Source organism: Aptenodytes patagonicus, chromosome 7 (genome assembly GCF_965638725.1).
Source record: "Aptenodytes patagonicus chromosome 7, bAptPat1.pri.cur, whole genome shotgun sequence".
Classification (NCBI taxonomy): domain Eukaryota; kingdom Metazoa; phylum Chordata; class Aves; order Sphenisciformes; family Spheniscidae; genus Aptenodytes; species Aptenodytes patagonicus.
The window spans coordinates 49785161-50073518 of NC_134955.1; the positions used below are offsets into that span (position 1 = coordinate 49785161).

The following is a 288358-nucleotide window of genomic DNA, read 5'->3' on the forward strand; positions in this document are numbered from 1 at the left end:
GTTTGGAATGAGTATGCATGAGAAATCAATGATTTAATTATGCATAATAAACTACTATACTAGACATACTTCTAAAGAAGTTGTTTAACTTTACAAGCACGGAACACTTTCATGTTATTATATGAAATCAAAAACATGTATCCCAGCATTCTGTTATCTGAAGTGCTGTGTTGAGACAATCACTTGACAGTGCTCACATTTAGAGAGGCCAGCATGGCCTTACTACTTAAGGCTAGTGCTGCTTGATTAATGCTATTGTGCCCCTTGACTCATACACTTAAGAAAGATCATTGTTTTTTTTAAAAAAGGAAAGATTATTATGAGCCATTACATTACTGTATATATAAATAAATGTATAGGGAGGCTGAGGACACAGACCTTAAGGGTGGAAAATCCAGGACTACAACATTTTAAAAAATAATTTCTTTTTTTTAGGCTTAAATTGAAATTTTTAAATTCTTGGATTTGTCACTAGTGGTATCTTTTCATGCTACACTACTTGTCATCCATGAGAAGTCATTATTCTTGTGGCTTTCAGGAGATTGTTTAGATATTTCTTTCAGAAGGCTATCAAAAAGAAAAGATAAGACAACCCTAAATAAATAAGTAACTGGCTTAAAGATTCATCACTTACTGGGCTCAGAAAATGAGTTCTTTTATGAACAGGTATCACAGACACACAAGAAGGAGCAGCACTGTGGACTAGATGAATTGTCACCTAAGTCAGTGAGCTTAAAAGCCAGTTTTGATTTATGATTGTCGTAATAAACAGTCAAGCTCCTCTATTAAACATGCTGGTCTCCATATCAAAGCAGGTATGTGCCATGACCCAAGTCAAAGAAAAGTACAAGATCTGTCTGAAGTTTGAATTATGAGGGCAGATAAGTTTTTGCTGGATGTTATTTCTGAGCGTAGATGCCTATGCAAGAGATGCAGGCAGAGCAGAATGAAATTGGACAAAGATGACTAGAAAGCTGACTTTAAGAGGCACAGGCAATATAAGCCTGAGAAAAAAACCTGAGAGCTTTTTTAGGATAAATGCAGACAGGAAGAAAAAGTCTTGTAAGTAAAGAAGCTATCTTCTACTCTGTGCCCCAGTCTGGCAAGGGATGTCAATGGCAATAAGAAGGACTTCTACAAGTACATAAGTAGCAAAAGGAAGACCGGGGAAAATGTGGACCCACTGCTAAATGGGAGCAGGGGCTCCGGTGACAGAGGACATGCAAAAGGCTGAGATACTGAATGCCTTCTTTGCCTCAGTCATTGCTTACAAGAGTGGCCTTTAGGAATCCAAGGCCTCAGAGACCAGGGGAGAGTCTGGAGCAAGAAAGCCCCAGGGAAAAGTCTGAAGAAAGGAAGACTTACCCTTGGGGGAAGAGGATCGGTTTAGAGAATATTTAAATAAACTGAACGTACTTAAGTCCATAGGCCCTGGTGGGATGCACCCACGCATGCTGAGGGAGCTACTAACATGCTGAGGGCCACTAAGATGGTTAAGGGACTGACACATCTCTCCCATGAGGAAAAGTTGAGACAGCTGAGGCTGTCTAGCCTGGAGACAAGAAGGCTTGGGGGATCTCATCAATGTGTATAAATACCTGAAGGGAGGGTGTAAAGAAGATGTTGTCCAGTGACAGGACAAGAGGCAATGGGCACAAACTGAACAGGAACATGTGTCTGAACATAAGGAAACACTTTTTAATTGTGAGGGTGACCAAGTACTGGCACAGGTTCCACAAAGATGTTGTGGAGCCTCCATCCTTGGAAATAGTCAAAAGCCATCTGGACACAGTCCTGGGCAACCAGCTCTATGTGACCCTGCTTGATCAGGGGCTTGGGCCAGATGACTTCCAGGGGTCCCTTCCAATCTCAACAATTCTGTGACTCTGTCATTCTCTAATCCTTTCTAGATACAAACATACCTGCCTGAAAACAGCTTTAGTACTTAACTTAATTAATTGCTTAAGTCCAAGGGATAGTTTCACCTTACTGTTCTCTCTGAGCACTCTTAGAATTGACAACCTCAGTCTTTACAAGGCTTTACACAGCAGTACCTCCTATTTAGTCTTCAGCCAACTGAGTATTCAATTTTTGCAGTTTTTTCATGGCTTCTTCATGAAATAAAGCAAAAGGAGAAGCACAAGAGTTCTTTAAGATCCCATAACCATAAAACTCCATAACTGCGTGTTCTTGAAGATAAATTGGTTATATAGACATGAATCTTCAAGAACCTAGAATAACATTCTTTCATGTAGCTATTCAAACACTTAGTCTGATGAGTGGTGCTGTGTCAAAGCAGCGTGTCTAATGTAATTTTTTCTGACAGACCAGAAATTAATTCAGATACTGAAATAGAAACAGGTAGGAACTGGCATATCTTACAAGTGTCTAGAATGGCTAAACATGTTGATTAATCAGAAAAAAACCCCAAGTTTTTATTCTACTCTTTACTGAATTATTTTCCTAGTTTGAACACTTCCTCATACAGATTTTACAAGATTTAACTGTTGATATCTAGTAATCCCTTGAGGAGTTCATGTGGAACACCAATTAGAGCTAATTGCTTCTTTGTTAGAACCTGTTGTGGTTTATCTGATTTGTGTATAAACCATATAAGCAGTGCAAAGATACCCGAGATACCGTATCAAATCTGGCAGATAAGAATAATGTTACTTTTTTAAAAATCGCCCCAAAACCAGTGGAATTCCGACCCTTGCAAGTGCTTGAGATGATAGGTACTAAAGGAGTGACCGTGGCTGTCACTAGAGGGAGCATCTGTAACAGTGGGAAAATATGCTTGTCAATTTTTGCCGTGTTTAAATTAATAGGAACCTGCAGAGGTCTTTGAAAAAACACCAGGAAAAAATAAAATCCGCAATGTACTGAAGATTTACAAGTGATTTTTCTTTCCTACTTGCTTATTAGGATCAAAGCATAAGCCATATTAATTGATTAAAACTGCTTCATTTCTCTATCTTCAGGGCATACAGGATTTTGAATGTCCATTCTTAGGATTATTTTTATAATTGTGGAAATACACATGTTGGTGATACCTTTAATATAAAAAAGGAACATTTATTAATATTCTACACAGGGTGGAAAGTTGCCAGTCACTCTAAGCTGCTGGATGCCATCACTTTTCAGAACTGGTATGGTCAGAACTACTGATTATTGTTCTTTTTTACAGCCTAAAATACTTGCGGCCTTGACTAAGCTAAGCAACTGTGTTCGATCGTTCCTTGAATACGGGTCATGTTTCTAAACCTCCTGTTTTCCTTTCTATCCTGTGAATAATCCTCAGTTTGTCTACTACTTTCTTGACAGATAAAGTTTTCCAGACCACTCTATAAATGCAAAGTGGAATAATTGCACAATATTCCCATTTTTCTGCCCTGTAGGGTGTGTCTTAATGCATGTAGCTACTTGTGTTTTTCTCTTCTGAATTTAAATTCTGATCTAGGGTTCACAGACCTCCCTAGCCCGGGGTTATCTGTAGCTTTACAAACGTACTTTTCGTTCCACCATCTGCCTGCCTGTTCAGGAAGGTGTCTAGGAGAAGCCAGAGCATGGCATCTTGTGGTGCTAGTGGCTAGCGGCTCCCTCACGGCCAGGCACTAGGAGCCACAGGGGATGCCCCCAGGGCAGCAGGCATGGCCTGGCAACCCATTCTGTCCTGCCAGCCCAGCCAGGAGCTGGGCAGCCAGGGGGCTCTGGGGCAGCCCCAACCCCAGGCACTGGGCACCTCCCTGGGGACTGGGACAGGCCGAGGCTGGGCCAGGATGTCAGCCTGGGTGTCAGGCTTGGCTTAGCAGGGCCCATGGCTGAGCAGGGCAGGGCTGTGGGGAGCTGGGGCAGCGTCTGATGGCTCTGTGGGCTTACATGGGGTCCTGGGCTGTGGGCAGGGTTGGGGGAGGTCCTAGAGGAGGCCAGGCAGGGGCAGTCAGGCCCATCAGTGCCCTCAGCCCTGAGAGGCTGCTCTAGGAGGAACAGCAAGCTGGGAGCCAAGCATGGCCCCAGCACAGACAGTGACCTTGCCAACAGAACACAGTCCTGCAGCATCTGAGCAGGATTGGGTTAGTGATATTGACAGTCCCAGCAAGGCAAGGAATCAGATCAGGTCCAGGGTCCAGACAGGAAGAGCAAGAGACACCTGGAGACAAGACTACAATGTAGGTCCAAGGTCTAGGTCTATCAAGGAGACGGGACTGGAGAGAAGACCAGAGACAATGCTACCTTCCACATACGTCCAGAGCCTACCCAGGAAAACCAGTCAGCAAGACAGAGCTGCAGGAATCAGGCTGGGAACAGGGTCAACTTTTAAATAGCTCAGGATGGGTTTGGGTGCCCAGGCCTGAGCTGACCGGGAGCCCCGGAGCTGTCGCAGAGGGTGCGTGGTGCTGGGATGGGCAGGTTGGCCAGGGCAGAGCCCTGACAGAGTGAAACAACTAAACTGTGATTGCAGACTTCTTAGCCAGCAAATTCCTTAAACATGCTAGAAACTACAACGTAAACAATGTCATCTTGCTTAGAACATAACTTTTCAGAGCGAAGCCAGTGCCTGTGGAAACACCATGTGGTTAGCAACAGTCCTTTGTCTCCCCAGACTCCTACTGTTGATGTTCCTGGCTCAGAATCATAGAATCATAGAATCATTGAGGTTGGAAAAGACCTCTAAGATCATCGAGTCCAACCGTCGACCCAACACCACCACCCACTAAGCCATGTCCCTAAGTGCCTCATCTACTCGTCTTTTAAATACCTCCAGGGATGGGGACTCCACCACTTCCCTGGGCAGCCTCTTCCAATGTTTAACCACTCTTTCAGTAAAGACATTTTTCCTCACGTCCAATCTAAACCTCCCCTGTCGCAACTTGAGGCCATTTCCTCTCATCCTATCACTTGTTACTTGGGAGAAGAGACCAACACCCACCTCACTACAACCTCCTTTCAGGTAGTTGTAGAGAGCGATGATGTCTCCCCTCAGCCTCCTTTTCTCCAGGCTAAACAACCCCAGTTCCCTCAGCCGCTCCTCAGAAGACTTGTTCTCCAGACCCCTCACGAGCCTCGTTGCCCTTCTCTGAACATGCTCCAGCACCTCAACGTCCTTCTTGTAGTGAGGGGCCCAAAACTGAACACAGTATTCGAGGTGCGGCCTCACCAGTGCCGAGTACAGGGGCACAATCACTTCCCTACTCCTGCTGGCCACACTATTTCTGATACAGGCCAGGATGCCATTGGCCTTCTTGGCTGCCTGGGCACACTGCTGGCTCATGTTCAGCCAGCTGTCGACCAGCACCCCCAGGTCCTTTTCTGCCAGGCAGCTTTCCAGCCACTCTTCCCCAAGCCTGTAGCGCTGCATGGGGTTGTTGTGGCTGAAGTGCAGGACCCGGCACTTGTCCTTGTTGAACCTCATACAGTTGGCCTGGGCCCATCGATCCAGCCTGTCCAGGTCCCTCTGCAGAGCCTTCCTACCCTCGAGCAGATCAACACTCCCGCCCAACTTGGTGTCATCTGCAAACTTACTGAGGGTGCACTCAATCCCCTCGTCCAGATCATCGATAAAGATATTGAACAAGACTGGCCCCAAAACTGAGCCCTGGGGAACACCGCTCGTGACTGGCTGCCAACTGGATGTAACTCCATTCACCACAACTCTCTGGGCCCGGCCGTCCAGCCAGTTTTTGACCCAGCGCAGAGTACACCTGCCTAAGCCGTGAGCCGACAGCTTCTCTAGGAGAATGCTGTGGGAGACAGTGTCAAAGGCCTTGCTGAAGTCCAGGTAGACCACATCCACAGCCTTTCCCTCATCCACTAGGCGGGTCACCTGGTCATAGAAGGAGATCAGGTTGGTCAAGCAGGACCTGCCTCTCATGTGCAAGCCAAGTCTCAAAGCCCAGGAGGCAGTACATCCAGACCTGGAGCTCTTCCCAGGCTGAAGTCGCATGTTCTGTCCTGTTTCCTTCAAGGCTATCAGGCCTTGAACAAGAGGAGTCCCTTGCTTCTCTCATTCTGGGTTCAAGCCCAGAAACCATATATTAAGTTCTTATTTATTTTGAAATCTGCTCAGAACTTCTACAACTTCAGTAACAGCCTTGCCATTTCTTCGGTCTGCAATCTTTTATAGTTGCCATTTTTGATCCCTTAGAAATAGCTGGGAGGATATTTATTCCTTCCATTAACACTTTCTGGACTACCACTGCTGCCACAGAGCGGTTGACATGCCAAAGCTTCTAATGCCAATATCTACATGCATGCTCTTTTTCCTACTAAATAAAAGGTAATTCAAAATACTGTGCCCTCAGTGAAAGAGCAATGAAACAAATTACCCTTCCTCTTGTTTAAGAGCCTGAAACAATTACTAATGGAGTAGCTAATGCAAGGTAGCCTATTAGTAAAGGTAAGTAGCATAAAGATACCTTTAGTACACCAAATGAATGAGTATCATTTGGTTTATGAAAACCCACTGAAATGACTCAAATCTTGGGACTACTTATCTGCCCACCAATAAAACTATTATTCCTTTGCTTAGTCCACACACAGTGATACATAAAAAGTAACGCTGAAGTCGGAATAAAAGTGAGAGAGAGTGGGGTTGCAAGAGAGTATACGCAAGAGATTGCAACAAATCACCCCAGCAGTACTGTCATCAAAGAGGGGATACACATCCCTAGTCTCTTCCTGCTGACCAGGCCATGTCGTGAAAAGTAAGGACTCCTCTGTTGTGCTCCGAGTCATATTCAGTCATCAAGATTGGTTGTGAGAAAACAGAGATTAAGCTGGAAGAGGCTTTTAACGCTGCTGCTCAAAGTTGACAAGCTGCCTCTGGACAGTGTCAGGCAGTGTTGTTTGCTGAATGAAACAACTATGGCTTGTACCCACTGCCTGGAAACCAGGTGTAGAATAGACTCATGGCAGCTAAGAGACTTGGTCCAAAAGACAACAAAGATTCCTTTGGTGATACATTTGTTTTGCTAGATGGCTTTGTGCGCCTCTGTGTCAGCCTATGTCAACCAAAATATTTCTTTGCCAAAGCCAAAAGGAACTGAGATTTTAATGTCCTATTGCTAATACAGCTTACAGCGTCCCCAGGACAAGCTGGATACTTTGGCAGTAAGAACAAAAAAACCAGTGGAGAATTTTGATATCCTGGGAAAACCCTGTAGGCAGCTGTAGCACTGTCTGAATTTTGTGACGTGTAGCACATTAGGTGAGGTTCATTAAGTGGCTGATTACTCCCTTTGGATAGAGGACCCAAGGCAAGCCTAACTCCACTAAACTTTTAGTTTTGTTTGGTCTCTTATGTATCTGCATTTCATTTTTAAAAATTATGGCCACGTGGCTACAGCAGTATAAATCATGGAAACCACAACAGCATGAGAGGAAATAAGGAGGCAAGTCCTGAAGATCCTGGCAAATGCCTCCGTGTGGGATGGGTGGGCACTGAGGTGGTGTTTCCAGATCTGGGAAGAATCAGTGAGATTGTATGGAGCACACAGTAAGGAACCCTGAGCTTGCACCACAACCTTGGTCCCCATTCTTATGAGTTGCCCTCAGAGATTAGTAAGACTTTGAAGTATTATGAAGTGATACAGTTGTGTCCCACAACTGATATGCTGGATGGATGAGAATGTGTGTCTTGTCTGTGGTCCCCAAAACAGGAAGAGAGGCCATGCCTCATGAATGCCAGGCACTATTACCCTGGATGTCTTGGACAACAATGAGGGGGTAGACTAACCGGTAGGTTGTTTTACAGATTGTAGCAACTGTGGTAACGCTGCACTTGCTGACCCTGAATTACTATGACACACAGAATATGGTGTGGCTAGCTTCCACAGGGGACAGGGTGGGATTGGACAGGACAGGATGGGATAGCAGCCCAGAAATAGGTGTGCTATAGGTGTACCCTCAGAACCTTTACTAGCTTGTGGCTTTCTTCTTCATGAAATTTGTCATTAGCCCTTGGCTGGGAAAGAACATGATCCCACCGCTGAGAGATGGCAAGCCTGGACTCGTTGGTAGCAGCCTCCAGCAACTTGGTCTGGCTTACACTGTACTGGAGTCTCCACTAGCACTGACTGAAGTGGTGAACAGTTACAGAGCTCCATGTCTGACTTGACAACACTGAGTCACACCTTTTCCCTTGCCTGTGCCTCAGTGGAGTGTGCAGCTCCCTTGTTCATCAGCCTTGAAATTCAGTGATCTGCCTGTGGCTTCATTTTTATTTAGTCAGATTGGCATGGACACCAAAAAGTGGTGGCGGGCAGTGGCTCTTAGGCCTGCAGGGTGAGTTACAGGTATGGGCAGTGTGCCGGAAGGACATGACTGAGTAGGGCACAGGACAGCCAGCATTCCCAAGGGAATTCTGTGCAATGCAGTGTGAAGTTGTCTAGTGCACTCCGTGGTGGGTGCTTCAGCTCGTCCCCTCACTGGGACACCCCTAAGGATACCCCTATCCTAAACAGGATAAATGTATCTGATGGGATTCCTCACTTACACAAGATCTAAGCACTACATATGTCTGCAAGATCAGGATTTATATTGTATTTCTTTATGGGCATAGTATTATTTGCTCACCTTAAAAAGATATGTTGAGGGCATTAATTATATTTAGGAAACACATACTAATGAACCAACTTAAATTACTTTTAAAGAGTTATATCAAAATAATATCTGATGTGTTGTACTCATAACTTTTGGATAGCTCTAATCTAGCTGGAGGGGAACTATTTATCCAAGAAGATTGTGGTCTAATTTTTTACTGTGAGTAGGTTACTTTTTCAAGTTTCCTCCTCCCACGGTTACAAACATCTTTGTTGACATTTTGTTGACATTTTTCTTGTTGTGTACCTACACGTGCACAAAACCTACATGAAGGAGAAAACACTGGCATTTAGTTGAAAAAAAAAAAGTTAAAGGAATTAAGGCAAAGTATTAAAGATCTTTCTTTACTGCCTCATTGAACTAAACAATAATATCTCTTTTTTTCTCTCACTACTTTTAAATATTTGCTTTTAGCAAGAGTGTCTCTTGTTTATGACGAAACCCAGAATTAAATGAGTATTAACCAGATTTTTTCAGCTTTTAGTATGTCTGTCAGACACAGATATGACTGCTTCAGTGTGGGAACCTCTGTGCCATGTCCATTGTAAACCTGTGTCCCTAACAGTGACCGGAGTAGGCTGCTACTTCAAGTGACAATAATTCCACCTTATTTCTCTCAAGGTTAGATTTTTTTCCTCCATTTTTTCTTTGGTGAAAGGATTTTATCTTTTCTGATAATGTGGAAAATGTTACTCTCTCCTCTTCATTTTGCTCTCTTTTTTCATGTGATTTTCAAAATCACTCTTTTGAATTTTCAGTGCTTTTTTAAACTGCTTTACATTTCGCGCGTATCTACTTTGCAGTTAGTGAATTTTTACTCGGTGTAAAGATCTGGTTTAACTTCACTGCTTTTACAGGTGAGTTAGTATTGCGCTTACACAGCCCCCTCCTCCTCCCTTCTGCAAAGGTGCTAGAAGAAATGTTCGGGGTAAGACGTCGCCCCGCCGCATTTGCAAACGGCTCGGCGGGCTCGTCCCGCTGCCGGCAGGGAGCCGGAGCCCTGCTCCGTACCTGGCAGCTCTCGCCCGGCCCCCCGCCCCGGCTCGGCTGGGCAGGGAGCCCCCTCGCCCCGCGCAGTCCCGGCCGCCCTCGGCAGGTGGCCCCGGCGCTCCGTCGCTGCGCTGGGACCCGCCGGCTGCGGACGGGAGCGCGGGGAGCGGCGCTGCCCGGGTGGCGGGGTCCTGGACGGCCCGGACGGGCTCGGCGCTGCGGCGCTGCCCCGGTGAGCGCCGGGGCACGGGCGCTGCCGGAGGACGGGCCCGGGGGACCCCGCGGGAGGGGTGCCGAGGAGCAGGGGTTCAGGTCCGTGTGGGGCGGGGAGCGGCAGGGAGGGCTGGCCGGCGGGGTGGGCGCGGAGGCCGGGGCGAGGAGACGGAGCCTGCCCGAAGGAGAGGGCGCGCAGGGTTTGCTGAGACCTTTCCTGTCCCCGCTTAGGGAGGAGGCGGCGTTGTCCAGCGAAGGTGCCGCCTTTCCCGAGCAGCTTCTCCCGGCGGGGCAGCGTCGTCTGCCCCTGCAGCGCCGGTGTCTCCTCCCTTCCCCTCGGAGAAGCGAGGGGCAGAGCGGGAGCGGGCGGCGGAAGATGCTGTGCCTCCCGGTAGCCTTCCAGTTGCTGCTGGTGCTGGTGCTGTGCAGCCAGGGCACAGAGAGGTGTCCTTCAGCCTTCTGCGAGTGTTCCGACTGGGATGACTACAAAATCACTTGCAGGGACGTCCACTTCATTCCCAGCCTTCCAGAGGACACTCAGACCCTGTGAGTACATTGGGATGGTTTAGGGGAGGCACTAGCTGGTTGTGAGTATTCATATTTTGCAAGCAGGAGATGCTCTGAGCTAATGCCCTGTGAGATGAGGGAGGGAAGCGGTGAGGGGGGGAGTGCTGTAATTTACCTGGGCAGTACAGCATAGCAGGAACAGCAACGTGCAGACTCTCTGTGTCATGGAGACGTGACTCACAAACCTTACGGAGATGTGAAGAGGTGATTGTCTGTTGGGTCTTAAAAGTTCTGGGTAGGATATGGGAAAATTAGTCACTGGGCTGTTTGTGGGCAAACTGAGTGGAAGGCTGGATCCTGTGTGGCATGTGCCTAGGGGGTCAGGGGAAGGAAGGATAGATCAAACACAGTTTTGTAATTAAAAAAAGAATAGGAACTGGATGTGCCACCTTGCAAACAGTTCCACGAAAGCTTCTGCGCACTTTCAGCTTCTTTGCCAAAGCCCGACAAAAAGAATCCATGGGAACTGAGAATCCCAGTATATCGTCTGGGAGACAAAGTACTTCAGATAAACAAAAGTGTGGAGTATGGGATAGAACAGGAAATTTGGAGCTTGCTAAAGTGATAGAGCAATACAAGTACCTAAACCTAAGTGTTTAGTACCATTACAGGCAGCGTAGAATATCTTGTCTGGGTTCCTGCTGCCAGTCCAAAAGAGTGTCCTGTGTCATATCTGTTAGCCCTATAGAGATATATCAGATAAATACTCCAGGGAAACCGAAATGGCACCAGTCAACTATTACTAAGCAGCTGAATCACTCCTGGCTTTTACTTTGTCTCATAAGGCACAAAATGTTTCTAGTCTCCAAGGGAAGGTTCATTTGTAAGTAGATTACTTTCTGGTAAAATAAACAAACTCAAACTCAGTTGATTTAATTGCAAGATAAAACGATAACAGGTTGATTAGTTTATGTCTTGATAATGATTCTCGGGACTTTATTTGAAAATATGAGCCATGAAGTTATTTAACTTATTTGAATGGACTTCTCAAGGTTTTTTAACACCTGAAAGTAAAGGCTTAGCAAATCGATCACTTACTTGAAAAGACAGAGAAAAAATTATTTATGTTATTTCCATTATTTATGCATGCTTTTAATTTTTTTTATTATTAGATTGCAGTATTTCAGTTGATAAGACTTTTAATTATACAGGTTTTGGTTTGGTTATTACACTTTTGTGTATGTGGTTTATTTAGTTTGAAATTGCAGTAATGTTACTGTGTGTAACATGTAGAATGTTTTTTGAAATCTACTATGACAAGCTAGAAACTAAAGCAGTTTCAGTTTATAGGAGAAATATGCCTTTGTACAGGCATTTAAAATAGTTAATAGAAACAATAAGATCATGTCATAGAATTGGATACTTTCCTTGAAAAATGCTGGTGTGATGGCTGAGAAGTACCTCTCTATGTACAGCTTCACTTCGGCTGCTGGAATTCTAGTGTTTTAAACACCTGTTGTAATGGGGACTCTAAGATCACAAGCCACTGTTTTTAAAAGACAAAAACACCCAGTGAAAATCTCATTTCCATGGAAAAAGTAATTAACAAAAACAATTGAGACATATTTTTATGTTTATTTTGGGTGTATTTTAATCATCTGTACCGACTGGGGTGACCCTTGCAAACTTCTTAAGAAGTGTACTCCCTACCATAGTCATTATAAGACAAGGTAATGACAATTGTGATTTTATAGTGTATGGTAGAAAAGGTAGAACATGCCCTGTATAGTCTGTTTGAGTTGAAAATAATGGGGAAATTCTCTAAGGCAATAAGGAAAACAGAGCTCTTTTCACACACACACAAAAAAAAGCGCATCTTTTACTTCAGTTTGCAGTTCTCTCTCTGCATAAGGTGTGTATATTTTCCTTCTGTGTTGTAATTTGAATTGCTAAAGTCTGGTGGACTGTATCCAGTATATATCCTGTATATATTCTGTAGTCCCTTGCTCTCGGCAAATGACTTAATCTTTCTTTCCCTCCATATGTTAAATGGGAGTCATAACAGTTACTTGTATCTGTTTTTCATTCAGAGTGCTTTCAGATGCTTCAGACTGATTTACTTGCATGTGGAGGATAAAATAACACAAAGAGTTTTCCTGAGAGACTGTAAGATGTGTGCCCCTGCTTCTGTCATGTTTTGCATCCTTCTGCCTTACACCTGGCAACAGTTCTGAATTAAAGACAAAAGATTCCAAAATAATTGAAGTTTCTGTTAACCTTAAGAATAAATGAACACTTCTTTTGAAGTGAAGTATGTAGATGTGTGTATCTGCACATTGTATGTTGAAACCCTCTACAATTTTCCCCAAATCCAGCAACTTTGTTACTTTAGGTAAAGTAACTTTGCTTCTTGGTGGTTATGTGTGAACCTCAAGATTGCCAATTTTAAAACTTTCTTATGTGGCTTCAGTTTTGTAGGGTTTGTAAAGCTAAGAGACTGGTGAGTCTAGGAACACTTTGCCAGCTTTTGGAGACGATGAGCTCTTTTCAGTGCACAGGATCCTGAAACTCCAATTAAAGTTTCATTCTGATTATTCAGTCGGGACTGTTCTCATTTCTCTGCCCTACTTTAAGAGAGTGGTGTAAGCCTTTTTTTAACAAGCCATGCTTACAAGAAACTGCAAAAAATGTTTATTTCCAAACTCTTTTAGTGGAAAAGCGTCATGAACTTTAGCCAGGAAAGTGTGTTTGTTTTAAACCATTTTTAATGTATTTGTCCAAATATAGTTAATGCAGGTGCTTATCCAGAATGGTTGAGTGCATAGGTATTGTTCTTGGAGATGCTTTTTTCCAGTACAAGATTTTTCTTTTTTTTCTTTTTCTGTGGAGTAAACAAAATAAGTAGAAAGAAAAAGGTTTTGTGTATTACAGGCAAAGCTCGTCTTGTTGCCTAAGTTAAGGATTATATACTCATACCACACTATGGTAGGAAAGCAGTTCTAAGTGGTATTGAAATACAGTACTAAAAATATGAAATTAGGTATCAATAATTTTGTTGCATCTATCATATTTTCCTGCCCCTCTCTGCACAGCTGACACCTGGCCTGGTCTGATGCCATTTTACCCTTGCCTGGCTCTCCTTTGCTTCTGCCTCTGTCTATCCTTGACTCCACTCCTCCTTCACGCTGTGGCAGTGGCATGATGTGCATGGTACTGAGGGGATCCCTGTTCCAACCCCTCGGCTGGCAGTGCTTTTCTCTTTTACCAGCACAGTGCTGGAACAGAGCAACGGTTGGTGCTACAATCTCCTCCGTGTTTGGTGGAATATGCCAGGGGAGATCCTGGCCTTTCAGTGCAAGCAGTTCCACTAGGAGGTGGGGGTTAATGACTGTGAAGAATTATTTACACTTACAGATCACCAAAACCCCACTGAAACTTTGTCCAAAGATATAATTGCATCATGACGCTTGAATTATTGTAATACCTTTCTTGGCATCATTATGATGAAATATTCAGATGGTATCACTATCCCAGCATCATCTCAACACAGTTCCAAATGCTTTTCATTTTATGAATCTATTATTAGTTGCTTTTAATTATTTTTTTCTTTGGCAATAAAACTAATAAAGTTTTGCTTCTTATTTATTTGTGTTCTGCATCATCTGCATTTGCTTACTAAAATAACTTCAGCTCTCCTTCTTATCCCCAATATCCTCAATACCCTCGCTTAAGTTTTCTACCACTTAAGAACAGCCATAGCAAATCAGACCAATGGCTGTCATCTAATGCAGCAGCCTGTCCCCAGGATTTCCCTTCTCTTAATTTTCCTTAGGTATCTGCATATAGAAGTCATATGTGGTACTTTCCATGAATAGTGTCTCATCTTTCAATTATTTTTACCTGCAGGAAATGTCTAAACTCAGTGTGGTTTTTGTCTCGTTGTAGTAACCCTCAAAGGATTGCTCTTCTGTGTCTCTTGAGTTTCGTGTGCGTGCCTCATTCAGTTGTCTTTTGAGCCCATTTCAACATTCATAATATCCTTTGGCAATGAGTTCCATGAGTTTAATAGAAGTTGCAAGAACTCCTTTTTGTTGTCGTCGTTGTTGAAAATGCCACATTGTCCTCCCATCAGCAGCTGCATACAAAACATTTTCAGGTCCATGTTATGTCCCTTAAGGCTGCTGACAATATTCTCATCTCCCCCCTATACCTTCTATAGCAAGCCAACAGTAGTGTCCTGTGTTCCCTCCTATAAATGTTACTCAAAGCAGTCCCATCTGCTGCCTAAAACCCGTGTGTGTGTGTATATATATATATATATAACTGGACAGAAGGCAGCATCTCCTGAGTTTAGAGCTGTGTGAATGCTGAATGATTATTCCCCACAGAACAGATAAGGGCTGAGCCCTCCCTGCTTTTTTTCTTCTGTCTTTTTTTTTCCAGAAGGGATGCTAATAAGGTTTCTATCCTGTACCCAGGTGCTATTTTCACATCACCATAATCAAATTTGGTTGAAATTGGGCAAGAAGGAGTTGGGGGGGGACAGTGGAACTGGCAGATAAATAGACACAAAACCAGTACAGTCTTTAAGAATATGCTCTTTACATGAGGTATTAAGCTATGATTCTGCATCTGCTCCAGGATATTGGCTGTATGTAGGATACTGCTTTTTGATAAATGCAAGGTAGCTCACCCTTCAGGGGCAAGGAGCCCTGACGTTTGTATGTTTACTATGTTGGTAAGGGTGAGCACATGGATACCAGGATAACAAGATGCAGTGAATCAACTGGTCTGTTTAGTTCCCCATGCTGTTGTCAGCTTTTGATAAAAGAGATACGGAAACTGTGTAACATAGTTTACACATGTACAATGTGATATTCAGAACCAGCAATGATATGTCGCATATTCATAAATACTTATTGGTAAAAATGTTTTTTTGAACTGGAGAACAAAATATGTAGGGACTTAACAGTTCTACCTGTAATAACTGCATCACTGGCATCCGCATTTTTTATAAAGCTTAATGAGCAGTTTAGAGCATTTTGAGTTCACAGAAGCTACAAGTAAAACTGAAGGACATGATGTCTCTACTTTATATTGAAAATAAATTAAACTGATTTAAAATATTTTCTCCCAAATCTTAGTCTTATTCAGAGATATTCTGACTTCAGGTAATTTTATCATGATCTTTTTATAGACTTCATTACTTCAGAATGCAGTATGGAGCCTCATAAATACCTCTTCATAAATAACCTTGCAACATAAGCACATAATTATTATCCCTATTTTAATGGTGAAGTACCGAGAGTCTAAAAGAACAGGAAAAACACTGACATGGTTAAACAGACAACTGAAGGAAGCTATTAGGGCATCCCTCAGAAAATGGAAGTCATGCCCAAATGAGGAAATCTCTGGAAACTTGAAGTAATGGAGTACAAAAATATTTTGAAGAGAAACTTCTAGTATCATAAAAACTCGGTATAGTCTTTAAAACACCAAAGAGGGTAAGTCTGAAAAACTTCTATCAAGCTGAAGTGTCAGTATGAAGCTTGTTTGAAACAAATTGAAAAATTGAATAGAATTAAATTCCCTGAGCCAGATAATACTTGTGTAAGAGTTCCAAAGACATTAAAATATGAAATTGCTACATTACTTAGTGTAGTATGTAACTTACTGTTTAAATCAGCCATGGTGACAGAGGAATGGAAGGTCACAAGTGTAGCATAATTCTTTAAACAAAGTGCTTTAGGGAATACCTTGGGAACTAAATGTTGGTAGGTCTGTCTTTTTTGTAAGACTATGAAAAGTAGGAAGGAATCAATCTGGTTTTCATAAAGGGAAAGCTTACCTCACTTCGCCTTCACTTCTTCGAAGGAATCAGAAACGTGAATACATCGATTTTGAACTTGCATTTTCAAAAATAATCAGCAAGGACCTTAGGAAAGACTTGAGACAAATTAGCTGTTAGACATAGGAAAGAAAGCTGTTTTATGGATTGACAGCAGGTTTAAGCAAGAAGGAAAAAAGGTGGTAACAAACTCTTAATTTTCAGAATACAGGGAATTCATCAAAGGACCTTTACTTGTAACTATGACATTGAGCAGTCTGGGTGTAGGCTGCTCCTTGTTTAGGCTGTTCCTAGTTCCTTTAATCTGGGTGTTGTAGTAAGCTGCACGTAGGTATGCTGGGATCTTGATGAGTGAGCCGCCATCAATACATGCCATTTTTATATCCTGCTATTTCTCCTCAATAGCCTCCCACCGGCTATTATCGGTAGCTGAAAAGGCAAAAATCTTACTCTTCCCTTTGAGTGACCCTAATTGCCCTTAGTGTGAGTGAGCAGGAATTACACAGATCCATTGCAGGGAGACTAAAACCTATAGTTTACTGTTTTAGCTTCATAAAGGTTGATAACGCAGCTTCTTGCCCGCATCTTTTAGAAACTGGCCTCATAAGATTTCAGTAAGATGTAATCTTAATTACATTGTAAAAAAATATTTGGGTTGTGAATGGCTTATGATCTACTGCCGTTTAACTGTAGCAAAAAGAGCGTGTTTGCTTTCTAACAACTTTTTAAGTAAAACTCACTGTCTGTGAACAGTCACATGGTAAAATATGTTATAAGAAAATACTAGGTTCTTGCTTGTGAACTTCATTTGTTTTTCCTTCTTATTAAGTTGTAGAGGCATAGATTTGAAGGCCAAGAGGGCTCATGGGAACATCTAGTCTGACATTCTGGATAATAAAAAGCATAAAATTTCCCAATAGGTACAGTTAATTAGAGCTCCTTCTCCTTTTTTTTTTTTTTTGGGTGTAGAAAAATCATATATTTTTGGTCTAAAAATAATATTAAAAAGAATCCTGTTAAAAAAAATCCCATACAACTGTTAACAATTTGTTCAATCGTCCTTGCTTTTTGTCTGTGTTTGTGGCTACTGCTGTGCGGTACAAAGTAGGAAAGTGTATTTAGACATTGAATTTCCACACTGTGACTTGCCACTCTGGAGTGAATTGCTACTCTCTGCATTGACTCCAAGAAATTCAGGCTTCTAATTTTGATTCTCTGAACTGCACATAAAAGTGCCAGAACTATCCTGGAGTAAATGGTTGGGAGAAATGCTTTCTCTCCCAGGATGAAATCTGGGCAACTGTAGCTTTATGCCACTAGATTTTGTGGGGTCTTTACCTGTCAGACGAAAGAGCCCCGCATTCTCACAGTTGACATGATCAAATTGCTCCTTTTTGTTTTGATAAATTGAACCACTTATGATCCTGGTGTCTCCCACTGTAAGGCATATTTTTCAATACTTTATTTAAACCTGTGATTCCTTTCTGAACTGTCTCCAACATTTCTACCTCCTTCTTTAACTATGAGCATTAGAATTGAACTACCCATATGCTTTATTAAACATTTTCGTGCATAGAGCTCCAGTCAGTTATCCAGTGAGCATAAACCTTAAGTCATTTTTCAAAGTCTTTGTTTTTGAGAATAGTGTCTGCCCAACCTGTAAGAAAAAATTGTAGTTTGCTGTTCTTACAAAGATTTTTTTTCTGCTCATCTATTTCAATGCACATTGTCTGCTTTACTCTATTTACCAAATGTTCCAGCTCTCTGTTTATCAGTCACTTGTCTTCTTCATTATTTACAGTTCTCACAAAATTTGTTCTCTGTTTGGGTTACATAATTCAGCACCTTTATCAGTTTCCTCCTCAGAAAGTCTGCATTCCTTTTTTGTTGAATCTGGCAATATTTGTTGTTCATACAGGGATTGTAAACAATTTATTCTCCTTGCCTTCTTTCTCTCTCAGACTATTGTAGCACAAACAACTCCTCAGCTGAAAGATTTCTCTTATGAACTTAATAAAATCAAGATGGTGCCATTGTTTTGAACCATTTCTGGACTTAAACATCAGAGTCTAAATCTGAATGTTCCTTTTAAGACAGAACCTTTCCCTTAAAGATCTAATAATCAATAGAGGACCAAGTTTGCTGAAACTTTCACATCTTCCTATCTTTGGAGTACTTTTTTCATCTTGCAAAGGTAACTATTCCCTTCATTGTAAAAACAGAAGATCCGTATAGTGTCATTGTCACTGAAAGGCATTTTCATGTAAGAGTTGATCACAGTATAGCAATTTTCCTTTTCTCTCTCCCCAGATTTTCTCGTTTCCTGGTCCACCTTCCTCCCATAACTGAATTATTTTAAAAGTAGCCTATGACATCATTAACACATGGAAAAATATTATCAAAAAGTACCTCAAAAGGAAATCTTGTTAAAAGCAGAGGAATGGTTGTACTTGGTCAGACCAAAGGTCCACCTAGTCCACTATCCTGTTTCTGGTAGAGTCTATAAGCAGGTGCTGAGAGAAAAGTATAAGAAAAAGAGAAGTGAGTATTATACTTTCCCCTAATATTCTCCTAACCTTTGACAATAAGGGGATTCATGAGCTAGATGTTCTTCTTGTCCCTATGCAGAATCAACTATTTTCATGTTGTTTCTGAAAGATGTTTTGTTTTTAAAAGCTTTCAGAGATGAAGTCTTCACAAGCTCTCCTCAGCAACCTTTTCCACTGCTTCACTCTCTTCCTGATGCTTTTCTTCGGATTCTTTCCAACTAATCCACAATTTTCCTGAGATGTGCTGTTCCAAAATACATCAGTATCAGTGCTGACTAGGTACTACAGGTAGAATTGGTGTTCCTAGATGTAAAATGACACATGTGGGGAGGTCAGGAAGATTTTTATTTTTTTTTTCCTGAAAAAACATTAAACTATTTCTAGCTGCTGAAGAATGGAATTAGCAAAAATTCCGCCACTTAATTCAATAGATTTAATTGAGGTCTAGAAGTGAAGTGAGTTTTCATCTAAATAAGAAACAATGATTTTATTAGGCTACAGCAGTGACATTAAGAACATAAGAATAGCCGTGCTGACTGAAATGAAGGACCCGTTTTGCCAAGTACTCTATATCTGAAAGGGACCACAGACAGACTGGAAGGATAAGAACAGGCCAAGCACATGTGATACTCCCGTAATATCTTCCCAGCTTCTCATCTTTTTCAGCTGAAGGAATTTCCTGACCCTGTTCGTTAATATATTTTTTTGCCTATTTTTTAATTCTCCGTGAATCTCTCTTTCACTTGCACATCCAATTTTGCCTTGAGCTTATATCAGCTTCTTGTATCCACAGTGTCTTTTGACAAGGAATTTCACAGCTCTGCTTCCTGTTGCATGAAGAAACACTTCCCTTTTGGTTTTGGTGGCTTTGGTTTGTTTGGTTTTTTTAACTTCCTGAACTTGTCTTCCTCTAGCTTCATATATATGGCATTTTGTTCTTGTTTTTGAAGAAGGAGTGAACAGTCAATCCCATCCTCTCCCTACCCTTCCTGATGTGTAGACCTCTATTATGTCTCCATTCAGCCATTCCTCTGCCAGAGTGAAGGGTCCCAGGCTACCCAGTATCTTCTGTGGAAACTATTCCATACCTTTGATCATCCTTCCTGCTTTCTTTGTATCTCTTCCATTTCTAAGTAAATATTCTACTCCAAGTGACAATACCAGTGCTCTACAAGGTGTTCAAGGTACAGACAAACCCTAAATTTGTACAGTGGCAAAAGTATGTTGTCTATTCCTTTCCCAGTATTTTATAATAATTTGACTTGGGTTTTTTTTTTAACTGTTCCTAAGCACTGAAGTAATGTTTTCATGGAACTAATGCCAAGATCTAACATAATGTCAAGATCTGCTCCTGAGTGAAAATGATGAGCTCAGAACCCGTCATTTTTAATATATGTATCTATGTATGGTTTTCCGCCTGTGTATCATTTATATCTATTGACACCAAATTTCATTTACCATTTTATTTTGCAGCCACTCAGTCCTATAAGAGCCTTCTGAAATTCTTCACAGTCAGCTCTTAGCATTACTACCTTAATAACTTCCTAGCATGAGTGTCCTGGTTTCGGCTGGGATAGAGTTAATTTTCTTCCTAGTAGCTGGTACAGTGCTGTGTTTTGGGTCTAGGATAAGAACAAAGTTGATAACACACCGATGTTTTAGCTGTTGCTCAGTAGCGCTCACACTAGTCAAGGACTTTTCAGCTTCCCATGCTCTACCGACTGAGAAGGCTGGAGGTGCACAAGAAGCCGGGAGGGGGCACAGCCAGGACAGCTGACCCCAACTGGCCAAAGGGACATTCCATACCATGTGATGTCATGCTCAGTACATAAACTGGGGAAAGCTGGCCGGGGGGGGGGGGCGCTGCTCGGGGACTGGCTGGGCATTGGTCGGCAGGTGGTGAGCAATTGCATCGTGCATCACTTGCTTTGTATTTTTTTAATTATTGTTGTTATTATTATTGTCATTATTATTATTATTTTATTTCAATTATTAAACTGTTTTTATCTCAACCCACGAGTTTTCTCACTTCTACTGTTCCAATTCTCTCCTCCATCCCACCGGGCGGGGGGGGAAGTGGGTGAGCGGCTGTGTGGTGCTCAGTTGCCGGCTGAGGTTAAACCATGACAATGAGTAAACTTTGTTACCTTACTGTTCACCCCCTTTTCCAGGTCATTTATGAATGTATATTGAACAGCCTAAGTTCTTACCCAGATCCCCGTGGAACTTAATTTACTCTTCTACTTTGTTTCCTATTTTTAACCAATAATTTATCCGGAGTGTATTTATTCAAACTGTCACAATCTTGGAAATGAACTAGACTTTTTTTTTTCCCTAAGGAAGAACTAAATTTTCCTTGTATATTGAAGTGTCTCCCTCGGAAGGAGATAATTGCATAAACTTATTTTTAATATGTAAAATCCTTGCATAAACATTTATACATGCTGGAAAATAACAGTGAAAACTATTTCTTAAGGAAGGTCTAATTAAAGAGACAAATAAATGTATTACCTTAGAAACTGCTGAATGTGCTCTCTTTGATCAGCCTCAAAACTTAGATCTATTTACTTGTATATTATCAGCCTTATCACAGTATTGCAGTACCATGTTCGCTGTCTTTGGCAGTTTATCTAAGATTCTAAACCTGAAGTGTTGTACCGTCTGAAGTACCAGATGGTACAGCATTGCTTTTGCTACTGTTAATAAAAATGTCATGGATGCTGACCAGTTTCCATACCAGCATTTGTTAGTTTCCCTTGTCCTTCACTGAGGATTTTAGACAATCTGTCAGGCAGGGAAAAAAGTCTTTGAAAGGCTGCCACTGGATTTTTAGTACTGTTCTGGATCCCCTTTTAAAAGAGGTTACATTTGGAACGTCCGTTTGCATTCCAGATGCAATGGAAACGTCCATTTCTCATACTTAACTGTATTTGACTTGTGTTGTCATCACCACAAGTCAACTCCAGCTCATTCCTTACATTCCTCAAATAGGAAAAATCAAGCAAATTACATTCATTATTTCATTCATTGTCTATATTACTGTCATTTGTGGACCAAAACCCTATAACTGTGGGCATTGTACAAGGAGAGAACATGGATGGTTCTTGCCTCCAAAAGTAATGTAGGACTGAAGATAGATATAGACAAACATGGGCATCTGTAAGGCAGTTGAAAGCTGTATATTTACATATATAATATATGCACGTTTCTGGAAGAGGGTTGTGTTTTTTTCCCTAAGGTAGAGCTCTGCCACTATTGTAATTTATAAATGAAAGACATTTAAGCTAAGCGAATATGAAACCAAAATTACCGTTTGTGTGTGTTTTCAGCAGAAACTCAAGCAGTTTTGAAGTAACTTCCCGTGTAGTTTTATTTCTAAAAGTCCTTTCGTGAATCTTAACAGTATTATGATGAATGTTTCTTTACATTTCCCTATGTGCTTTTGATGTTGGTCATATGTAAAAAAAAAATCAGGTTTCAGAGATCTTTCTGAATTTTATATTAGCTCTGTTTATAAAGGCCTCTGAGGTTTTTAAAGTCTGTTTCCTTTCTGTCACATATGATCTCAGACTTTCTTTGTCTCACAAAACCAGATGTCGCTTTTTTGTTCAAATGGAATAGTAGGAAATTTCTTAATTTACATTCGAAATGTAAAGAAAATTAACTAAAGCATGCTGTTCTGTAATCCCTGCTCAGCTAGTCAGATTCCAATCAAATTCCCTCCTTATTCCCAAATAAACATACAAAGATTTCTTTAAAGAGACATGGTTCAAGTGGTCTGTAGTGCAAATATGACCTATTGAAACATTTTCACAGTCTGGGACAATGGCCTCTACTGCAACAACTTTTTAATCCATATGTCTGACTCATACAGAAATCAAGAAAATAAACAAAAAAAAGTTGAAAAAATGCTGTAATCATATGCAAATGGCAAGAAAGAAAGTCTAGGTATAAAAAGAAGACATCATTTTGGTGGAAAGGGTGAAGGTTCTCCTCTTGTGGATCTATGGTACCAATTTTTCTTCCTGACCACCAGAAAAAAGGTAATGCTGTTGCTCAGAGTTGTGATTTTGCAATCAGTATAGATACACATATTCAGAATTATATCAGGAGCAAACCTTTTCTTCTGGGTTACATGAATTTCAAAATCGCCATCAGGACTGTCTCAGCCTCAGTTGAATGCACGCGGTCATGTTCAGGTATGACAAAACATTGTAAAGGAGGTAGCGTCTGAAGAAGTCCTTGAATAATTTTTTTCTTCGTAACTGAATTTACCCACCAAGAAGGAATAGAATTATCTTTCTAATAGCTATGTTAAGCCCTAGACTTTCATTTTTTTAACCTTGGTTCACTCTCTTGTCGTGACAGAGACTTCCCCTTTTCCCAACTTGCATCAGTCCTTGTGGAGGAAGGGAGAGGAATTTCACCACTCAGAGAGGTTCTGCAGGAAAATTATATTTCATATAGTCCTAGTTTATATTACCATTTGTGGAAACTCCCTAATTAAATGGGTAAGGAGAAAACTGCATTTTTTAACATGGAGTCTTTTAAACCATTTCGGTCAATGTTATTGTGAGGCCGCTCTATCATCTTTGAAAGGTTATGGTGATCAAGGGAGTCTGATGATGTCTGAAAAAGGCAAACATCACGCACATCTTCCATTAAGGCAAAAAGGAGGATCTGGGGAAACACAGGCTGGTGGCTGCTATGTAGTTATTTTTTGTATGCAAGTCATTCTGTACCTTTGAACGTCCTTTTGCAGGTGCTATATACACAACCAGTGGCAAAACAATTTTCTTTGGTTTGTTCTATATTTCTGTCTTAATAATTCCTAACATTCAGTTTGCCTTTTTGACCTTTGCTGAGCAGCTGGCAGCAATTATAGGCACTTAGTGGTCCTCTGATTAGAAACAACAGTAGCCAGCAATTACAGCCCATGCTTACTCTCCCTGTAGGAAATGAACCTCTTCTGGCTGCTGTTTTCTGAAATTTCACGGTCCCATTTGAACTTTCTTTGCAGCCATTTATAGACTCTTAGCCTGGTATTTCAGAAACACAGCTCTACTCTATCGTATTCGGAGTACATGCTCCTCTGGTGCAGATGGAGCAAGGCAGTGGGCCGTTTGAAAAGGGTGGCCAGCAGAGGGACCGCATACTGCCAGGTAGATCTGCCCAGAATTAGTCAACCAGAATAAATCATTGTGATCTTTAAAGAACATTTAGGTGTGAGCTGAGGCTGGTAAGACCTTTAGAATCGATCATACTGAAAGTATGCCAGTGTTTTTGGGAAAGTATTATTTTTATTAGTAGTTGTCAGTAAAAATCTAGGCATGAAATATCCTTTCACCTGTGGGACTCTTAGATACCAGGGCTGAGAGGCAAAACCAGAAGAGAAATCTGCAGAAAAATAGAAGATTGCAATGCTAAAGACATTAAGCAGAGAAATCTAGGAATCCAGTGAAAGGTACAGAAGAAAGAAAAAAGAGGAGTGAGAGGCATGAGAGGTCAGAGCAGAGACAATCTCTTAATGGTCTATCTTACTACCTGTGGCTGAAAGACAGCCTTAAGGGTTTTCATATTGTGCCATCGAGGTAATTTAACCCTTTCCTGAATTATACATAATTATACAGTTAACATGATAGATTATAGTGTTAGGTTTCATTTCAATTACCTTTACTGGCTCTTCAATCTCTGTATTTAACGATCTCCTTATCCATAAGAGAAAATAGCTCAAACTTTGTGTTGTGTGACTCAACCTTTCTTCTTAAAGATTGCCATTTAAAACGTTGGTTTTCATTAAATGGGGATATACTAGAGGTAATTGCTGTATACTCTGGTACCTTTGTTTTTATTTCAAAACAAGTTGAAAAGATTTCTGTAAAATTACTCTGTGATGCTTTCTTTAGATCCAGACAGATTGCACTCACTTTCTTGAGATCAAGAGAGAACTAGTCTTATTTTAGCATGTGTCAGCAGCTCATTATCTATGTTGAGGTTTAAATTGTAATGAATTTACTGTAGGTGCTATCATTGCTTCTACTTGAGTCAGTAACATTGGATTTTGCAAAATCCTGGATATCATTGTTTCCCATTGACTTGGGTAAGGTATTAGGGTACTGTCTGTATTGCAGAATCTTGAATAGAACAGAAGCTGTTGATATAAAATGGGCTTTTAGCAGATGGGACCATTTTTAATTCTTGAGTAAAACAAGATACTTTTTCTACTCTCTCAAATTCTGGCTACCGTTTTAAGAGACGCCTAAGTGTGGCTAACAAGCTGCTATACTATTAGCAGCTTCACAACTAAATTTGTTAGTTTTTTCAAGTCTGTTTAATGTGTTTCCTGTGAACATGAGGATGTGTAAGGGCTAAACCCAGCAAAATAAAAAAGCACGTTTGAAGTTTTTGAGGAACTGAGATTGTACTGCATACTACCCATCCCTGTTTTGGCAGATCAGCATTTGACAGTAGTCTAACTGTACTACATGTGAAATTATTCCATCACAGTTGGTGATGAAGGCAGATCATTTAGATTTTTTAAACCACTTCTTGAAATGGTCCAGTTTTCCAAATATAATCACCTTTTTTAGACTGTTTTGAGGTTCTGTAAACCCATGTTATGGAAAATATCAAGCATTTATTGATTTTGCAAATATATAAAAAGCCTGCATGAGTCAGATTTGTGAGAAGTTGCCTTCTTAACTGATACCAGCAGAAAACACACTATTACTAGCTTTTTGCAAAACACTCTGTAAACAATTGCTTAGTAGTTAAAGTATTTTGTAATATTTAAGCTTTTTCTTTCCTTTTAGAGTTATGTCAGTAAGCTCTGTTTCTCAATTCAGAAGAAGGCTGTTGTGTGCTTCTGAAGTGTAATGGGCTGGAAATTTAATGTCAAAAGACAACAATGTAATGAAAACTGACTGCAATAGCAATTCAAGATTCAGTGGACTGTAACACTTACAGAATCAGTCTGTTAAACGACTGTTGAAATCCTCTCCTAAAATAGAGTTTTTTAACTCTAGTGTAAAACACTTTTGCTATTAAGTTGATCAAAACTAGTCATCTCTACAAAGAAAAAGATAAAAATGAGTTTCTACTGCCATATCGCCATTGTCCTTTGTGACAATGTGCGGTGTTCTCATTTAAGTGAACCTCTTCTTAGCATCTGCAAAAGAACTATTTGCAGTCCTGCTTTTCTATTGAGCAAGCTATGTGTGTAGTTAAAGCGTACTGAAGTAATGCCTGCTTCTACTGGGAATGGGAATGGCTTTTTTTTTTGCACTTGTACAGTTCCCAGCGCTGGCTGGGTTTCTGTGCCATGACACAGGAATTTTAGACGTTATAGACATACCAGAAATGCTACTGATATAATGACTGATAGCAATGGAAAAAAAAATTGTATTCAATGTTCAAAAAATACTATTTTGATCTTCAGTAGTCTCTCTGGTCCCCTACTGTCACTCATTCCTGTTCTTCATATGGTCATTTCATTGGGTTGTTGTGTGTGTGTACAGTAAAGCAGTGCATAGTTTGTAAATAACTTCAAGAACCCTTAAAACAGTTTTTTCTATGGCTCACCATTGTGGTTATGAACAAATAATTTCACTTTAACATTTCACTTTAACTGAGAGGATAATACATACTAATTTTTTGGACCTCATGTATGTCGACATGCAGGATTTTTGTATGTCGACGGCAGGATTACAGAAGTAATATCATGCCTTTTCAAGCAAAATATATAGGTAAATATAATATCATGCATCAGATTTGAAAGGAAATTTTAAAAGTACAGATTTTTGTAAAATGCAGTATTTTAGAAGCATTTCATGTTGCAGCATGTGCATAAAATTATTTAAATGATTACCTGAAAGACAATTGATAAGATATTTTAATGGATTTGGTAAATATAATGGTGTTTGGTAGAAAAGTAATTAATTATTTTAAGAAAGCGCAAATCTGGTTTTGGCTTCGGAAATAGTTAAAATACTTTTACAAATGAAAACCACTCAGTGTTGTTTGGAAAATGAACTAATTGCAACTAAAACTTTTTTTTTTAAAGTGTAGCCATTTCTTATGATAAACTACAAAATATCCAGATATTGCCAAAGGTCAAGGAAAAATCTTCCAGTTGTGACAAATGTGGCCAATGAATAGGCTGCATGTCTGTGTTTGATATTTACATGTGATGTCTCATCATGTACTTAACCTGACTTCTACTTTCTTTATTTGATGCAGAAACGGCAGTTATACACTGGGTTTATAGGTACCCTGTGTACCATGAAGTGTATTAACAATTTCCTTTGAGGAATGTGAGCAGTATCTTACACTGATATGAATTGAAAATTTCAAAGGTAGCTCCCAGTTGTGTTCAGAACTTATTTTATGGGTATGTTTGTAGGGCTTGGAAACTTATTTCTTAAGACAAAGCAGTTACTTAACTTATTTTTAGAGGGGTGGGGTTTTTTAGTTCAATATTTGACTTAGTAATTTATTGTCTTTTCAACATTATTGTCTATTCAACTTTGCCTTGAATAAGGAGAAAATATTTAAAGAGTTGACCAATAGTCTTAGTGTTTATACGTAAAGGCAAACATCAATGGAGAAAATAATTTGTATCCTTCAAATGTTAAACACAAAGGCCTTATGAAGACCTTACCACTATGCAGGGCAGTTGTGTATGATTTTTATAAAAAACAGTTTTAATTTGGCATAAGTTGAAGTGTGACGTCGTCACTTTAAATACCAATATTTTCCTTCAGATTCTTTAAATTGTATTGGCCTTTGCTGCTTTTTCTGAGAGAATATTTTGTATTTGAAAAACAAATTTGGAAAACAGAGGGCAAGTGATTTAATGATGTATCCAGTTCAGGATTTTACTGAGTCACATATTTAAAATGCAGCTTCAAAATTAGCAGTTATCTCTTGCCATTTCTTAGGATATACAACTGTGTCATTGCAAGGGTATTATTTTAGTTAAATCTTCTGCAGAAATTTACAAATGCATATTGAAGTGTTATCTTCACTGTGATCATTTTACTATGACACCTTAGAAACGCTTCTGTTGTTTCCATTTCGTATGGCCACCTTCCTTTAGCATTGAAATGTATACTAAGCAAAACATAAAGCCGCTATCTAGTTTCCTATTTGGTTTTTCTTCAGATTTTAGTGGTAGCGATTATGTTTTTACCTGCTCAGCCAGCGTCTTTCAGCAGTTCTCTGTATTAGTGCAGTTCCTCACAGGATTCTTCCTTAACCACGTTTTTTGCAGTTCTCAGTATCTCAGCTGTTTAGGATTGAATACCTCTGCCTTGTAGGTATTTAAATAGCATGCTTTCTTCAGCACTGACAGTTCTGAAATCTCTTAAACAACATTAGCAACCTACTGTTGTGCTGGTAAATGGAAGGTAACATTCAGTAGAGCCAGTGTCTCCTGCAAAGTCTTCATTTTTTACTCAAATCCAGCAAGAAGCAGTGGGTGATCACAAACTGAGCAAGAATAAGCTCTGACATTATGGATTGGTGTTTTCTGTTTGCTATATATTACCAAGTAACCAACCTGAATTCTTGCCTGTCAGTCTGACAGTGTCCATATGCACCTCAGTATGTAGGAAGAGGTTATGTTAGCGCCAAGAACTTACTTTCAATACAGAATTGTCCCAAATGCTGACCTGCACGCTTTCATTTTGAAAGGCTCTAGTATTTCTTTAATTTCTTACGGCTGAGCCAGTTTTGACATATACTTTATGGTATTCTTTTGGACTGCTAGTTAATTGTGGGAAAGTAGCTATGTAGTCTCTTAGGAAATTCAGAAGTGATTTCCTACTTTTAGAATTACTTTGCTGTGCAAGTCTTTACCTCGCTCCTACCACGTTGGTAATACTAGCATTAGACGCTAGGTGGTAATCGTCTTCTGGTAAGCTCGGCATGCCTATCACTGTGAAATGCCTTTTTATAGCTATTTTTGCACCACTGAAAGACTACGATGCATTTATTTCAGAATAATAAAAAAACCCCGTAATATTTTTAAGTTTGTTAGTTTGTGTTGGGTTTAGTTGAATATAAAAAACTAGAAGTTAATGTGTCAATAATTGTTTACCTAGCCATTATCTTAGCTGTCATAGTTATTTCTCCTATATGAAAGCTGGAAGGTCATTGCTTGTTATAATTTTTTCCAAAAGATGAAATCAGTATGTAAAATTTCTTACTTTGTTTCACATATGGTCATTTTTTTTTTCCTGTCTTTGTGGAGAATAGTTCATTAAAATACTTGTAGCTATTGTTGCCATGATTCAAATTATAAATCATATCATTTTAATCTGAAATTCCTTGGATGCTCCCTATTTATTATTTTTTGTAGACAGACATTTTAAAAATGTTTTAAAATGAAGAGGCTAAGTATGTAAAATATATATTTACTTCCCTAATATTTCTTACTGAAGTAATATCACAGATACGGCTGAGGATGTTGTTAAAATCATATATATATGATTAGACATATATTTATATATTTCTTAATGTAGAAAACGTGAAACCGTTTATATTTGAGGAGAATGTTGGTTTCACTTGGATTTTTCACTGACTATTTGCCTTCAGCTCCTGCTAAAAGGTAATGTCCTGTCAGCGCTGTCATGGCCAACTAGGTGCTTTTTTGCTTCCTTATTTAGGGCTTCGAAGTAGCTGCAGGGATTGCTGCAGACAGGCTGCAACTGAGCGAGAAGGGTTTCCTCCTCTGCCGTTTACTGGAGCATGAGGTCAGGTCCCTTGTTACAGACGATTTCTGCGAGTCTGGGTACAGCAGTGGTCTGTGAGAAGGCATGGTGCAACCATTGAGATCCAGGGAGTAGATTCAAAGTCCAAGAGATAGTAAAGGGGAAGAAAGAACCATCAAGCCTTGAACTCATCCAAGAGAAGAGACTTTTTTTCCAAATTTGTATGTAAGGTGGAGTTCTTTGGTAGGCTGTTGTGAAATAATCAAGTGTAAAGAAAAAGTGTGAGACTCGGGGGTAAAACCTAGTGTATGTAATAAATAGTACTTTAAACTAAGTGCTACATATACTTTGTACAGCTTTCTTCCCAGAGCAGATTTGGGAAATCTAATGCAGCATGAATGTTGAATTAATCTAATAGACATGGGAATAAATAGTTTAAGTGAACAGTTTAATATTTGTAGTTACGCAAATGTTTCCATTTGCATTACAATATGTATTTTTTCATGAGGGGGGAGGTCATTGTTTGATTAAATGAAGGAGGCTGAAAACCAGGGGTTGTTTTTGGTTTGCAGGATTCGACATGCAAAGTTTAAAAGTATTAAAAAAATCATTCTGTGTTGTTATATTATGGAGAGCACTCACGCAAGTTACCTGTAAGGGTATGTGGAAAGAGAGTGTCTGCTGCCCTAAGACTATCTGATCAAGAACCTTGTCAAATGAGATGCTAAGGAACAGGGAGGCAATAAACAAAACATACGGAGACACAGACCTCACAGAGAAACAATGATGACAAGAATGACAAAAATGACAAAATAACGACAAGAAACCAGACTGGTCAGTCACACTGATTGATGGTCTATCAAGAAACTGCAGGCATCACTTCAAAGAGGGGCCAACCTGGACTTCACAACTGATAAGGATGCAGACTTGGGGGTGCTGGGTATTGGGACAGGGGATTGGTGGAATTATGCAAATTGATGAGGTAATGTGCAGGGGAAGGGAATCACGGGGAATAAAGGAAGAATAAACAGAAAGGGGTATAAAAGGAGTCAGTTACGTGTGAAATGGAGCTGGTCAGTATGTTTGACCGAGCCCTGTGCCTGATCACTGCAGTCTGTCCTGTCTTCTTACTAAATCTTCATAACATTATCTATTATGTGTAATCACAGTTGAAGTTATATTAGATTTTGCTGAAACATAACATTTACATATAATATGAAGGTCATACTTATATATGATATGAATGAAAAGAAAGTATAGAAGAAATCAAAGGAGGGGAAGGAAGACAGCAAATAAAAGGCTCACTTTACTGGAATCTGTGTCAAAACTGTGTAAAACTGCTGCTGTTAAGATGGTGAAAAGCCAAAAAGGGAAAAAAAGGAAAACTCTCACAAGTAATCGTTACAGTGTGTCTGTTTTGAAATATTTAACACCTACCACCTGTCCATTTCATAGGATTAATTAAGAATGTGCTGGGATAAGGGTTCTTTAACACTGAACCTTGCAAGGCTTATAGAGCTCCCTGTGGCCAGTTGCTTGCATATGTAAGTACAGAGGAGTGGCTGTGCAGGATCATGCCGAAGCTCCATCTCTCCCAGTCTCCGGCCTGCGGCTGTGATCAGTAAAGTATGCCCTGTGAAGATATATGAATAAGACAAACATGCAGTGACATTGTCCTGGAGTACTCTCCCAGTAATAGTTTGTTTGAGAATTTGTATTTTATATGCCTGGATGTGTTTTTATTCCATGAATCTGTCCAGTCACTTTAGCATCCAGTATTTTTACTATTTCCTCTGGTACTATCCTGTCTCAGAAAAGGCTGAAAGGAATGTGTTTTGTTTTTCCATCACCCAAGTCCCTGGCCAGTTTACCAATATAAGTCACTGTTGATTTAATTTCATATTAATATGCTAGGCTGTACATGGGCAGAGCTAAGAAGTGAACACCCAAACTGTCCAGCCACTTCTGCCAACATCTAACAAAGGAACAAGGCTTGACTATCCCAGTTAAATCTACCATCAGAGTCCTCACGCAATTGCTCCCATCTCTTACTCTGCAGCTAAGTGTTTAGCTTCTTCATTTACCACTCTGTTCTGTATTTTTTTTTTCTGCTCTGTGAACTCAGGTGGTAGACATGGCTGTTTAGCCTGATCTGGGCTTGGTATAAGGTACTAGAGAATGAGAGGGAGAAGTAGTCATGGTCAATGTTGTTCAAAGGAGGAATGCTCCCTCCCACCAATCTCTCACAGGTGACATAGGAAGGACACCCTTCTTCTGCTGCCCTGGCTTGATGAATGGACTCTCATGCTTGGGAAACAAGCAAACCCCCAAAAACCCCACAACAGACCCCAAACTCTTGAGAGGCTTGTAGCTAAATGCAGTTGTAAAAATCTTTTAAAAAGACCAGTGCTTTTTATAAATGTGTTTAGTGTAAGGTATTAGATAATATATTACATATGCCTTCAAGCTATTGTAAGAACTTCAGCACTGAGTCAGGATTCATCAGCAATGAGAAATAAAGCTTTCAAGTGATTTACCAAGTAAGCCAGAGAGCAATAGAAATGTTTTCTCTTTAGATTTTCATGTATTCTATCGCATCTACGTCTGTAAGTTCTCACTCTAATAGTATTCTGGCTACATAGTGCATGCTGTTAGTGCTAGTTATCAGATGAATAGGTGTGATTGAACTAGATGTATACCTCTCCTACATTTTCCCCTGGATTTTTTTTGCTCTAACGCAAGACAGTAATAGAAATGAAATAATCGAATGTAAGTAGGCAGAGGCTGTGGCAGTTACATGTACACACAGATTGCCTGTACCTCTCAAACGGAAAATCCCTTGATGTTTCTCTGGTCCTGGTTTCTAGGTACTTCTGATATTCACCAATTTCAAATGTTTGAAAATGGTCACCTGTAAGAAATGAAATGCCTATCAAAGTTTTCAGTTTAACCTCCTTATATGCTGAACACTGACTTCTGTAAGTCATAGGCCAGATTCTATTCTTGTGCATATGTGCAGTCGAAAGAGAACTGGGATGATAAACAGTTTCATTTGAATTTTGCTGTAACTCCTTGGTACTAGTCTTTCCCTAACTGTATTTAGCATTCAATGAAAAAAATCAGCTATGCTGCAATTCTGAATTAAATGCACAAGTGAAAGTGAGGAACTCCTGGCTTCTGAGATGTAATTACGGCTTTGCTTAACATTAAAATAAAGGGTTGTTAAATGGATAGTCAAGAACTATACTCTGTATGAAGAGTTAGTAGTGTTTCATATATAAGAGCAAAGCTTTTCTCCTATTTTTATAATCTTGATTTATTAGTGGAATATTTTTGTGAACTTGTTTTTTATTTCTATTATTATTACTTTTACCTTGTGTCGTGGTTTTACTCCAGCTGGCGACTAAGCCCCACACAGCTGCTCGCTCACTCCCCCCGGGTGGGATGGGGGAGAGAATCGGAAGGGTAAAATCTCGTGGGTTGAGATAAAGACAGTTTAATAGGTAAAGCAAAAGCCGCGCATGCAAGCAAAGCAAAACAAGGAATTCATTCACTACTTCCCATCGGCAGGCAGGTGCTCAGCCATCTCATCTCCGTAATGCGTAACAGTTACTTGGGAAGACAAACACCATCACTCCGAATGTCCGCCCTTCCTTCTTCTTCCCCCAGCTTTGTATGCTGAGCATGACGTCATCTGGTGTGGAGTATCCCTTTGGTCAGTTGGGGTCAGCTGTCCCGGCTGTGTCCCCTCCCAGCTTCTTGTGCACCCCCAGCCTGCTCGCTGGTGGGGTGGTGAGGGAGGCAGAAAAGGCCTTGACTCTGTCAGCACTGCTCTGACAATAACTGCTGTGTGACAACAGTGTGACAGCACTGCTCTTTAGCAGTAACTAAAACATCTCTGTGTTATCAACACTGTTTCCAGCACAAATCCAAAACATAGCCCCATACTAGCTACTATGAAGAAAATTAACTCCATCCCAGCCAAAACCAGCACACCTTGTTTTAAGCCAGCTGTAAATTGCATATTTTAATGTTACTATTTATAGATTTTTTTAAGTGCAGTCTAAAATAACAAAAAATGACTGTGATACAACAAAATATACTGACAGCAATTAACATCACTAATCACATTGCAATTAATGCCACTTGCTTAGTTTATAGGCCTGGTTCTAGTTTCATTGTCTTATGCCTGGCTTAAGCTGCCTACTTTTATGGCTCTTAAGTGGTAGGAGTAATTAATACTGAAACCAACGAAATGTTCTTTCATAGTTAGGTAGCTCCTAACTGATAGGAGTCTAGGCACCAGCCGCCCCAAGAACAGAGTTCCTTGGTGCATTATCAAATAGGCCACTAGATTAACTCTCACAGAACAGCAAAGCACAAATAATGAATCAGTGCTTAGCAGTACTAGAAATACAGTGCTTAAGGGAGAGACAACATTATTACCTGCTAGATGCTTGGGTAATGCTCTGTGCATTGATACTGTACAGTCATTAAAATGAAGCAAATGTGTTTAAGTTTGAATACATCACAATCTCCACTTACGTATACCTGTATTTCTAAGTTAGTCAAAACCAGCGTTGTTTCTATGCAGATATAAAATATTTTGAAGTCTATGTGGTCTTTTTTAAAAAGCTTCTTTTTCTCATTAATGAAAATAACTAGGCTAATTTTGAGAAACAGAGTCTTTACTAAAGATTGTTTGGGAAGATCAGAAGGGAGTCAAAGTGGGAGTTTTTTCACTTGTTAGCTGAATATCTGTAGTACTTGATTTTTGACCAAGAAACTCCTTACATTCCAGGTTGACAGATGTTTGGGGCAGAGGAAAGCAAAAATGCAAAGTTCTGCACAAGCAGTCTAATATGTTTCTTATCAGTTGTTCAGGTTTCATTTTCTTGATATATGCAATGTAGAATCTTTCAGGAACATACAGGCTAAACTCTTGGTGTAAATATCAAAGCAGAAAGAAAATTTTAAAAACTTCAAACTGACTTTCTGACCTATGAAACTAAGAAATGCAAACTAAATGTTGTCCTATAAAACTTAAAATGTTTTTCTGAAATGTTTTCTTGCCATTTTTAAAACAACTCATTTAGCAAAAATGTGATTTGTATGCTTTTGTATTTGCAAATATTGATAGCATGTTTGTAATGAAAGTGACATCAGACCTTGGGTTCTTTTTGAAAGATTTTATGGAATAAAGACTGAAGATTTTTTCTGGATTTATTGAGGCATTTAATCTGAATGAGAAAATAAAGGTAGAAATAAATGGTAGTACTCAGGTTAGCACAGGAGCAATTTTTTCATTAAATGGTATTGAACATTCTTGTGTGTTGTCTTTGCCTTAATATAGAAAGAAAATTAAGTGAGCCTATTAAATATATAAGTGCTTATAGTTACAGTTTTTCTCACTTGGAAAACTAATACATATTTTCCCAGTAAAGTTTTTTCCTTATTCTGAAAAAGCTTACTTTCTTTGTGAACATACTGTGGCTCGCTGGATACTGGGCTTACTTGCTAAATTTCAAATTGAAACATGCAGGTTTAAAGAAAATTTCTAATGCATGCAAGACAGGAAGAATCACAGTCCATTAATATACTGAATTCTCAATTATTCATCATATGTTCACACTGTATGTTATGGTTGGCAGGCTGGAAGTCCTGACCTGTCTTGCCTTTCTTGTTTCTGGCTTTGGGCTTTAAATTCCAAAACTTGCTGCTTTCCCAGCCTGAAGAGCACACCACTGGTGCCTGGTCATCCCCGACCAATAATTATCCACAGACTCACACTTGGCAAACAGGGACGGAAACACTGATTTTTTTCTGCAAAGTTTTAAGCCACCTCCTAAAGCAATTTAAAATTAGCAGTAATGTGTCATCAGCCCACAGGTTTTTAAAACTCAGAGAGAACTGGAGCTTTGCAGGTGCTTGTACACAAAAGCTGGCTTAAAAGTTTGGGCCTGTCCCCAGGCCTGTTGCATTGACTCCATTTTATGGTCTGCATAATCATTGGTCCTTTTAACTCAGTCAGCAATCTGTTAAGACAGCAAGTAGTTGAAGCATGGCAGCTAACAAACGCCAATTGCTTTGTCAGTATATGCTACATGCTATGATTTAGCGTGTTGCTTATGTAGTAGGTGTATTACATGAACTTGGAGTCTTTTAGCTTTACTGACAATCTCTCATACTGTCTCACCTCACAACTAAGTTTTTGTCATGAAATGGGCTATTTCTTCTCTTCTTCTGCCTAAGATTTCTTTCTATTTATACTTTACTGTCTCTCTTTTCTTTATGAGTCCGTTCATAAACACATCCTGTACCCCATATGGGTTTTTTTCATATTTGCAGAATGTTGGTATATCTTTAAACTCTAGCAGATAGACAGGAAGAAATATGATGCTCCCACTTCCAGCCCATGTAATAAGTTTACTAGCCATTCAGTCAAAGTATAGCCTTTAAGGCTACGTTTCTTCATTGTGTCTATTCTTGAGGTATCAGGAGCCTTGTCTAGAAATTTATAAATGCAGAGTAATTTCATAATACAGCAACTTTGATATAATTGATTCATAAATATTATCCAGAATTTCCAGGCTTTTCTGATGGAATGTGTAAATTTCAGGTATGTCAATGAAAGGTTAATGTGAGCTCACTTAGCCCATGTGTAGCTAATGAATGATGGGTCTGACTCCGTTCATTATCTGACAAAACCGGAGAGGGATGAATGTCTGACGTAAGAGCAGGAGGTCAAGGAGAGACTTAGGATGGTGTTTAAATTCTTGCTTTTCTGGAACATGGAATTATGCGTAAGTGATAGGTTAAGTACTAGTTCTGTAGTGACTGGTGATGGGAAGTAACTATCATGTGAGTCAGCATTATGTAGGTGAACAGAGGACCAGAGGGATATAAGAGAGGTTAAAAGTGAGCTTGGATAGTCGGAAGTGGCTTAAACTATGTTTTTCTTGGCTTCTGAGTTCTACCAGTCTCAGGGAGAAGCCTTAGGACTGCTTTGTCCTCCTAATGCAGCCCAAGATACCATTAGCCTTCTTTACAACAAGGGCACATTGCTAGCTCATGTTCAACTTGGTGTCCACCAGGACCCCCACGTCCTTTTCTGCAAAGCTGCTTTCCAGCCAGTTGGCCCCCAGCATGTACTGGTGGATGGGGTTGTTCCTCCCCAGGTGCAGGACTTTGCACTTTCTCCTTGTTGAACTGTGTAAGGTTCCTGTTGGCCCATTTCTCCAGCCTGTCAAGGTCCCTCATTAACTCTGTTCTACTTTAAGACTTGTTAAAACCTGTCTGAAACCAGAACTTCCTCAGTCATCACTGCCAGCTTCCTAAAAAGCCTGGAAATACAGACAGATGTTGAAACACGACAGCAAGATCAGCGGGCTGTGCTGGACTAAGCAGCTGTTTTTTACAAATATTTTGTCTAGGACTGTGATAATAGAAGGAAGCAGTAGTATGATGTGGAGGAGGGAGAAGGATGGGAGAGCACTGGTATGGGTGACAAGGGGCTATGGGTGCAGGGGAATAGGCAAGTATACCTCTGGACCAACTGACATTCCCCTGGTTGGGGGCTCGGTGGGAGCTGGGTGGATTGAGGTCAAGAGAAATATCAACCCAGTGTTGGAAAAATAGAAGTCTCTAGATTCTCTTTACTCATTCTTTTAACAAGTATATGGAGTAGGGGAGGTATACTTGGGAAGTAGACAGAGCCTTCCTCTGGGATGATAGGAGTGTACATTCTCTTAATGTATATTTTTACTCAAGATGGAAGTTTTAAGAATTTCTATAGATATTTTTAGTTCTTGTATGCAAGTTCCAGAAGCTTGATAAATCTTAAGATGATAATATTTTTGTCTGTGTAAATCAAATATAATTATTATAATCAGATACGTCACATTATGAAATAGAATACATAATTAGGAAATCACCCTCATTTGTTTAATTCTTTTCTACTGAACTATTCTTAAGCAGCAGCTATGGGAGAAGTTTGTCATTTGTTCTTGATTATTCTTCAGACTATTCATTGACTGTAAATTATGTAAGCGTATTCCCAGATGTACTGGAAAACCAAAAATTACCTCATCCAGCAATGACAGGTTGTAACTGTAAGTTTAACAGACATTATAGGCTAATTTTACAAAGCATTTCCTCCTTTTTTGGAGGAATCAGTCTGCTAGAGATTCATTCTGTTAAGAACTTGGCTGTTGATAAGTATCTCCCTTAAATATTGCCTGTTTTTCTGAAACCTCCTGCAGATGGGTAAGATAGATAATTCTATTCTCTCCTGAAGTGCATCTTTAACTGGGCTTAAGCTAAAGAATAACAATGTACATGCCATCCCCACATCAGAGGTTTAGGGAGGAAGAATGTTGTATTTATTACAAAGTATATGGAGAATTCTGTGGAGGTAGCATGTAATTGCTCTAATTCGATTTTGGCTGGTATACTTGAATTTCTTGCTCAGAATGAGGGATGGGATATCTTTGTGGAGCCTGAAATGATTAAAAGAATGTTTATACTCTAATACTTCATTTACTTCAATGGGCAAATATGTTTGCTGGTCATGCGCTGGAGTTTTGGAAGGTCCATCATTACCACTGAATGCTGAGTTCCTATCAGAGACGATGCAGAAGGTTGTAGTTTAGATTGAGGGAGCACACCAAGCAAACCAAGCCACATAGTGAAACAGGAATAGAAATGAGGCAAAGATGGAAACATTGGGAAAAGGGAAGATGAGAATAGAAATATTGGAGCAGAGCTGGAGTTGCGTAGGACTTTTTAATGTTAAATTGTACTTACCAAAGGATATTAACTGCCAAACTTTTATTTCTCTAGGAGGTTTATGGAGACTCATCTAAGAACAATTCCAAGTGACGCTTTTTCCAATCTCCCCAACATCTCTAGGATGTAAGTTTTGTTTCTGATACTATTCTTTTAGCTCTTTTATGAAAAATCACTTTCCTTCTCCAAAATTCTGTCTTTGTGTATAAAATCTTCTGAAATGAAAATATTCTTGCACATTTGCTACCTCACCACTCACATTTTAGAACTGCAGGTAATCATCCCATTGTTTATAACCTGAACCAGCTATAGGAAGGCATACTAGGCATTTTTGGATAAGAGCACACCTTTGTTGAAGTAGGTGTGATAAATAAGGCTATAAAACTTTTCTTTTTTTTTTGCAGTTCACAAAATATGAGAAATGGTTTCATTCAAATGAACATATTCTATTGCTGGTCTTGGCTAAAAGTTTGTTTCCAGCTCCCCGCATGATTTGTAACTCATTTCACTGGAGACTCTGAGGCATTTCTAGACTAGGGATGGACTTTCACCAAAATATTAGTATTTGTGTGATGTGAGAGGGACTTCCATTGTGTCACTTCCTTTGTATGTAAGCACATGCATGGATACAATCTGTAAATGCACAACCAGCAGCCTCTACTTATTTGCCTCACATCAACATTTGTCCCATTGAAAGTGGCTACCCTTGCACTGCACTGCTCGTTGATGTCAGCAGTCTTGAGACAAAGTTGTCACACCTTTGTTTCTTCTTCTTGGTGGCTGACCCATAATCTCTCATCCTGTGCATGGCTATTTGATGCAGGGAACATCTCTGCCATTTCCTGATTCACTCCCTAGAATCAGAGTGTCATGTAATTTAGAAGGGACCTCAGGAGGCCTCTAGTCCACCACCAGCTCAAAGTTGGGCTGACTATAAGGTCCAACCAGATTGCTCAGGGCTTTATCCAGCCTGGTGCTCAGCTTTATCTGTGTCCACTGTTAACTAAATAAACCACCTCATTCAGCAAGAGGCCCACATTTTTCTTGTTCAGCCTTTTGTTACTAATGTAGCAATAGGAGCTCTTCTTGTTGTCCTTGACATTCCTTGCAAGTCTTAACTTCAGCTGAGTTTTGGCTGAATGGCTGAGATGGACTACTATTTAAGAATTCATGAAACAGCACTTTGGGGGGACATGGAGTTCTGCCTAATTATATTTTATAGTTTCATCCAGGTGTATTGAAGTAATGACTTTCTAAAATCCTTATAAGTAATTGTTCTGGAATATCTGCAGCCTCATTTACCATCTCAGTTTAATCAGGTAGATGGTGTATTGTTTTGGGTTTTTTTGTGGGGGGGAATGTCCCTTATATGATGTATAGTATCATATATAAACGTGATAAACTGTTCAGAGTTTTACTAAATATAGAAGGATGTCAACTCTTCGGCTTTCAGTGACACGTAATCCATTGCTTAGATGCTTTTCAGATTTTAAAATTCTCAAACTGTAATATTTATGAATTTGTAAAAGCACAGGTATTCATCTGAAGAATTCAGTGAACCCTTCTCTAAAGATGCCTAGCCTCCAAAAACTTCCAGTGGCCAAAAGGCTGTAACACCAAATCTTCCTAAGCTTCATGGCACCAGAGGTGATGAAGGGGTATTCACACTGCCTGTCTCTAGATCACTTAGCGACCTCGTAGGCTAAGGACACTTAGCCACCTAGTCTCTCTCCATGGGCATTATGAGTCAATGACAATCTTTTGCCTATACTGTTTGGTAGTAACATGGTGACAGATAACCGCTCTGTTGCACGCTTTGATCACATTTCAGTCGAAGAGGAAAGTCAAAATTACAAAGACCTTATGGCCTTGAATGAGATGAATAGTGCTTTTTACACATCTTAAGATAATATGTTGGCATCCATGTCAGTTTATTTGGTTTGTGATTTCAAGGCTACCTGGGAAAACAAAAGTCAATATCTTCCCCAAATTATTCTTTAAAGAGAGTATCTGAATATGGAGTTTTACCTTTTCCCTACTCCACATTTATGTGTAGGAAAATAGCATAGATGCAGTTGAATATAGCAGTAACCAACCTGAAATCATGACCTGATGTGGTAGTGTTACACTTTCTCTCCTGCTGTACAATGCCTTCTGGATTACCACATTTCTCTTTCTCCTGTTAATTTTAAAAGGCCTATAAAGAATAGACAGTGGTTTAAATTTGAATAGTGTCAATGCCTTTCTGGATTTTTCTTATAGCATTACTGCTACTACAAATCATGAACTCCCACCTTCTTGATATAAACTTTGGGTTAAGGAACTAGTACCTGTATTTTAACTACAGCTCTTGTGTGTATGTCTTGGCCTCTAATGTACCACATATCTCATTTGCCTCTCCCAGCCCATAATTTCCATCAGCAATGAAAATTACCAGATCTTTCCTTGCTTTGTAAACTCATCTAGAAAATGTTCTGAAGTTTCAATAGGGTGATAGAGAATGTGTTTACTGTTCCAAATATAGCACTTCATTTTGCTATATGGTTTCTACTATATAATTTCCACAAATAAACCTTTTTTTTCCTCTGTACTGAATAGAAAATTTAGTTGTCCTCTTTATGAACCTTGTTTAAACAAAAATTTTAGAGCTGCTATTTCTCTTAAATGAATGCATATCTACGTACTCTTGATAGCCAGAAGTAGAGATTGTTTCCTTGTGCTGCTTTGCCACAGGAATGAAACAAAAAGCATTTCAATGAAATGCTAAAGTGCAAAGCTAATTCCTGTCAGAAATGCATCAGTGCACTGAAAAAAAAAAGGTTTTGTAAGGTATTCAGATGCAAGAGAAATTTCTGGTTTACATCCTTAAAGTTGCAAAGACATTAAATCTTGGTAGAAGGGCTTCACCTGGTATTTCCTACTGACTCAGGACAGGTTGAACTTTCAGTATTTTTAAGGTCAAGGATAAGGAACCTTTTTCCTGGGCTCAGGATGATGCTTTGGGGTCACATTCATGAGTACCTCACAGACACCTGACCTGTATCTCCCTGAGCAGTTTTCTCCACAGCTTCTCCATGCAAAGTAGCATCCCCACATTGCACAGTGCTCTCTGCCAGCAGCCCTATGCGGAGCACACTTCCCCTGTGCACTGTTTTCCTTTGTGCAACACAGTGCCTTTTCACACCCTGTGCACACCGCTGTCCCACAGCCAGTGCCACCACATGGCTCCCCACGCTTAGCAAGCATCTGCACCACAGTGCTCCCACACCTCCCCTGCTCCCCAGTGCCAGCCCATACAGTACAGCCCAACTCAGGGCTTCGATTGCCTTAGCTGCTGCTGGTTGTCCTCTCGTGAAGTACCCCACACGTCACCGAGCTGCCCTCCATCAGCAGCAGAGGAGAACAGGGGCAGCCAGTGGGCAGCAACACAGCAACACAGGGGATGCTGAGGCTGGAAAAAAGCGAAGAAAGGTGGAGAGAGGGAGAAGGAAGAAAATAAGGGGAGGGAGAGGGCCTTGTGGTTACTGCCATGTGCCAATCATCTGCTTTAAATCCTGCGTTCTCAGGCTCTTTCTGAATGGGCAATGATGATTAAAGTGTTATCTGCAAACAGACTTTCTCTGAAGCTGTGCATTTGGTGTTTAAGCTACGACTGTATTCGCGATGAGTGGTGAAGGCATTTTCAAATCCTGCAAATTAAACACAGCTGATAGGGAGAGGAGGTGCTGAATTGTAACACGCCTTCAAAATGGGAATTTAAACACGCTTTCCCTCTTCTTCTGATGCAACTCCTTCCAGTTCTGATTGCTATGATTTTTATTTCTTACATTTAACGTGTTGTATTATGTGTTCATTAACCAGAGCCCAAAGGGGTTTTTGGAGGCACTCTGAACACTTGGAAGTAAATGTTTACGCACCATTAATACATGTTTCTGTTTGACATTCCAGTCTCAGAGGAGATTTTTAATGTGTTTGTGTGGTTTTTGGGTGTTTATCTATATGACACTAAAGCAAATAAAACTACTCATTTCCCTGTCAACAGTGATGATGTGGCTTAATTAATGTACACAAATACATCTGCTTATGAAGCAGAGGAGTGGAGGTCAACATGCAAAGATAAGCTGTTTCCTTCCCACTTTTGTCCCACAGCTGAAAGATACAAAACTGTTCCAAGCCAGGCAGTATAGTAAAAATGTGACATGCAGCACGGTGGGAAGGGACGTGGTGGCTGTAGGGGTGAGTGCGGGGAGGAGGAATCCCCGTTGCCACTCTTCTGCCTCTTCTCATGTGTGAGAGAAAAGCACTTGCCTGCCTGGTGTAAGGTGACCCATTTTGATCATGGAGCACACAAAAAGTACTCTCTAATTCCTAGCCCCAGCATGACAATGCAATGTTTGTTCATTTTCCGGTTTTAATTTCATTTTCTGTCAAGCTGATTTATATATAGCTGTTTGCTATATAGAACAACTTTTTTTTTTTAATGTGTCATTGATATAACCTATCTCTTGGTATGTTAAAATGTAGGCTCTGTTAAAATGGAATAATTAATTTTCTTTTAAGACTGAAACTCCAATTTCCTGGGCAATAGACGTTTATTGCTTACAGGAAAACAAAACATCTCACATAAACATCTAACTCTGCAATACTCAATCACAGAGGTACAGACTGGAAATACTTCCTTTATTGCATTCCTCTCTTATTATCTTCCTTCCTTTTGGAAGAGGAAAATAGCTTTGTAAAAGCAATATTACTGTAGAAAGAGAATCTGTTGGTCATACAATCTCTACTAGTTACTTTTCTGGTATCTTTTCAAACACTGTTGAATACCTCTCCTAAGTGACCAATAAAAAATAAACCTCATGTTAGAAGAGTTAAAATTAGTTCAGGTAATATGCTTTTAGCTCCAGTCTGGAGAGGACATAAATTCCCCTGGAACAGTTAGTGGTATTAGTCATCTGCTGGTTGTTAGAGCATGTGCTGGTCACAAAGTATTCTTTCCAATTTTTTAAAACATTTTAAATACTTTTTAATATCCATTGAAAGAAATAAAGATTTATCTTCTTTAAAAGGTCCACAAAAAATAAAAATCTGATCCATAATTGATTGTATTAAAAAGCTCTTCTGGGTTAAATGATCATATTTTAATTTATTATTTACTATTATTACTCTTAATACTGTCATTGGAAAAAATGTTAAAAAATCTTCTCTGTTTTGTTTAAGGAACACAACCCAATTAGAACTGATGTAAAATACCAGTTGGATATTTTTTAAGTATGATTCTAGGCCTTTGCAGGTTTACTGATTAAAAAGGAGGACAGGCATATGATACAGTCTCTTTATGATTGATTACATTTTATTTGATTTTGACATCTAATATTGACATCAAAGACTCTTCTAGTCAATTTAATTTTGTGCATTTAAAATAATGATCAAGTTGCTCAGGGTGTGTGTGACCATGCAAAATATTAAAAACTGAGTCATTAATTTCGATCAAGAGTATCAAAAGATAGTACTTAAATATTTTAATAATAATAATAAAAAATAAAGAATATGCAAGGCATTCCAATTATTTTAAAAGATCTATAGATTAGAAATATGATATATAAAATATTATTAGAAAAGTAAATAAAATACAGGACTACATCTTTTAAATGCTATTCCAGCATTAATAAATTTTAAAACTAAGAGAAATTTTGAAAGACAGAATCAGATAATTTAACCCAAATAGTAATGCCAGTTACTCTGAAAATCTGCACTAGTTAGTTGTATTGCAACTTTATTCACACTTCAAAGCCTTTAACAGTAGTTCCAGTATTATCATCCTCCTAATGATGGTGGAGAGACTCTGTAGAGCCATTTTCTCATCACGTTCAGTAGATCACTAGCAGTACAAATGCGACTCAGTCTAAACTGTGTGCGAATAAATATTTCTTAAGCTTGCTGTCTGGTTTTGCTTCTGAGCCACACTACTCCTTACATCCTTTATGACATTCACTGTATGGCTAGAGTTTCTCTCTCAATTCATGTTAGAGCACATTTTTCCCTCAGCAATATCAAAGCATCAGTTGCCCTGATGATCTGTTTCTCTCTAGAGAAATTGCAGCAGTTGTTGCAGTGATGGCCCAAGGACCATCTTTGTTTCTTTCCTTCCTTTTTAATTCTTCAATATAGAGAAATATGCCAATTTACCTGATGGCTAGATCCCCTTAGAGAACTCCAAGGTGATCTTAAGTGGGGAAAAGGGAAGAAATGTGATTCTGAAATGTGAAATATGGATGTTTGCTTTTGCTGCTTAATAGCACTGTTGTGTTTTTTTGATTTAACTGTATCCTGCGGTATAGCGTGCATCTAAGGCATCAGTCAAAATCAAAATCCTGTTAAAAGTTCCTCCCTCAGACACTGTCCGTGTGTCTGGCAGTGTCGTGGCAGTTGGATGAGGAAAAGAATGAGAGGAAAAATAAAGTGGCATGATGAACACGAGCCATGGCTTGCCAACGTCTGAGACTTGTTTCTTTTCCTGTTTGCTGGTGTTTAGCTACATCTCCATAGATGAAACACTGCAGAGTCTGGAGGCCCATTCCTTCAACAGTTTAAGTAAAGTCACTCATATGTAAGTACTGTAATTAAATAAATGAATACAGTGATAAAATAAATTTGGGCATGTGTGGAAATAACATACATGTTGATGTTTGAGTTGTCATTCTTGTCTCCTTTGTAGCTAAACATTCCTTTTCTCATTTCCTTTCTCCGTAACGTGGAGTCAGTCTCTTTTTTGACTTGTGCTTTCTTTCCCTACATCTTTTCGGTTCCCCTGCTCTTCTGTATCCTCCCACAGAAGTTTAAGAAACTGTAGTGAAAAATATGTGGGACTACATTATGAGCTTGATGGCAAGTTGAAATAAACTGGCAACTAAGAATTACTTCTGTCAAATTACTGAAGGTAAGTGTAAAACAGTAACATAAGCACCAGAAATAAAATCAGAAGGGCCAAAGCACAGAGCAAAATGGCACTAGCTGGAGACATGAAGAATAATAACTAATCATTCTAGAAGTGCACTAGTAAAATGAAAAGTGTTTGTCTGGTAATTAAATGGAACGGGAATGTTATGGACAAAGGCTTCGGCAGATTTAAACGGTGTAACGTTTAAATTGGTGTAACCGCCACCAACCGTCACTTGCAGAGGCGATCAGCTCCGGTGCAGGCGCGTCCCGCAGCGGAGCGGCGGATCACAGCGTACAGGGGGGTGTCCTCAGCCGGGGAACCCACAGGGGAGCGCAGAGACCTGCCGGGAGCCGGCAGCTCTCACGAGGGCATCTGACGAGGTGTGGACGGGGCCAGGAGCAACGGCTGCCACCCCCCCCTCCCACTCAAGGCAGCCCCAGGGAGCGCTGTGACCAGGACGGGCAAACAGGGCGTGGCGCGTCAGCTAGGGCGTGGCACGGCAGTTTGTGCGGCAGTTTGCATGGCAGTTCGCGCTGGCGGATGAGGTTGCTAAGCCACTATCCATCGTATTTGAGAAGTCGTGGCAGTCGGGTGAAGTTGCCGCTGACTGGAAAAGGGGAAACATTGCACCCATTTTTAGAAAGGGAAAAAAGGAAGAGCCGGGGAACTACAGACCAGTCAGTCTCACCTCTGTGCCTGGGAAGATCATGGAACAGATCCTCCTGGAAGCTATGCTACGGCACATGGAGGACAGGGAGGTGATTCGAGACAGCCAGCATGGCTTCACCAAGGGCAAGTCCTGCCTGACTAACCTAGTGGCCTTCTATGAGGGAGTGACTACATCAGTGGACACGGGAAGGGCTACAGATGTCGTCTATCTGGACCTCTGTAAGGCCTTTGACACGGTCCCCCACAACATCCTTCTCTCTAAACTGGAGAGGTATGGATTGGATGGGTGGACTGTCCACTAGGTGAGGAACTGGTTAGATGGTCACATCCAGAGGGTAGTGGTCAACGGCTCAATGTCCAGATGGAGATTGGTGACGAGTGGCGTCCCGCAGGGGTCTGTACTGGGACCGGTACTGTTTAATATCTTCATCAACGACATGGACAGTGGGATCGAGGGCACCCTCAGCAAGTTTGCAGACGACACCAAGCTGAGTGGTGCGGTTGACATGCCAGAGGGACGGGATGCCATCCAGAGGGACCTGGACAAGCTGGAGAAGTGGGCCCGTGTGAACCTCATAGGTTTAACAAGGCCAAGTGCAGGGTCCTGCACCTGGGTCGGGGCAACCCCCAGTATCAACACAGGCTGGGGAATGAAGGGATTGAGAGCAGCCCTGCCGAGAAGGACTTGGGGGTACTGGTGGATGAAAAGCTGGGCATGAGCCAGCAATGTGTGCTCGCAGCCCAGAAGGCCAATTGCATCCTGGGCTGCATCCAAAGAAGTGTGGCCAGCAGGTTGAGGGAGGGGATTCTGCCCCTCTACTCTGCTCTGGTGAGACCCCACCTGGAGTTCTGCATCCAGCTCTGCAGCCCTCAGCATAAGAGAGACACAGACCTGTTGGAGCGGGTCCAGAGGAGGGCCACGAAAATGATCAGGGGGATGGAACACCTCTTCTAAGAGGAAAGGCTGAGAGAGTTGGGGTTGTTCAGCCTGGAGAAGAGAAGGTTTCAGGGAGACCTTCTTGCAGCCTATCAGTACTTAAAGAGGGCTTATAAAATAGATGGCGGCAAAGTTTTTAGCAGGGCCTGTTGTGACAGGACAAGGGGGAATGGCTTTAAACTAAAGGGGGGTAGATTGGGACTAGATATAAGGAACCAATTTTTTACGCTGAGAGTGGTGAAACACTGGCACAGGTTGCCCAGAGAGGTGGTGGATGCCCCATCCCTGGAAAAATTCCAGGTCAGGTTGGACGGGGCTCTGAGCCACCTGATCTAGTTGAAGCTGTCCCTGCAGGGGGGTTGGACTAGATGACCTTTAGAGGTCCCTTCCAACCCAAACTATTCTATGATTCTATGATTCTGGGAAGTGTTTTTATACCTTTTTGTTCTGACCAGTCCTCACCAAATGATGCACTATGGCAGTTACAAAAGTGTTAGGATACCGGCATCCAGGGAGTTCCTGTCATTCAGCAGTACCCTGTGAAAATGAGAAGGTAATGTACTGAATAGAGCTTCATAGGATCCATCCTGCATCTGGTACTCTTCCATGTTTCCATTACTGATCCAAATGAGGGAATGGAAAGTGTGCCAGTGTCGTAAAGTTCAGATGAGTTGCAGTTTGGCATATTTCAGAGAAGATTTGTGTTTGCAGAGGTTCCATGGGAGAGCACTGTCGGTCATCATGGATCCAGAAAACATTGTCAGAGAGGAAGGACTTTTGTGTCCAGAAAGAAAACACACCAGAGGCAGATACAGCTTTTAAGGTTGTTGCAAGGGGTGAAAGCTACAACCCATTTTCCACACTGATGTTTGACAAAGCAAAAGTAATAATAACCTTAAATTAGATTAGGCAAGATTCATGTTAGACTCTAGGAAATGTTTTCATATGGCTGGCATAAGTAAACAATAGAATTCTTTTCCTGGGGAAGTTGTCCCTATCACTGGAGGCCTTTAAAGCTGTGTAATCAGAAATTCCATGGGTCTATTTAATCTTCACTCAGAGAAAGAGATTGAATTAGATGATCTCTTAACACTGCTCTATTTTCTATATTTTTTTTCCTTGTACTTTACACAGTGTGAAACAGAAAGTTTAATAAAAATAAAGGAGATAATATTATTACTGTTACTGTAGATAGAGAGCAACTAATGCTGGAAAGTGGAAGCGCCTCCCCTAAGAGTACCTGACAGGCAGAGCTAGAAGTAGAGTCCAGAATCCTGAGACCTAGTTCAGTCCATTAACATGCTTCTGTAATATTCCTGAAAGAGTTTCAAAGGAAGACTTTGGTATGATAACAATACTTATCTTTGGTTATAATGCCATTCCCTCTTCTCTAGATGGTTTTTCCAGGCCTGTCGTCTTCATGTTCTCTCTTCCTCTTTCACAGTTGTTGTGTCTTTAGGATTTCTTGTTTAACACAAATGAACATTTAATGAAACATTTACTGGCAGCACATTTTATAAGCAATGAATAAAGCATTTGGCACTATGCACTATAAATTCCTCATGTGGTATTTGTTTTGCGGTTCACCTTATTAGAAGTTAAAGATAAAATGCTCTTGGGCCATCACATTTCCTTGCAGGATTCTTCCATGCAATATGCAGTGTAGTATCTTGTCTGTTTTAAATTATATGGATATAAAGGCTTCTTGAGGACAGCTTGAGGACAAAAAAGCTAGCTGGCTAGATAGCTGTTTTCTATGTTTCTGTATTAGATTCAAAGTGGAGAACAGACTAGAAAGATCTCCCTCAGGATCTTAATTTATAACACAAAACTGATCTCCTTCAAAGGGTAATGTAATGTAAGCCTTTGAATATAAAGAACTCTTCCACAAAATGCGCACTTTTAAACGTGTGACTAGTTTGAAGGAGTGGTGGATGGAGCTCTGGTGTTGCAGTGCCTCCCAAGGCACTCATTCTTGTGATGCGCTCCCTAGCACTGCCTAATTTGCATTTCTTTCTACTACCTAAAGGGTTGGCGAGGAATACGAGTAGAAGCCTTTTCTCTTGTCCTCTTCCAGTCTCTAACCACCTCCAAAGCACATTTATATTCCTGCCTGGGAGGACAGCCAGTGCCCCTTGCCATAAGCATGCCTCTGTCACGGCACCCCTGAAGTCAGGCCAGAGCACACCAGCAAGGTCCAAAATCGCCGCGTTATCACACCCGTGCCAGATCCCAGGCCTGGTTGTGCCGTCCATGACTGGGAAGCTGCAGGCCTGGGCAGGAGTCAGCAGAACTCACGGGCACCTACACTCACGTCACCTACGGCACAGGCTGCGGGGAGGGCACGGTGGGGAGGAGGTTTCCTGATCTGCTATACAAGGGTTATGGTAACGTGGGACCCCTTATATTTCTCACAAGGCACTACCAAAAAAGAAACTGTACACAGACATACAAGATACACTTTTTTTTTTTTCTGCGCAAGAGCCAAAAATACTACCCAGGACAAGACACCAGAACTCTACTCACAAAAGCTATAGGCAAACCCCAAACCTTTGCAGATAGCCCACGAAGAAGGGCTACCTCTACCACTCAAAAGCACTTACCAGGTTTTTAAAATCTGTTTGGAAGTAAGGCACATGTATTATTTAATCAGGGAACATCCAGGCATCTGGCAAATTAGGCAGTTGCATATAAGCTGTAAAAGAAAGCAATTCACAAATTTGACCGTTTTTCTGAATTGCTTTTGCAACTCCTCTGATTTGTTAACACTTACCGTTGTTGGGTTTGATTTACTTTCCAAAGAACAAGATTATTCAGGGATAAATGTATATGTTGTGCGATGCATTTGTTTAATGTTCTCCACTTGCATAGTATTTTCAAAGTATTATTGCTAAAAGATTATCATAGGGTATTTTAAAGGAGGTTGAAGTTACTCTAACAGTTTTGAAAAGAAGTCATTTCACAGAGTAGCATTTTCACAGGTTGTTTTTCATGGACTTTTCATAAAGTGCAGTTTTATATAAATAATCTTTTTACCCTAATTTAAACTTATACACACAGTTTCATTTTAAAAACATTTGTTTTTAAACATAAGAACTTCTTAGGAGAAAATTTAGTGTTTGTGGAAGGGAGGAACTAAATTGCTTTGGCTTGAGTCAAGTGTCCTGTGAATAGGCATCCTGTGTTCATCATCATCCCTGTCTGCCAAGCCTGTTAGTGTGCTTCAGCTTTGATCGTCAGCGCTCCATTTTCTTGGTCCTTATTCAGTTCATGTGCCTCTGTCCTGACTTTCTGTTCGTTCCAGACCTCAGCTCTCTTTAAGCATAGCTCATATTTTTACGAACCTAGGCCTGTCAAGTGCTGAGCAACTTCTGCAAACTAAGGATAATGATCACCTGCTTTATTTTAAGGGGCCAGATCTCATTTTGGTTGTAATTAATGGCAAAATTCCCATTGTATGAAGATGAAAATCAGGGCCAAGCCTTTGCGGGATTTTTTCCCCAATTGTGTTAAATTGGTCTCACAATGGTTTCTTGTTCCTTCTTTTTGTCTTCACCTTTTTTAAGTATGTCTGTGAGACAAACTTAACATGTTTACAAATTCAGAACTGTCTCTCCCGTACAATGGCATAAGTATTTATTTTTTCTAGATATAATTGTGAAAGTGTGATTAGCAGTCAATGTCTTTGTGTAGTTGTCTTACTAGTAGAGCTGCAGCTTGGTAGCATTACACTAAATAAAAAGCTTTTGTAATTAGGTCATTGTTTCTCAGGAAAACATTCCTGTGGAAGGAACCCCAGAAAAATTCACTCTTTCTTTTCCCCTTCTCTGTGTCTCTGCTCACTCTCTGATCTCTCCCTACTCCCTTCTCCTCCTTACTCCAAAAGCTCTTTCCTCTTATACAACCACATGAAAAGCCCTCTCAGCATTTGGGAACAGGGCCAAAGGTTACGGTTCAAGTGGCTTGCCCTCGTATATGTGACGTCATTTGGAGAGCTGGTGGGGGACCGCTCTCCATCTCTGCAGTGAGCTGCAGTGAGCCGGAGCCAAGGGCTGGGGCAGCTCCACCAGGCCAGGGTTGCACTTCTGTTCTTGGACAACTCGTGGAGCCAGGTTGTGGGATACAGCGCTGCAGAAAGGAGAGGTGATTTGATGGACATATCTGAGAAGCAACTGGAGAGCTAGACTGAAGAGATTTGGGGAGACTGCTGTATACCTGCAGTGAATTTCAGTGCACTGGGACGAGTGCTGTGCAGAAAAATCTTGTTAAAAGCTGCAGTCTGGAGGTAGGGAATAGACTGTTGGGAGCCCAAGCCAGTTTTCTGGTGCTAGCGGTGCAAAGGCTTGAGAGGTGCATGCAGATGAAATAACATGGATAGTTTGGCTGTAGAGGGAGAATAAAACATGGAAGTATATATACAAGTGAGATAAGCCAAGGAAGCTATAGGCAAAGTAAGTCAAAGAAGGTGGAGAGGGGTCCCAAGTTATTACAAGAAATAAAAGGGCTGTTTTAAAACATTTCAGAACTGCTGACCTGGATATCCTTAGTCTTTGTAGGTATCTCGGCATAATGTGATTATATTGAGACTCTATGGCCAGATTTGCAATTTCTGGATTCTGGTTCTTGAACAAACTCAAGGATGTGTCAATATTGCAAGGCAGGTATGAAAGACATGTCTGGTAAATGAAATTTAGAAGCCACTTAAATATGTAAATGTTTGTGCTTTTTTTTAATGTTACTAAATTCAGATAGGGTGTTAAGTAGCTTATTAACCTTTCTAGAAGTTATCTGGTGAACTTATGTCTCATTAATTAATTCATTAGACTATTATTTGAGTAGATATTATTAGTTTCATTTTTAGATTAATTTGGATTTGGAACTTAATATTTATATCTTTGTAACTGAACATAAGTTCATATTTGTAAGTCTTGACACAGGAATTTGTATCATCGAGTGACTTTCTCTGCACATCTGTTCTTGATGTGTTAAAGTTTTAAAGTATTTTCTTTAAAAAGCAAAACTAAGTTGCTGTTCATGGACAGTCAGGTGGTGGTTTGATTGTGAACCTAGTACATTTTTAATTAGTAGTCTGAGTGCCAGAAATAAAATTTAAAACATTGATTGTCTTTAAAGCACAAATAAGCCAATTCTTAATTGTTTTATGTACTTTTAAAAATAAAGCAGAAACTGAATAGTTCGTAAAGTAACTTTGAATAATTTTGTAAATATTCCACAAATAATTCTGTTATCTTGTGGGTAGGTAGCAGCATCCTTCATTTTTATAAGCATCTCTAAGTAATTTTAGTTAGACTGCAAAGTGAAATGTTTGTTCAGGGCACCTTTTGCCTCTCTGGATCAGTGGTCAACAAAGATGCCTATTAACCGTCTTAGGTATTTTATATCTTTAAAGCACTTCATTCCCAGAAGGACTCAGAATTGTTACATTGCTGGTGGATGCAGAATTTAAGCACTGTATGCTAAGATTAAGTTGTATTTATAGAGTGTGTCAAAGTTTCATTTCAAAAGTCACTTAAAATCAGCTCTCATAGACACTTAGATACCTGAGAACTAGCCCACTAGACATTTTTAAGTATACTCTTTGGCTTTACCTGCATTTTAGTCAGCTAAAACTACTAATAATTTTCCTAGAGCTGCTTTTCAAAGGAACCTTAACTTTCTAAATCAGTGGGTTTCAATCTTTTCAATTCACCGATTCAGAAAAGCTTACTGATAAAAGTGCAAACTCGGTCTAATGAATCTACCGATAATCAACTTGCTTTTCTTAGTTTTTTGGATCCTTTGGAAGTAATCCTTACACCACAACAGTCTTTTGATTACATTTTGAAAATTACTATCATATAACATTTAGGCACCTTTGAGTATATTACTCATGACTGATTAATGTAAAAGAAATTGTGAAATCCAGTTTGTGTATCACTATCCTGTTAACTGATGAGATCAGAACTATTCAGATATCTTTTCTTCTTACGGGCTTAACTTCATAGGCTCCAATATTGATGGAGCTATAGATATCCTTTAAATCTGTGATTTTTTGGGGGGGATTCCTTCCAGTACTCTGAGATTAATGATGTTTGAGTGTGCAAAACAAGGACAGCAGCACAGTTCATGAACGGAACTGAATTTGAAGATCTTTCTCTTTTTCATGCATATGAAATGAGAGGCCAGTCAAGTGCAAAAGGAACATTTGACTGGACTAGAAGTTGGGAAACTTGGATTTTTCTCCTGATTTTTTTCATAAGCATAGCATTCACTTCGGTCAAATCACCTTGGCCCTGGTTTCAGCTGGGATAGAGTTAATTTCCTTCCTAGTAGCTGGTACAGTGCTGTGTTTTGGTTTTAGTGTGAGAATAATGATGTTGATAACACACCAATGTTTTAGCTGTTGCTCAGTAGTGCTCACACTAGTCGAGGACTTTCCAGCTTCCCATGCTCTACCAACTGAGAAGGCTGGAGGTGCACAAGAAGCCGGGAGGGGGCACAGCCAGGACAGCTGACCCCAACTGGCCAAAGGGACATTCCATACCATGTGACGTCATGCTCAGTACATAAACTGGGGAAAGCTGCCAGGGGGGCCGCTGCTTGGGGACTGGCTGGGCATTGGTCAGCGGGTAGTGAGCAATTGCATCGTGCATTGCTTGCTTTGTATATTGTCACTATTATTATTACTAGTAGTAGTAGTAGTATTTTATTTTATTTCAATTATTAAACTGTTCTTATGTCAACCCACGAGTTTTCTCACTTCTACCCTTCCGATTCTCTCCCCCAACCCACCAGGGGCAGGGGGGGAGTAAGCGAGCGGCTGCGTGGTGCTCAGTTGCTGGCTGAGGTTAAACCACGACAGTCCTTTTTGGCACCCAACGTGGGGCTCGAAGGGATTGAGGTAACAACAGATTAACCAGAGCGCATTAAGGAATTTATATCTGTTAACAGTTGCGGGTCACAATATTGATTCATCTGTTCTCAATATTAGTTTATCTGATCTGCATCATGCTCTTTTTTTTGCTCTACGTGTTAAAGATTAGTGTTGGTTTTTGCAGTTTGCTGTGGTCTGCAGTGATTACTGATGTTTTGCCTGGGAGGTTTGTTATTAAAACACTGGCCTTGAGCTTAATCTGGTATTTGAGCTTTGTACTGAAGCCATTACTGTACTTCGGGTACCACTTCGTGGAGACAATTAGCAATTACAGTTCTTCCTCTGAGAGGTTTTTTACGGAGGAAATACAGAATGGCAGCGTTGCTGCCTTCTTCTGTGATGTTTCCTCCTTCATTACAGTAACTTTTCAGTATCTTGAACATCCTTGGGTAGTTAAGATACTTCTAATAGTATCTCTTGGGAATATTGTTTCGGTTTTGTCTAAGGTTAATAAGCAATTTAAGAATATCATCCAGAGATCTGCCTCAAGGCTGAATAATTATGAGTGGCAGGGTGTGTGGGACAAGATGGGCAAATACCTAGGCCAATGGGCACCCCCAGTGTTTTGGAACTTGACCCCTGAACAAGTGCAGAATCCTGAAAAATTAGTAGAATATTTGGAAAAAGTATGCTGTCACCCTGGAAACTCCAGAGAGACACAGATCACTGCAACGTGCTGGGGCCTGGCCCATGCCTACTGAGCCCTGTTCAACACCATTCAGTACCCTCAAAGGGAAGAGAAGGTCTCTGGATCTGATGGTAAAACGACACGCACTGCGGCCACTCCAACCCCAGCGACAGGCACTGCAGCCACTCAGACCCTGGCAACAGGCCCTGCAGCTGAACCAAAGAACCAGCCTGTGCCGGTATCAGTCGCCCCTGTACACAAGAAGAAATTTTGGAAGCGGAGGAAGAAGTGTATGAGGCAGACTACCCTGGAGAAGGGCCATCACGAGAACAGGAGGAGGAGGGCTGGCAACTGCTCGGGGAGGAAGAAGAGGAAGAGTTCCTAAACAAGGCAGTAACCACCCGATCTCTATCCCTGAGTGAGCTGCAAGATATACGAAAAGGTTTCAGCCATCATCCAGGTGAGCATATTGTCATCTGGCTGCTCCGATGCTGGATAATGGGGCTAGTAGCCTGGAATTAGAGGGTAAAGAAGCCAAGCAGCTGGGATTCCTTTCCAGGGAAGGAGGCATTGACAAAGTGATTGGAAACGGGACACGAGTCCTCAGCCTTTGGAGGCGACTCCTGTCAAGCGTGAAGGAAAGGTATCCCTTCAAGGAAGATGTTATATGTCACCCAGGCAAGTGGACAACCATGGAGAGAGGTATCCAGTACCTGAGGGAATTAGCCGTGCTGGAGGTGATTTATGATGACCTGAACAATGAACAGCTATCCAAAAATCCAGATGAACTCAAGTGCACACAACCCATGTGGCAGAAGTTTGTATGGAGCGCACCATCATCATATGCCAACTCATTGGTAGTGATGACCTGGAAAGACGGAGAGGAAAAAACAGTAGATGAATGGGCTGGCCAACTCTGGCAGTATGAAGAAAGTCTCTCTTCCTCCCTCGTTTCAGTTGTGGAGAAACTGTCCCGGCAGGTCCAGCAACTTGAAGAGGATAGATCCTACTGTCCATCTGTACGGATCAGTATCTCGGCTATTAGGAGTCAGCTTTCTTTTGCTCAAGAGAGAGGATATAAAGGGTACACACCACGGGGCACCCTATGGTTTTACCTGCGTGACCACGGAGAGGACATGAGGAAATGAGATGGAAAACCTACCTCAGCCCTAGAAGCACAGATACGTGAGTTGCAAGGAAAAACAATCACAAAAGGGTGTTCATCCAGGAAAATTGCTGCTCCAGTTTCCAGCGGGCAGTTCCCCAGACAGAGTAGAAGGGCTGATCTTACTTCTGATCTTAATGAAGAGACTTCTGACTCATACTTGCAGGAAATAAGAAACTAATACTATGACCAGGAGTAGAGGGGCCCTGCCTCCAGCCAGGTGGAGGAAAGGGACAACCGGGTTTACTGGACTGTGTGGATTCGGTGGCCTGGCACGTCGGACCCACAGGAATGTAAGGCTCTAGTAGACACTGGTACACAGTGTACCCTAATGCCATCAAGCTATAAAGGGGCAGAACCCATCTGTATTTCTGGAGTGACAGGGTGTCGTGGTTTAACCTCAGTCGGCAACTGGGCACCACACAGCCGCTTGCTCACTCCCCCTCCCCACCCCCGGTGGGATGGGGGAGAGAATTGGAAAAGTAAAAGTGAGAAAACTCGTGGGTTGACATAAGAACAGTTTAATAATTGAAATATAATAATAACAACAACAATAATAATAGTGTAATAATAATAATAATGATAATAATAATATACAAAGCAAGTGATGCACGATGCAATTGCCCACCACCCGCCGACCAATGCCCAGCCAGTCCCCAAGCAGCGGCCCCCCTGGCAGCTTTCCCCAGTTTATGTACTGAGCATGACGTCACATGGTATGGAATGTCCCTTTGGCCAGTTGGGGTCAGCTGTCCTGGCTGTGCCCCCTCCCGGCTTCTTGTGCACCTCCAGCCTTCTCAGTCGGTAGAGCATGGAAAACTAAAAAGTCCTTGGCTAGTGTAAGCATTACCTAGCAACAACTAAAACATCGGTGTGTTATCAACTTTGTTCTCATCCTAAATCCAAAACACAGCACTGTACCAGCTACTAGGAAGGCAATTAACTCTATCTCTGCCGAAACCAGGACAACACATCATGCAACTGATGCTCCGTGGAGTAAGTGGGTCGCACTGATCACACAACGGGCTTGAATAGGAAACCCCAGTCACCCAGGAATCTTGGAAGTTATCATGGATTGGCCAGAAGGCAAAGATTTTGGAATATCGCCAGAGGAGGAAGTGACGCGTGCTGAAGAGGCTCCAATGTATAATAAACTTCCAGAAAATCAGAAACAACATGCCCTGCTCACTGATGGGTCCTGTTGTCTTGTGGGAAAGCATCGGAGGTGGAAAGGTGCTGTATGGAGTCCCATGCGACAAGTTGCAGAAACTGCTGAAGGAGAAGGTGAATCGAGTCAGTTTGCAGAGGTGAAAGCCATCCAGCTGGCTTTAGATATTGCTGAATGAGAAAAATGGCCAGTGCTCGCTCTCTACACTGACTCATGGATGGTAGCAAATGCCCTGTGGGGGTGGTTGCAGCAATGGAAGCAGAGCAACTGGCAGCGCAGAGGCAAACCCATCTGGGCTGCCGCATTGTGGCAAGATACTGCTGCTCGGGTAGAGAACCTGGTGGTAAAAGTCCATCACGTAGATGCTCATGTACCCAAGAGTCGGGCCACTGAAGAACATCAAAACAACCAGCAGGTGGATCAGGCTGCTAAGATTGAAGTGGCTCAGGTGGATCTGGACTGGCAACATAAGGGTGAATTATTTATAGCCCGGTGGGCCCATGACACCTCAGGCCATCAAGGAAGAGATGCAACATACAGATGGGCTCATGGTGAAGGGGTGGACTTGACCATGGGCACTATTGCACAGGTTATCCATGAATGTGAAACATGCGCTGCAATCAAGCAAGCCAAGCGGTTAAAGCCTCTCTGGTATGGAGGATGACGGCTGAAATATAAATATGGGGAGGCCTGGCAGATTGATTATATCACACTCCCACAAACCCGCCAAGGCAAGTGCCATGTGCTTACAATGGTGGAGGCAACCACCACATGGCTGGAAACATATCCCATGCCCCATGCCACCGCCTGGAACACTGTCCTGGGCCTTGAAAAGCAAGTCTTATGGTGACATGGCACCCCAGAAAGAATTGAGTCAGGCAACGGGACTCATTTCTGAAACAACCTCATAGACACCTGGGCCAAAGAGCATGACACTGAGTGGGTGTATCACATCCCCTATCATGCACCAGCCTCCGGAAAATTGAATGATACAATGGACTGTTAAAGACTACGCTGAGAGCAATGGGTGGCGGGACATTCAAACATTGGGATACCCATTTAGCAGAGGCCACCTGGTTAGTCAACACAAGGGGATCTGCCAATCGAGCTGGCCCTGCCCAGTCAAAATTTTTACGTACTGTAGAAGGGGATAAAGTCCCTGTAGTGCACTTAAAAATTATGCTGGGGAAGACAGTCTGGGTTATTCCTGCCTCGGGCAAAGGCAAACCCATCCGTGGGATTGCTTTTGCTCAAGGACCTGGGTGCATTTGGTGGGTAATGTGGAAGGATGGGGAAGTCTGATGTGTACCTCAAGGGGATTTAATTTTGGGTGAGAACAGCCAATGATTCAAATTGTATGATGTTAATTGCTACATAATATTATATGCCATACCAATGATATTACAATAAGAATCACCCAGATTAATGAAGAATGAACGTCGATGAAACCGAGCAAAGCACAGTGATGATGGAACCAGAACTGACTTCAACATGAAGCAATCCAACACCACATACCATCTCCATCTTTCCTGCTCTGAAAGATTATTATGACAGATGAAGCCCAAAGTCATGGACTAAATGAACTCAATGAACATTTTATAGGGGTGGCCCATAGACTAAGGGAATGATATCTGTGTGTATATATATAAAAAAACAGGAAAAGGGGTGGTGATTAACGGGAATGTATTGGAAAGTGGGGGACCTGGGCATGACGTAGATGGTATAGAATAAGGGGTGGATACTGTCCTGGTTTCGGCTGGGATAGAGTTAATTTTCTTCCTAGTAGCTGGTACAGTGCTGTGTTTTGGGTCTAGGATGAGAATAATGTTGATAACACACCGATGTTTTAGTTGTTGCTAGGTAATGCTTATGCTAGTCAAGGACTTTTCAGCTTCCCATGCTCTACCGACTGAGAAGGCTGGAGGTGCACAAGAAGCCGGGAGGGGGCACAGCCAGGACAGCTGACCCAAACTGGCCAAAGGGATATTCCATACCATGTGACGTCATACTCAGTACATAAACTGGGGGAAAGCTGGCTGGGGGGGCTACTGCTCGGGGACTGGCTGGGCATTGGTCGGCGGGTGGTGAGCAATTGCATCATGCATCACTTGCTTTGTATATTCTTCTTATTATTATTACTATTAGTAGTAGTAGTAGTATTTTAATATTTAATAAGTAGTATTTTATAAACTGTTTTTATCTCAACCCATGAGTTTTCTCACTTTTACCCTTCCGATTCTCTCCCCCATCCCACCAGGGGCGGGGGGGGTAGTGAGCGAGCGGCTGTGTGGTGCTCAGTTGCTGGCTGAGGTTAAACCATGACAACCTTGTACCTTTTTATACCTCTCATCCTTTTTCTCATCTATTTTGACTAGACACTTCTAAGCAACTGGCTGTCTGCTTTTGATTTCTGTAGTGCCTACCACAATGGGCCCTTTTCTTCCTTTTGGGCTTTAAGAAACCCCTGTAATACAAAGTGTAGGATGAAATGCAAATATAAATACAGTATATATTAAGGCATACTTCTTCCCTAATTCCAGCATTACCAATTCAAGGAAATCAAACAGCAGGGACGTAAACCTTTCACCAGCGTTCAGTTGAATCATATTGATTTCCTCACTCACATTATTTAAGCTTTTCTCTGATTACTGTGCCAACTGTCTCATCTGGCAGTTTTAAATCTTTTATTCCCAGATTAATTAGTTTTTCATTGGCCTTTGTTAAACAGCACATGCCCTCTCATGGCCCAGTTACTTAATAAATCAAAATCTGATTGAATCTCATTGCATTATTCTGTGCTTCCAATTTTACTACCATCTGCAGATTTCGAATTCTTACTTTCAGTACCCTCATCCAAATCATTTACGCAGACTACTATGAATAGCAGCAAGCCAAAACCTGATGACTCTATGGTATTCCAATGCATTATCCATTTCCAGGCTGAAGGTTGATCTGAAGACTGTCTTTCCCTGGAATATGTTTGGTCCACAACAAAGGAATATCTGGCCAGGAAGCTCATGAGTCCAGCATTTTAAATGTAGTCAGTGACAGAAAAAAACATGTCAGTTAAAGTTTATGGAGCAAATTCCACTGTTGGGAGTGTGATAGCTACTAAAATAATTACTAAAATAATTTGAGAGAAGCAAGAGACTGACACTGAGAAGATTTCTTTTAAATACAGAAACGGTACTGTTCAAAGTAGCTAACAGACATGAAGAATATTTGAATATAGCACTGTAATAGCAGTAGTACAGCTATTAATTACATCAGTTTAACATGCAAGTAAAAGGTAAATCCTTGTCTCCCTGCAATGTTGGAGTAAACAGAGTAAAAACTGAAGACTTGAAAGGTGGAGCAGAACTGTTTTGTCAGTACAACAGTGTATAGAGAGGCTGAAGTCTTGGTACCTGTATCTACATACTGATTTATCTACTGTCTTATGTCTCTTTTCCTACTTTTATTTCTCAGACAACTTGGCTGGGTTGATTTTATCCCGTAAGAATGATTCCAGTGGCAGAGGTATCCTTAAAACCCAACTTCCTGATACCTATATTGTGTAGGTTACTTGGCACTGTTAGGGCATGGTAAAATAAATACTACTGGTTTCTGCCCAGTAGCACCACTTCTTGGACTGACTTAAAACCAGAACATCACCCACACAACCTGCACCACCATGCCATCTATACCTGTCGTCTTCACCAAATTTCTCTATATAAGTAGCAAGAAGTGCTTCCCTCAGCCCACTGCTCCAAAGTTAGTCTCAGGAGGAAGACTGGCACTGTTCTTTCTATATGGTTTCTATATTAAGAAGGGCTGAAAGTTGTTTCATCAGAGGTATAAGACCAGTGTCCAGAGCTGGTTTAAGGTAAAGAAATAGAAGCAAACATGCAAAAAGGACTGTCCCCTTCTGGAGACAGTAAAGAGGCCAGGAAAGGAAAAGTGTGCATGTGATGGGGGTGGGGGGTGGGTTTTTTCAGAAAAGATGAAAATTTGGTAGGTCTACTGAGTCTAGAGAGGGAATTTCAGCACAGTCTGATTGGTGCAGCCAGACTGCTGACTGTCATTATGGACAGAAAAGAAAGAAATCTGCTGAAAAAAAGAAGAATGAGAACGGTTGAGAAAAATTGCATTAAGGGCAGAGACAAACATTTCGGAAAAATGAGGAAGAGTCATGATGTCAGGCAATGATCATGATGGCTGGAGGGGCAGCAGCCCCACAAAAACACACCTACAGAAAGCACCCAGCATGGCCCTAGCCATGATCAGTGTCAGGCTGGTTCTTCAATGTGCAGTCTAAAATGCATCTGCAGACCAAGCTGTCACCTGGGTAGAAGTATTTAAAAATGTAACTGTGGACAGAAGATGTAAGGAATGAAGTCTATGTTACATTTTGCATCAATATAAAGCAAAGAGATACACTATCCTATATACTGCTGGGCATGGCTATATAGTGAATGGTGTGTCCATTTCAAGTCTCGGAATGGAGTTAATTTAAGTGACCTGAGCCATCTTTTGGATCCACTGATGAGTTCTGTAACAGAGACAGGAAAAGTAATACAAAATACTGTTAGAGACATGAAGGAAGTAACCAGAAAAATAGGACATAAAATTATAAGTTAAATAGATGGTTGTAAGTTGATAGAATTATTATACATCAATATTGAAAGTTTTGCTTAACTTTTCTTCTGTTTACTCAACTTTGCAGACACAAAACTCACCATGTTCAAAGTAATAGCCATTACCACAGGCTATTGCTTTGATTTTAGGACCATGCAGCCAAAGGATCCATAATCAAATCTCTGGTGCTTCTTCCCCCCTTGCTTAAACTAGCCAGTCTCCAGGACAGGATCTATCCAGATGATAATTCACCATTGTAAGATTGCTCAGAATGCATAGTGGTCTTGAGCTAGTGCTGGCCAGTACAAAAACTCATTGGAGGAATTAGGTCCCTGAAATTTCATTTTAACATTGCTGTGTTCTGTTATGATAATTAAATATTAATGATCAATGTGGTAATGTTCCTCCCTTTTTTACAGTGAAATTCGAAATCTTAGAAACTTGGATTACATAGATCCAGATGCCTTTAAGAACCTCCCACTTTTGAAATACCTGTAAGTATTTAGCACCTGCAACAAGTTGGCACTTAAGCCTCACAGATGACTCTTTACACTATAGCAGTTTTGTTTCTTTGCATTTCATTTTGGAGCTGATTGCAATGTTTTTCCCTGTTGCTTTATTTTAATGACAGAAAGCCAGCTAGGGTAGGGGTTGGAACTTTGAATACTTTTGCAGGAAAGGAAAACTTGTTCACAAATTCATCAGTAATTTTGCCATTCTTCTTATCCATTAAATGTCTGGAATACACTAATGTTTCCTTGGCAAAATTCCACAGTTATCTTTCTTTTTATGGTAAGTGTTGTCTTACTATATTTTTATAGGGAATAGTGGGAAGAAGGGACACAACAGAAATATACACATCTTTTATGTTTCTAGATATTTACACAGGGTTTTAAAGCATACCTATCAGCTAAATGTGACAAGCCCATCTATAGACACCTGATTTGATATGACCTGTTTGGCAGAAAGAAATCCTGAAGAATTCTCTGTATTCCCCTGAAGTATCTAAAGAGCAGCACAGAGTAACCAAACCATGAAATTCTAAAATTATAGCATAGGGAAGACAGATGAGAAAGAGAATAACTTCTGCGATTTTGAGTAATGTTTTGAAGACTCTAGAAAGGGCCCTGTGTGTGTGTGGTGGGGGTAGCGGCAAGGAGGAAAGATTTTTCCAGATTTTTCCTATAGATCTGGAAGCAATAAAAAGAAAGTAGTCAAAATAATTTCATTTCAGGAGAATAGTTTTAAAAATTGAGAACTATATTTTTTTAAGTTATTTCCACTCTACAGGAGTTCAGAAATAAGGGGCATTACCTGTATTCACATTTGAAGACAGTTTCCCTTTTTAGCCTCAATGAAAGGTAGAGGATTTGGGGGCCCAGACTATTGTCTGAAGCAGCCCTAATCTCTCAAGTGAATCCAGAGTTATAATTTTTTTTCTCCCTATCCACCTCACAGGCTACTTCCCTGTGCAGATCTGCTTAGCTGTCTTATTATTCTGTATTCCTATTTTTTAGATTCTATAATTTATCATAAATCTGGTATTTTGATTTTTTTTAATTGTTCTTACACCCTTATATTTTGGACAGTTGATTATAAATGAATTGATTGGCAATAGAGAGGTTGCAATAACTGTCCTGCACTGTTGAATGCTTTCAGTACATTGTTTGTTGTTGTTCAGGGATCCAGTACATGTAATTCTTTCTGTTTCTTCTCTCTTTCAGCGGTATTTTTAATACGGGACTCAAAGCATTTCCAGACCTCACCAAAATCTACTCATCTGATGTGAACTTTTTACTGTAAGTATCTGTCCCCACAGCTGGTTAGAATACTGCCATCCTCAGATCCCAAGAAAACCTATAGTGAAGGTTTCTGTTTTGGAGAAAAATATCAAATAAGTCTCATAAAGCACTTCTCCTCAAGCTATATTTCAATGATCATTAGTACCAAATGTGGAAAATGCCAGGTCATCTAGCACTATACATTTGACCTGGATGAGAGACATGGACACACTGTGCATTTCTCTTGAATCAGCCAAAGCACATGACACACAACTTCTACAGGCCTTTTGCTTTTATTTTGTTTTTGTTTTTGTAATGGCTGTGCAATACCTGAATTAGTCTGAAGTCAGAATAGTGTGACACACAGAACCTGATCTGACATACAGCCTACTAACATGAAGTCACCCTGTCAACATTCTTCTAACAAATTTGTGCTGGCATGGCGAGCTCATATTGCACATTTTCTGATACTACTCTTCATTGAGCTCCTATACTGTTGAATCATAACCTCCATTGGCTATCTATCTGCCTTCTTTCTTCTGACCGCACCCTGAGCACAGAAGACTCAAGAGCAGGAGAACTGGACAGTCTTGAGAGTAATTGTTTATCATTACACTTTTAAAACGCAGAACACAAATGGGGCAGGGGGGGTCTCCCACTATTATCCTTAAAGGTATTTCAGAAACAAAGAGTTCTGCTGTAAAAAAAAGCAGATGTTTCTTGGTATTCAGAAGGCAAAGATGACATCCATCTTTGTGCCCTAACCTGCAATTTAAGTTCAAATTCTGGGTTGTAATCAAGCCAAGGAGGAAGAGCAGCTCAGATGAAGACTTGCAGGCTGACACAAAGTGAAAGTATCTTGGTCACTACTTAGTCCTAGAGAGGAGTTAACAATCTTATATTGCAGCAGTGTTCAGCTGGAAGAGGCTTAACTGCTGGATGGGATAGGTAGAAGGCTATTAAAATGAGAAGTATTATGCTAGAGGGTGACTTGCAAAGACATGATTGATGGTCTACCCCAGGCATTGTTTCAGTGCTGCTAAGGGGCATTCTTAGTCAAGAATGGTCAGTCCCCACTGCATTCACGGTCTGCCATTGGCAAGATGAACCTCAGAGCAATGTAGAAATGCTGGTTGTTTTGCTAAAGAGTCTAGACCTGTAGTAAGCAATGAGATCTTCCTTCCCAAGGATCTCCTGAGACTAGAGTTAAGCCTTGTGCTAACTCATGCTCCATAACCTGGAGCTGCTATGTTTACCTTGGCTGTAGGCCTCTGAGTTTGAAACCTGAGTCAGCCAGAGCACTGAGTGGGATACACCTGCATCTTAAGAGCTATTAGGGAGTTCCTCAAAGACCAAAAGGACTTTAGCTTAGATTAAGCTCTACTAGATTGTAAATTAAGCACTAGACTTATTAAGTAGAGAGAAACAAGAATTAAATAGGCTGGATGAAACAGAAGCAGTTTATACAACCATCTGTGTCCTTGCTTCCAACCAACTCAGTGACTTTTGAAGCGGCAGATAGCAAAACATTATTTTACTTCTACCCTGAAAATTTTTGATTAAGATCACTAACAAAAAATAAACATGGGTCCTACATGCTAAAGACTTTTTAAAGAGTAGACCTGCACTTTCAAGGGAGGTATTTCTAAACATTGCTATTCAATGAAAGATAGCCTTTTTGTTTCTTTCATCAGGAAAAAAAAACTGCTCTTGAAGAATAATAGGTTTCTAAATGATTAATGAGGTATAGCTGGGGAAAAAGCTATTTGTTATAACATTCATTACAACACTATGGGCCTTTGAGGTCAAGCAACTTACAAGTAAATATTTGTTTAGAAAAGTGAACAATCTGAAAAATGTCAAACCAAAATAACTTGTGGTGGAAACTACCTATTGGTGAAAACTACTTTGAATGAAAATGGTTGTAGTACAGTTCAGTGTTAGCACATATATATGCACATATATAGCACAGAAAACGAATGAAATTGTTCCTGTCACGTGGGCAATTGTTAGGATTTCTTGGCCCATGGACATTCCGGCCTGGCTTTACTAGACCACATCTAATCCACAAGCTGAAGAAAAGAAAAATTTGCAGAATATTTTGGTTTCCAGACTCTAATATGATTCAGGAAAAAGCAGAAAAAGGACAGACACTTTGCTCTGCCCTTTGTTTCTACCAGCTTTTTCCTCCCTCCTTTCTCCAGTTTAGTCGCAGTAAAGCTCTTTAGTCTTTCTTTGTCCCTTTTGTCACAACAGAGTTTTGGTCTGAAGACACATAGTATTTATTAAGACTGCAGAGTGGGAGTAAAAAAGTATTTAAGAAATGACAGATAGTGAAACACTCATTTGGACAAGAGTTGAGAAGAATAATTAGGTTAGATCACATAATAAGTTATTTCACTTGTGCTAGATGCAGTTCTGCAAAGTGAAATGCCTCTGTCCTCAATAATGTATTATCTGATGTCTTATCTGAGCTTAGCTAGAGAGCAGGATCTCAGCTCTAAAGTCACTTGGGCTGGCTCAGTTGACACGGCCGTGGCAGTGGCTGAAGAGACCTTGGTGGTGCCAGGAGCAACGGTGGGAGATTTAAGCGTGGTGTAACCAAAACTAGCATTCAGTCTCCAAGGCGAGCCAGCTGCGGTGCCAGCAGGTTCCGCAGCGGATTGCTCTAGTACAGTGCACAGGGGGGTTTCTCGAACCAGAGGAACCTCAGGGGGAGCCGAGAGAGCTGCCAGGAGCCCGCAGCTCATGCGACAGCAGCTGGTGAGACCTGGGTGGGGGGGGAGCCAGGAGCAACGGCAGCCAAGCCCCCCGCCACATATAAAAGAAGCCATTAGGGAGCACTGTGACCAGGGCGGGCAAACAGGGGGTGGTGTGTCAGCAAGGGCATGGCGCGGCAGTTTGCGCAGCCGTTTGCATGGCATGGTGTGCAGGAAGGGTGCTGAAGCTCTGCCAGCTCGACCAGGGAGCAATGGTATCCACCTGGCAGAAATCCATGGCCTGTCTAAGCTCTGCACCCACTACGACTGACACAGCTTCCCAGACAGAGCTCCGGTGGGAACACGCTGCCAGCCAGGTGTCAGGCTGCAGGGTGTGCCCTGCTCTTACGCCAGTGTGCCAGTGTCGGGCAGCAGCAGTGAGCACACCTGTGGGAGGTGCGCCCGGGTAGAGGAACTCCTCCGCCTAGTGACAGAGCTCCGGGAGGAGGGGAGTAGGTTGAGGAGTATCAGGGAGTGAGAGAGAGAGAGAGAGACTACTGGAATCACACCCTACCTTCCCTGCGACAGGCCCGACAGGCAGACCGGACACATGATAGGGAGGATTCCCTACCCTCTCTGCGCCTGGCTGAACGCAGTGACGTAAGGGATAGGGGACAATGGCGACAAGTTCCTGCCCGGCGCAGCATGCGCGTCTCCTCTGTGACTACCCCACCTTCCCAGGTGCCCTTGCATAATAGGTATGAGGCTCTGCAAGTGGAACCAAACAATAATGAGGACGATGGTTCATCTAGCTTGGAGGTGTCGCCGAGGTTAAGTCGGCCTATGTACACCCTGCATCAAAACTGCTTCCATAAAGAAAAAAAGACGGGTCATTGTCATAGGAGAGTCCCTTCTGAAGGGAGCAGAAGGCCCAATATGCAGAGCGGACCCACTTCTTAGAGAAGTCTGCTGCCTCCCTGGGGCCTGGGCTAAAGATGTGAAGATGCCACCCTGGTACGGCCCTCAGGTTACTATCCTTTATTGATTTTTCAGGTAGGCAGCAATGAAGTTGCAGCTAGAAGTCCAAGGGCAATCAAGAGAGACTTCAGGGCCTTGGGACGACTGGGTAAGGGATCAGGAGCACAAGCAGTGTTCTCCTCTATCCTTCCAGTTGCAGGGAATGATGAGGGAAGAAACAGGAAGAGCCAGCAGATCAATACCTGGCTCCGAGCCTGGTGTCACCCGCACAATTTTGGGGTTTTTGATCATGCATCAGTCTACACAACACCAGGCCTGCTGGCGACAGATGGGGTACACCTGTCTCAAAGGGGGAAAAGGATCTTTGCACAGGGGTTAGCAGGGCTCATTGAAAGGGCTTTAAACTAGATTTGAAGGGGGAAAGGGTTAAAACCAGGCTCACTAGAGATAAGCCTGGGGGCGGCACACCAATATTTGAGGGACGGTGTGCTAGCAAGGTCCTTCAGTCTGCCATCTCAGTGGAGGTAGGGGATGGAGATCCATGCGGCGACAAAGATGCATGGGTTGTTGATGCGTTAGAAATCCTGGAAGTGCCTGAGAATGGTCACATAGGAATTAGGGCTTCTCCCCCCAAAAAGGTGGCAGGAAAAAAAGCCCAACTGAAGTGCATCTACACCAATGTACGCAGCATGGGCAACAAACAGGAGGAGCTGGAAGCCATTGTGCAGCAGGAAAACTATGATATAGTTTTGAGATATATATATATATATATATATATGGAGTGCTGCAATAGATGGCTATAAACTCTTCAGAAGGGATAGGCGAGGAAGGAGAGGTGGTGGGGTAGCCCTGTACGTTAGGGAGTGTTTTGACTATCTAGAGCTTAATGATGGTGATGGTAGGGTTCAGTGTTAATGGGTAAGAATCAGGGGGAAGGCCACCAAGGCAGATATCATGGTGGGAGTCTGTTATAGACCACCAATCAGGATGAAGAGGCAAATGAAATATTCTATAAGCAGCTGGGAGAAGTCTCACAATCGCTAGCCCTTGTTCTTGTAGGGGACTTCAACTTACGAGATGTCTGCTGGAAATACAATACAGCAGAGAGGAAACAGTCTAGGAGGTCCCTGGAGTGTGTGGAAGATAAGAAAACTTACTGACACAGCTGGTGAGGGAGCCAACTAGGGAAGGCACCCTGCTGGACCTGTTGTTTGTGAACAGAGAAAGACTTGTGGGCGATGTGATGGTTGGAGGCCGTCTTGGGCATAGCAATCACAAAATGACAGAGTTTTTGATTCTTGGAGAAGTAAGGAGGGGGGTCAGCAGAACTGCTACCTTGGACTTCTGGAGGGCAGACTTTGGCCTGTTTAGGAGACTGGTTGAGAGAGTCCCTTGGGAGGCAGTCCTGAAGGGCAAAGGAGTCCAGGAAGGCTGGACATTCTTCAAGAAGGAAATCTTAAAGACGCAGGAGCAGGCTGTCCCCATGTGCCAGAAGACGAGCTGGCAGGGAAGAAGACCAGCCTGGCTGAACAGAGAGCTTTGGCTGGAACTCAGGAAAAAAAGGAAAGTTTATGACCTTTGGATGAAGGAGCAGGCCACTCAGGAGGACTTACAAGGATGTTGTGATGTTACGCAGGGAGAAAATCAGAAGGGCCAAAGCCTGACTAGAACTTAATCTGGCTACTGCCGTAAAAGACAATAAAAAAGGTTTCTATAAATACATTAGCAACAAAAGGAAAGCTAAGGAGAATCTCCGTCCTTTATTGGACGCGGGGGGAAACACAGTGACAAAGGATGAGGAAAAGGCTGAGGTACTTAATGCCTTCTTTGCCTCAGTCTTTAACAGTAAGACCCGTTGTTCTCCAGGTACCCAGCCCCCTGCGTTGGAAGACAGGGACGGGGAGCAGAATGGAGCCCCCATAATCCAAGGGGAAATGGTTAGCAACCTGCTACGCCACTTAGACACACACAAGTCTATGGGGCTGGATGGGATCCACCCAAGGGTACTGAGGGAGCTGGCGGAGGTGCTCACCAAGCCACTTTCCATCATTTATCAGCAGTCCTGGCTAACCGGGGAGGTCCCAGTTGACTGGAGGTTAGCAAATGTGACACCCGTCTACAAGAAGGGCCGGAAGGAGGATCCGGGCAACTACAGGCCTGTCAGCCTGACCTCGGTGCCAGGGAAGGTAATGGAGCAGGTCATCTTGAGCGCCATTCACATGGCACATACAGGACAACCAGGTGATCAGGCCCAGTCAGCATGGGTTTATGAAGGGCAGGTCCTGCTTGACCAACCTGATCTCCTTCTGTGACAAGGTGACCTGCTTAGTGGATGAGGGAAAGGCTGTGGATGTGGTCTACCTGGACTTCAGTAAAGCCTTTGACACCGTTTCCCACAGCATTCCCCTGGAGAAACTGGCTGCTCATGGCTTGGACAGGCGTACTCTTCGCTGGGTAAAAAACTGGCTGGATGGCCAGGCCCAAAGAGTTGTGATGAATGGAGTTACATCCAGTTGGCAGCCGGTCACGAGCGGTGTTCCCCAGGGCTCAGTTTTGGGGCCAGTTCTGTTTAATATCTTTATCAATGATCTGGATGAGGGGATCGAGTGCATCCTCAGTAAGTTTGCAGACGACACCAAGTTGGGCGGGAGTGTTGAGTGGCTGGAAAGCTGCCTGTCGGAAAAGGACCCGGGGGTGTTGGTCGACAGCTGGCTGAACATGAGCCGGCAGTGTGCCCAGGCAGCCAAGAAGGCCAATGGCATCCTGGCCTGTATCAGAAATAGTGTGGCCAGCAGGAGTAGGGAAGGGATCGTGCCCCTGTACTTGGTACTGGTGAGGCCGCACCTCGAACACCGTGTTTAGTTTTGGGCCCCTCACTACAAGAAGGACGTTGAGGTGCAGGAGCATGTCCAGAGAAGGGCAACGAAGCTGGTGAAGGGTCCAGAGCACAAGTCCTATGAGGAGCAGCTGAGGGAACTGGGGTTGTTTAGCCTGGAGAAAAGGAGGCTGAGGGGAGACCTCATCGCTCTCTACAACTACCTGAAAGGAGGTTGTAGTGAGGTGGGTGTTGGTCTCTTCTCCCAAGTAACAAGCGATAGGACAAGAGGAAATGGCCTCAAGTTGCGCCAGGGGAGGTTTAGATTGGACGTGAGGAAAAATTTCTTCACCAAAAGGGTTGTCGAGCATTGGAACAGGCTGCCCAGGGAAGTGGTGGAGTCACCATCCCTGGAGATATTTAAAAGGCATGTAGATGTGGTGCTTCGGGACATGGTTTATTGGTGGACTTGGCAGTGCTGGGTTAACGGTTCGACTTGATGATCTTAAATATCTTTTCCAACCTAAACGATTCCGTGATTCTATGATTTACTTTGCTGTTTCTCTGGCTTTTGAGACAAGGGACCTGTCTGTACTGTTAACCACTATAATCACACAGGTTGGCACACCTCACCAGGACTATAAAACCCATCCACTTCACATGCTCTCTTCCTGGATGCTGGAACATGCTCTATTCTTAATCATCCCACATGTATCTTCTGGCCTTAGATAGAACTAAATGAGTTATTCTACACTTTTATTTATTATCAAGGCAGAGAACAATTAATAATAAAACTGTTCTGGAGAAGCTCTGTTGGACAGATGTTTGATTGTGATGTTTTGTCTCCTTTTTCAGTGAAATTGCAGATAATCCTTTCATGACTTCAGTGCCTGCAAATGCTTTCCATGGGCTTTGTAATGAATCTCTAACTCTGTAAGTTCTCCCAGTTTAAGTCACAAGGCAATTACCTCTCTCAAGCATATGGTAAAATGTTTAAAAAAAAAAAATCGCTGTCCTACTGTCTAGTAGTTTGTAACAGAGAAACACCATAGACAGGTAGTATCCATAATCTAATTTGCATAAATCCTTTACTTTGACAGTGATTTGAATCAGGTCTGCTGCTTTTCTTTAAACTGGCTTGACCAAAGTGGTTTTGCTTTTGTGTGACCCTAATGCCAGTGAATGGTTATACTGGAGAAAATCAAAGGGAAGAGTTTGCAGAGTTCTCCTTCTGTAAATCTACAGCATGGTTAGAACTGTGTCTTAACTTTTTTGCAACCTAAGTGGCACATACCGTGAAAACTAACAGATGGCAAATGTCAGAAGAGTCATATTTGAAGGAAAACTGTTAAATAAAGTTCAGTAATGCAAGCCATACTCAATGTGAGCCACAAGAAAGGGCTGAGGGGAGTGAAAATGACTGTAATGAGTTATGATCTGAACTAGGGGGAAGAGAACTATAATGCAAAAGAATGAATTCTAAAGAAATTCTAAAAAAAATCCTTTTGCTCTAAGGAAGCAAAAGAATGAATTCTAAAAATTCAGGCAGGCTTGATAGTAAAATCATACATACTTTGCTAGGTATTAGTTACTTTAGCCTTCCATAATCAGTCCTAGCAGAATTTTGTTTCCTTGTTTTTAGTTTGCGGGTGGGAAAGTTATAGCAAAGTGTTTTAATCTTGTTCTATCTTTGCTGTAAAAAGAAGTAAAAGATGGCACACCTGCCACATGGTATTCTTGATTCAGCTACTCTCAAGAATGCTGCTGGGCATTTGTTTGACCTTGCACTATAATTGCTGCTTCTCCAAGAGATTAAAATTAACCGATCCATAAATGTGCTGTTGCCAAGAAAAATGATACATAAGATGTTAGGTATTCAGGTATTGAAGCAACCCAAAATACACTTTTTTTTTTTTTTTTTGCTTGCAGCAAACTCTACAATAATGGTTTTACCAGCATCCAAGGCCATGCTTTTAATGGGACAAATCTGGATGCTATGTAAGTAGCAGATCATTCTCTTCTTTCAGAAAAAAAATTATATAATAAATACTCTATGCTTGTTGGAGGCTTTCAAATACATATCTTATTCTAATTATTTTTAAGGAGCAAAGAGAGGATACTAATTTCAGCCAGCAATAAAAATATGGGCACTTAATGTCTTTTGCAGTGTGCTTTCATTTGGTATATATATTTATAGCTCAGAAATAAAATCATGGCAGGTAATTCCAGTGTGAATTTTGTTCTGGTTTGAAGCTACAATAAAATTTCTTTTCACCAGTAACATTTCTAAGACAATTTGGAAGATAATTATGCTGTTTTACTTACAAGACAGTTTATTTTAGTAAGTGTAGCACTGATAATGGTAGCAGCCCTTTCACAGAAATGTCTTATCTGCAAAAAAGAGTGTGCTGTAAGGTGGTGGAAGTAATTCGGAGGAACCAGTCACTTGCACTAGAAATGACAGATGGGAATCTCAAAAGCATGAAGCAACAATGTCAGCTTTCCCTTCACCTTCTTATTGTAGTTTTTGGAATACTAATACTTAGTGAGTGAATAACCTTTTTACACCATACCCAAAAATCATCTGCCTCAATCATTAACACAGAACAAATCTCAGTTTCAGAGGCTCCATTCACTTTGGCAGAGCTTACTCTGGTCCTACAGAGGCTTGACTGAAGAGTCTGGCTGGTAATCTCATGAATAAAGAGATTTCTTCATCATGAGCGTGTCCAGAGAAGGGCAACGAGGCTGGTGAAGGGTCTGGAGAACAAGTCTTATGAGGAGCAGCTGAGGGAACTGGGGTTGTTTAGCCTGGAGAAAACGAGGCTGAGGGGAGACCTCATCGCTCTCTACAACTACCTGAAAGGAGGTTGTAGCGAGGTGGGTGTCGGTCTCTTCTCCCAAGTAACTAGCGATAGGACGAGAGGAAATGGCCTCAAGTTGCGCCAGGGGAGGTTTAGATTGGATGTGAGGAAAAATTTCTTCACTGAAAGGGTTGTCGAGCATTGGAACAGGCTGCCCAGGGAAGTGGTTGAGTCCCCATCCCTGGAGGTATTTAAAAGACGTGTAGATGAGGCGGTTAGGGACATGGTTTAGTGGACATGGTGGTGTTGGGTTGACGGTTGGACTCGCTGATCTTAGAGGTCTCTTCCAACCTTAATGATTCTATGATTCTATGATTCTATGAGCTCTTAAATTAACCAGAGAGGCATGAAAATAGATATGATTATTTTCAGTACTTTATTTTAAATTGGGCTTGAATTCTATAAGAATAATATAAGAGCATCCTTCACATGGTCTTAAACTTTCCAAACTGCCTTTTTTTCCTTAACAGCTAGCTAGACTTCTTAAATTTGAGAAGGTTTGAGTTAAACTAAAGATCTGGGACAGGTCTTATTTTACTTACATTAGTTCAGTTACTTTGAACTTTCATATGAGAAAGGAAGTTTTTCATGATGACATAGTGTTTGTACTAGTGCCCACAGAAATCGCAAGATGTAAAATACGGCAAAATGAATCCAGTTTCTTGACTGAATCCCTCTAAGCTGTATATGCAATACTTAAAACCTTTCTAAGCCTTAGCCAATATATGAACTGTGTTAGCTCTTCCATTTCTTACATTTTGATGAAACAGAGGTTGGAGATGATTTTGTAGGAATTTTTCTTTTTGCTTCTCTGATAGTGTGCAAGTGCTATTGCTTCTGGCCTCTTTGGAATTTTCCTTATTATTAAAGAATGAAGTTAAAATGCAGTTTTAGAAGATCTGGAGTCCTAAACATCTGCTTTATTGGACTGGGTGGAAGTAGAGAAGCAGAAAACACATACTAGGTTCTGCAGATGCTGCTTGCTTACTTTCAGAAAAAGTTTGTAATTAGTATTCTTTAAGGGTATTTCAGTATTCTTTAAGGCCTTGAGGGTAGAGGGCCTTACAGAGAGATCTGGATAGACTTGACAGCTGGGCCATCACCAAGAGCAAGTGCCAGATTCTGAACCTGGGATGGGGTAATCCTGGTTATACATAGAAATCGGGGGACGAGAGGCTGGAGAGCAGCCCTGCAGAAAGAGATCTGGGGGGTTGGGTTATGGCAAGTTGAATATGAGTCAACAGTGTGCCCTGGCAGCCAAAACAGCCAACCATGTCCTGGGGTGCATCAAGAACAGCATAGCTAGCCGGTTGAGGGAGGTGATTGTCCTACTCTACACTGCACTGGTGTGGCCCCACCTCAAGTACTGTGTGCAGTTTTGGGTGCCTCAATATAAGAAGGACATTAAACTATTAGAGTGTGTCCAGAGGGGGACGACACACCTTTCACCAGATGGTGAAAGGTCTCAAGGGCAAGACTTACGAGGAGCAGCTGAGGTCACTTTGTTTGTTCATCTTGGAGAATAGAAGGCTGAGGGGTGACCTCATCGCAGTCTCAACTTCCTCAAGGGGGGCAGCGGAGGGAGAGGTGCTGATCTCCTCTCTCTGGTGACCAGTGATAGGACACGAGGAAATGGAATGAAGCTGCATCAGGGGAAGTTCAGTTTGGATATTAGGAAAAGGTGTTCGATCTGAGAGGGTGGTCGGTCACTGGAACAGGGTCCCCAGGGAAGTGGTCAGGGCCCCAAGCCTGTCAGAGTTCAAGGAGCATCTGGATGACGCTCTTAGTCATATGGTTTAGTTTTAAGTATTCCTGCGAGGAGCAGGGAGTTGGACTCGATGATCCTTATGGGTCCCTTCCAACCTCAGATATTCTATGGTTCTAAGTGAATCTTCCCAGAGAGTGGCTATGATGCACTAGTTAAGCAAATTAAAAAAAAAACCAACACAAAAACAAACAAACCAAAAGAACTAAAACCAGGCTTACTTTCATGGCTTTATCTACCAGCAGTAAAAATGGTTTATTACAACAAACAGTTTTCTCCTAATTAAATCACATGACATTTACTTGGAGCAAAACACTACTCCAGATTTACAAGGCAAACTAGGGAGCTGAACTTCAGCGGTAAAGTGGTAAAGACTTTATCTGTTTGATAAACTACATATTGAAATTTCTAAACTAATTTTCTTAAGTAGTTTGGTTACCACATGCCAAGATAAGGTATAATTTTGCTAAGTGCAAGCTTGGAGATTTGTTGTTTCTAACAGCAGGATTAAGTTAATGCAAAAGCCAAATATTTCATTTTCTGTATTCTGACCTTTCTAATTTGAACTCCTGTTTTATCTATGACTGTACAGCGAAGAAAACACCTGTTTTCCTCTGGGTCTGATCTAAAGTCCTTTGGACTTGATGAAACTAGGAGCAAAAAGAAACTAAGAGAAAAAGAGCGAGGGAAAGAAATTTTCATGGGTTTTGAATGATGACCTCAAGGAGGAAAACAAGTAAAAAAGGAAAATTATCAAAAACAATAATTCATTTCTGACAAATCATTCAAAGTTTCCATGTTCTCCATAAATCAGAAGACATTTTGGGAATCTCAGAGGCTACCTTCTACCATGCAGTGTGCACTTCTACCACTCTTGCAGTATTAAAAGACCTATGTAATTCAAGGAGGTGAAAACAATCAATACAGATATAGGTGTGGAACCGTGCATAAATGGTTTCCGTTATCGTACTGAATGATGGCACTACCTAACAAATCTTCTCATCCAACAAGGATCTGTGTTTTATAGCAAACCACAGTATCGCTGTATATGTTTTATAAAGGCAGGGAAGTAAAGAACCAGGAATGAAGGGCCAAATGATACTTTTACTGAACAGCGTTCATCTGAAAGTTGAATCCCTCGTTACAACACATCATTAAGGTCCATGAACTGCATCACTCCTGCAGACTTCTGCAAAGTGGTGCTCCTGCACCAATGTTTATTTCTGTAAGGAAATTGGTGAGGAAAGAAGATTTTTTTAAAACATACTTCCAGTGAATGGCAAAATATATTTGTGATGAGCTTTTACAGAGCTGTTTAAATTACTGAAATGGAAAGTGTGCAATTTCAAAATCTAATTACAAAGATAAACTCCAAAAGAATATATTTACTTTGGTATACACTCTCAGGGATCACTTACAATGTTTGGCTTAGCTCAGAGTCAAGATAAACAATGGTGTAGAAAAAACATACAATGAATCCTTAATACTGCTCATTTACCAATGCATCTCTTTTGCCTGTTCTCCCTTTCATTAACCTTCATTTCATAATCCAACAGGATGCATAGATACATTAACGTTACATGTCCAGAGCCCATTTAATACTATAGTGAGTGGTGATACTTAAATGTCTGGCCAACATGTTATTTTTCTCCTCATTTGTTAAGCTCTGCCGCCTTATTTTAAAATCAGAAGCTGAAAGCAAGCAAGCAGATACTATCAAATAATACATAATTCCATAAGCCAGTGAGGTATTCCAACTAGGAACTTGGGTAACTTTACTTCCTTTGGAAGAAAATTTTGCAAAACCTCCCTTTTTGCATAATCTGGCTGTTCATTCTTATTCCATCACGCCCTGTGCTGACAAATTGGTTGTGGGACTGCAGTAAAACCTTACCAGTGAAATAATCCAGCTTAAAAAAACCACTGGGAAAGGTGTGTCCAGCCACAATATGGGGGATGGCATGAATGACCTTGGACTATGGAAGAAGAGAAATAGAAATCTTTTACACTGAAAAAAGAAAGTTATGTGGAACTATATGTAGTTAGTTGAAGTAGCTGGTCAGCATTTTTCATTCATATCCTTTACCCCCAGAAGAAAATACACTTTCGGTAAAAATAAAATATTTTGTAAAAATCTCTTCAGACTTTTCAGCATTTTTCAGTTTTTCATCTCAGTTGAAGATTTTAAATATTTTGAATATTCAGGATTTTGTTTTCCTTTTGCCATCTCATGCTTTTCACGTTTGCTCTGTATCACCAAAATGGTGTCCCTAAAGAGCTCCCAAAATGCCCTCAATAATTTAACTTTCATACTTTTGTTTATTTTTAAGGAAGTTTTCTCATATGTATGTATTTCTCCTTTTTGGAGACTATAGCTGTGGTGTACTCTTTGGCTTTTTTGGTCCTACAGAGTTGCTGAATATCGGTACCTGGTGGTTGCTCTTACAAAACAGACTTTAGACTGTAACATTTTGAAACAGAGCGTGCGTGCCACTCAAGCTGAAATCAAAAGTTGCTTTTCCTCACGCGGACTCTCTAACCTGTTATTTCATGAAGCATGCATTGATAATATCTGAATACTCAGTATCTCTGTCATGCCCTGACATGACATTGTCCTGTTTTACATAGCAGCTGAAATGTCCTATTTCTGTTTCATGTCCTTAGAAGATCCTGCTCAGCATACTGCAGTCATGTTGTTTTCTGGTGGGGCTGAGACTTAATGCAGTATTTTTCCCACTTACCCCTGGATCTTGAGTCCATAGAGACTCTGTATTAGTCACTGGCATACTTAGCTTACTGATCTGATTTGATTAAAAAAAGAAGGGGAAAAAAAAGCCTTCTTTTACTTATAGCACTATGAAACCATCAGCATATCCTACTCCAGATTCAGCATTCACTACTCCAGATTTCCTGCATACTTTGCACTGTGGTATTCATGTCTATCTGATTGCCTTCCACCAACTTTCCAAAATGACTATTATTCTAGTGTCCCCACTGAGGATAAATATTCCATTTCACCCATGTGATTTCGAAGACTTCCAACATTTGTTTAGACACGTGGGTACCACTGTTGTGGTTTTCTTTTCTGCAGTGTATGTAAATGACATTATGTACCATTTAGCTATCAGTAACAACAGGATTAAAGGCACTCTCAGAAGGAGCTATACTAGCTACACATAAACTTTCTTTGTCAAATTAATATTTACCAAAGTCTTATTCTTTCCATTTAAAAGAGGTACCTATCAAAATAAAAGGGCTTAAACAACTGTAATCAATTAGCATCAGGAAATTGTACATTCTGATGGGCCTGACTCATCTACGTAAAAACTGGCAGCTAACACTGCAGCCCCTCCTTGGCCCCAACACATGGTTATGAACTTCCCAAAAGTCTCTAGCTGGCTGTTTCTATTTGTAAGTTTGAAGATTTTTATCACGTATGTAAACTATTATATTTCAGGTTTATCACTCACTATGGTGTTCAAATATCAGGGGAAAATATTTCAAAATTGGACAAGCAATTATCTGGTTTTATAATAATGTCTAGTTACTAAAGCAGACAGGTTTTATTAAGTCAGGCAGGTTTTTGTGTCCTTCAAAACAACAACCTAGATGTTGAAATCTTGGATTAATTCTTAGCTCTTGCTCTGGTTTTAATTTTTGATATTATATTTGCAGACAAAATCATGAGGAAATTTGCAAACTGAAGCAAAAGCTCACAACAAAAGTGACTAGGTTGTCATTTACAGAATACGAAAGTCAGTTCTCAGAAAACACAAATGTCAGGTGATACCATATATTTCTAAAGAATGAAAGCTTATTTCAAACAACAATAGCTGAGAAGATGAAGTAAGCTATATTCCTCTGTAAGAAACAAGGCTTTAGGCATGGGTAACGTCCAATCAATAACATGCCAGAAGTGTTACTCTGGCTTGGCTCCGTAAGACTTTGTGTTGTGTAACCCAGCCGAAGCGCATTTACTTCTCATTTCTCACTATGGTGATCAATATAAGCTAAGTGAATGTTATGGAAAATTTGCCAATGACTTCAACCAGGACAGGATTAGAATCTTTACTTGATTTTGTCCACATCAAGAAACAATTGTTCTGACTTTATTATTTTTACAGCTAAACCCCAGTTCAGCTATCTGAATTTGAAAGACTCTTCCAGCACAAAGATAAAATAGTGGCCTTCTGCACTTTTCTGAGTCAATTCAATTAACTCCACAGCCACCATCTCAAATGGTGTTTTTGTTACAGAATTTACGATTAGGAAAGGTTTGACCTTTGTATCTTTGCCACTAACTGGCACAATGGGCACAGCTCACAGCAACTTCGTGGACACCCTCTGAAATATGTTGTGACAACATTTCTATTGTATTTTTTGCCTTCCTAGCTGCAACACAAGCTAGCTTTAAAATGTTTGTAATAGTTCTAGTACCAAACATCCCTCTCTGCTTGAGGTATTACTGCCTGCATCAGTAATATCAAATTCTTTCTCCTTTCATTTCATTTAATTTCTTTAATAGGTCTGGTCTGGGCATCTTACAATGTGGCAACTGTGCTAACTGCAGTCCGAAATTTTATGAAATTCATCTTTTTAAGATAATTATGTTTAAATTCTGAGCAATGTCACCTGGCTTCACTTGGGCAATATTGTTGGTTTTCTCCTATTTCTCTCTTTTGCTGCTGATCTCATCATTGGGCATTTTCTCTGCTTTTATCTACCCTGTGAAACATGACCTCCATAAGGCAGTCTGTCTGCAATCCTTGCAAAGTTTCTGTGCTTTAGTTGGACTGAGGACCACATCGTCTTCTCTTGAGCAACGCTTTACAGTCATGATCTGCAGTCATCTTATTTTTCTTCATTCTTGCATTACAAGGCCTCCCACCAGCCCTGTACCCTCGTTGGTGAAATGTCAAGCAATCCTGACGCTTGTAGTTGTTGGGCCGGGGTCACCCACTGTTGTCATACTTAGGTCGCTATGAGTTCCTGTCATGGTTTAACCCCAGCCGGCAACTAAGCCCCACACAGCTGCTCGCTCACTCCCCCCGGGTGGGATGGGGGAGAGAATCAGAAGGGTAAAAGTGAGAAAACTCATGGGTTGAGATAAAGACAGTTTAATAGTCAAAGCAAAAGCCGCGCACGCAAACAAAGCAAAACAAGGAATTCATTCACTACTTCCCATCGGCAGGCAGGTGTTCGGCCATCCCCAGGAAAGCAGGGCTCCATCACATGTAACGGTTACTTGGGAAGACAAATGCCATCACTCCGAACGTCCCCCCTTTCCTTCTTCCTCCCCCAGCTTTATATGCTGAGCATGACGTCATATGGTATGGAACATCCCTTTGGTCAGTTGGGGCCAGCTGTCCCAGCTGTGTCCCCTCCCAACTCCTTGTGCGCCCCCAGCCTACTCACTGGTGGGGTGGTGTAAGCACTGCTCAGCAATAACTAAAACACCTCTGTGTTATCAACACTGTTTGCAGCATGAATCCAAAACACAGCCCCATACTAGCTACTATGAAGAAAATTAATTCTATCCCAGCCAAAAGCACACAGTTCCTCTTCCTCCTTCTGCAGGACCTGAGCTACTTATACTATTGCAGTCTGTGGACCCTGTCGTTGCTCCTAGACTGCAGCCTCATGCTTTAATCTGTGGTTTGCTACTGGGGCCATTAGACTTTACCTTTTCCACTATGCAGAAAATTGATAAAATTTATAAATGGGATAGTCACAGGTGCTACGAGTCTCTTCTGCCTAGGCACCATGTCCTTCAGGGCCTTTATAGCATTGATCATTTTGCCATCATTTCATCAAGGGGAACATACATTCCCCTTGACAACATTCCTTGGCAATTTTCTGTGTTCTCCTCCTTAATGGGTTGCATTGCATTTCTGCCCTGAAGCGCGGTCCTGCAGTTGTATCATCCCCTTTGCTGCCGTGGTTCAAACTTCTCTCAGAGGTCTTTTCTCATCATAGTACAGAAACAAAATGCTTGGACTGTTTTGTCTCCTTACTTATGTAGTGCCCCTCAGCCAAGAGAGCTAGATGGTCCTCCATCCTCTTCCAGGGACTACAATGTTTGGTAAATGATTCTTAATCCCATCACAAGATTTCAATTTCCACCTAAGTTAAGTTAAAAAGCATGACTAGGTTTGATGCCTGCAAGCTGTCTCTCTTGTAAACATTGTGACAGAAGTTGACTGAACTAAGTAAAAACACCACCTAGGGTTCAATTGCTGGCTTAGGGAAAGAATTATACAGTAATTATTATACAGTAGTATCCATGTTTACATACACACACACACACATATATATGTACATATGTATATATCACAACATAATCTTCGGTCTCTTTTAATTGCTCAGCTAATTCAGCATATTCCTGTCTGTGTGTTTAGGAGATCTAGCTGCTTGTAACTGCAGTCCTCCTCCCTCCTGGCTAATCAGTAGGAACTACCTCGTCAAGGAAATTAACATGCCTGTTGCATTTTGTGAAGTACTTTTTAGCTGGACAATTGTTCCAAATCCACATTTTTAATCTAACTCTATGTCAAATATACCCAACTAATACACACAAGCTGGCACCATATGCATAAAAATAATGCTTATTTTTCCATTTTATCACGTTCTGTGTACCTCTGCTCTTCACAGAATGTCATAAAATGTGCTCAGTGCCATACGTCCACTGTGACTCTGGCAGAAAAGCAGGATGCCTGTGCTTCTGCTGCTCCTGCAGGTTTTTTTAATTTATGCTTTCTCTTTGTACAGCTGCAATTGTGGAACTACTGAAGCCAATTATTTCTCCCAAGTCTTTCCACAAAAAACATAAATTCTATTAGGCCATTGAGAACAAAAGTCTCGGACAGGAATGCATAGCCTCTCTAAAGCAATTTGGAACTTGACTGAATTACCTGCAATAATAATCCATGTATTTATAAGTTTCTCAAATGACAGTTTCAGACCATGGTAAACAGGAATCCAGCTAAAAAAAAAAAAAAATCAAGATTCATTCTAGATCAGTCACTTTTAAATCTAAAACCACAGAACTGAATTTAACATTGATTGTTCCACTTGGGTTATGTTAATTTTTTGAGTGTTCAGTAGCCTTATATTGCCTGTCTTTAATCATGTACCTTTAACTCAACTCTCTAAATTCCCTACTTCCTGAATCCACACTTTCGTATATGTCAGTTTCCAGAGTGATGGGAATTAATGTTGGTCCTTGTTTACATCAATCGTGTAATGATAGGAGAAATTTGCAGCATTCCATATTTCAGGAAAGTGTTGGATACTCAGGAAATTGATCACGGTTTTCCCAAGACTTTAGAATTTTTTTTTTTACATAAGTTTTATATTTTTTCCTTCAGATTTATCCTCCCTCTCACTCCTTCTCTTGCTCTTCTTATAACAAAACTTCATTCTTAACTGTTGACCTGTATATGGGAGCCTCCACTTGGCTATGGAGATTTTAAAACATTTAAAAATTTTATTACTGAACTCAAAACAAGGAGGGAATTATTTCACGTTTTTTCATGATGTGTTCCTGTAAGTATCATGTAATTCCCCATACCTCATTCTGATGAAAGCAAAACAATCTATTTCACCTCATCCTCACACATATTTACCTGAAGATACAGCGTGTATGCATGTGTCTTTATGTGTATGACAGAGAGAGAAAAGGAATTTGGAGCAAAGCTAATTTATTTTGCTAATTTATTTATTTATTATTTGTTGAGGAATTTAATTTATTTTCAAAATGGCAAACCTGTATTTTGTTCCTTGGGTACACAGAAAATGAAGTAACTGATTATGCTTCAGTATGTTGTCGGGATAGGATGGCCCTTATAGATACTGCTTTTGTAAATCTGTTTAGACAAGTAAACTGAAGATCTTCTTCCTTAACCTATGGATAACTATTTCCAGATCACTGTGGTTTTTTTGTTTCTGCAGCTATCTGCACAAGAACAAATACCTGGAAGTTATCAGTGACGATGCATTTCTGGGAGTGCACAGTGGACCAACTCTACTGTGAGTAGGAGAAAATGAAGTAGAGAAAGCTTTAAAAATAATACTGTTTTAGGTTGCGCTTTCTTTCCAACCATTACTAGCAGCAGAGCAGCAGGGATGGGAATGGCATGTTTACAAAAAGAATATCAGCAACAAAAGCTGTGCTTCAGGGAACTGATTTAAGAAATGCTTGCATCTTGCATTAGAAGTACTGGTCCTACCAATTTTTCTTCTGAAAGATTCTGTACTACAATCTGTCTTATGACTGTACAATTGTAGTACAATTGTAATACAAACTAAGGACTCTAGTAGCACACATGCAAAGGAAATTGAAACAGAGATTAAAAAATAATTTTAGACAGAATAAAGTTACTTCTGGTGCTGTCTTTTCTTCTTTCTCATGTAATTTGATTTCCAGTCTGATTTTATAGTCCTCCAGAGAAGTCTTCACTAAAATTAGGAATCACAATACAGAATGAAACAAAAAACTTTAAGAAGTTTAAGAAGCTTAAGAAGAATCATATTCCTTGACTCAAATCATCTAGCATGTAGCGTAGTGCATAGGACTGATCACAGGGAGAACTGAAGTGCTGAAAGTGGGATTCCCTCCTCCACTGCAAAACCAGATGGTGCCGGCAATGCTCACTCCATGTAAGAATCAGTTTTACTTTCTGCTCTTCAGGAAACAGCATATTTATATCAGAATAAAGTTGTATTGTTCACAGAAGGAATCCTAGTAGCTAGCTATAATAACGAAAAGGTGCAGAAGACATTATTTTTCTCCCAGAATCTTCCCAACTCCAGAAAATCAGGCTGGCTACCAGTGACATAGCAATCTACAGTAGAAGTTGTATTGGTCATAACCACTTTATGCTACGAAGAGTTGCGTCCCTGCTGTGCAAAGCTGCAACAGACTTTTGATGGCAAGGTCATCATCAAATCTCTGGTTCTCTCTGTTCCCTGCATCTCAAGCCAGATGCATTGCAAGGCCTGCGTGTGAATGGTAGCCTGTCTTCTGCTTCAGTCATCTAAATTACTTTGTCTTGTGGGGTGAAGAGAAAGATCTGGCTGAGGGCCCACCTTTCAGAGCCACATTATGGCTCCACTTCACTCTCTACCACAAGGTCCACTGGAGTTATTAGCAGAGTCCTTGGGAACAGGGTTCGAGACCAGTTCTGGGGAGTATCAGGTTTTCCTTTCACTGGCTTGAGGGGAGAGAGAAGCACAGACCGTTCATGGAGTCATACTTCTGAAGCAGACACCTTAAATAATTGGACATTGAAGGGGCAGTCCATAATAATCAGTCATTCCAACAGCAATTCATGCCAAACCACTCCTGTCACATGGGGGTGATATTTTGTCTGTTTCCTAAAGTCATCCTCACTTTCCCAGTGGCACCTGATGCATCACCAGCTACCCCCTTTTGGAGCAGCTCAGAAAGACAGAGCTGGGAAGCACCAATGCAGTCATCCTCACAAGGACATGCAGGCCAGCTCTTCCTCCCCTTCCCTCATTGTTTTCATTCCCCTTCCCTCTGCAAAAAGCTGCTGCAGGACTACATAGGTCAGTAGGGATGTTATGTCACAACCTTCTCACCTCAAGTCTGCAGCTCTGGCTGCCAGCTGGTGGGCCATCCCACCCAGCGCTTCTCTCCGGGGGTTCTGCAAAGGGAGGAAACTAGTCCAGGCCTCTTCATTTGAAGTTGCAAAGTCACTGAGATGCAGGTGTGTATGAGAAGAATATGTAAAGGCAGTTACACACTGCACCATGTCCCTCAAGACACTGCCAAGGACTAACATGCCTACTCTTTTTTTTTCTTATCACTGAATCACCTGCGGGATAAACTTCAGTTGTGCCATGAGTGGCCAGATCCTGAGACAGCAGTGAGAAGGTAGTGTTTTCTGACCATGTCTTAAAAATTATACATTCTGGATAAGAAAAGCACAATCAAGGCCCCGGTCCATCAGGAGGAGAACTGGCCATCTAGGCAGAGCAAAAGAGGGTGTTCTGGAAGCAGAAGGCTTTGAGATAAAGACAGTTTAATAATTAAAAAAAGGATGGGGAAAAAAACAACGGGGGGGGGGGGGGGGGGATGGACCAAACCAAACCCAAGAAAAACAAGTGATGCAACAAAAACAATTGCTTACCACCAACGAACTGATGCCCAGCCAGTCCCCAAGTGACGACAGCCCTGGCAAACTTCCACCCAGTTTTTATTGCTGAGCATGACGTCATATGGTCTGGGATATCCCTTTGGTCAGTTGGGGTCAGCTGTCCCAGCTGTGTCCCCTCCCAACTCCTTGTGCACCCCCCAGCCTGCTCGTGGGCGGGGCAGGATGAGAAGCAGAACAGGCCTTGACTCTGTGTCAGCACTGCTCAGCAGTAACTAAAACATCCCTGTGTTATCAACACCGTTTTCAGCACAAATCCAAAACATAGCCCCATACTAGCTACTATGAAGAAATTTAACTCTATGCCAGACAAAACCAGTACAGAAGGGTGCAACATATTATTAATTTTTAATCTAATGTAATTTTAATAGCAGCTTCAGGGACTTCTGTTACCCATAGATAACCAGGAATTATGGTGCATGTGTGATGTAGGAAGGGTTTGTTATAAAGCGAGATATCTTGGAGCAACAATTTAGAGCAGAATCCTTCCACCTGAACAGATCTCTTAGTTGACCTTCAGGAACTAGAACTATTTTAACAGAAACAAAATAGTTTCTGAAACTCCCACATATGCACTGCCTTAAGAAGGCTGAAGTCAAAATGAATGAAAATTGAGTGGAACCCTACTGTTTATTGTTGTGTCATGTCAATGGCCAGTAACATCTCCCACAGGAGACAGAAATGTGCCTGCAATTGGTGCTTTATTACATCCCCTCCCACTGTACCATCAAGACTAATTAATGAGTTAATTATAGAGAGACCAGAGATTTGTTAACTTGCATAATAGCCTGAGAAGTCTGACCAGTACGGCCCTTCAATATCCCCCTTGGGCAGTGTAAATGACTTGGCTTATTTTAATAAATAATTTGTTAAGCCATTTTTGGTTCAGGCATCTAGCTGTTGTTAGCTGGCATGGGAATTTGTGGACATTGCATCTTCCTCAAAAAGAAAATTCCACTTACAGTACTGAAAATTAACTCTATGGAAAATTATTGCCAGAAGATAAATATTCCTTTTTCTGGGGCAATGAATGGCATTGCTTACAGTGGGAGCAGTATGAAAAAAAAAAAAGGAACATTTATGGAGCTCAAAAAAGAGACTCTCTGTCTTGCCTCCCCACCAAGCTGGCAGAACTCATGGTCTCTGGAGTTCCCTTTATGCACTCTTGAAGTGGGGTAAGAATTTACAGTTGATGGAACGTCTGCCCCACAGATCTATCATTTACTGTTTTTTTTTCTGATCAGGGTTTCATCAGCAACAGCAACTTAGAGGTTGAAATACTGACCTTGGATCCACCCTAATGGGGTAATTTCTTCCATTTTGGCTTTAAAGAAAACCAATGGGAAAGATTTAACTCCAAAGAATTGTGCCTGGCTATATGTATGTTGTGTGAATTTGGCCATGCTCTCAGACCACCTAGTTAGATGGTATATTTAAGTAGGTATTAAAAGGTTAGGTAATTTTTTTAAAAAAATTGCAGTTTATAATAGCAGAGGAAGTGGGGAGTGTGATCACTGAATAGAGGAGAACAGATGCCAATAATTCTGATTCCTTTGTCACTGCTGTCTATTCACATGTATGTGGATGTATACAGATTGCTCCCTTCAGAAAACTATTTTAACAGTATAATGACAGTACACTGCTCTTCACCTGAAAATGAAATCTTGGCTAGGATTCAGTGACTCAGTGGACCTGATTTACTAAATGCATCAACAAGAGCTGCTGCCTAGAGCACAAGTTCATCAGAGTACAACAAAAATATAATCAGGCTTATTGTTCAATTAGCTTTTGCAAAACATACAATCCAAATTCAAAACATTACTAACTGTTGCACAAGACACATGTGAGTAATTAATTATCTTTAGAAAGCAGAAGTGCTCTTTAAAGCATCATTTGCCAATCTAGGAAAGGGTCCTACCTTAGGAGGTTCTGTTCTGTTCCTGCCACTGGGCACAAGCAAGTTTTTGAGCAACCTCTTTTATAGTCACTTCAATTTGAGACACATTCTCTTGACAAGTCTACCTCTTGCCCATTCTCTTGTGTTTCTTTAAGTGAGCCAGCTATAACTTAGCGGTAGTAGCAAGACACTCTTCTATGCAATGTAAACATTGCTGTGTTTAAATAACATCTTAGTTACCGATATTATTAGATATTAATGAGGCTGACGTAAGTGCAGCCAGTTCCCATTTTTCTGAGCAGCCCAAAATCAAGACTGATCGTACAATGATACAGAACAAAGAAATAATTTAGGAAAATGTGTCTTCTGTATGAATGCAGACACAGATACTATAGTCTGGCAAACTCCAACTGCTTGGATTCACGTTGCTTTGAAGATTAGTAATTATTATTTAAAACCTTTTCAATCCTATGCTTTCTAGTTTGAAGACAGCTGCTATGCTGCTTGAAGCAGATCGTGAATCTGAATAGAGAATTGTCAAGACTGGATTTGTAAGGTAAAAAATTCCTATCAGTCCCACACTTTCCTCTGGCCAGTTGACACACACTTTGTTGCTAACAAATTGTGGGCCTAGGTAGGGTAACTAAGAAGTTATCTTCCATTGGGAGACAAATTATCACCAGACTCCCAGGAAGCTTTTCCATTTGCAATAGCAGCGGTACAGAGAGGTCACAAGACCACTTGGTGGCAGACACCATACCGTCAGTTTAGGGGCTTACCACGCTGGGGATTTTGGAAACTTCCAAACTTCTGAGCTATTGTGCTTAATATGGCCCATGGACGGGACCAACCATCTGCTGTTAGCTCTGCAATGAGATTAATCCTGAGTCAACTAGAACTTCAAGGCAGCTGTGCCTGTATCTTCTCTAGTTTTGGGCCCCTCACTACAAGAAGGATGTTGAGGTGCTGGAGCATGTCCAGAGAAGGGCAACGAGTCTGGTGAGGGGTCTGGAGAACAAGTCTTCTGAGGAGCGGCTGAGGGAACTGGGGTTCTTTAGCCTGGAGAAAAGGAGGCTGAGGGGAGACCTCATCGCTCTCTACAACTACCTGAAAGGAGGTTGTAGCGAGGTGGGTGTCGGTCTCTTCTCCCAAGTAACTAGCGATAGGACGAGAGGAAATGGCCTCAAGTTGCGCCAGGGGAGGTTTAGATTGGATGTGAGGAAAAATTTCTTCACTGAAAGGGTTGTCGAGCATTGGAAGAGGCTGCCCAGGGAAGTGGTTGAGTCCCCATCCCTGGAGGTATTTAAAAGACGAGTAGATGAGGCGCTTAGGGACATGGTTTAGTGGGTGGTGGTGTTGGGTTGATGGTTGGACTCGATGATCTTAGAGGTCTTTTCCAACCTCAGTGATTCTATGATTCTATGATTCTCCCCAAGTCCCTCAGTTTAAAACAAGCAGAGTTTTTGAAAATAAAAACTGCAATACCTAACTGCTTAAATACACACCCATATACACATACATAAAAAAATTCAAAGGACTCGGTAAGATAGAACAGAAATGACGTAGTCTTACAACTAATTCTTCCAAGCCCTTTCTTCTCACTGAACAGATCTTTCAGACTTTCTAACATCACTTGATAACACTCTTTGAGTTGCCGCAGACTTTGCACGTTCCCCTCTGCTCCCTGGGAGATTGTTTCCACCACCTGAGTCCTGGGCTGGCTGCTCCCTTCTGCTTGCAGCTCTCCAGGAGCTGCAGCTCCCCCCGCCGAGCACCCAGTGCCCCGGAGAGGCTCCACTCTGTGGCTGCTTCCAAGGCACAAGCCCTTGTCTCCCAGGATGTTCCTCCTGACCCAGTCATTTCTGATGGGAACGTGTCGCAACTGTGAATAAAACCAAAACAAAAAGGGTTATTGTCCTTCTAGTTACCTTGTTATTTGGCCTGCACAATGAACCATGGCACTGTCTTTCACAATTTAATGATGCAATTTTGTGAAAAGATTATACCTTTTCTCATTTTTAAGTCTCTTGCCTCACATTCTTAGGTGCCCCAAAACTCATCTCAGAAGAGTGAATAATCATTCCCTATCACCTTCTTCACACTATGCATGGCATCCTACTGCTTCCAGTCCTAGCTTTTCCCAAGAGAAAAGTCCTTATCTACTCCTTATTTCTTCATATAGGAACAATTTGATACTTTTAATCATCCTTGTTGTAGCTTTCTGTGCTCTTATTGTAAACTGCATATAGTATTTATAGCACTGCATGTAGTATTTAAGATGCAGTCAGATTTATAAAGTGAAGTTTTTCTGTTCTATTTTCTGTTTCTTTCCTAAAAATTGTTGGCATTCTATTTCCCTTCAACATTACTGAATAGCACTGACCTGACATTTGCAGAGGACTCCAAGATCTTTCCAGAGTGCTAGGTAAATTAAACCCCATTGTCATCCGTATACAGTTAAGATTGCTTTTTCCTAAATGCACTTTACATTCATCAATATTGAATCATGTCAATTATTTTACTGCTCAGTCACTTAGTATTGCAGGATCCTTCTGCTTCTTTCGACAATCAGCTTTAGCTTTCACTACCTTGTATTACTTTGTGTCAGAAACAAGCATTGTCTCCAGATCGTTTATGAATATTTCAGTAGTACCAGCACTAGCCTAGCCTCTGTGGGCCTCTGCTGCAATGATGTGTATATTCAGATACCAGTTCATTTTCCATTCTTCCTCTAGCATAAAAACTTATCATCTGTTCCCAAGCTTTTCCCTCACTCTTTTATTTTTTTAATTAATCTAGGAGAGCCATTCCCCTTGTCACATAACAGCTCAGTTACCTCAACAGCCCTTGATACCTGATTTTGTCAAGGCTTTTCAGAAATCACAGTTCATGGTACAAACAGGATCATCTTTCTCCATATGCTTGTGCCAGAACATCTTCAAAGAACTCCCAAGAGTTTGTGAGGTGTCACTTCCCTTCCAAAAAGCCTTAGCACCTCCCATCACACAGCATTTAACCATGTTCCCTTCCTGCAGGTAGCTGCCACCACCATGAGGACTTGATGGAGACCCATGGGGGTTGCTGAAAGGCCAGCCTTGTCTTGGTAAGATCTAGTCCAAGATCTAGTTTACCAAGATGTTTTGCTTCAGAAGGAGAGCTCTATAACATGAGGAAATTAGTGGGAAAAAAAAAAGGAGCAGGCCACTAAGTTGATTAAGGGACTGGAGCACCTGTCATAGCAGGATAGGCTGCGGGAGTTGGAAATGTTTAGTCTGGAGAAGACAAGAGCCAAGGGAATCATCAATGTGTATAAATACTTGAAAGGGGAAGGGGGGGGTGTCATGGAGGCTCATGTAGTCAAATTAGGCAGGTGATAGATTAAAAAATAAACTTTATTTAAACCAACATTGTTTAGCAGAAAACTAACTAGAAATGAGGCTTCAACACTCCGACAACATCAGTAAACCACAGGTTCAGGATGGTGTACGAGGGATTAATACTGCACAGCCAGCTTTAGAAATGAGGATCCAAAATGTGCACAATCACTCACCTATAAGATGAGGGCTCTCAACCTCGAGGAGATTCCTTGGGCAGCGTCCTGACCCAAGGGGTGAGTCTCCAACTGCAGACCCGCTGCTCCGAGGAGGACCGGCTCAACTTGCCCTCCAGCAGGGCTCCATTTATACCCTAGTTGAGTCTGATCTGTGGTCAATTCTAATTGGATGAGGGCCTTGACTTTCTTACCCCTCGCCCAAGATGTATATGTGACCATAATTACTGGCCCGAAGTGTGTGTGTGAGGGTCAGCACTCGCCACCGTAAGGGTGCGAAAGTAAGGGCGTGAAAAGGATGGATGCAGTGGTCTTAATGCCCCCAGTGTTTTATCAGGGCAGGTGCACCTGCCACAGCGGGGAACTGGGAAGACGGAGCCAGGGTCTCCTCAGTGGTGTCCAGTGACAGGACAAGAGGCAACAGGCACAAACTGAAATACAGGAAAGTCCATTTCAACATAAGAAAAAACTTCTTTATTGCAAGGGCGGTCGAATTCTGGAACATGTTGCCTAGAGAGGCTGTGGAGTCTCCAATCCTGGAGATACCGAGAAGTCAACAGGACACATCCTTGCCCCATCCCTGGAAACATTCCAGGTCAGGTTGGACGGGGCTCTGAGCCACCTGATCTAGTTGAAGATGTCCCTGCCCACGGCAGGGGGGTTGGCCCAGATGACCTTTAGAGGTCCCTTCCAACCCAAACTATTCTATGATTCTATGACACAGCTCTGAGCAACCTGCTCGAGGTGACCCTGCTTTGAGCAGGGAGGTCAAACCGGATGACCTGGAAGCTCAACTATTCTGTGATTCTTTAAAAGATAAAATGATAGCAGGCAGCATTCAGACTCTTCTAAGTGTAGAAACATATACTACTTATCAAAAAGGACTCCAGAAGAACAAAAAAGAAGTTTAAGTGGTTGAAATCAGCTAGTTGTGACATATTTAAATATGTATGATAGCAAAGAAGCTATCAGAAGTAAAAAAACCCTCCTACAGAAAGGGGAAGCAATTTCTAACTCAATTTAAAAAGAAATACAAGCAAATCAAAAGAAAAAAAAAAGGCAGAGCAAAACCAAGTGTTTTAGAAGCAATTTGTTTAAAGCATAAAATTAGTAATAATTTTCTTTTAGGTGCAAGAAACCAGTGAGTGGGTGAGACTTCTAGAGGGATAAGAACAGCACTCTTGGGAAACAATGCGTAGAAAAAAGCTGAATTGTTTATTATTTATTATTAGGGTGTTCATGATGGAAGTGCTCAAACAATGTTCCTACACTAGAACTTTTTTTACAGGTTTACTTCTTTACAGAGTATAACTCTGAGAAAACATCTTGACTTCAAGTGTCAGTAGAAGAGGTTTTGGGACAAAAGAAAAAATGAGTGGAAAACACTAGCAGGACCAGATGACATTCACCTGGCAGTTCTAAAGGAAATCTACCTCCCCCACAAACTGTGCAACGTATCTGCTGAGGTGGACTCAGTACCAGAGAAATACAAACATAATACTAAATTTTCTGAGAGTTTCAGGATGGACTGAGATAGAAGATTTTAATTTCAGTTTATGAAGAACATTGTTTTAGTAATTACAATGCTTTCTATTGATGTATCCCAATAGGTTAAAATTAGTCTAAAGAATTCTAAAGGAAAATAGCTCTTCCAATGGAAGAAGTGATTTCTTTAAAGAATTTTTAATTTTGCATATGCATTTGTATCTGGTTGGCTTTAAAGTCCATATTCTTTATGGACTTAAATAGTCTTTATTGTCCATATTCTGCACTATGACACATTAAAGATAAGAGCTTTAAAACAGAGAGAAAATCACAGGAGGAACCCATATCCTACTTGAATTTGAATGGTATTAGAACCTAGCAAAGTGATATGAAAACCCCACCCCCTCTGGATTTGATTTTTGCTGTAGAATTCTATGAAACTCTTAAATTACTGTGAGAATCTGAAAAAATTCTGATCCTGTCACTGGGTATTCTGACATTTGTCTTTTTCTTCCGTTTTCTTCGTTTACCTAGGGATGTCTCCAGAACAGCCATTGCTAACCTTCCAGCCAAAGGACTGGAAAGCCTTAAAGAACTAATTGCCAAAAATACGTGGACTTTAAAGAAATTACCAGCTGTAAAGGTATTTCTTCAGCTAATGCGAGCTGACCTATCATATCCAAGTCACTGCTGTGCTTTCAAGAGCTGGAAAAAAACCAGTGGGTGAGTTTCACCGACTTGCATTCAATTTTAGAGTATATAAGTGAAGACAATGTTTTAGTATTAATATAAAATTATATCTATTGGCACTTTTGTGACCATTTTTTCTAGGTATAGAGGACATTCTTTGAAACAGAGATTACAATTTCAAACTGACAGAAGAAAGAATTTTTGATACAACAATTTGTAGGACCTTTTGCAACAGCTCCTCCTTTTGTTGAGCCCAGAATTAAAGGGAAAAAAAAGAAAAGGGTAATATGCTATAACACAGAATGTGCTGTAGCAAGGACTGGAAAAAAGTTTTGGAGGGGTTATAGCCTCATGTCTCCTATGTTTTCTAACTGAAAAGCTCAGAATAAATGATTCTGTAATAACCTTGTAGACAGATTATTTCAAATTCCATTTCGGCAGGATTTCTGGCCTCCCATCAGAACAGGTGCCGATAGCTTTTGGAAAGAAAAAAATACATTTATAGATGTCCTGATACAACACAGCGACTCATCTGCTGGGGGGAGGGAGGGAGGATGACTTACTGTGATTAGCAGCAGAATTTCACTGCAGAATGCAAATCCATTGTAAATTTCTCCAAAGTTTAATAAGGTTTAGACAATTCTCATCCAGGCCAGCCCCTGATTTAGGAAGACAGCCCCAGTCTTCAATATTGCAGTATTTGTGGTTGGAATGCATAGTATATTAAAAATAAGCTATGATGAGTATATGAATTATTCAATAATAAACTCACAAAGCAATAACATTCACAATTACAGTGGACTGGGAAAGTGTCGTGGTTTAACCCCAGCTGGCAACCAAGCACCACACAGCCGCTCGCTCACTCCCCCACCCCCGCTGGGATGGGGGAGAGAATCAGAAGAGTAAAAGTGAGAACACTTGTGGGTTGAGATAAGAACAGTTTAATAATTGAAATAAAATAAAAATAATAATTAATAATAATAAATTGTAATGAAAAGGAAAACAACAAAAAGAGAGAGAAATAAAACCCAAGAAAGACAAGCGATGCAAATGAAAAACAATTGCTCACCACCCGCCAACCGATGCCCAGCCAGTCCCCAAGCAGCTGCTCCCTGGCCAACTCCCCCCAGTGTATATACTGAGCATGACGTCACATGGTATGGAATATCCCTTTGGCCAGTTGGGGTCAGCTGTCCTGGCTGTGCCCCCTCCCGGCTTCTTGTGCACCTCCAGCCTTCTCAGTCGGTAGAGCATGGGAAGCTGGAAAGTCCTTGACTAGCGTAAGCACTACTGAGCAACAGCTAAAACATCAGTGTGTTATCAACATTATTCTCATCCTAAACCCAAAACACAGCACTGCACCAGCTACTAGGAAGGAAATTAACTCTATGCCAGCCGAAACCAGGGCAAAAAGTGAGGACAGAAATAAAACAGAGTGGAGAGATTCAAAACCTGGACAGCAAGAATGTGCAGAAAGAACCCAGCACAATCTAATGACTGAAAGAAAAAAGTATTTGCATGTCTATCAGTAGAGATGAAAATTTCTCAGACTGAATTGTATGCAATCTCAAATTATAAGCAATCTCGAATTCTACACACCTGGAAATGAGAAACGCTAAAGGTTATGTGACAGTGGATCACAGTGATCAAAAAATTTGATGCCAAACTGTAATTTTTTTCCTAGTAAAAAGTATGAACAATTTTCAACTACAAATACAGGTGCATCACACCATGAGATACAGGATTCCCAACCACTACACTGCTAGTTAGCTGTAAAGCAGCTACAGGAAATACACAGAATAGAAATATTTTAATGGACATTCTGGGAGAAATTGATTTGTGAGCAAAAATGAAAAGGAAAGTAATACTTGTGTGTATTATCTAAGAAGTTATAAACAGCAAATAGAAGTCTTATTACCTACTAAGAATGTAGGTCCCAAGAAGGAAGAGGGATTATGGATGCTGAACAAGCCAAATTACTACTGGGGATAGCTGATAGCAACAGAGAAAGGAAAAATAGAGTTTAAAAAAAGCCCAGAAATGCTCAAGCTTATTGTTCACTATACATTCTGTTAACAGAAATATATCCGATCACATTTTTATAGCTACGTTTTCATTCACAGTAATCTGCTTTTGAAGTGTTCCCTTTGTTTACTCGCTGTACTCCAGTCAGACTGTAAATGCCACTGGTGATTTCCCCCTCTACTCTTTCAGAATCCTGGAGTATCTGACGTGTAACCAGAGCGGCAGTCACAGCTTTCGTAAAAGAAGAGCAGTCAAAGCTCTCAGAAGCCCATTTTACAAAGATTATGCTGAAGAATACACAGACCACACCGATACTGTTTATGACAAAAACACCAAGTTCACTAATTTTCATGAAAATTCACATTATTACATTTTTTTGGAAGAGCACGGAGAAGGAAATCTTGGGTTTGGCCAAGAGCTCAAGAACCCTCAAATGGAAGATGTCCAGACCTTTGATAGTCATTATGACTATCCTGTCTGTGGAGGCAATGAAGACGTAATATGCACTCCAGAGCCTGATGAGTTTAATCCCTGTGAGGATATAATGGGCTATCAATTTCTGAGGATCGTGGTGTGGTTTGTGAACCTGCTGGCCATCCTAGGTAACATTTTCGTCCTTTTCATCCTTCTCACCAGCCATTATAAACTGACTGTACCACGCTTTCTGATGTGTAACTTGGCCTTTGCTGATTTTTGCATGGGGTTATACCTCCTCCTGATCGCTTCAGTGGATCTCTACACCAGGTCAGAGTACTATAACCACGCTATAGAGTGGCAGACTGGGCCTGGTTGCAACACAGCTGGCTTTTTCACAGTCTTTGCTAGTGAACTTTCTGTATACACACTGACTGTGATCACCCTGGAGCGCTGGTATGCCATCACTTTTGCCATGCGCCCGGATCGAAAGATTCGCCTCCGGCATGCCTTGGTTATCATGCTGGGAGGGTGGCTCTCGTGCTTTCTTCTTGCCCTTTTGCCACTGGTTGGTGTCAGCAGCTATAGCAAAGTCAGCATCTGCTTGCCTATGGACACTGAAACACCGGTGGCTGAAGCCTACGTTGTCTTCGTTTTAATATGTAACATTATTGCTTTTGTCATCATTTGTGCCTGCTACATAAAAATCTATGTAACTGTGCGAAACCCTCAGTACAAGTCAGGGGACAAAGACACCAAAATTGCCAAGCGGATGGCTGTGTTGATTTTCACTGACTTTCTGTGCATGGCTCCCATCTCTTTCCATGCTTTATCTGCCATTATGAACAAACCATTGATAACTGTCACCAATTCCAAGATTTTGCTGGTACTCTTCTACCCACTCAATTCTTGTGCCAACCCCTTTCTTTATGCTATTTTCACCAAAGCTTTCCGAAGAGATGTGTTTATCCTGCTAAGCAAGTTTGGTATATGTGAGCATCAGGCTCAAGTCTACAGAGGTCAGACAATCTCAGCCAAAAACAGCAGCGGTTCTTATGGGCAGAGAATCAGCCAAGGGATAGGTCAGATTCTTACAAGCATTCAAGACCCAGTCAACGATTACCTTCCTGCCGTGACAATGCAGAACCAAATTCTCGTGGAAGAATGCAAGCAAACTGAGCTATAACACCTCAAAGTATCACAGCCACAATCTGGTCAAGAGGTGGTTGTGCATACAGTGAATCGAGTAAGAAGATAACGTATTATCCATATCCTTTTTCCCTAGCCTATCCTTTGTGATGTCTGAAAGTACCTTCAGAATGGTCGTCTTTTAGACAAGTCACTCATTTGAACCTCTTGTCTCACACTCTTACCAGTGCAGGTCAAAAGATACTATTCTGATGATACTGCTGGAAGTAGATGTGAACGCTCTATCTGAATAGGAAAATTAATATATATAAACTCAGCAAATATGAAATATACCCTCATCTCAAAAATTTAAGGAAGCAGGAGACCAAGCATAAAACTTGGGAGTACTTGTATGACTAAAAAAAGGACATAAAGGTTTATAATTAAAACGAGATTAAAAAAAAAAATTAAAGGTTGAAGTTCTCAAATGCCAACTGCCTATGTGTCAAAAGGTTCAATTGGTTTTCTAACAGCAAATTTCTAAAACTTCCACCAGGGCCTAAAATGGAACAGATTCCTTCTGCTTCTGCCATCCTGATCTAAAAACGAAGCTAGTCTTTTGTTTGCAGTTCTTGGTTTAGTTGAGTGAGGTGGGAAAAGAAGCTTCTTCATATTGCCTTTATAGCGGTAAAAGGCAAATGTCATTGATTTTGCAGCTGTTCATAAGATAACAGGTAAGAAACATTAGGGCATTTGTCTTTGTGTGCTGCAAAAGTTCCGTCGCTATCACACTCTCACTTCTTGATAAACCTACTTAGGAGACGGTTTAGTTTGAATTTGTTTTGAAGACCAGTCTACCCGGTCAAGTTAATGACGTTTGTATTTTTTTGATGGCCGAAACTTAAGATTGTATTAAATTTTCTCCCAATTATCCATTCTGTACCTGACTCCAGTACTGTTTAATCTGAGCATGTTTATTACTTTGGACACCCTGTAACTACTGCTTTCTCACCACTACTGCTATCCCTACTTACCCCTCTCTTACAGGGCTAGAATGATTTTCCTTTTAGCACTTGCAGCACTTTGAGCTGCCTCAAATCTACACTTAGACAAAGGGAGTGGATCGTGCCTTCAGGTTACTTCATGCCCTTCAGTTACTGAATTGAAGGCTAACCGCTAGCTCCTCCAACATGTTTTAAGAACATCTCTCCATCTTGGAGTGAGATCTGTTATCTGACTTATGTAACGTCTGCAGTACAACTACATAAACCACACGGTTAGCTTCTGGTTGGCCATAGCCTGTCTGTAGATTAGACACATACTCTCCACACTGTGCTTAGGGAAATTCAAGCTCAGACACAAGGAACAACCCAGAGTCTTTTGCTCCAGTGAAGTACTAAAGCATTCTTCTGCCATACCCGCTGCTAGAAGAGGCCAGACCAAGATCAAGCGTGGCTGTGCTCAGTTCATCCATACATCACGAACAAATGAACCGCGCGGCCTGTCGCTCTACATCTCCTGCAGACATCAGGACTCAGGGTAGGAGCTGCTCTGCACCAGCTTGCTTGTTAACACTTGTGTGGCCTGAGTGCCTGGTTTGGACAGCAGGATCAGACCTGTTCTCAGCCAACTGTAGAGACTAGCTCTGTAGGACTGCTACCAAGATTGCAATTGATCATTTCACCCATCTATTTGGAAGGCTTACCATGAGAATGGAGAATATTGGGTGAATCTTTGCCTTCAGGTAGGTATTTTAAAGTTCATTTTGTAATATCTATACTGTTTTTAATGGAATTATAGTCTTTGAGGAACTGTAATTAAATTGAACAGACAATAGTCAGGTCTTTTATAATGTGGGTTAGTAGTATCTAGAAAAAAGTAATGGTAGAGGCCTTCGAACTGCTAGCTACTACAGTTGGAAATTGCATGGCTGCAAATGCCATGTACATAATCCACTTCAAACTCAATTTGATTCCATATGCCCGATTATAAATGAAGGCTGCTTCAGTGAGCAGAAATAAGGGCCTAGATTCACCAACTCTGCGAGATGGTCTCATAAAAAAAACATTCTGTCATTGTGAATGCCATTAAAAATCTACAATATTGCATTATAGATTAATTTAGCTGTCTATTTTGGGGGGAGGGGCATGCTTCCATTTTTGGTTAATTCTCAGCAAACTTTGAAACCAAAACTGCTGAAAGCCATGCAAATAATAATTTATGACCTCTTCTTCTGTGATCTGGACACACCCAGTGTTAGTCAGAAACATAAAGGTAGTTTCTTAAGTGTGCAGATCAGCAAAATTTCGTACTCTTGAAACGGCTGCATTTGGAACGCTCTGGCCATGTCTGGGAGCCCCATACAAAATGCATTATGTTGAGATGCAACCCCTGCCCCTGGGTTCTGTCACCCTTCTGATACTGGAATAATCATTAAAGGGAGAAAAAGTTTCCTGAGTGCCTTTATTTAGTATCTCATCAGCAGCTAAGACAATCAAGTCCTAAATGGACAAACGGTACATTTATGCTACAGACTTCCTAGATACTAGTGTACCAGTGGAAAAGAAAATCCAAGCTTGAATCATATACTTTTTCAGAAAGAGAGGAAAGACTAAATCAACATTTATTTTAGAAGTGCTTTTAAAAGTAACACGGATCACTTATTTCAAAGCTAGGTTTGAAATAGGAGGTTGCTGGAGTGTGTGGAAGGTAACTTACAGACACAGCTGGTGAGGGAGCCAACTAGGGAAGGCACCCTGCTGGACCTGTTGTTTGTGAACAGAGAAAGACTTGTGGGTGATGTGATGGTTGGAGGCCGTCTTGGGCATAGCAATCACGAAATGACAGAGTTTTTGATTCTTGGAGAAGTAAGGAGGGGGGTCAGCAGAACTGCTACCTTGGACTTCTGGAGGGCAGACTTTGGCCTGTTTAGGACGCTGGTTGAGAGAGTCCCTTGGGAGGCAGTCCTGAAGGGCAAAGGAGTCCAGGAAGGCTGGACATTCTTCAAGAAGGAAATCTTAAAGACGCAGGAGCAGGCTGTCCCCATGTGCCAGAAGACGAGCTGGCAGGGAAGAAGACCAGCCTGGCTGAACAGAGAGCTTTGGCTGGAACTGAGGAAAAAAAGGAAAGTTTATGACCTTTGGACGAAGGAGCAGGCCACTCAGGAGGACTACAAGGATGTTGTGATGTTACGCAGGGAGAAAATCAGAAGGGCCAAAGCCCGACTAGAACTTAATCTGGCTACTGCCGTAAAAGACAATAAAAAAGGTTTCTATAAATACATTAGCAACAAAAGGAAAGCTAAGGAGAATCTCCGTCCTTTATTGGACGCGGGGGGAAACACAGTGACAAAGGATGAGGAAAAGGCTGAGGTACTTAATGCCTTCTTTGCCTCAGTCTTTAACAGTAAGACCCGTTGTTCTCCAGGTACCCAGCCCCCTGCGTTGGAAGACAGGGACGGGGAGCAGAATGGAGCCCCCATAATCCAAGGGGAAATGGTTAGCGACCTGCTACACCACTTAGACACACACAAGTCTATGGGGCTGGATGGGATCCACCCAAGGGTACTGAGGGAGCTGGTGGAAGTGCTCACCAAGCCACTTTCCATCATTTATCAGCAGTCCTGGCTAACCGGGGAGGTCCCAGTTGACTGGAGGTTAGCAAATGTGACACCCATCTACAAGAAGGGCCGGAAGGAGGATCCGGGCAACTACAGGCCTGTCAGCCTGACCTCGGTGCCAGGGAAGGTAATGGAGCAGGTCATCTTGAGCGCCATTCACATGGCACATACAGGACAACCAGGTGATCAGGCCCAGTCAGCATGGGTTTATGAAGGGCAGGTCCTGCTTGACCAACCTGATCTCCTTCTGTGACAAGGTGACCTGCTTAGTGGATGAGGGAAAGGCTGTGGATGTGGTCTACCTGGACTTCAGTAAAGCCTTTGACACCGTTTCCCACAGCATTCCCCTGGAGAAACTGGCTGCTCATGGCTTGGACAGGCGTACTCTTCGCTGGGTAAAAAACTGGCTGGATGGCCAGGCCCAAAGAGTTGTGATGAATGGAGTTACATCCAGTTGGCAGCCGGTCACGAGCGGTGTTCCCCAGGGCTCAGTTTTGGGGCCAGTTCTGTTTAATATCTTTATCAATGATCTGGATGAGGGGATCGAGTGCATCCTCAGTAAGTTTGCAGACGACACCAAGTTGGGTGGGAGTGTTGAGTGGCTGGAAAGCTGCCTGTCGGAAAAGGACCTGGGGGTGCTGGTCGACAGCTGGCTGAACATGAGCCGGCAGTGTGCCCAGGCAGCCAAGAAGGCCAATGGCATCCTGGCCTGTATCAGAAATAGTGTGGCCAGCAGGAGTAGGGAAGGGATCGTGCCCCTGTACTTGGTACTGGTGAGGCCGCACCTCAAACACCGTGTTTAGTTTTGGGCCCCTCACTACAAGAAGGACATCGAGGTGCTGGAGCGTGTCCAGAGAAGGGCAACGAAGCTGGTGAAGGGTCTAGAGCACAAGTCCTATGAGGAGCAGCTGAGGGAACTGGGGTTGTTTAGCCTGGAGAAAAGGAGGCTGAGGGGAGACCTCATCGCTCTCTACAACTACCTGAAAGGAGGTTGTAGCGAGGTGGGTGTTGGTCTCTTCTCCCAAGCAACAAGCGGTAGGACGAGAGGAAATGGCCTCAAGTTGCACCATGGGAGGTTTAGATTGGATATTAGGCAAAATTTCTTCACTGAAAGGGTTGTCGAGCATTGGAACAGGCTGCCCAGGGAAGTGGTGGAGTCACTATCCCTGGAGATATTTAAAAGGCATGCAGATGTGGTGCTTCGGGACATGGTTTAGTGGGCATGGTGGTGTTGGGTTGACGGTTGGACTCGATGATCTTAAAGGTCTTTTCCAACCTCAATGATTCTATGATTCTTTTTACCTTAAAACAAACCAGAATATTTGTTCCATGGAAACTAGTAGGACATTGGAAAGATGTGGTATGGTGGACTGATTGCAGTATGCTTTTGAATTGATACAGCTGTTTGCTGTTACTAATGGATGACATATATTTACACATTATTAAACTTTATCTCCCATCATTGCATATATTTTTTGTCTATTAAAAGAATTCTGTGATATTGCCTTTATGATCAAAGTTTGATTATTCTAGTTTGTCTTGCGTATTCCTTCTTGTGTTTAACTTGATAAAAAATATTTTTAAAACTATTGGAAAGATCCAGGCAATAGACTTCAAATAATTTATTTGCCAGACTTTTTCTTGTAAATGTTTGTATCCTATAGATATTCTTTTGCATTTCTGCTCTGGTCAATCCCTTCAGCCATTTTTGGTTTTGCGTATACCCTTACGTAATACTTGCTATTTTAAATCTGTCTCAGCAAGATGTATTATTTCTGGCATTCAGTACATATTTTCTCTAGAATACTTTAGAAATAATGCAGAGCACTGGAATAAAGTGTTTTGTTTGAAATTGTAAGAGGCTCAGCAAGTTTTTCTGAAGGTTTTAAAATATTTTTCCTATAGAAGTTAATAATATTTCTCTTGCACTCAACTTCATAGTTCTCCTTGGCCGGCCTACAGCCAAAAAGATTGACCACATGACACACCGCTTGACAGAGGGTTTGGGTTTTTCCCCACCACTAGCTGGGAAAGGTATGTCCTAAATGGCTGTCTCGGACAGTGCAGCAGGGATGGAAAGGAACAGCAGTAGTACTGCTGAGCTCTGGGGTTCCAAAACCATCATTAATTACATCCAAGATAATCAGAAGAATCACCTAACAGTCATGAGGTCCTCTTCAAAAGACTAAATCTGGAATCTGATCTTTTCCATTCTCCTTTCTAAACCTAATGTGTGACAGCCACAGTGACTAAGGATTGGATACTTCATGAGAACACACTTGCATAGTAAGAAGTTTGTGTGGTGGAGAGACTCTACTGCTGGACTTCTCAGAGTAACTAAATGAATCTGCCCATATGCAACCTTACAGAAGATCCCTCCCTCCCACTAGGTCTTCCCTCAAAGCAAATGTCCCTTGTCCCGTATTTGCCAAAATTTATGCTGCCAAATTTTATGTTCAGTAATTCTCATCAGTGTGGGCAAAACAGTGATTATCTTTGCTATATGGATCCTTGCATTACCTGGGAAAAAACATGTGAGGGACAACTCCCACTGCCTAAAACTGTCAAAGTACTCAAATATCAGTTAACTCTTGACATACCCTCCCTGTCCCAAAAAACTCAGCTGACTTCAGTATCTGTGCACCTTACCACTGCCTGTAATTGTGCTTCTCTCCAACATGAAGGTTTAGGGTGCAAGAAAGCTTTTTCCCCAGTTGCAGATGCTAACTGGCACCAGCTAGGACAATTAAGCTTATAGGCAAGAAGAAAATCCAACAGGCCAACAGGTTACAAGGAATAAATAGTTCTTTTTAGGAGGCCTATGCTGTTCAGTATGTGCATAAGGGACCTGGAAAAAGGAGCGAACAGTAAGATAACGAAGTTTGCCATAATATTAAGATATTCAGAGCAATACAAAAAACAGATGGCTATGAAGAACTGTAGGAAGACTTCTTAAGACTGAATGACTGGCAAGAGAAATTCAGTGTACATAAATATAAAGTGATACATGTGGTAAAAGAAAAAGACAAATTGACATCTTAAATGATGTGCTCTGAGCCAACAACCCCAATTCAGGACCAAGATCTTAGGGGTACAGTAGATAGGTCCATAAAAATACCAGCTTATGCTTCCTGGAGATGAAAAAAGCAAATCAAATTATATTATTGGGAAAGGAGCAGAACATAAAACTGGTAATTAGTATATCACTGTATAAATCTAAACCTTGAATAATGAAGCTCATCTCTGCAACAGAAAAACAATATAATAGAATTAGAAGAGTTTCAGAGTAGGGTAGCAAGGAGAATGAAAGGCTTGAAGTTACAGCTAAGGAATCATCAAGTAAAGTAGGACCTCTCGGACTAGAAGGGAGATGACAAAGCTCAATAAAGTCATGAGCAGGCAGGACTAGCTGAGTTACTGAACTTCTTGCCAAAGGCTGCTGTGGGTAGTAAAGTTTACATGGGTTTACAGACGGACTGAGAATTCATGGAAAAGAAATCTGTGGAAAGATACTAAAACCACAAAACCCGTCTGTCTCAGGATGCTTCTGAACTGCGAATACATGGCAGATGGGAGGGAGTACATGGGGAGCGTATCATACCTGCTTGGCTATTCTTTTATGCTTCACTTGCCACACACCGTTAGCAGCTATCACAGTCAGGATTCTGGCATAGATGGGACTTCTGGTCTGCTCCATAGCAGCCACTTTTCGTGTGCTCAACCAGTTCCCCTATTCTGCAAAGACAGCTTCAACTGCATCTTCCTTCAGCAGGCCTGACCACAGAGCCCATGTAGATAAAAAAATCCAGCTGAGTGAAAAACAGCCTATCCCCTGTTCACAGCACTACCTCAATGGATTTGACCTCATGGCTCAAGTGAAAGGGCGGAGGCTAGCTGCCTTCTCTCAAAAGCCTGCACAGAAATGGGAAGAGCCAGTGTTACCACTCTTCAGGGCTTTGTCTGGCACTGAGATTTCGGATTGGAGAACAGAAAATCCTGTTTCAGGGTGGCAGAGAATGCCATTATTTTCTCTACATAAACTTCTGTGATTCTATTTGCATAATTGGTAATATATACACTATGGTGTATATATTATGTATCTACTGGTAATTTATACACTATGAAAGATTTCTTCATTCTCAGACACTGTAGAAAAAAGCTGTAAAGTTGAGCTGAGCCTTAGTTATGAGGACTTGGAACTTCCTCTGAGCAATTTAATTTAAACTGGCTGTAGCTGACCTCTGCTAGTCTCCTCTCTCTCCACCTATAGAGAGACGTGCTTTTTTGATTAAGTAGGCATCTGTTCTAGATGACACCATCTGCAACAGGTCGGTTACAGTCAAAGTACAGCACACCCTGCTATGGCATCCTGGAATCTGAAAATAGCACAAGTAATAAAAGGTAAGTTTCAAATCACTACCATAGCATTTTGGTTTATTAACATAAATGAAATGCACTTTCGTTTCCTTTCTTGCTGGATAATTTAAATATTAATGCTCACAGCATAGACTTTAGAAAATGTGTAAAAAAAAAAAATCCCTAAGAAGTGAAGTTTGATTTGAGCAGACCTCCTATGCTTATGTGTTAAAATGAACCAAACCCTCCCTTCCAGGCTGTTTGGCCAGGGTGATGAGTAATAGCAGCATAATCTGTATTGTCTTTCTAACAGATGCCAGGTATCCTCACTTTAAAACCACCAAGTAATCAAATAGTTTCTGGGTTGCAGTTAAAATTGGACAGGGTGAGGCACAAAATTAGTTGAATATCATGCATATCCGTTATGCGCTCCCCTCCTCCTTGGTAGGGATTCTGAAAACATGAGACATTATACTGCACTTTGATGCAGGCTTTGTGGGCTAAGGCACAAGGTGTTGAAGGGCTATCATCATGCCCTGGAACAGAAGATGGTTAAGAGGTCTTAGTGATGCACACCGAGAGATTCTGACAGCATTGTCAACCTGGAATTCACACTCGTTCAATAATACATCTGCATAAAGCTGAAATACTTTTGATCTGTTTAGGCACTTCCATATGACCCGACTTATTTTTGTGCGACTAGAAATCATGATGTGAAAGTGAACAAATGGAGGCTCTATGAGGTCAATACACAGTGTTTCATCAGCAGAACCCGTCAGTTCTAACTTCCTATCCCCATCCCACACCTACCCCCCCATGCACACGCGTTGGCATGAATTGCCACAGTACCTCAAATTATCAGGTTCTCAGATTAGACAGGATACCAATCATGTGGAAATTTGTAATTTTAGTAACTGCCTGTCCTTATTTTCCACCCTGAAAATATTGGGTAACTATTCCAAAACATGGAAAAGTTTCATCAACTGTAGAACAGGACTTGGACCTCACTGGAGCCATCCTGAACTTACTCCTTCCAAGAGCTTAACTTCTGCAGGATTAGTATGAATCAACTTGAATCTTGAATCAAAAAGTAGGGACTTTTTGGGTAGGAGCTTTCTGTGCTGTCCTGACGATACGCAATGCCAAGCCTTGTATGAGTGGTCATCTGAAGTCATATCCTTACTGTTGCAGATCTGTGCGGTTCAGCTGAAGCTCATGAAGCCTTGTTAATTAGAGGAGGAGGAGCACACTCATTTTGGTTCTCAGCTATTCACTACACAGCTGTGATGAAGAGTCTCCTCCGGGTTCTCTATTTTTCTTCTCTTTTAAGGAATGAAGTCTGTTGTGAACATCAACTTCATTCACAGCACGTATCTAAGAGCTCACTAAACAGTCATTACAAAGCGATTGGAACTGTTGGATTGTTACTTGCATATATACTGTGATACTTTTTGTAAGACCTACTTTGCTGCCAAGAAGAGCCTCCCTGTTGCAAACACTGAGACTGACAACTGGCTAGACTGCCAAACCCATGCTGGCTGTCTTACAGCTGAACAGTCTCAGCTGAAATGACAGCGACTTTTCTTTGAAAAGTGAAGAAGAGTGACAGCACTCCCTGCCTTTTGTGAAGGCAAAGCTGCAAAAAATCAAATCCAAGCCATAACAGGAGTTTTAACAAAAAACGTCTCACTGCAAATTCTGAGGCACTGTCTGAATGTCTGTCTTCTCCACGGCTTGTTGCTGACTGGCATATGCACAATAGCACTGAAATAGCAAGCAGCATGAAGGTTGTATTTGTGCTGCATGTACAATGCTGGTTTCAGTTTGACTGTAGTGAAAGAATTCCCTAAATCATATGTGGATTACTGCTGCTGCCTAGAGGGAGCTGTGGAAACAAGATCAATTCTTTTTTGGCCAGCTACAGATTTCCAATTAAACCCAGCAATGATATGTCAGTATAAAGCAGCAAGAAGTGTATTTTGATAAAAGGCAATTAGGAGGGGTGGCTGACACACTGGCAGATGCACTTTCCCATGAAAAGTCCAGGAAAAAAAAAAAAAAAAAAAGGTTTTTTTTATTCCTTACATACACTTCTCTTTCGACAACCAAGTATGTTTGCACTCTACCTTTGACTTTTTTTAGAAGGATGGCTACCTTCTTTTATCTTTATCCTCTGTGCTCTCTCAGTTTCCTCTTTCCAGATTCTCTTTACGTCTCCTTTCTCTGCTATGGAAGAAACCCCATACTCTTTGATGAAGTGCTTTACGTTTTCCACCTATTATCTGAAGTTATTTAAGCTACATGGCAACATATACACAGCAACCTCAGGGAGAAATTACAAAGCTGTTTAAGGATATGACAATGATTTAGGACAGAAAATGAAAGCCAAAAGATATTCTGAATAAACATGAACAGCAACTCGATCTGCTAAAATTGAGAACTGCTCCACCTTCCCTCTGCCCCCTCCCAAAACCAACTTAAGTGATATGTGCAGAAGTATCTGTGATGTGAATATATTTCTTCTTTAGCTAAACAATTGTTAACATCAGTATCATCATCACACTTACCAAGCCATTTGTCAACTCTCTACACATACTTTGTGTAGAATTTTACTAGATGCTGCTTTAATGTTTTAAGATTAAAACTACTTATTAAAGTCAGACAGATAAATTCAGTCCACAAAAAATAGTATGTCAGCAATACCATTCCCAGCACTAATGCTTTGTCTTTGTTAAAAGCTCAAACAAGGTAAGCTCAGAAGGAAAGAGCTTCCATCCTGCAAAAATTCGAGTTTTCTGAGAGAAAAGGCAACCCGAGACAGAAGAAAACCTACAAGCAGAATCTCCACAGGGTGAATTCTGTGATACATCCTTTTTAGAAATGCTGTACTCCCCAGAACACGCTGTTTCCCAGAATACATTACCTGTTGAATCCAGACAGCCCACCTGGAGTCAGCCAGTTGTTCCTCTGAGGGGAAAGGTCTGGACGAAATGTTGGGACATTGGTACGGCAGGACACACGAGGAGCCCCACCTGCGGGGACCTTGCAGCAGGATTCCTAGGAGAAGTGGGAGTAATAAGCCTTTGGAAAAATCAGGAAGCCAGGCAGTTTGGCAGAAAAGACTGCTTTCCTTATTTTGCTAGTCCAAACCATTTCCTCCATCACCAGCTAGGAAGGTTTTTTCTTTACCTTGGCATTAAATCCTGCCAGCTCCGGCACTTGTAGAGCAGCATCCCAACGCTCTTGGGATTCAAACGTGTCTTCCGTTCCAGACGTCTAGAGGGCTTGTCTGCAGTGCAGTTCTGCTTCGTTTGGTACCGCTAGCAAAGGAAAAAGCATTTCTACCTTGACAGAACCACGCGTCCACACGTAACATTTTTTGTGTTACAAGGTTTCTTTTATTTTTACAATTTAATGATAGTCTTTGTTTTGGATTTGTTATTGAAATATACTTATCCAAATTAAACACTTGCTGTTTTCAATTTCAGTAACTTTTTGTTTACAAAACTGAACTAAATATGAAAACAAAAACTAGAAAATGTAAACCAAATACACCCAGCTATGTATTTTTTAAAAGAGTTATCACTAAAAGGCTTTTTAAAATACCAGCTCACCAATATCCATCTTCAGAAAGGGGTTTTTGACCTATGGAAGCAAATGGGCAACTCTATCATTTGTAATGCAAAGCGCTATTTTCAATTACTTATTCTCTCTCCCTATGACCTCATTATTTCAGATAACCCTCTTTGAGGTCACACAAGGATGTGTACATCTCTACTATGTAAAAAGATATAATTGCACAGGCATTTCACACAAAAATAATTGGGAGAGTCTTCACTCCAAAGACAAAAATTGTCACAAAAACAACTTTCTGAATGTTATATAGCCACACTGAAGGTCAAAAATAGTTCAGCTGCAGTTCATTTGACTGTACTGCAGATGTCATTAAATCTGAAAGGATTAGAGCGGTTTTGGCACAATCCCATTAGTGGTAAAAAAAACAGTTTGAAAAAAAGAGTGAGAGAGTCTGCTCTGAAAACAAGCGGCAAGACCTTCAGTCTTTGAGTATTTTACAAACAAAAGTCTGGGCTAGAAAAAACAAAACATGAACTCCAAAGCTGATAGTTTAAGACAAGTTGTAAGGAATGATATGTAGTTGAAACTAAATGGGGATATACTGAAAGCTATGCTAGTATTTGAAGATTCTTATCCTCTCATACCTCTGCAATTAAAATAATAAAGCCATAAAGAAATCGAACTGATAGGGAAAAAAATCAGGTGTTTTAAAATATACTTGGTTTTGCCCAAAATCCTTGAAATACTTTGCTCATGCACAGCTGGGAAAGCATAATTAACATTCACAATTATAATGTTCTCATCTTTCCTTACAGGGATGAAATCCAGCTTTTTTTTGTGTTTTAACTTGAGTTTGACTTGACCAATTTGTCAGCATTCTGCTTTCCCTCCTCTTTTTAGGGTCCTTTTGAAAATATTTTGGCCAGAACAACCGGCCATTTTTCCAAGCTGTTTTTTTCTTACGGAGTACGCAAGCTCAGACTGCAATGACCTTTTTTTGTAAAACATCATAATTTCTGATAGTTATTCATCCAGAATCATCTCCAGATCCTTTTCAAGATGACAAGTAAGGCAAAGATGACAAACATTATGGGAAAAGCAGTACTGTTTTTTTTTTTTTTAGACTAGCCCAAGTGTCGAGGGCTGGAGGGCAAGAGAAGTATTAGGGTACCCCCCGCCTTGAGTATTAGAAGAAAAATACCACCACTCCTTACGATTCTTGGTTTGCTATACCTTTACACCACTATAGCCGAAAGATTACTTCAAAAATCACCGCATTCCAAAATACAATCCCCCATACAGGCAGTATAGCCTATAGCTTACATTCTTTCTAATTATATTTAGAATTTCAAGTTCAAAATTTACATTTAAAAATAAAGCACAAGTCATGCCTCAGGATGCTGCTTTTAGCCAGGAACTAAAGAGATGTCACCTGCTTAACGCAATTCTGTCAAATCCGTTTCACTGATGAAGATGAAACCTTTACGATCAGCCAGCTATCATCCAAGAACTCTGTATTTTACTTCTCGATATTGTCTTGCATTTCCATTTACAGGACTAACATCCAGATGGCACACCAAGTTATTCAACCAGTCTTGTCTCAAAACCCAAGTCTCAAGTTACCATAGAGAGAAAATTCTTAAATAAACATGGAAGTCTGGACTCAAGATTAAAATGTGAATTTTTTTTTTATAACATTGTGATGATGTTAAATGGGAAGCCTGCAAGGCAAACTGAACAAGTAGGTGACAGTGATGTTACCTGCGTATGATGAAAATAAATTCATAATCTTCAGTGTTATTATGTAATAGTCTTTAAGCCTCATATATTAAACAAATGCACATGCAAGATAGTAAATGAAGTGGCAAACATTTTTAAATAACATCTTTAATTAAAGTTTTTGCAAAGGCAAAATATTAAACTTAAAATAGGTCTTAGTACATCAAAATACTAAGTTCTCTAATCGTATTCCAAGCATGGCCTTTGAAACATAATATCCTGTATATCACAGAGGAGCAACCTTGATCTGCAATTGTACAGAATGAATTTTACAAACATAATAAATATATTTACCCCCTTACACATAACAGTATATGTACAACAGCAGTTGACAATAGTAGCTCAGAACAGCAAAAAAGGATATTCCCCCACTCCATAATCTATTGGTACCCTATGCACTCTGGAACATGTCTCATTGGATGACTGTACATATAGCTAACCCAAGGTAGTTCTTCCTGTTAAAAAAAAGCTCCTTTTGTTCCACAATGTCTAATCCACCAAATAATAATTAGAAGACACACTGCATGAACTGCCTGAAAAAAGTAGGCAACAGGGAAACCAAAGGACTGGTTTTCACACATTTCCCAACCAATCACAGCAATGGGAAAATGAGACTTTAAATGCCAGACACCAATACGCAACAATATGCAAGTTTCTTCATCCTGTATAGTCACTAATCCCAAATTCTGAGAAGAACTCCAATTTCAGTTGGGGGTGCGTGGGTGGGGTGGGGTGGCACACAGTAAACCCCACGATGCTGTGTAAGGCAGCCCAGTATCAATCCAGTGTGCGTTAACCTAAAACCACTGTTCACTTCCTGGACATCTTATTGCATTCTATTAGGAAAGTTTTGCTTTGGGGGAAATTTTGGGGGGCTTTATTGGTTTTAGGAGCTTTTACAAATTGAAGAGATTGAATCAAAATGAACTTTAGTTAACAAGGTCTCTAACTCCTTCACTGGAATTAAGAAATTTTACTCTGGTAGTGTTATGTGGCGACATAATTACTGCTAACTGTCAAGCGGTGGAATTATTTTCACAGACTCAATGAATTTTACTTTAACACTCCTAATTGTGCAGCAGAAATAGAAAAAACATTTATCAAAAAGAACCTGTTACATGTCACAACATGTTCTTTGCTCTTTTCTAGAAACTGTGCTTCAGAATCACGTATCATATTCTTGGAAATAAACTTGGACCACAATTATCACTTTAAATAGTGTTTAGGAAACTGAATGATGTTCAAATGCAACTTGTGAGTACAATGCAGGAACAAGGAGTATGAAGCCTCAAAGAAATCTTGTCGCTAACCAGCAACTGAGGGGGAATAAAAACATATTTCATTTAAATAGTCCAATATAAAGTTCCTTATGTGACTAAATTCTCTATTCTCTCCTTAACAGAAAAAACTATTTCAATTGTTTTCAACTTAGATGTTTTAAAATGATTGCACACACTAGAACCCAACAGAATTAGAGCAAAAAAGTTGCTTTTCTCATTGAAGCACTGCAGGAAATTTACTCTCTCAGGAATCAAAAAGAAGTACTGTCATACTGGCAAAACAGGTATTCTGCAAACTGAAAAGGCACAAGACTCCCAATTTTGCCCAGTTGCTCTACAAGTTTCCATCAGCCATCATGGTTATAATTATGAAGTCGTCTTTCCCCATTTTTTCCATCATAAAAAGGTGCTCCATTATCTGTGCAAATTTTAACATAAGCCCTCTTGAAACCATTAATTGTTTCCATAATACTGAACTATTTAAAGGGGGCGGGGGGAGGGGGGGGGAGAAACCCAACCAAAAAACCTATTTCCAAGGGGGAGGGGAAATCATTTATGAACTATGAACATGGGAATCCCTTGCCTTCTGAAAGGAATGGTTTCTTTGGAACCTACTGAAATGGTCTGTTCAGTTACATTGTTAAAACCGTGATTAAAAATTCAAGTACAATAATAAAATTAAGCAAACTACATTCTTACAGCAAGCTGCTACAATAAAATGAAATTAAAACATGCTTTTTGATTTTAAAAAAGGAACACTTGATGTAGCAATAAGAGCACAGTTTGGTATGTTCATGTTTGACTGGCTTTCCCAAAACTTCACAGGTATTTGTATTTGAAGACAAAACTTCTTATCTGAAAAGCATACCATACAATTAGCTTGCGAGAGACTGTGCAAGTTCAGAAAGCTTCTAACATCCTTCAGAACAGGCTAAGCTTAAGTTACCTTTAAAGTTCTGCTATCCCTTAAAAATAAATAAAAAGGCTATGCAGCTTCTAGTATATGTATGTGGGTGAAAAAATATCACTAAGATGTATGAAAACAAAGTGTCTTACAAGTTATCTGGGTTCCAGTAGTATAAACAGGAATCTATAGCTAAAGGGATTTTTTTTTTTTCTTTTTATTGGTTTGGTTGTGCAGCGTTACGGGAATTTTTCTGAAGTCTACTACTTCAGACTTATTGGTGACAGATATGGAAAAGGTGAGGGAAGGAATTAGTTGGTACATTATTGATTTCATTGCAGTTGTACACAGAAGTGTCAACAGTGGTAAAAAACAGTGCTTTCTTCTTTGTTCAGATGAAATGAAATCAGTTTGAGATACCTTGAAGCCCCAAGCCAAAAATGCACTCAAAATGACGATTCCATTACTTAAGAATGAATTAGAAGAAACATCAATTAACTTTTCATAAAGCTTATGTATGTAGATGGCTTACTAACAACCATATGGCTCTAGACATAGCCTACAGGCAGTTTTAGTCTGTATCAATGAGAGTACAGATGTACAAAATCACAGCCAAAAAACCCCTCTTTACAATGTGTTTTGCGTTTTCTATGTACTACTGAGACTATGAATGCACTTGGAGGCAAGTAAATCAGACAGAATGAAAATCAGAGCAGTCAATTATATACTGCTAAAATACACTTGTGACTTTGAAACTTTTTAAAAATTATTTAACATTCTCAAGCAAAAAAGGGTCAGAAATCATGGTTCAAATGTCTGCTTCTGAAAGTCTTCCCCAATTTAGTTAAAGTTATCTTCGCTGTGTTCTTTTTTCATCACTTTTCCAAGCACCCAATGAAACATAAAATTTTTTTGAAATGGTGAGCCACATGAACATTCCTTCCTCAACAGTTTCTGAAGTGTAATGCCCATTCCCTCTCCTCGTTCAAAAGTAACTGCATTTCTGAAAGCAGGGTTTGCAAGAATAACCTATGCATGAAGAAAAGGTGTTCACTTCTCAGGAGAGGAAGGGAAGGAGGGGGGGGAGCAACCTTGTTGCTTTTCACAGAAAAACCCCAAAAACAAAAACAAACAAAAAACCCAACAAAAAACACCACCACAAAACCACACCTCTGGAAAAGGCAAGTGAAAAAGTGACTACACAAGGTTTAGTGCATCTGACTGCTTGATCTTCTGTTACCAAGACAAGTCTAAAGATACTCTAAGAAAATTTTGTGTTCTCAAAGCTGTGTGCAGGTCTCTTCATGAAATTACATGCCACCTGGAAACTTTAGAGAGAGAAACTGCTGCAGGTAACTTATGGCTATACTTTTTAGTAAAGCGGATCTTTGATTAACAGAGTTGCAGCCAGGATGTTAGAATTTTTATGTGATTTTCTATATTAAAAATGTAGTCATTTTTGTGGTCTGTTGAATTATTTGTGGATGTCTGGTCTACATATGTAATAAGCAGGTGAAGGAATGCATCTATTATGCCATTACCTACACATTTAATTCAAAAGGTCTCCAAAGCCTTCTTAAAAAAAAAAAAATTAATGGAAACTATATTATTTGTTTCATTTCAGTGATGCTGAACCACCACCAAACAGCAAGAATATAATTAACAAGTTAAGCAGTCTGACTTTCGGGGGGGGGGAAGCTACAGGTGCTTAGTATTTAAAAAATACAGCCCTAAATAAAAGGTATCACTTACGTGAAATTAAAATAATTTTGAAATATAAATGATCATTTTACCATTTTGTAACTGCTAGGAACAACAACCTGTTTATGGGAAACTGAATTGAAAACAACAAATAGATATAATAATTAATGAGCATATCAGAATTAAAAATATTTTCCTTATACAAGTTATTTAAAATTTAACACCTTAATTCTTTCCCTTCTGTACAAAGCTTGCACACAGTTTAAGTAATATTCTGACCATCCTCACTACCAAAAGGAAGTGTTCAAAGCAAAGATTTGTACACACAATAAGCATTTTCAGATTAATAATCTATCAAAGGGAAGAGTTCCTTCAATCAGTGGAAGTAGTATTTTAAAGTCTTAAATCAAGGGAAGAAGGGGTGGGGGGTGGGACAAAGCCTTACATGCTAAATACCAGCTGTAGGTACCTGTATGTAGAATTGATAATTAAGGTATTCCTAACACACAAAACCAGCTCCCAGACAATGCTATAGCTGCTACAGTCCATGGCTTGCTCATCTGAAGTAGTGTCTTTGTTGCCACATTTTACCTTTGTTCCAATACTTTTGTTTATTGTTTATTTCTGATGTGCAGATACACATTTTGATTGGAGTATACGTCCAAGTATCAACCTTTCCTGCTTTTGAATTTTTTTCCTTTTACAGGGAGTTTTTTTGTTTTGTTTTGTCTTTTAAAACTTCACCATTCTGCGTCCCCAATGGCTTTGGAAAATACATAATCTCTTCCGTTAAGATTCATGATGCCATCTTTGAGATGAAATTTCCATTTGTTTTTACTTCTATGAATCTAAAAACAGGGAAAAAAGTTGAACTATTACTCTGCATCAGAAATAGGTAACAATGCATAAGTAAATTGTAAGGGCAAGAAAAAATGAAAATAACTATTAGACATACATTACTAAATTACTACAAATATCTTGAAAATCAATTCTGCATTTAGCTATGAAAAACAAAAAATAATTATGCATATAGCAGTATTTTCTGTTTTCCTTTTTTAAACCAGGGACAGCAACTGTCACAAAACCATGCAAGTACAGAAGCATTCCAAAATCCAAAGCATACAGCGCATTTTTAGAGGTGGTTGGAAAGGAAGGAGAGATGTATCCACCTGTGCTGCTTTAATTTGATTAACTTATCTTTGATTACAACAGCCATGAAACTCCTCTTGAAAGACAGAAATCCCCATTTCAACCACTGTTTTAAACCAGCCCTGAAAGGGTCAAACACTAAGTTTTATTATTTGCACCTCTTGTCTAAACTCCATTCTGCATGAAAACTAGTCTGATTAGGTTATGTATAGATAGATAGCAGGCCTATTCAACTTTCTACTTCTAATATTAGAGTTTGACTCTGGGTTTCCAAAAGTTAATTTTTGGTTAAAAGGCAAGGGGATTATTTACAAGGTTTTCAGTCTGAAAATCTCTATGGTAAAAAATGCACAAGCTGATACAGAATATATGTATTAGTCTTATATTCTATAATTTCTCCTCAATGGTGAATCATTGTATATGATTTACATTCCAATTCTCATGAAAAGTGTCAAGTGAGAAAAGTAACATCTCCAGTATTGGGGATGATGGCATGAAGCTTCAACTTTAACCTATAGTCTTCCCAGTTAAAATATTGTCCCTTTTAAGGCTTTGTTTAAAAGAAATTTGTAAGATTAAGCTGGGAGATCAGTCCAGGTATTTGCAACAACCCAAGAAACACTGGACAGAAAGAAAAAAAAAATAAAAATTTAAAAAAAAGACAACATTCTTGCTCCCCAGGGAGTCCATATTACGGGAGCCTGTGACAGAATGGATCTCCAGGTTATAACAGATATTCCTGTTGACACAGGATAAGACAAAGAATAACACAACAGTTTTATTCATATTCTCTTTAGAAAAATATTCCATACACAAGTAACTTATTTCTTCATGCCCATTCCCAGACAAATATTACCTGACTACAGGAAGCAGGTTGACCAATGCGGTAAAGGAGATCAGAGAAGATACAAGGACAAGAAATAGTTGTAGTATTGGAAGACTTCAATTATCTTATGCCTACTGAGTAAACATCAATGGGTAGCATTAAGGTTGTTTTAGATACTATACAGCCAAGTCCTACTGCATGAAGATGTTAAGTCAGGAACCCACAAAACGCATAATCCTTTTCTTGGTTCAAGACAGCGTGCAAGGCTTAAGTCAGAAAATATCACCGGAACTAACAGCAACTACGTAAGACAAACATTTTCCCAGGGGTAATAAGAAGTCAATAAACCCACTAAAAGAGTGTTTAACTAAATTTATGTTCTTATGTTTAATTTAAAACTAAAGGAAACTGAACTAAATTCAGTCTAAAGTTAGAAGAGTAAATTTGGCAAAAAAACCTAAAAAACCCACCAAAAAAACCCACCCACAAACAAAAAACCCACACAAACAAAAAAACCCCCACATACTGTAAGCACAGAGCACAGCAGATAAATACCTGCCACCTATCAAAAAGGGCATCAGAAGGAGCAAAAGACCACCAGTACACTTAAGCAGCAGGACAACAAGATACTCAAAGCAAGCAAAGATCTTTCAGAAAGCTGAAATGCTGTCCAAAAGAGAGAAGATTATGACAAACTTATGCAGATAAAACATAAAAATGTAATTAGGCAATCTAAAAGAAGTTAAGAAAATTTTACAAAAGGCATAAAAACAAGGAAACCCCATTGCAATTTTTCAATTTCCATCAAGGACAAGAAGTCTCATCATCTACTATTAGTGCTGTAGAAACAAACAGTAAAGTAGCACCAGAACAGATATGACCATAGCACTCAATCATTAGTACTATTGTTTGGTCTGTGCTCACTTTAAGCTAAAAAGTCATCGGCAACAGCAAATAAATGAACAAGGAAAGGTCTGGCTTATATACTCTACTTGTCCTTTCAAATGGCATTCACCAAAAATCCCTCATCAGAAGCATTTGAGCTACCATGAGGAAGGTCCTCAGATAAGTAACTGAATAAAGATGGGAGAACAAGGGCAAGAACACTGTTTTACAGTGAAATGACATCATTCCAGAAGAGATTTGTGCTGGCTGGAGTCTGCATGGTTTAAGAATTCACTAATCATCTGGAAAATGACAAAACGTCACTGATGATACAAGAGAACAGTTACTGAAGAGCTGCAGAACGATATTACTGCCCTAACTCTTGTAGTAAAACAATGGTGGCATTCAATGTATATAAAGGTAGTAACAATGGAAAAAACAATTCCAACTTACATGGATAGAAAAATGATGGGTTTGAGTTGACAATTACAAGTCAGGAATGAGATCCCAATGTCCTAAGACTTTTCCATAAGATCATCAGCTCTGTGTTCAGTGGGGTCAAAAGCACACATGAACTATTGCAGAACATTGCTACACCACCTAATAAATTGAAGGTTCACCTGTGTTATGAATAGCTCTGATCCTCCCTCAACCTTATCTACCTGTATCAAATAAGATACAGAAGAGTAAAACAGATCTGGAGAATGAAAAAATAATCAAATGTTTGGACAGCTGTACAAATAACAACCAAGCAAAGTATAGCTCTGATTTCAAAGAGATGACTGAGGAGGGTTATGATGATCTGCAATACCATAAAAGGCACCAAGAAAGCAAAGAGGAAACACTCTTCTAAGTAAAGATCTATGAGGTATCATGTGAAACCGATGGGTTAAAAACTAGGTAATTCTCCACACATCACACCATTTATGAAAATTCTTGTCATAAGACAAAGTTTACAAGGATTCAAAAAATAATCAAATTAATTTCTGACAAATTAAGGAAAAAATCCTCTGCTGGCCATTTGATACAAAGCCACTATCTGTCCCTCAAGAGACAGTTCACAGAAGGATGGTAAAATGCTCTACGTGAGCATCACTACCTGTTTGCCCTTGTCTCGTTGTTCCAGAGGCACCCACCATCAGCTGATGCACAACACTGTGCAAGAGGGAACTGCTCAGAACAACTGAGCTGATCCTGTGTGATCCTGTGATTTTAGAGACAAACTGAACGATGATTGTTTGATAACTGATTAAGTCCTTTCAGAGCACGTTAACCATCAGAGGTTAACAATACACATCGTTCCCCTACTGAGTTCACATTCTTAACTTTTAAGGTCAGGATTTCAGAGTACTTCCTGTTGCTCAGCTTTAGCAGCTCCCAACAAGCTTTTCTGACTGCTATTCTGAGGTCCCTCACTATTCTAATGAACCGCCTCAAAACTAACAGGTTTGGATTACAGTCTGGAGGAGACAGATGGCTGGGATGTAGATACTGATACCACTATCCTCTGTCGTAAATTCGCTGTTGAATCTGATGACAAGTCTAAGCATAGTCTGGGCATAACTGATGATTTTCTAACCAAGCCATTCTTCGCAATGTAGAAGTTTTTATTCAACAAGCTTACAGCTTTTTTCTGCTTTAAAAAAAAAAAGATCCTTAGTCATCGTAGTCCAATTAATCTAGCATAGGAAAAGAAAGAAAATCCACGTTGAATAATTTTTCTGCATACTACCTCAGTAAAAAGGTGTCTGATATCCTCTAGATACATTTAAAACAATTCCAGACATGGATGAATCCTTGCATATTCCAGGGCAAATACGCAAGAAGAAATTACTGATTATAGAGGAGGCAAGACAGTTCAGCAGAATTTAAAGCAAAATAAGCAAAAGCATTCCACATTGCCATTTCAGTAAAGAATGCACAGCACAGAAAGAACCTTCTCCCTCTGATAACTATTCTATCATCAAGAAGAGATATTTTTAACGATCAAGGAACAGTTTTCCGCAAGTCTAAATCATAATGACTACTTATTCCATTCATGGCCACAGCAAATGTACATACTTACAATAGTTCACTTCTCCTGGGCCCAGAGGACTGACCATTTGTTACAGGTCACAAAAAGACATGATGAAGAAAACGCAGCCCAATTTTTCTAAGCTTTACTCATTACCAAGTTTAGTACAAACACGTCACACAAACCTGTTTTAAGAACAAACAATAGCTAATTCCTATATTACCATTCACATTATAATCTTTACAGATCTACCTGTACTTAACAGTAACAAAGATGCTACTTAAAAATTATGACTTGATAGGAAGAACAACAGAGAAAGTAGAATTCTTGGATTCTGTTCTGTAGAGATTACCTTATCGTACTGGCACACAACAACATTTTCTGTATCGAACAGTTCTTGTCCTTCCTCATCACTCACATCATCTTCACTGTTAAGAGGCTCCTGAAAAAAACAAATGCAAAAAGTTATGCTGTTTAGTAAGATCAGAGCTGTTACTCTGATTATTCACATGAGGCTACAGTCTTGTCTATGAACTACAGGACCTAAAATGCATTTGAGGTGGGGACTATTAGGCTTTCCAGCACAGGGCTGATGTACATACACTTCCTTCCTGCCCTCCATCCTGAGATGATGTCCTTACCAATTTTAGTCTTCAGTGTCCAGGCCAGATTCCGGGCACTGCAGCCTTTTGTCACCACAACCATTCTTGCCCCTCTACTGTAAATGTTCTGGTGCTTGCAATTTGTCTTCACAAAAAAATTATCATTATGCAGATTTTTATTTTTCTAAAGCATCTAAGCAGTGGAAAGGCGACGTTAGTCACATCATTCCCATGTGCCATTAAAAATAGAAACTCCATGATTTATTCACGTTTGATGTACCACAAACAGAAACAGACCTCGACACATGCAGAAAGTTTTTACAGGAGGGGAAAAAAAGATGTTTTAAGATGATCTTGCATAGATACATACAAAATAACTTCTTCAGATCTTCTAGAATGTATTTTCACGTCCCTTAAAAATTACTTTATTTTCTTCCTCTTTCTGCCAACACTGTTCCAGCAGAAATTTGAGGGTTTTTTTTCATCTCATGTAAATAACAAACATTTCAAAAGTTAAAACAACCTCTAATGAACGCAAAACAACTTTTCTGAAGTCTTCTGTATAATCCTCATCTTCCCACCCACTCCCAAATATACAAGCTAAACGGGGAGATGCTAGTGAGAGAAGAAAAAGGTGTACTCAAGGTCCCAATTCCTTCCGAAGTAATGCTATATTTAAGTGACTTCAAAAGTTTTAAGGAACTGGTCCGCTCATTAAGTAACTGCTGATGAACAAAGGTAGCAAAAATAACAGATCTCTGGCATGCTGGTAATAAAAGTCTTGGCATATAAAAAAATTTCCACAAGAATGCTAGCATTAAGGCACTATTAAAGAACACTTAATATTTAAGCATGACGACCTATACTTAATAAAGCAACTATTAAAACATTCAAACTGATATCAGTGCTGATCAATATAATGGAAAAGTGATGTGAACCCAACCTGTAAGTTGTAACAGAAAAATACTGTTAGACACCACTGCAGATGTACTATAGAAAACCTGATTTAATTCCTTGATAAAAATTGGAATTTTTACCTGCATATACTGCATGAGTGATACAGACTGTGAAATGCTACATATGCTCCTCATATTGGCATTTTAAATGGAATCTTAAAATAATTGGACAGGCTGCAGAGAACTGTGGAAGTGATCTGGCAGTTCAAAATGCATTTTAGGGATAGATTTAGGGAGTACCAAGTTTCCTGTCAGAGACTGAAGTAACAGTACTTTTAGCTTATTAGTATCCCTCCCCCCCGCTCCCCTTTTTTTTTTTTTAATTTTCTTATTCTTGTAAGGCTTTTGGTGCAACACACCAAAACTTAGTAAGAACCACTGGCTCAAGTCCAAAAATCAAGCAAAATCAAAGTCTAAATTAAGCACATACTGTCAAGAATGCAACAAGTTACGAAGAATATTCACTCCTGCTCTTATCTCCCGATTTCATTAAATCAAGGTCAGATGTGTTTCTAGAAGGTGCTTTATAATCAAATTTGAGTTCTCAGGCTTGTTCTAGTATAACAGAAAGCAACGGAGTATCAGTGAGATACAGGTCAGACCACATCTATTGGTCCCCTCAGTGAACTAAGTATTTGCTCTCCTTTTTGTCAATCTTCTTAACACCTTGCTTTTGTATGCACTTAGTCCCAAGTGGAGCTGACTATTTCTGTTTGCTTATGAAGGTTTCATAATTTTATGGCTGACCTCTCCATAACATCAGAAATATTACTGCTGAAGTTTTTAAAAGGGCATTCACAACAATTAACAGTTTTTGCTGTGCCCCCCGCCTTCCCCAGCTGCATTTCAAGGTGCTTTACTAATACACACAGTTTCCACAACTTCGATATGGGAAATAAAAAAACTTGAAGTACAAGGATAAAAGTTATATTCTCAAAATTGTTGGAATATAATATTATTTGAAGCATACAGTTTTCTTTCAAATATTGCAAAACAATTAAAATGAAACGCAAGCATGCTCCAGTCTTCTGAAATAGTGTGGTTTACCTCTTCAACTTGGCCATCTTCACCCCCATCTTTTTCTTTGTCTTCCTCTTCATCATCATCATAGTCTTCTTCCTCATCCTCTTCTTCTTCAGAAGATGTGTCCCCTGCTCCATCAACTTGGAGAACAAGTGGTGCTTGTGGTTGTGCCTGTTGTTGTTGTGGTTGCTGCTGACCAGCTGCAGGAATCTGTGCTTGAGCTGGTGTAGGGGCAGCCACTGTTGTAGGTATGACTTGTGTCTTATTTCCTGTAAACAGGATCTGCTGAGGCTGAATAATCACTCCTGTCTGCTGGGAAATCCCTCCAGGGATAGGAGCCAAAACCTGATGGAATATCATTGCAAGTACTGTGGCTGCTAACATAACAGACCACCACATCACTTACACACAGAAAACAATTAAAGCATATCAATCTGACTTGCACTAATTAGAGAAACAAGAGTTACAAACATTTCACCTATAACAGCTAAATAATTTAATCTTCAATAACATACCTTCTTTCACTACCCGGTGTTCATTTTCTGTATTTTGCATTGCTAAATCTAAGAAAACCTACTTTCCCATTCTAAAACGCTAGCACTACCACCACACCCGAGTTCCAACCACAGCAGAGGAATGTTTAAATTCAAGAAAAGATTATTTTTAAACCTTCTCTATAAAACATTTAACTTTAAAACTCTCTACAAATTGCTATTCATGTTTAAACTGCAAAACTGTGACACCGCTAAATTCAATGCTTACGCAGTCTGGACACACAGTTGACCTTGTAGCTGAACAAAAATCCTCGTAAAACATACTGTATTCACTACTAAAATAACCAAGGGGTGTATGTGTGTTTGTTTTCAGTATTTTCTTCTATATGTTATGTGACACAGAATCATTTTAACCGATAAACACATTTTTAAAAGGATGTAGACTAGGATCATGCACATAACATAATTGTCATCAGGGGACGCACAAAAGAAATTTTAAACTGCAGCCAGTCAGAATTTGGCAAGAATAAAAGTGACATTGAAAACGACATTTCAAAATGGTTCATTTTTAAAAAACATACTTAACACAATTATATCTTTTTTTTTTAGTATACCATTTCTGACTTTGTGTTCTATTTCAACTTGCTCACAAAAATGCAAGCCTCTCTAGTAATCACTAACGTTTTTTCTTTCAAGTGTACCTATTCAAAATTTTTTTTTTTTACCTGCTGTATAACAGGTGCTTGTACTCCGCCAGGCTGCATTTGCGGTATGACCTGCTGCTGTAGAACAACTGGCTGCTGTGGCTGAATGATATACTGAGCTCCATTTGCAGTTCTAACTACTTGGAGGATCTGGCCTGTAATAAAATAAATATCAAATTAATCAAATGTAGAAATTCACCTTTAAAATGATCTGAAGCTTGTTTCCTGGAAGAACACCAATGACAATTAAAGAAGAGCATTTATGTTTCACTTTCACCAGTGAAAAGACACTATGCTATAGCAGCTGTGTCAGAAACAAAGAACTAATAGAGTTGTTTACCATCTAAATATGATCATGAGGTATGCAATCCAAAAATAAATTTACATATGCAAGTCAAAGTCTAATCCTTTAACACAGCAGAGTATTTTAAATATTAGCTCCCACTTATGAACATACCTCATGTTTCAAAAGATAGATTTTACAGATAGAAAGACAAATGAACATATACCAAAATAGGAATACAGGTATTCACACCACAAAAATTCTATCCACTGCTAACACTGTGGTATTTCCAGGGTCCTGTCAGATGATGTCCCTTCCACAGATTCTTTTCCGTCCGATTACCACATTACAAGAAATTCCTCTGTGCATAACTTTCTTTGCAATATTATTGTGCAGTTGCCTTTTTGAAAAATCTATCCTTACGCTTATTATCCACCTCTCCTTTCTATTCCCATAATGCGCGTACTCGATTTTCTTTTATTATCCTATAGCTTTATCATTTTATACCTTCACAAAATACGTCTAAGACTCACACACCTTTGGGGCCCCAACTCTGAAAAGCAAGAGCTAAGACATATTCCAACATTAGTTTTTTACGTTTCTAATCAGAAAGATGGAGGAGGAGAAGAAATTAAATTAGATAATCCTGAACTTCATACATTTCCCTCAAAGACTGATTTTATTTCCTGTTCTCCCTCCACAACAAAATGCAAAGCCCTATTTGCGGAAATAACTAAGTATATCTGAAAGAAGGGACTACCCTAGCCCCTTGTTTAAGAAAACATACTATAAGTATTTGTAACTGAAGAAAAAAATTATGACCATAACAAAAGTAACAAGTGTGAGCCGCAGATTATTCTACACTATGACAAATGTAGATGTGCTTCCTTCAAAATTGGAAAGATTTGAGTTTCTGGAACGGCTACACATTTAAATTTTATTCCAACTACATATCCATTAAACATTCAAATGTTTAAAGCAAGGAGGTTAAGTCCCAGGTGATTCTGAGCAGACTAGATGAATTACTGTAGCCAAAGCAGCAACTGATTCTAGAAAATGAGCTTTCTCAGATCTTCCTTTACTCTCCACGCACAATAGGTCTAGAATCAAGCTTATAAAATCAGCATAATACAAAAAGTACATGAAGCATCAGATATGCTGTTCATAAAAGTAACATTTAATTATATTCTAAGTGTACAGCATGACAGTATTTAAAAATGGTAAATCTAAAATAAAATTAGCATTGCCAGCAAAATTAGAAATTCCACTGTGTGTGCTTAGCAGGTACGAGAAACCTTAAGACATTCCTCATCTGAAGTCACAGATGAAGCGATCCTGCTCTTTTTTATAACCGGTCTAGTATCTGTGCTCAGATCATGCATCACAAAGCTCAGAAATACACTAAGGTGAGGGACAGCAAAGCCTGTCTTCTTGCTTCATGCACTTCTCTAAAAGTGGGGAAAAACCTGCATAGAATCTAACCCACACCACTGTAGGTCAGAACCATAAGGTTCGCAAGACCAGCAAGTCAGTGAGCAAGAGAGTCCAGGAGTCCACTAGTGAAGAGACTGCACTACACCTTGTAAGGGTGGATGCCCAGGTTCTGCCTTTAAACAATATATAGCCGGGAGTAAAGCACAGAATTTCTCCTTCCCAAGCACCCTCAAAACCATTTGTTTTTGTTTGATCTCAATATTAAGACAGTTACCTGAATTTGTAAGTATCTGCTGAACAGGAGTAACGCCAGCAGGGAGAGCCAACGTAGCTGCAGTGGCTGCAGCACTCTGAAATACAAGAAAAGCTTTTTAACCACAGGTTTTATTGCCAGTGTTTCATCTCACAACATACTGCCTGAAAATATATACCTTTTTATTGCTGTTCACAACGTTTGCAAACAAGTTTCTGCAGCTATTGAAATGCCGGCATTAATCAACTGTACATTATGCTACATATAAAAATTATTTTCCTTCTTCCTTAATAGGAAGAAGGCTGAAGCAACAATCACTAAGCATCACACCTTAACCCAGCTCCACATGGTTTCTTGGTTTATCTGCAAGCTCAGCAGATTTTTATTCTCCTCTGCCTTCTCTGCTGAGCTACTACTAGAGTACAACACTGCATTGCTCATGTGGCACTTTTACTTAACACTTTTTCAAAACAGCTAAAGATATAGGCCTACAAATCTGAAGAAACATAAGGTACTGAAGGAACAATCATGTTCGCCTGTCTTGTGAGAACAAGGAGAATTAATCAGGTTTGCACTTTTCTTCATTCTGTAAATGATTTGCATTTCAAGTCCCACATAACACAGCTCTTCTGAGTGAATATACGCATACAGTGAACTGACTGTTCACAGAATGACTAATTTTTTCCTCTCAAGACAGCTGGTTAGAAGAGAAAGCCAAAGACTCTCAATGGGTAATGATTTGAACTTACAAGGAAACTGAATTCCAACACAATTATGGGAGCTCCAAACACAAAAATCTGCATTACGTCCTTAACTCGCAGAGGGAGATGGACTTCTCCAGGGGCCTCTCCATTTCAAGGGTCTAACTTCAGCTGCCGATGGAAAAGCCTCCCTTTCCCCACTATAAAGGAACCATGGCCTATTACTCTTTGCTACCGAAAGGATTTAAACTTTATTACTGGGTAGAGTGCATACTTCATGTTTATAAGAAATATGATCTCCCCATATCGGCTGGTCAATATAGTAGTTACAACTGCCAAAATTAGAGATCAGCAAGCAAAACCGAAAAGTGCTTGTCTGCATCCTCACATCCCAGACAAAGGCAGTTGAATAAACTCTCATTACTCTCTGCCTTCCAAGATATTCAAGGTCTGTCAGATCCATTCTTTAGTACCAACTTAAATGTTTCTAATGAACACAAACAATAATTCCAAATCAATTATGTAACTATTTGCTGAACAGTAGTCTTCTGCAGTACACACTTCATCTACATTTTGACAGCAGCAGTTTTAAAAGCATGGCATACTCACTTTTGAAATACCCATCAAGATCTAACTGAATGAGATAGCAAAAAAAAGTTTAACTGTTGGACTTGGGAAGTTACAAATCACATTGACATGGTTGTAAAACATGTAAGAAAAAGGTAGATGTTAATGTGCTCTCGGCCTCTGGGTAAATCACACTGTTTGACTAATGAAGTTCAGGTTCTTTTCTATAATAAGGTCAGCAGGTAATGGAGAAGTGAAGGCTAAGCAAGCTGCTGCAGTTTTGACCAATCATGAAACTGTTTCATGTGCTTTTACCATAAAAGTGGTAAGAATGCAATGAATTCTGGTCTTAATACACATATTTAACTTGTATTAGCTGTTGTTTTCATCGCTTTGCAAGCAATTTTTTTTTTTTTTAATTAAGCCAGGGCGTTAAAGCAAGGTAAGATAACCAAAATTAACCTCTAGAGATAAAAACTGCAAGAAAAGGGTAAACGACCAGACTCAGTTTTATATACTATTACAAAATTAGTGAATCAAATTAATGTGACCAGAAAAGACTGGTGTGAATTGCTAAGTAATCTCTCATTTGATATAAGCTTAAGTTTCAGAGCAGTTAATGTTTTTTCCTGCATCTAGCAAATACAGTATGCTTGCATCAGTTAATAGTGTTGTGTTGGTATATAACAAGCACATCATCATGCAGATTCATATCAACAGTACTCCAATTTCCGATTAAAAAAACCAGTTTCAGTTAAACACATTTAAAGCAGAGGATCAAGGTAAGTCCTAGATTTGTTATCAAAACTAAAGTCCTGGACTACTGTTCCTAGATTGTCAGTGCAGCAGCAAAACTCAGAGAGATGACAGACAGCTTTACCAGTGTCCCCTAAATTACTTTTAAGCATCTGATGACTTATACCAGACTTGTGTTTACTATTTAATCAAAACAACTTACATAATGACAGTGTATGCATGTATAAACTTCTGCTTTTCTTACCATGCCCGATGCATTCATGTGCGGTATCAGCTTGGAATCTGGCACAATAACCTGCTGCTGAGGTGCTAGAAACAAAAAAAATAGCATTTCATGAAAACTATGCAGTCTGCCCAAAATAACACCCAAGCCAGAATAACTTAGAAAGGACATCACCCAAACATCAGCTGAGCTTCATAACAAAAACAGCTACTGAGCAGTCTCTGATCTTACTGAGTTTTACTCTCAAGACAATATACAACAGCAGCTCTGAGAGGCGATATGGCTACTTCGGCTTTACAGATCTTATTTCAAGGGCTTCAGTTACCTATTGTGACCCTACATAAAGCAAGACTTAAAACACATTTCTGAAATTAAAGGTGTTGGTGAAGTGTTGATTAACTTGCTGATGTCCACTATGAGAGTTCTCCAAAAACATCAATTGACAGTGGTTAACTCTTAAAACAGACTTAAGCAAGGATTTTTGCAAGATGAAGAGTATGTTAACAGGATGCAGCAGTTAGCTTGAGTTAGGTCTAGTTAGCACAGCTGTTAGCATAAGCTCATGTTTTTCATTATCTTTCTAATGTAGCAGAAGCAGATGAAATGTGATCAACCACGTGTCCCGAACAATGAAACAGTTTTGGTGTGCTAAAGGAAATAGATAGCTAAACTATGCAAACAACCTGTTAATCATCTAGAAGTGCAAAAGTGTCCAAGTCTATGGAACAAGCAGGTTGCCAGTGCTAATACCAGTGACAGTAAATTGGAAAATGACAGAGCAATTTTGACCAAACTAATCATCGACAAGATATTCTCCATCCAATCCTATAACCAAGGACGCTTAAGAATACTGGGGATAACAGAGTTTCAGGAAAAGATTCTGGGGAGGGAAGCCCCACAACCTTGCACCAAGATCTGAGGTCATCTCTCCAACTTTCAGGGAACCTAGGGAGGGTAAAAGAGCCCAAGGAAATCTCGTGACCCTGTGCCAGGACCACTCACAGAACAGCAGGAATCCCCATGCTGATTGTCCTGATCTCTCTCTAGGGCTGCACCAGGTCGTGCAAGGAACTACTACATCATCTCCCCCATGGAACAGGGAAGTCAAGTAATTCATAAAACTGCGTATCTATGATTAAAGTGCTTTGATATCCTAATTTCATTTAGCCTCCACACTGTCATTTGGTCATAAGCCACAACACTGGGCAACAATAAATCAGTTTTAAGTGTATTACTGTAGGCAGGATCTTATTCTACCCTAAAACACAAACAGGAGGACAGGGACCTCCATATTAGTGGAGGGAAACCTGGTCAGTGGAGTCACAGCTATTCCCATAAGGGGCCACTAGAGGTCTTGGTGAGTAGACTTTCCAGGCTCTGCTGACTGTAACTTAAGCTGAGACACCTGGATCATTTGAAGGCATGTGTATTTAGGGGTCTTAATCTCAAAATGAATTTTATCCCAACAGTTGAAACTGATTTATACCCAGCCAAAATACAAAGTACTATAAGAAGAAAAAAACAAAACAAACAAAAAACCCCCAAAAAACACACCAAGGAAAAAAAGCCCCAACAACAAGTTCTTGTCACACTAGTTCTCTTCTGTTTTGAATATATGGTGGTTGGGTTTTAGGGGGTTTTTTGGAGGGTGGGGGTGGGGAAACCAACTCATAGCTCTCTTCTGTGCCTATGACAACATAGGTTCTGATCCATGAAATCTGATAAAAAGACTGAAGTCTGTGACTGACTACCACAGATAAATATTTTATGCCACAATTTTAATAGCACACTGAAAACTCAACTCAAGCATTTCACAGGTGGCAGATTTGTTTACACAGCATATATGCAGTAAAATCCAGTAGTATTTATCTTAGTTTTCAAATGAAATTGAAATTGGTGAAAATGTTTCCCTTAAATTATTAATGGAGAATACACAAGACACTAATTATAAGAAACAATACTGTTATGGCTAGCTAAAATATACCTTGAACATCCACACCTACACAGCGTGCAATAAGACCACAAAAACACTCAGCCATTATGCTTTTCACTTGAAACTTGTTCTAACATGAAAAACCATCTCCTACATATACTCAGACTGTTATACAAGTATTTTTCACATCCTAGCATCCAAATTTTTAAAATTAATTTGCTCCTAATGACATTACTACTTCGTGACTAAATTGCCAACTGCGTATGTATATTGGCTTGAAATTACAGAGCTGCTAAAGGATTTTTGACAGAATCTGAAAGTCATGTATTCTGAAAACTTAAGTTACATAGTAGAAGACCAAGAGAAGAATTCAGTTTTTCCAAAATCTTCTGAAGAATATGACTAACACAAATACCAAGATATTTTTCGCCAAGACGGCTCTCTTGACCCATTAAATAGAGGCAAGTAGAGACAAAGTTTAACATAAAGACACAAAGTTATCCATCATATAAACATCCTGCCCTGGATTTAGAATATGCTAAGGAGTTGGTCTAACCTGAGAGTCTTTTGCCAGAGATTAGAGAGTAAGTCTGACCTTGCTGAGACGCTGGAATAAGGACCTGTTGTGGCTGAGACTGCTGCTGCACAGTCTGCTGCGGCTGAGGTTGTGTGTGATGGTGGTGGTGATGATGCTGCTGTTGCTGCTGCTGCTGTTGCTGCTGTTGCACCTGCAACAAAAGCTGCTGCTCTTCTGAATGGAAGCCATCTACAGCCTTGGACTGCATCAGCTTGTTCTCCCACAGCTAGTTTGGAAAAGGAAAGAGAAATCTCTGTGTACAATTTTTCCTCAACAGGATTTGTAACAATATAAAGACAGTACTCCAAAATCAAATTTTTTTTTCACTGTTTATCTTGTGCAGTCTACTTAGCCAAAAAGCCTTTAGGCAAATACAGACTGAAGAGAGAACTCCACAGAGGTAATGTTTTAAGAAGAGGAATTAAATATCCCTTAAGAATTGTCAGTCCAAGATTAAGCTTTAACATTCTTTCTTTCTTCCAAGTGTGGAAGATTCGTAACAACCCTAACAGAAGCATGAATAGAGATAAACTGGTAACTTTAAGCTAGCCTTCAAGTTTTCACTTCTCTACCTTCTTTCTTTCTTACCTCTTTAATCACAAAAATAATTCTTTATTACAGCTTTCCTCAAGCCATTTCTTCTTGGAACTCCTCAATAAAGTTGCTTGAAGACTACTGCCTCATAACACACTTCAACAGAAGCTACCAGTATACCTAAGATAATGCCTCTGTACAAGCATTTACACAGTTGATACCACAGTATCAAATTCAGCTTCTCCAGCCCTTCAGTTCTTGATGTCAGCTGACATGTCTCCCAAGAAAAGCCACAGATGCAAAAAAAGCAGCTCTTGCAGAAAGACAGCAACACAAGTATTCGTAATAGATCAGAGTCAAAAAGACTACAGGCACCCAGGACTCCTGATTTCAAATCCTACTTAGGGCTCTCCCTAAGCCTTCCTCTTCAATACTTCTGTTTTCCTTATTGTCTCTTTCCTCATTCAATCTTTTCTGACATCATTTGCAGAACACATCTGTGACACAAACACCAAGGTGCTTTTCTTATAGCACTCACTCCGTTTCCACCAAGCCAGGTCACGGGTTCATGGAAAAAAGTCTTCACCTGTTTCTGTCTAGCCAAACTCAAAATTCCTTTCCCACTCCATCCTTTTTTTGATACTTCAAAAATACTGAGAGTGCGGGCCGTCTGGCTTTCTGAAGAAGTCCTTATTCAACAGCTGAGATAAGCAGGCACCTACTTTCCCAGTTTCCTTTTACTTTATTTCTTCCATTTTTTTTTTCCCCCTGCCTTTTCCCTTTTGAAGGGCTTCTTTTACTCAGGAAGAATCTGAAGAAAGCCATAGGAGACCCATTAGAGCTCAGGTCAACATCCTGCCTTTCTTTTGGACCCTTGGTAACAGTTCAAACCCACTGTATGTAAAACAGTTCTGATTGAGAGCTTCAGAAAAGTGTGATGCACACAGTGCAATTTATTACGTACCACCCCCCAAAAACAATACTTGTGCAAACCACAAACCATATGTGCAAATATCTGACAATGCATCCGACAATGCAACTCCTCTTCTTCAGAAAGACAAAAACATCAAGCAGAGCAGGCATTTTATTTTTCCTGCAGAGAAACCTTAAGAATTGTCTGCCTCAAAAAAAAAATATTCTCCCCTTTCTTTAAGGATACAACATTTCGGGGACTGAAATAACACTGTGAATTCAGATGCCTGCCGTTAGTTTATGTCAATTTTGACATGCCAGATTGGGGAAGTAAACAAGGTGAGCAGATCTCTCTATACAGCAGTGTAACTCAAATGATATGGGGCTACCGATACGCAGATTAATACAATGCTTAGCTAACTAAAAATTAGTGGTTTTACTGTGTACAACAGCAAGCAGATCCGAAAACCAACTGCTGTATTGGTCTATTAAAAAAAAAAACACTTGTAAGTTGCAACTTACTGTTTTGAGTTCCATAAGAACTTGTTCATCCACTCCTTCATCCAGAAAAACTTCTCTGACATCATTGATGACATCTTCAATTACAGACCTGTACAATTTAGGCTTTAGAAAAAAAAAGTAACTAGTCAGCATTGTTTTGAAATAAATTTATCACTTTAACATTAAAATAAGATTCCCCCCCACAAAAAACCTCTGAAAATTGCATTACAGAATACACTGCATGTTTCTGAGTGACTAAAATATGCAAGGAGGTATAAATCAGCAGAACAGCTCAAATGAGGTGAAAAGGGAAGGGATTGTTTGCTCTCTTTTGTGACATAACTATGGCACAAGAGTTTTCAAGCTAAGAGGAGTGTAATTCAAAACAGAGAAAAGGAGATTGTTTTCCATTCAGTAAATGTTTCCTGCTTGCCAATGTACTGAATATGCAAAGATATTTGCATGTGTGCAAAATATTCATGTCAAAGAACATTAAAAGTTCAAAAGGATATTAGATAAATACAGAGGAAAAACTTGTTAGCACTTGCTAGTTCAACAGGAACCAAACATGGCTCAGAATGATCTCAAGCTGAAAAACACCAAAGGCTCAGAAAACTGGAAGCATTCATGTGAATGTCCTGTTCTTCCTTACACATCTGTTTACAGAAACTATTGAAGACAGGATATTAGGCTAGACAGACTTCTGTTTTCAATCAGTACTTATGTTTTTACATTAGAAATTTTTCAGGGGGAAATACTACAGATACATTATTATTCTATTACGCTGATTTCATGCCTAAACTGTCAACGATAAAGTGATTTATCAATTCACTTTAGGTTGCCAAAAGAAGTTGTGGAGTCTCCATCCCTAGAGATACTCAAAAGCCATCTGGACGTGGTCCTGGGCAACCGGCTTTAGGTGGCCCTGCTTGTGCAGGGGGGTTGCAAGATGGCCTCCAGAGGTGAGTTTTAAAATGCAGGTACAGTTTTAAAAAGAGAATATAAATACTTAACCTCATCAATTAAAGCACAAAATTTAATTCATAGGACCATAGGATAATTGTACTATGCACGTGCTATACCTTTTAAACAGTACAGCTTGGACCTCTCTACATACATGTGAACCCCAACAGTATTTTTGTTGGGTTTAAATATCTGTGCTATCTAACTGCAAGGTAGCACTATGAGCTCTAAATTAGGGTTGATCAATCTGCAGCCTGTGAACCGTATATACTTCACTGACCAAGGCTGTTCCTTGGGTTGGGGGTAGAGCATTTTTAAACCTATCTGAAAGTAGCTACAACTTTCTGTAAGTTGACATCTTCCTCTACCCCGTTCCGTAACTTCCTTAAGCAGTAAGTCCCAAATGATGCCACACACATCAGATATGTTGTATATATGCAAAACAATCATTTTGTACCTGTGCAGTGGGTTTGGCACCCCACAATGGCTGTGCCTCCAATACACACGCAGAAAACCTGCACCAAGCACATGCAGTTAGTCCAGCAATGCTGGAACTACACAAATTTACTGCATGCACTTGAAACATTTATTTTATGCATACGCAGTTGCTTAATGCATCCCAGAAGTGTTGAATTTGTTACAGATATGCTAAAGATTATGTTGCACACGTTACAGAATTGTTATGCCTATGTTATGGAATAGTGGAGGGGGAATAGCAGCACATGATTTACTAGTACAGGAAAAAGCCGAGTGGCCAATAAGCACAAAAAGAAGTTGAATATCTTTGCTCTTAAATGTTTAAAAAAAACAAACCACAAAACCAAAAACCTTAAGGAAATGCATGAATATTACAAGGGCAGAAAAGAACCTATTTGGAAGCCTGGAACTAAGAACTAAGCAGTCTTAGTGAATTATGTCCTTAGTGTTTAAATCACACTCCACATTGGGGCATACTCAAGTGATTTTTCTTATAAAAAACCCCAACCAAACAACAACAAACAAAAGAAAAAACAAGGGGGGAGGGGGAGAAAAGCAAAAAACCCCCAACAAAACACAACATATCACTGTTATTGAGTACATGTCAATATTTTGGCAAATGGCATGCTGTCAGCACCCTATTTTTTTCTTCATTTTACATTTCATCAGTTTGCTACTTTTCAGCTTTAAAAGATGCTGCTGCAAATCAAGTAGCTGAAATGTTAGAATTCATCCTTTTGTTACTTGTCTCTCCAAAAAAAATTCTGGCTTCAAGTAACAGGGTAAGTTTGTCGTCCTTGGAAACTACATTTACAGCACCTATGTCCAAAACTTAACTTCTCCAAAAGAAACAAGACATACCAGACTACTTGCAGATTTTTTTCTTTCAAAACAATACTGCATGCTCATGTATCCAGGCTTCAAGTACAGCATTAATTGTGCTTATAGAGACATTTGAAACAGACTTTCAAAGCCAGACTACTCTTGAGTGCTAGTACTTTAAATCTGCGTAGTAACTTAGAAATACCAAGCATCATTAACAGGATTATTTTTCCACTTAGATTTAATTCATAGCAGATGCAAAAAGACATTCTACTTAATAACATTAAGTCCTATTATTTCTATAATTAAACAAATTGCATAAAGCTTATACAATTCAACTAGCACAGAAATGCTACTTAACCTATTCCATATATTGTTCCTTACTGTATTAAAAGCATCTGTTTCTTAATGCCAAAACCACATTCTGCAAATAAACATGCTTAACCTCAGGCATGTGAGTTACTTTACTTAAGTCAAGAGAACCACCCGTATGTCTGAAATTACAATCAAAATTCCTGCAGGATGGAGACTGCATTTTCTCCTTAAATCCTCCTCTCCTTAGATCATATATTAGGTCCACTTTTCTAATAAAACAGATTTTACACAAATAGGCCCTAATAATTTCCACCAGCAGTTACCTCCTCCTATCTCCAGGCATTTTTGTAAGGTTTATTCACAAAGCCTCCTCAGTCTACAAAGCCCTAGGAAAAAATATCAGCATTCAGATACAAAAAAACTGACCCTACAGCCCAACAGTCTGCTTGGGAATGTTTCCTTTTTTCCCTGTGTAGTAAGGCAAAAAAAAAAAAAAATCCAAAGAGCAGGATACTGGTTTCTAGTGTCCAGCATCAGTTTAGCAAGAGAGCAGAAAGGCAGGTTAAGAGCATAGACGTTCACTCCGCCATTGACACAGTGTCCTTCTGCACAACTTCCAACAGCCCAAGCAAGCAGCTAAGCCCCCCAAAAGACAACAGCACCACAGGGGTGCAGTGAGCCTGGCGCAATGCAGGTTAACGAACCCACAGGCAGTTTGCACGTGTATGCATCTTTCTGCATGAGCCACACAGTGCACTGAATCTAAAGATGGGTCAGAATTTTTGGACGCTGTTCTAATCACGCAGTATCACAATACACTCATGGCTGTATGATTAGAAGGAAGGGAACAGAGAAGAAAGTATCTGCACGCTTATAATGAAACTGTGTCTGTCTGATTTTACCTATACATGTTTACATAATACTCAGAAAAATCCTGTCTGGTTGAAAACATTCTCTCGTGTACACTCCTACTGAACACCCAGCCCAGGCAGATGCAACGCCTTCCACAGAGGGAGCAGCAATGCCTTCAAAAGCCATCCATAGTGGAATTTTGAAGAATATCACAGAACGCTCTTTTCCTACCTCAACAGAGGCAAATCCAGTAAAATTACAAAACAGCCTTAAGCCCTGGTCTTTAAAAGGAAGCACACTGTATTGTTTTAGATATACACTAAGTGTCGGCTTTAAGCATTATTTATATGATGTTCAAGCTGTTTATACAAACCACCTAAGACTCTGGAGTTGAATGACAAAATTATTTTCATACACTGCTTACTCAAAAAATAAACATGGAAATACAATTACTGAACAGGTCTAAAGATGGGATAGCAGGTGAGTTAAGCCTTCCAATCATTTCTGCATTCAGTCAGAGAAAGCAATGAGAACATAATGGAAACTTTAAAGTTTGCTATTAAAATAATCATGCTTTCATCTGGTTTATATTAAAGTGCCTCCCTCATAAAAAGTACATTGCTGTAAACTTCAAGCTCTTTAAAGAGCAAAATACTCAAATCACTCTTCAATAAACACTATTCCAAACACTTACCATAGATTAAAGACAACAATTAAAATTCCTGATTTATTAGATACAACCACAAACACATAGAAAAGATTTGAAATCTAGTACTTCCCCCTCTGGGAACATAAGGAAGCGATTATATTTCACTTTCTCTGTGCATCTTGTAAAGAAAACTCCAAGTATGGTGAGACTGCTACACACGTACACACACTCCAAATCTGAGGAGCAACCGGCAAGCTATTTTAAGAAATGCCACATGCCTTTGGGGGCTTATACTTCCTACATTCCTTCAGTTTCAAGGCTACAAAAATTGCATCTCTCTAATTATTATCACAACACTTGGGATTTCAGCAGTTTGGGTTTCCAATAACCAACACATTATGGAGAGATATACCACAGCATGCTTTGTGCATTTGACAGCAGTTTGTTCCTGGTTGCTTCTGCAGTTATCCCTGAAATGTCACTAATCTTTCTGCTGTCTGTGCAGTTACAGCTGGAAGCCAGCTATATGACAGCTAGAAGAGCACACTGTAAAGGTAACTAGTTTTAGTCACAATTACATCAAAGATGTGCGTAAAAAGAAGTAACACACATAATCTACGTCGTAAGCAGTAAAGTTTGAGCTTTTTTTATGTTGTCATGGACTTTTACAAACAAATTACCTTTGTCACCTACAAAATCTTATACTGCATATAACTGTCAACGTCTTACATTTGTCCTTTATTAGGAAGAACAGATTTCTAGCTATTCAGATTTGATCGAATGCTGACGTGATACTATTGACACATTAGGCTCAAAGTCTAGCTTCCTAAAGTTACTACCTGGTTGCAGTATTTCAAAATGTTCCTATTCATCTTTGGTAACCCTAGGGTAAGCATCGCGATCCTTGCTATTGAACGAGACCTGAATTTGACAAAGTTGACCATGCACTACTGCAAGGTTTTACTACTTAACTGAAAATTAGCCTAAATCATGCTAATAATATGCTTGTTATTATATTAATATTATTAGCATAAAATTAGCCATAAAGCCTATTTGAAGCAGGCTCATTTTAAGCTTGGCTTTTGCTATTCCGAACACAATGTTCAAACACAGACACCTTTAAAGAGAACTTTACAGAAGTTATGCCAATACAGAAATACAGCCGAGAGAAAGCAAGTCTTAGTAAATTGTTGAGTCAAAGATATTTACAAGTACTCTGGAGATTATTCAATATATATCTATTTTGCTATTCAGTAATAACTTGGTCGAAAAAGAGAAGCAAAACCTCTAATTTACTATACAGAAATAAATCCTTTTCTTGCAATCAAAAAATAAAGCCAGAAGTTTATAAACAGAAGGACAACTACCAGATTCAGATCACACATATTCGATACACATCCTACTGAGTAACTGCCCTGCATGTAATGGCTGACTACTTTCCTAAAATTTTCTAATACAAAACCTGACAAAATATCAAAGTAACAATGCTACTTTGCAATTGCGTGACCCTAACTCACAGGCAGGTCTGTAAAATTTCAGATTTGGGAAGGAAAACTAGGATGCTTTGCGTTTTTCTTTTGTATACTGTTTTGCAGTATACCAAATATTGTAATTAAGCCAAATATTGATGAAAATTCTAAAACCTTTGCTCTGCCTGGACTATAATAAAATATTTGTACACTTTAGTCACCAGAAACACACCGAAATCATTTAGTATCTGCGGTCCAGGACCCATAGACAAAACTTTAGTATTAGCATTACTTCTAGGGCAACAGCTGTAGTTAGACCTTGGCAAAGCGCCATAAAATAAGTACCACATCTCTCCTTGATGTACTGGGTAAGAACCATTTAAACCCTACTTTCCCCAGCCAGCCGAAAAACTACTTCGAAGAGCTTATGGGAGCACAGGAACACGCGCTCACTGTATGCTAGGGACAAAAAAAAACCCCAAAAAACCACCAACCAAAACAAAAGAAAAAAGGAAGAAAAAGGTAAACAGTTTCAAATGCAGGAGAGGATGAAAACTGTCTTTGTGCAATGCGTAAAAGCAAGGGAAAGTCCATTTACACCAGCTGGGAGACACCCCCCGCCCCCGCCGGAGCCGGCAGAAAGCACCGCCGCTTCGCAGGCCGGCGGCGACGGGGACGGGCGGCGCGGAGGGAAGGGAAACCCGGCGAAAGCCCGGTCGCGATCCGAGGGACAAGCCGCCCGTCTGCCAGCCTCCGCCGCGGCCGCATGCACCTCCCAGCCCGCGCTCCGCGGCTCGCTCCCTATTTAAAGGCTGATGTGGTGTTTAAATGGAGAGGCGGTGACGTGGGGCTGGAAAGCACCTTCCCATCCTAGCAGAGTCTATATTAGAGAGCGGCAATAGCTCTATATAAACAGGGCAGCCACAGGGAGGAGGAACACAAGGAGCAGGGAGGCAGAAAGGCAGGGGGAAGCCATGATGGATCTGAGAGCCACAAACAAGGGGGCCGAGCCCGCCGCCGGGACGCCGGGTTTGTCTCCTCCAGCGCTTCGGGGCGGGGGTCGCGGCCGCGGGGCGCGCAAGGGGGAGAGGAGCGGAGAGGAGAGCGGCGGCCGGGGGGGCTCGGTGGCTGCGCAGGTTTGTGTGACTGCTTGTTGCAAACCTCCGTGAGCACAAGTGCAGCAGCGAGCCACCCGCCAAGGTGCAGAAAGCACGAGAAGGGAACGGGGGGGGGGGGGGGGGGGGGGGAGAGGTTTGGTTTTTTCTCTCTTTTTAAAATAAATACTGCCTCGCTCGCCGGAGAGAAGTTGAGGGCTTTCGCCCGGCTTAGCCGATCCGGCCGGGCTGGGATAAATGCTTTTCAACCATCGTCTCCTTCTTACAAAGCAACATAAAATGGCTCCAGCGGAGCCCGGGCGAGCTTCGCCGCCACCGACACCACAAAACCGAAACCTGGCTCGGGTGCCGCTTCCCCTCGCCCCGGGACGGCGGCGGGGCAGGCGGCAGCGCCCGCGCTTCCCCCGCCGCTCGCTCCGGCTCTCGCCCCTTCCCCAGGCGGCTCCCTCCGGCGGCGGCGGCGCCCCCCGCCCGCCAGCCCTCCCCGCCCCGCCGGACCCCCAGCCCGCGGGCGGCGGCGCGGCCCCGGCCTCCCCCGCGGGGCTCCGCCGCCCGCCGGGCCGCCCCCGGGCCGCCGCCCCGCGCCCCCGCTCCCGCCGCCCCGCTCCCGCCGTCTCCGGCTCCGCTCTCTCCCCGCCGCCGAGGCGGCCGGCGCCGGGCGCCACAAGTTGGCTCCCCGCCGCGGGGGTGAGGCTGCCCCGCGCCCCCCGCCGCCCCTTCCCGCCGGGGGCCGGGGAGAGGGGGCCGGGACCGCCCGAGGCGGGCGGCGGGAGGGAAGGGAGTGCGGGGGAGGGGGCGGCGGGCCCCGCCGGCCCCCTCCGCCCGCGCTGCCCCCGGGGCCCCCCTCGCCCCCCGACCCGGTCCTTACCACGGGGTTTGTGTTAGTCGAGCTCGCCATGTCCCGAGCCCCCCGGGACGCCCCCAACCGCGGGGGGGGAGTCGCCCCTAAAACAATAAACCTGCCCGGCTGCGTCCCCCCAGAGCCCGCGCGTCCCGCCCCGGCTCACGGGCAGCCCCGCGGCCTGGCCCGGCCTCGTTCGCCGGCCCTGGGGCTGCAGCCGCCGCCGCCAGCCGCCCGCTCTGCCCGCTTCGCCCCTTTATATAGCGAGAGCCGAGCAGCTGCGCGAGCGGCCAGGGCGAGAGGGGGACGCGGGCGGGGGGGGCGGCGAGGCACCGCGAGAGCTGCGCGCGAGACCGCGCCGGGCCGGGCGCCGTCACGTGAGGCGCCCGCCCCGCCGCCATGACACCTACTGAGGCGGAAGTAGCTGCGCAAGGTCGCGCACCTGGCTCCCGCGCAGCTAGGCCTACCGAGGCGGAAGTCCCTGCGTACCCTCGGCCGGCGGCGCCGGAGCCCCGCCCCTCTCCGCGCGTGACGTCACGGCGCCCGCGAGGCGGGCCGCGGCAAGGCGGTGCCGCTGAGGGCCGCCTCGGCCCGCCGCCGCCGGGCAGTCCCCGGGCCTTGGCGGCACAGGGCCCCGGCGGCCGGGCGAGGGCAGAACGCGGGCTCCCGCGGGGGAGACGGCTGGGACCGAGCCGGCCCGCGCTGCCGGCTGCGGCCGGCGCCGGAGCGGGGAGACGTTACCTCGCCTCGGCTCTGTCCGTGGGAGCTGCTTGCTCCTTGGCAATCGAAAACCGCACCCACGGCAGCTTACTTCAAGGCAGAAATTACTCTTCCTGGCCCACAAGAAGGGGGTCTTAAGCCCTGCCTGGCCCGGCGAGTGCTGGTGCCTTCCCTCACAGGTGGTTAAACAAAGGCACCGTGGGCCGAGGGGCCACCCCTGTAGGCCACAGGCCCCAGCGTGCATCTGGGCTCTGTGCCACCACCTAGGCTGGTAACAGCCCAGAGCTGCACAGGAAGAGGGAGGCGGCAAAATCTAAGAAATTACTGATACCCTCCATCAGGGACTCGCTATGGCCCATGGGCCCTCACCGATTTGCAGAATTGCTGCTTTTAGCAGTTCTTCACAGAATCGGTGGCAATAGGATCTCCCAGCTGTGCAAGGAGTTGTCAGAGCCCTGCCAGCTGGCTTAACTTCCATTTTCCCCTCTTTATTGCCTTCTCTTCCATTCTTTATCCCCTTTCTCTACGGCAACCTGCGAGATGCACACAATACCGGAAAGTCTTCTCAACCACAAGTACTGTTCCATCAAAGTTAACTTCACCACTGCCACCTTTGCTCACCAGTAAGTCACCTGTGTAAGTCCCACCCAAGCATAAGTGAAAAATAACACTGAATTCTGACCGCATACACAAGGCATAGCAGGCTACACCTCTTCAACCAATACTGCGATACTGTGCTACAGACTACATTTGTTATGTTACCTTCAGCCTGAAGTCCCACCTATTAAGAAGTCCAAGCAACAAGGGAACGCCTGTCTGGTATCTTTTGATGGGAGGGGGTTTGTTAGTGGGTACAGGAGACCTTCCCATCCCGTTCCTCTAAACCCTTCATTTCTACTGTAGTAAACACCTCCTTTCCTTCTGGAGTGCAGACTTTGTATAGGGACGTGACTGGTTTACAGTGGGCCAGCTGATGAAGCCACTGTTCACTGCGTATGCTGCTGGAGCCCTGGCTGAAAAATAGCATAGTTTACAAAGTTTTACCATTCTCAGCTGTCAAACTCCACCTTTTTGCTGGAGTTTTCCACCTGCGTAGCACAGCCAACAGGACTGAAGAGGGTCTGCCCCCTCAGAAGCCATAATTCATGGTCTGATGAATTAACTACGGGGACTGATTGAGGTGCTAGTGTTACCTGACTTCTGATGCCTCTGATAAGAAGGCAGTAATCTCTTGCAGAGAGTTTGTACTTCACTGTGAAGTGAAACTGCTGAAGTGACTGGCATGCCACAAGGAAGGAATCAGATTGCCATTCATACCCTTTCTCTTTTCTACACGAGGCACTGGATAGCTACAGTTCCTTCCCTGGAATCCCCTCCTTGTTTTTCAGAGTGGCTTACTGAATAATTAAAAAATTTAACATATGGGCATGATAGCAGTAATGGCTCAGTCTGGTATCATGCTCCTTTTTGTAGTTCAGCAGACTGTCTTCCCAGAAGGTAAGACCTGTGTGCGTAGCCCTGTCACAGTTTCTCAGGCACCAATACCAAGTTGTGGTGCAGCACTGCAAACCCCCTGAGTGCCTCTAAAGAATATTGCTGTGAACAAAATCAAGCCCTCATGAGAAATGCCCCATTGAGTCAGACTAATGGTCCATCTAATTCATGGCAATTCAGCTGCTGCTTGGGGAGAGCAAGCGAGTTAGCCGCTTGCTGAAGGCTGTTCACCTTGTTTTTCCTCAGCATCACAGCTGCCTGCTGTATCGATGTTGGGGGATTCTACTTCATTTAGCATTTTGTTAGACTGGAATAACATACATGTTTAAGTGTAGCGCATTAGCAACACTGATAATCTGGAGAGCATCAGCAGGCATAAGCTACATAACAGCATTACTTTTATAGTTAACTGTATTTATCTGCCAGCGTTCTCTTTTGTTTGCCAGTCAGGCATGAATTATATTAAGTTTGTGTGTTATCCTGTCTGTCTTCTTTCTCCCTAAGGTTTCTACCACTGACAACTCAGGGTGACTTCACCAGGTTTAGCAATAATGTCAGCTTTACTGTTGGCTGGACACTTCTATTTTAGCCATTGTACTGTCTAGACTTGAACTCCACAGTGATGATGGACATTACACGCAGAGCAAAGACGATGACATTTGGGCAAACTTTCTCCTTCACTGCAAAAATCCTGCCAAAGATGGGATAGTGTAGCGAAAAGCACATTTGTGCACAAGATCGAAAGCTTATCCTTGGTGTGCTAGAGGAGGAAATAAAATAAAAATGTTCCCACTCAATCCTAGGCACGATCATCTTTATTTTTCTACCAAATGTTTGAGACAAAGACAAACCAACCGTCTTTTACAGTCAACACTTTGCACTCAGAGGCACGCAGTCTACATCGAGTGCCCTGGATGATTCTGTCCTGTTAGCACCAGAAGCATCCCTTGCTTCTCCTCAGCAGAGCAAGTGACTTACTACTGCAACAGTAGCTTGGTAAGTTAATATAAAGGGTCTAGGATGTGGAGATGTTTTTAGTTCATCTCCTTTGTGGTCCATCAGAGAACTACGTCTTTTAGAGGAGAGATTTTTGAACTCGTGAGTAGGAAGCGGGGGTGCAGGGAATATATTTTCTTCAGTATGGTTTTCGGGTTGGTTGCACTTCCATTCTAAAGTTCTTGGCAAGTAGTAATGCGTTGTTCTTCACAGCATATCTTTCAAGAAGATATTCTCCAAGGGGATAACTGATGTGTAAGTATTTGCTAATGGGGGGGAGGGATGGGACACACTTGAATCTAAAAACTCAAAGGTGCTAAGTACCTGTGATTGCCACTGAAAGCCACCAGCTAGCAATTCAGCTGAAAATAAGAACCACAAAATCTTGATGCTAAGTCAAAACACATTAAATTTAAGTTGTGATCTTCAGTTTTTATTTGTTTGTGGGTTTTTTTAAATGGAGTTTTTTTGGGTCATCTGAAAACGGTAAAAATAATAACCTGAAACTACCCTTCTGTCTCCCAAAAGCAGACCATGAGTATGCCTGATCTCCTGCACCTGGAGAAATCAGTACCCGATCAGTACCAGCGTGCCCTCCTTTTTCTTTGAAAACATTTCTGATCATGCAGCAAAGCATAGAGTACCTAGGATGAGGTGTTGCTGACACAGTGGTTTATAACTTCTTAGTTCTTGAAACAACAGAAAAGCTTGTTAAGTGTGATCAATGTCGAGTGGTTCCCCTCCCCCCCCGGAGGGCAACTAAGCAAGGAAAACAAAAATTGGTCTTAACTATATTACAGAGTGCAAACCTTAACATAGGTAACAGAATGAGGCTTACCGTCAGCATGCCTTCCAGATTTGTCATCATAAATCTTGTCCACATTACCAATACGCTATTGTAGTTGTGCTGGCAAAGTCTCCCACTGTGGGCATGAAGACAACAGGCAATATTCAGCCAGTATATTACACTTTTTCCTTAAAAACAAGCTAAGCCATTGAACACTTTTCAGAAGGCTTTGGTGACATAGTATTATTATTACTCAAGGAAGTAAACTTTCTGCCCTAATCTCTGAAATGACAGTTTTCCAGAAGAATGAGGAGATACACGTTTAACTTCAAGTTGCAACAGCATGTGTTAAAAGGATAAAACAGGAGCATACACAGAACCAGGTCAGTCTAGAAAATGTTAACAGGGGAAAAAGCTGCTTGAAGTTACGCTCACACATTGTGAGTTTAGAGCTTATGTTCACCTCTATGTTTAACTTGCTCTTGCTGCTTCCACTCACTGTACCAAAGAGAGAATATAACCTTAAATAAAATTTGAGAAAATGTTTGGTTTTTTAAGTGTCCCTACAGAGCTCAGAAAACCAGTAAGTGGCCCAAGCCACAATCCAAAACTTTGCGGACACGCACAAGTTAACAACAGACACATCACACTGAAGCTTTTCTGGATGCAGCCAGCCCTGAAGAGTCAGAAGACATGCTGACACATAATGGAGCTTATGTGATATTAGTTTCAGACAGTGTTCAGGTATTGTATAAACATTCTTTAATTAAAAGTTATTAAAAAAAAAATATATATATAAAGTGACATTTTCCTTCTAACAGCCTGCTCACCATGATATAGTAGCTGGAAACAAAAGCCAGTAAACTTATCCCTCTTGCCTTCAGCACTAGATTCCCCCCCCCCCAAATTTTTAAGGAAGGCAGAAATGGAATGAAATAGCTCCCATCACCCTTATTCCAAGGCATCTCTGTTTTCCTAGGTGGATTTACTCTCACATCTAGAATTTGAAGCACAGCAATATGCTTTACCAAAGCACACTAACACCAGTTTTAAGGGTCTAACATACGCACAATTCAACTGCCCTCCTCACAGCCCACAGAGAACCAAACCTTGTCATCCTAGAGCAATGATGTGGTTTGTCTCTAGTGACCTTTCAGAGGGCAGACAATGTTTCAGCATATTCTCAGCTTGAAGTGCTAGAGCACACAAGGCCTTCAGAGAAGCTTGCTACACATTAAGCTTTTATTTCATGATTAGACTTCTAGAGTCTCAGGCTTGCTCTGCTCTTACCAAGTGCTTACTCAAGCAAAGTAGGAAGCACAAAGGATTTTTCTTTAATATAGACTAAGACTGTTTACTGTTAGAATACATATAGTTGTTTGAAAACAATTTATATATACACCTTTCACATTAGGGCATGTCCAAACAGGACAATAAAACTATGCACTTAGTTATCCAGTCAAAGCCACATAGCTACCAACATTAGAAAGCCATCTTTCCCCCTCCAAACAAAATACATAAATTGCATCTTCACAGAAGGCTATGTTAGCAGGTGACCAGCTACTATAGTTGTTTCATTACTGTAACTCCTTCTGTCCCCATATATCTCCAACAGACCTCTCAGGCCTTCGAAGACCGATCAACAATACCACAAAACCCAGAGGCCTGTACACCCAGCAGAAGACTTTCTTCTAAAACTGCCACTAACTGCTAGACCCTCTCCTCTCAACACTATGATTTCTCCTCTAGCAGAATCACAGTTCCCTCTCTGTTTTATACACAAACTCCATGTCAGATTTTGCAAAACTATTCCTTTTCTAGGACCACTTGTGCCTCCTCTACTTAGGGAATTGACTTTCCTTAGCCTTCCTCAGCACATCCCTCAAAAAATTACTTCACATAGCTGCACCATGGTCTTTATAACAGCTGTTTCTAGTAAATGATGAGTTTACAGCTGGGGGAGGCAACAGGCTCTTTTCTAGGCTGTTGCCATATGCTGTGTTTATTTACACCTTAGCATAGGTTTCTGCTGTCATAGATTTGTGAACCAGAGATTGTTTCTTTCATGTCTCTGGTTGACGAAACTACGCTTAGTTCATAAAGGCAAAACTTAATTGAGACACTGACCCCATCGTTCCCACGACCCCCAAGCATTCAGTGATAATGAGGATTTCAGGCATTCGTCCTTCCTTCCCATACCACTGTGTGCTCGTTCCATCCCTGTGCCACCACACTCTGCTTTTGCAGTTGTGCCAGTTCCTTGCTGTGCCATTTTTTTTTTTCTCTGTGCTGGCTAATTTTTAACCTGGATCAGTTTCCTGATCTGGTTCATAGGGCAGCCCCACAAAAGACGTGTTAGTGCAACTGAAAGAGCTGACAGGAGGAGAAATAAGTGACCAGAGGAGGAAATGCTTCAAAACAACATTGTTGCCAAATGCTTTGTCATGTAGAAAAGTCTCCAGGCTTCCTTTTATTGAAGAAGAATTGGCCATTACTAAAATGCACACCCCGCTTGCTGTAAGCAAGCTATAATGCTTGTAGTAGGAAGATTACTGGTCTTAGGGCAGAGACCACCCCTTTATTTTTCGCATGTGTATACATGTTTGGCCTAATGCTTAGGTCTGTACAGACTGAACGAATCATAATTTGAATACAGAGTATTGATTCTTAAGTAGCTAAAAAAAGCCCCTAAAATTCTGTAGGCTAGAGCTTGTCTGCAAGGGCGTGAGCTAAAGGAGTACCTTCAAGTTACACATTCTGTCACTACTACCTTGCTTAAGTGCTTTTTAAATAGTAACATTAATCACTTGGACTGGGACTGTTATGAGTCACAGCTACTCAACTGTGATGAGGTTCTGACAACAGCCAAAATATTGCTGGCTCTGATCCATGAAGCCAAGCAACAAAGAAGTCAGGTAACAAAAAATCTGCACTTAAAATACCAGTTAGATTCTCTCTACATGCAATGTCCTACATTACGGATCTAAAGCAAAGCTTTACCTAGCATGCTGATAAATGTTTTTACTGATTACTGCCATATATTCCGGCCAGCAGCTATGGTGTGCAAAGGTCTGCAGAAAAACTGAATTCACTTCAGCAAAGTTATTCCTGATTTATACAGGCATCGGAGAGTGACATATTCATAGAGAAAAATTTGCACAGTGATCTATAGTGTGGCTTCGCAAGCCTTACATACCTCAGGCTCCACATGGTGACTTAGGATAAAGTAATCACCCTAGAGTGTGCCAGGTGCAAATACGCAGCATGTAACTATGGCACAGTGCTGGTCCGTGCGCGTGATAACCCTGTGATTCCTCTGGGAGCGTGTGCGTGTTTGTGTGGCCTCGGCTTCCCTCACACAGCTGGCAGGGTGGGAGACTGCACACAGGGAGCCACCGCCAAGCAGGGATGTTCTATGGTGTATTTTACCCATAGTTTGTCCCGCGGCCACGCAGTCACGTGTCCATAAACTAAAAATGCTTTTGTGCAAGGCACGTTTGCTCCACTTCGGATGCTTACTGCCTCCCACTTAGTATGTCCGTTCCTCTGCGCCCAAGTGAGTGGCCTTGCAAACCGTGCAAGCTTCTGGCTTGCTGAGGATCATGTAGAGCTGCTTTAAGGGCAAAGAGTCTACAGCTTTCATGGAAAAACCATGGGTGTGCCCTACACTTTACAGCCTATTCAGAGGTGATCATATGTCCCCTCTGGGACCCGGCATGTGAGGTATCAGGCAGACAAGATGAATCTTTGCACTTTTTTTCCCCCTAGATGAGTCGTAGGGTTGTTTTTTACAGGACTGGGTGAAATTTGCAGGAAACAACTCCAGTTCAGTTTTGGCTGTGTTCAGCCTTCCCAGTGAGGAACAGTGAACATGAACTCAGTTGTGGCCAGTCTGTGGCTTACGAGCAGTTAATGTGCAGTTCCCATGCTGAGGCTAATTATCTAACTGGCAAAGCTGTACTAGTGTGAGGACTGCTGGGCAGTTGGAGTCCCTGGCTTTGAGAGAAAGGAAAACAGTGGGAATGAGCCAGCCCAACTCATCCTGTAATGGAGCTATAGGACCCTAGGCATTTATTGCCATTTCTAACCTGTGACCCATTTCCAGAGCTCCTCTCCGCTCGAGTCTTCATGCTACATGATGTGTAAGCTGTGATTCTTGGGCATACCAAGATTTTGACAGCTGCAAACGTAAAAAAAGTGAAGCTGCATTTACAGACCAGAGCTCACATTTCCCCTCAGCCGCTTGTTCCTACTCCCTGCCTTGCTGCTTTAGATGAAAGATTGTTTTTCCATCTTAAGCATCATCTTCCACTACAAATCTTCCTAGCTTTGCAATATGACCTACTGACATCAGCCATCTCATTTCTCCCACAGACTGACTCTAAGCAGATTAGTAGTCTGCACGTCTGTCTGTGTCTCTGTTGAAAGAAAACATTTCTAGTGCGGCATCTCATCGCACCCACTATACCTGCAATTTTCCTTGCACCCTGTTTTATGGTATGGGCAGAGCACGTGATGAGCAGAAAACAGCACTTCCAGTTTATAGAGTTTTCAGATGGCTGCATTTGTGCTGGAAGGACTGATCCATGCTCTGACCCATCTGGCCAGATACAGATGTAGTATGTTGTAGGGCGAGGGCCCAACACTGCCTTTATTGGATGTGGTCTGTAGGCGCCAGGGATGATTTTTCCCAAGAAGTTCTAGCTGTTGCTGCAGCCAGCCCCTGGCAGAGTCTGCACGGGGCTGGGCTCAGCTCCCGTGAATGTTTTCACTGGCCAGCTGCCAAGGAAGTGCTGATGGGTATCATCTAACATGAAGCAGATGAGAGTACCTTCAAAGCCAAAGTGATAATATCTCCATTCACATCACCCAGACAGTTACATAAACGTATGAGTGGTCAAAGCAAGTCCCTTGCCCTGCTGCCAAAGCCAGCTGAAATTGGAGATGAAGCTGGAGGATGCCACCAAGTCACAGTGGTGCAGAACTACAGAGTCACTTTCCTTCAGACCTAACAAAGCAAGAAGACCAGCGGTGGTGTTTAAGCTGTGCAGCTTACTCTCTTTCCATTACTGTAGACCTCTGCTACAAATCCCAGGTCCCTCCTGCCCAGTTTCCAGCTATGGCTTTCGAGACACAATTCACATGTCTTTCTGAATGTTGCGGCAGGCAATGTGCTATATTGGTATCAGTGTAAATTGCTAAGGAATGAAGAATACAAGGGCACAGAGCAGAGACACTCAAGGTAAATCACGCTACAAATGCTGGAAGTCTGCTAAGGACCTTGAAGGGAGAAGATGTTCTTCTGGATTAGGGAAACAATGGAGGGACATTAGATCTGCATTCAGCTGGGGCTCTATCATTCCAAGGCAGCGATTTAATGCTATCTTAGCTTTCTTATCATCTGAGAGGTACAGTCTTTTATTGCAGTTAACTCTTCAGATAGCTTAATTTCTTAATGTTTGAAAAGGACTACATGTTATTTAAATGGAAGGTGATAGGAAAGGACAAAGTGATATCCTAAAATGTATAGGGCACGAGTTTTTGCACTACTTGAAAATACCACATCACCTGGAATATACCTTAATAACTCCTAGGTGGAGCTCATACATTTGGCTGACTTGAATCCGAACATTCAGAGTCACTTACAAAATGTCACCAGCATGAATTATGACTGATTTTATCAAACGTGTTCAGTTGTTCCCACATGAAAGTGGAAAAGAATCTCTCCCTTATGTAGAAATTTTTTGTATGGGAGATTCCCAACATAATGGGGCTTTTCTAGCAAACTTGAGGAGGAGGCTTCTATCAGGAAGGTAACTATCGTGAACTCTGATTGTGGCTGCACTGTACGTTTCTTTTCCAAGTCGAAAGTAACGGATGTAGCCACAAGAGGGAGGCAGAACTCCTATGCCAGTATAATAACCCCAGCAGAAAACAAATCAGAGAAATATGTTTTCAAAATTTCCCTCTTTGTGCTAAAATTGTCCAGTAGCACTCTCATTGAGAGCAGTGACTGTTGGCTGTAACTTCTATAAAAGTAGGTTCATAATGCATAGTAAATGTTAAATAATTAACATAAGCTGAAAATTAGTAACTAGTACATCTTTTTCTTAAACCTAAAAATTAGGTAAGAAATTACTTCAGGACAGATTGAAACTGATTTTCATGTGCTTTTTGTGGGTGCTGGGAAGGAAAACTGTCCCCATGCTGTAAGGGATTTATTTCAAAGGCATATAGTTGTATTCTTCCCAAGCTCTAATACAGAAGGATCATTTTGTTTCAGGAAGGAGACTTTTTATAACAAATTACTTCTTAGAAAATACAGCACAAGGACGTATTTAAACATTTCTATTTCCATAGCACCTCAGCAAACAGATAAGGCACTATCCTCAAATGGTGCTATTACTTATCCTATAAAGTACTTTCACTGGGCAGCAGGCCTTCCAGGTTCGGTGAGCTCAGCAGAGAAAGAAATTTGTCTGGAGGGAGAGGGCAGGTCTGGTGTCTAGTTCCTGCTCCAAGGACTACTTCCATAATTTACTCGACAGCATTTCAGAAACTGCAGTCAAGGATTGACAAACCTGGGCAATACTCTAAACCCTGGAAGTCTTCAGTCCCTCTTTTCAGTCTTGAACTGTCTCCACCTCTGTCCTGCCCCTCCAGGTAGCCTCAAACAAGAAGGAGAAAGGAAGCCAAACCCTGTTCGCTTACCTGCAGTGCAGTGCTCTGACGACTGAGCAGGTTTATAGCACACAATGCTCATTCTGAGCACGGCAGCAGGTTAGAATCCTCGAGAGATGGAAGGTAGGCGAACGCTTGGCTTGAAAACCCAAGCTGGACTTGGCTATATAACCGTCTAGGACTGTGGTAGTCTGAGGCATGCACAGGAACAGTAGGTGTGCGTAGACATCTTTCATGCAAATTTATGAGAGCTCCTGGGAATTTTGGTACTTCCAGAATGAGGCAGTAGCTGCATGGAGGTTTACCATACAGGAGCGGTGGGCTTGGCTGCCCAGACTCGGACTTAGCCCCAGTGGTGTACCTCGGCGCGGTGGGGGGGTGTCTGTCTTTTAGAAGAGTGGCCAGAAAATAAAAAGGTCAAACTACTGTTCTTGTCATCATACAATACATAATTGTATAGGCCTATGCATGCCTATACAACACACACAAATGCTTTTGTTTTTTAATAGACAGTAGTTAAAAGTTATCCTTTTATAGCATTTTCTGTTGGAGGTATTGAAAGTGCTTTATGGATGTAAATTTAAACTGATTCTGTGCATGTGCAGACAGGTAAGGACTGCTTGGGTGAAAAGAGCAGTCAACACCATTGAAAAATTGTCTGTTGGCCTTTTCTCAGCTGAACATGGAATCAATTGAGGTAGTCAGCTCTTACACCCAGTTTTGAGATCTATCTGGTTTTCAGTGTGTCAAGAACGGGCCAAATTCTGCATGGGGTTCACAGTCCTGAAAACCAGTGTGACTTGTGTTTCATTGAGTCTGCCTGATGCAGCGGGTCAGTAGTCTAGGCAAAAACCTGGCAGCTTGCAATGACCACTGGAGAGCAACAGTCCCTTAGCTCCGGTGAACCTGGGGAGCGTGAACACACAGCTAAATGCCTTATCGTTCCACTCTGCAGTTCACTTCTCTAGGTAGGACCCATACCACAAACCCCAACTTACCATGCAGAAACGTCACTGTCAACTCACACTTTCAGCATCCTGTGTCTTTTAGGTCCTCTGGCCCTGTACCATTTGAGAGCTGATTTTGACAATGTGGTTCAGTTCCAAATCCAATTCTATTTGTTCACATAATACTCATACTAAATTTTTTACTATTTTTTTTTCCTTTGTTCCCAGGGTCAGTGTTTGTAGACTGGGACTCCCCAAGTCACATTTTTTGCACAATTCCTGACTTGTCACGGGACTTCATGAGGTATTAGCACACATTTTTCTCTGTTGAGATTGTAACTTCAGCATATCCTATTTTGCCACCCGCACTCCCCTGGTTGTTCCTCTTGTACCAACTGTCACTTCCTGACTGCCAGGGACAGTTCTTCCTCCTGGGCAAAGGGTACCTATAACAGCTTGGGGGGGGAAAAAAAAAAAGCCTGCTGACTGATGCAGTGCAATTTAGACAAGATTTTGATCAAAGGAAGGTGGGGACAGAGGATGCTGTAATGATTGAGCTCTATTCATCTCTTAGTTGAAAACTGTCTGCAGTTTTGCTTTTGTTTCTCTTGACCAGAAGCCAGTACTCTGCTACGCTTCTGCCTGCATCTGTGCACTGACATGAGGTTTTCCTATTTCATTCCTTTTTAATCTGAGTACTCTCTGTATTAATACAATTGCTGAACTGACCATGCCCTAACAAATGTCTTTGCTTCCACGCAGAGAGTAGAGCTCTCCTTTTCTGTTCTGCAAAAGGGAAACCCTTACAAAAGAGGCTCTCACCTTAGGAAATTACTTTCAGCTGTATTCACCCTGTATTCCTCCTATCCCTTCAGAAGCTCTTTAGGCCAAGCTGGTTGCTCCCAGTTTATCTACAGCCCCTGGGGCAGTAGCAACCGGGATACTGCAGAGAGCCCCTGAGCAGGGAAGGATCAGTCTGCCCACACCCCCAGCACGTGTTTGCCACATGTTGTGACACCCCAGTGCAGCTGCAGGCGGTGGTATAGTCACCCCTCTCCTTCAGGCTTTGCTGTCCCATTATTCAGGGTTGAGAAAGACACCTTTCATAGCTGGTGTTTAAAATACTATTCCAACTACTTTTTTATATATGGCAGTTGCTGTTAGGCTTCTAATACTGTGAGCAAAAGGACAGGAGGTTTTTTCTGGGACTGGTGCTTCATGTTTCAGACACACCTGCTGTGACACAGACCTGCACCTAAGCTGAAACAATGGGCTGCTTCTCTATCTTTTGCTTCACCTCAGCTGACCTTCAGCAGCTTTTGTTCTACTCATAAATTTACAACATACCTGGATTAGATGGTAAGGGCAATCATGGCAACTAAGAGCACTGAAAGAAAACTGTGGTGGTTTTTTCTCTCCAAATTGTGCTATCTCACTCTGGTGATGTTTTTTGTTTGGGTACACATTGTGCTGGCACTCTGACTTCTCCATCTCTTGCAGGGTATTATTTTGGCTTGTCTCGAAGGACTGCACTGTTGCCAAGGAACTTTGAGCTCCCTGGTTTAAAACTTTCAGCTTTTTCTAGAACTCTCTTTTTAAAACCATTTTGCATATTATCAAGCTATCATGGCTGATATAATTCTACCCTCCCAATTTGATAGTAACATTTTCAAATGCCACTGAATATCTGAATTATAGTAAATAAACTGCTATTACTAACAGCCCTTGAATCTATTTAACTTTCCTTCTTTCTTCTGGCTGACGCAAGTTACTCTTGAATAACGAACATGAGGCATCGTTCCCTGTGTACCTCCATTTTCTTATACTGTAAAATGATTGACTCACTGTCAGTTGTACTGAGGCATACTATGGAGGATGTGCTGAGCTCAGAGCAATAATCTGAGCAGCCCTTATGATGGGTATCTCATTTTCTTTGGTCAATGAGACTGCCCAGCTCTTTGGTCTAATTCTAACAGCAGACTGCAACTTTTCTCAGTGACTGTGAGAGAAGTGGAAAGATGTATGAAATGATACATGGCTTACTGAAGTTTGAAAGAACACAGAGAATCATAGCAGAGGACTCTGTATTTAGACCTTATCCTTACACTTGCTTTGCAAACAGTTGTTCTGATCACAGGAAGACGCTGCCCTCTCATGTACTCCTGGCTTTAGCGGTCAGAGAACAGAAGTAGAAGAGACCCACTGAGCAGAAACTTCAATTCTCAATTACTTTGTTTCAGGATGGCTTCATTCAAATGTTGGATCCTCTTCTATATTATGTCAGCACTGCTCCACACGTCTGTTATGTGGCTCAAGCTCTAGGCCTGCTCCATTTCCTTTGCAGTCTATCATTCAGTCTGGATGATCAAATGAAATAATCTCTCTTCTGTATATAGTCCTATTACCTCTAATTTATGTCCTTTATGCCATTCAAAACACTCCCTTTTCCTCTTCTGAATTCAAGACTTTTGACTTACCAGAATACACAGCACATACAACTTCAATTTCACAGTGAAAATGTGGATATGCTGTTTCATCTTAACATTTATTTAAGTTTTCCCATAGTTCAAACAAAACATGACATCCCATTTCAACTGATAAAATAAAAAGAAAAAAAAATTAACCACTTCTACAAAGTTAGCCAGTGTATAGACTTCCTTACTTTACAAAACAAAAAGGTAGGAACATGTTACAAAATAATCATCAAGCCAATCAATGTCAATAGTGCAAAGAATGAATTGCAAGTATAGGAGAGAGAGGGAGGGAGGGTAGGACGGATGGGAGGATGGATGGATGGGTGGGTGGCTGAACAAAACAGGAAGGCTCGGAACAGCTATGCCTGTTATGACACAAAATTTCGTATCTCAGACAACTCATGATACAGATTTAACTTTAGTGGTAGAAGAGGGTAAGTAAGTACTTCATCCATAAGTGATCTCTGCGTGCTGCAAATTCTTGTGCTGGCTAGTTCTGGAGATGAATACAGCTATAAACATGAGCTGCTAAGAGTCACTGAAAGGAATTTTTCACCCTCTGGAACAGAGGTGACCTATCAAGGGCTTGATTAGTCTGTGTGCATTCAAGGGCCAAGGAAATTACTGAGAATTTCATGCAAGCAACAGAGTAAGTACCTTCAGGCTGAACTTTATACACCTTTTCCTCTTGCTTTCATGCTCTTTTGCATACAGTTGCTCTCTATCCTGGGAGGTGAATGATCAAGAGGGAGTTTTAGCAGGTAAGTTAAGTGGACAGGTAGACCAACAGGTCTTGGACGTCCTGTCAAGTAAATATGTTAGCCAGCAACCCCCAGAAAAGGTGAATTATTTCTGCAGTGTTTCTTATGATACTGCTACAGTGAAGAACCTAAAATCTGCCTCCTTCATAGGATGACTAAATTTGAGTCTAAATAAAATAAAGGACAAAAATAACATCAGTGAGTTACAGTATTTCTCAGCTGAATTTGCCCATTTTCCTTTGCTAGCAGAGTGTCCATAGTTAATAAATGTAAGAGGCATTCACTAAAATAAGCTCAGCTGCCCGGAGATGTCGTTCATCTTTACCCCTTGTGATCAAAGACTGTTTAAGTTTATTTTTCTAGGCAAAATTCCCTGCAATACCTCAAGTATTACCACAGTACAAAAATGAAACACAACCATAATGAGAAATAGAAAGAAGTCTGAAAGTGGGAATAGCTTCAGGGAGTAAATGTATGCTTACCTTGAAGGCACATTTCCTGCACGGAGTGTTGGAGTACTACAAAGCTTTCAAATAAACCAAAGGAGAGTGATTATATCTTTCTTAAAAGGAGTATTAAACTGAAACTATTCAAAGAGATTCTTCCCCAAGATAAAAAAAAAATAAAAATCATCCCCACTACAGGCATAGCTTGTATCTAAATCATTTCTGCTGCTCTAAAACTGACAAACCTCTTGGCTCTTTTCCCCTCACTCCCATCAACAGTCTGTCCAAATTACTACTGTACCGCTATGGATGAAGAGTATATGGTTCATGTACATAAAGTTCATACGTGACAGTATCTAACACGGAAAAATTGGCACTGTTTAATCAAGAACAGTGGAAGCCTCAAAAAGGGCAGTTAGGATCCCAGTGTTCAAATGCTCAGTGCTCGTAATGGTGCTGGACTGAAAAAAGAATTCCGTGGTGACACCTGGTGATACCAACACTAGATTTTCTAAAGATCTTGGTTGTTAGTGCTCTTTTGAAAAATGAAACTACTTACTCTAGTGCTTCAATAGGAAATAAGATCTTTTGAAACTCTGGCCGAGGTAGTCAACCTAAACTCTTGAGAATTCAGTGGCAGGTACATCAGAAAAATATTCTCCAGAGATCAGAATGGATTAAAATAGCTTTTTTATAAACCAGAACACTTTTCCAGTTTTGCCTGCATAACTCCATGAGGATTGGAAGAGATTCTTCTGTCGTACAACTAATTACATGAGAGATCAGAGTCAGGCCCATACTCTTTCTTTCATCCATTAACTTTGAATTAAAAAAAAGAATCAGTGATGAAGATGTAGAGGAATTAAGTAAATCCAGAAACCTCCAATATGCTCATCTTTCAATTTTTGGGGCATGAAATATTCTGTGGCTGGAGTATGATAGAGACTGAGTAGTTTAAGAATTCAACAGAGACGGAAAATGATATTCCTTTGACTTTCTCCCCTCTTTAGGGAGTACAACATAATTTTGTTTATTTGCTATTACTTATTTGTGTTTTCAAGGGCTCGGGGGCAATAGGCAAAAATTCAGACACTGAGCCTGCAGATGAGAGTAGGAAATCTCCTGACTGTTTCTTTCACAAAACATTCTCATACTTCCTCAGCAACATCTCAGCACTCCATCAGCTTGGTTTTGTTGGATTTCTTGCCGGTCCTTTTCAGAAACTGTACACTAGGAGCTGCAGTGAAAAACAGGAAAAACACCCAGAAGTTCTTTGAATGCCTTTGAAAAGAAGAGTGAATATTGTAGAGAGGAGTTGCCATGCAACTCATCACAGCCAGCCTGTAACACAGCTGAGAATCAGTCACGAATTCAGCCCCGTACTCTCAGATATTTCACAACCTATACAAGTTATCATTTAATAAATAATAATTCTTTGCACTTTATCAGTAATTTTAATCCACTGATCTCAAAATGGTTCATAAAACTTAATAGCATTCTTCCATTTACAGGGAGATGTTGGAAATGCTTAGTACTAACTGGTGTGCTCCGAGGAGCACCCTGGGCTTCAGTAGGACTACCTGCAATAGAATATTACATGTTTATTAAGGAGTCCTAGAGGGACTGAGACTTTACGTATTTACAGCAGTGTACCTGTGTAAATATATATCACTACGTTGACATAAGCCTGAAATTTAAGTGCATATAAAAAGGCATTTCTAAGTTCCTTATAATTTGTTTTAAATTCTACCACTACCAGTTTTAGACTCAACGTAATTAATCTCGTGTTTTATTTGGGATTTTAACATTCTAGTGATTTTTATAGGAGTCACAGTGAAAGTAGTAAATCGAGAATGTATTAATTTTCTGTTATATGAAATGTAAAATAAAATAAATTTATAAAAAAACTTTCATTTTAATTCATTATGATTTTAAATTACATTGCCGAGGCTTTCCAAATGTGTGATTTTAAAGTCAACAGTAACCTTTCAAAAGATAAATGAATTAATAAATTACTTTTTTTACATTTAAAATTACCTTGAGACAAAATATTACACAAGCCATGGAAACAACTACAAAAAATGGGTACTTTGAACACTGTTTTCTCTGAAAATATATATGAATGAGTGATTTTTGCCATCTGCATTTTTATTTAGAAAGAAGTTTTAAGACTTGCTGTTACTTTCAGCTAAGTGGAGATAAAAAAATCTCCATGATGGAAGCTTGTTGTTAATTTTTGAAAAGAGATTTTGGGTCCCAGTTAGTGGTGGTTTTATAAAGATACAAGTTACTTATATTGTAGGTTCAAGCTAGAACGTGAAAGTAATATTGCGCTGGACAGACTTCCAAGGATTTTCAGGATGGCAAACAACATTGTCTGTTAAAGTAATTGTGTTCTGACATTTTCAATAACCACCCACCTTACCCATCCAAGAAAACATGTAAAAAAAAACCAAACCCAAAACCAAACCCCAATGTTTTTCCCTTAAATATCTTTCTAGGCAGGAATGATCTAATCTTAGCAAAGTCCCTCCTGTATCACCTCTATTCTAACACACATTCCCTGTTACTAGCAGCCATAACCATGTTCAGTCTAGATAACAGAACAGCCCAGACTAACAAATAAAAATTTTAAGGAGTTGCAGAGGCTTTCTTGTAACTTGTGCAGACCCCATGAAAATGTGCACAATGACATGTTGTCGTTCAGGGGATGAGACAGGAAGGGGTGAATAGAAGAACAGCTACATGATTAGCTGTCCTGTCTGTAGTTCATCTGCTTGACCATTTACTGTGTTTAAGATGCAAAGTTTGTCGATTCTCCAGAATGGTGCTCAGGGTTTTCGCTCTGTTGACCACTTCAGAGATGAGATTTTATATCATTTTTCACTCGATGCTCCCTGGGTTTTATTTGGCAGTTCAGCAGGAAGTGAATCTGCCAATGACCAAACCAACAGGCATAGAAAAAAAATGCTTAACGTAGGAGGGCAAGGTTGTAAGTGAGATAAAGGCCGCTTTCTGGTTTGGCTGTGATGGTGGCCAGACCATACTTCAGTGCAGAACCTAGATGGTGAAGAGGCAGAAAAGGCAGGCTTGACTGTAATACGAGTCATTCTGTCTATACCCCAACTGGACTTAAATTGTTCCAGCAAAAGCCCATGGGTCCGCTCCAAACGAACCACTGACGAGCTTCTTCTCAAAGTACGGATCATCACAAGGAAAAACAATACTCTTCAGAGCATTATTTTAAAAGTAGCACTTCATACTTTCAAAAAGAAAAATACCAAAACCCTGCAAGTCCTTTCTTCCAGGTCTGTTAATTTGACCACCCCTCTTGGGACTTGCAGACTGATCTTCCTTCACTGCATAGCACATTCATTGACATTTGCAGTATCTTCTCCCTTCAGATCCTCATTCAAGCTTTTTTTCTGCTCTATTTCGACCTGGCAGAGGAAAAAGAGGGAGAACATTTGTAATGAGAAAGGAAAACAAAAGATTCAAAAATCTTCCTTAGTGGCGGTTTGTGTCCTGCTCAGGTGAAGAAACTCTTGGTAAACTGAGAGGGTTGTGAAGAGACTCAATAGACTGAGGAGGGAAAGCTGGATTTTATTTACTGTAAGTTTTTTCAGTCTAATCCAAACAGTTTTACGATTCAACAGTGTCATGACATCATTTCCAGAAGAGGTAATGTCATGCAGAGAACCGGTCTCACATGATTTTACATTCATTACCATCCCCAGCTGTACTTTGAATCCAAACCCAGAACCAAATCTGCAGAGGACAGGTGGCTTCCTAAGTGACAGCAGAAGATCCAGCCTCAATTTTAAACTCTGCAAAGACTGATGTATAAAGCAGAGAGTTTAATTTTCAAAATGCACATCTACATTTGTGTTCTCAATTTCAACACCTCCGAAAACTCAGGGATAATCCAGTGTTTAATTCTTAAAAGGCATACTCAGGAAGATCAAATACCATCTCCAGGGAATTTAAGAGACTACTAAAAATGTAATTACAATTACCATTAAAAATATTTGCCATGAGAATCTTTTCAGTATCTCTCATCATTGCTCTTAAAGAAGGCAGGTAGGATGCCAATTTCTCTGCTGAGTGATCAGCTAACATGCAAATTCTGGCATACTGAGATTCTTGGCAGGTATGTATGTAGTGCATTTTCCCATCTGCTCCTCTCCTTAGGGCTGGCAGGAAGAAGAAATATTTAAGCAGAGAAATAATGCGATCCTTTTGTCTGCTGTAGCACTCCCACTGTAGCACTCCCACTGTAGCTGCTATGAAGAGCAGCAAAACTCCCTGTTCACACTCTTACCGTATCAGCTAATCCCCAGTAGCTGGCTCTGTGTATGCTCTTCCACAAAGCAACTGCAAGCAAGTTTATTCCATCTTCGCTGAGGGATAATCCACTGCTTGTTTGCTATGAATCAACAGGCTGCACATGGGTAGCTACTGCACAGAGCCTGGCACGTGCTAAATTCCCACCTCATGTGTCCATGGTATTTTATTTGCCTGCCCGCATTTTTCAAGACAATGAAGTATGCAAAGTAACCATGGTGATTGCCACATGCTCAGTTTTACCTTGTAACTGTAGTGTGCTGAATAGTTGACCCACTTCCTCACGTCGGTCTTGTCCTCAACAGAGATGGACCGAACAGTGGCTTTGGATGCAGAAGTGGTGGGCATGTCAAATTCCACATCTACATAGCGGACAAAACTGGAAGGCACTTCCCGGTCAGAGCCAAGCTCTAGGTGACAGAAGAAGCAGTGAGGATGGCCAGAAGCTGGAAAAAGAGAGCAAACAGACATGAAAGTTGTGTTGGATGCATCAGAAAACACAACATGTAGGAGGAAGCAACATCACAAAACTGCAAAAACCAAGAACCTGCCTGAGTGAACTAGTTCATAGCAAGTGACAGTATCTTACCTGTTTCAATGCTGTTGGAGTTTCCAGAGGAATTAAACAAACTGCAAAAAAGACTGCCATTCATGCTAGTTTGCTTTTAGGGGGTGAAAACACCAGATGTAAATCAAGCACAGTAGGGTAAAGGTATCTCCCCTCTTCTGATTCCCCCAGTGTATGTAACATGCCAAGTACATTGTGGCACATCTTTCTGAAATGTCATGTATTGATAATAAGGAAAGGTGGGATTTGGCAGATATTTCATGTTTATTTGAAATTGTTATCCCCATTTTTAGCAAAAGAAAATATACTGGATAAGGTTAAATAACTTTCCTGGGTTCAAAAAGCAAATTTCTGCACAGCTTGGAAATAACTGTTTATTCCTTACTCTAACCCATGACAAGGTGGCTAGTCATTAAAGATGGCAAGGTGAGGAAGTAATCATGTTTAGCTCTGCCATCTGTAAATGATAACCTTTTTTATTATTTTTTCTCCTTTGTTTTGCTGGACAACAGTAGGGACTGCTAGTCAAGCTAGGTTGGTTTTATTTCTGACTGCTGCCAACTCCCTAAGCTCTTGAGCAAGTCATTTAAGGTCTGTGCCTCATTTTGCCTGCAAAATGAGGGTGAGAGCCTTCAAAGCCACCTTGGGCTTTCTGATTGAAGGGATCCTATTATCTAAGTATGTGTAAAAGAAAGTAATGTATAAATAAATGAACGGAATCCTTGTCTGCCACTGTTACAAGCTTTAGGATTTCTGACTACTTCTTCATTGGGAAAGTTCTTCTCCATACAGCTCAGCAAGGTGTACAGGACAGAGGCAAGGAGGGAGGAAGGCAGGCAGAGTAAAAAGAACTGGGTGGGGAAAGCACAGAAGCTCCCCCTGGGAAGAGGAGGAAAACACCGTCTGTGCAGGACTTGCAAGCCTGGGCCTTGAAAAGGAAGTCTGCTCCTCATCCAGAGCTTAGCCCAAAAGTCAGCCTTGTTGAGCTGAAGCTTGAAAAGCAAGATGTGGGATTTTGAGCTATTACTTGTCCCAACAGGATGAAATTGAACAGTCTTTAGAGGGCTTAGGCATTGCAACATCCCACTTAACCTCTGAAATAGAGTTGGAAAAAAATTTCAGCCTGGTGTAAGTCTGGGTAAAAATTTCATCTAGAGTCAGCCTCATAGTTCCAAACAGTCTAGCCAGAGTTTCCTCACAACTGGAAGGTTTATAAACTTATGTCTGTGCAGCAAATCCAACAAGAGGCGGTGCAGTTCAGCAGAGACCACAGAGATGCAGCACCACAGCTGGAGCCAAGTTATGAATGAGTGCGTGCAGTATCAAGCAGATATAAAAGCTCGAGTTCTGCAAGCATTAAAATACATCACCTGCTTTTCGTCAGGATTAATTATCCCAAGCAGAGTTGCCCTGGTTCTAGAGCGAGATGGGATCTCTCTCTGACAGCGCTTCCCAGCTTTTCATACCTGGAGCACACTTTTTCTGGATAAAAAGCAGTGGTGCACAGCAGACCTTCAAGATGATCCCACCCGCCATGGGCTAGCAGCAGCCCCATGTGCTCTCATGGAGGACACTGTGCCCTCCAGCACCGCAGGGCTTTTGCTTCTGCCCAGTTCTTGAGCTCGGCTGTGGTAGGCAGACCTGTGGCGGCAGCGCACTTCAGCCTCTGCCATGGGACACTCGGGTGCCCCTGCACATACCTGGGAATCACTGCCCTCTGGCACTGCGTTATGAAAAATGAGTCATTCCTGGCTCAAAAATTCTGTGTTCAGCACTCAGTACTGGCAACCAACTCCCAGTCTCAGGCTCCCCATCCATTCGTATCTCTTTCCTCACCCTGAACCAGTCTCAGTAGACTCTTCATTGTAATCCTTCCTGCTCCTCTGCTTTGCTATCCTTTTCCTCTCCTTTAATTTGCAGTGGGTTGCTCCCTCCTTCAGAGTGCCTGGGTTGCAGCGGAGGCCCACAGCAGCCCAGGGGACGTGGCTCTGTGCTCTGGCGCAAGCCACACACACAGCTACAAAATGTTCAGCTTGCGCCGCTACACTCCTGAGCTGGCATGTGCTCAGTTGCTTTTGGGATGGATGCCTGTGAAGGTAACACTAGGAAGTGTTTAACTGGGCTTGAGCACACCGCGTGACAGGTGCTTTGGAGATCTGAGCTTTTAAACTCTTCATAATTTCAACTGGACACATAGAACCAGCAACCACTCTTCTAACACACCTGAATGTTGGTGGATATTCACAGGCTCAAAAAAAAAAAGGGGGGTGGGAATAAAGGGGGAAAAAAAAGAAAAAAAAATTAATAATTAATGCAATGCAATTAACAAAGCAATTTTTCAATAATTTAATTTCTTCTAGTAGGAGTACCCACTGACAGAAAAGACCATGCACAACACTCAAAAAAATATGGAAGTTACTAATTTAAATCAGCTCAGCATGACAGGCAACCAAATTAAGCAAGCAACTCCTACACAGAAGCTATAGCAAAAATACCAAGCACATCAGTGTTCATTAGTGTCCTGAGTGTGAGGCACACAAGGCATAACTTCTATAGACTGTTTGTTCAACAGGTTCATTCAGAGCTCTTTCTCTAACGGACAAGTACACTTTTTAGTAAAATCAGGAGGAAATCAACAGACTGCTTTTGGTTTGCGTCTCTTGCTTCCTTGAGCTACTAAAATTTCATTCTGACAATCAAGGATCTGATAATAGAATTCATATATATGCATGGGTTATCGTGATTGGAGGGAATCTGTTCCAAATGACTCTGATGTCCCAACATGTTTGGATTAAAGGATTCAATTTACTTCAGAAAGTATACCAGGCAGCATGCCTTAGATTCACAGCCAAACTAGACCAAAGTTCAAATATCCAGATCCAAGGCTCTGCATAGAGGCTACATCCCTGCTCCGCTGGAAGAGTGTTTTCCCACGATCGAAGACCAGGTGGATATTTTCCTAATGTTCTGCTGGTGGATTAAAAAAAATCAAACATGTGGAGCCCAGCCAGCTGCAACTGAAGCTCTGCAGAGCCTGTAAATAGGCTTTCTTTATCAACTGCTTTGATCGTGTTAATTGTGAATATGAGAAGGGCAATAAAGTGTAACAAGCTGTTTTGGAAAGGATTTCAGCAATGTGCTTGGCAGAATTCAGTCTGTATTTTTTTCTTAGGTCAAATCATAGCCAGAGTACACACAGTCCTTCATTTGTCATATGCTTTTCAATGTCTAGTCACAGGCAGACACTTTGGCTACAAAATAATAGAGACTGTGCTGATAACAAGTTCCTATAGTGAGAGTGCAAAGGGCCCCATCCCATTAGAAAGCACAAAGAGAAAACATTTGGATAAGCCAGTGAAGCTGTGGAAATAATTCTTAATGATTTGGGCGCTAGGATACTACAACCTGAATGCAAGCAGTGAGCTTCAGGAGGGACCGGCTCTCCTTCCCCGCGGGGCTGTGGTACTGGCCGTCAGGCCAGGCCACAGGCAGGGCTGATGGTGTCATACGCCTCACATCTACACAGAGCCTGCACCAGTCTGCATTCGGGGAACGGAGTGAAGCACAAGAGGTCCAAGTGGCTACCTGGAGACCTCTGGAGTTCCTGGGATCGCGTTTGCAAGGGACTGATGTGTCAGAGCACACAACGTGGGTGAACAAAGGGTCTCACAGTAAGTCTACGCCTACATATGTACTTCTTTGATAGGCATACGGGGCTGGCAGATAGGCACGTGTGCTGGAGGGAGTCATGCAATGCATAGGCCCCAGGTCGTGTGGACAGGTTGTGTGGCCTCTGGAGGCAGGGTGGAGCTGGAGACCGTGGCTATGTGCAGCATTGCTCACCAGCCGGAGTGTGATGCCACCACCTCTCTCCTGCTCTGGAGTCCCAGACACCACAGCAGTTCATTAGTAGAGGACCCAGGGTGCTGTTAGGGGTGAGTTGCAGGTGCCACAGTAAGAGAGCATGAAGTGCGAGTCGGGAATATTTTTGTATTTAGTGCTTGAGAACTGCATCATTTATAGGGACTTTTGCAGATAGGTGGAGGTGAGTTATTATATGACTTGCGGGCAGGGCTAGATACAGCCAAGCATGCACAAGGCTGGGAGTAGGCCACACATCAGTATCATGTGGTCAGAAGTGTATGTGGTCCATCAGGCAAATCTGAGAAGGAGTGGGAATCAATGCTTTTGAGTACCACTTATATCCCTCTTTGTTTGCCATATACTTTGAGTAAGGAAAACCATGGGACAAGTACTGTCAAGAAATGTAAATAGTCCTTGAGAGGCAAGGTCAGATTTAAACTACACTTGGCCTGCCCTGTCATCACTTTGGGATTTCCTCTCTCTCACGTACTTCATGTGTCCTGGCCAAGACAGTGCTTGCAAGGCCTTTCCTTTCCCTGAAATTACATCTGACCTGACCGGAGGGGTGAGGACACTCTCTTCCTCTCAGGATGTAAACAAATACTAACTGCCCTGCGTTCTGCACAGTGACACTGATGGATCGACGCTCTGTGGCAGGGCTCCAACAGCAGTGCCAAGTCTGTGATGCATTTCCCCCTGACATGGGGTTTATATAATAAAGCCTCACACTGGGAGAGACGAGATCAAGGAAACAGGAGACATAGATCAACATCTCCCTCAAAGTTGTGATGGGTAAAGGAGCATCATCTCTCAGGAGGCAGTAGAGCCAGGAGTGCTGCCTCTTCTCCTAGTTTGCTGCCGGCATGTTCTGTGATTGTGTTAATGTTTGGGGGCTTTCGTTTCCCCAGCTGTAATGTCTGTATGGTATACGGAGATCTTTGGAGAGAAGATGCCACAGAAGGCCCAATTTCACAGCATCTCGTTCCCAGAGCTCACGCAGATGGCATAGTGAGATTTTCCTCACAAGCATGTTATTGCTCATAACCAGCCTGAGATTAATTTTTCATTGCGATATTTCTCTTGAGTTCCCAAGTTCTCTCTTCTTATGCCTCGCACTACAGAAAACACGGAGCCTTCACTTTTGTCAGTGATACCCTTCCGAATTTGTAACCTATGGTGTAAGCTGGCGTACTTGGGCTGAAATGTGATCCAAAAGATTAGAAGACTTGGATCACTGTTTTGCTGACACTATAGCTCAAACTCAGGAAAAACGTATGTCCTTAGAAAGTGCCAAATCTGGTACAACACTGAACTTTCAGGGAACACTGAATACGGAACCCCACCCAGTCACCCAGCTGCATTACTACAGCATTAATACTAAAGAGTGCATCTCATTTGTAAAAAGCTAGTCTAGATCAGAGAAATCAAGAAGTAGAATTCACTACGAATAAAAATAAACCTGAGTTGTCTAGCTTTATTGCACACTATGGATGAAAGGCAGGAAGTGGAATGACCGGCAGCTTGCTCGTATTATTTGAATGTTTAATTATGAACATGTTACTGGAAATACAAAGACTTGTGGGTTTTATGTTGGTATTCTCTCTTCAGGTTTAAGCAGTATTTACCTGTCTGCACTGATTACAGAAACATAGCCACAAACTGGTGTTTGGAAATTTTTTTTTTAAATGGTTGCACAATATCTTCTGTCCTCTTACAAACCCCATTCCAGACATTTTGTAGGCATTAGCTGTGGTATACGCGTTGAAATATATAGCATTGGCCCAGTATGCTTGACAATGCCTGGAAAAGAAATCACATGTGCTGGAACTACAGCAGTTTATCTGGTCCTGTCTTTCAGCCCTGTAGCATAGTATCTTGCCTTTGCAAGTTACCTGAAAAAGCCCTGCTTCCAGTAACAGTGCTAAGCACACAGAGATGTTTGATACCTAAGGTACTCATAAAAGCAGGGACAGAAGGCATATTTTTGCATCCGGAAAACCTAAACCCGTTTTTGTCATTAGCAATGTTTTTAGGATACGTAAAACTACTGCAATGAAGGGTCAGATAAATGCTTCATGCAACTAACTGATGTCTTTGGTATACTACAGAGGATGATTTATCCCTCACCACGTAAACCTAGTATTCCCTATCTTCCAAAATACTTAACTCCTTTTAATTTACTCCTGCAGAGATGGTATGCACCACTCACCTGAGTTTTTGTCAGGCAGTCGGTTTATCCTCCATACGATGGAATTAAAGGCATGCTCATATTTGGCAGTTCCCAAAGTTACTCTCATTACTGGCTCAGAACCAGACAGACTGGTTGATCCAAAAGTGGCCCCCTTGTTCACCTTGGCTTTCAAAGATTTCTCCCCCAGGACACTCTCCCTGCGGAAGTTCTTCACCCACTCATTTGGCACTGGGTAGCGGATCATCACATTTTCACAGGGGACCTGAGTTAAAGGGTCACGGTTGGAAGAGAACCCAGTGGACATCATCAGCCAGCTCTGCACCTCCACCTCAGCGCCATTGATGCTGGCAGCTGTCCTCAGAGTAAAAGGCAAAGTTTTCTCAGCAAAGACAGTTCTGAATCGCATCAGTTCAAACCGGCAGGCATCCAAGGGGTTGAACAGGATAATACGGGAGTTATTAAACATATCCTCATCCACACATGAATGGAACCGACAGCTGTACAGTTTAATCCACTTAGTGGTAGTAGTGGGCATAATATCCTGCCTTGCAACTATTTCATTCCCTTTGATCAGGACATCATTAAGGCCCAGCCTGCATTCTGCTAGGCCAGAAAGGAAGCTGAGAACATAGATATGGGTCAGCACACTGTGCTGGAGAATCACGCTGTCTCCTTTGGCCAAGATGCCATGAAACTCATCCCTGACATCAACCGTGATTTCTTCTTCTTGATAGTTTAGTCCCACTGTGCTCAAATCTGTTGATGAGGCTGGCAAGTTCATCAGTGTGTCTTGCACAGCACTGATGAAGCTAAGGAAGTCTTCATAATCTGTAGTCCCAAGCTTGATAATTTGCTCTCTCTCTGCTGTGTGAGCAATGGCTGGCTTAGGCTGATACTTCTTTTTCTCCTTGTAGGTTGTGCGGTCCAACCGCACACTGTGTATCCTTCCGTTCTCATCATAGTTCTGGAGTTTGCGCTCTGAAATCTCATGACTGATTTCAAGTTTGAATTCCCGGAAAGGCTTCTCCAGTCCTTTCTCATAAAAAAGCTGTATACATCCACTGTCAGTCAGCTTAACGTATATTGGTCCCCAGTGCCTGGATGACATAATGTTCTTCTTCTCTGGGATCCTGAGCATCATTGGCCATCCATCCTTTGGCTGAGCTGGTGTCAGGTTAAATAAGGCTGCATCCAGATCATATGGCATCATGGGGTCATCATCAGGCAAGGTAGGGCTGCTCACACGATCTGGATCTCCAATCTGGAGTTGCTTGAGCTGCTCTACAGCATCTGTGTGGGTTACACTTTTGTTTGCCTCATGGAAACTGATGGTATCAGGCTTTTGATGGAGAACAATGAGAGAGTCTCTTTGGCTTTTGCCTGGAGCACTGGAGACAGAAGAACTTTTGGAACGCCTGTCTCGCTCCTCGAAGAATGAGCTGAATGGATTGATGGGTGAGGGTTGGACATCTCGCAGAGATTCATCCAGGAAGGGATTAGTAGCACTCCATGGTGGTGTTTCAACAGAAGGCAACTTGGTTAAGGAGGAGAGATCTAGTTTTTGAATTTTGGAGAGGTCACCTAATGTGCTTTTAGGACGTTCTCTTTTCTTAAAAGATGTAGTGAGGTTAAAGTTAACATCTGGAGTCTGTGTTTCTGCAGGTGGGGTGTCTCTTTTCAAGGGAGAAAGGTTCTGCGGTGAAAAACTGACTTCATTGTCATCAAAAGTCACCCAGCTGGGAAAGCGAACTGTGGTTGGGGTAGATGAATGCCCATTCATGGAGGTGGTGTTCAGCTGCCAGTTGACAGCCTCCATATCTACCTCTTCATCTTCCTGGAGAGACGAGGAATTATCTTTAAAAAAAGAGGGGAGGGGAGGAAATTTCAGCTAATTATTCTGAAGTTACCTAGTTCTTTCCACTAAAAGAAAACCACAGTCTGCACAATAGTTTGCACGCTCAAAAAAGGTCTATTCATATGCTGGGCAAGAAAGATAATCAAAAGACTTGGCTAAAATGCTGAAGAGTCTGGAAAGAATTAATGAGGGAATAGATTCAGCCAGTTTTAAATGGACAGTTGAACACAGAAAAGGAATGCAGGGAGACATATGAAAGGAATGACAGCAATGATTGTATTGCTCTCATTCAAACATAATGACCTAAAAAAACCCCTTAGCCTACATATTGTAGTGATTTTTTAAAGCTTCCCTCTCTAAATTTTCAGGCTGCATTTCTTCTCTCCACTTATCTTCTGTCATTTGCCTGTTTTGTTCCTTCTCTCCTGTGTTCTCATTTTTTTCCTTTCTGTCCCCATACCCTTCGCTCTACAGAAGAATCCAGTAGGGAGAGGGAAAGAACATTGAGGAAGAGCACTTCTCCACTCTGTCCGCAGATACTTGTCTGCACATTTGCTGTTATCACAAAAGCACATGGGGATATGGTGAAGACACCATAAAAGGTGCCTAGGTGACATTTTTGCCCAGGATGTGTTCAGCAAAGAGACTCTGCAGCTTACCCAGTGGGAAAGAGTCTGCTAGTCCTTGGATGGCTCTGAAAAATCTCTTAGTGAAGCTGTGATCTAGGGATGTGTGTTAGGATAAGTAAAAACCTATTTTTTACTTGTATTGTGGAAGTTGTCCTCATCCTCTGTTAGGACACGGCACCTATGACCGCTATTTTCCTAGTCTCAGGCTCTCCCAAGACACTTCCCAGAAGCCTGCATCATACTGTGCTATTTCAATCCCAGCTCTCTCTGGAGGAGACAGTGGCAGTGTTAATAAGGTGTTTTCCAAAATGAGCATAAATTCTCAGAGTTCAGAAATTAAAGGGTTTTCTTCCCATTTTGTTCCCACTGGGCTAATGAATCAGAGTGCTCCTCAAAATGAGCAGCCAGCATAAAATTATACTCTGCATCTGCACCATGGGTTTGTTCTACGTATGATACAGCAGTGCTAGCATTTGTGCCTTTTGTTTCTGATAAATCTATAGATTCGATGTTTTACACAAGTCACTGTTCTTCAGTACAAGCAGAAAAGTGAGTGTAAAATGTAGCACTTTGGTATGGCTGTACACCTGTGATGTAAGCATATTTTACAACATTAACAACAACAACAACAAACTATTTAAGTCAATATTTAAACTGCTACCAGTTCCCCAAAAAGATGAGCTTCATTTCCATTCTGCCTCAACCATAATAGACAATTTGAATTTTTATTCCAGTTACCATTTAGAATATAAAACAGGGAATATTCATGTTAGCCAAAATCCTGCCATTAGCTCATTATAATGTCTAGGGTAACTTGATTTTCTGGGCCCCTCAGCTCAGCTGTATGGAAGTTCACCCAACCTTTTGATCTAAGGACAAAGCACATCGTGCAAGTTCTAAGGGTTATTATAATTGAGAATTATATATGAAGCAGAATGATACCCATTTGTTTTTCAGGCCACAATAATAACAAAGCAAAAACAAGAACAGATAGCTTTTACAGACTATCCATGCATTTCAAAGTGTATTTGAAAAGAAGTGCCACTATCTCAATTTCTCAGATTTTCTTCTCTACCCTGCCCTTTCACCCTCAGCTTTGCACAATGCCTCTCTGTAGTCCCTGCTACTGGTTGCACCACTGGGTACAGTGGTCGGTCCTTTATCTGCTAAGTTTTGCCACAAGACTATAAATAGATTTGTAGGGGAAAAAAACCAACAAGCCAACTGATTATCATCCACAACAGCACCCTAAGTGAGAAAGTAATAAAAAACCCAACAGGAATAATGTGACGACGTTCTGATCCTCAGGTCCACATGAATACCTTCTATGTTGTCTCATGTCTTTCCACTGTTGGTTAGCAAGCGTGTAATCCTCTGAAGCAAAGCAAAGGCAATGGAAAAATGTGATAAAAGTCTCTGTTTTTATGGTATTTCTGGCAAAACATTCCCCATTTCTTTTAGGACTTTTAAAAGTCCTGTGTTGATAAGATCAGGGTTTCTTAAGAGCGTACCGCCTCTTTGCCATCTGCAATTATAATTTTCCCCTTTCCTGTATCTTAGCTTTTGAATTGCAGAAACCAAATATGATTCCACAAATAAAGTATCAATACTTCTGGTAAGTTTGAGAGAGGCAGATGAGAAGACCTCCTTGAGAGTCCATGTGAAAAACACACAGAAATCACCTGACAAAATTTCTTTCTAAACTGAACAAGTTTTATAAAATAAATTGCTTATTTGATCCAGATGCCCACAAATACAGAAGAAACATTAAGAGAAGATGGCTTTGTAAATGTATGTATTTGTGTAATTTTATTTTTCTAGAAAAATCAATAAACTGTTATTTGATTTGATATGTGGAAGTGTCAAATCTGGGAAGTGAAATAATCTTTCTTTCCCAAACTAAAATCAAAAGTACGTCTTCTGCTGCCAAAGAACCATATGGTTGGGTTTACAAATATTTGAAGAATACAGAGGTGGTTCTAGAAAAGACAGGTTTTTAGCTTTGTCTGTAAGAGAATGACTAATAGCAGGGAGGATGAAAATAACAATGTGCTAATGCAGCTAAGCATCCAAAGAAAGTTCCTGAGAACTAGATGAAATAGTGTGTATATCCCAAGAGAAATATTGGCACCTCTGCTGCAAAGGCAAATACAGCATGCTGAAAAATCTAGAGGATGGCTTAGACAATGACTTGAGATTTTTCCCTTCCTGACTTTTGACGAGTTCCTGAACATGGGTGATAATGTTTAAAATGTGAATGTCCTTCAATTTGGCAGCACCCCAGTAGGTCTGGAAGAGGACACTTAAGAAAGCGATTCCTTAGATGAACGTTAAGTTCATTATTTTACTTCTTGCTTTCATAACTGTTTTCAAAATTCCTTCCTAAAAAATAAAATCAAAACAGTCACTTGCTGATGGGGTGTGGACAATCTTCAACCCAGAGTGACTCCTGACTGAGAAAGACTAGATCTGCATGAAAAAAGGAAGAAGTGATCAAAACAAAGCACTTTTTTTTTCCTTCCTGACCTTTGCTTTCCTAAGCAAATGACTTTGATAGGTGTTTACTTTGCAAAATTAAAATGTTTTAATTGTCTGACCTTGCCAGATTCCAACCTGACAGGTTGCTCCAGCCAGCTACAAAACACAGGAGCAGATTTACCAAGGAGGTGAAGGGGACAGTAGCTCTGTCTCCTTTCCCAGTGACACCAGCAACATGAGAGCTCTGGGGCAAGCAGCCTCAGGCTGCCCACACAACTATGCATCTCTCCATTCATTCCCCCACATAAGTGGTGCCTGCAACCAGCACTTGCCATACCTTACTACATACGTGCCTGAACATCATTACCAAGCCATTAAATAATTTGGAAGCTTAAGTCCCTGGTGAACAATAAAATGCCAACCTGCATTGTAAGTTGTTTGGTTTTTTTCCTATCCACAGGCTTCTTAATGTTTTGTTGGCTTTACAAGTGTTCAGTAGCAAAAGGGTTAATAATTTTGGTATGATAAACTGGTAAACAGTATTATGTTATAATGGATGTAGAACATCTCACTATGATCAGCCTTGTGACTCACTACAAGGAAAGAAGGCTTTGATTCTCTTTATTGTTTCATCTTTTCATTTTTCTGTTTAAACCATTTTGGCCACAGCCACCGGGTAATATCATGTTACTTATGCCTGGGGGAAAGGCAGCCATCCAGCTGCTAAAGGACATTGATATCGCAAACTGTTCATGACCGAAACTGTGCCACAGAAGTAGGAAGAAGATCTGAGAGTGTTACACACCTTTCAAAAAGAAAGGTAGATAACGACATTAAGAAATGGACCTGAGCAAAAGCCTGGATTTTGAAATTTCTGAGTACTCGTCTGTTTTGCCTCTTGACAGAAATTAGCTCAGAGCTTCATGGCGTGACTGTTTCTGTTACCTGAATATATGAATTTACATTTACTTCAAAAAGCTCTACTTTACACTTCAGTCTGTAGTACAGGCATAGCCTTAATATAGTCACACCTTCCAATGGGGTACTCGCTTCCTTGATGTAGCCAACACCAGTCCTTCAAAGTAAGTATTGCTAAGTTTTCTGTTGCCATAGCTGGATCTATTCTAGGACGCTTGCTGGGAAAGTAATCTACATAAAGTCCACCAGACATTGATATACAGGCAGGTAATGCTTCAGACTTGGCCTTTAAAGATCAGCCATGTCAAGAGGATGCCAGTTACAAAACCTGTACTGTCTCTATTCATAAGCAATGATAGAAAAGCAGAAAGCGCAGATAGACAGAATCTGGGAGAAATAATGAACTAGGTTGTCATGCAGTTATCTCTCCATGACAAAGGTTATACTTTCAGATACTTCTGTGATGTTCATATCTGGTCATTTCCTTGCATTTCTTTTCCATATCCAAGTCACAACAACTGTGTCTGTACACTTTTTTTTGGTGTTCCGTCATGTTTCTGATCCTCCCAAGACAGATAGCGTAGTTTAAAGCGAGTGGGCTATTGTTCTGAACTGATATAACCAGACTCCTATTTCCAGCTTGGCCACTGACCTGCTACGTGGCGCTGAGGAAAACGCCTCATCACTTTCACTCTTGCAGCTTCTGGTTCTCTTCCCACTTCTTGTAATTTTTGACTATAAGAGTCTTAAATGTGGAACAGTGATCGTTCCTCTGCACTACAGTATCCAGTGTGTTTCTAGGACTCTCACAGAACACAGTATAAGTGTGTAAACGTCACAGAGTTGGATATAAACCTATAAACTGATTCAATGAATATTTCTGTTATATCTATGCACTTGCAAAGAGTTTCAAGTCTGGTACAAGCCATGAAGCCAGGCCTGTTTTTCTAAGCTTTCCTGTTTACCACAGCTCTGTTAATGGTGGAAGGTCAAATGTGTTACTGCTGCAGACATCAGCGTTAACTTTCTCTAGCTAAACAAAGCTACAGTAGAAAAGTCCCATGGAAATCAGTTGCAAGAATCTGCAACTCAAAGCACAGAAAGCTTCTTGTCTATGGGAAGTTACTACCCGCTTATTTTGCACAGAGGATATCCCTGTGAGGATAACGATTACTACCTCCACATGCTTCCTGGGTACCTATGCTATCAATCAGCGTATGGTAACATTAAGGGAATACCTAGAAGTGTCTTCTCCCAGCTTGCAGGACACACTCTTCCCATGAGCTTCAGAATAGACTTTGGAGACAGAAGAAGAGGCAATTACCTTGCCTCCTTGCAAGAGGATTATGGGGAGGGGCTGGAAAGCCTCAAACTCCTTGAGCACCAACACCCAACAGGCTGGAAGGTACATTTGTAAGCATTACTGCAGATTCTGAGTGTCTCTGGAAGATCTGACGTGTGGAAGAGATGACTGCTCACACAGTCCTTGCCCTCCACTCCTGCTGCTCAACACCCCACATAGCAAAATCTAACAGCAATCTAGTTCTCCAGCGCGTTGAACTGTTAATACAAAAGTTATGATTTTAACTTCATACTTTATGGCACAGCTAAGAGACATTTCAAAATCATCACAGACTAAGTAACCAGCAGGAGAAGGCGCAAGATGAAAGACTGAAGTCACAGACTTGATCTCTACGGTTCCCTTTCTTATCCCTTCTCCTCCTCTCACCTGACAGGCTTCTCAGATCACGTTGAATGGATTCATCCTTAGATAACTTTTGAGTTCATCATACTCTGTCATATTCTATCACTACATCCCTTTGAACTTGGGTGTCTAAATTCAGGCTATGTAAATCAGTGGCCTGATTAAACCTAGTGTAGTTTTATCCCAAATCTGCAGTAGTTCTAATCTGAAGTACTAAATAGTCTGTTTCCAGCAGTGGGTTAATGACTACTTACATATGATTCCTGTTGCTTGGTTAACTATTGCAAATTCATCACAGGTCCCAAAAGAAGTTTAATTGTCAAAAGAAGTCATCTGAAGTTACAAAGAAGCTATATCACAGAGCTTCCAGCTCTATTTAAAACACAGTGAATTCCATCTACGTTCAATTAATTTATCCCCACGAGTCTCTAATCTTTATAAGAACTGCTATATTTCATTTTAAATGGAAGCCATCATGTGGATACTAAACTGAAGATGAAATACAAGCAAATTATGACTCAGCCTCTCACAGCTAGATTGCAGCAGTCCTCGTACTGCAAGAAAACTGTTGAAAAGGACTGTCCTCCATGTACTAAAGGACCCTAGAAGTTTTTGTGGACTTTGTTGATGTTTTGACATTTTCATTATTCTACAGCTACACAAACATATGTATTTATGAGAAGGTAGGACTACTGCATTTCAGGCATTGGTTCTCACCGTGCTTCGTTGCCCTAAATTATTTGCCTTGTGCCTCCTTCACTGACATTGCCTCTTGCTGCTTGGCAAGGGAAAAGAACATCTTCCCAACAACCAAGCCTGACCTAACTATTAAGAAACTGGTATCAGAGTACCCATAAGAACAGTGGTAGTTGCAGCTGGAAGTTTCATTGCAACCAGCTATGTATGATACTACCCGAGTGCCTTTTTTTGTCTCACCTGTTTTCCGCTCCTCTGTTTATCTTTATTCAATTGGAGAAACTAATTAAATGAAGCCTGAAATTCAGTCAGAGCCCTGTCATTATTCCTTGAGTAAAGAAAATGTTCAACATAACAAAATCAGTTTGCAACTTATAACTTTCCTGCATGATTTAATTTAAAAATACTCAATATTTTTACTGTGCTATGTTTACTGAGTAGTTAAAACTCTGGCTTATGAAAAAAAACATTTCAGATGTGATATGGAATAACTGAAACAATATTTCAGCAACTCATAATCTATGTACAGTTAACTCTCCTTTTCCTTGTACAGATCTCAGCTATGCCATCTGCTCTCAGCTATAACTACAGTTTTGTAAAAGTTTCTTACATGTTCTACAGTCTGTACTGTGCAGTAGGTTAGGCAATCAGAATGGATCTGGCTAGTCTTAAAACAAAACCAAGCATCTGTAATGCACCTCGTGCACAAAACTGGTAAATTAGATTCCTATAGCAGATGTCCATATTCAGAAAACGTGCTTTCCAAATATACTGTTTAGGTTTTAGTCTGTAAACACTTAGAAGTTAGTGTACTAATACTCTTAGACAGAATTACATTCAAGAACAAACACACAGCCTATCCAGAAATCACCAAAATATTGCAGCAAATATAGATATATAGCTTTGAAATATAAGTGCCTATATGCCTGGGTCTCCAATTAATACTAATTTATCATTTGAACAGCAGATACCAAATTAGACATAGCTCATGCAAGTCATGGACAAGGTTGTTAGTGTCTTGAAGAAACTGTTAGATCTTCACATCAGGTAGGAATTACGTGGCAATAAGTTAGAGGCAATAAGGAACTTCAAAAGGAAAAACTCTCCTAGCTATAGCTAGAAGACATTAGGTACTCTAAGAAAAAGCATTATTTATCATTTAAACCCAGCTTGCTTTTATTTTTTTTTCAGTATAGAAGGCTATTTAGAAAGAAATTGAAGTAAATATGTTTTGTTCTTGTAACATACTTATAAAAAGTGGAGTTGTTCTCTTACGTGTTAAACAATGGTAGTGAATGGGTCCCAAAACTATTACAGAAAAGAAGGCTTTTTGATTTAAACCCATTTGAGAGTCACAGATCTAGAAAGCACGTTTTTCCTAAAGATCAGTTCATGTGCTTCCATTAGCTGGCCAGAAGGTGGTACATTAAGACTGATATAATTAGAGGAAGTCTTCAAGATTTTTACAAGATTTAGACAAGACTATGCCTGTTCAAAGAATTCACAATATATATGTGACATAATACTATTGTTTTATAATTAGGAATCATTTGAGCCAAGTTGTGAACAGATCTCACGTAAGTGGTGGAGAAAGCATTAAAACCGGCTTGTTTTTCCTTAGAACTTAATTCTATTAAACAAACATAATATAAAGTAAACATCTTAGCAACTAAGCATACCTACATGATTCATTACAAAGCAACTTCGTTTTCATCCCTGAAGACATAGCATAGATATGACTGACATATTTTTACCACTATGTCATCTAACTTTGTTCTCAGCAAGGTGTGCTCAGTCCAGAGGTTACCAAGACTATGACTACCCCAGCCTTAGTCATTATTACTACCAGTGGAGTACCTACGCTCCCAGTTTGGCTAGGCTAGACAAAGCCTGTGTGAGAGGGGACAGAGCAGAGCTGGGAAATACAAAGCTGAACCTGTTCCAGCAGAGGGATCGATATGAGAGTGACAGGTTCTCTGGAGAAGAACGAATCCCTCTGCTTCATCTTTTATCCAGAAGGAGAACAAGGAGCAAATGAGAACAACAGAAGACACGTGCATGACATTTTTCAAAAGCAGTTCCTTTCAAAGTACATTGGCTAAGATAAACGAAGTCAGTTTGCCTCTGAATGTACTTTGGACTTTGCTTCTACCCACAGAGGTCTGCCTCCCCCTGATTTTAATCAGCAGTACATAGAGCATATCCTTCAATAGTGGAACTGCCACTGAGATGAGACCAGGGAGCTTGTGAAGAAATATTCTGAGAGCAAATAAGGAAAGAGAAATGCTGCTGCTAGCCCAGGATGTTTCAGGAAGTTCATGATATTTGGCAAGCAGAATAAATCTGTAGCCAAGCCTACAAATGCAAAGACAAGCCCACTCCATCTTGGAGGAGCCAATACTAACATGCGTTGAACAAGCTCTCGTTTGCAAAGAGCAGTTACATAAATCTCTCATACACAGACAATACGCTACTTCATTATGTCATAATTTTACAAGCAATATGTAATGGACTGGTAGCAAAATACAGAGGCTGGCAGACCTCTTAAGTTTTGTCTTCAGTGCTTGAGATAGTACCATGTGGAATAAGCCCAACATTTGCAGGGCCAGACTGCAGGTGGCAATGTGCCAGCTAGTGGATCCTCTCAGAGTTTGGGGTCCCATTAAGCGGCATAACCTTTGACTGCAAAGCAACACACTGTGGCCTCATGCATCAAGTTATGGATCCAAAAGGCAGCTGCAGTATTGCATAAGCACGGGGGTCTGACTCTGTCGAATAAATGCGAGAAATGTTCCCATAGCCATAGGAAAATTGAAGGCAGGAGACCATCATGTGTGTTAGATGTCTGAAACAGTCTGGGTTTGCTATTGCCAGTCCATCAATTCAGAAACTGTACTGGTAGTGACCACAAATGGTAACACCAGCTTGTGACAACTTGGTAGTTGGTGCAAAATAATTGGCTGATCTCTGATTCCTAGGTGGGCAGTTCCTGCATGACTGAAGCCCACATCACCCCACCTATCTGCTCAGTCTTGTGCCGATTCTGTAGCAAAAAAAGACAAGTCAGTACACAGGGATGTCAAATAAGCCTGTCCCGGTGCTGAACTCACTGCTTACAAAAATAAACACTGATGTCCATATGCGCACATCATTTAGGAGGAGGCAGGACAAGGTATATCAGGGAGAGAAGGAATGTGTTTTGCTTGATGACTGACATAAAAAGGTACAAAATTAAAATTTATATTGATAGAAAAAGATTTAAACCTCTACACTGCAGAGAAAAAAGTCATGGGGGAAAGAGGAGAAAAAACAGACATTTGTCATTTTACATCTTCAAAACGCACTATTGCCCAACACTTCTGGCTCCCCACAACGTTTAAAAATAGTAGCACTAACTTCCTTGTTCCTGCACCCAAGGCATTTCCCAGGATCAAGTTTTATATCATATCAAGTCAGCAGCTCACATCCTGTCTGCCAGATTTGTCTGCATATCTCAGGTTATCCGGGCAAGAGGTAATCTCATATTTGTACTACCTTTACCCTGAGCAATATCAAAATGATTTACAAGTTATGCCATTGCTGTTATTTCAAAAAACCCAAAGACTCATTTGCCAATTTCTAATGTAAGGCTCTGTGGAAACTTCAACTTCAGCTACATATTTTAATAATTTAGTTACCTGGTTAACAGTAAAGACAGATTTGTTCCATAGACAACACAACTGATACATACTTATAAATGATGGCAGTTAACAGTGCTCCACTTTTGCCTGAAGCTTATGCTAATATTTTCCCCCCTGTAGCTTGTCACGCAAACATTTTCTGTTTAAAGTGCAGAGAAAACCATGTAACTATGTGAGGGTAGCCAGTTTGGCCAGTCCTTCTCGACTCAAAGCATGTGGGAGCTCCAGGCTACAGTGAAGTTTTATGAATTAACAAGTGAGGTGCTCAATGCAAAGGTGAGAGGAGCTACAGCAAAGCCGTGTGTAGGTAAAGTTCTTTTTTTTTTTTAATTCCTGGAGGGATTTTTGACACATAATGCAAAGGACTGAAGGAGACTAGCTGGAAACAGTGTGAGAAAACAGAAAAGACAGCCTGATCTACGTTTAATGCCTGACCCATATCAGATGTTGCTGAGGATGCACCTGCCAAAGCAACAGCCCCACCCTCAACAAATAATGATAATTACAGGTGCTTGAGAAGCAGCATGATGCCAAGGATACGACATAGGAATGGGCTGCAAAAGGCCTAGGTGCTAATCTGAACTATGTGACCTTCAGCTAGCAATTTATGCCCTCCGTTCCACAAGTCGTCTCTCTGTAGCAAAGCAAAAATACTGATGTAAGGAAAGTGTTAATGGTTGTTGTCAAGTGGGTTTGATGAACAGGCTATCATAAGTCATGTGAAAGCTTGTGGGCTTTCTAGGGACTATGCTAGGACTGGCCATGAACTGCAAGCAGAAATGCTGGGAATTTGCTTCTTACCGTTTGTTCCTCCCAAACGCTGAGAAACAGAGCACTGTCCACATTATTTACAAGGTAGAAGGATTCCACTAAAAATACTGGAGGCGAGCCAAAAAGGCCTCTAGTACCAGTCAGCAGTACTCTCTCCTGAGATATAAGTATGACAAATACTGTGAAAGGGAGAGTGTGTACCGCACGGCTCCCTCTGCCAAGATTGACCTCATATTAATTGGGGGGAACACTGATGATGGATAGAAAGAATCTCTCTTACTAGCTCTCAATGGAAACTATCATATGAATTAATGATTTAAAATACAGTTATTTTTAATGCATCTGCCTTGCACAATGTTGCAACACAAAATTATGATCTGGCAGACATATTCTTATTAAAAAAAATACAGAAAATACCCCTATTATTTTGTTAGAAAAAACAGTGTCTTTCATGCCTGATTTTTCTTCAGGTAGGCAGCAAGGACTGGGACAAAGAAAGGCCTGAGACACTGAGATCGAGTGATAAAGTGGGCTGGAGAACATTTATAAAATGAAAAGAAATTTGGGATTTTTTCCAGGAGTGTAAGGTGAGCATGGGGTTGCTCCTCACCCTGCGCTGTAAGGGCATGAGGACTACTTATACCCGTTCTTTTAAACTGTGCACCTGAAAGACCTAAGTGTTTGCTCAAGTAGAAATTGGGATGACAAAAGTAGGGCCTATGGGGCTGCTCAGAGATCCCAAACAAGAAAAGCTTTGCATCGAGTGAAAATACCGAGAAAAACCCTGGAGTTTCCAGTTACCGAGACTTTGGAAAGCAGAGTCTTGCTGCAATAGATACTGAAACATGCTTGTTACAGTCAGATAGGCACTACTTTATTCTGGAAATAAACTTGGTCTTCAAAAGCCGTATTACGCTCTTACTAAAGCAGTTGCAGGGTTGAGTCAGGGTGCTGCACTGCTGTTTCTCACCTCTTGATGCCTTTAAAGATGTGGTTTGGATATATGCCGAGCAAGATGGTTTAGGGAGACAGGACATAGTAAGGAGAAATATTCCCACTGGTGATAACCTAACTTTAGCCTCCTTTATGGTGACACTTAAAGACTGTTCTCAGTTTTTGTCCGTCCAGGAAAACTATAATAATGTTACAAGGGTTGTCTTGGAGAGTGTTTCGGGCAGCACAGCAGTGTCAGCAGAGCGTGCCTGCCCTGCCAGTCTGACTAGCACAACCACACTAACGACAACTTCAGCCAACTTCGGAAACTAACGGAGCTGACCCAGCTCACCCTTTGTATGCACATAACAAAAGGACTCCCAAGGATGGCGGAAGACAGAAAACTTGTCAGCACGTTCACCTAACTACATTTTAGTTAACTGCTCCTGCTATAAGGCCCTCTGACCCAGACTGAGAATCTTGTTATCATCCCATGGTGCTATCAGCACCTCATCTCCAACCTCAAGGCAGCTGCCGAACAGCCTGGGAAGCTGTTATGAGGGAATGGCTTGTTTTACGACGTACTGCTCTGATTGATGAGGCTGTTCCCCCCTTTCCACGCTCATCTGTTCCAGGTCTGGGACTCCCTTAGTGCAGCCTTTTCCTTCAGCCCAGGCTCCCACCATAAAAGCCCAGCTGTTGTGCAGCTATTCACAATTGCAGGAAATCAACAGAACCGAATACTGGGCTGTTATCTTTTTTATGTCATTTGGAGTTTTGTTTTTCCTTTTTCTATGTGTGTGGAGCCACCATGGTACACAAGATTATTCAGGGTCACTCCACAGAAGCAGCCGTACAGAAATGATCCAACAAGCCATTTCTTCCTCTCTCCCTTGGGCCATGCTGGTGTGATTACAGCGAACAGAAAGGCATGGGCCTCACTGTTAAATGTGAGAGTGTGACCAAAAGAGACCCACGCGTGAAGAATGGAAAGACATAACTCACGATGTTATCACAGCGCTCTGTGGCGAGAAGTGAAGAGGAAACCCATGCTTCCTTCCTCTCTGCAGAAATCGTAACTTCCCGTCTTCCCATCTCTAGCAGACATCTTCCCTCCAAGCTACGATTCTGCCTGGGGGCAAAACACAGGGTGTACAGGGCCCAAATTCCCTTATGCTAGTCCTGCATAACTTCTCAGCCACGCCGATTTCTTCTCTTACTGATAACTTTTAGCTTCCCCCATCACTGCCTAGTCTTAGCTGCGTGTCTTCTTTCTTCCCTAAATGATGCTCCCCATTCTTTTGATGGGGATGCAGAGGGGGAGGAATTCAGCTAGTGGCTTTGCCAAGTCATCTCTTTTTCTTTGTAAGATAGAGACAAAGAGTGGAAAACATTAAAATAATCCTGTGGAGAAGTAAAGAAGAGAGCCCAAACGTCAGCCATCTCAGTTAGTGACCCCCTTGCCATATACGTGTATACACACACACACAGATATACATGAGAGAATAAGTTGCCAGCTTTAAAGGTGACGAACAAGGAATCGTGAAAATTTCTGTCCTGGGGTAGCAGTTACTAGGAATTAGGCAGGGTACCGGGGCTGGATGGGATGGAGCTCTGATAGTGTCAGGGCAATCCCTGTATGAAATACACCACCGAAAGCTAAACGGAAATAAACTTCCGCATTCTTGAAATGTGGACGAGACCTAGCAGGTCTTCAGGGTACAGGACAAGATTAGGGGGGGAGGAAAAAAATATGGACAACATGATACGAAACCTTACTGCCTGTATCACCAAACTGTGCAGCTGGTTTGGTGGCGGCTGAGAGACAAGAGCTGAGCACTGAATGTGAGCGATGTGAAGGAAAACAACAGGGGCCCCACAGCTGCTGTGCCCTGTAAACAAAGCATGGCTTTCTGAAGGGCCATGTGAGATTTCGCAGAAGAGCCCTAAAAGAACTGAGGTCTGCCCGAAGGAAGCAACAGGGATTAGAGTAACGAGGAACATAGGATAATAAGATAATATGAGGACTTTATTGAGCTTGAAAAGAAAGGTACCCAGACTATAAAATGAAAAAATAATTATTAATGTATTCCTATAAACAGATCAAATGGACATTCAAGAAATGAATGGGCAACAAACACTTAACAGGTAATTAAAGTACCCTAAAGCAATATCTTATTATATAGTGGCACTGACTGTCGCAGGAGATTTGAGAGGAGCTGTCTAAGAACAACACTGCTATGGAGAAGAATGACTGCCTCAGTTCACTAGTGAGTGTTATATTTGAACGTTTCAAGAAATAATGTGATCACTTCCTAGGAAAAGAGATTTTTCTTCATGAGATAACATTGCAGAATTGTTTCAGTACATCATGGAAATGGGGGGGGACGGGGGACTTTTTTGCCCACTGGCTTACTTGGGTACGGTGGATAAAGTACTTAGATAAAGTGTCAGAAATAGATGTCAAATGAAAATGTACCATCAGCTGACTTCTACTAGGTTAACAAGTCAGATGAAATATCTAATGGGGCTTAGGAACATGATCTGATCTGATCTTTTGTGCTGCATCTCCCCAGTTCAGAGATTCATACCACTCAACTAGGTCACATCGAGGTGAAACGGTGGAAACAAAAAGACCAGTCACGTGGAGAAGGACGTACACCTTATGAAAGCTTTGAATTTAACATCTCTCGTGAAATGGCATTTCTTGTAGGATTCGTTAAGGAACATGCATATGAGCGCTTGAAGTCATGACAGAGAATTCTGCTCTTGGTCTGGCTTAATGAAAGCGCGTTTCTGCTTGGGACAAGGAAAGAGATTGTACTGGGAGGGAGTGTGTTTATCTGAACCAGAATTTTAATGCTCTAGAAATGCTGACAGCTTGGAAGATTAAATCCTGTATTTACTAACTCAGCAGTATCCTCCCCCCCAAATTTCCCCATCATCGGCGCACCACAACGTAAGGGAGCAACCTTAGAAAACAAGGTATCTGCTTGACACGTGGCGAAATCTGTGCTTGAGCTCTCTGAACTGGGATGTGAACAAAACTGTTCCTTGGGGTCAACTCTGCTGGTGATTTTGGATATGAAAATTGGTTCACCCATAAAGCAAACTGAAACCCAACTCTTTTATTATAGGATCTGAGCAGCTGTCAGATGGCAGCAGCCTGACTACACTGGGGTAAAAACTGCGCCACACAGTCCTGTGGGCAAGCCAGTCTCATTGTAAATAGTTTCATGAGGCATCAGGAAGCAATTACCGAATCCCAGCAAAACCTAATTATGCCCCCTCTCCTCCTTCATGAGCTATCATTTAGGAGAAGCCAGAATTATTTTTCTCCTCTCTCCCCTACAGTTAAAACATAAGCTAAGAGATTCCCCCCCCCCCCCCCTTAAACTTTTAGCCCGGTTTAGTCCCTTCTTTGTGCCGGGCCTTTTGTCTTCGGGGAAGAGGCTGCCTTCGCTGGAAGCTGGTGGAAAGACAACTGTCCGGCAGACAATAAAGCTGTCTGCAAACCAGACATTTCTGAATAGAGGCAGGGATGGCCGAGACAGAGGCATTCCCAACCTGTTGCTATAGCAGCGGGGTGAACGGGCAGGACCGGCGGGCCGGTGGCTGCCCCCCACCATCGGGGCTGCCCCACCGCCTGGCCACGGGCTGTGCGCAGACGATAATGAATAGGAAGAAATGTTAACCCCTGCTTGCCCTCCACCAGCAAGGGGAAGGAGGCAGGATTGCTGCGCTGGGGATAAATGGTGTCTCCTCTAGACGGGGAAGGTAGCGGAAACGGCGGATTTGGAGTGTGCTGTCGGTGCAGGGTGGGCGCAGGTTAGCTTTCACGAAGGGCGTTCCTCTGGAGTACCTGCTTGTACAGGCAAGCCTTGGCGCTCGTTGCAGAATTTGAAACACGTCACAATAACACACCCCAAACAGGTTAAAAACGTGGCATGCCTGGAACTGGCATCCTTCTGGGTCCACCAGAAATAGTGGAGAAAACACGGGATGTCCTTGGTTGTAGTCATTTTCCAGGAAGCTCTGGCTGATCGGGGATGCCGAGTGGTGGTTTTGCAACTTTAACATACAGCAAGAACTAATCCTGCATATTTTATCTCTTTCTGCTGCGCAGCATGCTACAGTGTGAACCATTAGCAAGTCATTTAATGGAAGTGGCAAACACTTCCCGAGCACAAAGAATAAATATGGATAGCATTGGTAGCATTGGCCTCTGTAAAGTCAGGGTAGAGTTTAACAGGAGGGCAGCTACTGGAATCCTGTATGCTTTAACTAACTTTTGGCTCTCAGCATCCAGTCTCTGTATGTAAATGCAGCTCTGGAGTACACAGATTTATATAGTCCACACCTAAGACTTGCTGTCCAAACTGAAAACTTCTGGTTGCTTTTGTGATAGGCAAGACGTTTTTTATGATCTCTGATGGGGGGGGGGGGGGGAAAGAAAAAAGATCAATTGTTACCCTCTTATATCCCTTCTTATTCACTGTAATGCCCGGGTACAGAAATGAAGGGAACAACGTCCAGCAGACAAAGCAATTCCCTTTGCAGCCAAGAGCAGCTTTGCTTTTGATTTGGTTTGAGGAACAAGGATCCTGCCTGCAGCAGAGGTCTACTCCAACAGTTTGCAAACTACGTTCATATAAGTACACCAAAGCCTGAGTGTTTCTTCATTGTCTTTTTGACTTGCAAAGCAGACTGAAAATCTCTTGAGAACAGGAGCTCTCATGAGAGTATCTGAACTTCAGGTCAGGACAGAAAGTCTCCTGGATCAGCATTCCTGACAAGATTTCAGTGATTCTCTGTTGGTCCCAGCTGGAACCTGTACATGCTGAGGCAGCTGCAAAACAGACAATAAGCTAAGCTCAACTGAACAGCTTCCAGCTTTGGAAAAGCTCTGGAGTTCGGCTTAAATTTGGGAAGGAGAAAGTTCAGGTTGATTCTTTTCATCTACATTACTTCATTCATTTCCTAGCAAGGGACCACCTGGAAAGGGGATCGCTATGTCTGCCCGTGGATGGCCAGATGCCAAGCAGATTTCACTACTCAGTGAAGACCCTCCTTGGCTGGTTAGGCTGTCTGCACTCTGCACGATGCAGCAGATAAGAGATGTAAAGCAGAACTCCTGTATTCTGCGAGCAGCAATTTTGCTAAGGAGACAAAAGGGAGCCTCTCTTGCTACACTGAGCCAATAGGAGCCACTTTTAGATGGAAATAATTTTGTACATCTCATTTACTGTCATCCGTAAAAGTGTTTTACTATGAATGGTGTGTTCAATAGTATGTACTTAGGGATAATGTGCATGGATTTCACTCAGGTAAGGAGGGTCAGAGGAAGTAGCACAATGTTGTAGGATGGAAGGCATCTTTAGAAGCAGTCATTCTGGAAAAGATTTGGATGATTATCACCTCTGGTGCAATCCTGAGGCTAAAAGAACTGATGTAATATTAGGATTTAGGAAGAGAGAAACATGAAGCAGAAGGGAAATAATGTCACTTGCGTATGTAGCATGGCCTGGTTCCTGGTGGACCACTATGACTCGATCTTTTGTCCAGAATTCAGGGATGTAGAAAAACTAAGGAGGGTTCAGAAAAGATCCACAACAACTATGAAGGAATAAAAACCCTACCAGACAGCAAAAGACAAAAGCTCAATCTATTTCATCTGCTTTGCAGGAGATTCAGGAACAATCAGTCTGTAAGCACCTACACAGAAATTTATAAAAGAAAAATTGCTGTGATCTAATAAGTGATATGTGATATTTGGAAGGCAACATGGAGAAACTGAGATTAGAAATCATGCAGAGTTTTAACAGCAAGAGCAATTAACCATTGAACCGATTTACCAAAAACTCTGCGCAGTGAAGTCCCATGTCATGGGAGTGCTTTAGGCAGGTAAGATTATTCTAGTTCTCACAGAAACTAAGTTAGGGATGTGCTATGGTTTCTGATATGCAGAAGCTCCAGCTATGGGATCGCTTTAAAGCTTTTTGACCTTTTTATCTGCATGGGAAAAAATATAGCAACGGTTATTTAAGTAGCTCGATCTCCCTCCCCTGTTGTGTGATGAATTCAGAAATAGCTGAATGAATCTTAGTGCTGCTCCCTCACAGAAAAACATTAACGTAACTAGATTAAGTATGGAGAGTTGATGTCGAATTGAGCATTTTGGAATTGGCTGTAAGGAATGGAAAGTAAAAGTTACAAAGAAAGCCAGGTCAGTATTCAGGAGGCCGAATATAATCATATCTGTGAGGATGTCCTCACACAACCTGATCTCAGACACACATGCTCCTACACATAATGATACTGCAGTACAAACTGCTGTTAAAAATAACAGAGGAAGAAAAAAAAGGAGTTGCATCAAATTGTCCTTTCTTATAGATCACAACATAGCTGGCTGAATTTTGCTTTTTGCACTTCAGAACTCAGTTCCAAATACACACTTATGTGTAAATCCAGCTGCTTATTCCTGTGTACGAGGGGAATGCATTTCTTGTGTTTTCAACAAATACCGAAACACTGAAGTCCCCTAACAATGCAGTGCTTGACGAATCTGAATTGCTCACTCTCCCACTGAAATTCTATACAGAACAGCTCAGAGCTGTTAATCTCACAGCAAAACCTGCTTCCAAACCTTCCCTTTCTTGAACACCTCATCAGGCACAGACACAGATTTCCATTATCCCTTCAGCAGTATTTGGAGAAAATTAATATAGCTCTTTTTGTGTGTTTCAGTTTATCTTCTTATACCACAGAGAAGCTTTTATCAACAAGGAAACAGCCTACTTTTCCTCCGTCTGATCAGAAAAGAAATAACCTCCCACAAAAGTTCATGAACCAAACTGCCCTCCTCCCCCACATCCTCCTTGGCTTTAAAACACGGTGGGTTTGTACCAGTGCAGTAGGCACTATGAATAAGGTACAGGAGGACATTACATGCTGATTTAGTTGTATACATAGAATTTACAATCCCCTTTTTAATCACTTGTTCCTGGAGGACCAAAAGTCAACCCTCTGCCTCATCCTACCAGTGTTCACGGCATCAAACTCTTCCTGTAAATAAAACTTTCCCAAGTCAGTGGTATCGTGTTAGAGGTTCCCTTGGACTTCATGGGCTGAGACATTTCTTCCAGTCTTCTCTCTCTGTAGTTCATCCATCAGCCATCCTTCTGCCTACCCACCCGCCTATCCAGGCACTTACCAGCCCCTGCTGCTACAGTACCTTTCTTGTAAATGAAGTTTATACGCTCCTCCTCCCACCGGTATAAAAAACTAAATCCAGACCTCCCAGATGAATGGATTCTCTCCTTGCTGCACTTACCCGGGGCTCAGATAACTTCAGTTTCGCGGTGCCAGCCGCTGGCATGTCAGTCCGGCTGGCTGCCTCTGCCTGCATTTGTCCATGGCTGCCTGCTGTGGGAGTTGAGTGGGGAGGTATGCACCCTGCGTGCTGGAGCAGGAGCCGTGGCTCGCCGCCTGCCAATCAGCCCCTCTCCGCCGGGTGGGCAGGGCGGAGAGATGAAAAAATGTGCAGGTTACGTTCAGATCTGGCACACCCAGAAAAGCAGGAGGTGGGAGATGGACAGAAAGGCTGGGAGCGGCAGGCTGAACGGGTGCGAAACTTCATGTCAAACACTGCCAAACAAAATACCTAAGTTTTGTTTTTTCCTCTTTCGTATAAAAGCTACCTTTTTGGGGGGCAAGACTAAACCAAACCAAACCCAAAAATATTTCAGCTGATCACCTTGCAAGAAATGCAGCAGGCTGCTCCCTGTGTCACCAGCTGAATCACCGTGTCCAGTTAACTCTTCAGACACCAGCTGGTTTTAGAACTGGGATTTTCTTTTGTGCCCTCAGGTGAACTGTTTTGGATTTACTCCAGATTGGGTAAATACAGAGATAACTTTAAAATGTGGTAACTACTTTGCATTTAAAAGAAGTCAGTCAGTTAGTCATTTTTAATCTCTACTTTTGCACCTCCTTGGAAATATTTTCCTATGTGTCTCTCAAACTAAAGGACAGAAATTAGAGAGCAGTTTCTGATCATTATAAGCATATGAGATTCTAGTGCACTCTTGCAGAAGGATAATGAAGGGCGTGAAAATCTGGTTTTAAAGACCAAACAAGACAAATTTATGACAGGGGTAACAGGATACGCCCATTTGTGATAGCAGGGGATTAGACTTCACGACCAGAAAGTTCTTGCCAGTTCTTCCCATAAAAGCCAAATGAAAGAAGGAAACCTACCCTATACACCGAACAGCCAGGTCCACCAACACAGAGTGTTCCACCTGCCAAATACACCTCTAGGTCTTCCCAAATCTCCCATTTTAACCTATGTCGTCTCTGTTCCTGCCCTCACCCCCACCCCAAGCAGTTCGGATGTAAGACTGAAAACCACAGGGACAATCTGTCAGTGCCTCTGAGAAACAGCCAGCATCCTTCTGCTCTGTTGTGACATTTCTAGGGTTACTCAGGTTTTTCTCATTTCCCCTTAGTGGTTACTATGGAGAAACAAAAGGTATTTGGGATTTTGACACATAAAGGAAAACAAACAGATTGTTTGAAGGCAAGGTTATCTGGATAATTTGGAAATCATGGCAGAAAGTATCTAGCTTACAAATAAATTACTGATTTTACATTTAGCCATTAAACTAAATCAGTATAGAAATTATTTTAAGTACACTGAATTAACTGCAGAAGGTAAATGGCTTTATAGTTTGAATAGTGGGGCATGACAGTGTGCAGAATCAACAAGGAAAGACCAAGCTATGACTTTTGGGGTTTGGTCTAATGGTAAGTGTGAATTAAATGATGAAGGGGGGACCAGATAATGGAATGAATGACTACATGATCAGGCACTGTAGGGGCAAGTGTGTTGTACAGGAGTCTTTCAGGTAGGAAAGGTGCAGAACAGCATGCAGCAAAGCTGGTGCCTGCCAGGTTGCAGAAGAGACACGACTGCCTTACTAATGAGGTACGTTTGTGCTGGCAGGTGGGGGGGCAGAATCAGTGGTTAGATGCCTCTCCTCAGGAAAAAAAAACAAATTAAGAGTGGCCACATACTGTCCCCCTTGTGCCAGCCTCTCCATCTAGGCTTTTGCAAATTTCAGCCTATACTACTCATCTGAAATTAGATAATTAACGGCAGAGCTGGAACATTTGTTTTCTAATAACTCCAGGTCTGCCAATCATGAAGCTGTCCCTCATGCAACACTGTCACTGCTCACTTCCCTCCTGCACCTTGTTGTAACAGCTTAATGTAGCAGACAGGGCTTTCTCTATCAGTGTAAGCAAAAGCACTTTTTGTTTCAGAGGCTAAAAATTCCTCGGCTTGTAGCAAGTTGAGGCTAAGGCAGAACAAGATGGAGAAATTAGCCCAAGGACAAACTGCTTGAACAAAAACTTTTAAAGGTGTGGGGGTTAAACAAACATGCTGGCTGGAAAAGATGAAAACTCAGACCTGCTCTTGTGACTTTCCAGATGAACAATGATCCTTTTCTCATTTCATCCCTCCTCTCCTCAGCCAAGGGAAACCTTTATGCAGATAATTTTGTCTGCTGCCCTGTCTGCTGCCTCGATCTTTTTGTGTGAAACAGCAGCGTAAGATGAGCAAGGAGATGAAGTCATGTTCTCTCTTTTGTTTTTTGTTCCCAATTAAAGACCATAATTAATCTGGCCACCACGATGGAGCACTGCACGGGTGCTGGGATGTCGTGGGCATACTGAAGCAAACTTGTTTCTCAGGAAACAGAGTTTTTTTCCTCACGTGGTATTAGTCCCTTGACCCTCTGTCTGATAAAAAACCTTTTAAAGTGTGCACAGCAATTAACTCAAATTAGGAGTACAATCAGATTTGTGGGAAAAAAAATCCGCTTTCCAAAAAATACATGCACTAAAGTGCTGCTGTTATCTCTAAGCTGAACACCTCAAAAACTCCCAACAACCTTTGTGAAAAATTAGAAGGATAAACTCACTCCAAAATGCCTGTTAGGCTGGTGACTCAGGCTTTCTGCTTGGCTGTGGGAAACCTAGGTTCAACTCCATTCTTGTTTACGCAAGAGCTCAACTTGCGCTTCATGTCCTTCATCCTAGAGAAGGACCCTACCCGCCCTGCTACTGCCAGCTTGGGTCCAGTCTGTCAAAACCCCACCTTGGACCTCAATGGAAGTTCTGTCAAAACCAGTATGACCACAAAACTTTTCAAACAACCCCTGCAAGAAAAACTAAAAACAGCTGATCAATATCGGGTGTCTAGTTCACCCCTCCCAAGATTGTCCTTTTGATGTTTGACACTTCTTTGGCAGATATGGTTGTAGATAGCTAACCAGTAGAGCTTTTACTGCTGGGGCCTGTTTGACAGCCTAATGGATCTCATTGCAGAACAAATCGCTGAAGAGTCCCTAAGCTCTCCCAGCTACCCATGACAAGGTCTATTTTTCATCACACCTCACCAGGCTTTATTCATATTCATCCTTACAAAATATGAAACCTGGATGAAAGTCTGTTTCAACTCTGTTTCCTGAGGCATTTGAAGCACAGATGACAGATAAGGACTTGCTCTTAAGCAGTATCTTGTCACTGCTGGCAGGTGTTCATCCTGCAGCAGTTGAGAAAGAGAGAGAGAAGGAACCAAGCCCAGCCTGTACAATTCAGCTGAACACAATCCCCTGTCAGCCGTGTTTGGCTTGTGTTTATAACTTATCTTGCAACCAGCGACTTCTGAACAGGAGCCATCCCAGAATCCTTTTCTTGGGAGGAAAAGATGGCAAAATTAAAGCTCAGCGGCCCAGAATGGGTTTCTGGAATACCATCCTGGCAGGACAAGATGGTTTAGGCCAGGATATATTCAAAGCAAAAAAAGCACACAAAGAATGAAAGGCATCAAGATACATTGGGAGGAAAGATTAACTGAAAGCCAGATAATCCTCAGCTATATAACACATGGCTCAATCCAGGCACTAGTCAGAGCTAAACATGGCTTCTCATGACTGAAAATATGAATAGACAAACCCACTAATATCCGGGAGCTCTATGAGACATGGTCTCAGATGGGTTTCTGCTTGTTACCTGTTTCCACATGGTTGAAGCAGTGTCTTGCCAGTAAGCGTTTAAGGTCTGCGAGAAGAAGAGTGTGTAGAGAAGTTCACAGGCCACAGACCAGTGCCCAGCTGGTCCAGTTCTCATGCTGGGAACTCTCAGAGATGCCTCCTTCACCCCCAAGGCTGTCCTAACCATGCCTGCCATTCAAATCCACGCCAACCTTGCTGTGGTTAGAAATTGATCTCTTCAGATGCATCTCCTATCACATGTAACCAAGACTTTCTCCAACTCCGAGTTGCAGGCAGGAGCTCTGTCCCTCTCAAAGATGAGGCTGGTTCAGAAGAGTCTGAGAACGTTATTTTCCTCATACACTGGTTGGCTGCCACCTGACAGAAAATGGTTCTCCTGGTGCTGCGAAGCAATTTGTGCTGCGGGCTGAGGAGACCTGGATCTGTGTGTGTAGAGAGGGATGGAGGTGGGCCAGAAAGCCAGGGGTGGGTCAGGGCTATTATTTGTAGCACCGTTAAGATCTGTCCGATTCAACAGCCACTCGGGTTGGGTTCGTCTGATGCTCGCCCATCCCTTCCAACAAAAAACGTTACTCAGATTTTTGTTTGATGTCCTGCAAGAATCTACAAATAAGAGCATGTATACCTGCACACACACACATATATAGAAATATATATTATACGCATAGACACACAGAAAGAGGGAGCACCCAGGCTCACCTGCTGCATGCTTCCACTGCCTTGTGACTTTAAGGCACAGAAAAGGGAAAGGCTTCAACCAGTGCCTGGGGGAAGAAACCTGAAATCTTAACTCCTGACCGTAATGAATGGAAGTCATACCACTCCCTCCAGTGAAGTAACACCAAAGGGAACAGAGACCTAATTTGAAGAAGCAGCAAAACCAGTGCCAAAGTAAACTCATCATCCTCAGGATTTATGATGAAGAAATACAATTTAAAACTCTGGCCTTTCATTCTTCTGGAGCAAAGCAAACTCTGACATGCTCAAGGAATTACATATTTGTGAAACAACTCCTAAGGCTTTAATGACTATTACAAAAAGCTGTCTGCTTTATTTGGTATTATCTGTAATAACTTTATCTTCAAGTGGAAGGTGATTTTTAATCAAAGACTCGTGTGTAGTCTGCCATGATACACAGAAGTCACATCTATTGTAACTTACTCCTGGTTGAAAAAAGAGGTGGTGAACATCTGGACCACAGTGTTTGGAAGTGGAGAAAAGCCTCAGTCACCCTAATGACAGATATATTGCATAACCGAGTTTCTTTACACCAATTTAGAGGAAATTTTGGCCTATTACGTTTCCTAGCAGGTTGCCAGCACAGACAGTACAGAGTGACTATGACAACTGGGTGTAACCAGCTTTATCCTCATCTGCCACTCATTTCCATGGGATTGGGAGTTACATGGCTAAAATCCCATGCTACTGAATCATTTGAGGGATGCTCCAAATGCCTTACCTTGGGAGCAGTAGTTACACCAAGGGACGGCCTGAGCCTACCTTGCCCAAGGAGACGAGCTGCAGAGCTACTAATTGTGTTAAGAATGTGAGAAGCCAAACAAAAGCTTTTCACATCTGAGGCATCACGGTTGAGTTGTCTGGGTCACAGTCTGAACGGATGATGGGGCGAAATAAATTCTCCAGCCCAGCAGCACGAAGTTTAATGAAGACTTGTTCAGTAAGCCTTATTAGCAAAGAACTCTGCAGTGCCTAAGGAGGAGGGGCTGCTCTGCTTTCAGTAGGACACAAAGGGTGCTAATTTCTAATCTCTGCTCCATTTAATGCTCTTTAAAATTTATATAAAATTCTGTATATTCACCATAGTGTTTTCCTCTTTTTAAACATCTTCCCTTTTGGTGGCACATAGTCAATGTGGAAACTGTCTTTGTTAAACACATCGCAAAAGCCAACTCCATTTATATGAAAAAATACAGAATATAGCATTTTCCAAACAGCTGTGATTTTCTGAGTCGAAGGCTTTTAAAACAAAAAACTAAAGGAATATAAAGGGAGTGTTAGGTTCTTAAATTTTTGAGGAAAAATAGTGAGGAATATTTACCTCCTGACGATTACTATGCAATTAGATTAAAAATGGCACAAGAACTTATTTTACACTTTCATTTTGGTTATATAACAGGTTTGGTGTGACTCTAGCAAATTTGCCTGTATTATGTGGCTCTCTAGCATGTTGCATGGGGCACTGCAGGTGATTACACTGTTAAGCGTAGTGATCAGTTGCCTCCACTTGAGTGGCATTTTCCCAATTTATGCTAATTTAAGTGGGACTAGAGTCATGGCGTTAGAGTACAGGAAATAAAGATTTTTTGGAGGTGGGGGAATGATTTAATGAATTTTGAAAAATGAAAACATCCATAAAATTTTCATCCAGAAAACTGAATTTTAAAGATAACACACTTTTCTTATGCAACAGCAGAAATCCAGATAAAAGAGTCAAAGTCTTAGAGCACAATACAGAAAGGGAAAACAGCTAGAAAAACATTGCAGTTTCAGATTCCTGTAAGGTGCAAAAATTATCATCACTGATGAAATTTAAATGACACTGCAGGGCACTTCAGTATAGCATTAGCTACTGCTAGAATTGGTATGTATTTTCTCAAAAAGTACCATTACTTCATTACTTTGCAACAGTGCTACTGTAATTATCCAGTCAATGAAGAGAAATTTAAGTTCTTAAGCAGAATATGAAGAAATTCTTCTGCATGCAGAGGGGTCTTCTACCAAGTAAAGGGGAATGACAGTCCCTTTACCCATTTTACCTTCACTGCCAGAAGGCAAGATGCAGCAGGTTCACCCACTAAGGAACAAGCTGAAGCTGCCTGCATCACACTTCTTAAGCATTTAAGTTATTTTAAATTGGAAAGGAATAGGAGTAACGCAGCACCCAGAAGAGGAAAAATGGACAGGAAGAGAGAAAATCCTGAGGTGGAAGAAGGGAAAAGGGACCTTCTGGGTAAAAGAGCATTTCTTCGAGCTAGGTGATGGATTTTAGAGATTTCAGCAACTGAAGGCAAAGTTTTATCTCTGCCCAGGATCCCAGAAATCTTTGGTTTCCAACCAAAATGATCCCAGAGCACTGCATGGACTTCACTAACTGAAGTATAAACTTTGTATTGTCAAATAACAGTCACCTCTGAGAAAGAATACAAAGTCTTTCTAGAAGTGTACAAAGATCATCAAGTGAAAAATAGCTTTTTCTCCTTAAAACTACAAGAATATGTAAGGAGGCAGTATCATTTACAATTATTGTACCTGAAACAGAGCTGCCTTTCACCAGGAAGCCTTTGCTGGCTCCCTTGTCTCTTCAGAAAGTACTGGCAGGCAGGGGGCTCAAGAGCCATGGTGAAACTTTTCCATAAAGCAGGCAATGGGCTGGAGCATGTGGATTAAAGCTGTTCGCTACTTAACATAGTAAGAAAGAATTCAAACACAGAAGTAGTATAGCCTAGCCATCTGTCCTCATATTTTCTTCCTCCTCACTTTGTCCCTGGGAAAAGAAATCAAGAGACACCTGAGCTGTGTTTCCAGGTCCGGGAGGAGAAGCCTGCTGGGACCTGGTCCCATGCTGTTTGACTTGAGGTCTCCTTGCAAGCAAGCCCTGGGAATTAACGGGTTAATCTCAAGTGCCTTTGCTCGCTGTAGAGCAACTCCTCTCCCTGCCATCTGATGAGGGATGTGTTGATTCCTACTGACCTGCTTTTCCTTTTATCCAGCAGACAAGGAGCTACTGGCTCAGACAAAACCCCTCTCCCCTTCCCATCTCTCCCTTCACACCTGTTTGCTCCATTAGTTCAGCCTTTGGGTTGCTCAGACGTGCGAGACAAACTGGTTTTGTTCTGTGGACGCAGCTGGACTGTCAATCTCAGCAGAGCACAGCTAACCCTTTCGCCCCAGCAGCACCCCAGCCCCCTGCCAGGCCGGGAGCAGCTTGGTAGGGGGACGGAGGGCAGAGCTGAAGCCTCAGCTGCAGGCAGCAGCCAGCTCCGCACAGGTACAGGGCAGCCTTGCAGGGCAGGGGGCACGTCCTTGAGTGTGCCCACAGCTCTGCATTACAGCCTCTAGAAACCAGCTGCGCCCGGCGTCCTTCACTGCGAAATGCCTGCAAAATGCACACAGGCTTAATGTGAGCACACAGAAGAAACTGCACGGCTCTTCAGCATCAAAGCCTCTTGCTAACTGAACTGCCTGGTGAAAGATCACACTCAAGACACCTTCTCTGTATTTTCTCAACCCCCTCACCCTCCCAATAGTCCCCCATTGCCACCAGCATCACTCTCATGGGAACACTCACATGCCCTGCCTCTGACTCTGCTCTGTTACTGAGATGCCATCTGGTGTTGATGCCTTAACTACTGGCACACTGACCTCTCTTAGCTAACCTGCCTTGACCTTTATGGGAGATCAGATCATCTGAGGCTGCCCATCTCTGGACACATATGTGACTAATCAGGAAATCAAGTGCTTTTCATGATTTTTTAACTATGCTGTGACAAACAGGCTGGTCCCTGCAAGTCCAGGACACAAAACAGACAAAGGAGCTGAAGCAGATTTCTGAAGAAAATAATTGAGTTGTGTAATTTCAAACTAAGCAGAGATGGAAAGTGTACCTACAGGGTTTGACCACATCATGGGGAGGCTCTGGTAACCCTTGTTTATAGCTAAAGAATTTGCAGTGGCACAGGTTTTAGCAGAGACATATGGTCTTAGCAGAGACCTGAGTACATACCCACGTTGTTACCCTATGTCACTGTGTCTTCACTACTTTTGTAGCCATTCTAAAACAAGCAGAAAGCTGCTCATGAATGATGCAATCTGTATTTACCTTAAGGCCAGACATAGCCAGAAAGCCTGAAGTCTACCATCAGCAAGGACTGACCTGTGTGCACAGAGATAACAAGTGCACAGCCCTGCTGAAACCTTCTCAGCTAAGCACAGTAGACTGCTTGTTTTTAAATACAGCCTCTAAAGCAGAGCAGCTTGGTGGCTTTACCAAGAAAAGTATATTCTACTGACTGAGATGAAGAAGCAAGATGAAGACTGTGGAGTCCAGTTACAGAATTTGCTGAAGAGACACACCAGCATTCAAAGGGGAACAATGTACATGCAACTGCATCAACAGAGTGAAATGCCTCTATGTCTCTCCCTCCTTGGAGACGAAGAACTCAAAAGGTTTGCAGGGAATCCTGCAGGTCTCCCAGGATACACCATAGTTCATGCTAATAATGTGTTGCTGGAGGCAACCAAGCCTGAACAAACAAATCAATCCGAGGGAGGAAGAGTGATGGGTTCATGAAAGCAAAGCCTCCAGTAAAGCCCCCTACTTCTTTTGTGTAAGCTTTCCCACCCAGATCCCAATTCTGGCTGGCTGGCGAAGGGCCTGCCGCACAGGAGGCGCAGCGAAGCACCCTGGGCCAACCTCGTGTCCTATTTTCAGAGCCAGCTCACTGTGCTGGAGGCAGCACTCTGCTGCCCTGAAGTGCAGCAAACCAGTGAAGCTGGCGTGCTGGCTGGCATGTCAGATACACTGACACCCTCCAATTGTCTGCTCTGCTGGATGGACCATGTGCCTCTCTGTACCCTGCGCGCTGGCACACGCTCCCTTTCCATCCTGATCCCTCCCGAAGACTCATGCCTACCACACAGCATACAAATGCACGATTAGGTGGAGGCAGAACATAAAAGGCATTTCTACATAAACATGTGGAAATCCTTCTGCTTTTTGCACCGAATGATCATTTGCATTGGGCATCTCAGGAGGAGGACCAGGCTATGCGTTTTGATGAACAGAATCAAGAATATTCTTGGTGCTTATGCAAGAACATGAATTTATTTCACTTCATTCAAAACTGACACTCTTCTTACCACACATTTCTTGTTAGAACATGTATATCTCAGCACCACACTCACCATTATGCAACCGCATAAAGTTTGTCAAAAAAGAGGATTCATTACAAATTGGGGACATACTTAAAAAAAGCATATGGAAAATGTTCTAAAGCTTGGCATCTGCCTGTGCTAGGTACCTATTCTTTGTGTAGAGACAGAGTTGTACAGATAGTTGTACAGATTATTTTAACTACTATCAGACGTCTGCAGTTAATGACAGTATGGCATATACCCCATCTTTTCCAAAGACTCACAGGTCTATCAGATCAGTCTGAATCCAGAGTCAGAGCTACCCTGCTCCCTCCGGCCATGTCAAGTGTTGCTGTGGAGAGCCATCCTCTTCATGTTGCCAGAAAACCAAGACTTTTAAAGGTCCATTTAAACATAACCTGAAACCTGGGAAAGTGGCAAGTCTAAGCTTACACATTATCTGCATTTCAGATAATAATCAAAACAGCTACTTACTGAAACACCTACTTCAACATGCTCATTTTATATTATGAGTTACCCTTTGTTAGTAACCACTGATCTCTTGTCCTACACTTCTCACTTTTGGTATGGAGCATTGAAGACACCCAGGTGTTAATTTATCTGTGTCTATGCTGCTCATACATTAAATTATTCCATTGCTCCAAAATCCGCCTTAGGATGTTTCAGGAAACAGTGCACTTTGTAATTACCGTGTTTGTGAAAACGATCAACAAACCTTAGGGCTGGAGCCAAAAGGTGTCTATTACAGGCACCTATCATCTCAAATGCTATCCACACTGAGATTTCAGCCAGTGAGGAGATTCCTGCAGGCAGCTGCACCCACAGAAGTCACAATCTCACAGTCCATGCTCACGCAGTTTATGCCTCTTCCGAGTGCCAGTGTGCATGTTTGTGTCTGCGTATGCAAAGCCAGCTAAAAGCAAATGGCAGCCAACGGTACGGGACTGCCAGGCATGGCAGATTGCTGGCTGCCCTGTGCCAGAGACGGAGATTGTTTGCTCTGCCTCCAACCGCTGACTCCTACCTGCCACAGCCCTCCGGGCCTTGCCCTAGTCCTGCCAAGGGTGTGGGAGGTTCTCCTGCAAGCAGCAGTTCCCACACCCTTAACAGGAGGCGGACCAGAAAGCCTCCGGCTCCTGCTCTTCTCCTCGTCTTTCTTGGCCTTGCTTCTCCCCTTTCTGCAGTGGGAACAGACCCTGGCCGCAACTCCCCTCACGCTCCCACCCTCCACTATGAGGGGCCAAGCATGGGATGCTGTGGAGACAGGTCCCGTATCCTCAAGTGTGGCGAAGCAGAAGGCAGTAAGGAGGGGAAGAGAAGTGGAGGAAGAGTGAAGAGGGTCTCCTGACCACATCCACAGCTCCCTGGCATGTCAGGCTTCTCATCTGTGTGCAGCCCGTCTCCCACCATCGGCCACCTCTGCCTGCACTGCCCACCTCCAGCTCCTCTCCCCGTGTTCCTCACCTGACCAGAGTGCATAGTATGCGGTAATACAGTTGTGCCACTGCACTAATGTAAGTGCTGAAAATGCATTTCTTTCCTTCACTCCCAAATGTTAGCTTGCTTACACATGCACTAATCAGCACGTAAACCTGACAGAAGGGGATCCTGCCCTAATCTTTTGACTTTCAAGGCAGGTTTAGCTTCATCCTTGGTCTAATGTTTAAGCCACCAAAATGAAGGATATTTTTGTTTCTTACAGAGATGACTTATTTTGTCAGTCTCGCTGTTTAATTCTCCCCTACAACTAGAACTCTCATTGAAGATAAAAGCTCAATAAAGCCAACACAGGACTAGTCGACCTGGAAAGCTGGGTTTCAATGGGCTCTACCTTTCTCAGAAAAAATCTTTGGTGGTAATGTTAAATACTGGAGCTAAAGCAAACCACATATATGCATATATAAAGAGCAAGGAAGTGGGGCTGTGGTGATAATTAAACATTAACACATCTAGACATTGTGCCAAAGCTAATGAATGCTTTGCCACTGCTCCTTGATAAGAATGATGATGCAGAACATAGTGATAAGGGCACAGGAGGCAGGCTAGATAACCAAAAGGAGGGAGTGGAAATTAACATTAATCATAGAATCATAGAATCATTAAGGTTGGAAAAGACCTCTAAGATCATCGAGTCCAACCATCAACCCAACACCACCATGCCCACTAAACCATGTCCCTAAGTGCCTCATCTACATGCCTTTTAAATACCTCCAGGGATGGGGACTCCACCACTTCCCTGGGCAGCCTGTTCCAATGTTTCACCACTCTTTCAGTAAAGAAGTTTTTCCTCACGTCCAATCTAAACCTCCCCTGGCACAACTTGAGGCCATTTCCTCTCATCCTATCGCTTGTTACTTCGGAGAAGAGACCGGACACCCACCTCGCTACAACCTCCTTTCAGGTAGTTGTAGAGAGCGATGAGGTCTCCCCTCAGCCTCCTTTTCTCCGGGCTAAAGAACCCCAGTTCCCTCAGCCGCTCCTCAGAAGACTTGTTCTCCAGACCCCTCACCAGCCTCGTTGCCCTTCTCTGGACACGCTCCAGCACCTCAATGTCCTTCTTGTAGTGGGGGGCCCAAAACTGAACACAGTATTTGAGGTGCGGCCTCACCAGTGCCGAGTACAGGGGCACGATCACTTCCCTACTCCTGCTGGCCACACTATTTCTGATACAGGCCAGGATGCCATTGGCCTTCTTGGCCACCTGGGCACACTGCCGGCTCATGTTCAGTCGGCTGTCGACCAACACCCCCAGGTCCTTTTCCGACAGGCAGCTTTCCAGCCACTCTTCCCCAAGCCTGTAGCGCTGCATGGGGTTGTTGTGGCCGAAGTGCAGGACCCGGCACTTGGCCTTGTTGAATCTCATACAGTTGGCCTGGGCCCATCGATCCAGCCTGACCAGATCCCTCTGTAGAGCCTTCCTACCCTCGAGGAGATCAACACTCCCGCCCAACTTGGTGTCATCTGCAAACTTACTGAGGGTGCACTCAATCCCCTCATCCAGATCGTCGATAAAGATATTGAACAAGACCAACCCCAAAACTGAGCCCTGGGGAACACCGCTCGTGACCGGCCGCCAACTGGATGTAACTCCATTCACCACAACTCTCTGGGCCCGGCCGTCCAGACAGTTTTTGACCCAGCGCAGAGTACACCTGTCTAAGCCGTGAGCCGACAGCTTCTCGAGGAGAATGCTGTGGGAGACAGTGTCAAAGGCCTTGCTGAAGTCCAGGTAGACCACATCCACAGCCTTTCCCTCATCCACTAGGCGGGTCACCTGGTCATAGAAGGAGATCAGGTTGGTCAAGCAGGACCTGCCTCTCATGAACCTGTGCTGGCTGGGCCAGATCCCCTGGTTGCCCCGCTCATGCCTTGTGAGCGCCCTCAAGATGAACCGCTCCATAATCTTCCCCGGCACCGAGGTCAGGCTGACAGGCCTGTAGTTCCCCGGATCCTTCTTCCGGCCCTTCTTGTAGATGGGCGTCACATTGGCAAGCCTCCAGTCGCCCGGGACCTCCCCCGTTAACCAGGACTGCTGATAAATGATGGAGAGTGGCTTGGCGAGCACCTCTGCCAGCTCTCTCAGCACTCTCGGGTGGATCCCATCCGGCCCCATAGACTTGTGAGCATCCAGGTGGTGTAGCAGGTCGTTAACTGCTTCCTCTTGGATTATGGGGGATTCATCCTGCTCGCCATCCCTGTCTTCCAGCTCAGGGGGCTGAGTACCCTGAGGATAACTGGTCTGCCTGTTAAAGACTGAGGCAAAGAAGGCATTAAGTACCTCAGCCTTTTCCTCATCCTCGGTGACAATGTTCCCCCCTGCATCCAATAAAGGATGGAGATTCTCCTTGGCTCTCTTCTTGTCATTAATACATTTGTAAAAGCTTTTTTCGTTGTCTCTAACGACAGCGGCCAGATTGCGTTCTAGCTGGGCTTCTGCCTTTCTCATTTCCTCTCTGCACAACCTAATGAGATCCCTGTACCCTTCTTGAGTCGCCTGCCCCTTCTTCCACAAGCGGTAAACTCTCCTTTTTTTCCTGAGTCCCAGCAAGAGCTCCCCGTTCAGCCAGGCCAGTCATCTTCCCTGCCCGTTCTTCTTATGGCGTACAGGGACAGCCTGCTCCTGCGCCTTTAAGACTTCCTTCTTGAAGATCGTCCAGCCTTCCTGGACCCCTTTGCCCTTCAGGACTGTCTCCCAAGGGACTCTCTCAACCAGCGTCCTGAACAGGCCAAAGTCTGCCCTCCAGAAGTCCATGGTTGCAGTTTTGCTGCCCCCCCTCCTTACTTCACCAAGAAGCGAGAATTCTATCATTTCATGGTCGCTAAGCCCAAGACGGCCTCCGACCACCACAGCTCCCACCAGTCCTTCTCTGTTAGTAAACAGCAGGTCGAGCGAGGCACCTCCCCTGGTAGGCTCACTTACCAGCTGTGTCAGGAAGTTGTCTTCCACACACTCCAGGAACCTCCTAGACTGCTTCCTCTCTGCCGTGTTGTATTTCCAGCAGATGTCTGGGAAGTTGAAGTCCCCCATGAGAACAAGGGCTAGCGATTGAGAGACTTCTGCCAGCCGCTTGTAGAACGCTTCGTCCGCCCCTTCATCCTGGTTGGGTGGTCTATAACAGACTCCCAGCAGGATATCTGCCTCGTTGGCTTTCCCCCTCATCCTTACCCATAAACACTCAACCGTATCATCATCACAATCGTTGAGCTCTAGACAATCGAAACACTCCCTAACATACAGGGCCACCCCACCGCCTCTCCTTCCTCGCCTGTCCCTTCTGAAGAGTCTATAGCCATCCATTGCAGCACTCCAGTCATGAGAGTCACCCCACCATGTTTCTGTGATGGCGACTAAGTCATCTCTCTCCTGCTGCACAATGGCTTCCAGCTCCTCCTGTTTGCCGCCCATGCTGCGTGCATTGGTGTAGATGCACTTGAGCTGGGCTATCAATTTCGCCCCAGCATCGGCATGCCACCCCTAGGCTTATCTCTAGTGAGCCTGGTTTTACTCCCTTCCCCCTTTGAACCTAGTGTAAAGCCCTCTCAATGAGCCCTGCAAATTCGTGAGCAATGATCCTTTTTCCCCTGTGAGGCAGCTGAACTCCATCTGTCACCAGCAGGCCCGGTGCCGTGTAAACCTCCCCATGATCAAAAAAGCCAAAATTCCTCCGATGGCACCAGCCCCTGAGCCACGTGTTGATCAGATCATTAATGAGCTAAGAAAACATTTTGGAGAGGTTACTGTGCTCAGATTAGGAGGTCTGATAAGCTCCATTCCTAAACTCTGAAAGAACTGACATATGTAAGCACAGCTTTCATCACAGGGATTTTAAAAGAATCGGTTCAGATGGAGATGGTACCATACAAACGGAGAACAGCATATAGAGTAACTATATTTATAAGGGGTAAAAATGACTTCAGAAAATACAAGCTGAAAGGCTGACCACAATAGTGTGCAAGACTTTGGAAGGAAAAAGTGAAAAGCAGAAGATAAAGGGGATGGAAGCTAGCTTTAAAAGAGTAGTTTGTTCTAGCCAAACCTAACAGATTTCCTTGACAAGTGATTTTCTAAAGAAAAAATAAATCTGTCTGGATTAGAAAAAGCATTTAATGTGGTGCCATCTGGGAAGGAGTTAAAATGGAGACTGATACCAGTATTAAGACAGAAGTAAAAACCAAGCTAAAAGGAAGATAGCCATTCAGTTTTAAGAGAAATATTAGGTTAGAGCAGCTACAAGTAGAATTTCTTGATTAAGACTACATGATTAAGACTATGTTTATCCATATTTTAAAATAATGATCATGGCACAGAATGCTAATGGTATTTGCTGAATGCACACAATTAGGAGGAACTGGGTATATAAAGGAAGCTCTGAACATCATACTGAAAGGAGTGGTTCATCTTGAGGACTGAGGTAACAGAAATGAGATGAAATGTAACAAACAATATAAAGTTCAGAATCAGGCATTTAAGGACAGATACATTTGTTATAATGAAGGAACTCATCAATTTTGTATGACAGAAAGTGATTTAGGATATAGACAGTCAATATGAATATAGTGAAAGAGTACTTGCCTGATGCACTAGTACAAAAAGAAGTAAGATCCTGGGATGTACCAAGGAGAGAATTCCAGAAGATGGGGAAACAGTAATATCTTGATATCAGGCTATGCTGAGACCTCAGTCTGTGCACAGTTTTGGTCACCACATCCAAGAAAGATTAATTCAAACAGGAACACAAGCAGAGAAGGGCTTGCTAGGATGAGGAGGAGAATGGAGAACCAGAATACTAAAGACCTTGTCTCATTCAGTTTAGCAAATGAGAAAGGAGAGGGATATAATTACACTGTATAAATATATTAAAGGGCTTACACTGGAGAGGGCAAAAAACTATTTGAAAGACAATATTGGCACAGGAACACGTGGATAGGAAATGGTCATGGATACCTTTACACCAGCGTCCTAGGAAATAGCTTCCATTCCTACGATCTTAAGTGAATCATGTTTAAAGATCTCTGAAATGTCTACATGTGAAAATACACCAGCTTCAATAAATTGGTGACTAAAGTCTGCACTTAAATGGCATAATTTCTACAAAGCCTGTAATGTGCATGAGGACACAGAGCTACAGGACGTATGTTGAAATGATCTCTACTCTTCTTCTAGGCACTAAACTAAATGGCTAGATTTGGAGAGGAGCACACAGAGCTGCAGCTATTTGAAAATTTTGCTGCACCATAACAGGAATAGCTGGGACCTGAGTATTTTGGAAGCAGTTTTAGGTGCCAAACCCAGATCTGGACTCCTTCATGATAGGTGCCGAGCATTTGAAAGAGTTTTTATAAAAATGAAATCTTAAGTGGTTAGTTCAAATCAGTTTCCATGAGATTTAGTGCAATATCATTAGGAAGTTTACGACAAGTAAATTGGGCTGGCATCCACATCACAAAATCCAGGATCACTCTCAGTAACCAAGATCAGAATGAAGAAAGTAGCATGAAGTCTCCTCTTCCTCTGGTGTAAAGAACACGGTCATAATGCAAATATCAGTTTATATCTGTTCTAAGATTAGGCAGAGGATTTTGGTCTCATCTGTCAAATATAAGGAGAATTAAGACCAAATTGCTTCTAATAACTGATGAACAGTCTCATTATGCAAGATTCATGTCATATCTGTGTTCCAACATTATTTGGTTTGATCAAGGGTAGATCAGCTAGAAAATGGAGATGTTGAAGTAAAGGCATACATCAGCAATCTCCCTACAGTACTCTCATCCAACTCTGTTCATTTCTGTCTTGAAAAAGCAGAAAGTGTTACATCTTTTCCCTAACATTGGGGCCAAATAAAAGAATAAAGGAGGCAGAAGTTCCGATAAAAATGGACATAAAAAATAATCACAAAAAGTTGCTAAGCGCACACGAAAGAATAAATTGTCACCATAGAAGCTACAGGTTTTGCTTAAGTGATTCCTACATTCTTCTTGTTTTTAACAAACCTGCTTCCCATTTTATCCCACACTGTTCTTTGAGAAGGCGACTCTATAACTGATCCCTTTAAAGGCGTTCATCAGCACTTTTCCAAATCCTGTGCTGCGTAGTCCAGTGATCCCCTGAGCCTTTCTTAGGTTTCAGATGATATCACAGTAAGGAAGATATAAGCAAATCCATGCATTTGGGCATCATGAAATTTCTCATTCTTACTTGCTGTCTGCTCCTGCCAGCCTTTTCACCTGCTGTTTTACACTGCCACTTCTATTCAGCCCCTTCGTATTCAGACAGGAAATTCCACACAGAACTGGGATCTCTAATTAAGGGCACGTGAAATGATTTACAGCTCCTGTTAAATAGTACTACTGCTGAAACCTTGCTTACTTCTCTGCCATGTAGAATTAACGGTGGAAAATGTGAGTTCTCAGGTGGGTGATTTCTCCACGCAGTGAACCCCGCTGCTGTCTGAGAGCCGCAGAATTGGGTTCCCTGGGGTGCAGCCAGCTCTGTGGGGGACTGGCTACATCACCGTGCAGCACGAAGCTGGGACAGTGCTGCACCACTGCTGTACTGCTGCAATGCCATTTTCGCCTCCTGTCAGTGGTACAGTAGCATGCCGCCAGGACCTGAATGCAAAAGGCGAGATAACGTCACTGAAGACTGCCACTGATGTTTTCCACTTCCAGAGAGCTGGATGTGGAAAAGCACTGATGCTTTTCCCTCCCAGAGGCTTTAAGTTCAGAAGCTATTTAGCATCCTGCAGAATTGCTCCAAATAAACCTAGTATTTCCTCTTTCAACACAGCAATCACAGATAGCCGCAGCACTTAAGTATTCCATCTCCAGTTAAGCTTCAAATTGAAACGTCCTGCCCAGCTGCAAAATCTCCTACTGAACTCTGGCTTATCACATAGGCATGTGGCTTTCTGCACTGCATTAGAGAGCAACTGGAGCCAATGTAAACACTGTGGCTGGGGAATCACAGCCTTACAAACACAAATAGAGGGCTTCGTACCACCTAGTCTGCCTCGCTGGCATGAGATAAACTACAAAGCATCTACCCACATCTATTCTCTTGGGACGTTGCCTACATAAAGGGAGATCAGCAGGTCAGTCCCATGACTGGGGCTGGAATTCTGTCCGCTTTCCTTTCAGCTGATCTGACTATATAAAACCATCAGTGAATAGGTGTGGAAAGAGTAAAATTCATCAAGAACACCATGTAGACTCAGCACTTAGCTCTTTTATAGCAAAGTATAACCCTGCTACAAATCCACAGTTACTGTAGCCTGCGCTTCAGAATAGCCATGAGGAGAAAACTCAGCACCTGAACTAAGAGATGCTCCTTTAGCTGTTTGTAGCACAGGGCCAATGGTATGGATGAGACCAGAACTGATTCTATGCTGGCATGCAGGCAAGAAAACACTCCATTAAACAGCAAAATGACTATATTTTTTACATTTTTTTTAAAAATAAAAATGTTTTTAATTAAAACATTTCTAAGCAATAATGAAAATCAGACCCAGTTTTTTCATGTTACCACTTTCTCCCCTCACACTTTGCCTCTTCCCTGTTTTAGACCTGGTGTTCTCAGAATGTGGAGGAGCAAGGGAGGCCTGGTTAATTCACAGGAGTAAGCAGGATAAGACTCAGCCTAAGAATTAGTAGGAGCAGACCCTTTTGCGCTTTCTTCTAACTCCTTTCTTGCTATGAAAGCAATGTTATATCCCCTCCTCCTGCATCCTGAAATTCCTCATCGTACCTGAAGAAAAAGCAAGAATCTGATAGTCCTACAGCAGCTTCAACCACTCTTCTTTGTGAGGCAGGGCAATAGAGAAGATAACTAATCAGTGTTATTTTCTGGGGCATAGATGAGGCAGATATTGAACCTTTTGAGGTTAGGAGACTACATTTAGCCCCAGCCCCAGCCCCTCCTAATTGAGGACACGAGCTGGCAGAGCTGAGCTCAGCAACATCTCAATTCTGCTTTAAGCGTTATCACTGGGACAGTCCTTTTTAAAACTGAAGTTTTGAAGGGTTGGAGATGGCTGAATAGGGGCAAACTTTGCTGCCGTTGATGTTAATCAGAAAAATGTTATGGAGATATTTGCTCAGGATATGCTATATCTCAACTGAAGTTATGGGTTTGCTGCAGAAATGACAGGGTGAGGTTCTTTGGCCTGAGACATGCAGGAAGCCAGATTAGATGATAATGGTATCAGTGTCTTCCCTTTTGACCTTGAAGTCTATGAATCAGATGACTGCAGACCAAGCTTATTTTGTAATTCTCTCTACTGAATAGATAGAAATAAACTTTTGCTTATTGTTGTACCTGTTCTTTCCTCATTCTACAATTTCCCCTTCCTCCTGTCAGATTTTCTGTGCCTTTCCTTCCTGCCATAAGGAGGGACTAAGACAGTGACTCTGTTCCACTGCTTATACCTGCAATCTTCAGCTGCTTCAGAGAGCAAGACTGCCAGACTATACAGCAAAGACCATTTTTACTTCACCTAGGTCCAGCCTGCACAACTGAGCTGCAGGCTCCCCCACTGCAAAACAGGGATGAGGATCCAACACTTCTGCAGAGGTCACTCTAAGGGATACTGTGGAATCCTTAAAGTGGCCATGAAGTGCTAAAGAGGAGCTGATTTCCAGTACACAGGTCTGATTTGGGATCAAAACTTTTCTACTGCTATGAATTATCTAGACTTAGCTTCCCAGCTCTGCCCTACCAATGCATTACTCTTAAAGAAGTTAGAAATGCCTTGAGAAAAATACAGGACTACAACTAGGATATAAAACTCCTAAATTGCTAACGGGTGGCTGGTATCGGACACGAGGAAGAAAAAAAGCCCTGCCTCTGGTGCTGAATTTAGCCCTTACAGGTTGGAGTTGTGCAAGAACACATTTTAGGTGCTATTTGCTCACGGTATTCTGGAGTCCCCTCCTCCTTGAAGCAAGGGTTCAGTGTTCCTCTCTGCAGTCTCTCCAGCTGGCTTTGGCAGGCTCTCACATACAAATTTTTTGATGTGTCTGGGACTGGGACACCAGAACGAGTTGGTTAATAGTTACACAGCATAACTGAAGTGGAGTTCTGGGTGGAAGGTGGTAACCATCAGCATGTGCTATTTTCCCCCTTGCTCTGGTAATTAACATGGAATATCTTCAGAGCTTGTAGCCTGTTTCTGGCACTCAGTGCAAACACATTGCACAGCTGTATAATCTGTTCAAAGCTGCATGTTTGAAACCTACAGAACACCATTCTTGCAATCATCATATCAGGACTCAGTATCTAGCTGGCTACAGTTACAGAAAAAAATATTTGTTAGAGAACTACTGCAGAAAAGCATCGGGAAAACGTTTGAAAAGTTAGTATGCCCTCCATTACCTTCAAGAAATAGCTGGAGCTGAGCTTGCCAGAATTGTCATCTCCAAGTTTTAAAATAGAAGCAGCAGAGTCTCCTTAAACCATGCAATTTACTTTGAAAAGAACAACATTCTCAGAATTAATTCCTTGTGCTATTTATTAACTTTCTGGATTTTGAGCAGTTAGGGGTCACACATGCAAGCTTCTATCTCCAAACATGCAGATGTTTTCAGAAAATAACAACATAGCGATTTCCTCAGTATCCCAGTAGTCCCAGAGCTTCAGGAGAATGCCAAACAGAACAACTGGTCAGCAAACTGAACTGTCAACATCAAACATGGCGTAGCTGCAGCTCTCCTAAGATACAAACCACAACAGAAACAACAACAGAACTAGCAACAACACACCTAAAATAGCTATCAGGGAACTTGTGTCTACAAGGGTAATCAGCTTTTTGTATATACACACACACATACACACACACAGAGCATTATTATATAATATAGATTTTATTATATATTCTATTAAATTTGTAATAGAATATATAGTTTAAGATCTATGCAAATATATATCTTATCTATTTTATTATATATGTATTGATCATATGTAATTATTTTAATTTTGTATACAAGTCTATTTGACTTTAATTTATATAAATAAAAATGATTTCAGAGATGAATGATGAAAAACAGAAATCCAAATCAAGCTGTGAGGTATTTGTGCACAACCTCAGAAAAGGTCCCAGTGCTTCTACAATCATAGCTACAAGAAGGCCTCTCTCTTGCTCCTCTGACACGTAGATATTTGGCCTTTTTTGAAAGCTGAGACAGGCATCTGATTCAGAATGAATAAATACTGGTATTGTATCAGTAACAGAGATGTCCTGTGTTACTTATCTTGCAGAGTACAGCAGAAATGCCAAAAGTTCCTGCTTCTTTCCATGCTCATTGATCCAAGCTGAGCAACACGGTGATGCATGGTAGGAAGCTCTGAGGCAACGGGCCACTTCACCAGCACCAAATACAGCTTCACACACACTGTGAAACCCCAGCTGTTGTAAAGTGCTTGTTGTTATAACCATATAAACATGCCCATGCTAAACGGGCAGTCTGCTACCACTTGACCCAAATTTATTGGCTAGCTGCTGCAGGCTAAAATAGTCCCCCACACTTACGAAGATAATATAAAAGGCTTCTTGGTGCCAGAGTTCAAACCAGCACAGGCAATAAAGTGCAGCATCTTCTAGCTGCACTTCGATTGAAAAGCAAATCTTCTTCTTCAGCTCTGCTCGTGCAATATTTACTGTCACCACTGTGAACTCTGCTGCCTTTACAGGATGTCACTGAGCTTATCCCGACTCCATCAGTCAGGAGGCTTTCTGCAGTCTCCCCCATAGTGAGGGTAAACTCTCAGGTTGGGATCATTCAGGTTTCTACCACCTTTCTCAGGTTTCTTCCTAGGTCATATCCTACATAAACACATGCACTAGATAAAGCTCAAGACCACGGAATTGTTTTACACTCAAATCTTGTCTCAGTTTTGAGAAAGTTGATTCCCGGCCAATTTCACCTGCTTGGAGCCTACCAGCCCTGGACACCAAGATGTGCATTCTCACTGCTGGGACTCGGCTCTGTGCATGCCTGCAGTCAGACCTACCTCAGGCTTTCATCTGTTCCCACACAAAATCCCGTGCCCCGAACTTTGACAGGCAGTTGATGCTTAAGCATTTTGCATGCAGGATAAATTCAAGACAAGTGGTGAAATTACAGAACAGAGCATCCTGGATTCTCTTCTATGCTGTTCAGGCAATAAAAATTCATCATGGCTAAAATAGTTCTTTTACTCAGTGTCTGACCACTAAGTACAATTTTTCATGCTTTTCTCACCAACAGGTTTTTCTCACTTGAAACAATATTAAACCCAAGCTACTCTTATAGACCCGATTCTTTACCATCACTAAGTAGATGAAAAACTGATTTCTTATTTTCATTGGGTTTTTTAGCAGTGAAATGAATCTAATCTTTTTTTTTCCTCCATCAAGCTTGACCTTGGAGTCAACATACAGGCTAACAGTCAACATGACTTCACCATCACATAGAGCATGAGGATTCCTCTCTTTTCCTTCATGGAAAAATAAATGTTATTTCATTGCCTTGATGGAGCCTTCAAACTCCACTACAGACTGAGGCAGCCAGTCTTTTGAGAAGAGAAATGCAAATCAAATGCTTGAATCAAGTCAGGTTTGAATAACTGAATTTCTGGAGAGGGGCAGAGAGGAAGGAGAGAAGAAAGTGATCATGCATTTTTGTCCACTTACGCGCTGTGAGGGTGGGATGAAGGCAGAGTGAACAACAGAAAAGCAGCCAGAACTGCTGTTCCATGGCCACCAGGTCCTCAGCTTCCTCACCTCCACAAACCTTGCCTGATGCCAGCAGGCACCTCAGGGGGTGGGCTGTGAGCCATCCCATGAACGGGAACAAACAGATGCGCTTTGTTCATGCTGCCCTTTTGCAAACTCCATACCTGGTAGTAGGAAGACTCAATGTACTTCTTACTTCAAGTTCCAGTACCACTAAGGTAGTGTATCTATGCTTTAGCTAATGACACAGCCTTGCCTATATTACCTACTTTTTTACTTTTAAAAATTTATAGGTGATTGGAATGATTTTTTGTACCTGTTTTGCTAATAAATGTGTCAGTTTGTGACTGACTGGGAAAGAAAGAAGAGTAAGAAGATTGCATACAAAGCTTTTACTGAAGTATCAACTTCTTTTTTGGCCATATATAGCAAATATATTCCATATGTATGCCAGTGATATACAGCAGCACTTTTGCCTTTCATTTCTCTATATGATGCAAAGTTATATATGAACTGGGCACCCCTCATTTCCCTTGCTCACGTGGAGACAGTCCCAGTGACAACAGCCACCCTTTGGCAACCTATACCAAATCAACAAAACAGCAATATCCAGCACATACTCCAGATGAAAACTCTTACACTTCACCCTAATACACATGAGCTCATCAGAACAGAACTGATGCCCACGCTGGCATCCAAACAGCTGGCACACAATGCCAGCTTGCCTATTCTACCTTTCTACCAGTGGTTTCCAAACTTGGAGATACAGACAAGCAGAGTATTCTAAAATAAAAATGCTCAGACAGACTTGTGGTAACTGTATTATTTGAAGAAAGAAAGGTCCTTACTTATCCAAAGTAAATACTACTTCGCCACAAATCCTTTGTCTTAAGCACCCAGCCAGTACCCACCATGCTGCTGCTTATGAACCTGCCTTGATGTCCAACCCAGTTTCACTGAACCATTAAATAACACTCTTTTCAGGTGATGTATGTATATGTTTCTTATGGAAGGGACATATGACCTCAGGAAGTCCATTCTCCCAAAACAGATCTTATTTCACACGTATTGTTACATTCACCACCTGAGAGAAAACACATTAAGTACCTCACGTGTCTGAGCTATCACGACACCAGCGAATCAATTTTCATCACCAAATTGGGTAGCTACTGACCTTCCTCAGCTTGGGGTGAACAGCTTCCAACATACTGCAGGTGCTTCCTCCTGGAGCTGTGTATTTTTTTCCTTTTTGTGTCCTGACATGCCAGCTCTTTTTATGCTCTGTGGAAGTCTGCTTTGTCATTCAGGAGTTCTCAGCATCCCAACTCTGCATGACATGGGTGGCACCACTCTGCTTTATTTCTCCTGCTTCAGAGATTATCTAGAGTACCACTGAGGAGCAACGAGCTACAATGCCATGCAGCACATTTTTCCACAGTCAGGATGCCATCTGAGTAGATCCCTACAAGGTCAGATAAAGGATCCTTAAACGATCAAAATCTGCTACTGAACCACCCTCTGTCATCTCCTACACTCTCTCTGCATTACTTTACAGTAACAGCGCAAAGCACAGTGCAAAGAACGCATCCAGCAGCCTGGATCTGTGTCTTGGCACTCACTGAAACAGAGAGAGGCATGCAGAGCTAGACCTGCCTCAGCTGAATACGCTGGCGAGTTAAGAAAATTTCTGCACGGAAGTTCAGGAAGGGCATCCAGCTTCTCCCACAATATACTGAGAACTAGCTCCTAGATCAGCTTAAGCTGATGTGGTATGCGAAACACCAGAAATGCTCCAACATTTCACTTGGACAGGTCCACCAACAGGTGCATAGTTGCATTTGGCTCTTACTCTAGGAGCCTGCATGTATCAGGGGGGTGTCAAATCCAGGTGTGATTTTTTGGGAATCGGACTAGAACAAAGTGTTAGTCTGCCTAATCCTTGAGTTTGTTCTGCTTTGGATCCGCTCCCTGTAGCTCACTTCTGAGCAGTGAGTTTAAGTAGCATCAAAAAGATTGAGATGGAAGCTTAAAGGCTTCCCTCTTACCAGCTGAATCTGCTGCAGACGTTCCACCACTGGTCAAGTCCTCAGTATTAATTGACTGCAGATCTGTGTAGGAGGGAGCAATGCTTGGGCTGCTGGTGTCCTCTGAGTTGGTTGTCCAGCTGCTCTCTGAGGCATGGGCTTGCCTCTCAGAAGAGTTGGAGGAGGGGGAAGTCCAGCTGGGTGCTTTTGATGGAGACACTGGATGCAGAAAACAAACAGGTATTGGTTAGAGACTAGCAGGTCAATCTTCCAGAAGATCACAAGTATTCCAAAGACACGCTGTATCAGTGTACTGAGACTCTGTAAATATAAATTTCAACATCCACAGCAACACAGTTATTTTACAACAAACACACAGCAACTTAACTAGTGCCTGGCAAACAGCACTACTCAGCTGTTTGCCTTAGATCCCATACTGCTGGCAGCTGTATGTTTTCTTGTTGTTCAAGTACTGCAGAAGCTGTGCCTTTTCAGAACGGAAGATTTCATGTTTCTGCCACTGCTGACAAGATCTGAATATCTGTGTGGTGCAACACAGTGGAGTTTTTATAGTACCACAGATTTTTATAAAGTGGTTTTATTATATTGATTATATTTAATTAAGCATTCCCTATCTGTGACACCCACTCAAATGTAGTCGTCATCTCAGGAATGCTCCACATGGGAGGAGGAGTATAAAAACAAACTGAAATTGACGTATTGATGTGCATTAGAAATGGCTTTTGTTTCCGAACATGCAGGATGGAGAGCCCCAGTGTGAATAAACTGCATAACATTTCTGCTCAGTGTAGGCCAGAAATCCTGTTCTACTCGCTTGCCAGACTTGCATGTCAAACAGTTAAGTCCTGCCTAACCATCATCCAGAGTTCAGAACACAATCTTATACATCCACTGCTACGAATTTGTATTGTATACTCTTTGCCCACAATATCACTCGAATGTTAGGAACAATGGGTGACTCTAGTGAGGAAATTAAAAAAAAAAAAAAAAAAAACTGGTAAAAAAATCTTCCTGAACTAAGGAAAGGTGTCCTGGTATAGACTAATTCTAATTTAATGTCAGCATAACTATTTTCTAAGTTAGTACATCTATGTTTATCTTTTAAACCAACAAAGATCTCAATGCAACCCAAATCTTGCAGTTACAGAACAACTACTGACACAGAGGTTCTCTTCTCAGCATGTGATACATAAACAATCCTTATTAGGTTGACAGACACTTAGGAAGAAAATGGCAAATTAATGTTAAAGAGGACTTATCTCTCTCTACGCCATCCAAGTGGTGTGATGGGACACCACCTCATTATGGAAACCTTGCTGTTTGCACAGAGGAAATATCCAAACAGTGCTCCCTGCCTTGCCAGTTGAGAAGTAGCAATTTGTTTTATACAGCTGCACTGTTACCCTCAGGTAAGCAGGCGCTAATATATCTATATTTGTACAGCTGTGAGCCTATGTACCGAGCTGCTTCTGAGTAGAGTCATCCCTAAGGGTGAGGAGCTGAAAGTCAGGAGATCCGTCTCCTTATCGCACATGCTGACAGTTGTTGCGGTTAGAGTGACATGACCAAAACCCCCCACTTATCCCTCCAGTAATTCTGCACTGTGTTCTGCTCGATGCCTGTAGAGAAAGGATGACAACTGTATGATTATAATCTGTCAGTACCTCTCTCAGCCCTTTTGTTAAACATGGCATGAGGCAACTGAAAAGCCACCCTTAAAACTTCACCTGAAATTGCTTTGACAGAATGCTTTATTTGGACACAGAGGACAAGCTGAAAAGCTGAAAAGCTGAGCTCCATACATGGACCAGTAGCAAGAGCCAAGATTTTAAGTGTGTTTTATATCTGGAATTCTAGAAATTGTGGAATTATTTTATAAAAAAGATCTTAGATTTGCAGTGGGTTTTTTTTTTGTTTAAAGTCTGTCACAGCAATATGAAAAACATCAGCTAATTTAGAAACACATAAGATTTAATAACTCATATACTGTCAACTTGTTTTGTGCTTTCCAAAAACAATTTTTGTCTAAGAGGGAGACTGACTGGAATAGTGTTGCGGAATACCTCTATATAAGGGCAAATTAATTTTATTCCAGATAAGTTGTGCCACTTTGGAAGAATATAATTATTTGTTTTTTCTAAAGAAAGAGACTTGTACTTCGGAAAACTATAACCACAGATAGCTTTTTCTGCAACAGATGTTCTTTAAAATCTTACTACAGTCAACTTCCATCTATGACTGTTCTAGGTTCTCCAACACTAACCCTTGGAACTAGTAAAAGTGCATTTTCCCCTATGCTGAGCCAAACAACTATCTATCAATCTCAAAAAGCAAGACAAGCAAAAGTAAACATCTACACATGTTTAAGTCCCTCTTCAGATGTTCCTGCTGCTCTCCAGATTCCTGGAAGTGCTGAAACCAAATTCCTAAATGAGATAGGGTTTTCTCCCTAGAAATTTGGTCTCTGATGTCAATAGATGCAGAGTCGTGGCCTTTCAGCCGCAGGAATTTCTCAGAAATCTGTTTATGTTGAAAGACCAGTGCCAAAACTGTCCCTAACATGCAAATCCTGTAGCATGCGTAGGATCCTGAAAATCAAATCATTGTTTCCCAAACTGAAAAATGTTTCCTTCCACATGCATTTTACTTTTCTTGAAGTGTTTGTTCCTAATACAACGGATTGGCTTTTAATATGCAGATTTACCTTTAAGCATTTATTCCTTTCTGATGTTTTGAGGACCCGTTCCTTAATCCCTACACTGTATTACAATCAACCTTGTTAGCATCATTTCCTTTCCTATCACACAGGACCTCAGATTTTTCTGATTTTAGGACAGCATCACAGTTGGTCTAGTTTTCAGCTGCTGATCTTGTGTTGCACGTACTTCCTATTTTCAGACAGAACAGCACAAAATGGTTAAATTGAGATTTGCCTTACTGTGGGATAGCCTCGCAAGGGACATGGTAGGAGTCCAAGTTACTTCAGCCATTTAAAACCAGACAAAGCTCTTGGGAAGAAGCGGGGGGTGGGGTGTGGGGGGTGTGTGTGTGGAACAGATGATGTAACAGATCTTGCCTTGCTCTAATTTTGGTGCTTTGCTGAATAGCTCATTGAATTCAAGAGTGCAGCTAACACTGACAGAATATGAGACTGCGAGCTGGAGGCCCATTATGTAACAAATGCAAATATTATGTCACCGGCTGGCTGTGATCATTTACAGATTATGTAACGTTTGTGATAGGAACATTTGGGTGAGCCTCAAAATCTCATTTTTCACTTTTGCAGTATCAGTTTGACGAGTTTGACTAGCCTGATAGCAACTATGAGAAAAATCAAATTTCTTCTTTTCCCAGCAAAAGGAAAACGGGGAAGGCGGCACCACAATGCATCATTTCTGTGACTAAATATTTCTGTGGCCTTGCTCAAGAGTTGCTGCTTCCCAGGGAGAAATCCACATGCTTTGGCAGCTGTCAGTTATCTATGCATAAACCTGAAAAGCAGAAATATTTTGAAAGAAAGATTTTGCTTAGCATTTATTCTGCCTGAATCTGGTAGAATGAAGGGTTTACAAGAATGTTCTAATTAAAGATAATTTCCACTATGGCTCACAATGGGTGCTTTTCATTGCTATACCTCGGGTTTTGACCTTTCTTCTCACCTTCCAAATTCTTTGCCTGTGTTTTCAGCCCTGTTTCTTGCTATCAGTCCCCCTAATTTCTGCTCCCCCAATAATGTCTTCACTTCTCCCAGGACAACAAGGGTCCAGCATTAGCCTTGGTTTTCTTTTAAACTTATTTCCTACAGGATAACCACTACATGGCAGTTGTCCTTAAATTACTATTTTTTTAGACTGTGAGCACTTTGGGACAAAGATTTGCTTTCGGGGGAACCTGTGTCCTGGTTTTGGCTGGGCTAATTTTCTTCCTAGTAGCTGGTACAGTGCTGTGTTTTGGATTTAGCATGAGAATAATGCGATAACACACCGACGTTTTAGTTGTTGCTAAGCAGTGTTTATACTAAGTCAAGGACTTTTCAGCTTCCCATGCTCTGGGAAGAGCAGAACACCTTCCCAACCGACTGAGAAGGCTGGAGGTGCACAAGAAGCCAGGAGGGGGCACAGCCAGGACAGCTGACCCAAACTGGCCAAAGGGACATTCCATACCATGTGACGTCATGCTCAGTACATAAACTGGGGGGAGTTGGCCAGGGGGCAGCAATTGCTGCTCAGGGACTGACTGGGTGTCGGTCAGCGGGTGGTGAGCAGTTGCATAATTTTTTTTTCTTTCCCTGTTTGTTTTTTTTTTCCTCTCTCTCTCTTGTTTTACTTTCCATTACAATTTATTATTATTATTAATTATTATTATATTTCAAGTATTAAACTGTTCTTATCTCAACCCATGAGTTTTCTTACTTTTGCTTTTCCAATTCTCTCCCCCAACCCACCGGGGGGTGTGTGTGTGTGAATGACCGGCTGTGTGGTGCCTAGTTGCTGACTGGGGTTAAACCACGACACCCTAAGGTCTGAGTAAGACAGAGTGTCTCTCTCTCTCCTAGGGCCCATCCTCTCCGCTCTCACGGCACTCTGGAAATGCCACTTTGCAAGCCCTTTTCAAAATGTGTTTCCAGGCAGCCTGGCCGTCAGCCTGGGTAATTATCTAGTCAGTTGTGCAGCTGCTTCAGCGTGGACAGACAGACAGACAATTTCCTAACAGCACTGGAGCCCCAACAGGAACGCGGCTAGGGGTGCTGAGCCTTCAGGACATTGCTCTTCACAGCTGTCTGCACAGGAAACAGATTTCAGACGTCTCCATCTTTCTCACACGGATCCGTCTGTCCCTACTTGGCCTTTATACTCTTCCCCCCCATCTGGCTATTCGCGGGCTGTTTGCTACTGGAAATGAATAATTGCTGTTACCACGGGCTTTCCACTGAGCGTATCAGCGTATCGTGGTTATAACACAAAGTCTCCAGCTTTGCTGCCACCCATAGAAAAAAGACGTGACCTGCAGATTAATTGAGAACAACAAGGCTGAAGTTTATCCTACCTTTTGCTGTCAAACGCCCCTCAGAGTAGAGGGCCAGAGACAAAGAGCCGTCATCTCTTCTGCCCCTCGACCTTCCCTTTAGAAGCTGTCAGCTGCACTGGTCTGGCCATTTATAATACAGGGTCCAGAATAGGAGTGGGACTAGCTCGTAAATACTCTGCAGTGAGCAGAGTAAAGCTATAACTCTTTAGACTACTTTAATAACTAGCAGTAACAAAATGGCATTATTAAGAGAGAATCTCAATTTAAACATGAAAGAGTAAACTAATGTTTTCTTGGGCAATTACTCCACAGCCTTCTGCGAGGAGGGACAGAAGTCTGTTCGTACAGAAAAGCTAGAAGCTCATATAGCCATGTCAGTTAGCATAAGCTGAGAAGGCAAGCCAGAGGCTTTGAATGCACGTTTAAAGTACGTCAGAAAGAACTTTTACATTTGAAGAAAAGTGCATGCAGTCCTGGAATTACGGTCAACTTTGGTTGTCTTTGTAATTCTCCAGCTGCTAAATCATAGGATCAAAAGACAGCAGAAAGTACCGATGGGCACTGGCACACTAGTAGTTGGTCTCACTAAGCTTCTGGCAAAAACCATATGGGGACTATAAGCAGATAAAGAGTATGACCACAGAGGACAGTGATCACCATTCTTTCAGTTCCAGATTACAGAGGCAAACACAACTCAGTTTTTAGATGGCTGTTCATACCTGTACGTAAGAAATGTCACTACTGAAAACACCACTATGCTGTTTCCCTGTGAATGCATTTTGGCAGTCTCCAGGGTCAAGACATAGGTGGAATGAATCACAGAAGCCTTTCGGTTTTTTTACAAAAAAGAAAATACCGCTAGTTCAACCCAGAACAAAATTATGAGCCCTTTTTGAAACTTTGATAACATTAATTGTGTTAAAATACTGTATGAACTAGTCAAAGTTCAACCTTTGAGAAATCAAAGAACAAGGAAAAAATCCTGTAGCCTCTAACTGTATTCCGTTATGTTACTGGAATGGACCTTTTCATGCATTTGCCTCACCTGCTTGGGGGTGGGTCGATGGAGCACTGGTCCACGGTGCATCTTCAAACTGAACCCAAGCACTGATGGATGACGACAGATCAGCGCTGGGACACACATGGTTCCCAAGCACAGCAGAATCCACCTTGGGTTGGTCAGCTGCATCTTCCAGCTCTGTGTGGGAGACATCTTGAAATTCTCCATCTGCATTGTGGTTCTCTTCTGAGGAGGTGTCTGAGGAAGAGAAACATTTCTCCAGAGGCCCCTCAGTGCTACCTAAAATAGAGACAAAATAGAAAGATTGGTAGGACTCACCATTACTTAATTGTTTTTTACTGAAATGTCTAAAATTTGCCATTAAATGTAGGTAGAAAATTTTCCTTCACCTAATGTAGTTTTTAGACTAACGCTGGGCATAGTTTTGCCCATGATTATAATAGGTGAGACTTCCTCCATGGTCAGTTGGATACTGCCTTGAATCTCGAAGGACAGATCCAAACCCTGTAATGGATCTATGCGAAGGAAGTCTCACATTAGAAGAGTATTTTACATTTTTGGCCCAAATTCTCCCATTACATAGCGGTAGCAGGAGATAATTCAGCCTCCGCACATACTGCTTCCACTTAGAAGACAAGCTCTGTGATGCTAGATTGTCCTGGTTTCGGCAGGGATAGAGTTAATTTCCTTTCTAGTAGCTGGTACAGTGTTTTGGATTTAGGATGAGAACAAAGTTGATAACACACCGATGTTTTAGTTGTTGCTAGGTAATGCTTACACTAGCCAAGGACTTTTCAGCTTCCCATGCTCTACTGACTGAGGAGGCTGGAGGTGCACAAGAAGCTGGGAGGGGGCACAGCCAAACTGGCCAAAGGGACATTCCATACCATGTGACGTCATGCTCAGTACATAAACTGGGGAAAGCTGGCCGGGGGGGCCGCTGCTCGGGGACTGGCTGGGCATCGGTCGGCGGGTGGTGAGCAATTGTACTGTGCATCACTTGTTTTGTGTATTATTATTATTATCATATTATTATTATTATCATTTTATTTCAATTATTAAACTGTTTTTATCTCAACCCACGAGTTTTTCTCACTTGTGCTCTTCCAATTCTCTCCCCCATCCCACCGGGTGGGGGGGAGTGAGCGAGCGGCTGCGTGGTGCTTAGTTGCTGACTGAAATTAAACCACGACATAGATATATGACAGTAGATGGTATAATTCAAACAAAGAAAGTCTCACAAGGTTCAAAGAAAATCGGAGGTAGCTTACCTTGTGGGTTAACAGGGAGGAGCAGCTCATCAGTGAAGGACACCCACTCAGACTGGTGGGAGGCAATGACACTAGTCAGAGACGTCATATTCGCAGCAGGCTACTCATCTTCACTTGGGGATCATAAGGAGGAAGCAGAATGGGAGAGAGGTATGGTGAAGATGAGCCAATAGAGGGAAACACCTCCTTTGCACTTTCTTCTTTTCAGGTGCTGCTGTTAAGATAAGAAAGGAGTAAATTATGTCTTTTAGAAAATTAAATAGGAGAAATGAGTGCCACCATTTTAATAATACAGAACGTTAAACCAATTTATGTACCAGAGGCACAGTACTGTCAAAGTACTGCCACCTTTCAGACAGGAATGTCACCTGTGTCTAGAGGAGGGCTACACTTGAGCAACTCCTTGATTAAAGCTTCTGAGGGTCTTCAAACATCCTCATGTTAAAACAGTCAATCACCGAAAACAATGTTTTATTCCTTACTCAGGGAGCCATGCCTCTCATAACCCCAGCAAGACAGGTGATGAGGAGATTCTCCCAGGTTTAGCAAATTTTGATTATGATGTAACGTAATCCCAATTCCAAGATGTCAGCATGTCCTTGCTCATCTTGCTACTTACAATGTCTGACCCCTCTCAGGAGCAAGCAATAAGCTGCATGTCTCATTATCAATAACATTTATGTAGATGGTTCTGGGATCGGGATGGGTTGCCCATGATTCTCATCATGGTCCGAGTATGAAGAGATGCCCTCTCAGCTAGCTGCACTTTCAACTCTGCTGCTTGACTGGAACTTCACATTTTAATTTTAAAAACCAACATCCTAGATCTTGTCTGGAGTTAAGCATGATTTTGCTGTAGCCCAGCAAATGTTTTCACAGACGCAGCAACTTTAATTAGGATGCACTCCAATAGGATGTACCCCACATAGATCTGGGAATCTGGTAGAGGGAACGGAGCGCTGCAAGGTGCTCTGGTTGTTGGCTAGTAACTGGGAAGGTCACGTCCGGGGAGACAAATTCTCTTTGACAAGCACCCATGACCGCCTCAGATTTGCAGACCAATTCAAAACTCTCAGAGGACTATTGCCTCCTCCTAGGGAAGCGTATGAGTTCTGTCCCCAATTATCTGAAGCTCTGAAGCTCTTGTTGCCATGGTATTCAAGTACTTGAAAATACTAAAACTCAGACTTGGCTATTCTGAAGAGCTCTAAGTGGCATCTCTTGGCCTGCTGTCTCTCACCTAACTAGAGGTTTTTTGGGGGTGAAACTTCATGTTGGTGTACAAGAACAGATACTTCACTGAGACTTCTCTTTACATTAACAACATTTAGGTCCAAAGAGCAGACTGATATTTAAATGCATTCACTCTTTAAGCTTTTTCTGCAGGAAGTAGATCATTAAATGGCTTCCAACGATTATTCTCTTCAGGGCCACGAAGCTATTAGTCCGCTGAAGGCAGGTCAGCAAATAAGAGCTGTGTGAAAGAGCTGAAAACGTCAAAAGTTTGGAAGTCACAAACCAGCCTGACACCCAGAGAGAATTCATGGGTCCGTGTTCATTGTCTGACGATGAATCTTTTCAAGCAGAATTGAACACAAAATGTACAGTTCCCTGCAAACACAAAAAAGGATTCCTGGAGACAATCCTGATGGTTAAGTGCAATTTGCTAGAAGATTGATCCTCTCCCCGTAGACTTTCCAGAGCCCATGGCCACCCCACAGCCAGTCACTCTGCACATCCTTCCCTTGTTACACAACCAGTTCCCTAATGCTGGAGGAACAGCTGCACTTGAGCCCCAACCCCTGTCCCTCCACTCCCATGGCAGGACGTCTGCCTTCACGCAGTGTGGGCAGATACCTTTGCCTGCCTCGCACAGCATCCATTTTGGGTGCTGTTAATAGAAACTACAAAGCTAAACATAGAGGCAAGCTAAGAGAAAAAGAATAATCAGATGTTTAGGGTCACTTGGATGCCATATGAGGGAAGGAGAGGATGACCTTGGTATCTTCCTTTCCTCGTGTGACCAATTAAACTGTTTGTTTTGGGCTTGTTTAAATACCTGTAACCAAGTCTTCTTTTCCCAAACATGAAATGGCAGGAAATGAAAAAAGAAAACAGTTTATCTTGCCCTTAATGCACAGAGACTCCAGTAGAGCTCCTTTTTTTTTTTTTTTAAATGTCAAGGGAAAAAAGCCATGAAAGAAGGCAAGAAAATGGACTGCTTCAGCTGTGCAGATATGCGGGAGAATTATACTATTATTTTAGGATGGATTTGCTCTTCTACCCTACTGCCCCATGACAGGCATACTTTTCTAAATCCACTCAGTACCAGATAGCAAAATTTAAACACCTTAAAATGGATATTGAGCACCATGAGCCCAGAAAAGCATCAGAGTACTATGCAGTGCAGCATGAAGCACATACTCCGGCTATACAACTTTCCCATGGCTGGAATTTTCTACAGACTTCCCAGTTTGGTAAATAAGGGAGATTGTTTTGACTTATCAGGGTTATCACAACTTTTAGACAAGCAGCCTGAAAGAGAGGAAAGTCAGCCTGAGTAGATCATAATGTCAAAGATTCTCAGAATAGAGACACTCTGAGGATGCGTATGTTAGGATGAAAAAAAAAATATTAAAAAGAGACAGAATTTTGCATTCTCTCAGCTTTCACAAGAAAGCATCAATACCACCCACTGACCTAAATGCCTGTACAGAATTATGAATCATGTACAGCTAACTCCTGTGCAGACTATGTGGAAAAGATACAGCTTCATCCCCAAATTATTTTTCACCTCTCTTCACTTTCCAAAATCCTCCTTAGAAAAAAACCTTGGCCAACCCCACTGTGAACCAAGGAGCCTTAGCCAGCACAATACCAATGCCATTGTTCATTCGGTTAACACAATGATGCTGCAATTTACAGAACTACTACAGAGGCACATGTCTCCAGAGGAACCATTTGACACTGTGGCTAAACCTGAATTCTCTCTGTAGCAAAGCAATCAGCACCCGCTATTTAAACACTGCAGCAAATACTCTGCAAGCGAATTTTGGAGTTTTTCTCCCTGTCCTTCACACTTCTCAAACATTCATGGCTATTCCTAGAGAAACGGATTTCGGAGCCTACAAGGAATAAGGGAACAAATGGATCCTCTACACTCCAAGTGAGCTACAGTTAAAGCAAAATTTTATGCTGTACAGCCCAAGCAAAAGGAGCTGTAAACACACTTCTTGGAACAAGATATTCCCAGGCCACGACAGCATTACACCCCTCTACATGAATGGGATTTGTATCAGTTTAGATTTTGTTACTTCTGGATTTGTGTTGTTATGTGCATTAAGCTTTTGGTGCTGAATTGGTTAAAAAAAAAGTGAACTAATTTATCAGATTTTTGGTAAAAAAATGTGAATCAAAAGTTTGTTACTATTACACAGTAAATACAAGGTAAAGCAGATGTTATACATGCTGACCCCAACGATCCTTACCATCAAGTCCAGCGCAGTGATTAGACCACGAGGCAACAAAACTCTGAGAAGCTGAAGTCTCTGCTTCAGGTGTCCCTTTTTTACATTACAGTTTCACAGTGGGACATGTAAACCTGAGTGACAAGTGGGTGACAGTTATTTCCAGTTCTCCAAAGGGCAGACAGAGATCATGGAGCTGGAACAAAACTCCTTGCCTGTTTAGTCCTCCTAATGTTTTGATCAACCACATTACATAATCCCTTTTTAAAACTGATGAAGGTTCATTCTAAAATGACAACACTGCTTTGACAACTAAAACCTTCTCTCATTTCAAATCTATGTAAATTTGCAGTTTATAGCCATTTCTTTTTGTGACATGCTTACCTATCTGCCTTTTTGTACAGCTCCGCTCTAGCAACAGATGAAAAGGAATATCACCATCCTTCTCCCTTTATTTTGCTAAGCCAAAAACATATTTTTGAGCAAGTGACATAATTATCTTGTGCCAGAAGTCTCACGCCCAGAACCTTGTACAATGAGCCCCCACTTTAGGTGGGACTTTTACAAAGTACGTGAGTACAAACACCAACAGTAGTAATGGTTCATAGCACTATTGAGACACTTTAGAAGTATCTGTAATGGAAAGGTGTTTTTGTAAACATACCATTCAAAGTATTTAATTACTCATGTGTTTGGACAGCAAACTCGAACATTGTTTCTCAGTACATTTCAACTCCGCTCAAAAGAAACAGCTTAGCACAGTTAATCATTTTAAGCACTAAGGGTCATTTCTCCAATTGCTTCAAGTTATATACATATGATGCATGCTGCAGTAGGCTTTATCACCACTATCCAGAGTTACTAGATTATAGTTACATGGAAAAACAGAAGGAGAAAAAAAATAGAATAAAAATTGAGAGGATTAAATTCAGGTTTTGTCTTGCAAATGTAGTATCAATAGCAAGTTTGTGCTAAATTTATAGACTAAGTATATTGCCTTACATGGCAGCCCCATGAAAAAATCCCATAATCTATACAGTGATACTGTTTTTCTTGCTCATACATTCCCTTACAATCCCAGGGACCTACACATTAATTGGTTACTGCACAATGCATTTGATTATTGTAGGAGACCATGGAAGGGAAAACAACTAGACAAGCTGGTAAGTTCCACGTAGCAGAAAATGAAACTAAGCCAAAGGGACAGTAAAAAAGGAAAGACTCTGACCATGGCTTTTGTAGTAACAATCAAGTTTCACTAACACCAGGAAAATCTCAAGGAAAAATACGTAATTTTATCTTGACCACGTTGTTTGGCAAACCTGTACAGATGAAACAATTCTAGTAGGATGAACTGAGGAATGATTGCTGCCTTGGGCAAATTTCCAAGTGAGAGAGAGCTCATGGCTCTTCCTCTCAACTTGGCCTGTAACAAGCACTGACCATCAGCACATCATGACCTGAATAATAAACAAACTCCAAATTGGAAATCTGTTCTCAAGCATCAAAAGAAAGTCCCAAGTACTTCAGGGTGCCACAGCAAAAACAAAACCTAGTGATAAATGACAGGAAAAACCCCAAATTTGAGAAACACAATGAAATAAAGGAATTGGATTTGGATTTTATTATTATTACTAAAAAATCATTGCACCAGCCTCTGCCTAAATGCCCGAGGTAAGATTACCTTATGAATGACCTAGATGATGACAGGAATAAAGTAATATTTGGTTATTCGATTATTGCACTCTTAATATCAACAATCCTATTTTCTCCATGTATACAGCTCCTCCAGCTTATAAATTGCCCCGAGAAAATCTCTGGTAACACCAGGTTTTAGAACTTACACCAGTTTTACTTACTCTGATTCATATGTGCTATTACATGAGCTCCATGACTTCAGATGTAGCTTAAGAAGCTCAGTCACTACCTGGTGCATGTAACACTCACTTCTATGAAAGCTCTCAATATGTAAGGAAGAATTAGGGCTCAAAGGGAGCCAAACGGACGTCCCTTGTGAAACGCCTGCAGCCTCTCTGGAAGCAATGATGGCTGTGCCCATTACAGATTACACCTAAGTGAACGGTAACAAGAGCCTTGATAGTACTCTGTCCTCAGAGCCTGGTCAAATCCACTTTGTGCCATTACAAGGTAGGTCGTTACTACCTCCCCCTGGCAATTTTAGACAGAGATGGAGTGAGGCAGAGTGTGGTACTGAAGATGACTAGAGCCATCTGGCACCTTGGATGACAGAAAAATGGTGGGGGTCCCCCTGAGCACAGGAGCCAGTGCAGCCACACTAATTAATGGCTGTAACCAAATATTCCAACAGATACGAAGTGGTCTGTCTAAATCCACACTGCAAGTCAGTGGCAGAAGCAGTGTTAAAGCTGAGGTCACCTGGAATGCCCTTATTTTCTCTCGGCCACAAGAACCCAACAACCACACATAAAACCATGTCCCACAAATACACATCTCGGCTTTGCTGGAAGCTCACATTGCCTGACAGTAGGAGAAGAGAGCCTGTAGGGGATGTGTTGGTAAGAAAGTCATAAGCATCTCCCTCAGGAATATTTGTGTCAAGGCTAATATCTGAAAGGTCAACAGCTGCTGTTTTCTCTACACCACAATTTATCTGCCACAGAAGCTCCTCTTTTTTCCAGACAGACAAAGAGAAAACACCTGAGGTGCTCTCCTGCAGGCAATACCAGGATATTTAGGCAGTTCAGAAAGCAATGGTCTCTCTCCTTCTGCGAAGGCCATGTCTTAGAAATACTTCATGGGTTCTGGATGCCTCATAACGAGAGCCAGTCAGACAAGATACTGTTTAGAGGGATTCAAAACCTGATACTGGAGGAAAATTGTACAACGTTTTCCTCTATTCCTTGTACTCCCAAGAACCTGAGAAAGGTAGAAAGGCACTGTAGAAGAGCAGCAATACAGAAAAAGAATGGGAATTTAATTTTTTTTTTTTTTAAACAATTAAAAGTAATGTATAACAGGCAGAAACCAAGGGAGCATGCTAGACAAAATGTTTGGCAGTGATAGTTTACATCCCCAGTCACAACAGTAAAGTAGAAGCTCTACATTTCAGGACTTTAAATATAGCTCGCTGTGGGTCCATGATGCATTCAAAGTGTAACTGAAGCCTCCAGTCATGTAATTGCATTAAAACTTGAAGGATAATTTCCCAAACTGCCAGCCTTCCAACTCAAACTAGAATCTGACACAAAGATCGGTCAAATGCTTCTCTTACCATATAGAGCAAAAGTGCTTTAAAACTAGACTAGGAAAAGATCACAGGAAAGAGGCAACATGCCAATTTGTTTAGCAGAACATCTGCATCTCTAAAATCTGTTGGGTTTTTTTTCCAGTCAGTATTGCACAAATAGGAGGAAAGATAAGCAAAATACTAATTTAAGGGTTTGACTTTCCCAAGGGCTAGACCAATTCAGAATCACTTTACAGATCAGGTTTTTCTTTGTTCAACAAAATTCTGTTGGTAATAACAGTAGGCAACATGAAATCTAAATGCAGTAAGGGGGGAGAGTTTGGTAGCATCCCCTTAGGAGAGGGTGGGTGCACGGTCCTTACCACTCCTCCTTGTCTTCTCAAGGCCTCCACGATGCAGAACTCCAATGCAGCACCTCGATCCTAGACTTCCACACCTGACCATTACACATGTCACAGACTTTCTCTGCTTCAGGATGGTGAATTTGCAATAGTCACAACCATTGCACAACGTAATGCTACAATAAGTGACGTTCCGATCCATAGTATGGGGAGGGAACTGTGTTTAAAACCTGTTTTCTTCTTTCAGACCTGAAAAAGTGAATCATACAAAGAGAGAGCTCCCACTGAGCACCCTGGTTTGCACATCTGATATTGATGCTTTCATATGTTCTTGTCTAAATTGTGCACAGACAAGCTACCCAGATGTATTCCGTTTACCAAACCCTCCAAAAGCTATTGTACTTTACTTGCTGTAGATGATGATCAAGGTGTGGTTTTAAGTTGTCTCACTGACGTAAAAAGCATAATGTTCTAAAATTAATCACCCTTGAACCAACTATGTCGTTGCAGCCTGACATCACTGAAGACAGCCGTCAAGAGGTGAACACTGATCACAAAGCCCTGTCTGTACCTATCCCTCTTCTAAACTGGGACTAATTACAAAAGAACCAGGGAAGCGAGTAAGCGATCATAAGTTTACTGGAATACTGTGCTGGATGATAACCACTCTTCTAGTAAACACACATCCTGGCTTAGATGAACTGCTATCCTGTTCTGCCAGGTACTAACATTCCAGCATTGCCTATACGCCTTGCAACAAACTATGGCTTTACCAGTATTCACTGTACAACCCAAAAAACTGATCCTGCCTCCGTTAGTAAAAGAAGAGCCAGCATAATTCTTCCTGTGCCTCAGGACTGGTTTCAATTGCACAAATGAAATCAGGGCTTTATCTTCTGAATTACAACTAAGTTCATGCTAGAAGTTAGGAGAAGAATCTTCACTGAAAATGGTGGGTATAATTAGTTGCCATCAATCAGTATCCGTTAAACTCATTTTGGACTAAAAAAGCTGGGGGAAGAAAAAAAAAAACCCAAGAAAGAAAGAAAGAAGTCAAGCCCTCAAACACTAGCCACATTCAAGACAAGGGAGAAACTGGATTCTGTAGACAGAGATGCTTCACTGGAGGCTGTATGCCTACAGAGAGGATGACCATTCATCTAGCTGAGCTGTGAGTACGCACAGAACAGGAGAACAGATTCAGAGTGAGGGAAAAACAGAATCCAACTGTGAAAGCATCAGGAAGACAAGGACCATTGAGGAAGCGATGCAGCCCTGAAAGAAAGCAATGAAGTTTTCCTGTGCTGAATGTTGGCTGGAAAGGGAGATTAGGAACACTGAGTGAGAAAGCCACCTTCTGTTGAAGCCTTCTCTGTATTTCCATATAACTAACAACTATATATATATATATATAAAAAAAAAATAACTTCTATGTAACTGTACTTCTATGTAACATCTTTTATAACTTCTAAGCTCTATCAGCAGCACTTTTCCAAGGAAAAGAGTTTAAAAAGGGATTTTCATTATAAGGGAGATCCTGTTTGATGGTTATATATAAAGGCAACCTTAAAATGTGAGGGTGTCTCCCAGTTTAAGGAAGTCCTGCTTGATTGGATTATTTAAACCCAGACAAAAAACAATACTCTGCAAGAGGTATCACAGGGAACAAGCCTGCCCTGGCAGAAAATTCTTTGGATGATCCGACTGGTCTTCCTCGTTTCCAGTGTCTGGAAAGTCAATTGAGATTATGCAACTTAGAGTGATGCCAGGACACTGCAGCCCTTCAGGGCAACCCACAAACACCAGGTTTGTTGTCACGCTCTATTTTAGACACACTAAATATAGGCCCATTAGACTTGATGGTGCTGTTCCTTTAGCATGACTACTCCTGTTTCAAGAAAATGGAAAGCAACTCTAGAAAAAAAACCAACATGCTTGAGCAAAGATTGAATTTAAAGGGACACAGTATTTTATATACTATTACAAAAAAACTATATATGAAGTAGAAACAAAGATCTTGACAAGTCAAATTCATACACAGTACAAAATAGTATGTTTGCAACACTATTGTCTAATACATTTGTGTCTAATTGTATTTGTCTAATTGTCAAAACATGAAATAAGAACGCATGGTATGCTAGCATGACGTAGAACAGAAGGTATTAGAAAATCCTTCATTTTTTGATGTTTGGTTTTGAGTTTATTGGGGGTTTTTTTTGTTTGTTTTCTTTTTACTAACATACACTAATAAGTGGTGCTAGTAAAAATAAAACATGTTTCAGGGGAGAAAAAAAGAACCTGTTTTGTAGTATCTCTGTCAGCAGGTCCATACCTAGAGAGTAGGGTTAGTAAGACGACAGTAGAGGTAATATTAGTTCCTGAGTGTTGCTTACTCATCTCTGGAAGTTCACAAGGAACAGAACACAAGAGGTGGCTTTCTTCTGGTGCAAAGGGGTAGAGCCCTTTGCTGAAAATGAAGTTCAGAACACTCTGCTTTCTAACTACCAACACTTTGGCATTGTCTGGTTCAGTGAGCAGCAGCAGCTGCTCATCTTTATGGTACTACCCCTTTGATAGTTAGCTGTGCCTGTGAGACAGCAGGCAACCTTGTGCATTCCAGAAGAGGAATCCAAGATACGTTGCCATCTATCTACATGAGATCATGTAAGTGCTGCAGGGGTACACGGTGAGAGGCGGACCCCTGTGGCATATAGAGGCAGCAAATCACTCATATTTTATTACACTCGGTATTTTGCTGAGGAAGCTACAAGAGGAGCCATTGCAAGTCTGAGTATCAACAGCAGGAAGAAGGACCAGTTGCACCGCGTGCTCAATAGCATCAAGTAGTTGATACCAACATTATCGTATGGCTTCCATGAGATGCTCATCTTTCAATCTGACACAAATGCCCAGTTATGAAGCATTCAGGGTGTTGACAAATATGCAGTATTATACTTTGAAATTCATATGAATTAGCTCCCAGAGAGTGTGGCACAGTCCCTGGTTTCACAGTGCTTGGAATGGCTCAAACAAACAGCCATTGCACCAGTGCATTTGCGAGGCTATCAACCAGCAGATCATAAAACAGAATGATTAAGAATAAAAAAAAAAAAAAAAAGACACAGACAATGGCTAATCACTCAATGGTTGGGGCATTATTGTCAAAGCAAACTGTCAAAACTGGAATAGCACGGAGCACTGCATATCAGGTACCCTGACAGAGCTGTGCAGATGCCCTGGGGAAAAGGTTCCCCGTAGACCAAACTGTTTGCTGGGGAAGCTTCTGTGATGGCAGCTCCTCGTATGCCTAACTTGAGCCAGTGGTACACAAGTGTTGTAGGTATATGTACTTGCACATGGTATACAGAATCTAAAACTAACCAAACTGCTATTTATAGGTGCATGAAAAAAATCTCCAGTTTTCACACAGAAATAGGAATGTGATTTGATCTTTCAAAATTCCATGTTTTGAGGATGTAGAATAATTTAGCTGGCTACACCAAATCAATACTCGGGGGAGGGGGGGGAGAGAGAGCGCGCGCGAAAGAGCGAGAGAAAGAGCAAGAGAAAGCGGAGAGAAAAAAAACCCTACAGTGAGTCATTTCACTATTCGTTCCTTCTCAGACAACTAACTCTTCAGTTTCAAATAGCAGACATTTGTTTTATCATTAAATTGCGTAAAGTTTAACTGCTTAGGTGACCAGCCATTCTATATATCTAGAAGTATGCTCTACTTACCTACACTTCCAAATCATGCATGTGGAAACTAAAAGAGTAAGATGAAAGTCACATGGTAAGACAAGTGAAGTCATGAACATACTCAGCTCTCAACTGGACTTGGGTAATGCGGTATCTTGCCTCCCAAATTTTTAGACAAGAATTTCATTCATGTTACATTTCTGGGTGCTGTCAGACATTGTGTAACCCAAAGGCAATTTTCTTTAAAGGAAGGCATCAGGTCTGGTTTATGCGTGACCCGTTTTGTGTTATCCATGTGCTTTAGTAGAGCAACAGTGTAAAAAAAAAAACCCAACAACCACCAAAAAAGCCCCAACCCCAACACTCCCTTCCCACCCAAGCGCCCAGAAGTTTAAGACAGGGTTACTGTTGCCTTTGAGACTCTGGAGTCTAGCCAGGAAAACAAAGCAAGAAAAACTTTATGAAGACTTCACTCACTTCATTGAAAAATCAATAGAAAGCACGGCAGACACGGAGACAGATGCTGGGCACTCAGCTAATACCAGCAAGGTCTTTTCATTAAAACGTTTGGAACCTGAATATCCTCCTCTGTGCAATCCCTCTTAGGTAACGCTACCAGCAGTGCTGCGTGTTTCGACAGCACGGCTGCTTACTGAGCCTGCACTGGAAATTGAAGTAATGCAGTCAGGTCACCCCACCTCCCCACCCAATCTCACGTAGCCGTAAGCGACCATGGTTATTCTGCTCCTCAGCCCACGATACGTCTCAGTTGCACAGCATTATGATATGTGGAAATACCAGTTCACGGCAACATTAATGCAGCATTACAGCTCTCTCGCCAGCTCTGGGGAAGCTGAGTCCAGCTAACCTTTGGCAAAGACTGCCTTATCCAGTGGACAAGTTTTGGAAATGGGATGCAGACAAGTAGATTTTGAAATATTTGAGACATTTACCTCCCTCTTTCATAAAGGCACAGACCCACAAAGGGACTGTGACTCTCTGTTTCTGTTACCAAGACTGGCAGTGACTCACTGTGGCAGGGCTGCAAATTTGACACCAGCATAATTCACACAGACACAAACAAAAGCATGTTACAAACAATGGAAATTGGCAGGATTAGGAGAATTTTATTTTTTTTCAAGACAAATTCCTGAAAAGAAAGGATTATCACTTGAAAGTTAGTGCCTGTTTCAGTGTCACTGAAGAACTTAATGCAGCTGTTTGGAGCTGCAGCTCCCAAAGGCCTGTGGCCACCCTCAATCAGTCTTAGCTCCAAGCATATTCATATCAATAGCCTGGATTGAATACTGGGAGAATTTGCAATCTTTCTGGAAAAAAAGTGAATGCTGGTGCCAACCTCTGAGCACACATGTAGTGTGGTAAACTAATACAGCTGCCTCCATTCAGAGAGACTTGGACAATTAAATTGCAGAGATCAGAGATGAGTTATTTAGGAGGGGAAAGCCCAGATCTGCCCAATCTACTCTACTTCAGTTCTATCCCCTTCAGTGACATTTGAGATTCTGGCAGTGGATACCCTAAAAAAATCCATGCACCTATCAGCTGAGATCTTATTCCTCATGCTGAACTCAGGTACCTTATAATTTGGGACAAGATTTAGCAACATGCACCTGATGTTTCCACCATATATAATTTTTATATAGGGGATATAATTTTTAGCCAGGTAAATATTTGCACTGCGGTGAACTGGAAACAACACAGCAAGTATCAGAGAGAAAGGAGCATTTCTGGTGGCAAGTTTCTGTCCTCAGAAGCAGCTAGCAATTAAACAGCAACTAATCATTAAACTTCATAGGCCAAATTCTTCCCTACAGCTGTTCCATTCAAAGTACTTTATTAGAAAATAAACTGGCCTTGTGCTGTGGAACTTGACCAGCTCAAGTTTCAGTTATGCAGCTAGTAATACTTTTTCTCTTCAAAACTGCTTAGTGGTGCTGTTTCCATCACCCACACAACCACAAAACCACCATACAGTTCTGCAAAATGGTACCTTCTGTTCACAAGAGGCCCCTGGTTCAGATAGCAAGAGAACAAAATTACTGTATCGTATACCCACCCCCATTTTCAAAAGTAAATTAAAGATAATTCTTTCATTTCATTTCACAGCTGACAAACCCAAGAGCCCACAGGGAGAATTAGTTTCTATAAATATTCATGCCTGTAATGCCAACTAAAACTTGGCCTAAAAGAGCGTAATGAATCAAGAAACACAGCTCAGCAAAAAGACATCCTTTCTCTCCAGCTCACCAGACAGGTCTGCTGCCCTTGGACCAGGAGCTCTGCTGCCCTTGGACCAGGAGCTCTGCTTTGAATCTCAGCTCCGGAGCACACTGCCCGCTCTTTGAATATTAGGATAGTTTTGCACCACTAGAGCACCTTCACGGGATCCTGAGGCATACCGGTCAGTTCTGTCCTCTGTTTCAAGTCGAAGGAATTGTGTCGAGACATTTAGTTCAGTTACCTTAATAAAGCAAGATGAATCACATCTCATTTAACTCCGGACGCCCAGTTAGACATCTGAGAGAGAGTCATCTGATGCTCTGTTTATAGTCAATAGAAGGAACACAACACCTCCAGAGGATCCTTCGTCTGATCTATTTTCAAACGAGGTGAATCCCCCTCCAGAAAGACTATGGCAACTAACTTAGGCTTGCATGTCTTCTTCACACCTAAGTTAAGGCAACCGAATCACAGCCAAAAATAACGTTGTACCAATACTCTATTTCCCCTGTCACTGATATGCTGTGTTAGTGTAGATGCTCCCCTCTTACAGGGAGTCTAACTTAATTCCCCAAACTCTACAGCACACACTCCTGATCACACAGGGCTTCTATGCAGGTATTTATTGTTATTACTAAATAACCTACACACACACTCACACATTTTCAGGTTATTTTCCCATGCTGCTTTTTGGCTCCCTCCTTCATTACTTCTAGGGCTGCTATTTGTTTGTTTCAGGACTCTTTCCTAGCAGTTTCACTTAGTTCTGTCTTCCCAGAGGGAAATGTCTGCAACAAAGCTTAAAAACCACATTTAATATTCAAGATAAATGACTTTATACAATAAAACATATCAGTAGGATCGCAATCTGTCTATCCCACCTTCCCTGTCAGTATCAAACACAGAACAACTGCCTTACTCTGCGAAGAATGAACAAGAGGCACTTCAGCAGTTTGTTACTCAGACTTATTTCTCATTTCATAGGAATGCCCCTGAGCGATATGAGATGAAATCACCAAGTGCTGATTTGAAGTAATGGCACAACTAATCAAGACGTTCCTATAGCATGACCTCTTCCAATAAATAAAAATGTAAACTTCAAGGAAGTCTTACACATATTTCTAGATGTGTTACTGCAGTGGACTGATAAACCTTAATATATCACTGCTGAGAAAATATTTTCAACATTTTACAAAATATTTACTGTCAGAAAAGTACCTATTCAAGGATTTTTGGGATGAGTGAGGGCAAAAGCTCTTTAATTTTATGGCTCCCTTTCACCAACTGTATCTCTATAGAACTGATGTTAAAGAAACCAACACATTTCAGTAACCTACTTCCTTTAAGAGTATTTTCTATTAAGAAAGCACTATTTGTTTCTATTGTTATCTAAGGGAGACGTACATTGATGTCTTCTCTTAACTTTTTTAACATTATGCTATGATGTTTATATTTTCCCTTGTATTTTTTTCTGTAAAAACGTACTGAGGATTATGTTACATTTAAAAAATTGGTAACAAGTTGGTCAAGATGCTATATCCTAAGTTCACATTAGCAAGCAGTGTAAAACCTTACCAATAGGAGCAGAGCTGTAGGGTGAAATACTTGGCGCTAAGGGCATAGATTTCACACTACTTTTTTGCGGCTTTTACTTCCAGTTATCTCCAATCTGATCCTGCAGACTGATTTTGCATTAGCACTTGGAGTACATTAAATGAGCTCCTGGAGCTCATTCTGACTCAGTTTTATCCCAAACAAAATCAGTTTATGTGCTCTGAGATGCAAACTGAAGTGCAGTAAGTGCAGTATCAAACACAGAACAACTGCCTTACTCTGCAAGGAATGAACAAGAGGCACTTCAGCAGTGGTTTGTTACTCAGAGACTTATTTCTCAGGACATTAATTTCAAAAGTGCATTCCTGCTCTAATGCGCGGATGTATTTGCATCCATAGTTTTTTAGAAAAGAAGGGACTCCTGGAACCCTGATGCTTGTCCCCTGGTATCTCCACAGGGCTACATTGTTCTCAATCTCTGAAACTTTACACCCTTAAGTTTTGAAAGAAATAAGACCTTCCACACCATTCACCTTATTTGCACATTTAAAAGACAGTGAAAATTGATCACAGAAGTCAATCGGGGATTCACAATCCCTACCTGGGTAGCAATCCTACCCATATAGACACCTTCAGATGGATTTCTGGCCCTGTTTAAGGTCCTGGCAAAACTTTCACCATCTAGCAAAAGATTTAACCCCTAATGTTTCCAGATGTATGAGCTGAGCTGTAAGGCTTCTAGCTGTGTTTCCTAGGACTCAAATTCATCTGGTCACAATTACAGCCATAGTCCTGAAGACAACATATGCTTATAACCAACGCATACAAAGACAGGCATTCCTTCTTTGAGGTTAACCACTTGTGAAGTTATTACATCCATTAGCAGAACTCGTAATCCTTTAAGAAACCATCCAGCATGGTTAGACTCCAAAGAAAATGTATTAAGAAATCAGAGGACAAAAAAAAATCTGGTTTTGCCATTGATTACTTAATGGATTTTTTTTTTTCGTAATGCAACTAACAATTCAGACAAATTGCCCAAGAATTGCCTTCTGAAGGCTTTCCTTTCTTAGCTGACTGCAGCGTGAGCTTCAGTGATTAGCTTAGATACATCCAACTTTTAGATGGCCAAGATTACGTTAGAAGATTGCCACAACCACGTGAATCCTTATAGTTCTATAGCTTATTTCCTGATGATTTTTTTTCTTTTAGCTTTCCAACTTTTAAAGAGAAAGCTAACATTGTTGCAAAGCTTCTGAGGCTAAAACCTTTACTTTCAGCCTGCCTTTAAGAATAGGGCTTTTCAACAATTCAAAAATCACTTATTCTGTTAGTTTATCGGCAAAGATCACGACAGGTGCTTTGCACAAAGCCTCAGTGCAATACTTGGGTTAAAAGCTGCATGAAGAAAGTGTACTACCAGTAGCAAAGTGTCAGAGCAGGAGAACCCGCAAGCCATGATCTTGTAGCTGATGTCACCTTGGCAACTGCCTCACTGACTGGAAAAGTCACCACTTCTACAACAGGGGCAACAGAAGCCTTGCAGAGCAGAACATCTTGGGAGGTTTGTAACGCACCGTTTATCATCTTCATTTGCTGATGCCAGACTTGAGATAGCTGAAAATTAAGGACTCTATGAACATGATGTATTTAGCCCACTCACAATATGGTTTTAACCCCCACACAGTCTGCGTTTCTCAACCAGGGAACTGTACCAGCTGCCAGCTCTTAACAAGATAGCTGGCAAGGTAGCACAAACAAGGACTCGAGATGGGCAGTTGGCCACCACTGAGATGTAGCTGTTGCTTTTTTACCTCGCGCCCCTTGGACTGTTATCTAAACCAACCACACAGCAGAGTATTAATTATGCCACTGATGTAATGAGGGATGTAAGGAACTCGTGTAAAGGAGAGATCTGCAGTTAAAGACCAAGGTATGCTGTTAAGTCCTTAATGATAATTAAGGACATGAACCATAAGAGAGTACAGCTAGTCAGAACTGAGATACAGTGCAACATGTGAGAGGAAAAAAATCTGACCTTTTCTCTCATTGGAAAGTTTAATGGTCATGCTCTTGATGGCATTCATATTTTAAAAAAATAATTTAAAAGCTACAACTATAAAAGAGCAGCGATCACTAAAGTTGCCAGCTGTATTCCTGTATCTAAGGAAAATGATACGTTAAATCTGCTTGGGAGTTATTGCTCCTTGCTTTGTACTCGAGATCTCCATAGGAATATCATGAAAAGCCTTTAACGTTATACAGAAAAAGTCAAAGATTTACCTGACAAAAGCATGATGCAACAGATTAAAAGTAATTCTTAGCAAATACCGCTCTATATTATAATCAATCAAATCTGAAAATTCTTGGAGAAGAGAGAACTTAGCCATTTGGAAACTAAGTATTTAGGAAAGTCGTATGCATTGCATAATCCCATGTAATACATCTCACTGGACATGGGGGAAACAGCTCTTCAAGCTTCTTTGTGGTAACACAAATTTCATTTACTAACATAAACCTGTTTATCTGGAAAATATTAAGGCAAAGTCCAGAGCTCGCTTGTCTGTGTAACACAAGGTATGTTTCAGTCATCTCGGCAGAGAAAAGAAAAAAGAAATCAGAGTCACAATTAGTGAACACAGGCATTTTTTTGCAATCAACCTGTAGTTTGAAATTCACTTGCCCAAACTAGTAAGTTTACTAAATGCACATTTCACAGAAGACAAGAATGATTCATAGCTGATTCACAAGTAAAGAAACGCCAATGTTTGCCAAATTTTTGCCTTGACAATACTAAAAATGCCCTCAAACCGATAATGTGAAATTATCCTAAGGACCATTCCCAGCGAAAGGTGCAATTAAGTATAGGAAGACGTGAGCTGTAAAGCATCGCCTGATCTAGTCATGCAGTCAAGCATTTTTTTTAACTTGTTTCTCTCTGAAAAACTGAAGTCTCAAAAGGGGTTAAACCATGGCAAAAAAATCAGAAAAGCTGAGTCTGATTACAGCCAATTAGTCAACAAAACAATTAACAAAAATCACCAGAGAAAAGTGGAGCTGCAGTACAGAAAGGACATTTAACACATAAACTGGGCAAATGTGCAGGGAAGGGGCTGTCTGGTCGTATATCAACATCAGAATCCACTTTGCATGGAAATATGTAATTTGAGCTTTTTTTAACCTATAATTTACAGAGTGTATTCAAACGAGACGACAGAAAGATGAGCGGCGATTTTTCTTTGCCTTGCAGTATCTTAACCACAGACAAACATTTCAAAAGCAGCACAGTTCAGTAGGCTCAAGAAGGGAAAAATCCAAAACATGAGTAATTGCATAGAGCAGCTGAGGGGTAGGTGGATACAAGCAGCTTCCACATGCTGCCGTTAATGACTCATTAACCCTTCTGCAGACGCGGAGCAATAAACTGCTAGCACTTACACGGGAACACAGCGTGCGTTATTACAAATAATAGAGGAGCGCGCTCGTTTGGGAGAAGATGGCTGGGGGGTTGCTAGGCTGCCTGCCATAAACAGTCCTCGTCGGAAACAGCCACGAAGGAGGGCGTAAGGACCGAGGGGGGACGGTCCAGATGGTCACGGCTGGGAGCGGTGCCACGAGCCCCGGCCGGGGAGAGGGGCTGGAGCGCGGAGGGGAAGCTTCGGCTCCGCCGGGGCGCGTAGCTGAGGACGTCCCCTCCTCTGAGCCGCAGAGAGGGTAAAGCAGCAGCGAACGCATCGAGGGGAAGGCAGCGGCCCCGGCTCCGCCGGCAGGGCCACCTGCCTTCGGTTTAGGTTTCCTCGGCTCCGGTTTCTGGATGTCCTCCGCCTGCCCCCGCGCTAGCGCTGCCCGCAAACCCGCCCCCCGCACACCCAGAGCCGCGGTACCCCGTCCTCGGCCGTCAGGAAGGGAGAGCACGGGGCGGCGCGCGCCCTCCTCCCCCGCGGGGGCCGGCCGGCCGGGCGGCCCCGGGCACGCAGCGCTCGCTGCCGGCTCCGCGGCCGCTCCCCGAGCCCCCCGCGGACCTACCTGCCGGCGGCGGGCGAGGCGCTCCGCGGGGCAACGGTGCCGCCGCCCGCGCTGGCGGACAGCGCGCTGAGCGGAGCCGGCGGCGCCCCGCCCCGCCCCGCCCCGCTCCGGGGCAGCGGCAGCGCGGGGCCGCCGCCATTGGGCGCTCCCCGGCGGCGCGGGGGGCCGCGGCGCCGCATTGGCCGGGGGCGCCCCGCCCCGCCCCGCCCCGCCCGGGGCCGGTGGCGGCCCGCGGGAACGGGCTGGTCCCCGTGCGAGCGGCAGCCGCCGAGGGCTGCGGGGGGGGACGCGGGCGGGTGGCGGGGAGCTGCCGGTGCAGCCTTCAGCAAGGTCGCGGTTGAAGGGCTGAGACGGGCGTTTGTTTCCTTATTCCCGGAATTAAGCCATTTGAATATTTTAAATACGATTCAAAGTCAACGCACTTTCCCGGCTGATGGGGAGCCTCCTCTTACAGAAATGCAAAAGTAAATATAAATGTGCGGATAAAAAAATAGAATACAAAGAATCATTCTGCTGGGGGTCACTCAACTGGCATCCTTAAACACGACTATTTATTTGTAACTGATGATTGCGTACCCGCTTCTAATACAAATTAACAGGTGTCTCAATTATTTTCTTAGACCCTGATGAATTTCACAGATCACCAAATATCACATATTATGTGCTAGTCAGGGCTAATAAAGTTACCTGCAATGTCTATGAACCAAATTGCGTTTAAGCTGTTAAGCTGTAGTAGTATTACAGACCTAATAATATGAATCTTATTATCTTTAAAGATTTCAGATTGCAATTTGCATAGGCAAATGTCTTGATGGAGGCTTTAATTCCTAACCCTGGTCCAATTTCAAGGCTTCTGATGAAAGGCAAGTTATGGAAAATGAGCACGTGCATCAAGACACGAACGTGCGCACGGATGCCTACGCATGCACCCATGAGCAGATTCAGAGAATGACTCTGGAGAGCTGAGGAAGTATCAAGTCACCGAAGAGCTTCCTAGCAAATTGAACCTTGCAAGCTGAGAAATGTTAATAACCTTAACATTTGCATTAAACATTATCATAATAGCCTTAATTAGTAGTGGGAACTGTGTTAAAAAAAAAAAAAAAGTTACACAGGTTTAACTCTTCTCCAGGTGAACTAACAGTTTTTAAAGTGCTCTTGTAAAACACCGGGGAAATCTCAAATGAAAAGTGCAAGATAACCACGCAATTATGATAACTGATGTTACGCTTGGCAGTTTGGCATATCTGGTTCGCCTGATTTTGTCTTGAAGGAGCTTTCAAAGAGGTTTGAAGGTTTACTATTGGCACACACTCACCTGGGGACAGGCATCGAAAAGTACACCGCCGCTCAAAAACAAAAACCCAAAGCCCCTGTGATACAAGTGGGGGATCTCCTCTGGCACAAAGCGTTGACACGAGTGCCAACTAGAGGTGGTTGGGAGAAAATAACACACAACTCGGTTCGTTTCCAAACAGTATTTGCAGATCATGCAGAGTCTTATCCAGCAGTATAAAATATTGATTTCCCAAACAAAACTAGTCATAAAAAATATGTTTAGCTGCATATACTGCCCATGGGCCAAGACAGATTTAGGCTGGTAGCCATACCCATTTGCATGTGTAAAGGTTAACTACAATAAGGACACAGGGTAGTTCTGCTCAGGTACAACTGGTGTCTTTGTTTCTTCTCATAATTATTTTATGAGCCAAAAGAACTACAGGTTAGTTTTCCAATTGTTTCCCTCTATCTTCCCCATCTTTAATAAATCCAGGATCCAGAATAACATCATTGACCTCTGGTGTACTGGCTTGGGAGAGATCCTGACTAGAAAGAGACTCCAAGGCCGTCAATCCTTCCCTGGTTTTGGTCAAGTCCTGAACCCCATTTCTTCTTTTTCTTTTTTCCTCATTTGCTTTCTGAATAACAGCATCAGGATCAGCCATTACAGAGTAACTTTTCACAAGGGTACTATGAGCCTGTAGTGACAAAGGCAGATACAAATGCCGTCACGAGCAGTCCAACAGTGGCAGTGGTTGCCGTACCTTGCATTGCTAAAGCACACAGCATAAAATTTCATCAATCAGGTTGTAATTAAGACTCAGCACCAGAAATGTAAGTTATGTTTTCCATCTTTGCTGTCCTTTTCACCCGCAAGCGTGTTTACTGATAGCCTTCAAATGGTTTAAAGGTTGAGGAAAGGAATGTTTCTTCATTTAAAAAAAATTAAAGGAAAAAGGCTTGCATATAGTGTATTGCTTTTTTAGCACTTTTCCCTCTTTTATGCAGATTGATTAACAGACTTAAGCTGGCTCTAGCACCGATTATTTTTTCCGATATTAAGTAAATTGAAGTTCCTGCATTCAACATCCTGTTAGAATACGTGTGTGGGGAGAAGATGATTTAGAACATCTGATTCTTTTAAACTATTTATTCCATCAAAGTTATTACGCCATTACCACAGCATCAGACAGCTCTGTTTAGTACCTTTATTCTCCTTGGACTTGTAAGGAATTTTTACTTTTTTGTTTCTGAAATACTTTTACTAGTAAGATCTAGAATGGAAGGACTAGCAGGTAACATACCTGTTACAGGTTCTTATGTTTTCCTGAGTCTTCTCAGAATTAAAAACACAGAGAACACTTTTGGTCAGCCCTGAAGTGGTCAGGCAGTTGGACTAGATGGTCGTTGTAGGTCCCTTCCACTGAAATATTCTATTACATCAGAGAATCAGAAACAAAACTACTCCATTTGAATAATTACACATTAAATTTCTGGTTGAAAACTGCTATTCATACAATAGAAAGAGAAATTAGAACATACTTGAACCTCCCCCCCCCCCCCCCCCCCCCCCCCCCCAAGTAAGGAGGAAAAAAAAAACCCCAAACCAAAAACCCCAAACACACTCCAGAGAGTCTGGTTTGCCTACATCAAATAGCTTGGGTTTGAAGAACAAAGATTATGTCCTGCCATTTTCTAGAATATGACATAATGTTGCATATTAACCATAAAAATACAGCATTCTATTGCTAGTATTCTGACCTATGTTGAAAGTGTATTTATGATGAGACTCTACAGGGTTAGAGCATGTGAGATCATAACTATAAACACATGTACTGAAGAACTGAAGGCTAGAATGATCCCAATTTTAATTTATTTTGAATGTACACATCACCTGACTTTTGTTCTTTCAACTTGACAGATAATTAGGGCTCTTATTGTCAGTATTTCATTATAAAGATGATATTAATAATTCATTACGTCTTGGGAAACTAGATTATGCTATTTTATTCCAGTATAAAACAATGATTCTCATGCAAGCTTTACTGCAGATTTAACTGAATTAATCAGTTAACAAAATTAAATATATTTCATTGTATTAAATGAAGTGAGGAAGTGTGATCCAACCCTTAGTGGTATCCCAACAGACGCCCAATTCACAAGTGTACAGAAGCGCTTCCAGAATTTTTTACCCATCTGGACCTGCTTCCACGATTAAGTCTGTACTTCACATACTTCTTTATACCGTATCACAACGTACCAGCCTCACAGGAGCGTTTGTTCATGCGTGCTCCTTAGCCCATAGGTTGATATTGACATGACACAAAGAGCAGTAAGAGAGAATAAATGTGCTGTGCCAAGAGATTGCTTGCTTAGCTTCCTCACCTTGTACACACGTGGGTGCGCGTGAACAGTCTTTGCTTCAGCCAACACAGGCAAGCCTGATCATACTTCAGGAGAGATTTGCGTAATTGTATGTCTCGGTTATGGCAAGGTTAGTTTAAAACCAACAGACCTAGGACAAAGGCGCTGTTTCCAGCATGGTAGGCCATCGCCTTCATTTCTCATTCACAGACTGGGCATTTGCCCCAAGAAAAGAAGTTGCTCAAGTGTCCAGGCACCTTTGTTTTGCCACAGTAACAGCAAACCAAAGTAATCAGTAGCTGCCAGAGCATGTTCTGCCTGCGATTCGAGCAAGTGAAGACATTGTAAAATAGCAGTGCTAGGAGTGATATAGCTAGTGGAGGAATTTAGAAGCATCAAATGCTTAATGTAAGAAGCACAGGGAGAGTTAAAGACTTAAACATTTTCATTTATGTAATTTGAAAACTTCCTTTTCTGTAGCTGCAAGAAAGTCTTTATGATTTGGCAACTAGAAATCCTGAGGAGACAGTGGAATGAGTATTTTATTTGTTGTGTTTAGATAAGGAATAGTTATTTAAAATTGACACAGTCTATCTTTTTGTTCTAGCACCTTTCACAGTACCAAAGACAGGACTAATGAGACACTAGATTTGAAATGTTAAAAAAGGGGATTTATTTTTACTTTACTTTTCTGTTCATTTTCAGCATTCACCATAGAGTTTTTCAGTTTTCAGCCAAAGGATTATTTGCGAACTGTTTACTCTAAATATGAAAGCTGTGTTTTATGATGCTGAACTAGTATCACCAGAAACATTTAAAAGTATTTCCTATCAATCTATCTTTTGGAGCTGAACTAAGAATGACAAGTGTAGTAAAGAGCAAACTTTTGGGGGCTTGTAAACTCAAACATAATATTTAGGCCCCAAAACAAAACAGTAACAGAAAAGAAGTTTTACATGTGCAAAAAATTTTAATTTTTTTTTTATCTCTATGAGCTTTTCACTGAATATGCAAGATACCAGAGTAGGCAAACGTAGTTAACATACAGCATTCGCTAAAATGTTTGTTAGTTGAGAGATAATACATTAACGAAGAAACCCTTCTTTCTTGCTCTGTTTTGAGAAGTTCCTACCTACTTGCACCCCTTGCCTTCCACGGAGTAAAATATCAGACTCCTAGTAGGAAACTCAGTAAGGCTGTTTGCTTAGCGAAGGGGCAGAAAAAGCCAACACAGCTGCGTGCAGTGAGATCACATTTATCTCACTGGGTCTGAATTCTCTTACTATAGTCACCTCCCTTCTGTGCAATGTTTCCCAGATTTCAACAATCAAGTCAGACTTAAAATTATTTGTAAAAGATATGAAATCCTTTAGTTATCCAGTTACAGATGAACATTTAACATTACACTCTGGATTCCACAATAAAATGTAGACACATTTTGGTGTGGCTAATCTTCCTAACAGACTGTCCAGTCCTCTAATCAATGTGATGAGAACCAGAGATGAAACTAAATACAACCTGAAAAGAATTAACTCACATCCTCTTCATCTCCCAGCATCAGTAACGAAGGTAATCAGCTACTGGAAAACTCACCAAACATGCAGATTTTCAGGCCTTTAGCCTTTGAATTCAAAGCTGGCTGATTCTCCAAGAAGTATCCTTTTTAAAGTCCAAAGTTATAAGCCTTAAACTGGAACATGCCACGTATTTCTTGGGTAGTTTTAACATCAGCTATAATAATGACTTTAAAGTCTATGAAGTGTGTTTTATTTTTTTTCCCCACATATCCATTTTTAATACTAGTAATGCAAGTAGGCTTTTCCTTTAAAATTGTTGTTGAATAGATCTGGGGAAGCTTTCCAAATAAAAAAAAAAAAATTCTTATTTAGGAGCACCTAAAATGCCATTAATGGAATTTCAGTATATAGCAAAGTCCAGAGCCTACCAAACTTCAAAGTAAGACTGGACAGAAACAAATATTGTAAAATATTGTAAAATACAGATTTCAAGTTATTTGGTGTCCTGGTTTCAGCAGGGATACAGTGCCATGTTTTGGATTTAGGATGAGAATAATGTTGATAACACACCAATGTTTTAGTTGTTGCTAAGCAGTGCTCACACTAGCCAAGGACTTTTCAGCTTCCCATGCTCTACCGACTGAGAAGGCTGGAGGTGCACAAGAAGCCGGGAGGGGGCACAGCCAGGACAGCTGACCCCAACTGGCCAAAGGGACATTCCGTACCATGTGACATCATGCTCAGTACATAAACTGGGGAAAGCTGGGGGGGGGGGGGGGGGGGGGGGCTACTGCTCAGGGACTGGCTGGGCATTGGTTGGCGGGTGGTGAGCAATTGTACTGTGCATCACTTGCTTTGTGTAATATTATTATTACATTATCATTATTATTATTGTTTTATTTCAATTATTAAACTTTTTATCTCAACCCACGATTTTTTCTCACTTCTACTCTTCCACCTCTCTCCCCCATCCCACTGGGGGTGGGTGAGTGAGCGGCTGTGTGGTGCTCAGTTGCTGACTGAGGTTAAACCACAACATTGGGATAGCTCAAATATTTCACCAGATGGTCTCAGTGAAAAAGTGATTTTAAAAGAAATCTTCATCACCTGTTGTTAAACATTTTCACTTGCTTTAGTGGGAAAGAATTTGTACTCTAAGAAAATCTGGATTTAACTTTGCAAAAGTAGCCACTGTCCTGGAAGCTGTGCCCAACTAGTCCACATTTTATCTGTACATAATATTCCAAAAGATGTTGCAAGACAGACTAGTATGACAGCAGGTTGATGGATATACATTTTAAAAAAAACTTTAACAGTCCAGGGAAGGTAATTCTTTACCGGGTCTTTCCAGAAGCTACAGTGATTTTTAGTTTTGGACTTTTGCTCTACAAGTATGAGAGAAATGAGTGCTGAATTATTTCATTTTGATAAGTTTCTGAAGCTCCTGCAACCAAACACTTTTCTCTCTCAATATATATGCATATATATGTCCTCCCATAATGTGACAATGACTGAAAGTGGGGAAGTTGCTTCTTTCCTAATCTTTGAGACCTAAAATACTTTTAACAAGTCCGAGTACCCATTTACTATCTGATGCCCCCTTGTGGCTGCAACCACACACCCCACGTACAGATTTTTTTTTGCAGCAAAAGCAATTAATTAGAAGCAATAAAAAATATGAATCTTGTACAGAAATGGAACATCCATAAATAACAGATGGAAACCAGAACATCTAGTTTTACACAGTACAGTTTATGCCTGTGTTTAGGAGGAAGGATGAGTATGAAGAAAAACAAGCATAGAAAAAAAAAAAGGAAGGAAATGTGGAAAATGCCTGATGGCAGAATTGGAGAAATAACTTAAGTGTTTTGAGACAAAAATTAATATTCTTCCAGGTTATTTTCAAAAAATCTGGAATTGCAACCTGTGGTATGTGGAAAGCCCAAAAAGCTGGGTAGCAAAGAAATAAAAATATGAGCAACCTTTCCCTTAAGTGGAGGTCTGTCTGAAATGCTGCTGCACTCAAAAGCTTACCAAAATACATGGCGGTGGCACCGATACCTTTTGGGGTAAAACCGTTCTGTCTGAGACTCACTACAGCATTCAGTTACTGTGCTGTGGAAGGTAAGTCACATTTACCTCTTGCTACCTGAAATGCAACTACAATGGTGCTTCATCTCTACTTACTTTTCTTTCTGAAAATGAAAATTAAGACTAGATGTTGAAGCATTCATTACCTGGATAGATGGTACACTGCCCTCCTTCAACTTAGCTTTGGAAGAAGTCATTTACAGTCTTCTGAATTTTTTTGCAACAAGTAGACTAGAGTGACTTTTTTCCTCAATAATTCTTTATAAAAATAGGAATGAAAGTCAGTATTCAGAAATGCCATTAAGCTCATGATCATTTAGAGATGAGGAAGAACATTTTGGCATTATACCAAATACCACATTCTAATGAAACACGTATTGCAGGTTTACAAACTATACTTTCTATTAATATTTTAATTTTAAATGAAGTGTTTTAATCTTAGACTGAGGAGAATAAAGCAACATAAACAAATAAAACCAACCAAGCCAGGAAACCAAAACAAATATACTAGTTTTTGATGAACATTATTCAGTGGCTCTTTCCTTAAAAAGAAAACCACACACCTCCCCCACCCCCAACCCCCCCCCCCCCCCCCCCCCCATTTATATATCTGGTACTCTATTCCCACCACAGAAAATAACTCACTATTGACTACAGGCTACAAGTAAAATCAGGTATCTACACTTCTGACCCAACCTCACTTGAGCATATCAGCAATCACATCTCAAGCCACGGGCTCTTTTGGAAGGTGAGGGATGACCTCACTAAACTTGAGCTACATCAGTCAGACTCAAGCTGGTTTTAGTACCAGCAGTTCTGTTTCCTACCTGCAACAAGTGCTATTAGCAGCAGCAGACAACATGGGAAGCCTCTGAATACTTCAGAAAACTATGTAACTTGGGCTGATGCCCCAGATAGTTCACCTATGGATGCCTTCCATAGCCATTATCATTGCTCCCTCACTCTCCTTACTTTCCTCTCCCCAATTGTTTTCTTCCACATTAGTAAGCACATTGGAAAGCAAACCAACATAATACATTTACGAGGGAAGACTCGGTCTCAACAGGTGGAGCCTGAAGAGATGAGTGGGTCAAAAAAGGCCTGAAAAGCAAGCAAACTTAGCAGCTTGGAGTAGTCCCTCCCCCAGTATCTGTTTCTAGTCACTGTATTATCCCTGTATCAGTACTGAAAATGCAATAGTAATCCTAAATTACCGGTCACTATTCTCAAATCACACAGCAGTTCTGTGTCTGCCACACGCAGTACAGATGCTGTATACGCTGAAGAAAGGGTCACACACATACACACACAGAGCGGGCAAGTTTCTAGCACAGCTGAAGATACAATGCATAGTTTTCTATTCCCCTTTCTATGGTCCTCCTAAATTCACAGATTTTTTTTTTTTTTGAGGAGGAATAGAAATGAAAGAAGTGTGAGGATACTTATAGGGAAGGATGCATTTAGCAGTGGCATATATCAGTGCATACAACTAACAATTGACATCCTCTGTTATCATAACCACTGTGAACACTGATGGTAACCACACAGGTGGTATCTTTATTTCACAAGATTAAAGATACAGTACAAAATGAATCTGTACATCTTTCTATTAACAGAATTTGTTTACACAATTATATTACATTTGACCAGCCTTTATACTGATTTTAAATACAAATAAATTTACAAAACTCCTACAAGACCCTTTAAAGAACTGCAGCTGATAAAAACCAAGGGTTCCCCCCAATAGTCCCTATTTGCCATATGCATTTGCAGTAGTTCAAATCAAACTAAATATTTTTAGTTTAATATTCTCTGAAACAAAAATAGAATTTCAGTTCATTGTTGCCTATCTAAAAAGGAAGCAACTTGCAAAGGTGAGCGTGATCCCCTTTTATAGGCCCAAACTAGCATATAATAGGTGGAAACTAGATGAATGCATAGTCTTAAAAAGTCCTTTCACAATCCATGTTTTAATTCTTCTCCAAAAAGAATAACATTTGATAGTTTTTGGGTTTTGGTTTTTTTTTTTTTTACTTTAATAAGAGTAGCTGACTTACGGAAGATGACTAAAAAGCGAGTAAAACTGTCTCATAAGTCTCATTGGGATGTTTGTATCAAAGGCGTTTTCTACTACATTGTCCCATGATGGACAATATGAAGCAAGGAAAATTATTTCAACAGACAGCTCTGGGACAAGTTTCACCAGTGATGAACCAGAATCCTGTTTTCTCAATAGTTCAGCGTTTCTTTCAACCAGCAAGAACAGCTAGTGTGTTTGATTAATAATTTGAGATGCATAACAATGTTTTCCCCTGTATCTTTCCACAGTTTTCCTACATATAAAACTCCCACCAACAACAGTTACTGCTCTGTAGTTCCATTCTCGGTGCGGGGAGAGAAGAGCGTATATCCGGGAAGGTCAAATAGGCAGACTCCAGCCTACGTTACTACAGACCAAGAATACAATTTTTCCGTTCAAAGCATGCTGAACATACCCAGAAAGGCTTCTCTTAAATCAAGTTTCCCTTCTAAAATACTCCTGCATATAAACTGTAAGACAACCTGTGTGCTACCAAAAGGGAGTAGTACTTCACTGCAGTAAACTGAGCAACTCAGCTCCTTTAGGGAAAAAGCCGCTCAATAAACTGAGTGCACAACAAGAAACATACCACTAGCAAGAGTTAAGTATACTTCCCTCAAAATGCAAGTTTCAGAACAGAGTAGCAAGGGATTGTCACAAAAACTTGTGATGTTGTAGACAACTGATTTGGAAAACTTATTAATTTCTTTAATCCCTGAGTTAACTCGCCATTACTTATGGTAAGTACCTTTTCACTACTACCACTTCATTCAAATGAATGTCATCTGAAAAATTTAGTGGTAGTAATTTGGTGGAAGGGAAAAAAAGCAGGAGAAAGATTTCCTTATTGCTTCTTCAAAAAGCAGTTCTTTAAAGTGAAATAACTTGCTGATCTTCAATCGTTTTCTTCTGCTGATTTCTTGGATGTAAAAATGCATCAGGTTCAGTGAAAGTCGGCTATAAGACTGTCACATAGCAGCAGTGATGAGAGATTCTCATGCAAATAGGATAGAGCTTTTAGAATTCAGTTCTAATAGACCAAACAACCAAAACATTTTAATAATGTAGTAACAAAATTGTTAAACGTCCTAAGAGACCAATACCAATGAACCAATGGTATTTAACTGAAAAACATTTTCCATATAGTCTTTAATTTATTCATGCCAAGCTAAAAAGAGCTATTAAGTGACAGAGGCAAAAATACTTCAGAGGGAGTGTTCAGAAGTCACAGATATCTTAGAAAGGCAGCTGGGGAGTGCTGTACATTTTAGACACTACACTTAAGTTCAATACTGTTCCATCTGCTAATGATGATTAAGACTGAACAAGACATTCCTCTATCACATGCTGCAACCCTCCAAACTAAAATGAAAGATTTGTCATCATATAACCAGCATAAGCATTTTGAAGTACTGAGAAGTTATACCTATATTTTAATACTAGTCATCCATGACATTTCAGTTTACAAAAGAGTGGATTGCTTATCTTCTTTCCCAAACTACAGATCTATTGTGCAGCGGTCTCCTTACAAATGTACTAAGTATGAAACCATACTAAAATCTCAATTCTAAATAAAGCGTATTGATATGTTGCTGCCAATCCACTGGAAAAGTATTTGCATGAAAGGAAGCCCTTAACCCTTTAAGCAGAACAGCTTTTGTCAGAAAGCAGCTAAAGCCTCCTCATTAGTATTTCATTCAGCTTTAAGACAGTATATTCACAGGGTTTAATGCTAGTACAGAAACAAATATTTAACTACCATTGATAAGTAAGAACAGAAACTTCCGCATTTCTTGCCTCTAAGCTACTCCCCCGCTGCTTCCCACCCCCAACCCCTGAAATTACAGTTCAATGAAAATTGTTACTAAGTGAAGATTCCTCTTGCAGTCTAAAAAACATCAGTCCACAGGTTGTATTCTTTACACTCATTAAAAGGCCTTTGCACTGACCTGGTGGTATCAAGAAGCCATAAACCATTAGTCTTCTTTCTCTTTGGATTTTCTTGTTACAAGGGATCCTCAAGATGGCACAGCCAGAGATGTTATTTTGACTTTCTCATGTATGCCAGGTTGGCAACAGCCAGAGCACTGCTGTAGTCTAATATACGATTTTTATCAGTCAGCCAAACTTTGGAGTAGCATCACTGGCGTAAGCCCATGCCCTTTTGTAGAGAGTATGCATCTTTGGAGCCCTTTTTTGTAGATGCATTAAACAGATGCATGCATGAGATACCACATACATTTCCTTCTTGCAGTGCAGATCACTTACAGGATTGTTGAAAATTAAATGCAGAACTTCCACCTCTAAAAATAAAAAAAAGAGTAAGCTAACTCACTGAGATTTCTGGCTCTGTCCTTTCTTCAGTGTCCACAATAATACTGGTGCTTTCTGCAATCTAGACTCAGCCTCTTCGTAAAAGCAAGTTTAAATAATTTAGAAACACTACCAATTTGTTATTATGTCATGAAGTATTGCAAAGTACACAGGCTCCAAAAGAAGTTTTAGAAGGATGCGAGATCTGGGTACTGTGTGGATAGTTTTCAACTGATAAGCTTTACAGACCCAATCTGTCCCAATCTGCCTCCTGGGCTACATACTGTCTGTCTGCTGAGAACTGTCTTGTCTAAGGGGAATGGAGAAAAAAAACTCAAAACAAAAAAGCACAAGTGGAGAGTGGCATGTTTGCTGGCTTAGTTTTACAGAGTTTATAAGTAATCCATGTTAAACCATCCAAGACAGCATAAAAGACCAGAGTGTAAGAAATACTAAGAAATAACAAAATAAGGATTGTAGAAATACTTGGGATGCAGATCAGAATATAAGTTCACACAGGTCTAGTCTTTTTAGAGTTTGACTATAGTTCAGCTTCTTGGACTTAAATTGGCCATAAAATTATTGTTATTACTTTTATATAGGGCGACTGCTATCAAGCAGGCAAAAACCTTCCAACGCTAGCCTTCTGCTCTCTCTAGGAGACGAAAAGGACTCTGAATAAAGAGGAACTAGATACAGCAGGCAACATTTTTGTAGTAGCACTCTTGTGTTTCCATGAAAAAAGCCATAGTGTTATTCCATTGGCACTGAAATAACATTCAGATCAGTTTCAAAGGAATTTTCTTATCCCTGAAAAAAGGCATCATTCTAAGCAGCTTTCAGACTTTTTTTTTTTAAACTTCTTTGCGCCTCTTTTAGGGGAGGGACCGTTGATCCAAAGTCCTAAATCACAATGAAAATTGTTCCTTTTGGAAAAATCCAGTTCTTGCATTGAGGCTCTTGTTGCTATTGTGGTGGTTGATGCTCTGGTGGTGGTTCTTGTTGAGGCACAGCTGGCCGCAGTCCTGCTGGTCTGGGAATTGCCTGATGTTGCCTTTGTCTGTAAGCTATAATTGTTCCCAGAAGCAAGGCGATGATGGTCATAAGGTAAAGGTCCCACTCAGGCCCCAGCAGCTGGTCCATATCAATATGTGAAAATACCTCCCTTATCTAAGAAACAAGAAGTCCACATCATCATGTCAAAGAGCAAGAATGGGAAGTTACATTGATTTTAAATTTGACTTGTAACATTTTTCATGTACAAGCACCAGTTTTAAAACTTCAGTAGCTCTTTTCCTCTGTGAAAAAAATAGTATCACATCAGTGACATTCTTAATTTCCAGGAACTAAATGCCAATAAGACTAAGAGCCATGCTATATAGGATGAACTATTCTATTTTCTGTTCTAGAGATGAAGGTGCTTGATACGTAGCTTTGTGGCTTTCACATAAAAAGCATTAAAGCGCACAATTTAAATCAGAATGAGGTATGTAACCATACTAGTTGTCTTACAGAAAGAGGAGCAAGTACCACATACACAGAGGCAGTGAACTGATCAGTCCAGCCAAACTGGAAGCCAGCAGCAGATTACCATGAATGACAGAACATTAAGCCCCAGGATACTTATGTGGTACAATGCTGAGATTTGTGCAGGTAAGGTACAGGGAAGTTAAAGTGACTTACTGTTAGTTTTGATTGAACTGCCTTTTTATCAGACTGCCATTTGCATAAGCGTTAGCCAACACACACTTTATGCTTCACTACTGTATCTGATGGTACTACAGAGTCATTGTCAATTTAAGTCTGCTGATGCAGACTTAAAACTTGGAATATCCGTGTTCTGCATACTAGCTTCTGCGAGTGCTACGCGGGTATTTGCTCAATTGATTTAGAGTATTTTGACTGTCCACTCCTGAAAGTCCCCAGCCTCAAGACTATTAAAATTTGTCAAACTTAACTGGATTGCCTGAACTTGCATTTGCTCTAAGTGGTAATAACTTCTGTACCATTTGAATTTATTAAGTAATCCAAAAGGCAGTAAGATGTCAGAATGCTGAGAAATATTTCAGACACTGCTTGGAAAGAATTCACGTAAATTCCAGGCAAGTATTTTTTCAGTGCCATCACTCAGCAGAAGCTCTGCACAATAGCTAAACTATCTAATAAAAATAATATTTTTTCCCCCATAGAAATCAAACACGACTTAAGTGGGATTGTTACAGCTGAAGATAAAACAGCATGAGAATTAGGGCTACAAAAAGTATTTCTTTTTTCCTGAACAGTGATTATGTCATTGTAATCATCTGCTTAACTTTGATAGCAGATGGTCATGGATAGGAACAGTCAAACAGGTTAGAGAAATTCTCTTCAAGGGAAGAACAGCACAGAAGAGCACTGGCTGAGCACACTTCAGTTTCACACAATTGCACAAACAAGAAATAGGAATCACAGCTTCAGTAACTTTCTTAATATGCAACAACACAAAACACATTCAGAAGGCTCAAGTAAGACTTCTACTTAAGATTACAACTCAAGCTTCTTTTAAAAATGGAAAACACATTTGTTGTTCTTCCTTTTAATTCTGCATTACTTACATTGATTTCTCGTACATACTGCAAGGAATAAATCACTCCAAGCTTGCAAAGTGCTAGGAAGACTGGAACCTGAGCATCTGGGCTTGCTTCAGCTGCCATGTCATAGAATCGTTTTGCAAGATGAATATCCTAAAGTTAATAAAATACAAAGCTCAATTTTGAAGAACTTGAAAAATTAACCATAAAATGTAGAGCTTTTTCTGTAAGCTAATGTATACTGTCATTTGACTACAAGGTTTTTGGTCAAGTTAAACAAAAACCATTCAGTAAAACTTCCCCTTTTTTCTGATGGATGTTCACCTTTGAATAGACAAGTAAAGGGAAGCTTCGATCTGAGAATGAAGCTATTGTAACTGATGCTAGAATTGAAGCTCAAAGAGATTAGTATTAACGTATTCAACCCATGCACTGTAAACTAAGGCACATATTGAGGTAACTCCAGTACACTCTAACATCTCCACACCACACCAAACATGAGAGACTAAGAAAACACAAGTCATGGAGGAGTACACAGCAGCAACTCCTCCCAGTTACATTACAGTATGCCTGCTGCATAGTGCAGCTTCTAACCATTTCTGCACATACTCCCAAATTAGATTCTACTCCTTATCCAAAACAGACATAACTCGCATTAGTGAGAGCAGCCTGGCAAAAGCATGAGCACAAACAGCCAGCAACTTCCTAGAGCTTAAATTAGCGTTCTCTTCTGTGGTAGTTGGAACAATAAGGCAACTGTAGCATGAAGAACAGAGGATATGTGTACCTGAATAGTTTAACTTTCCTTGTTTGTTTGGGGTTTTTTTTGGCTCCACTTCAGATACATACTGTGCAATGTTAGGACACTTGGATACAAACTGCCTGCGTTCATTCAGTACTGTGAAGGACAGGCCTGTGCAAGACTTACCTCTGAAGTGTTCCAAGTTGGACACTTAAAATAAGAGAAATCTCCAGGACTTCATGCCACATGTTCATTTTATAATTTTATCCTGATTGTGAAATACCATAAAGATTTTCTGCTCATTGATACAGCAAAGCTTAGTTCCATAACACATGTGGAAATAACAGTATGAAAATCAACACATTATGCGAATGAGATGTACTAGCTCACACTTTAGTATTTTAATTCAATAGAACAACTCTGAATACTCCTTGAGCCTCAAAATTCTGTCTTTTGTATAACTATTTAAAAGAGTTTCCTTACCTCCTTTGTACTGTGCTAGTATCAGTGTAGAAGCAGATCCTAAATCATGGCTTATTTTCATTTCTAATTAGCAAGCACTTTGTTTTGCTTATATATTGTTCACTTTCACTTGACAGACGAGAACTGTAGGAATCTGAGCTTTAACACACAAATAGCACTGAAATACTATGCCAAATCTTAAGAGAAGACCATGAGAAAATTAATTCAAGAAAATTAATTTGTTCTTATTTTGAGCAGTATATGGAAATGGTCTTCATTCTGACATGCAGGCTCAGGAATTGGACAACATTAAATCTATGAAAAGTGTGTAACAGTGTACACGTGTGAGATTCCTCAAGGGGCTTAATATTTGGCATTGACCTGGTATGAGTCTGAAAACCATCTATGTACAGGAAATATAGCTTAGAATCCTGTATGTGAGAAAGACTATTTATTCAATAAGTAAAGAGAATAAGGCAAAAGCTGTTTGGGGAAAAAAAAAACCAGTAAGAAATACTGTATTTATTCAGGATTATCCAGAACGAACAGTGACCTGCATTGAAGTCGTGCAGGCCACATTAGTGATCATTCTCCCAAACTTTAGAGTGCTTGCAATCTTAATGATGTGGACATAGGTGGGGAGAGAGTAAGAGTACATATTCCTTTCTTCAACAGATTAAATCCCCAATTTGTTAGATACTACAGTGCTAAAGTCTTTGTATGTCTGTTCTTCCACTAGAGGCCTATGGAAGGGACTTCAGTGGTAGACATCACCTGCTACATCAGGAAGCATGATTTTAACTGTCAGTCATTGTCAGAGGTGCTCAAAATTCAGCAGTTTCAATTCTGGGAAAGGAAAGCCAAATATTCTTTTGCTTCATTCAAAACTCAGTCTTAGCCTTTTTCAGAATATCCTAGCCCAGCGCCATTTTAGTGTTATCTAGTCAGTCCTAAATCTCCATCCTCTTATCTTACAGTTGTAAAGTTTTAGGACACAGCAAGCAAAGACATTACATATTCAGAATTACTAAGACTAGTGTTATACATGGAATTTCCTTGCTTAGACGTTCTCAGTGCTTCTTTCCCATATCTATATTAACTATCTCCATTTCCCTTGCAGTTCAACTCTTCCTTCCATAGTGGATCTGTATGAGAGGAAAGTATTATTCATCCGCATAAAGCAAGGCTGCATATGCTCATCGTGAACCCCTGTGTACTCATTTCAGCTATCTCTGTGTAGCCATCTCTGCTTCAGGTTGGAGAATACTCTGTGCAAATGACAGCATTAGGACTCATTTTTCTCAAATTCTTAGCAGTTATGCTGAACATGATGTAATAACATTTTCAAAAAGTTTTTACTAATTGCTCAAATTGGGTTGTTTTCAAGACAAAAGGCAAAAGAAATAAAGAAGTCCATGCCTGAAAAGTGGGGGTTTTTTTGTTTTTTTAAAAGAAAACCTCCCAACTTTAGCACTGTTGCTTTTAGCTGCAGGCTCATTTTCAGAAGTTAGCTAGTTTTGAGGACTCAGTTAAAAAGAGAAAACAGTCCTAAAATAAAATTTGAAGATAAGCTTTAGAAATAATGCTGTTTGTGTACTGGATTGTCACTTCTACAACTAGGTCAGTAAGCAGTTTTCAAATGTTGATTGCTTGCTGCTGCCAAAGTTAACAATATTGACCTAAGACTTGCCCTTCGCTGTTCTGACCTTTTGCCAAGAATTTAGGGGAAAAGAAGCAAAAATTGGTCTTTTAATGGACCAACAGAATAATTAAAAGGTGCATACCTAGACAAAAACCGAATGTTGAAGCTCACTGAAAACAAGGAAAATGAAACCATTTCTTACAGTTTCAGGTAACCCAGAAAATATTACTACATTCATACATTAATGACATGAATTAATCATACATTAAGGTAAGGTAAGCTGCTCAAAATTAGTATGCAATTACTAATTACATCATTTTGACACATACAAAAACATGTTGCTCTGGATTCCGTAAGTTTTAGTTAACTCATGGACAGCAATACACCATAGGCTTCCTAGGAGAACCGGATATACTGCCTTCTTTTAAGCAATGTAGTTTGTAAAGCAAATTGTGGCCTAGCCTAATTTGAAAAACCACAGCTAATAATCACATTGTTGTTGGTGCTTATGGTTTGTTACTTGAAGATGCACAGAACTTGTTTTCAAAATGTCATGATATAGAAAATAAATTAACCAGTGTTTCAGAGGATGAGAACAATCTTGTGCTAAAATACTCTGAACCCGGAATTGATTTGCATTCATTTAATTACACTTCAAAGTCTTGAAAGCATTACTTAAGCATATGGCACTCTTTGCTAAATCTTCACAATTTTGGGCAAATAGTTTTTTCCTTGTCTAGGCCTCATTTCTTCACATAGGTAAGTGTGAAGTGGATATGCTTACCCATTTGCTATTGGAGAATGTACTGGGGGACAGGCTAATTCCTACTAAGTGGTTATATAGTGCCCAAAGCCCAGTAGTGGTTACGGACTTATTCTAATATTAGTAAGTGCACTGTAATGAAGCAGACTATCAGCCTACAGCTTACTCACCTGCTTGATGCCCAATCCCTTCTCATGCATGTATCCCAGATTAAACATTGCTTGGGCACTGTGCTGTTGCTCTGATGCCAGTCGATAGTGAATAAATGCAGTTTCATAATCAACATCAGTACCAAAACCATAAAAATGGTAATCTCCAAGTTTAATTCTTGCAACAGTATATCCTATAAATCAAGACACAACAAAAAAGATAAAATAGCTAGGCAAAGAAAGCCTTTTAGTTTCATATGAAGACGCAATAAGGACTTTAGTATTACTTTCCACAGTTTACACAAACCGTTTCTCTTCTTCCCCTCTCTCACATAAACAGCTTTTTTTTTTAAATTGGGTTTAGCTCACCAAAATGCAACCGATATCTATTTTCAGGAAGTCCTGTTCCCAGTAATCCTACCAACATTTTTATTGCTATTTAGTGGCATCAGTTGAAAAGCTGTATAATGTTGTTCATAGTCACTTACTACAGAAAAACTTTTCATTTGTTGTATGGTCATTAAGGGCTTCAGCTTTGTTTTTAAAACAGAGACACCGAAAACTTGAAAAATAAGTCTCTCATCATCATTTGGTAATTGAATACTTAACCATTCCATCCTCTCAATTTCTAACTTTCTACTAAAAGCCAAGTAGGTCTGAAGATTTTCAGACAAAACTCTTAGGCTCCATTTGCATGATACACTTGCTCTTAAGTAAAAAGCTAGTAGACAGACATTAATGTAGATGCACCCGTGTGAAAGTTAGGGACCTCACACCAAGATATTTAATGATCAAGTTTAGTTTTGCTTATTTTAGGAGATGATCACAAGCACCAGAGTTTAAACTTGGGTTGGTTGGACATCAAGACTGCATTCTTCATCACTGAGCTTTGCTTGCTTTGAATAGGAAATTGCATTTCTTATAAATGATGACAAGTACCAAAATCCTGAAGGGTACTTTGTATCTATTTTTCCAAGTGGATTTATTTTTAGAAAAGTCAGTGTAAACATTCCTAATACTGTTTAACACTGCTCTATAATCCCATATGGAATGGCAAAAGAAATGCACCGTACATTTGTGTTTTAGTCCTTTTAATCTTCAGGATTTCAGAATGGCTCAGAACTGCAAGCATATTGCAATGACATTATAGCTAACAGTAGAATAAAGAACAGCAACTACCCTATGTGGAATATAACTAATGTTGAACAGAAGGAGGTAAGCTTTCCCTCCTTCCATGTTTTTTTATGAAAGAGGAAATCAAACATTAATGGCTCTACTAAAAATAAACTACTTGGAATTGTGAGGTACGGACATACCTTGAGAAGCTGCTCTGTTCCAGTGAAGCAAAGCTCGAGGATAGGTTTCATTTTCTCCTACTATGCTAGCTTCTTCTAGAGAAGAAAGTAATTCAGTTAAATAGGAGCATGGTATACGCACACAAGACCACAAAACCCCCCCATGCTTATATTCAGTCTGCTGAAATGAATTAAAAACTTGAAGTAATCTGTGCTATAGCACAAACAAGATTCAACCCATCTGAAGCTTATCAAAACCCCTTTCATTTATATGGTCTTTCCATATATCTGCCCACCTAAGAGCTAGGAACAAACTGTATCATTTCACCCTGAAATATTGCTTACCAAGCGTCTCTCCCACTCCTGCTCTAGGAGATTCTGAAGCATACTTGAGGAATGCCAGAAGATGCAAGTCTTAAGAGCACACAATTCAGGCTCTGACAAAGAGGCACTCAAATACAAGGCTAAAGTATAAGCTATTTTAGTTTGACCATCAAAAAAACAAGACTCAAGTAAAACGAAGACTTAAACTCATTAACTAGCCGGAGACTGCATATTTTACACAGCAGTGCTACAGTTACTTCAGAACAGAATTTATTTTACTTGTCCATGTCATAAATTGAAGGTTGCTGAAGTATCAGAATTCAGACAGTTCAAAGGATTTATAACTTTTTTCACTTCTAGTATAAGTATGGTTTCAGCTATACTATCTCACAGTTGACATACAGCTTTTTCTGTACAAAGTGTATAAAATAATTTTCAATTCATCTCCAGTCGAGATGCAGATAGATCTGAGTAATGACAATCAGAATTTTAACACGGGGAAAGATGCTGTTTCTTTGCAAGAATGCACTCCCAGCCAAGACTGTCATTGCTGTAGCTTATCTAAAGATGAGTCACTAAGGCACCTTTGAAAAACATTAACCGGAAATTAAGATGTTAGATTAGCCTATCAGCCACCAATAGCTGATTTTTATATTAAAATACAAAGCCCTAAAGCTGGTAATGAGACATTTAGATTTCTGGATTTAAGATCCAGAAAAGTTTAAAATACTGGGGTTTGTAGTTTCTAGAAAGATTTGTGACTTGTACTTCCATTGTTTCCCTATGACCTCAAACTCTAAGAAATCCAAGTTCTAGCCATCTAGTTGCACTAAGAGACCTGGGACAAGTTTTTTCAAATTTAACACAACCAACTGCCCAGCTCTTCATCCCTGCTTCAAGAGTAGTATGAGTAAAGTTACAAAAAAAATCTGAAAAGCCAGAGGTAAAACTAATGCAATTCCTACACTTTATAGATTTAAAAATAAAATGTTAAGGCTGTGTTTAGGAAGTCCAGGGAAGAAAATTTTCAGCACTGTCGAAGTTTCTAAAGCATTCTCTCCCTATCCCATTTTTTAAATCCCCTAAGTCAGAATTTGAGTGTACTCTAACTTTTAGGCCAGAGAGCTATCCTTAGAGGTGAAAATTAAAACTGACTCCTGCTCTTCCCACTGGAAAGCAAAGAGGACAAGATTCTCACTGAAGTTCTAACTGAACAAGAGCTATGTAATTTTGCCTCTAGCATTCTACTAAATGGGCTACTGCAGGCCAACTCCAAAAAAAAAAAAACACCTTTCAGTACAAATTCAGGTCCTTACTCTGATCAAGTATGAAAGCAGCATTGCTTTGTGCAACTTCGTAGCCTTGTTCTGCCAGAAGAAGATATTGAACCACAGCAGAATTTGAATCACCATCTTTATAGCTGTTGTAGGCAGTCATCAGTCTTTCAGACCAACGCCCCCGTTCGCATACATTCTTAAACAACTACAGATGAAAAAAAGAGGGAGAAGACTGGTTAACAAGAACTTCAGAAATTCAGGTTTTGCAAGAGGTAAACCTTTAACATTCAAATGCCTGTTCAAAATATTTACATTTCACAGGAAAAACTTGATAGACGAACTCACTGCTTAAGACAGGCGTACTTTAAGATACAGGTTACTAAGAAAATACATGCCAAGATGCTTACTCGGAATTATTCTTAATATCAGCTTTTTTGTTACACTTAAACCCATGTCTAAATGAAGAATGCAGTACTTGCAAAAATACTGATGTTTGCTTTGTATTACATTCTTTTGATTTTCTTCAAAGTGAATAAAGCAGATACAAATTTGCCATATCAACATAAAAAAAAAGATTTTTCTCATGAGATACAAAGGAGTTTGGTAACATATCACTCTTCCTTTTGATAGCCTTGCCTCTGCAGTCACCAGTGGATTTTAGCTAACACAGATTTCCTATATAAGCTGACGTGGTTATATCCAACCTTTTGCAAGTCAGTATTATTTGACCTTTGTAAATAGATGACCTTACCTCAACAGCAGTATGACAGGATCGCATCACTCCAGTGCCAGTAGCATGCATCTGAGCCAGATTATAAAAAGCCAGAATATGGCCACCCTGGGAGGCCAAGTTAAAATATTTTAAAGCTTGTTTATAGTCTCTCTTGACTCCAATGCCATCTAAAAGAAAGAATAAGTCATTGCTATTCATTCCTCTTTAAAAGGAATGTTGTATGAAATACAGTATGTTTTTACTCTTTAAAATTATTAAAGAAAAACGTTATGAAAGTGTTAGAAAAAAACAGAATAAAATATAAATTCAGTGCAGTAAGACCACTCTACATGCAGTATATCTACGCTTCTAATGCCACCTAGTGAACAATTACTGAAAGGGCAGATATTTAGACCCGGCAAACCATCATTTTGATGCCACTTACTGTAATACATGGAACCTAGTTGAAGTTGTCCATCAACCCATCCCTGTTCTGCAGCCTTCTGGAAATATTTCAGTGCTAGCTCATAGTTCTGCAGGAAGATTTGGTCCAGTCATTAGAGCCTTGCAATACACCACAATTTAAGTAAAGAAAGAAAATATGTGTGCATGTGTAAGTGCATGGACATATCTATATTACAGAAAAATTACAGCGAGATGTTCTAATGTGAAAATATTCACCTGGTCAAGGTTTGGAAACAAAAAATGAAATAGCCTACAATGATATTAGCGTGTCTTAAATCTGTAGCTATCTCAAAGCTGGCATCCATATATAGCATTGCTATGAATAGTTATGCTTAACAGAACAGGTGCCCTGTTACGTTTCTAGAACAATTATTTAACTTATTTCCTCAACTTTGGGCTAATTCAACCTTTGAATATCTGTTTGCATAGCTAAATACAAAACATTTGACAAGAAACCTTCTTGTGGGAAAAGCAACAAGGCAAATGAACTAATTAGAAGCTTCAGTGTGTTCCACTAATTAAAAGTTTCAAAGTGTTCCTCCCCTCTCACAAGATACACAAAATGGGGACAGTTAGGATTTGTTTTATTTCACAAGAAAATTAGAGCCAAGTTCAAAACTCCTACCAAAAATTTACACTGCTATGCATTTCTAATAGCTTCAGCAACATTTTCAAACTTAGAGAGAACTCAGCATGTTTCACAGCTGCTAACTCCACAGTGAGGTTTTTTTATATTACGTATTTCCTCATGGAGCTTTCAGTGTAACAGAAATCTTCACAATTAAGTCTTCTACAGTACTTCCCTCCAGAGAAAAAAAAGTTTGTTGACAACAAGAAGTTACACAATCACCTATGATTACAAAGACGACTGTCAAAAGCTTACCACTGGAACACCTCTTCCGTAAAGGTAAGCCATTCCTAATCCACTCTGTCCAACTGGATTACCCTGAAAACACAAGAAAACAATTCTGCAAAGAAAGGCAAAACCTGCAGCTATGTCTTTCAGATTTGGTATGTCTAACATCACTAAAACAAGTAGTGCTTAAGATAAATTTGCTTTGTAACTTTGCTCCTAGTAAGTAATAGTTATTTAGGGAGAAAATAGCATCTTTGGTAACTTTTGTTCAGTAACTACACAGGTGATTAACAGGGAAAAAAGCTTTCAACACTAGTTTTGACAATCTACTGTACACTTTCAGCGTCACATGAGATTTAGAACCCACACCCATAGAAAGGTGGGGCATTACTAGCTTATTCGTCTTTAGTTTTTCCAAGTTTGAGATGTTCTGGATCCTACAGAAGTTCCCAAAACAACTACAGGAACTCTGAGAATCTGCCTTAATTTAAGGGCGGACTGGTGGCTGTCTTGTGGGCTGCATTACTGACCACTGTGCCCGCAAAAGTATGCGTTATGGTGTTCCTTCAATGCCAGGACAGGCAGCGGGGCACACTGGAAACCTTCAGTGAATGTAGAAAATGAGCAAGTTGAGAGATCCTTACTCTAGGACAGAGGTTTAGAACAGCAATCTAATTGTGGAATGCAAGAACCATGAAGACAGTTATCTTACAACAGTCCCTTCAAAACTTCATCTACTGTGTTTCACGTGCTAAACATCTTTCCTGGAGGACTATTTATGCTTTAATGGTACAAATGCTACCATAAGGGATAGGTCAAAGACAGACACAAGGGATTAACAGCCAAAAAACAAACACTCCAATGAGATGAGAGGTGTAAACCCAAAACCATTATCTATTCACTGACCACAAAACAGAACCAAAATAACATAGTATCAGTGCACTGTAGATTTCTGTGACAACACAACTTTGGATTAATGAAAATTAACACTTAACAGAATTGCAGGCTATTTAAGTGGACAGTATTTCCTACTGATGCTATCATTCATGAGAGTTAGACACCTTCTGTTGAACACAGCTTCATGAAGCACCATGACCAGAACTGGAGGCAGTTTCCAACATCTTATACAAGCAGGATTTAATTACGGGCTAATCTGGGACAGAAGTTGGGAGTAGGTGTATGGACATGGAAGTGCACAAAAAGAAGCATTTCCAGCGTTTCCGAGCTAATCAACTTTTTAGTGCATATGCGGTATTTCTAGCTTACAGATAATCATACCATATCAGCAGCTTTCTTGAAATACTGAAGAGCTGTTTCATTGCTCTGAGGTACAACATCACTTCCTTCTGAGTACATCTGAAGGAGAAGGGCATTATTGAAAAACAGCTGAAGAAGTCAGTTTAGCATGGAGATCATGAAGCATCTTCACTTTGCATATGAGAGGGAGTCTATTGTACTATTAGACTATTCTGACTATTGCATTACTGAATAATCATTAAAGAACTTGCCCTGAAGCAGAAAACATCTCTATGCTGTAAAATTCAGATTCAGAGAGTTTAACTTTCTAATGGAGAATGAACTGCCCATAAAATTAAAAAGTTTTCATGAAAACACCCTTCATTTTTGAGTTCTACCAATGTGCAGTGAAGAACACATAATCAGGCAAGCCTTGTGCGACTAGTGGAAGTCAAACTATATTGGCAGTTAAAATACTTCTTGAAAACAGAGCAAAAATTGGTTACTAAACCCTGTTCATTTCAGCATTTATTAGACAGAAAACACTCAAGCAGTAGAGAAAGCAGGAACCTGCTATTTCTCCTGTCAGGTGCCTTGACCAGCACATTATGCTATGTTTTTCATGCTCTAAGGACATGAATTTTGCATCCTCTACTGCAGTGACAGGCTGAAAAAGATGAGCTACAGCTGCTGCTTACTGCAGCCTAACCTTAGAGGGTACTCAAATGGAGTAATAAGGATTTAGCTCCTCACAGGGTGAAGGTAGTCTGCACCACAGATCTCAGGCAAGTGACCTAAATACCTTTCTAAGCAGTAACACATTAACATCACCAATAGCAGCTTGTCAACCGTGCTTCAGATTAAAAAAGGACTTAAATCTGAGAAAACTGATCCAATGGCCCACCTTGCAGATAGACTCAGGCTTTGGTTCAGAGTAGATGCAGACCTATTGGCAACTCTGACTCAGATGCCTCAGTTCTCTACACAGAATAAGAACACAGATGTCTTTCCCCTTTTCTTCCTGAACTTAGTATTTCCCACTAGGCAAAATTTTGAGAAGCCTAGCTTTTCCCCACACACTGTATAGAAGAGCATAGTGGCCTACTCTGAGTTTTGAACTCCACCACAGAAAAAGGACATTTAGGTATTTAACTATTTAATTTTAAAAAAAATCTAGTTCAAGTACTATTTAGAAAAAAACAAAAGCTCCTAAAGTGAAGGAGCAAGTAGAAAATTTAGACTAGACATAATAGACTACGACACTCAAATCTTGCAGGACAATTCAAAACAGTAGCAAAACAGAAGTACTTAGATTCCAGCATTCAAGTTTTATACTGCCTGGTATCAGAAAGTAGGAAGTATTTGTTATTTTTCATTGAAAGGCAGTCAGTTTACTTACTTTTGGGAGTGTTCATATCTTACCTTTCCTAGAAAGGCCATGGCATGTGAATTGCCAGCATTAGCTGCTTGATTGAAGTACTCAAATGCTCGCTGCAGGGAAGAAAACAAGTATTTTAGCAACCACGACTATGATTTGAGTACCTTGCAAACAGATCAGAGGTGAGTAGGTTGTTTGCCAAGTTACCAGGTTCTTCTGGGGATAAGAGTTATCAATCCCACCTAATTTAATATATGTAACAGGGTTCCCCACTTATAATCGGAATATTGAGTAGCAATCCCTCTCAGTGTATTCCAAAAAGCAGAGGAAAAAAAAAAAATACTACAACTGCTACTATGCACTGCTACTATGCACAAGCTACACAGGTAAATCTTACTTCCTTATTGTACCTCCAAACCCTGTTTAGAAGGGGAGATCTGCCAGTTCCTATTCCAGTTTTACACAGAGCTTGGTTATACTTATTCTGACCACTCGATATCATCTCTGAACCCTTACAGAGCAGTCATTTTAAGGTATTTTAAATGTGATGATGATTAAATAATTTCTGGTTGGTAGCCGAGTCTGAAATAATCCTCAGGACTGTGCAGCCTCAGCTCTCCGTTTTTTCAATGCATACTTTAAGAACAGGTTAGCTATTTTAACTTCTATAAGCAGTAGCTAGGTTGGCTTACATCAGCAGAAGTTCTATTTTCTATGCACACTTAATATCCTTAGTATTGAAAGTTGCACTGTTTTTGTTGTCTGTTTTGTCTACAGAAGCAAAATATTTTTGCAAGCCACAAACTAGGCTATGATCACCAATGCATGCACAGTGCATCCTGAAGACTCTACATGTACAAAAGCTCAGCCAGTTTCAAGTACTACTTAATGAAAACCTGGTCTTTGTTTTTGACCTCATTTCTAAGATGATTAGTCTTAAACTAATTGTGTAAGAAAATCAGCTCCATGTACTAGTCACATAAAGATCAAGTTTTACTGAATTAATTCAGTTTTATTGAACAAGACTACTGAAGTCGTTAAATACTTTATGGTGGTACTTAAACACTTTTGCTTCACTGTGGTCTCAGCTATATTTTCTTCCCCTCCGCTAAGTACAGTATGCATCAGAGATATACAGAAAGGGTACCTGATGATTTTGCTCTACTCCTCTTCCTCCGTGCAAGTGCAACTGTCCAAGGCCAACCTAAAAATAAATTTTACGCTGCAAATAAGTCACTTTTCCATAGGGACTTTCTTTTCCTAGTAATACAGATACCAGTGAGCTAATTACATGCACAAAGACAGACCTAATTACATGCACAAAGACAGACCATATCAGAGTTAAAGATGCCACAAAGTCTGAAGGCACAGATTAGCTTCAGTAACTACAGTACAGTCCTATTTTTTCACATTAGCCTAAGCAGAAATTTATCCTAGATACAAAATAATAATTGTTCATTTGAATTCTGCCTACCTAATTCTTAAGCCATATATGACCAAGTTGAATTGTGACAGTTTGCCTATATTAGTGTCCTCCCCTCCCGCATTGTGTGTAGAAGAGGTCCAGCCTGCAGCATGCAGAAGTCATGTAAGAGCAGAAGCAGCGAGAAACTGAGGTCCCTTGTCAGGGCCAGTTCTTTTGATCAAGGCTTCCTCCACAACATCTAAAGCTATCCTTAAACTACTCTGGCTGGTTCCAGTGCAAGCGAAGATCCTCTTTCCTAAGATACTAAAGTTGTAATGTTTTGGACTTATTTTCCACAAAAATTTGCATTTTCTGTTCAAGTTCTACCTTAAACACACTAAAATATAATACTCTTCTCATAGAAGCTAATCAGGAAATAGCAACCAGGTTGATTTAGGAGGAAGAGAAAACTAAAGCTCCAATGTCTTTCCACATTTCATAAAGCTGATCCTGTAATTCTGGAAAACCTCTGCATGCCATCAGGTGAACTTAATCTTACCTGTGCTTGTACATCTCCTTTCTCTGCTAAAAACTGATAATACTGAATCAAGTCTTCTTCTAGCATCCCACTTGCCATTCCTGGATTTTCTACTTCATCTGCTAAGCGAATTCGCTGAACCACTGTGCCACCAGTCAAAGAAATGTCACTAGCAACTGGAAAACAGGTAAGATAAGTTTTCAGACAGTTGTGTCCAATACAAATATTACACTGCAACTTAGTAAAAACAGATCTCTACATAGCTTCAAACTGTTACTCAGAGAGAATGAATTGACACTCTAAGAATTAAAGACATTTCAATAGATAGAGATAAAAATAGCATATCATGATTCAGAGCCAAACAGATAACTTGTTTAATAGCAAGGATTCTTTATTTTTATACTATTAGTGTTGATAGTACTTCTAGTGTCTTCTAGGTGAATGATATAGAAATACATAGAAAGTCAAGAACATTAGCCTAGTAAAAGGTTTTTACCGTGATTAGCTACAAGTCGGTAGTGAGTGAGAGCAGATTCACAACTTTGAAGGACTCCTATCCCAGCCCAGTACCTGTAACCCTAGAAAGGAAAATACAAAAATATGGGACTATTGGTTATTTGACAACATACCGCTTGCCAGGTTACAAACTTTTTTTTCACATTACTTGAGCAAGATTTGACAAGACAATGGGCAAAACAAAGGCCACAAGTCCATTGTGCCTGCATTAGTAGCAAGTGACTGATACCATTAAAGGTTAAGCGTAGCCAATATACTTCAGATATTACTCAGGAAAAAGCAAGTAAGCAGAGTGATACTTATGGGTGAAAACCTAAAGCCTTTTACTTACACATGTTGCACTTTATTTGTCTTAAATCTCACAATACTGATTAAAGCGGCATCTTCTGTACAGATCTCTGGCTTTCACAGTTCTCATTAGCCTATAAAAATTAAGTCTGACACTTCTGCTTTAAGTCAAGAGATGTAAACATGGTCCATCTAAATTCATAGCGGTATACAGCTTAAAATGAGCAGACTTTTCCTTAAGTTAACAAGGAATAATGGGGAAGATACTATTGCCCACCCAATGCATGCCTGATGATCTAATATTTGGACAGTGTATTCAAATGAATGCAAATCTTACATTAAAAATTTAAGAGTACAAAAAAGTTCTTGCATGTGTAGTTATTAACTATCTTACTTACCAAGATCATATGGGCGATCAGATTTCCTCCTAAAGCTCCAAAAGTGTAATACACCAGGGCCTTAAAACAAAATCATTGGTTATTTAACATCTGCCTCCAAGACAAAATACAGGAGCACACACTGAAGATTTCTAAGTTACCTTAGCTTGACTAGAATTGACTCCTAGACCAGATGCATATAGAAATCCAAGAGCCTAGAAATAAAATAAAGTTTGTCAGCACATCCTTTGAAAAATCCAAGATCAGTTTTCCTGGAATACATAAGTATAAAGAAGTCAAACAACAATTCAAAGCTGCAAAGAATATGCCAAGCTCTACCTTCACTTTGCTACCTCCTGTATCTAAAAGGGGCGGGGAAGGGCCTAAAGTATGATGTTTCTAAATTATTCAGTTGCCTAGGACGCTAACATAAATACATCTCGCCAGAATTCAGTCTAGTGGATTGAATGCAAGGAAGAAACTACTACTTCCCTGAATGCCCAATGTAGATCCAAAGGTCCTGAACAGTACACATATCCCAGTTTAAAGACCCTCAAGTAAAGATGAGCAGTATCTGTCAGGTTATTCATGTATCCTATTTGTCTCATACACCAGTGCAAACATACATGAACCATGACCTTCTCTAGAAGAGTCTTACTGTTTGATTTACTGTCTAACAGATCCTATGAATTTACTACTTTGCATCTGTTCTGCAATGGGTTAGTTGCATTTATGACTATGCACAGAGCTGTTTGGCTGAGGTTTTTTCGAAAGTTATTTTTATTCTTAAAATTTACATAATTACTGCTCTATCTGTAACACCTGTTACAGCTGTGTGGCTCAGAGGAGAGCCAGCACAGAAGATAACAGAGTGTGTGTGTGTGTGTATATATATATATAAAAAAAGGTGTCTATATTTCACAGTGTGCTAAGACTATTCTAGGCAATTCTGAAAGCACACACACACAAAAGTCACCTCACGCTGACAGTATTGAATTCTAGACCAATAAAAGTCAAGGTCTTCATTGAGATATAAAGTCTCTAGAGAAAACATGTTCCTGCTTTCTATGGTAAATCAGCACTCCAACATTAAACAGGGAACAGCAGGAGACTTGGTAGCCAAAGAGGTAAAAGAAACTAGGTAATTCCTAAAGAAGCTGACACTTCCAAAACAAGAGAGAACTAAACAATAAGTATATGCAGATATTGAGACATTAATTGATAACACCCACATTTTATGACATTAAATGTGAACAATTACATATGAACAATTCTGAACATGGACAAAGTGAGTCCCATTGCACTAAACAGCTTTCAAGATTCCTAGGAGTTTGTAACTTCCTACATTTTGTGTGTGTGTGTGCGTGTGTGTACACACACACACCCATCTCAAAGATAATACTGCAAATGAAAAGCCACAACATCCCACACAAACCACAAGAAAAAAGTAACAGAGTTTCAGAGAAGATTTGTTGGCTGGAGTCACCTGTATCTACCCGTTTTTTGACTTACATATACAATCTAGTCAGTCATACAACAGATCAGAAATTAAATGAAAAGACCACCACCATACTATATCACTGGTAGTTTAACGCTGTTTTTTTAAACTCAAAGATAAGACCCGTTTCCATGTGTTTACCCTGAGGGTGCAGGTGCCATTTGTTACTGCACCCTCAGTAATGCTAGCAGCATGCAGAAGCCAGGTAAAGCAGAAGCATTTGGGGGACAATCTTTGAACCAAAGCAAGGCACTGGTAAAATTTAAAAAGGTAAAGGCAATGAGTAGTCAGAATTAGGAAATGCTTAGGCAAGCATTAATAAAATACATTTCCTGAATCAGAGCCTGAACTGAATGTTTTACATCAAGTTTTCAAACAATTTAAAAAACGCAGCACTCCATCTGCTGTCTTTTTTAACCAGGCAACAGACAGCACTTACTGTTCTCATTCTATTCTGGATGCAAGAATAATCTGTTAAACCACCTTAGAATACGTACACTCTATAAAACAAGTTTTTATAGGTTTATAAATTATGTAGAATCTAAGGACATACATACCATTTGTCCTTTAGGAGAACCTTCTTCTGTTAGTTTTTCAAATAGTTCTTTTGATGACTGGATGTTCTGCTTCAGGTAATCCCCAAACAACAAAGCATAAGACACTTTCTCCATTGCCTTGGTATGATTCATGTCAGCTGCTTTCAGAAGATATTGATACGCTCTTAAAAGAAAACAATTTCTTAGTCACCTTAAGGCAAAGAAGCAGATTCCATTCATAAACCTGAAGATTCTGGGGAGGTGTTTTGTTCCTCTGTTTTAGCCTCTGTTTTCTACAAATGCATCTACCTACAGTCATTTGTTCCAGCTCCGAATTGTCAATCTATGCAACAACTCATGATTTAGCTAATGGACAAACTGGATTTTAATATTCACTCTACTCCATATGCAAAGCACTATGTATTTCCTCCCCATAAGATATAAGAGAAGTTTAAGGTCAAACGATCACATTTTTGTAACAACAATTTTAAGTCCTGTACTAGGTATCTAGTAGGACCACTACTCTGACAGCTTCACAGATCACAATAGAAAAAAGAAGCCTGAAAGACCATGGAGTCTCTTTGATTTGTTTAGTACAAAATCATTCCAGTGAACACACTAAGTGTTGGGTCCAATACAACTGCATACATGATCAATTTTGTGATGAAACAGTCATGCTAACAATGAGAAAGTTCTCTGGAAACTCCCCTTTCTATTTCAGTCTCAGAACTTATAGTAGTCCTCCTAAGTAATTTCACAGCAGCTGGTTTCACAGCAATTTAAAAAACTGTAACCTTAAACATCGTAACACAGTACTGTCAAGCATGCTTCAGCTTGATGCCTCATGGGACTTTTGATAGCATTCCAAGATTTTTCTTTACCTCTCCTCCTTTCTATTCTCAGACTTCTCTTTCTTTACAAGAGGCTGAGGCACACCTGGTTCCTCACATAATTTCATCTTCTAAGAAAGTGTAAGGTGTTCAAGAGAACTAAGTTCTAACATTGTTTTACAGTTCCTACACTATTTTATACAAAAGAATACTAGTCAGAGTCTAACAAATACTGTCTCCCTTTGTCTTTGCCAAGGTGTGGTGGACAACCTCTAGCTGTGCTTCAGTTTCCCTGATACATAAAGTAGAAATATGCTCCCTTATCTCCACAAGGAAGTTTAACATGGTCATAGTGCTCACATAATAATCAGCAGCCTGAAGTCACCACTTACTGATGAAGTTGTCAACATGAGTACCAGGGAGTTTAAATTAACATAGCTATTCTTAATTATAGCAGTAAGCTGACAACTATTTAATCAGTAATTGGATATATACAGAGTAGAGAGTAAACAGACCAGAATGAACACAACACACTTTTTTTTTTGTTTCATCTACAAGCATTACCCTTTTCTCTCATACAATGTTAATTATTAGAGTTTTAACAATTCGCTGAGATTAAGTTTAATATTATTTTTATGGTGACTGAAAATATCAGAAAGCAAGAACAAAAGCAGAGCAGGACAAGAAGTGCTGGTTCTTCCCACTTGATCTTTGAAGCAGAATGAGAACCAGATTGTAAGAAACATTTGAGAAAGGACAATTATCTTGTATCACACTCTCAGTTTTTTTCCGGGCAGTTGCCACATATAAATTGTAGCTAGAGAACTGCAGTACCATTTTGCATTAAGTCAATGTTTTGATGATATCCACTCTTCAGAAATTAATCTTCTACAATTTTAGTGGATTTAGAGGAAAGGAGGCATAAATTTGTTTTTCCAAATATCCTGAAATTACTATTTATTTTCAGCACTATCACTGCATAGTTTGATGCTAAGTCCAATAAAGTGCAAAGTCCCAGGGCAACTCATTCAAGTTACTTTTCAGTTAAGCCAGTGATCAGCCATTTCATCCTTCTCTTGTGGGGGTGGAAGAGGTAGACTTACTCTTTCTTCTGAGCCTTTTTACTGCTTTCATTAAGGATTTTCATCCCAGTCTGATAAACATCCTCAGCTTCTTGCATCTGCCTTCTCTTATTAGACTGCTCTTCAGCTAAAAAAAGAAGAGTACATTAAGAGCTCCAATTACACAGCTCAAGACTATTCTCTCAAAATTCCTATTGGTTCTAAAGGGAAAATACAGCCAGAAATATGTTTCTGAAGACCAATAAACAACCCAAGTGAATACAAAAAGCTGTCTAAAGGAGGTGTTGGATATCTTGGTAGACAGTTTCTTCTCATGTCATGTCTCTCATGTATGAGTTTGCTGTTAAAATGTTCTTTTCATTGCTCCAAAGCAAGCTGTGCAAGGAAATGGGAAACACTGTCAAACCTCTATACTCCTACAGCCTCAGAAACTAAGGGTTTTATAGATGCCTCCACTGCAAGATTTCCCAAATAGCTTTGGGAAGTGGCATTTGCATTATAATCTTTTCCATCATGAAAACTTTGCCTTTATAATTACTTGTATATCACAGTATAAAGTTGCCATTAATATATGACAGGGACTTCTAGACCCTGAAATAAAGGGCATTAAGAGGACTGAAAACACTAGCTTAAAGCATTCCTTGGACAAGAACAAGACATCAGGTCACTTACTTTCACAGAAGCCCCACTTTTGATCTTTCTTGTAATCATAGGTTGTTGCACACCAAAGCCTGCCATCTTCCCTCCCATCTGCAGTGCACTCTGCATACTCCTTCTCCATAAACAAAAAGGGGAAGTGGCAAGGTTCACCATCTGCAGTGCCTCCAATAGCTGTCAAAACTAAAAATACAAACCCAGGAATTAAGACTGCTTTCCTTTAGTCCACAAATAAAAGTCATCTACTACATATAGGAAAGCACTCCTAGGTTGGTTTTAATTTCTATGAACTGCATTTAATCAAGTTTTCAGTAACATTTCTAATTTACAGAAGCCTGAAAAAGCAATTATTTTTCTAAATAGCACTTGAAAAAAAAATTATTCTTATTTTTAATTAGGAAATGAAACAGAAGGTATGTTTCTTATATTCCTTAGTTCTAAGCAAAGAAAATTTTTTTGTTTAGATTCGAGAAGGCAAGTCTCGATTCCATTTTTATTGCCTACCAAAATAAACAGCCCTTCCTTTCACTTTCTCTTCTTTGCACTCCCTTCCTCATGCAAAAGACTACCCTTGAAGTGCATTCCAGTGCACGTATTCATTTTAGCCCCAGGGTTAGACGTAATCATGACAGAACCACTCACATCACCAAATGTGATACTAAAAGTACTTGAATATAAGCAAAGAGTACACTTAGAACATACAACTGTAAGAAAAGACTTAAATGAAATCACTACAAGTCCAGTCATTTTCTATTGTTGCATATACTGATCTTGAAAACACTATTTCACTTCGCCAATATATTTAAGTTGCATTCAAAGTTACTTTGAACAGCATGATTTATCATTTCTCATGCACTAGAACTTCAAAGGTTACTGATTCCAATATTGCAATATTTTTAAATAAAATCAATCTTCTATGAAGACTAAGAATTATCTTTGTTTTTTGAAAATGAAATTATTTCAGTTAGCCTTTTATAAAGGTTTTTCACTAAGCTAAATCCAGCAGTTGGGTTCAGCTTCTTTTGGAGACATTTGCAAAGTCACGCAATTGAGAATGTCAATTATACAGTGTTTTTTTCAAGTTAAGTTTGTAATTCTTGTGGTTATAGAGAAAGCTAGCTCTTTTTTCTAGGGTCTATAATTGTAAGGCCTAGAGACCATACTAATTTAAAAATTTCATGTTGATTTTTTGAAGCATAAGGAAGTCTCCAGAATTAGTTAGCCTGTTCAAATTGCTCTCCATAATTTGATTCCTTGGCAGATGTTCCACCACACCACTCCAAGTTAATTATCCCATAACACACAAGGAAAAGTGTTATTTTCAGAAACTGCTTTCAAAAATAATGCGTCCAGATGCAATTAGCCCGGAATAATTTTAGACGTCTGTTAACCACAGCCTAATGCAGAAACTCATGCTAAGGGTACATATAACTACAACTGATGGGACCTCTTATCACCGTCATTTGAACAAACTCCATGTCCAGGGTATTAACGCTACTTGAGAACTTGAAGTTTTACTTGTATTGTTTAGTACCTTGCCTCCTGTATCGAAAGCAATTGGACACGAACCATTTACACAGTGCTCTGCATGAGAGTTAGCTGTACACTGAAGTTATGAAATTACTCTGCCCCAGTCCTCCCCCTTGCCTTTTTTTAATTCTAAATTCAACCATAATGCTGGTTTTCCCCTCAGATAGTAACATATACTAATCCCTAAAGCAACACAGCGATGCAATCACAGAATAAAATGCTCACCACAGTTATTTTATCATGTACTTAAAAAATGATAAATGCAAACTGAGGCAAATAGTTTGACAAAAAGTAATTTATCTGAGTAAATTAAGTGTGCAAGTAGCAATTTACCTGTTTTACTATGTCTGAATAAAGTATATGGTGTTTTATCATTATATTTTGTCCTTATTTACTTATATCTCATCTCATACGTTATGCTGCAGGAAACCCAAATATAGGTTACTTTTAAGTATTGGTTACATTACTGCAAGATTCCTCCAACTAGGAAAACAAATACAGCAGGAATTGCCAGCTCTGCATAAACTCGTGGGCAGTTTTCAGCAAAATCTGTTAGTATGGAACTTGATTTGTTACAAAAACATACAACACAAAATAAGTAACTATAAAATACCATTTTCTTTACACACAAGACCTCCTCACTAATCAGAGGAGAGCAGGACAACTTCTTTCTTAGAAGGTTAAAAGCCTTAGTAGTACTAATTCTAAATTACTGAAGATGAAATTTTTTTCTGCTCAATATCCTGCAAAATACATGTGGAAACTTGAAGAATATTTTTTTCCATGCAATCTCATGACCATACACAGGAGCCAAACTGTATTTAGAAAAGCTTTAATCTCCCTTAATGCAGTCCTGTCACCAGTAGCTCATTTAAGAGATTTAACATCTGTACTTGAGGTAGATCCCTGTCCTGCTCAGTTAAAAAGTTTGCCAGTAAAGCTGTCCTTTAGCAAGTTTTCTTCCTGCCACAATACAAGTACTTTTCCTTCAGAATTGCTTTTTAAATAAAACCAGTAATCCTTCCATCCACATCGCTTATTTACTTCATAAGAGGTTCCAAAAACTGGGCAAGACTTAAATTTATGGTTTTTGAAAGTCACTTCCAGTACTTTGACAGGTGTAGTTAAAAACCTTAGTTGCCAGGGAGCAAGCCATCTGGTTATACCTTTCTGATGTGAGATTGAAAGTATCTTAAAGTTCACTTTTGAAATAGACTGCACTAAATATGGTGCTTAGCTCACTGTTTCGTGGCAGCAAGCTATTTAGTGGATTTTATATACCTTTTTCCTGTACAACACCACACCTATCGACAGCAATACTTAATCCTATTACTGAGTTTTTACAAACTGTACACTAGATCTGTATTAGTAAGGCTTATTAGAAAACACTGAAAGTTAGTATATAAAGAGCTCATTTTCATAACTCCTGCTTTCTTTTGACATTCGAATCCGAGTTGAGAAGATAGACAAATAGTAATATTACCATGTACTATATTTTTTCAGTGAAGTCGAAGATTTACTTCTTATGAACAAGTGAAAAGGAAAAGTCTTTGCTGCATAGGCTACTCAACTGTGTCATCTAGTTGTCATCCACTACTAACTGCAAGTCAAAAAATCATATTAAATTTATATTTTTATTAGTAGTAAAAAAGAAGTACTACAATTTCCTGGGAATTTAGGCACAAGGACATAAGGTTTTACCTACATTTAAAAACTTACTGAAGAAGTTTACATGCAATTTAGATGTTGCCCTAAGGCTCCCAATGCCATCCTAGGAAGCTTGTCTTTGCATCACAATTGTTCCTTCTCTGTCAACTGACTCTCCAGGTAAACAGCCAGCAGGCTGAAACACTGATGCAATTTCTCCTTCGATGGTTGGTATACATACACACAGCATAGTATATGTACTTGAGTCCTATTTGAAGAAATCAGGGCTTTCTCCATTTGATAGTTAAAGCTTTCCAAGAAGAGGGAAACAACAAGAATTATGGAAAACCCTTTCAAATGCATCTAAAAATAACCACTCAGATTTCAATCACAATACATTTGAAAACTTTTTGATGTTACTTTCTAATGGAAAAGGCAGCAATTACCATTCCATTCCAGAAAGGTTAAGACACTAGTTATTTCGTATGTTCAAAATTACTATTTGTGTTCATCCAGATGCCAAAGTTACTCAGATGCATCTTTCTTGCCACTTGTTCAAAAGTCTGTGAGCAGTTACCTGGACTCTGTATTTCTGCTTCTTCCAAATCCTTATTTAATAGATTTGACATTTCTAGAGAGTTCAACTCTTCCAGCGAATTCTCTTTTTCCTCCTCTTGACTGTGAAAGTTCTCTGCATCCTCTGATTGAGAGTCTGATTTCCCTGATTCAAGGAAGATCTGACCTGCTACCACTCGAGTTCCTGTGGAATGGTCCTTTACCTGATCCTCTGCAGATAAAGTCTGAAGGAAAGCAGCCACAGAATTTAGAAGATTAAAAACTGAACAGCAGCAGCTGGCAAAAAACCCTGTTACTTTTAAAAGATATGATTAATTAACACACTAAGTTTAAACAGTAGCATCAAAAGTAAGTTGAACTACCTCTATCAGCTCTCATTAAAAAACAGGGCTTTTTTAAAGAACTGCAAGGGATAGAGTCAAAGGTATAACACAACATTAATTCTTCTGATGCACAGAAGAAATTAATGAGACAGCAAGAGCTACAGAACAGTTTAAAACAGGAATCAAATCACAGTTCTGAATTTCAGACTTTTGCTCTCACTCCACAAGAAAAACAGAATGACTAGAAACTTATTCCCTCACCTTTGACTCCAGTGATTCATCTTGATTTCCCTCTTCATCTAGAAGAGATGTTATAAGTCAGTAAAAAGCTTTTCCATGAGTAATTTTCTCAAAAATAAAAATAAGTTTAGCTATAATATTGTACCATGGTTCCGAAATATTCTAGTATACTAAGTTGACTAATGCACTTCAGAAAGACCTTGTTAGTGTTGTCAGGAAGAATCAAATGTTTCACACGTGATCCTCTTCTTCCTTAAATTATGCCAGCACAACTGTGTGTCCAATACTGGAATAAAGTGTGGATTTCCCCCCCCCCCCTTTAAAACCCCAAATCAATCCTCTAGATTACTACACAGTCTGAATTGTTCCAGTCCAACTAAACCACTTAAAGAGGTACGCATCAAGTGAAAAGGGCCTATAGAACCTAAGGTTTTTAGTCACCAAATCAGCTTAATATAAAGAGCTTCAGTAGCGACCAGAAAGTTACATTAATACCACTCCAGTTATAATTAAACATTGTTCTTTACAGAATGCCAGTTAATTTTGCCTGACCAGCATATTCAAACCTTTATATAGAGGTCTCTCTTCAGAACTGTGAGAAATTAGTTTGTCTTTAAGATACTGCTCAAGAGCTGCAAGCCTTGTTTAATTGTCATCTTTCTTATCTGAATAGGCTATGATACGATATTTGATTAGAAAGATCGCAAAGATAAGAAATGGTAAAGAAGAAAGGCTACTAGGCAGAGACCTAAAGGAATAGAGGTGAAAAGGAGGGAGATGATAATCAGAAAAGCTTATTTATGACAGTTTTACCATTGTTTTGCAGAATTGTGTCTCTTATTTTCTTTGTTCCTGTAACTTAAATGGGCTACTCACTGTGCTTCGAACAACTTGGTTTGCACTATCACCTTGACTGAAAGCCTCTAAAATTGTCACAGCCGGAATGTGACTGTTCCCAGTCATCAGTCTCTGATACCACCTCATATGGGTAAACACCCCCCCCCACATTTGAAAGAAGATACTACAGGCCTCCCTTTCTCTGGTACACAACTCACTTAAACCAAAATAAAAGCTCAAAATATAAACAGATGACTAAGCAAAGCTGCCACTAACTCCTACTACATTTAGAAATACCCCCTTCTGAGACTCTGGGGTGTGTAATGCCCTATAGCAGTGGTAAGGCATTGACAGGCTGGAGACCCGCGCTGACTAGAAATGGTACCTAAACTGATAGAAGTTAATGCCCTGTACATGAGATACACCATTTAGTATGTTATGGTTAGCTATTAAAGACTACCTGCAGAAATACTGAATGCCAACAAAACTCTACAAAAGTTTACAGAACTCTGCTGACTTTCTGTAAGCATTTGGCAGCAAACAAAACTTGCGTACTTTTCATCCTCATGCAAGTGAAGTGTCTTACAGAGACAAATCATCTCTGAAGTGACAAACTATAAACATGACAGTATCGGTTCATCTTTCAAAGACTATTACTGTAACACAGCAACTGTGGGTATTTGCAAGGAAAGGGCTAATCTTGGAAGCCAGATTCCAGAAAGCGATTTCCACATTGTTGTTTGCAGTATAACCTTTGATTAGAACAAGTAAAAAGCTGAGGATCAACTTTAAGCTGTAACAGCATAACAAAAACCAAGAAAAAACGCTAAGACTTAAGTAAAGCTGCAAACTAAGGTGACAAGAAGTTTGAGAGTGCAACTGAGACAAATAGATAATAGTCTGTTGAGCATACTGAAGAGGATGTAAAGCTCAAAAAGTTTGCCAGCAGACACAGGATTTAAAAGGATCTAGAACAGTCGGTGCGGGTAAGCAGCTGTACCCTACAGGTCCAAAAATGAAAGCATGTAGAGCCCTTCAGAAAGACTAGTGGAGACAGCAAAGAGCACTCCAGATGAAACAGATCCTGCAAGTAGCAACCGAGACAGCATAAGAACAAACACCAAAAGAGGCATAAGAAAAAACAAGGCTAGCTGCATTTTTGGCAGAGACCACAGTGCTTACCAGCTTGAGGAATCTAAGAGATAAGGCTGATTGTGCTAAGTCATAAGAAGTTCTACCACTGAACTTCAATACTTCAGATCACCACGTAACAGTTGGTTTTCAAATACAGTAAAAGTAAGTATGCATTTAGGATACTTGCTGGTCCTTTCTATTTTGAAACTATGAGACAAATTTGAAGTTACCATGTTTCCCACAGATTACATTCTACTATCCTAAATAATTTTGATCTAAAACCAAATGCCACCCCTACAACTTCAAACTCCAGAGCTTGCCAAGAGATTCAGACATGCTTCTGGAGCGGGGGAAAACTAAGACAGGGTTAACCTACCCAGTAGCTTGTATGTTGCTATTAATACATACAAAGGACTTATACAGTACCTGTTACTGCAGTAACAAACATCATGTTATAAATAACAGCTATACCAGCTAGGGTGTTTGTTTTTGTCTGCTCAAAATCAGCCTATATGCCTGACAGCACTAGACCATGCTAGCTTTTCGGTGAAGGCTTTACTAACTGATTTCAGTTTGTGGAAGGTTGACTTTACAACAAAAGACCAGACAAGGTCAAATATAAATAGGGTATATTATCTATGCACACATATCAAAACAATTTTACTGTAACTTCATATGCAAAGCAAAAGATTTACTAAATTGAAAGGCAAGAGACATCTGAGCAACATGAGTTAGAGCTCATTAAACATTTGCTCTTCTTCCTTGAAAGTAAATAAACCTATTTCATTTCTATTGCATCATTTAAATTATCTCTGAAGGAACCAGCTTTGTTATTAAGAAGTTGAATAATTGTTTTCAAAACAGTGGTTCCAAAACAGCACTAAAGCAACAACAAAGTATTAGTTTAACTGTTCTTAGCTCTGGGACTTTCTTGCAAGTTAGGCAGATGAGGTTGCAGTGATGACCAATAATGTGAGTAGAGGAGGGATCACTTACAGCCTTGTTATTTCACAGAACTGCTGACTAATATGCACCCGCTACTCATAGAAGTGTGTCTACTTCTAAGAAACAGTTAAGAAAACTATTCTGAAAGTGTTAATGAAAGATCTATGGAAGGTCACAGTTTGACCTAAGAACAGCTTAACAGCCAAGGCTCAACTACTGAACAAAGTCACAGGTGTTATGTTTGTGCACCTGCTTCAGAGATTAAAGCTGATCATTTCGTTTGTTTTCCCACAGTTAAATTAGAAAAGGTAACTGACCTTTTTTTGTTAAATTTGGGTCTGTTACCAAGGCTGCCTAATTCTATAAACCTCTTCTGAAAAGGCCAATTGGAAATTAATCCTACCATTTGTTAAACAAATTAGGGACATGCAATGATATATTAAAGGAAAAAGTAGGCAAAAACACTTGTGGCTGAAACAGGCAGCTGACAACATTGTACAGAATGTTTCACTTGCAAACAGTGCTGAGCTGTAGACACTGCTGGGTGCTCTCATGCCCAGCTAGGACTCCAGAGCACTTCATACAGCTAAACACTTGTTTCAACCATCCACCACTTCCTATATAATTAAAATCAGCTTTAAAATGTATTCATTTTTCCTCAGTTAGAAAGACCAGTGTTCAATCAGTCTATTTAAATATAGCAAAAGTACTGTGGCAGCCTATGCTAGATAAAAAGATCCTACCGTATGCTGGATAAAGATCCTACCATTTTGTGAGAATTACCATTTTCAAGAGAGCACTATAGAGAGGGGTAGAAAAAAAGAAGAGCTCTGCAGTGTGATTCAGTGAGAACGTCGTTAGCTTGAGGGAGCCCAACAGTTCCAAAGTTTTGCTGTATTAGAAGAACAAATCAGCTGACAGCCTATAAAGCTAAAGGACTACTACTACCAGACAAGAAATACCATCTATGTTAGAATGGTCACTCACCTTCGGGAAATAGCCAAAAATGCAGTAAATGCAAGCAGTTGGCAGTCTCCCAAAGCTCTGATGAGTGCCCTAACTGATCACTGTAGTCAGTTTTCCTTCCAGTTTTTACCAAGCTTTTCAAGCTTCAAACACTATCACAACAAAGCAACTAGAGTTTGCATGCTCTAGACCAGTGATCTCCAAAGTGGGGTGTGTACACCCCAGGGGGTGCGCTAGCCCACCCACTGGGGATGCAGGAAGAAAATACTTTTTGTACTGTTAATACATCTTTTCTTAATACAGTGTTTATTTCACCTTTATATCATTCTTTTTTCATTTCTGTTTTTGTGCACATTTTATGATGTACTAACATAATCTTAGTACAGTAGTATATACAGGTATTTTTTCCTAAGTTAAACATGTTAATTTTTTTTTTTTTTTTTTTTTTGAGAGAGAAGTGCATGAACAAAAAAGGTTTGGCAATGACTGCTTTAGAGCATCCGTCAGATTTTCTGTGGTATTTTTAGTCATTTCTTTCAATGTTCTTTTTGCACAAGTGACTAGGTAGACTTTGAAAGAGAATGCAAACCCTGTTTATCCTATTCTTGCAGGAAAAAAAGGAAATCTTAAGAAAAAAATTACCTCGAATTGCTTCTCATCAATTTTTCAACTGTTAAATTCAGCACAGAAACAGTCTCCATAGCATAGATGCTATTCCTATTACATGAACCTCTAAATTATGCAGTGAGTTAAGCAAAATCCTTAAGTGGCATCTATTCGGCAAGACTAGTATCAAAGTATCCTTGGCAGCAAGTAAATTGTTCCCAGCTACAATCTGTGCAGCGTATTCATTTTAGTGCAACTACAAGATTAAGATATAGGTCAACCCTCACCCTGAATACAAATCTTTTTTCCAGTCTCCTTGCAATTGCTGGCTAACTATTTACAAAACTTACTCTCCAGCAGTTCCTCTGTAGGAACTGAGATTCCCTGTCAGGCAATAAGTTTAGGGAATGTTTTTCAGTTAGGTAAGTAAAATCAGAAGGGGCAGGGAAAGCCATTGAGCGCTGCCTTTTGAGAGAATAGGTACAGAAGTTTCCTACAAGTATATGACTGTGCTTGTTTGTCCCACCAGTTAATGAGACAGTATGAAAACCTCCGCCTATTGCTGAAGTTAGCCATGGTAGGTGCAGGACAGTCAGAGGAAGAATCACTTCCTCTCTTCAGGCAGAATGAGAGAATGTCTACCTCTTAGTCTGCAAACAAGGGGAAAAAACCCTAGAGAATCAAATAATATGGGCAATCAGAAAAAAGTAAGAGAAGATGTTTTTCAACATTCTTAATGAATGATCAACAGAAGAAGTAGAAGGCCATCGTTTCTGTGATAAGCAGAAGATAGCCAGCTTTGGCTGGAACACACACAGTTACCATTTTTTTAGCTGCTTTTGCTAATTCCCCATAGACTCCTTAATATTCTTTCCCCAGCCCCCAATGTTCAACTTCTTCATAATCTGTATTAATATTATGTCTTTAAAAAAAATAGCGCCCACTTCTTTAGGCCTGAGTTTTCTTGCATTCACCTCAAGTTTTCAATAAATTGATTTAAGCAAAGTTTATGACTACAGAGTTAGGGTTTAAACCTACAGTTAAAGACTCACTACTAAAAAAAATCCTCATTAAAAACATCTTCTGAAGTCAGGAAATATAATACTTGAACCATTTTTACTCATCCTTCTTAAAACCCCTCCCTTCAATGTACTCACATTCCAGATGACTGTTTCCAGACCAGACATTAGGAATTAACAAGTATTCAAGGAAGCATTTAACACACAGTCTCTAGGCTTGTGCCAGACTCTACTACAGAAAGTGGTATTGTTACTGTAAGAAATCAAAACATAGATGAAGTGATGACGACTTATTTTCTTTCAGAACGATTCTTGACAAAAATTGGAGCAAGAAAGGTCTTCCTGTTACGATCTGCTGCCAAGAATCGGACTCCAAACACCCTCTCCTAATTAATTCTGGATATTAATGAACAGTTTTACCTCACAGTAGCGATTTAAGTTTGGCAACAGCTCTTAATCCTTCATGTACTCGACCATGTGCTTTCTCGGGCCTACTAATAGTATTAGTTCAATTGACTCTAAACACATGGTTTTTAAAGGCTGAATTAAGCTATCAGAACTTCAGATTCACAAACACAACTTTGTGATAGTGGAAAAGCAGTCAAGACAGAAGAGTGGCAAGCTAGCACAGCTGCAGATGCACATTTGAACGGCCCTTTATTTTGTCACCTAACTTCCACATACACAACAGATGGTTCATCTGACATGAACAATCTCATCTCACCTTAGCTTTTTTTTCTTTATATACACTATTAGCAAGAACACATCATTCAAAGTCTAGGCACATCTCTCTGGCTTCACAGAACTAGTATGTATCTTTTCTACACCTTGGGAAGTGCCCTGCTGGCTTATAACATTACCTACAAAGCTCATATAACTGTGCTTGATATCTAGTCTGAACTCCAGTAACATAACTTTAAATTTCAACTTCCTACTGCATACATGAAAACAAAGCCCAAACCACAGAACTTACCTCTAGAGAAAACGTTAAGTTACTTTCCTGAAATATCATTAACAGCCTAAAAGCACATCCCCAGTAGCACTAGATAAGGCTGTCTATTAAAGGAGTGCTTTCTGGTTTGAGAAACACTGTATAAATAAATGCATTGCACATTCCCTCCACCTGCCCATGGTGGAAAGAAGGGTGTGGGAGGTAGAAACCCCAGGAAAGGAAGTAGATGACAGCATATGAGAAGCACACAAACCCCAAGCTGCATTAAAAAAAAAAAAAAGGCAGAAAAAAAAGTATTATAGCAACATAATGCAGGCCCCAGAAATGCTCTATATATATTTGCGTGATGAAACTGTTCTGATAACACTAACATTAGCATTATCAGCTCCTCAGCAAGAAAATGCGTACTAGGGAGGAAAAAAAGAGTCTCATTTCGGTTTTGAGCAGAGCAAGCATTACAAAGTAGGCTCCTAACGAGCTGTTTAAAGTCAGGAGCCAGACTAAACAACGTGTTCACCCCCATTAGGCCTACCGGACAGCCCCCCGTGAGGCAACGCCAGCAGGCACAGGGTGAGCAACGGGCCCGCCGCCCCTCGGCGAGCCCGGCTCCGCCACCCCCACCACTCACGGCCACGCAGCTGACAGGAGCCCGGCTCCCTTCCTCCCTCCCCTCCTCCTCCGAGGACGGAGCTGCCCCCGCGCACCCCAAAGCCCCAGCGAGGACACAGGATCCCCTCCCCCGTTGCCGCCGCCTCCGCGCCCCGCTGCAGGCGCCCGCACCCCACGGCGGCCGCAGCACACCCCCCCTCGCCCGCAGCAGGCCACGGGGGGCGAGGCCGCCGCAGAGCTCGGGCCCAGCGGGATGTGGAGAGGTGGAGCCCCGGTACTAACCGGCCGCGGCCAGCCCTCCGGCCCAGAGCGCCGCGAGGCACAGCGCCAGCCCGAGGCGCGCCCACCGCCCCATCCCGCCGGGCTCCTGAGGGGCCGCCGCCGCCGAGGGGCTCCGAGTCCGGCTTCCTGGCCCCGCCCACCGCCGCCACCAATCCGCTGGCCACGCTGACGACCAACTACCGACTGCTGGCCGCAGCACACGCAACCCTCCGGGGAACGGCTTGCTCTACATGGCCCGCTCCGATTGGCTCGGAGGAGGTACGGCTCGTCGGTCACACCCTCTTCTTGGCCAATGGAACCGCAAAAACAAAGCATGCGCCTCAGCCAGCGCCGGTCACGCGAGCGCGCCCTTCCGAAATAACGGCGCCGATTGGCTCGCGCGCCCATTCCTACAACGCCCACAGTGCCTCGCGAGGGCCGCCACGGCGCAGCCGGCGACCGAGGGACAGCCAGGGACCCACGGCGGGGCGGGGGCTGCGTCACCCACAACCCCCGCGCCAAACTGCGCGGGGAGCGGCGGTGCCGCCCGCCGGCCCGGCCGTGAGGTGCCACGGCCGTGAGGTGCCACGGCCGGCAGCCGCCCCGGGCCGCCCGCGGCTCCGCGCTGGGCGCCGGGGCCCAGCCGCAGCGCCGCCCTCCCCATTTGAAGCCTAGGAGGCCGGCTAGGGAGCGGGGCGGCGGCTCCGCGCCGCGGGGCCCCGGCTCCGCGCCGCGGGGCCCGCCCTGTAGGCGAGCGGCCTTTCGGTCGCTGTTTGTAGCGGTCGGAAACGCGGGGGCGGGGCAGCGGTGAGGGGAGGGGGGCTGGCGGGGGAGTCCGTGGGCGGCGAGGGCCGGGCAGCGCCGGCGGGTAGCGTCGTCTCCCGAAAGTGCGGCTTACCGTGCCGTAGGGGAGTCGTCAGGAGCCGGGCGGGGGTAGCAGAGAGACGGGGAAGGAAAGACGCTCGCTGGCTGTGACTAGCGAACCTTCCTCCCTGGGGTGGGTGTTTCGGCCCCTAGGCTGGCTGCAGGTTTCGTGGCACAGAGCAGGGCGAAAGTCAGAGCCGTAGCTCCAGCCTCTCTTAAGGGGCACCTGGAGAGGGAAGTTAAAGGTTTAGCTTAATTTACTAAGTCTTACTTTTCTTTTCTCACGACATTTTTATCCTCTGTCAATAGGTTTCTATATCAATCTTTTTTTTTCCCCCAGTGGAAAACTAGGGCTTACGGCTTTCATTTGCTTCTAAAAGAACAGGGAGCCCTATTTCAGACAACAGAATTCCAGGCAGCCGAACACACTTCCTTAATAAGGTGTATGGGAAGCAGCAGTAAATTAAGTATCTGTCTAAAGCGGCACCGCTGAAGCACGTGGGACTCACGAAGGAGTGATTGGCTGAACTTTCTTCAGAAAGGTGTCGGCTCCGGGAAGGGACTGAGGGACGCAACTCTTCGGTTCTTGCAAGAATCACATCTTTCTGTGGGTCAGTTAAAATGCAGCAACAAACGAGGAAGGGGAACCAGCGTCCCAACCTGTAATGGACTGAAACATGACTGGGTAGTAAATGTTCCTGCGTCACGGGACCATGCTATTACACAATGCTGTGCTGAATTATAAAATGGATTCGCCACACGCTGTCTAAATAGCGCTAAGCCATCTCATCCTTACAGCTCTACAGTTGTCTCTGCAGGGCCAGAGTAGCCACCAGCGGCTGTGGTTTTTCCCGTGGGAGAGAACGGCAGAATCCGTGGAACGTGCAGTCCCACCCGGGGCAGGCTGGGGGGTTTTCTGCTCGCTGGGACTGGGTCTGCAGGCAGGGGAACGCCTGTGCCGCCTCGGCTAGGAGGCCTCTGAGTAGCATGCAAGTGCCTTGCACAGACCTAGCAAGGAGTTCTGAGGAGTTCTCCTCAGAACTAGCCAAGTGCTAGCCATTTTTTTTTCTAGCCACAGTACAGCTCCAACAGCGTCCTTCAACTTAGGCAAGACCAAGCCGCACTGTGGCGCGGGAGCGCTCCTGTCTCAGTGCAGGCCTGAAGGGGTTTCACCAAAGCGCTTCCCCGCGCTTGGATCAGGCCTAAGTTTAACCCCTGCCGCGCCAAGTACCGCAGCGCTAAACCCCGCCCGTTTGTGAACGTCGCTCCCCGGAGCAGCTCGCCGGGCCGCCCGGCCCCGCGGGGGGGGGTGCGCTGCCGTCCCTCCGCGGGGGGGGGGGGGGGGGGGCGAGGGGAGGGGGAGCCCGCGAGGGGCGGGGCCGCGGGGCGGGGCGGCGACGTGACGTGACGTGAAAGCTTCGCCCCAGCGCGGGCGGGCGGCCGTTGGTCTCTGTCCGCCTGGGGCGGGGCGGTGTCTCGGAGGCGGCGGGGCCGGCCGCGGGTGCTGCGGGACCGCGGCTCAGCGGCGGTGCCCGCGTTCCTCTGAGTGAGGGGTGTCAGGTGCTGGGGCGGGCTGCCCAGAGCCTTTGGGGTGTTCCCAGCCCTGGAGGTGTTCGAGACTTGGGTGAGCAAACGCCTCCTCACCCTGATGTAATCGGCCCTCCTGCGAGCAGGGGTTGCACGAGGTGACCTCCGGAGGTCGCTTCTAACCGAACTTACTCTACATCTGAGGCTCTGTGTGTGTGGTTAAGTCAAATGGAGGAACAAGAGGAAAAAAATCATGGGGGAAGGAGATACTTTTTTTTTCTGAATTAATTAATCATCTTCCAAATAAGAAAATCGGATAATACTGCAGACTGAGTTAGTTCCAATACATTTAGTATACGGTGTACTCGTAAGTGTGGTAAACTGCTGCCTTTCCATTTATGTGTGCAGCAGCCATAAAATTCCCATTACTTTTCTTAATCGGTTTTGTGTTTTCTTCTATGAAGCTTTCAATGGAAGCTTAGGTATTTTTGCTGTGTTCCTCGTCTCTATTCTGTGCCAAAATGTGGTGGTCTTTTACACACCAGTCCAAGTGACAACGCAAATAGTAAGGACTCAGACGACATCCTTTGTGTTTTAGGTACGCTTAGGTTTAGTTTCCCAAAGTGTGATCTAATCTAAATTTTTACGAGGTTTTTGAATTGGACCTATTTAAATACTGCCTAGTACTTGTATGGAATGATGTAACATTAGTCATTCACCAGATAGGAGAATGGAAGTGCGTGAATTAAGTTTTGAGTAGGTTAGTGATATGCATGGTAACTTTGAGCATTTCTCATACTCTCATGCTTGTCTTCGGTCTATAGTTAGACCACACAACTTTCTCCTTTGTAGCAACACTGCTTTTCACTTTGATTGTGGAAACTTTCTTGTATGACTTTTTTTTTTTTTTAAATGGAAAACTGCAGAAGTGGGAGAGGTATGAAGCTTGGTACGTTTTGAAGAGCAATTTCCCAAGACATCTTTGCAGAATATTCTCATAAAGTTTTTTCAGCTTGCTTTAAAAAAATAAAAAGGAGAAAGCCTCAGCCACCTCTCAGGGAAGGTTTCTGTCCCAAAATACACTGGCTTTCTCACAGATTTTTCTGACAAAAAGGACACTTTTTTTTTTTTTAAATTAGAGTGCAAAACATGCAGTTTTAGACAGACTAATTTTCATAGCTTTTTAATGATATTTTTTACTTTGTTTTACTATGTGTTTTTAAAGTTTCTGGACACTTATTTCTGAGGAAACAACTACAAGGAGAATATTATTCCTAAATCTCCAGTGTTCATGGCTGTAGGAGGGTTATGATTCTAGCAAGGCCCATATGCAAAGTAAGAGACACAATACAAATGTTAATTAAGCAACCTGAGGGAGCAAAGGTGAAAACTACCAAGCTGAATATCACCTGACCTGTGATAATCAAGTGCCCCATCACAGGGAATGAGGGAGAGAGAAGCAGTGATGGAGAGAGGAAGGAACATTCTTCCATTTTGTGTTAGAAAATAAGTTGTTGGCATGGCTTTTGTGAGGGCTCCAGTCAAGAGGAATAAGAAGGATGTAGCTCTAAGAGCTGTCAGCCAGTCTAGACCAGTAACAAACTGTAGAAGTTAATTAGCTGACATCGTGAACTACCAGCATTCGCATAAACAGAAATGCAGATAGCCCAGTCCTGTTTCTCCACTCCAGCTGGTAAGGGTTGGAGCTCATTAGTGAAAACATCAGCCCTTGCTCTCTAGCTTCCCGAATACATCCGCATTCACAGATCTCTCTAATATCAGTGTGGGCTCTAATATCCATGCCTAGACCCTTGGCCCTTACCCAGTATGCAGGGCCTCCCCTACTTACCAGGTAGTCTGGCTTGACGTTCAGTAGCAAAACAGATGCATGCATTCATGCACTGTTCTCACATGCACCCCTTGCTCATGCATCCCCCAAATACTCCATCACCAGGTGGTGATCTAATGTCCATGCATGGACCCTGCGTCCCTTACCTCGTTACTGATTAGGACCTGGAGTCTTTCCAGATACAGGTCTTCTACTTCCTGGCTAGCCCAGCTTAAGGTTTGCTAGCAAAAGTATGTATATGTGTACACATGCATGCACACGCATGTACACACAGTTAATTCCCTAGGGAAATACAGTCTGGTCTCCAACTGCTGGCACTTAGACCTATGGGCCCTGTGAGCCGCAGTCCCTGCTCCAGTTGCTGGTGCTTAGACCCCAGCAGCACACACCCCACTCCCAATGGTGCATGATCCCTTCCCCAGTCACTGGCACCCAGATCTCTGTTCTATTCTGGTCTCTCTGTTTTTGGCACCTGGATCTACAGGCCTGGTGACCCATGGTCTGTTCTCCAGCTGCTGACAATTGGACATGGTAGCACTCGCATAGGACAGAGTGAGATTACAAAGGTAAAGTCAGTAACAGGATTTAATAAGAAGATAGGATACGCTGTGTTGATCAGGTGTAGGGCTCAGACAAGTGTCCCATGTTTGTTCCTCTGCTATCCATCCTTATCCCTCACTTTCCTTGCCTTTGTCACTTCCCATAAAGATCCCGTAATTTTTACATAACCCCACAAGTTCTTTCTATTATTCCATGGTTTTGGTACACTCCCACAAACCCTCTCAAATATCTCATCATACTCACGAAAATCTTGATTTCCCCCACCCCAGACTATGCCCAAGTAGTTCCTTTTAACAGCCCATCAATCAGTGACTGAAGAGTTCCAGTCTTTGTCTACCTTATTACCTGCTCATTAATGTTTGTGTGTCTGTTTCCTTTATTGCTTTCCTTGTTGCTTGTTATTTCTATTACACTGAATAGTCCTTAACCGGATAGCTTAATGAACCAGATGTTCTTACATTCTATGTACTCTTACAGTGACATAGAGAAAAATACTCTTGTTTGTTTAAGGTCCTGGAATCATGCTGCTTTTTGTATTGGTTCTGGTTTTACCTCTGCTATTGTGTTACTGCTATCACTTGCTTTTTTTACTGCTCATTTTCTCAAGGGAAGAGCTCCAGTTATCTTCAGTGAGATTTCCTATAGGATTTAATGAAACCTGAGCATTACACGCTTACCAGACTTGTAATGTTACAGTCCCAGGGGCATGAGTGAGTTGCTTGTATAGATTTCTTATGTCTCTGAATTGTACTAAGAGCTTGAGCTCTCTGCCTGGTGTGGAAACCTTCTGGCAAGGACAGTTGGTGTGCTTGCACTAAAAATAATGTTATCCAGTTGGTTGTGTGCTCAAGGTCCTGTCTTCAGACGACAATGAATAGCAAACACAAATGAGTTTGCAGTGTGTTACAGCATAACAAATGCCAGCCTACTCTAGAGATAAAGTGTACTGACATCAGGCCAATCTGTGTACAAGTCTGGTGAAAACATAGTATTTATAATTTAAAAAACATTTTAAGTATTGAAGTAATGCTGTGTAAAATCAGTAGAATTCTATTCTAGCCCCTAAATTTCAGAAGCTGGACAAAATGAGGAAAATAGTTTTATTTAGAAGAAACATAGTCTAACAGTTAAGGGTCTATAATTGGAAATCGCAAGAGGTAGTCTGTTCCCTTTCTGTACTGCTGCACATACATGTGAATTTAGGTATATTACAGTGTCTTTGACATGATTTCCTGAGAGGTGTCTCATGAGTTGCAGTGCAGATGCAGAAGGAAACTAAAACTAACGCTGTCTGCAACCTAAAAATTTCATCTACGTTGCACTTTACTTGCACTTATGGATGTAGCGGTGTCAGTTATATTAATGGCAATTTCTAGAGTAACCTGAATTACTTTAAAGTAAGAAAAGCTCCAAGGGGCTGAAAGCCTTCAAGGTAAAATAGGACAAGATAACTAGTACAGCATGGAGATGGGTTCAGGGGTAAGTGGATGGGAGGTTTTCCTTTCCAGCTTGTGAGTCCTGTTCTTGAAACTTTCTGTGCTGACTGCAGGCCCAGGACCAAAGCAAGAGCTCTGGTCAGTGATCAGGTGAGCAGGCAAAGATGCACGCAGGATATTCATTATGGGAATAGGGTTGGGTATTAACTGGGAAAAATCCCCAGAGCTGTAATTCTGGGGGGAACACAAAGCCAGACGAAGAACAGTGCATCTCTGAGAATGTCATGTTTTGCTATATTGACTGTCCCCTAGCCTTCTGTGAACTCTTGGGTATCTAATTTGTGTTTACATTGTGGCAGCACTGTTATTTCTGGGGCTTTTTCAGAGTTAGGTCATAAGTACGGTTATTTACTATTCATAATGCTTTGCTTAGAAAATTTGAGTCATTCAGCTGGAAAAACAGAAAACAATCACAAGGTTTAAACTATCAATTATAACTAAACAATCTTAGCACTCATACAGGGTGTAATTTATTCAGAAAAATGATTCAACAAACACTTGCAAATAATGAACATGCTTGGAGGAGTAATTTTTTTCTGAGGTTGTTTGGGAACAGGAAATGGTAAAAACTGATTAGTTGTATATATTTAGAAACATGTATGTAGAAATAACTTACGTCTAAAAGAACCCAAGGCTTGATAGAGTAAGAGGTCAATATTCACGATAGATGTCAGCCCACCCAAGATTGTTTGAAGTGCATCATCAGAGAACTAACTCGGGGTGTGAAAAATGGGACTGGTAGGAGGTTGGGACTGAGGTGCAGGAGTTGGGCTCTGCTCCTCAGGAATGGAATAGCAGCACAAGTTTTGCCAAGGGATATTCAGAAGAGTTTTGAGGAGGACTTCCCTATTGCAGGATTAGGCTGTCGTCATGCCTTGATTCTGTAGCTGCCACGAGTGAGGTGGTGTAACTATTTGTGTGCCCATGGGGCAGAATGGGCCACTGGACTTTGAAGAAGGCAAGATGAAAGTCATTGGTTGCCGGCTAGATGTGCAGCCGTATGTCATCGCTTCCAGCAAAGCCTGCACTGGTCTTACCTTGCCACCAAATGGTATTTTCACATTGATTCACACAAATTTTCTCCTGCCATCAGTTTCATTGTCTTTCTTTCTCATGTCAGGCCCCTGATGCACTAACAAGCTGGCCTGCTTACAGTATTCAGACATGATTCTGGTGGTAAAAGCATGTGGTAGGAAGCAGGGGAGTAAAATCAGGCAGAATGTTGTGCTTTGGCTGTGAAAATCAATGTTCAGTTTACTAAAAGCCATTAAAAAGGCATTTCTCTGATCAAACATCTGAGACTTGAAGGAAAGCTGGACTATTGTCCTGAGGGGAAACGGTTTAGTGATCAGATGTCTAGCGAGAGAATAATGGAAGAGCATCAAACCTATTTTATTTTAAATATATTTGCTTTGGCGAAAATGCTGTTTTCTCTAATGGTTTAGCTGCTCCTGTTTATGGTTTAACTGTAGTTACAAGCATAAGCTGCAAAGTGAGAGGGTCTTGCATGCAGTGTGCGAGTGAACTGTGGTTGAGTTTA

General features: G+C 41.3%; 4 protein-coding genes and 1 long non-coding RNA gene across 9 annotated transcripts; 1 reads left to right on the plus strand and 4 right to left on the minus strand.

The window, feature by feature from the left end:
- The first annotated feature begins 10179 nt into the window (after nucleotides 1-10179).
- Nucleotides 10180-99212, plus strand: TSHR (thyroid stimulating hormone receptor). 2 transcript variants are annotated; one of them, XM_076345226.1, is made up of 10 exons: nucleotides 10180-10350; nucleotides 38262-38333; nucleotides 44743-44817; nucleotides 61688-61762; nucleotides 62993-63067; nucleotides 70397-70474; nucleotides 71471-71539; nucleotides 82121-82198; nucleotides 91815-92003; nucleotides 94185-99212. In XM_076345226.1, exons 1-10 carry the CDS (start codon nucleotides 10181-10183, stop codon nucleotides 95593-95595), a joined length of 2292 nt encoding a protein of 763 aa, XP_076201341.1. In that variant the 5' UTR covers nucleotide 10180; the 3' UTR covers nucleotides 95596-99212. The 2 variants fall into 2 exon arrangements, with proteins under 2 accessions (XP_076201341.1, XP_076201342.1); XM_076345227.1 differs by lacking the exons at nucleotides 70397-70474; nucleotides 71471-71539.
- LOC143162859 (uncharacterized) lies at nucleotides 30189-33060 on the minus strand. Its single transcript, XR_012995810.1, has 3 exons — nucleotides 32794-33060; nucleotides 32241-32331; nucleotides 30189-31053 (listed from the first exon to the last, which is right to left on the minus strand). It is a non-coding gene; the product is annotated as an uncharacterized LOC143162859 (long non-coding RNA).
- Nucleotides 99213-108959: 9747 nt separating the features above from the next.
- Nucleotides 108960-137778, minus strand: GTF2A1 (general transcription factor IIA subunit 1). Its single transcript, XM_076345231.1, has 9 exons — nucleotides 137610-137778; nucleotides 130101-130202; nucleotides 128151-128358; nucleotides 125644-125708; nucleotides 123397-123472; nucleotides 121427-121560; nucleotides 120232-120552; nucleotides 117979-118068; nucleotides 108960-113600 (listed from the first exon to the last, which is right to left on the minus strand). The coding sequence occupies exons 1-9, from the start codon at nucleotides 137637-137639 to the stop codon at nucleotides 113493-113495; spliced, it is 1134 nt and encodes a 377-aa protein (XP_076201346.1). The 5' UTR covers nucleotides 137640-137778; the 3' UTR covers nucleotides 108960-113492.
- A 13953-nt stretch (nucleotides 137779-151731) lies between these two features.
- Nucleotides 151732-235687, minus strand: STON2 (stonin 2). Of its 3 annotated transcripts, none has more exons than XM_076345229.1 (7): nucleotides 235633-235687; nucleotides 217076-217286; nucleotides 215829-216083; nucleotides 209756-209953; nucleotides 163874-165709; nucleotides 157476-157678; nucleotides 151732-156328 (listed from the first exon to the last, which is right to left on the minus strand). In XM_076345229.1, the coding sequence occupies exons 2-7, from the start codon at nucleotides 217161-217163 to the stop codon at nucleotides 156245-156247; spliced, it is 2664 nt and encodes an 887-aa protein (XP_076201344.1). In that variant the 5' UTR covers nucleotides 217164-217286; nucleotides 235633-235687; the 3' UTR covers nucleotides 151732-156244. The 3 variants fall into 3 exon arrangements, with proteins under 3 accessions (XP_076201344.1, XP_076201343.1, XP_076201345.1); XM_076345228.1 differs by having other exon boundaries at nucleotides 217076-217289; nucleotides 235633-235673; XM_076345230.1 differs by lacking the exons at nucleotides 151732-156328; nucleotides 157476-157678 and adding an exon at nucleotides 163196-163464 and having other exon boundaries at nucleotides 217076-217289; nucleotides 235633-235673.
- An 8724-nt stretch (nucleotides 235688-244411) lies between these two features.
- Nucleotides 244412-280659, minus strand: SEL1L (SEL1L adaptor subunit of SYVN1 ubiquitin ligase). 2 transcript variants are annotated; one of them, XM_076345233.1, is made up of 21 exons: nucleotides 280543-280659; nucleotides 273214-273251; nucleotides 272631-272853; nucleotides 268892-269059; nucleotides 268241-268346; nucleotides 266329-266491; nucleotides 264435-264488; nucleotides 264295-264354; nucleotides 263589-263670; nucleotides 263114-263268; nucleotides 262297-262353; nucleotides 261194-261262; nucleotides 259814-259891; nucleotides 258563-258625; nucleotides 257660-257747; nucleotides 257254-257402; nucleotides 256542-256707; nucleotides 254923-254994; nucleotides 253628-253800; nucleotides 249873-250001; nucleotides 244412-248448 (listed from the first exon to the last, which is right to left on the minus strand). In XM_076345233.1, exons 1-21 carry the CDS (start codon nucleotides 280613-280615, stop codon nucleotides 248245-248247), a joined length of 2370 nt encoding a protein of 789 aa, XP_076201348.1. In that variant the 5' UTR covers nucleotides 280616-280659; the 3' UTR covers nucleotides 244412-248244. The 2 variants fall into 2 exon arrangements, with proteins under 2 accessions (XP_076201348.1, XP_076201347.1); XM_076345232.1 differs by having other exon boundaries at nucleotides 254923-254997.
- Nucleotides 280660-288358: the final 7699 nt, after the last annotated feature.

Excerpts from the sequence above, each read along its gene's own strand:
- SEL1L (XM_076345232.1), bottom strand. The coding sequence starts at position 280,615 with ATGGGGCGGTGGGCGCGCCTCGGGCTGGCGCTGTGCCTCGCGGCGCTC. Across the intron at positions 263,671-264,294 it reads TGATCGCCCATATGATCTTG|GGTTACAGGTACTGGGCTGG; the intron begins GTAAGTAAGATA and ends TTTCCTTTCTAG. Across the intron at positions 263,269-263,588 it reads CCGACTTGTAGCTAATCACG|TTGCTAGTGACATTTCTTTG; the intron begins GTAAAAACCTTT and ends CCTGTTTTCCAG.
- GTF2A1 (XM_076345231.1), bottom strand. The coding sequence starts at position 137,639 with ATGGCGAGCTCGACTAACACAAACCCCGTG. Across the intron at positions 130,203-137,609 it reads CGACTAACACAAACCCCGTG|CCTAAATTGTACAGGTCTGT; the intron begins GTAAGGACCGGG and ends TTTTTTCTAAAG. Across the intron at positions 121,561-123,396 it reads GCAGATACTTACAAATTCAG|GCCAGATCCTCCAAGTAGTT; the intron begins GTAACTGTCTTA and ends ATTTTATTACAG.
- TSHR (XM_076345226.1), top strand. The coding sequence starts at position 10,181 with ATGCTGTGCCTCCCGGTAGCCTTCCAGTTGCTGCTGGTGCTGGTGCTG. Across the intron at positions 44,818-61,687 it reads TTAAGTAAAGTCACTCATAT|TGAAATTCGAAATCTTAGAA; the intron begins GTAAGTACTGTA and ends CCTTTTTTACAG. Across the intron at positions 92,004-94,184 it reads AGCTGGAAAAAAACCAGTGG|AATCCTGGAGTATCTGACGT; the intron begins GTGAGTTTCACC and ends CTACTCTTTCAG.
- STON2 (XM_076345229.1), bottom strand. The coding sequence starts at position 217,163 with ATGACGTCTCTGACTAGTGTCATTGCCTCCCACCAGTCTGAGTGGGTG. Across the intron at positions 209,954-215,828 it reads ATCGACCCACCCCCAAGCAG|TGTCTCCATCAAAAGCACCC; the intron begins GTGAGGCAAATG and ends TTCTGCATCCAG. Across the intron at positions 165,710-209,755 it reads GTCTGCAGCAGATTCAGCTG|ATAATTCCTCGTCTCTCCAG; the intron begins GTAAGAGGGAAG and ends CTTTTTTTAAAG.